This window comes from Cervus elaphus, chromosome 23 (genome assembly GCF_910594005.1).
Source record: "Cervus elaphus chromosome 23, mCerEla1.1, whole genome shotgun sequence".
Classification (NCBI taxonomy): Eukaryota; Metazoa; Chordata; class Mammalia; order Artiodactyla; family Cervidae; genus Cervus; species Cervus elaphus.
Window position 1 is genome coordinate 69,428,869 of NC_057837.1, and position 288,358 is coordinate 69,717,226.

A 288,358-nucleotide genomic window follows, 5' to 3' on the forward strand; every position below is an offset into this window, starting at 1 on the left:
GGCATGGGCACCTAGGAGACAGTGGACTGCTGTGTGCATGCGATGCCTTCATAACATGCCCGGGCAGCAGGAGACAGCCGAGTGCCACTGAAGTCCTCAAATACAAACTTGACTTTTAAACTTTTTTGTTTTTTTAAATCCAGGATCGAGACCACAGACAATTTATTATGTAAGACATGGGGTGAAGAATGATCAAGGAAAAGTTATGGCTGTGAGTGACATGGAATTAGATGAAAAGGCTCAAGTTTGCTGAAGAGAGTTTTAAATTTGGCTTTTGCTCTTGGAAACGTCAAAATAATCATAAGAAGCACTTATGCCTTACAGAGCAAATAATCCACAGAGTGTCATTTTCATTTTGCAAACAGGGACACAATAGCAGTCAAAGAGAAGCCTAAACACCCGGAGAGTTAACATACAGGTTCGATAAGATATAACAAGGGATTTTTAGCATGCTGGTGGGTTGTTAAATCAAATCCATACTGAACCCTGTGACCTACTGGAGGTTCTAAGTGGAACCTGGGGAAAGCAGCCTTTTCATACAAAACAACAACAACGACAGAAAAGAAAACCCAGGCTCTGCTGGGCGTCTATAATACTCATTTGCAGTAAGGCTTTCAAGATACATGAATTTTTATAGCATTTGTATTTTAAGGATTTAGGGCAAATACATTTTTTTTCCTACTTGATAAAAAGAAAATTAGTACTTAAAAGGTTCAAAAATATATCAATTGAGTGATTTTTTTTTTACATAAATAAATTATATTGATTTTTAGGATTTAACAGCTGAAAAAACCCTTTCTGCTTCCACTGGAGGCAAAACTGAACAAAATGTTAGTTAAATAGAGAGAGCAGCATTTCTAAGAAATCTGTTGTCAGCATTAGAGACCACCTATGCAACAAAGATGTCATTAAATAGAATCGGTTCAATTACTGGATCCTTTCTTCTTATGGAATCGGTTTACAGAATTTCTGATTTATAACTGATTCATTAAAACTGGGACTCCACTTTTTAAAAATAAAGCTTTTTTTTTTTTTTCCGGTCATGATTTAACAGACTTCTTCGAGATGCTCATTTTAACATTTACATAATTTATAATCCCAAATGTATAAAAGACAATTGACAAAAGCATCATAAATAAATAATGCAAACTGAAATAGTTATGTCGAACTTTTGGACCTTCTGATAAATTATAGCAAAACTGTTACAGAAAAAGTAAAAAAAAAAAAATACAGTAAATTGTTGACAACAAAATGTGAAACCGGTACTAGTAACGCTTCCAACATTTCCAACGGTCCTGCACAACCCTGTGGCCCGCTGGGGACTGAGCCACGAGCTTCTTTCAAGTCTCAGAGTGTGAACTGTGGATGGAGAGTGAGACCATCAGAAGGGAAGGACCGCGTGGTGGGGGGGTGAAGGAAGGCAGGGCGGGAGCGGGCAGGGTGGGGGCGGGCTGCCCGGAGAGCCGGGCAGCTGAGGAAGAAGGGGGAATGTTAAACTTGCCAACACAGTCTCCACTAACTTGATGATCTGAGATCTGGGTCCGACTGTAAAATATAAACTGAAAAATCCGGAGAGAAGGAAAAAAACGTCTCACAGTTGCACTCTTTATTAAGAGGTGGAACGCACGTAGGTTTGACAACCTCGAACCCCTGGCTAGTGTCAAAGAGTGTTGGGGGTTTTCTTGCAGGCTCCAGAAAGAGCCTGGGTCCTGGCGAAGGGAATCACAAAATGAGTCCAGGAGGCTCCAGCAGGGGCCAGAGGGGTTCCTAAGAGGCCTGAGTAGGGGCAGAGCTGGTCATGTGCTTTAGGCCGTGGGCAGTCGTGCTCCCCATCCCACCCCACTGGTGGCAACAGCCCGCGGTGTGTCCAGCTTGTTCGTACTGGGAATCCCCTTTTCACTTGGGAGGAGAGGGATGTGTGCGTGTGTAGAAATGATGCCTGGTCACTATGTCTTCTTGTTGCAGGTTGCCTGAAAACCCAGAGTGGGGGGGGGGGAAGTCGTGTTACTACCAGTAAGGTTTCTGTTTTAGAAAGAAATGGATATGTATGGTTTCAACCATTAGTTAGATACTTCTGCCTAACCTACTCGTTTAGTAATCGTGATAAAACTGGGAAATATTTTAACTAAAAAATATGCACCAGCATTTCCTTTCTCTGTGCTTTTTTTTTTGGTTCCCTGTTACCCTTCTTCCCATTCGGCACAGCTCACGGAAAAAAAAAAAAGAGAGCTGCTCTCTGCCTCGGCCCTGCACTGGTCAGTCCCTAGCTGGCTTTCTTTTGCCATTTTTTTTTTTTCCTCTTCGAATAAGTGGGAAACTTGGAAGAGAAGGGGGCAGGGTGTGTCCCCACGTCTGCACTAACTACGATCGCTGGAATGGACGACTGGATAACGGAGTGAGGGGTTCTGCACCTCCTATACTAGGTCAACGACACGGAGCTGATGACGTGGCAAGACCCTGTGACTATTAACATCTGTTACCATAGTTCTCAGACAGGAAATCAGGGAGGTAATAGTACTCATGGAAACACAGGTTCTTATGACGGTGAAGTGAGGGGAAATAACAAACCTTTATGGGATAAGAAACTTACAAGTCACAATCATTTTCTTCGATGAAAAAGTTCTAATTGGTGTCACCAAGAGAGTCCTGGGGGCCCCCTTCCCGGGCCTGTGCCGCATGTTCTCTATCGGGGGGTGCGGGAGCCCTGGGTTCTGGGCAGCTCTGTTCGCTGCCCGGTTCCCTCTCTGGCCCAGGCACAGGCTCTGGGTTGGGGTTCGGGGTGTCCCCCTTGGTTTTCTTCCGCTTCCTCCTCTGGCTCTCCAGACCTGCTGCTTCAGAGTGTCTGGCCTGCTGCATGGCCGGCAGCGCCATGCCCATGCCAGGGGAGAGGAACATGGAAGGGTAGATGAGTCCGGGGGAAACGCCTGGGATGAGGAACGGGTTAAACGCCACGGGGCTGCTTGTAGTTATTGCGGGCTCGGGCTGGTCGGAGGAAAAGGGGCTAGGGCCGGGCTTGTCTTCGGCTGACGGGTCCGTTTTGACGTCGTGGCTGCCGGGCTGATCTTCCGCAGTCTTTTCGGCCGCCGATGCGCCGCCCTTGGTTGTGCTTGACAGGGGCGCTGGCACGGCCGAGGCGCAGGTGGTGGCCATGGGGGCGTTGAGGAGCCCCCCGACCCCGAACATCTGGGGCACGGCGGCCATGCCCGGCAGCACCATGGGCAGCATGCTCAGCGTGCTCTTGACCTCCTCGCCTGGGGGCATCGCCGCGAAGCCGGCCGGGAACCCCACCAGCCCCGTGAGGGGGATGCCCGGTACGTTTCTCATGTTCTGCAACCCGACCAGGTCCATCCCGGCAATCAGGCCGTTCATGAACAGCGGCCCCATCCCGGAGGGGGTGTCCGCCACTAGGGCTGGGGTCTTCAGCAGCTCGCTCCGTGGCCGCCTGCCCCTGCGGCGGGGGCCCGTGTCTCGGAGAACGGGCTCGGGCAGGGTGTGATTGAACTTGTTTTCTGGGAGAAACCCCTGAAAAAGGACAGAGAGACAAGAGATGCTTCAGGCGATGGATGGCAGGGGGGAGCAGCTCGGGGCTCTGCAGTGGTCATTCCTGCCTGCCCGCCCACCAGGAGCTGCACAGCTCTGCGCCCCGAGGACATTCCGTTTGAGGCGGACAGCCTGCAAGCGCTGAGCAGCTTCCGACAAGCTCACGCCCAGGGCCCTGTGGAGAGGCTGTTGGAGACCTGGGAGCTGGGGCCAGCCAGGGACCTCAGGTCTTAGCCCAGAGTGTTTTTACTGAGGGATAACCAACATGATAGCAGTTTCACATGTAAAATATAAAACCAACAAGAAAGGACTTCATGAGTTTGCATGTTGTCCCTGCGCAGGGCCACGCTTGACTTCCCGGCTTCATCTGATCTTAGTGTGTGTGCAGCTGAAGCCAGTGGTCGAGACTTGTGGCTGTGACCCCCTTGGCTAGACCCCCACGTTCACCTCCCCCCTGACACAGGAAGGGTTTTAACTGAAGCCAGAGCTGAGCCGGAGGATGGGGTTTGGGAGCAGGAAGACCTGAAGCTCCGTTCTGACCTGCAGGTGCCCCCGGCTGTGGGTGAGAAAGGACAAGGGTACCCAAGTCGGATCCTTAGGAGATGCCACAGGTCTCTGCTCAACGGGTGGGCACGGGCACAGGCTGGTGGGTGACACCGGTCAAGCTCTCAGCGAGCACACGCCTGCGGCAGCTCCGAAATGGGGACTGGGGTGGGGAGGGGGTCTCAGCAGAGGGACACTGGCCGTCAGAGGGGCAGACGAAGCGGGCGGCGATGACAGGAGCCAAGCAGAGCTACTGCCCGTGTCGGCCGTGCGCACCCGGCTCCACGTGCCTGCTCTCAAATCGTCATCACACCCACCCTACCAGTCGGCACTATCGTCACAGCCGTTTCACAAGGAGTTCAGAGATTCACACACGTGTGAAAAAAGTGCACTCAAATGTTCCCAGGTCCCCGGAAATAATGTTATTCCTGAGATCATGTATTTGTCCTTCAATTTCCCTAAGAATATCATAGAAAAAGCAAGTAGTCATGGGCAAAGAGCTCTATGACGGTCACCTTTGTGTGAGGAGAAAACCTCTCAGCCAGCCTTGTCTTAGGAAAGCAGACGAGGAAGAGACCTCTGGAGCCGTCAGTTCAGTCCCCTTTCTTCCTCACCAACTGAGGAGGGGTGGGATGTGCCCTGGAGCGCAGCTAGGCCATGACAGAGGGCCCAGACCTCGCGGCCCACCTGTCTGCTCCTGTGCGGGGCCAGACCCCTGCACCCATGAGCCGGCCTGTCCTGAAGGATGGGGCAGCCGCGGCCCGGCCATGGGATGGCCCACCTGTCTGCCCCAGTGCGGGGCTGGCCCCCTGCATGCGTGAGCCGGCCGCGGGAACGAGGCCTGGGGGAGCAGTTCTGCCTGGTTCCCGCTTCTAAAGCAAGAGGGTCGGATGCCAGGGCTGGGGCCGGGCTGAAAGAAGCGTTTCTCACCACTCTCTCTGGAGCCCATTAGCACAGATCGCCTCCCTCTGGAACCCAGGGCCCAGTCACGGGGACCAGCACTCAGCCACGAGGCCTCCCGAGCCTTCCTCCCTGTTACCGAGAGGCAGGGGAAAGGCCCAGGTGAACCTTCTCCTTTTGTGCCCTCAAATGCCCCCACCCTCCCTCTCCCCATCACCCTCAGCAGGAGGGCCTGAGCCGTCTCACAAGTCTGTCGGAAGAAAAGAAACCCCGAGCTTGCTGAGTGAGGCCTCCAGCTTCTTTTGAACAATCTGCTACCTATCTACACAGCAGGCATCTGGTAACACGCTATGAGGCCATCGGGCACTGGAGAGATGACTTTGGGCGGCCTGCACCCTGCAGGACCTGTGGGCCCTGTGGCCCGGCCCCCCAAGTTCAAGCCACACTCCTCAGGCGTCAGGATGTCCCCACCCTCGCTGGAAACCTCTGGGGCACACCACGCTGGGCTCTCTCAGGACAGGGAAATTGCCCAGGAGGCCAGGCTGGCCGCCTGCGCCCTTTAGACGGGGGAGCAGCAGCAGGAAGGCCCTGGGGTGAGAACAGGGCTTCATCCCCCTGCAGAGCACGCAGCGGGAGGGCAGAGGAAAGGGGCTCCACCTCTTCCTATGGGTGGGCGCGTCATCCCGCCCCTGGCCGGCCCGTGGCTGCCCACCCGGGGCATGTGCCCCTCCCAGCAGCGTGGGGACCACACACGGCGGCCAAGCCAGGCTTTGGCAGCTCTCCCTCCTGGTAATTATACCCTGGGAACAGGCCTGCTTCCTCTTCCAGGGGAGGCTGGGGGGAGGGCAAGGCGAGGGGAGACTCCGAGGGGCAGACGCCAGGCGACGGGTCTGCTCCTCCTGATGATGGCATGCGTATGTGCCCTCAAGACCTCACTCTAAACCAACACAAGGCAGCGTTTACCCCACAGCCTGTGTGTCCTGGCTCTAACACTCAAGTCCCGGGTAAAGACAAAGGAGGAGGTGATGGCCAAAACTGCCTCGTTCTTCCCAGGAAGGTGAGTCAATTCAGCTAACATGCCCTGAGTGGTGAGAAACCTTACCCCCAAATGCAGCAGGTGGATCCTGGTTTAAAAATTCTAAAAACAAAATACAAAATCTAGCTTGGAAAGACACTTCTGGGAGAGCTGGGGAAATCTGAATATGGGCAAGCTACGACATGTAACTGACATGAGAGATAGTGGTGACAGATACATGGGAACACGTTCCCAGGAGACACATGCTAAGTGTTTATTTAGGGGTGATATGTCATCTCGCAGGGCTTCCCAGGTGGCTCAGTGGGTAAAGAATTCGCCTGCAATTTAGGAGATGCGAGTTTGATCCCAGGGTCGGGAAGATCCCCTGGAGGAGGAAATGGCAACCCACTCCAGTATTCCTGCCTGGGAAACCCCATGGACAGAGGAGCCTGGGGGGCTATGGTCCACGGGGGTCGCCAAGAGTCAGACTCAAATGAAGCGACTCAGCAAGCACGTAGTCTCCACAATTTACCGTCAAATGGCTCAGGAAGAAACTAGCAAAACCACCCCACCCACTGCACACGGGTCGGTGAAACAAACTTAACCCTGCGTGTGAAATATATGAGGCATATGTGTGCGTACACACATGTAATAACGAGCGACCGCTATGTGCCGGGCGGGCATTCTTAAAGCTGAGTCCACCTGTGTGGCGTGGTTGGTGGAGCTGGCAGCCGAGCCCCAGCACACACAAGGCAGGAGGGCCTGGAGGCAGGGAGAAGCTCCTTGCGGGATTTGGATATTTCTAGAAGAAACGGGAAGGTCTCTAAGGGACGGACAAGGAGTGTCACACACCCAGAGGCTCCGGCCCCAGTGGGGTCCTCCGAGCAGCCCCGAGGGCCAGGCGAACCCTGCCTCCAGTCCGGGCCTTACTGCAGGCAGGGGACCCCAAGGCGGGGCCTGTGTTTACTTAACAAAGGAGGGAAAGCGCATCTCTGGCAGGAGGCTGACTTGTGACGACAGCTTGGAAATGAGTGTTCTGGCAGGAGATGGGCGTCGGCTGGGCTGTGATGAATGTTAACTCCCAAAGAACGTCCGAGAAACTGAGGTATGAAGAAAGAAATGAGGAGGTCAAGGGGGGAGCCATGTCTCTCAACCAAGAGCTCAGAGACCCCACCAAGCGAGGGTTGGGGGTGGTCTCTCATGACAAAAGGAGAGCTCGGGGAGGCCGAGGGCGGGGCTGGAGAAACAGTGAGGAAGGACGTGGGATCGGCCTGGCCAGTAGGCAGTCGTTTGTCGAGCTGCTAGTGGAGTGACCCTCCGGGCCACCAAATCACAAACGCGCTTCCTAACAACATTAACAAGGAGGAAATGACTAGGGTGGGTGGTCTCTGGGAACTAAACACAGAAATGGTATCCTGGAAATCCCTCAGAGGAGGAGAGCTATAGATGACTGAGCACCAAAGGAAGGCGTTCAGGAGCACCCGTGAGTTCAGAGGACAACCTATGAGGGCAGAGCCCCAGAGGACCCTCAGAAGCACCCTATTTGGGCAGAACTCACTTTGAGAAGCATGTTTGAGTATCATCTGCCCAAGCTTAATACGCTTTCAGGTTGAAATGCTACCGCCCCCTAGAGGTTGCGAGTCTTCTAGTCCAAATTTGTACTCATCTGTAAACTATAATTAACTCGGATTCGTTCTAGTGCAAGTATCTGCAGATGCCTTTGAAGTCTCTTCCAGGCTCATGATTCTATAATAGGAAAAGGGCAGTGTGTGGAGTCAGCTGTTTCTCATTGCCAGCGAGGACGGACGAGGAGGGGGTGTCTTAAATGGTAGCCGGAAAAACTTAAGGCTGGAAAATGAAAATTTCCAAAAGAGAAGTTTTGTTAAAACATTGGATAACAGACTCCTGATAAGACTTAAAATGTACTTTCCCTGAACTCTCCAAAATGGGGGGAATCAAGCCTTGGGAGTTGTTTCAGTACAAAACTTAACCCCAAAGTTTTGAAGGGAAAGGTTGAAAACAAATGACCACGGGAAGACATGCTGCTGGTGAGAACACCCCAACACCAGCTGTCCCTGCTCATCAAGCCCCTGGGCGGACCCTGGTCCTTCTGCTAAGGCAGCCTGGCTGCCCCTTCCCAGTTGAAGTGTCCTCTCCGGGTCTGCGGGGCCGGGCTCCACTGGGACGTCCTGTTCCTTACCCTCAGGCCTGGCTCCTTGGGGACAGCAGGAACCCTCTCTTCCCCACTCAGGGAGGTGACGTCTAACGTTCCAGGCTCCTTACAGCGTGGCCTCCTCTGCTTTGGTTTGTCTGAAAAATTCTAGGAGGTAAATGGAAACCAACGTTACAGAATGCTCTGGCCACAGGGTCTCCTGATGTGGGTGGTGCTGCTCAGATGGTCGTGCGGTTTCCTCACTCATGGCCCTCTGCACAGAACCTGTCAGGTCAGCGCTGCGGAAACAGCCGCGGGGCCCCACCGAGGTGCTCTCCTTGAAGCCACCGCGTGCCTGCAGTGAAGCTGCAAGGTGGGCCTCCCGTGGGGGGCCCGCTGGCCCTCCAGGCTCCCAGGGCACTGCTTCACCCCTGCCTCTGCCTCTCTGAACTGTTTTCTCAGGCTCTCTCTTCGCTGCTCCCAGCCTGGCGGGCTGTGTGTCTCTGGAGGGTGTGTGTCTGTGAACGCATCCTCCTCCTTCCTGCGAGCTTTCGAGCGCCTCCCCTTGCTAACAAGAGGTAGCCAGCACAGTGCGGGTGGTGGTGGGGTGCTGGTGCTGGGGTGCCCTCTCCTCTGGACGCCTGCTCTGAAGGACCAAGAGCAGAGGAGTAAGAGGGCTTGATGAGCAGCCCCTGGGCTGGGACTGAAACTAACCCGTCACCTCAGAGTGGAGACGCGGTGACTTGAGAAGAATGCCGGGAGCATTTCTGTGAAGGGGAGCAGTGCTTACGCAACCTAAAGAATGCCCTGTGAGCTCACAAATGTGGTGACTCGCGGGGAAGGGAGGGCCGAGCGGAGGCTCGCTGTCCTGGTAAGAGGTCACACACGTCGACCTTCTGGCCTGGTGTTCTGAGGTGGGCTGGGATTTCTGTTACCAGAAGACGTAACCAGAATTTAAACTCCCCCGCTCCCACCTTCCAGTGACGTTCTCGGAGGACACAGACCTCCCTTGGGCTCCCCAGCCCTCCTGGGCCCCCTCTGCGTCTCCGTGTCAGAGGGGACACACGCTCACCGTGCCGAAGCCTGGGACCTCGAGGGAGCAGTCGGCCTGCTGCCGCAGCCAGTCCAACAGGCTCTTGCTGGGAATGGCTTTCTCGGCCGGGCTGCTGGCGGCCGGGGTCGGCTCCGGGATCGATGTGGCGGGCACCGGCCCTTCAGGAGGGTGTGGGGTGCTCAGGGGAGCCTGTCCTGGGTCTTCGTGGACTTCCTGGATGGAGGGAAGACGAGGATGTGCCCTTCACCGTGACAGAATGAAAACTGGTTTCTTAAAGGTGGTTCTTCCCACCAGAACAGGACCACCCGTGCCCAACCGCTGATCCCTGCCACAAGTTCCTGACGTGGCAGGAGACCCCTCCATCCGACTGCTCTCCTCCCCACTTGGCTTCGCGGTGACCTATGTGCCATCCTACCTGCTCAGGCTCCCTCCTGCCATCTTCATCACCAGCATGGACTGTCCCCGTGACACTGGTCACCGCACTTTGCTCCCCCATGGCACTTGTCACAGGTTTTCACGTAACAGAGAGTGCCACCCTGCAATCGACTCACCTGGTTCTCCCTCTGCATATGTACCCGCCTGTGTCCCCAGTGCCTGTATGGGGTCTACTAATAACATATATCTGTGCTAAATGTCTCCATGATAAGATCTTCAAAATACTCTGAAGCCAAGAAAAAAATACTTCACGTACTCCACTTGAATTCTATGATCACGACAGGGAAAACTACGGCTTTGAGCCGCTGAAAAACAAGACCACCTTCTTAAAGACACTGGGGAACTGGAAAGGGAAAGAATCTGCCATTTCAGCTTCCCAAATAATAGAGAAAATCAAAGAGAAAGACATCTACCGAACAATACAGCAGGGCTCCCTGGCTGTAGAGGACCAAGTCACTGGTTTGGTTCCCTGGTTTGCCACTTACTACCTGTATAGCTTGGGCAAATCATTCAATGCTTTTAAGTCTCAGTTAGCTCATTTCCAAAACGGGAACAGTAACCACACCTTCACAGTGTTGCTGTGGACATCGTACAGGGCAATCATGTAAAACCCCCAACGCAGTGCCTGCCAGAGGCACTCAACACTCGTCACTATTATTCCTTTTAAAGTAGTAAGAAAGCAAGAAATGCTGGTTCCTGCTTCAGAGCCTGAAGTCCAATAAATGGGACAAATCAAAACACAAAGAGAGAAGTCGGTGGGCTCTGACACAGTAAGCAAAGTCAGAGGGGATCTCTTGGGCACTTCTCTGTTTCTGACAAGGATTTCTACGTGACCTCGGCAAAACCTCGCAGTGACCCTCGGTGGTAGAAGCTGCGGCCCCCAGTTTAGAGAGGGGCAGAGCAGGGCTCGATGATGAGCCCAAGGTCACCCAGCAGGTCAAGCAGCAGCCGGGCCAGGACCGATGTTCAGGACGTCCTGACCCCCAAGTCCCTGCTCCTGGAAAGCCCGCTGCTGCAGACCCAGCCCTACTCCTGCTTCACTCGTTTGATCCCCAGGGGCTCCAAGGCCCTGGAGGCTGGGCTGCTTCTCTGTGAAATGGGGAGACCTCCCGACTCTGCCTTCAGGGTGCAGGCAGGTTAAGAGCCCTCGATGGACTAATATGTATTTCTAGAAATGACTGAGGACAACTGATGACAAGAGGGAACAAGCAGGACAGCTGAAACAGGGGAAAAGGTCCATAAGTCAAAAGCTGTTGTGTCTGAGGAAGAACGGTCTGCTGCTCAGTGTACAGAGGTCAAATGTGCACCTCATATACCCACCAAGATGCCAGCCTGCAGGGTCTGCTCCTTCAGGAAGATGAGGTCCACCCCTCCGTCAACATGTTTCCGCCTTCCTCTCCGCCTCCTGGAGGCAGCGTCATCTCTCCTGAGGCTTCCGTTGACGATCTGTCCGGTCACTGGGTGGATCAGGCCAGCTTGCAGGATGCCCGACAAGTCCATGCCAAGGGCTCCTTGCAGTGAACCGATAGCCCCCATCTTGGGGGTGCTGGCGCCCACTGGGAAAGGGGATGTGGCCCCTGGGGACCCCTCCGACGGGCAGGAGAGGTCTATGGCTGACTCTCCATGCCAGCCGTTGAGGACGATGGGGGGGTGCCCGTGGGGGGCCGGGAACTGCTCCAGGCTCCGCGTCTTCGAATCCCTCTCTACCTCGAACTCATAAGGACGCCTGTGCTTCTGTTCATCCTTTGTGAAAACCGGAGCCAAGAAGCTCTCCTGCAAACACACAGACGTGGCAAGAGAGGTCTGAATGCCACCTCTGTGGCTCAATGCTGGCTCTGTCTCCGCCCCAATTTCCTTGGGACTAGTAATCACCTTCTTGGAACTTCTTTCAACTCAAGCCTTCTCAAACTTCAGTATCTACTCGCCTGGATAGCTTGTTAAAATGCAGATTCCACTTCAGTGGGCCTGGGCTTCTGCATTTCTAACAAGTTCCCAGGTGCTGTGAAAGCTCCCAGTCCACGAACTACACTTGCAATTGCCAAGATCATAGTTTAGGGAATCTCTACCTCAGCTGTACATCAGAATCAACTGGGCAGTTAAAAAATTAAAAAAAAGCCAATACCAAGTCTGCACCCTGGACCAATCCAACCAGAACCTGGAGCGTCTCAAGGACCCCAGTGGAGTTCAATGTGCAGCTAAGAGCTAGTGTGCTAACTACCTACCTTAAACTTGAGTCCTTGAGTTTTCACTTGCGTTTACAAACCTCAAATAAAACTCATCCCACTACTGACGTCCCCCATTTCTTTTTAAAAAATATTTTAAAAATTTATGCATTTATTTGGTTGTGTCGGGTCTTAGCTGTGGCTCTCAGGATCTTTTTTTGTGGCACACGGGCTCGCCAGCCATGGAACGTGGGCTTAGTTGCTCTGCAGTATGTGGGATCTTAATGCCCTGGCCAGAGATCAAACCTGAATCCTCTGCTTTACAAGGCAGATTCTTAACCGCTGGACCACCAGGGAAGTGTCTGACTTCCTTCATTTCTATTGGCTGCTACCGTTCCCAGTCCTCATGTATTCACCCCTCCCTTTCCTCATATAGTCATCTGTCATCAAGCCATGTCCGTTAACTCCCTCCATTTCTTTGGATCCACTCCTGCCACTAAGCTGGTCGAGAACTTACCTTGTCCTCAAGTGCCCATCTGCCTCCCCACCCCAGAGGTATGCCCCTTCCTGCCCCCATCGCCCACAAACCAGCACACCACTCCCATTGAGCTGCAAACCCACTTTCATCACGTACTTCCCCGCTCCAAGATTCGAATGAATCAGTCGATCAAGAAGTGCAAAGTGTCGTCCTCCTTTGTTTCAAGGTCAGACACAGCATTCTCAGGGGCTCACCTTCTGCATCTGGGCCACCAATGCTGCACCATTGCTGAAGCCATGCTCCGATGCCTCTGGCTCCGAGAGGCCGCTTCGGGGACCAGCGCTGCCGGTTAACAACGGGGTGGGCAGTGTGCCCACCGGCTCGTACTGCTGGCTGGAGGGCCACTTCCCCTTTAACACCACGTGACAGATGTTATCTAGGCGGTTGATTATCACGCGATCCTATAAGAAAGCACACAAACTCTGAGGAGGAAGTACTAAGTTAACCAAGTTTACAAAGTCCCTTGAAATCAAGCGGCACGTTTTCTGACCAGAAGGAGTTGATTAGAAGGCGGTGCACACAAAGGGACTCACTTTTTGAATCTTAAAAGAAATGGCGCAGTCTGGACAGTGAAGATGAAAAGCTGCAGTACTGTAAATAATGAAGATGCGCTGAACACTTTGGTCTTACAGTCTAATTGTGGTCCTGATACCTTTAAAGTCATGTAATGAATATCTTTTAAAGATATTAAACATTTGTCTGAGTTGATGACTCAGAAAGATTCTAAAAGGTTTAATATAAAGGATTCAAAAGCTGAGGATGCTCTGAGTGGGGCATGCAAGCTCTGGGAGGTACCTTTGGCCACTCGGAGAATGAATAGAGCGTTTTCTCCTGGAGCAGCTGGGCAATGGTGGGAGCCCGCGCCTCTTGCAGGTCGTCCCCAAGGTCTCCCGCGATGCCCGAGGTCGAGCTCTTGCTCTCCTCCTCAGAGTACTTCCCTGGATAATCTGGGAAGAGAGGTTTTTTTTTTTTAAAGAAAAATGAGACAGGTAGTTGGAAGACTGGAGTGATCTGAAAGATCAGGACATCTGAGTGTTTTTTTTTTTTGGCCGCACTGGATGGGGGACCTAAGTTTCCCAACCAGGGATTGGACCCACGCCCCCCACCCCCTGAATTGGAAGGGTGGAGTCTTAACCACTGGACTGCCAGGGAAGTCCCTCTTATTCTTAAAACACTGGCCTACTGTATGCTTATTTATTTTAAACTGATTAATTACCATGTCTTCTATTTCCAGAAGCACTCTATCAGTTAAGCTATAAAGCCACATCCTGCTCCAAGGCTACCCAAGCAGGTCATCTGATAAGAGTCTGCATCGGTAACCAAACAACACTGGATGACGGCAAAGGCTTCCCCACTTGGTGCGGGTGAGAGGGAAGTGAACACTGTGCTTCGATACAGTGGCAGGGACGGTGTGGGAAATAGAACATGGCAAGAGGCTGAGATTAATGAGGAAGGAGGAAAAGTCCTGAAACTTACAACAAAGGTAAACAGACCTGATTTATGCTAAAAAATGATGCAAAGACACCTAGGACATTCAACATCACTGACAGGAAGAAATGGAAATGTGACTCATTCTTTCGGTCTTCAGTGATAAACATTTATTATCAGCTGTGAAATGGATCTTCAGCCATCATCCGCTTCACAGTGCTGACAGGAGACAAACTGAGTGTAGGAAAAGCTGTGGGCCTCTTCCGCAGCGAGATGACGGGGCGTCCACCCTCCGCAGTGTGGAGGTCTCACTGCTGACTGTGCACCAAGTCCCCCAGGGGGCCGCAGGGACCCCTCCCCGGGAGCAGCACCTCACCAGGCCAGGGGATTCGAGGATAAACAGCACAGTGTGGCGGCTCTGGCTTTCTAGGCTCTTAACAGCTCCACGAGGGGCAGGCAGCAGGGAAAAACACTAATAATAAACGAGCAGTTTCAGTTATAAACCATGGTGAGGACCATAAAGGGAAAGAAACAAGGTGCCTCGATAGGGAAGGAGGAGGAAAAAACCTGCTGGCAGAAGGGAAGGCTGGGAGAGGGGGCCTCTCAGACGAGAGACCACCCAGGAAGAGGCAGCGGCGGGGGAAGGGTGCGCACGACTTGCTGAGGAACAAGGGGGGGGGCCAAGTATATACAAAGATAGGGGGGTGGTGGTGGAGGTGGGGCAGCCATCACCATCATGCTGAGCTTTTTGGGCTGGGACAGAAAATCCAAATTATTCTAGGTCCAATGGGGGCACATCCCTGCCATGTTTTCAGCAGAGAAGGTGAATTTAAATTTTGAGAAAAGAACACAATGCTGCGTGAGGAGGAGTCAGGAAAGAAGAGGCTGGTCCCCCAGCTAGGCCAGAGACTGCTCCTTTGGGCACAGAGTCCCAGGCTGAAAGACAGGGAGGGCCCTCTTGGCCCCCACCGAGCCCACACCCCGGGTATGGAGGAACCCTTCTGGGGTCTGCCAAAGCTCCTTCAAAGCACTGGCGCAAGGGACTCCCCACCGCTGAGCATGCGGGATGCTCATCAGAGCTTATCAAGTTCACTGCTGCCTCCTAGCCCAGCACAGCCCGGCCCCACGGCCAGCAGAGGACCGAGCACCTCCTCTAACCCATCGTTGCTGGACTGCATGTGTTCCCAGGACTGAGTAGTTGGTGATTTCCCCCATGACAGAGTTCAAAGAGCAAGGTGTACATATAGCCCCGCGTGTGGCAGGGACCCTTTGTGGCCTGGGGAGAGGAGGGTGGGCAGGTCAGGGCTGGCTCCTCCTGGGGCGGCTGAGGCCACAGGGGTGATGCCGCTCCTTGCGGTCCAGCATCTCTGGCCTCAGCCCGGCTAGTGGGCTCACACTTTAACTTGGGTTCAGAACCCTTCCCAAGAGAGTCAGCAATCACAAGGCAGAAGCCACAAGTGGGAGCTCAGAAATAAAAAGGAAGTCGGACAGCCCGGGGAGCAGAGCAGGGTCTGCTCTCTCTTTCCCACTTTAGAGCAGCGGTACCCAATATTTTTGGTGCCAGGGACCAGTTTCGTGGAGGACAATTTCTCTAGTGACCTGGTGGTTGGGATGGGTGGAGGATGTTAATGCAAGCGATGGGGGTGGGGGTGGGGACGCTTGTAAAATACAGATGAAGCTTTGCTCGTCCACTGCTCGCCTCTGGCTGTGTGGCCTGCGGAACCTTAGCTTTGGAAGAAGTCACTGTTCCATGTGGGAGGGGCTGGCCCACCTGAATCCCTGTGTAATAAAACACATGGGCCCTGGCACCAGGCCAGCCACCAACAGGGTACTCTTTGTTTTTTTTCTGACAAGGATAAATAAGAACTATCTTTTGTTCACCCTAATACGCCCTCTTGGGTTTGAAGACATAAAAACGACAGTGAAAAAGTTAAAAACCATTTGTTGTTGATCAGGATCTCTAATCACTATATTCATATCCACGTAAAGCATATGCAGATCTCAGGTCACCTAGGTTCTTAACATTTTCAAATCCTTTCCTTACCTAAGATTTCCCTATTTCAAAAGATCAAACCTCTTTGCCTTTTTGTTGAGTTCCATGGAATTTGGTTATTCTTTTTTTTTTTTTTACTTAAAAAACTATTTATTTATTTGGCTGCATTGGGTCTTAGCTGTGATACTCGAGATCTTTAGTTGCAGCATGTGGGATCTAGTTCCCTCACCAGGGATCGAACCAGAGCCCCATGCATCTAGAGCATGGAGTGTTGGCCACTGAACCACCAAGGAAGTTCCCTAATTTGGTTTTTCTTATTTCTGTTGAGTTACTCAAAGGAATCTCAATACAATGCACTGACATTACAACACAGGGTTTTGACAATTAAGTAAATAAATGGGACGATCTTTGTCAACCTTACTAAGTGTTAGTTACTCAGTTGTGTCTGACTCTTGGGACCCAATGGGCTGTAGCCTGCCAGGCTCCTCTGTCCATGGAATTTCCAGGCAAGAATACTGGAGTAGGTTACCATTCCCTTCTCCAGAGGATCTTCCTGACCTAAGGATTGAACCCAGGTCTCCTGCACTGAGGGCTGATTCTTTACTGTCTGAGCCAACAGGGAAGCCCAACCTTACTAAAAAGTTAAGTGAAAGTTGCTCAGTAGTGTCAGACTCTGCAATCCCATGGACTATACGGTTCACGGAATTCTCCAGGCCAGAATACTGGAGTGGGTAGCCTTTCCCTTCTCCAGGGGATCTTCCCAACTCAGGGATTGAACCTAGGTCTCCTGCATTGCAGGTGGATTCTTTACCGAGCTGAGCCACCAGGGAAGCCCAAGAATACTGGAGTGGGTAGCCTATCCCTTCTCCAGGGGATCTTCCCGACCCAGGAATCGAACCGGGGTCTCCTGCATTGCAGGCAGATTCTTTACCAGCTGAGCTACCGGGGAAGCCCAACCTTACTAAAGATCACAGTTATTTTTGTGGAGTTCCTGAAAAATGACCCGCATCTCTGTTAAACTGTAGGTTCCTGGCGTTCCCGGGCTGTTCTACTTCACCCAGTTTCAGCACCCTACCTGGTAGAAGAACAAATTCTTTCCCCTCGACGTCCGATACGGCATCTCACATATACCGGCACACAGCCCCTGCCCAGACCACGCAGCTGATGCAGCCAAGGTGCTACAGTCATCCTTAGCTTTCTGGAATGATCAGATGTAAGCTACTCTGCCTCATTTTCAGAATAAGCCCTGTAGCCTTCGTGTCTAAACATACGGTGGGTGTAAGAGATCAGTTTCAGAAGCAGGAGAACTCTCACCAGCCCCCACGCACTCGTCCTCCCCAGCCTGGGAGAACTGGTTCATCCAAGACACAAGGTCCCACACACGATACCTTGACTCTGGCAGTTCCCGTCTTTATCGAACTCCTCTTTACTCTCATAATCCATGTCTTCCGGCTTGACCTCACTCCCTTCAGGATACGGAGGGAGACCTTGGTTCCCTTCTGTGCTCTCTTTCCAGGGTTCCTTCAGAAGTTCCTGCTTCACTTGGAACAGCTCAGGTGGGACAGCAGTGGGCTCACCCCTCATTGTGACATTATTGGCTTTGCTTATGAAGGGGTCTGGGGGGTAAGCCTGGGGTTTCTCCACTTCAAACTCGTCCTTCTCGAGGCCATGCGCCCACCTCTTCACGTGTTTGCAGTGACACTGACAGGCTGCAGGAAGGAAAGGGCCCTGAGGTCCAAGAGGCTGGCTTCTGGCCTCCGTGCTCCCTTTCTTGGCTTCCTCTGTGAGGAAGCCGGCCAGGCTCTGCTCCCCTGCCATGCGGGTGGTGGGCTCGCTGAGAGGCGACGCTGTCAGCCTTTCCCGCCTGCCTGCGGCCAGCTCAAGGCTTTCCTCCTCGTTTTCGTCCTCGTCGTCCTCCTCGTCGCTGTGGTTCGGACCCAAAACCAATTTGCTTTCTAAGCTTTTGCTTTCTAGTAAGTCGATTAGCTGCTGGTCAGATGACATGTTTCTTCTGGAGTCGCAGACACTCAGGTTGCACATGTCGACGAACCCGCTCTCATTCCCTGGGTCCAAAGAAGGGGAGGCGAAGCAGTTGGAGCCCAGCCGCCCAATGCTTTCAGGTCTTGGCCCGGCCTCGCTGCAGCTGAGTTCCCCTTCCTTTGAAAGAGACATCAACAGGTGTTTCTCGTTTTTAATGTTCATCTGAGCTACTCCTGCTTCTAAAGTTTCCATAAAAGAGGAATCTGAGGCTATTTTTGCCTCGTGGCCCCGGGGCTGGCAGTCCCCGTCTCTGCCTGCGGAGATGGCCGCGGTGACTTGCCTGGACTCAGTACTGGCACCTGGGCTGCCCTGAAAAGGGCCTGTCTCCTGGCTTAGCGCCTTCTTTCCGTACATCATGCTCTCCAAGGACCCAGGCAGCAGACTCTCGTCATGGGTGAGGGAAAGGACATCCTGAGTTTTAGAGATGAAGCTTTCACAGGTCATGTCAGATAAGCTGCCCCTGGGTGGACCAAGGTGATCGTCTCTACCTTCGATTTTCACGAGGTTCTCAGGTTCGTTTTCAAGGGACTCGGAAGTCCGGCTCATGTGCGTATAGGCCAGAGACTCATACAGTTTGGAGTTGGTCTGGTAGAGGCAACAGAGACTCTCTGGGGCCTGGGGGTCAGGTCTTTTGTGCTGGGCGTAGTTCCTGTAGGCGTCCAGGAAGGACAGCTGGGGGTCGGTCATGACGTAGTAGTCGGTGCGGTTCAGGCCGTGCTTGGCGGTGCCGATCAGCAGGTCGCGGTCGTGCTTCCCGCACTCCCACCAGACGGGCAGGTAGAGGCTGGGCCTGCAGAGTTGCAGGCGCTCATGCAGCTGAGGACATGTGAGCACCTGCTCCCGGACCTTCCGCAGCAGCTCGATGCGGTACAGCGTTCTCGCGGCCCGCTCTTCCGTGATGGGCTCCACGTAGATGCTGGGATCCAGGGGGCCTGCGAGGGAGAACACAGAGCCCGTCACTTAAGCCCACCTGAGCCCCTGCATCCTTGATCTCACAGTTTGACCACCTGGCCCTGAGCAAGGCAGGGCCTTAGTGGCCCCTCAAAGATGAAAAGCTAAAACAGGAGGGAAAGATTTTATGAAACTTGGACAGACCCGCTGAGGGTAAAAGGAGAGCATGAACACTCCAGTTCTGGAAATATTACTTCCTGATCAGTAAGCCTGTACTAAGGGCCTTCTCACTAGATACTTTACGGATGCTGTTTAGATCCCACAAAACCTCTAGCTACACCAGCATCCCTGTGTGAGGATGAGGAAAGAGGCTTAGACAAGCCGACTTGCTCAAGGTGTCCAAACCAGAATGCCAGTCTAGGTCTTGTCACGTGACTCTGAGATCCAGTCTATGTAGCTCCCTGGTTTCACTGAAAACTGCCCGACTGTGCCACCAGCGGGGCAAAAGGTGGGGTGTCGAAACATGCTGCCGTCTGTCAGCCCAGAACCCACGCTGAGTAGGCTCGACGTTTGTTTCCGCTTTTTCTAGAATGTAGTACTATGGTCCAGAGTGAGTGAATCCATTACAATGAGACTGAAGAGAGGCCAGGGGGAAAGTTGGCGCAAATTCCCACTAGGAAGAAATTTCTCAGACGGGGCCTCTACTGGAGCACAGGAAGTTTAAATGACAGGCCCATATTTTCCGTGGCTACAAGTCAACACACGAGAAAACATTTAAGATTTAGTCTAAGTGAAGTGCAGAGCTCACAGCAGGATAAATCTCTATAAGGCTGAAAAAAGAAAACAGTTCTGTGGCATTTTAATCTGAATTTCAATTTTTGGTGGAGTTACATCATTTTGGGAGACAGATTTTATTTTTTGAGGGTGGGCTCAATTAGAAGTGTGTGAGTTTGGGAAAACCCACTTGTTTTTATCTGAATTCTCCATGCAGTCTGTCTATAGCTAAAACTAAAGCAACTCTGTACCTTGAAAATAAGCTTTTACCCTCTCTGTCCCCCTGGGGAGAGAGCAACAGAGCATCCTCACCACCGTCCTTCCAGGCCGGCAGACGACAGACGCTGCGGCACATGGACACGAAGCTATAGAAATAGTGCTCCAGGCTCTCGTCCGACTTCTTGTCCAGACGGGAAATGACGCGAAACTGCGTCCAGTCAAAGGTTTTCTTCTCTTGATCGTAAACGACACCAAAGGAAGACACTGTTCTGTAGAAGTCGGCTTGCTCCCTCCTCGTCCACCTAGAGACAGAATCAGAAAGGAGAGGGAGCGGTTTTCCCTTGTGGCTTTTTTTTTTGTTGAAAAAAGCTTAAAACAACTACTTGCTGAGTGCCTAGTTGGAGAGTCTGTGAGGTTCACAGAACAGGCAGAGCGTATCTATTTTATTGTTTATTTTTATTTAAGTTGGGAGGAGTCACTTGTAACAATAACAGCCCATCAGCCTACCACCACCTGCAAATCATGTGTGCATGCTTGTTATCTTTTGACTTACCAGTTTCAGAAATTACCCAGTTCATTTCCTCTTGTGGGAGATAAAGATTTTAATATAAAAATACTCTGTAGCCTTAAATATTCTGCCCATGACAACAGAGAATCATAGAATCCTGGAGGATTATACAAGGATTCTATTAGAATCATAGAATCCTGGAGGGATCTTTTGGACCATTAAATTCACTTCCTTCATTTTACAGATGGAGAAGCTGGTGTGGAGAGAGGCGGGGGTCTCCCCTGGTCACACACCTCCCTGACTTTCATCTCACACGGGCTTTCTTCCTGGTCTTAATGTAAGTAGATGGGTGATCTTTCCTAGGACACAAAGGCTCTCTAGATTTTATACCCTGCAGGACTAAAATAATGACTTAAGGGAAATGGATTATTATTTCCCACAACAGTCTTTACCAGGAGCTCTTGTACATGGTACTTGCTACCTCCGGAGGGACTCAGCTAGGAGTGGGGTGAGGGGTCAGTGGAGGAGTGAGAATAAGGGGGGAGGGGGCTCTGGTTCCCTCTTTGGAGCCAAGTGAGAGAACTTTTCTCCTTGAATTACCAAATTTCATAAAGCCAGGAATATAGAGAAGTAATTAAACTCACTATGTGGTATTTCAATTCACTGGACATTACAATAAAAGGATGGCTATATAGAAACTCAATCCTAAAGGAAATCAGTCCTGAATATTCATTGGAAGGACTTATGCTGAAGCTGAAACTCCAACATGTTGTTCACATGATGCGAAGAGCCAATTCGTTAGAAAAGACTCTGATGTTGGGAAAGATTGAAGGCAGGAGAAGAAAGGGACAACAGAGGATGAGACGGTCGGATGGCATCACAGACTTGATGGACATGAGTTTGAGCAAGCTCCGGGAGTACGTGATGGACAGGGAAGCCTGCTGTGCTGCAGTCCATGGGGTTGCAAAGAGGCAGACACAACTGAGCAACTGGACTGAACTGACTCAAAGAACGTGAGCTTCACTGACCCGTTCTCGTGGCCTCATCCCCAGTCTGTGCTGACCTTCGGCTGCCATTTTTAGCTTAATTCTTAGATGGGCAAGTACCTCCTTCCGTCCTTCAGGGCTGGCATTTTATGGTAGTCATTGCTCTCAAAGGCTTGATAAGGACTGTTGGCTACAACAAGGCCACTTCAATGCGTGCTATTCATTTTGCTGCTAAAAGAATATGACCTGATGCATATGTTTAAATCACATCCCCAGAGACTGCAGTCCTGTTCACACAAGTCTGGGAATTGTGAGGAGAGGGTGTCCTAGATCTCACTGGACTCCTGGGCCAGCATGACACCACCACTGAGGTTGGATTTAACGGCCTCTAGAGACGGCTTGACTCCACACGAGAACATCAGACACACCTGCCCTCCAGCTATCAGTGTTTCCCTGGTCACCTTGACCCAGGGGGCAGCTCAGCATGCCCTCTTTTACCTCTTTTGGGCTTCCTTGTTGATGAGCTCCATCTCTGAGGACCTCCGGAACATCTCTTCCTGGACCCAGTAGCCCTGGTTTCCTAGTCCCAGGACTTCAGGCCGGCAGAGCTCCTTGCGGTTACAGCGCTGGTAAATGGTGACCAAGCGTCGGAGACGAGCAGTGAGTGCGGATGAAACCGGCCAGGGCGATTTGTCTGGGTCGGAGCCATCCTGGGCTTCAAACATCAGTGAGGATATTAGTATTTATAGACAGAATTAAGACTATGGAGAGTGGGTTTTTTGGTGGTGGCTGTTGTTTCCCTTCGTTTAAAGAAAACTAAAGTGGACTCTCTAACTTAATGGAAGTAGCTGATACCTAACAGCTTGGGAGCAAGGCACAGCTGGAAAGGCTGCAATGGTACTTCAGAAACAGCTCTGGGTGTGGTGGGCTCTGTTCTCTCTCAGATACAGTGTGCCTGTCTGTGGGGGCAGAATGGACTCGAGGGTCTTGCTCTAAGGTATGGGAGGCCTTCTCTATCTAGAACTATGGGTTTTTGCGTGGCTGGGCTTTCTAAGGACCAAAGCCTGCATTAAGTCTGGATTCAGAAAAATAATCAAAAAGACAAACCAAATACTTCTAACTTTTCTCGAAAGAGAAAAAAAAAAAAAAGAAAATCAATGAAATCATGATTTCTTTTCATCCTCAAAATCCATCCTGACTTTCATTTCACTGCCAGGCAGAGGAAGCTGGCCGGAGTCACATTAAAGCTCCATGTGCGACTCCAGCAGAGTTTGGTGAAGGTCAACTTTAGTGGCTTTTAAAAACAACCTCCTTAAAAAAAACAGCATTTTAAAAAAAATTACGCATGAACTCCAGGATAACTACAAATGGAGATATTATTTCTCTTTGCCTTCAGAAAGACACAGTCTCACCTGCCCGGGTGTCATCCTTCTTTTCAGCAAAAAGGCCATCACCTCCGTCACTGGAACTCTCCTAGGGACAAATGAAGTTGAGTCATCAGCAAAACTGCAGCTCAGACACCCAGTCCCCGTACAGAAGGAGTAAAGATGCACAGGCAACATCTCCTGACCAAGAACATCTCAAAGATCAAGACGGTCCCTGATGAATAAAGCTTAACTTATGCACAGTCTTCAAAGAGCCAGAAAGCAGTTTATTTAAAATAAGCATTGTTTTCCCCCTGGAATTCTGTGGAATGATTCTGCCTGTAGAGAGAATGAGATTGAAGAATGATGAACTGGCATGCTCCCCCTGGCAACTACATTTTACATGCACTATTTTAATTGTGAACTTAAATATTTGCTTTATCGTCGTCGCATGCAATCTAATACTGTCATTTCATAAAACATGTGCCTGCGTCGTTGGATTTTTGCTGTGGGAAAGTGTCACGCTCATGTTCATTATGCTGCATGTACTTTACAGCAATCGACACTATTTTCCTAAAACACGACTGCTCCAGACGGGAGACCTGATGGTGCAAAACTCCAGGAATTTAAAATTAAAATAGCAATCTGAAGCTCAGAAGCTGAAGTGATATCACAGGCACGGAGCTTATCCAAGTCAGAGTATATGTCAAGCTGGCTCTAATGGATTCCTCTCCAAAGGCTTGCTTGGTCTCAGGAAATGAACTTCAAAGGCTCCTCACACACAAGGCATGTGGGAGTTTGGGGAAGGGCAAAGAGCTAGTGCTAGTCTTCAACTAGATTCCGTTTTTAACACAAAAATTTATTTATTTATTTTTTTAATGAAGTAAAGTAGACTTAACATAATAGTATTATATTAGTTTCAGGTGTACAACATAGTGATTTGATATCTCCATATGTTATGAAATGATCCCCACCGTGGGTGTATCTGTCACCACACAAAGTTATTCCAATATTCCTAACTATGTTCCCCATGTGGTAGGTTCCCCCTATTCACACCTCCATGACTTATTATTTTATAAATGGAAGTTGATGCCGCTTAATCTCCTTCACGTAGTTCACCCATTTTTCCCCACCTAACATACAGTGCTTCTGACGAGTATCTTAAGACCTGACCGATAGGTGAGAATCAGCCCAGGATTCATGACTGCCGCCAAGAGTGAGCACAGGGCCAGATCAGAAGAAGGTTTAGCAATCCATAGCCTGTCGATGGTTTTTGTGTGGCCCTTGAGTTAAGAATGGGGTTTACATTGGAGGAGGAGGAAGGGAGAGGGGAGGAGGAGGAGAAGAAAGAGGCAAAGGAGGAGATGTGATGGAAGACTCTTCTGGCCCCCAGGCCTAAGATATTTACTGTCTGGTCCTTTACAGAAAACTGGGACCCATAGCCCCGGAGAGCCGTAACCTCGGGTCAGGAGGGAGGGACAGATACTGACGACTGACGATACTTAAAATCCAAACCTCTCTCCTGGGCCCTTAATACCGTGGAAGGACCTGAAAGATAAAACCTTGAGAAGGCAGAGGAGCAGGGGTTCATTTTCTTGCTGGCATAGTGATAACTGCTGACGTTACCGAGAACTACGTGTCACTGTGCAAAACCCTTTACATGGCTTCTCTCCTTTAGTCATCAGAACTGCCTCCCCAGGTAGAAAGAAAGTATTAGTATCCTCATTTTACAGATGCAGAAAACAAGTTCGAGGAAGTTCTGTAAGTTGCCAAGGTCACATGGATACCAAAGGGCAGAGCTGGATTTTGAGCACAGGAGTCTGCGAAGGGCCTACACTACAACCACTGAGCTGTCCCAAAAAAAGAGTCCCAGCTGAAAATGTGACTCAGAGAGTGAAACCTATTTAGGGCTGGAGAACATTAGTGTAATCTCTCTCCTTTGGCCATACGACATCAGTGAAGGGAGGAAGCCTCAGGCTCATCGACTGGACCATTCTGAAGTGTCACTTAAATGTACCACCACAGCCTTTACCACTGTTTAGGGAGTTATAAGCAAAACCCAACCAGCCATGCCTTACATCCTTTCCTGCCACTGAGAACATTTTTGAGTATTCTCACAGTATCTGTGAAGCCCCTTTGAATGCTGAAAGCTATAATTAATTATAGACACTTCTAGACTGAGAAATGTTCTAGCTGGGTTCCAGTAGGGGGTTCCTTATGCCATATAAGTGGTTGGTGTGAGCACCACCACACCCCGAATCCACAGAGGTAGCTCCACGCGGCAGGTGGCAGACACACATGACACGCAGGCCTCCTTTCCAGTCTCCCTAATGCTTTCTGTTGGCCTCAGGCAAACCCTCTCAAGTCAGGAAAGCTTCTGGGATCGGTAAGTGCCTCTCTGTCTCCTGCCCTCTCCTGATGGTAGGTCCCCTCTCTGGCAATGACAGAAAGGAGAAGATCTGGATGAGCAGCAGCCAAAGTAAAAAAGATGCCATAATCTTCAACATCACCAGTTTTTTTTATTACTGGGAAGCACACGGGAAGTCCGCCTCTGAAGTCTGTGGCTGAACATTTCCTGGTTTCTGCCTCTGTGAATCAACGTGAAAGAAATACTCATCTCGGAAGAAGTGTGAATCCATCACTCAAAGTACAGGGTCCCCGTAAGACCGTCCATGCGCAGGCAGTGGACTGGTTCCACCCTGCAGGCTCTCCATCCCGAGCCCGCTGGTGTCTGGAGTCTGACTGCCTACTGCTCTCTGATCTTGGGCAAGCTGTTTCCAGCTCGCTCAAGCTTATTTCTTTGTTTGCAAAATGAAGGCGACAGTACTTTATAGGGTGATTGTGGTCAAGCTCACTTCATTTGCAAAACAGAGATGATAGCACTTTACAGGGTGATTGTGGGGCACAGGTAAGTTGATGATGTGAACTGTTTAACTACATGCTGGCACAAGGCAGATGCCTGACACATGGCAGCTGGGACTGAGGAGCAACCCACACATGGACCCAACTGCTGGGGGACCATCCAGCATGTCTTTCGTTCAACTAAAATGTGTCCTCTAAGGACAGCTTCGTGACACAGTGGAAAACAACAGCAATAATAACTAAAGTCTATGGAGACCCAGGTAAATAAGTGGGTAAGATATCATACTGAGTACTTCATATGTGTTTTTCATTCATTCAAAATGACTAAATGACCCTTTTTAGACACAGAGAAGTTGCAGAATAGGAGGTTGATAATCTTATCAAATACTATAGTTATTATAAGTAGTGAAGATGGAATTCAAACCTGGAAGGCCTGAACCGGGATGAGGAGCTCTAACCACTGACAAGTATGGCCTCGGGTGGGTGGAGACACACCTGGCTGAATCAAATGCACTGTCACTCTCCACCAGTATCTTAGCTCCACATGGGTGCAGGGCTGTTTCCAGATTCGAGAACAGTGGATCCCCGTGCTTGCGGCTGCTCCTCCAGGCCTCGCTGCCTCCCCACTTTGGCCAGGGTAGGGGTGCGGGTGGGGGTGGTGGCAGCCCAGACCTGCAGGCCCAGGGAACTTCCTCTAGGCACTCACAAAACCCAAGGGCCAATGCAGAGGCCACAAGTGGCCTTCCCATATTTGTTTGTCAGGAACTGTGCTCGGTTCAGGCATTCCAACAGTGCAAAAAGATAGAGTCCTTATCCCTCTAGAGCTCAAGTTCTGGCAGTTATGAGAGATATTAATAAATACTAGCCATGCAGTGTGACAGGGCTTCTTCCCTGGTAGCACAGCAATAAAGAATCTGCCTGTCAATGCAGGAGACACAGTTCGATCGCTGGGTCAGGAAGATCCCCTGGAGACGCATATGGCAACCCACTCTAGTATTCTTGCCTGGGAAATCCTATGGACAGAGGACCCTGGTGGGCTATGGTCCACAGGATCGCAGAGTTGGACACGACTTAGCGACTAAGCAAAAACAACATGCAATGTGGTAAGTGTTCCTAAACACAGTGGGAAAATCAGAAAGAGTCACCAACCCTGCCAGACCCAAATCAGGCAGGAGGAAGACATCTGAGAGGTAACTTTTGAGCTTCAGATTGAAAGACACAAGAATTTACGAGGAGAACATAGGAGCTCTCTGTGTAGAGGTAACACGATGCAGAAAGGCAGTTAAAAAGATCCCACAGCAGTTTTCATTTGTGGAAAAATCAAGCATCCTACGACCTTCATAAATTTCATGTAGAAAGTAGACACACATCAAATGTCATTAACAGAAAATTCGAGGATTTTACAATGGAAAGACTGCAGGATTTAGAAAAAGACGTGAGCGGAGAGACATTGCTCTTGGCTAGTATGACTTTTCTTGCAGCTCATTAAAACTATTTGATCTTCCCCCCATCTAGAATGGGGATAAGAGTAACACCCAACTGAAAGGGAAACGTGCTTGGTAAGCCTGGAAGTACTCCAGCTACAGTCAAACATCACTATTTGAGTTCAGAGACCCCCTCAAACTCTCAGCTCCTAAGAATAGAGTCATTGTTCAGCCCCTCACTGAACTTTTCTTCCAGTAGGATCTGACCATGTTAGGCATTAAGTTTCCCTGCAGAAGTTTTTCCCTAGGTCACTTGGCACATACCATCACCCTCCTTTACAGAGCACCTGCTGTAGGAAGCACTGCAGAGTGAGGACAAGACCCAGGAGTGAGGCACATGAACTTTTCTATGAGCGGCCTTCAGAGCTGGGCCTGGCATGCAGCTGGTCTGCCTCTTCACACTGGCTGTTGCTGGGAGAAGGGGTGCATACCTGCAGCCAGAATAAAAATCCACCCTGAATATTCACTGCAAGGACTGTTGCTGAAGCTGATGCTCCGGTACTCTGGCTACCTGATGCGAAGAGCTGACTCACTGGAAAAGACCCTGATGCCGGGAAAGACTGAAGGCAGGAGGAGAAGGGGGTGACAGAAAATGAGATGGTTGGATGGCATCACTGAATCAATAGACATGAGTTTGAGCAAGCTCGGGGAGACTGAAAAACTGGGAAACCTGGAGTGCTGCAGTCCATGGAGTCACAATGAGTCGGACATGACTGAGCAACAACAACTCTTCTGACTATGAAGAGAATACTTAATCAGGAAAAAAAAAAGCCATAACATCTAGTCTGAATTCTACTGTCTAATCTGTCTAATGCAGTATCTAGTCTGAACTCTTCTATCTGTGAGAATCTGGTAAAGTCCTTTACGTTCCAGGGGGGTGAATCTCCTCAACTTTCAAATGAGGGCAGTTAACACCTGAAGCTCTTATTTCACATGGCTGAGGTGAAGATCAACAGATACAAGTGGGAATAGTTCTTTGGAGAGAGTACTATTCAGAGAAATTTAAGGTACTATTTCCATCTCTTTGATACTTGAGTTACCACCTAAAATGCAGGAGACTTTCAGGAGACATGAGTTCGATCCCTCGGTCAGAAGATCTCCTGGAGGAGGAAATGGCAACCCACTCCCTATTCTTGCCTGAACAATCCCATGGACAGAGAAGCCTGGTGGGCTACAGTCTATGGGGTCTCAGAAGAGGAGGACGTGACGCAGTGACTAATTACCACCATGGAAAAACACATCCCACGTTCCAGATAAAAGAAATAACAGTATAAGGTAGGGAACTGAATGGCAGAGCTCAGATTTTAAGTCAAGATCAAAGCCAGCTTCCTTCTGCCAGGTCCACAGTCTGAAGCTTGAGGGTGATATGCTTCAATCCACTGCTTCTTAAATCTTGAGGAGATATGGAAACATATCTTCAAAAAATAATTTTTTTTTTTACTTTGGGAAAGTGATGTCTCTTACTGTTATAGGAATCAGAACTGATGGAAACCAAAGTAGATACCATGCTTCCAACTAGAACCAAAAGAAGAGAACCGACAATTTTTGGTTGCTGATCAGGAGAAGAGGAAAGATTATGCGGATAAGAGTCAGTTAAGGACAACGCTATAGTAACTTCTGGTATCCAGAATCCACAAAATCCTAACAGATTTATTTTCTCCACTCAAAGCCAGAGAAAATGTGGCTGAATAGTGCTAGGGCTCTAATAAAGTTTCGATCTGCATATGCAAAGTCCTAGAAGCTCATTTGTAATGTGCAATATAGATTTCTACTTATGGGAAGATGCATTATTTCCCTATTGCTCACTATAAGTACAACTAAAGCTGCCAGACACTATATATAAAACACACCTAAGAAAACGCTGAAAGGTGAAGAGAAGGTAGACCAATTAGAGACTCTGGGACCCGTGGAATGACACAGTGGTGAGTTCCTTGGGTTTTCTTTTTTGCCTTATATGCCTTAGATTTGGAGGTAATGAAGGCGGCTACCTGGAAATGACAAAAGAGTGCAGACAAAAAAAGCCTGCTTTCTCCAGCCCAGGACAAGGAAAAAGGCAGGCTAGGAATGGACACAATGTTAAGACGCGACGTGCTACACTCCAGCCCAACAACACAAGAGCAGACAGTGGCTTACCACATTCACACCAGCAAAGGCTGGTGGGGACTCTAGACTTCTGCCTTTGCCAGGCTGCACTAGGGCACCCGGTTCCCCTGCTGGGTGGTGTCAAAAAGTCAAGTAGGGAGCTTGGATTTTCATCCCTGACAGCTGGCAATGAGGTCCCCAACCACCCATGGTATCAGCAAAGACCACATGGAGAGCTGAACTTCCACTCTGCCCCCAGGTATCTTTGGGGGCTGACTAGGAACATTAACCTCTATTACAGCCAGGCAGTCAAAAGGTGATACACGCTGTGCACTACCCCACCTCCCCCAGCCCCCGCCCCCATCCTCTGCGATAGAGGTGTCAGAGGCAGGCAGTCACGACAGAAGTTTCAAATAAGATCCCAAGTCTCATAATATAATACCCCAAATGTCCAGGTTTCAGTCAAAAATCACATTATCATTATACCAAGAACCAGGAAGATCTCAAACGGAATGAAGAAAGACAGCCAACAGATGCTAATGTTGAAATGACAGAGATCTTAAGTATTACTGACATAAAAATCTAAAGCAGTCATCAATGAGGAATTCTGAACACACTCCAGAAGATCTCAGCAAAGAAACAAAGCTCCAAAGAAGAACCAAAGGGAAATTTTAGATTTGAAATATACAATGATGAAACCAAACTGAACAAAAACACAATGGATATGCTCAACCGCAGAAGGGAGGAGAAAGAGGAAAGAATCAGCAAGCTCAAAGAGGGAAAAACATAAAGTACCCAGTGTGACCACCAGAGAGGAACAGATTAAAGACAATTAAAACAGGGCCCCCGGGACCAGTGGAACTGTAACAAAAGACTTGACATGCATGTCATCAGAGTTCCGGAAGGAAGGAGAAAGGGTTCCAAGAAATAATGACCGAAAACTCCCCAAATTTGGCAAAGGACAGGGATTTGGCAAATCCACAGATTTGAGAAGCTGAAAACACACCAACAGGATAAACTCAAAGAATCCACATATAAAAAATTCAGAGTTAAACTTCTGAGAACTAAAAATAAGGAGAAAAGCCTTGAAAGCAGCAAAAGAGAAAAGAGACCTTAACTAATTGAAAAACAACTCAAGTAACAGAAGATTTCTCATCAGAAACCATGGAAGCCAGAAGGAGGTGGCACAACATTTTCAAGAGCTGAAAGAAAAGTGTCTACCCAGAATCCTATATTCAGTGAAAATATCCTTCAGGAATGAAGAGGATATCAAGATATCCCCAGATGAAAGAAAACTAAGAGAATCATCACCAGGAGATCTATTCTAAAAGAATGGCTCAAGGAATTTCCCCCAACAGAAAAAAGAAATCTTGGAACATCAGGAAGAAGAAAGAACACAGTAAGTAAATGTATGGGTAAAAACAGTAGATGTTCCTTATCCTTTTGAATTTTCTCAATTATATTTCATAGTTGCAGCAAAAATTACATTATCATTATTCTCAGTGTATGTAGGAGAAATATTTAAGACCATTATAAAGGGAAAAAACTAGAAGTAAGGATAAACTCCAGTAAGGATTCTATATTTCACCTGAACTGGTAAAATGATACCAGTGAACTGTGATACATTATGTACATGTAGTAAAATATCTAAAATAACCACTAAGAAGCTTAAAAATAGATAAGTCAAAAAAGGATCAGAAAAAAATTTCCAGTAAACCAGAGGAAAGAAGGAAAAAGAAACTAGAGAATCAAAACACAGAGAAAACAATAAAATGTCAGACTTAAGCCTTAATGCATCAATAATAACACTGCATGTAAATAGCTGACTATATCAACTATAAAACAGGGTGCCTTAAAATATATAACCTGACTAAACACTGTCTACAGGAAACTCATTTCAAATAGGCAGGTTAAAAGTTAAACGATGGAAAAAGTGACAATCGTGCAAACATTAGTCAAAGGGAACCAGCAGTAGCTATCTTAATATTAGATAAAGTATACTTCAGAGCCAAAAAAAAAAAAAAACTATCAGACAAGGAGGGGCATTCTATATTGACAGCAGAGTCAACCCACCAAAAAGACATATCCTAAATGTGCATGCACCAGACAACAGAGCTGCAAAACACATGAGACAAAAACTGACAGAAGACTGAAAGGAGAAAGACATAAATCCATAATTACAGTTGCAGTCAAACTAGAAATAAACAGAAAGATTAGGAAAATCTCCAAATGCTTAGAAATTAAATAATACACATCTGATCAATCATCTATGGGCCCAAGGAAAAGTCTCAGGGGAAGAATTTTTTAAATACATTGTTCTGAATGAAAATGAAAGAAATTTCACCATTTATAGTAAATAGAGCATAGCTAAAGTAATGCAGAGAGGGAAATTCACTGGAAGGACTGACATTGAAGCTGAAGCTCTAGTACTTTGGCTACCTTATGCAAAGAGCTGACTCACTGGAAAAGACCCTGATGCTGGAAAAGATTATCCCCATGGTGGGAAACTGGATAGAAGGTACATGGGATCACCCTGCATTGCATCTTCTGATTCCATCTAAAATCTACAGTTATCTCAAAAGCAAAAGTTTCATTAGAGTAAGACTGCAAAGCAGTTTGTGAATTGACAATTTTTACAAAAACATGTTGGGGAAAATGCCATGCAACTGCAGCAATGCAATCAAAGACCAATATACCAATACCAATACATAGGGATTTCTCACATTTGACTCACCACTTGTTTCTGAGGGCCATCTACTTTGTCTTCTGTATTGTCTTCTTTATCCGTGTTGCCTCTAAAAAAAAAAAAAAAAAATTAAATAAAAAGAGTAAACAACAAAAAAAAAAGAGTAAACATCACATACCACCTAGGAGTTATTCTGCAACCAGGAAGCTGGCACAAAACCCCCTTAAATCACTGACCAAAGAGACTCCTTTCTCCACAGGCCTCAGAATCTTGATTTCTCCAGTGTTACAACTTCTATGAGCAATGACCTCCTCTCAAGTGAGAGTTGAGCAGGAGCCTCATGATCTACTCAGGAAAGTTCAGAGGCCTGCTCTTCAACAATGACGCTATCTTTAAAAAGCTAATTACTGCCTATCAAGAATTAGCTGAATACGTGGCTTTGATAAAAGAACAGATTCTAGACACTGACAGCTGTGTAAACCAAGAGTCCTCATGGGCCGACCCCAGCTCCCATGGTAGGGCAAGTCTCCGTGCAGAATCGCTCATGTTTGGCAGCGGTCACTTCCAAGGAAGGACACTACCTGATGGACCACTGGCAGCTCACCTCTAAATCCACTGCTTAACTGCTAATGCCTATTTGTTTTTCATGATCCCTGGAAAAATCAACTTTGAAGGATTCCTGTCTCAAATATTCTGCTCTTTGTCGCTCAGGTCCCGGAGGCAGGAGGGGCCTCCTACCTTCGTCGCCTGGACCAGAGGAAAAAACAGCTTCCCCACAGAGAAACCAGCTTTCAGCCACATTCAGGCACCTCCCCCACGTGGTGTTTCTCCCCAGCCCGTGAACCCAACATTAATACCACTGGTCCTCTGGGCATTTGTTAACATTTCTCTGGATGTATCCTTATTATCTTTGGGGGCACAGAATGTTATGATAGCTAGCTAGAGTGTTTGTCAGGGGCTAAGTGTGGATGGAAAAATGCATTTCATCCTCTTCTCAGCCTTAGCAGATAGTTAGGGGGGCTGGCATTGTGTACCCTTGAGTCCAGCCTTGCCCGTGACCCTAGAAAATACAACTTTGGGGGAGAAGATCAGGCCAAAAGCTCACCACGTGCAAAACAAGAGATTCTACGCTATGTCTTTCAAATAGCCACACACATATACACACATATGAAAACCACAGCTTTGGCTGTTTATTTAGTTCTCCTATGAATTCATACATTTGGGCTTATGCCGAAAGTAAATAAAACTCACACAAAGGGGACGTCTCCATACTTTTTTACACACAACCTATGGACAGGACCTGAATGCCATGGCCGTCAAGCAGTGGCTATTCATGGACCGTGCAATCCTTAGAAAACGCCAGTATTTCATCTCAGGCATTTCAAGGTCAGGAAGCCTGAACTTGCTGTGCCTCTTCTTAACTTTCTGCCAAGTATGAGAGGTTAAGAGAGGTCTGAACTCCCCAAGAATCCTCTGACCAGACGAGGCTGGTTAGGGAACAGGGCAGGATGGTGGGCAGCTTGGGGAACCCAGGAAGATTGGAAATGGGTATTTGGGTCAAAGTGTTCAGAATTCACGAGAAAGGCCCGAGGTGTTGTAGCACGTAACTGAAGCAATTCTGGAAGGCGGTTCAGGATAAAGGGAGACGCCAGGCTGTGAGGAAGACGAGGAGAGTGCTGGGCGCCTCTGGTCAGAGATTCATGGTGCGACAAGTCAGTGTGCTTGCTCTGTGCAGCTTCTCACCTTTCAGGGACGTCTGAGGCCCCGTCCGTGACACCCTGCTCTGCAGAAAGCGACTTCTCATCTGGCATGCCCACCTTCTCCAGGAAGCAAAGTGCTGGGTCGGCTCGCATGGCGTTGTACCTCTCGTAACCTGATTGGGGGTGGCGAGAAACGACAAGGTCATGATGGGGGTCATGTCAGAACTCATTAAATCTGCCTTGCACCCTAGACAGGCATTTTGTTTCCCTTGTTAAGTAAAAAAGCAAAACAAGCCAACCAAAAATACTTACTTAAGAATAACCGGATCCTGTAAGACTCCCTGTTGGGGGAAGATCCTTGAGCTTAAATGGACTCCTTTGTGTAATGCTTGACCGAAAGAATGAAAGCCGAGGTGTACCGTGTGTCCTTGAAGACACATAAAATACAGATTCCATTCCCCCTTGTTTCTTTTGGACAGCAAGAGGATTAGGCAAGCTGGTTTCACAATTTCTTCCCCTCACTGCACCTGCCCCCCCCCCCCCCCAACTCTGGACACCCTGTTATCTTGTCGTCATCTGCCTGCATGCGTGCTTGTTAAGTCGCTTCAGTCATCTCTGACCGTGCAACCCCGTGGACTGCAGTCGGCCAGGCTTTGCTGTCCACAGGATTCTGGGAAGAATACTGGAATGGGTTGCCATGCCCTCCTCCAGGAGATCTTCTCAACCCAGAGATCAAACCCGCGCCTCTTATGTCTCACCTGCATTGGCAGGCAGGTTCTTTACCACTAACACCATCTGGGAAGCCCTGAATGGGCTATAATTTTCTTTTGTCCAAATTTATCCCATGTGTTAGAAAAGGAAACTGAGCAAAGTGATGATGCAAAGGATGAAACATGAACAGGATCACTGGGATTGTTGACTGGATTAAAAAGGACTCGTTGCCTCTGTGTTCATAGACTCAGTATAAAATCCTAACCCACTGACCAGGGCTTTGGAACAACTTCTCACTGTATCCCCAGAGTAAAAAACAGATGGAGGAGTTTTGACCCAGAAAGAGAGACCCCAGAAGGCAGGCAAAACAATTCAACAATGTCACTTTTAACTGGATAACACCATGCTTGAGAATGCTACTTTACTGACTCTAATGTAATCCTATAATGAGACCGGATATTTGGTCATAGCTGTTGTCACATCAACTATTTGGGGGGAGCTCCTATACAATCATCAACATCCTTTTCTTGCTGCTCCTAACAAAGTCCATTTCTAGCTCTGTAGTAGGTACAGAGAGCCCATCTCAGGTGAGGGTAGACGCTGTGTTGAAAATGAGAACCGGCTTGATCAAACACACTGGATTTTACTTTGCTGGGTATTTCCCTTCTAGACTGGTTTCTGTTCCGCTATCACTGCTGATGCTGGTCTAGCCTTCACATGCAGGCAGCACCTGGTACTTTTTCTCTAAGGGGCTTCAGGTACTTCATCTTTTAATCCAAAGCGACTCTTCTGCCTTCTTCACGACAGGTGCTGCCTGCCCGAGGCATATGGTGGGAGAAATAGGTCCCTAATGTTCTTTATTCAGTCATTCCTCAGGGCAATAGTGTGATTATTTTAAGTCTCTCTCATGAGATTGAGGGCTTCTCAGGGACAGAATCTGTATCTGCTTTGGCATTATATATTCAGTTCTTCACACAGCGCCTGACATTGTATAAACTCAATATTAACAACTGTCTGGATGTGTCAGTTAGGCCTGGATCCTCTTCCAACAGTCACTGTAGGAAGAACCATTCTCACCCTCTCCCCCTGTTCTGCCTCAGCTCACGCCAAGACAGGAATGTCCGTGACTTTCCTACTATTTTGAGGATGCACCTGCCACCATCTCCACCTGCCGCTCCCCAGGAAAAGAGGTGCCTACTACCCAGGTGGGTTCCTCCTCTGCAGACTTCTCGGGCTTAGGTATGAAGTTTGGACAGGTTCTCCACTTCTCTTTCTCAATCAGCTTCGGAGCTGGATGTGGGCGAGGGTGACTGATTCAGTTCCCTAGAAAACCCTGACTGTTGAAGAGTAGTAGGAGGTGTGTGATAGCAACATAAAGACATAAACAGTCGAGCAACAGGCTGCCTGCCCCTGTCTACTTAGTTTAAAAGTTCCTCTGTAAGAATGTGAACAGGGATACTAAAACCCACAGCGTGATGACTATTTCGTAAGTCCAGGCTGCCCTAGAGGGGCGGTGGTCATTTCTTCCTGCGATCAAGAGCTGTAAAGAGCATCGTTCAGAACAGATTTGCTGCAGAGTCCTTCTTGCTGTCAGCGGAAGCCCCAACAAAGATGCAGCCAATTCTTCCACGGTGGTCAGCTCAGAGATGGAACCGGGGCTTTAGTCTTCTCATCTAGGCAGGGTCATAGCAGACTATGTCTGGGGTGGACTAAAAGAGCCATGAAACCTTGGACAATGAACAGCTGCATGTTTCTTAACAAAGAAAATGGCTGCAGCCTTACGGCTCATACTTGTATCTCCAGGGCAAGGAGGTGAGGCAGAGAGAGCTCCTGATGGAGCCTTGAAAAATAAAACACCAGATAGCGTGGCTCTCTGAAAATGTCACATGTCCACCAGCTGCTGGGTATCTGAGAGAGTCTGTCACCTGGTAAGACACACTGTGTGGGTTGGATTATTCTGCGGAGAGGGCTGTTACGTAGGGTGATGAGTTGTGTTACCCAGGTGAGGACAGGTCTAAGCCGAGGCCCATGGACTGTCTGCTGGATGGCACCTCACCAGGAGCGGAATCTGATTTGGACTCCGCAAGACATCAAAGAGGATGTCCATGGAGCCAACCACAGGCCTCTGTCCAGCCCAGCCTAGGTTTGATGCCAACATCCCTGTCCAACTACATGGGTCTGGTCCCATCCAAAAGTGAGTCGGTCAGCACCACGTGTGGCTTAACACCAGCCCCCCAGCACTGGGTACAGAGGCTAGGTCTTCCCCATCTTCACAGTGTGTCTGCTAAGCTCATCACATACGAAGTCTTTAAAGCCAAAAGCACAATGTAGGATACAGAGGGTCATTACACAATGATGGGAGGTATTAATTTACCAGGAAAGTATGGCTGATGATCCTGACACTAACAACACCAGGCCTCCCTGCAAACACCAGAATCTATGTTTTGAAGGAATTCCTCATTAAAATAGATATGTGCATCGTTGTTATGTAAATATTGCAGGTTGGCCTGCAAATGTTGAAGAATTCTACCGATAGGGCGCGTGTGAGAAACAAAGTGCACCTTCCAGAGGCAGAGGGGTCAGTGGCGGTGGACGGCACCCAGCACCTGTTACGTGCGAAGCGCTGCCCAGGCTGCCCACATGCCCTGTCTCAGTTAATCCTCCTACAACCCTCCAGGAGGGCTGTCTTGTCCTCTCTCTGGTGTCCAGGTGAGGAAACAGGTCAGAGAAGTTTCTGACTTGCCTGAGGTCACACATTTATAAGTGACAGAGCTGGCAGTGAAGGCCAGGGACATCCACCTCTTCCCACTTTTAACCCCTGCTCTCCGGCTCAAAATGCCAGCTAGTTCACCGGGCAGGGAAGGTGTGTATCAGGTACATTACAGTGAATATTTTCTGGGACCTGCTTTATTCATTTAAACAGTCGGCTGAAAGCAAGGGCAGGTACTTAGAACAGAGTCAGAGATGAAGAAAACACCATTTATGTCAGTTTTACCAAGCTATTTTAAAAAACCTCTCTCAGTTCCCTTTGGTCTCTAGGTCACTATTTAAAAAAAAAAAAAAAAGATATCTATGCTATCTTCTATTCTTAAATTTTTATACCAAATAGGGCAAAAGCTATGTACTAGGAATTAAGTAGGTAAGCTGAAATTCTGGATACATGTGAAATGGTAAAACCTAACATTTCGCGCATTTATTTATTGCTTCACTCCAGAAATCCTGGGGCTTGCCATGTGACAGACACCAGGCTGGATGCTAGGTCTGTGAGAGTGAACGAGAGAGGGACAGTCCCTGATGTGCAGACACACTCGTGAGGAAGACACGCCACCCTTTCAAGGGGCCTCACCGATAGTCACATTCGCTGTATTTGCAAGACTCACACACTCATCTGGGCAAATTCCTCAGAGGACAGAGGGGAGGCTCTAATTTCTAAGGGAGACACACGACAGGCCTGTGGGATTTCTCAGCAAAGAGAAAACATGCACTGACATACACACCGTGTTTGAACACGCCAATCAGGAGGGACTTGTCGGCCTCGGCGTCCCACCAGTCCACCGGGATCTCCACATAGTCGATGTCAGGCAGGGGCACATCCAGCTCCCTGTGGAAGGAAGGGCGTGAACTCAGAGTGCCTTCCACATGGACAGAACACAACACAGGAGCTCCTGGCTGGAGCCCCGAGGCTAAGCCACATCCCTAGACGCACGCTTAGAGGCTGAAGGAACAAAAATGGGAGGATTCAGACAGCTGGGGGCCCAGGTGTCCTAACCAGGGCCCTGTATCCAGTTAACACGGGGAGTGACTCAGCACGTGTATTTGATGTCCAGGCTCCACTCAGACCAAATGATGCAGAATCTGAAAGCATCTTGTGGAGAACCTGTTGCCAGTCCGTCTGGGGTGGGGCCAGGGGCTCTACACACATCAGGCGATTCTGATGTGCACTTTCAGTTGACAACCACAGCAAAAGCCATCAATATGTCCGCTAGGTAAAGGCAGAACACCCCCACAAGTGTTTGAATTCACACATGATCAAAGGCTGAAATGTGCCCAAGCATCCCAGTCTGACATGTAGAGTCCGTGAGCACTATTCAAGAATGAGCTAGTCTGCACTGCTGCACAGAGGGTAGGAAGAGAGCCTTTCAGGGGACAGATGCCACAACAGGAGGAACGTCCCGGCCAGGGTCTGCCAACAGTCTGCTGGGTCAAACTTCTGGCTCAAGGGACGAACGTGGCTCACCCCAGGGAGCAGACCTGCAGGGATGGGTCCATCTCTGAGTTTCTGTGCACGTTCTGAGAGCTCACACCGGACCCTTGGCTAACTGGCTTTATTTGTCTGAACAGCGTCCTCACTCTTGGAAGGCTTTGGGGTTTGAGGGAGAACGTCCACCTGGATGGCTCCTCCCTCCCACCTCCCAGGTGCCTGGAATGCCGCCTCTGCAACATCTCCAGCTGGTTCTTCCATCAGGTTCTTCTTGGGACACAGGGCTGCCTGCCCCTTGACAGGCCCAGCTCTCCTTGCAGGGGTGGGGCTCCCTGACCCCACCTCTCTCCACCTGGCCCACTGCTCTGCCTGTGTGGTGCCATGCGCTGAACAACTCTTTTGGGGTGAGCAGTGTTTCACTCCTCGTGGCAATTTCTCCACCATAAGGTATTTAACCTGAATAGGACCAGTGACAGCTAACACCGTGGAAAGCAAATGAAAGGGGGAAGAAGGTGGGCAGTGGACTTAGTCTTTTCATGTTCTACTCACTTCCCTCTATCTGCAGGTCTAAGCAAGCAGGCGACAGGGGAATAAGTAAACTCAGGTAGATTACTTCTGCCAGGTAACACTGGAGATAAATAATCAGGTTGAATTCTGCTGCCTTTACATGACTCACAAGTTGGACCTTTTTACTGGAACACCCAACCTCCCTATCCTCACTAGAAATGCCCATGGTAACTATGCAATGTGTAGCCAATGTTAACAGTTAACAAGCTGACTGCTCCTGATTACAGAACGCTCAAGGGTAGGACTGTCACTGCCCTTCACCTCTCTCCTCCTTTCATGCTCCTGTGACCACTAAGGCCATGAGCACTGCCCAATGGGAAGAAAGAGAGGGAAGGAACCACGGCCCTGGGGAATCTCAAACAAAGTTCAAATGCCAACACTCGCGGTCTTGGGGGAAAACTAGCCCTGTATGGGGCCAGAGGAAACTGCAGGTCTGGGGGAAGGGATGGCGAAGGAGGCGTCTGGGATCCCACACACACACTGTGGCTATCTGTTAGCCCGATAAAGTGGCAGCCGGGGGCTCAGCAGTCTCTTCCCCCAAACCTCAGCATTCTACAGCTTCAGAAACCCTAGCTTACAAAACTAAGGCACGACACATCTAACAGGTGACAAAGCATCAGTAACACGACTAAGTATTATTAACGAGCAAATAAAGGAGAACCACTCAAAGGTGGAAGAGGACTGAGGCCAAGAGTGGGTAAAGCTTTCAGTCTACACCTGCTACATCAAACATCAACGTCACTCATATCCATCTGACAATGATCAGTTAAGGCAGAGAAATGACTGCTTTAAAAGCAATTTTACAACACTACTGGGGCAGCTGGAGGGGGGTGGCGCAGGGGGGTGGGGGGGTGGTGGCGTGGGTGGCAAACGATTAAGAACCTTACCAAGAGCCGTATTATTTTTGTTTTTGTTTGTTTGTCTTTTTTAAAGAGAAAGAAGGTTTATTCAGGGAGACTCTCCACAGATAGAGCATGGGTCAGCTCAGAAGATGAGAGAGGCCCAGGAGCTATGTTTTAAACGACCATTTTTTCTTTTATTTCACTCACAGATGACCTGGCTGAATCCTCCTCACTCTACCAGCCTGCTTTACCAGGGACTGGGTCCTGGGAAGGAGCGAACACAGGCCTCAGGAAACACAGGCAGGTTTGTCCATTTCCATCAACAGGTACTTTACAGCAATTCCTTCACACTGGGCATTAAGGATGACCTATTTTACCTGGCTGGAGTTCCTTCAAATGCTTTATCTGCTGCTTCTCCCAGTATTTCAGCTTTTAGGTAGTAGAGCATCCGGACTCGCAGAAGGACCCTAGAAAAGGTGGACACGGTAAAGAAACACATCAGAACCCATCAGCTGCTTGTGCCATTCCCTCAGGGACCCAGGGCAATTCTGGGTGCTCCCAGGTTGTGAGTACTAGGAAAAGAGAACATTAATGGCAGACATTACTGTGGTCATCCCCATTTCACACACGAAAAGGTTATCTTGTCAGTTATCTGTTAAGGTTACCCTGTGAGCCATGGGGGTCAGGGGAGTAGAAAAACTGCAGCTCCCCTGGGCCTTAAGATGACTCACCCCAACCACGTGGCCATGAGACCTCTAGGGCAGAGCTGCCTTCCAAGGGGCTCGTTACCTATTTCCTCATTGAGTGATGAGTGGGGCACGTCGAACAGTGATGTTTTCAAATAGTTTCACTTGTACAGGTGCCTGTTGCATGCTCAGTCGCTTCAGTCATGTCCAACTCTTTGCGACTCCATGGACTGTAGCCTGCCAGGCTCCTGTGTCCATGGGATTCTCCAAGTAAGAATACTGGAATGGGTTGCCATTTCCTTCTCCAGGGGATCTTCCCACCCAGGGATCAAACTCATGTCTCCTGTGTCTCCTGTATTGGCAGGTGGATTCTTTACCACTGTGTCATCTGGGAAGCCTGTAACACCCTTAACTTTAGCCAAACAAAACCGCAGTATTGCCTTTTCTTTCTTCTCTTCTTCTAAAAATGACAGTTCTCTCAGTATGAAATCTACTTCCAGAAAGTGTGCTTTGCACACAAGCACAGCTTGATGAATCTTCACATACTGACCACACATGTGTATCCAGGATCCAGATCAGGAAACAGAACATCTCCCCACAAGGCCCCACTGGTGTTCCCTTCCGGTCACTTTACCCACCCCTGAACACATCATCACTGTCTTGGCTTCTTGAGCTTAGATCTGAAGCAGCTGTTTTTTAGCTTTTTGAAGTTCTTCTGATAACAACTTCATGCACTCTTCAATACTATCATGCTCCTAACAACAGCAGACAGTGGTTTGAGTACTCACTATGTGCCAGCATGTCTTAACTCACTTGATCCTCAAATCAATGCTAGGAGGTAGGAACTATTATGAAGGAAATCAACCCTGAATATTCACTAGAAGGATGTTGAAGCTGAAGCTCCAATACTCTGGCCACCTGATGTGAAGAGCTGACTCACTGGAAAAGACCCTGATGCTAGGAAAGACTGAAGGCAGGAGGAGAAGGGGGTGGCAGAGGTTGAGATGGTTGGATGGCATCATCTACTCAATGGACATGAGTCTGCACAAACTCCAGTAGTTAGTGAAGGACAGGGAGGCCTGGTGTGCTGCAGTTTATGGGATTGCAAAGAGTTAGACATGACTTAGCAACCAAACAACAACAACAAGGAACTACTGTCCTTATTTTTAAAATAATTCACCTGCAGGTAAGTAATGGGGCCAGGATTCAAATCCAGGCAGTCCTGACTGAAGAGCCTATCTTGACCCTCATCTGATATTGGTGGTGTGGTAATTTAGTCACTACAACCCCATGGACTTCTCTATGGGGAAGTCCATGGGACTTCCCTGGCAAGAGTACTGGAGTGAGTTGCCATTTCCTTCTCCAGGACATCTTCCCGATCCAGGAACTGAACCTGGGTTTTCTGCATTGACAGGAGGATTCTTTACTGCTGAGCCACACAGGGAGCTCATCTGATACAGGGGTGGCAGTAAACTTACTAGTGAAAGAGCTGGTAATTCTAGAAGCTCACAGGCCAGGTATGCTGAAGCAATCCTGCCTGCTCAGGAGAGAACCAGAATCCAAGAGCAAAGGGTGGACAATTCAAGGAGGCAGGTTGTAGATTCAATACACAGAAGGACAATGACTTAGAATCATTTGGTAATTCGGAGGTAAACTCCCATCACTAGGAAGACTGGAGTGGAGGCTGGAGGACTCCCTGTTGGGACACTGCCCACAAAACTCCCAGGCTGCGTGGGGGGCACTGTAAGGCCCCACTAGCTCTGAGTCTCCAGGTCTCACTGAGCCAGAACCAAGAGGACAGTGGTCTCCACCAGATTCAGAAGAATACACAGCAGTCAGTTTCTTCAAATCCAGAGAACTGCGTTACTGTCTTATTCTTTGATTCCTGGGGTAAGGCTTGCACTCAGGAGATAGCTGGGGCTGGTGGTAGAAATGTTGAGGATTTCTCAGAGGTTACAATTAATTCTGCTTAGCATCTGTGATGACCGTGCAGGTGTGGGGGAAGTTCTATGTCAACCTCTCCAGCTCAGCCTTTTCCCAACACTCCAGATCCCCATCTGCAGCTGGGGACGGGGCAGCCAAGTGCTGCTGCTGTAACTTAATAAGGCAAAACCGCAGTCCTTTGCTTTGCTCTTCATCATTTAACGAATGTAACGATTCTGTTATGGAGACAAGCACCACTGTTCTCCCAGCCCACAAGGCTCACAACCGTGGAGTTACCAGCTTTTCATGTCCCTCATCACACATGATGCTTCCTCCTTTAGTCACACCTCTCATAGTTGACACTTTCTCCCCGGTTCTACAGTCAGCATCCTAATCTAGGTCATCACGATCAACATTTATGATGACAAAACTCTGAGTTGGCCATTCAGCTCCAGGTAAGCACCTACTCCATCTTGTAAATTGTTACCAGATTATTTTTCTCCCCAAATACCATTTTTTCAATCATGTCTGACTTGTTCAAGAAACATGGCAGCTTAATATTAATACTGACAACAGACTCCTCAGGAGCCCTAACCCTAGCCCTAGGTTAGGCTCCATGGTCTCCCATCCATCAAGGAGTCCTTGTCCCCGCCAGCCTCCTTTCTGTGTATCCATGTGCAAACCTGTCACTGTTTGTGGCTGGTGCTGTCACTCTCAACTAAACTTCACAAGGACAGGTTCATTTTCTATCACTTGTTTTCTTTATCTCTGCCTGCCCCACCCCAGCTGTTAGCCCTGGGATATAAAGAATGCTATCTCAGATGCGTGTCCATCAAACACCAGGAGGCCACGGATGTCAAAGCAAATGGGAAGAGGAAGAACTCGGCATGGTGAGCTGAGCGTGGTGGCCATCAAGGCCAGTCTCCATTCTTGCTAACGTGCCCTTGGGGACGGAGGGAGGGGAAAGCAGTGAAATCACCAGTGTCCTCAGAGGATCTTGAGAGTCAGGTCAGAAGATTCTGTAGGAACTCCATTGGTAAGAGAGGCCAGGTTCCGGAGAAGAGAGATGGTTAAAGGAGGTAGAGAGGGGACTTTCCTGGTGGTTCAGTGGCTAAGACTCCTGTGGCCTGACTTTGATCCCTGGTTGGGAAACTAGATCCCACATGCCACAGCTAAGCAACTAAATATCCCACATGTCCACAATGAAGATCAAAGATCCTGGTGCAGCTAAATAGATAAATATTTGTTTCCAAAAAAAAAAAAAGTAAAAAGAGAGGCTTCAGCGTGAATGAACCCTGACCCAGCTTCCAGCATAGAGCCGCCTGCCTTTCTGACCCTGCATGGTGGGCCAGGGGCACCCGCTGGCCTCCCACCAGGGGTGAGGGGCACTCACTTGTTGCAGTGCTGTTTGAGGTGCTTCTTGTAGCCGTCGTCATGTAAGACCACCTCGGGGTTGCAGGTGGCCAGCCAGTCTGCATTCTTTAACTCCGGGAGCAGCAGCTGGTTCTTCGTCTTCTTCCCCTTCCTCCCTCTGGGGACCGGAGCGGACAAGCCTGAGTCAGAAAGGCAGGGAGGTGAGCCAGGGTGCCTTCAATGTGGTTGCCGAAACAAAGCTGGGCTAGGGCGGCAGGGGGGCAGCTGGGCTGCGAGTGGTGGCCCTGGACAAAGGACCCCGCTCCTCAGTCAGGGATGCCGAGGGAGCACCCAATCCCCTACTTGGTCCATTCAGTCAGTTAGGAAGAATCTACCAAGTGCCCTGTAGGATCAAGAAAGGTGCAGCTGAACCTGTGTCCTTGGGGACCCCACCACCCAGCTGGGGAAGAGGAACACTGAACCTGAAGATGAGAAGGTGAGCGAGCTGCGGCTCAGCACAGGGAAGGAGCAGTCCCAAGAAACAGACAGAGGTGGAACTGGGGCAGAGCATGCTTTGTGAGTCCTCAGGTCACAGGAGGAGATGCTATGACCCCTAGGGCAGTGGGCAGGAGCGGGCAACTTCAAGAGGATCCAGCCACACTTAAAACATCCCAGGTAACATGGATGAGTGGGAAGGAGAATGGAAATGGACAAAAACCAGCATCTTTTCCCACCGGTGGCATTCTGAAATACACCTGAGAAGAGAGAGAAGTCCTCGAAGCACAGCGACGTTGACCAGCGCGGAAGAGGGAGGGAAGGACACCCCGCTGCCCCTCACCTGAGTGGTTCTGGAGCGTCTGGGCCTGCCCGTCTTTGGTGGGCGTGATCAGCTCCCAGATAAAGCTCTTGATCTTCTCGTCCCCTTTGTAGTGCTTGACGCAGTATACCAGCAGGGCCCGGCAGATCATCTCCATGTCCTTCTCGTTCAGATGCCACTTGAACCGCCCGTGCGTCAGGATGTCCTTCCACCGGCCCCAGCTGAGAGTGGACCCCCAGAAGGACATTAGAGGGAGGAAGAGCCAGCCGTGCCCTCGACACGGCGGGACACACTGGAGCCAAGAGCGCGTCTCGACTCCTAGTGGGGTCTATTAACTTCCCTGAGGGCTTTGTCTCCTGAAAAGCCTCGGAGGCCTGCACACTGCAGCCCACCAAATGCCACTGAGGGGACCCGGACACTGGACACAGCTTCATACGGCCCCTAGAATGTTAAGGCGGGAGGGGTGACCGTATCTGGAGTGAGGAATACATTTGGAATTAAGACAGAGTCCAGCTGCAGTGCTGGAAAGCGATGAGGGGCTCCCAGCAGCTAAACCCTCGGCTTCTACCAGCGCCAGAGCCCGGCACGCATCATGCGGTAACGCTAACATCTGCTGCACTGATTCCTGTACGTCCTTGGGGGGAAAGGCCGGAAATCAGTACCAGGCAGCAAATGAGTCCCAGAGATCTGCTGTGACAAACACACGAGAGAATCACGGCACGTCCGTAAAATGGCGGCAGAGTGTACTGACTGAGGGGCCCTCGGGCAGAAAGCTTAGTTCTCTCTTCCTCTAACAGACCCTCCCTCCGCCCAGACCCCCCCCCTCCGCCCAGACCCCAGAGGGGAGGGGAGAGACCCGCTGGACACATCTCGACAGAACAGAAGAGGGGAAAACGACGAGGGCGAAGAGGCGAAGCCAACACTCACCCGAAGATGAGCAGGTTCTTTTCCACCCGGAAGCACTCGGCCCGGAGGTAGCGCCTGGTTTTGTCATTGAGGCGCCGGGACCTTGTGGGCCTCTCGTCAGAGTCGCTGTCCAGCTCTGAAAACTCCATGAGCTCGTCCTCCTCGAAAGAGTTGTAGTGTTTGGTCTGCTTCCGAACGCGCGGGCGGTCGAGCACCAGGCTCTCCTGGAGACAGAGGGGACTGCTGGGGAGAGAGGCCCTGGTCTCCCTCCGCCATCATGGCGGATCCAGCGGCCGCTCCTCAGGACACGCACGGGGAAGAACCACACCCCTGTCTCGTCCGCCAGCAGGAAAGACCCTTTCCAGCACACCTGCCGGGTCCACGGCAAGCAGAGGGGACGCTCGGGGTCTTGCTGAAGCTGGCCTGTCCCCCCGCCTCCCTCCAGGGCTGGCTGCCACCATCTGCTGGTTCTGCAGTCTTTCTAACAAGGGCGAGGCCCCCAGCGCTGGAGGTGCTGCCTGGGGCACCCGGCTGTTCTGCCCAGCGCGCGGAGGCGGCTCTGGAGACAGGAGTCGGAGAATTCCATCTGCTAGGCAACTTTCTGAAGACGAACACATATTAGTGCTGCCTCATTTTGTGCCTTCCACTGGCGCCACTAACATTCTGTCTTTCATGGGAGAGAGAAGCGCACCCATTTGGTGGCTCCCTCAGCCACAACCATGACCACTTCTCTGGTCTCCATCATTTCATGCCTCTCACCCCCTCCTCCTAGGCCTCTTCCCAAAGCTCGGCTAAGCCCCTGCACACTCATCTATGTGGCCTGAATGTCGTCCCTGCATCTTCCCTCCCGCCTGGATGCTCCAACTGCTTCTGACTGTCTCAGGGCAAGGCCTTTTCTTCCCCCTCTTGCCCGCTGTCCTGCACATTGAGTCACTTCCTGACTGTGACACTGGACAACACTAGAAAGAGGTTACTAAGGGGACGGCAGAATCCTGTTAGAAGAGGCCAGACTAGTAACCTCTGGCGATCCTACAGAAGAACTGGCAAGGCTGGATGCTGGTTACTCAATCAGCAGGGTGTAAAGCAGGGACTGTCTGCTGGGTCTGTGAGCCCCTGAGAGTTCAACACTCATCCGAGGAGACAGGCAGACAGTGACCTGCTAAATTCCAAGGGAGGTGATGGGGTCAGAAACGGAGGGTAGGGCAGCTAACACTTCTGGGAGCCTCACAATGGGCTGGAAGCAGCTGCCTTCACAGTGTTACCTCCAACTCTGCAAACTGGGTGCCACCACCTCCTTTGTTCACATGTCTCTTTTATTCACTTTCTCAGTGAGGTAAGTACCTTGCCCAAAGACACACAGCCAGTCGATGGCAGAGCCAGTATTCAAACCCTGGTTTTATTCCAAGGCCATTCTCTTCCTCGTGTTCAGAAATAGAAACACTCAAGATACTGAAGGAATGGAGGGGAATCTAACACACTTTTCCACCTCATGCTTCTTTCCACTAATGTTTGTCAGAGGTAAAATTCCTTGCATAGGAGGTGCTAAAATAGAGGAAAACAGTCAACATGCCAAGGACAGGATATTGGCTTGGGTCACAGGGCTGATCTTGATCTGTTTGGTTAGTTCCAATTCTAAGTGAATTTTTACTAAAACTGGAAATTCCAGTTTTAACAGAATTTCCCAGGTACCCATTAGGTCATTTTAAATACAGTTAACATTTCTCAAGCTCTATGTGGCAAGCATGTTTTAAGTAGATTACATGTAGCATCTCATTAAAGAACTAAGGCTCAGGAGTCAATCATGGTTTGAGCTGGTAGGAGTTTATGGCCCTATGAGATATCTGTGAAATGTTCAATGAAATAAAATATTCTCAATGCTGTACCTTCTCACTCTTTGCTTCAGTGTCCAGTTCAGCTATTTTAGCCCACTTCTGCCAAAAGTTTGGGTCATCTAAGGAAATATCCGTTCTGTTCCCTGAAGCCACAAAGCTAGCCTGTAAAGAAGAAAGAACCAATAAACCATATTTGAACACAATCAATAAACACCCTGTGATCTCCAATGCACCAGAGACACAAGTATATGCTCCATCTGCATTCAAAATCAAAACCTCTAACACAGCTGCCAAAATGTTGAGTGAAAATCTCAAAGCTATTCTTTTTTTTTTTCATTTATTTTTATTAGTTGGAGGCTAATTACTTTACAATATTCATGTCAATGTATGGCAAAAACCACTACAATATTGTAAAGCTATTCTTTTTAAATTTTATTTCAAACATTGGGCGAGGAAATCACAATTTCAACCTACAGGATTATTTTTTGTAACTTAAATTCAGAAGCAGGAGGACAAGCCCGTGGGAGACAATGGCAAGCATATGTCCAGCTGCCCATGAAAGGGTTGATTCTTACAACTTCCCTGGACATGGTTTCTCTTTCAGTTCACCAGGTCCCAAGTGTCCATGCTGGGACAGGCCCTGGCTGGGCAGTATGAGGTCTGCAGAAATGAGTTATGCCTCCTAAATGCAAAACATCCCTGGAAGAGCCCTCCCCCCGTTAAGTCACCAGACTGGTGATTTACAGACAGGTTAAGAAGCTCAGAGAGCCCGGGGCGAGGGACCCCCAGAGGGATCTGTAAGTGGTTTGGTTAAGTTGAATTCTAAACCCAGTGACCTGAAGGGCAGAGGAAAGAGGCACCTAGGCTAGAAGCTGGAAATCTTGGATAAATACTCTCAAGTCTCATGAAATGAACAGAATACTTGCTTGAGTTTGAGGAATAGAGTGTTCACTGAAATTTCAACTCTCTGACATTGACCTGGGAGTACCCTACAAGGGAACTGAGATGACCAACTGAAGATTTTGGAGCAATCTCTGTTCATAATGAGGAGTGCAAATTGCAAACCCAAGTGTCCTCCCTGCCCACTGAAGATCAGCCAAGGATTTGAAGGAGTGAGTTCTTTTATAGCTTCTGACCCATCATTCAAACCCCTTCTAAGAACCTGCATCTTCAGAGTGGCACACAGAAAAGGCATATAGCCAGAAAATCGCAACACTCTGCATTTAGAAAAGTAGGAGCCAGTCCGATAAGGGTCAAAGAATAAAGACTTTCCTTGTCACTGCCCCCCCAACCCCACGTGGACGCTGCAAAGAAGGCCCTATACCTTGGCGAAAGTGGATCCTTTCCCCTCAGACTGGATGGTGATGGTATGCGTCCTCCTCTGCAGGATCTGGTCTATGTCTTCTTCACAGAACTTGGAGCCTTCGTCCTCTTCATCCATCAAGGCGCCATAGGCACCTTTCCGGAGCAAGTCCTCTACCTCCATCTTTGAGAGCTGCTGTACCTGGATGGGTCACCAAAGGCTACTCACAAAGTGGGAAATGCTCAGGAGGAAAACAGTGTCAAGTCTGACCTTCAGGACTCAGCACCCAGTTCCTCCGCTCATTGTGCATGTCAGAAGAATAAAGACATGGACAACAAGTTTTAGAAAATGAAAACCCAGGAGAATGATGGGGAGGGCGGGCAGACAATCCTCTACAGGGAGCCCTGGAATAAAACCCAGCCCAGGACCCAACGGCCCTAACATTCCTCAGGATGTTGGTTATTATCAAATGTCACAAACTGTTAAAACTAGGCACCACCAAAGAGAATATGTTTAAGTTTTATTTTATGTTTTAGTTTGAGTCTGTATCTTTAAAAACCTCCAGATGGACCAAACTGAGCTAGAGAATAATGATTTATTCATTATTAAATAAAAACAATAGTATTGGAAATGATGTCATTTCTTAACTAGAGAGAGGATCCCATGCCAAGTGTGATCTGCTCAATTGCTTGCTGAAAACAGGAAATGGGAGTTCAAAACACCCTTTCCTGGTTCTAATTAAGAATCTGGTTCTCTTTATATCAGTCACAGGAGGGAATTCCATGACTCCCAGCGCTGTACCATGAAGTATTATACTTAGCAGCGTATGCATAGCTAAGAGGATACAGAACATCTGGACGAAAGGACAGCTTACTTAGGAGGGCCAGAGATTAAGGAGAGATATTCTGCTTTGTTTGCTGGGACTTTACTGCAATTCAAGAATCTTAGCAGCAACTTTTATCCCCTCCAGAGGCAGGAAAAAAGATTCTATTCACTGCCATGTTTCAAGCTGATTGATAATTTATTCATTCATTTCTTCACTGACCTCAATGCACTGAACGTCTTGAATATGCCAAGTACTCTTGGGGGTGCTGGGTATGGAACAGCTCACCTTCAGGGAGCTCCAAGTTTGCAGTATCAGATAAAGCATGGTGACAGTATATAATTTATAGAGCCGAGAGGGTTAAGATTGACTCATTTCCAAAGGGCAACGTTAAATGGGGATGTTAAATGTTAAATGCTCAATGGGGAGGGCATATATGTATACATATAGTTGATTCACATTGTTACACACACAGCAGAAACCAACACAGCATTGTAAAGCAATCATCTTCCAATTAAAAATACAAATATAAATTAAAAAAAATAAAAGTTTATTTACTGAAATGTTACCTAATGTTGGGCAATCCTTCCACCTAACTGCTCCGATGGATTCCCTTACCCATCTGTAAGATGCAGACTCACCCTCAGTAACCCTCTCTTCCAGGGGACTAACCATCAGAGATGTCTGTGCGTGTGTGCTTGTGCTCAGTCGTGTCCAGCTCTCTGTGACCCCGTCAGGTAACCCACCAGGCTCTTCTGTCCATGGAACTCTCCAGGCAAGAATACTGGAGTGGGCTGCCATTTCCTTCTCTAGGCAATCTTCCCAACCCAGGGATTGAACCCGTGTTTCTTGCATGTTCTGCATTGGCAGGTGGATTCTTTACTACCATGCCACCCGAAAAGCCCCCAAAGATGTGTGGCCTGACTCAATTTAGTGAAAGAGAACCTCAAAACAGCTGTAGGAGCGAAGGCTTCTGGCAGGTGGGGGTGCGGGGTCTGGGCTGCGTGACAACCCCCTCTCTAGGCCTGAGAGCAGTCCCGGCATACTCACGCCATTCGTGCTGCCCTTCCGGTTGATGTCCTGAAGGACGGCCTTGTCCAGGCCCAGCTTCAGGCTGGCCTTGTCGAACATTTCCCGCTCGTAGGAGTTCCGCGTGATGAGGCGATACACCTTCACGGCTTTACTCTGGCCTATCCGGTGACACCGGGCCTGAGCCTGGGGAGGAAGGAGGGACACACGCGTCAGTCACTAGACGGATGGTGAGGGCCCGAGGGATGGGGAAATGATGCTTACGTTCCACAGGGTGTGAGTGGCTGGCTCTCAGAGGTGGGTGGGGGTCATGGGACTGATTCTGAAGCAGAACTCCCCTGGTGCCAGCCATCCCTTCCAGAGCGCTCCTTTCACCTCCCATTATTTATGGGGTGACCCCCGAGTGCTGGGACACAGTGCCGAGAGGGACCTGGCTTCCTCCCTCCCCAGCCTGCAGTCTGCGTGCAGGCCTTCGGTCCCAGGAGGCTGCCCTGCTCTCTGGGGAAATGTCCCATTCAGAGCCAGCAGCCCCGCTTGTTAAGATTTTTTCATTTTACCACAGAAATTTTCACACATAGACAAAAGCAGAGAAAAGTATAAGGACCTCTTGTGGTCATTCTTATTTCACATCTCTGCTATGCCTTGATCGTCTAAGATTATTATGGATATCATTTCATCTTCACATATTCCAATACATATTTCTAAATATAAGGACTCTTGTAAGATATATTACCATGGCTATACTTCAGAAAATCAGTACTGAGTACTATCTAGCCAGTGTTCCTATTTCCCTGCTTATCTCATGTATATATTTTTAAGTTCACTTGTTTGGATCAAGATTCAAATGAAGCCCATGTATTGTAATTGGTTGATATATTTCATATTTCAAGTCTTTTTTAATCTACAGATACTCCCTGTCTGTATTCTCTCCTTTTTTATTTTTATTTATTTATTTATTTTTTTCTCTCTCCTTTTTTAAAATGCAACTTCTTTGCTGAAGAGACCAAACATCTCCCCTGTAGTTCCTCACAATCTGTATTCTGCCACCTGTACTTTGATTGCATTATTGAATAGATTCCTCTGTTCCCTTTACTTCCTCCAAACTGGAGTTATACCTTGAGACTTAATGAGGTTTAAGATGTTACTCTTGGCAAGTGTATTTCACAGGTGGTGTATAAATTTCCATCAAAAGGTATATGATGTCTGGTTGTCTTTCTTTCGAAGCTGATGATCACTGCCTAGACTCATGTTATCATTAGGGGTTACAATTCCCCTCTCTGATTTTTTGGTGACCCTAATGTACAGTTCAGAAAGGACAGACAAGCTAAATGTCTGGCTCTTTCTCTTTATATTTAATCAGTTTCCAAATGAACACCCTCCAGAAGTGACTAACGAAGATCTTTGTAATTAGTTTTTTAAGTAATACAATGAAAGTATGCCTTTAAATAATACATGTGCTATTTGGTTTTTTACTGCACTTACTGCTGTTACTATTCTTAATGCTGTTCAAATATGGCCTGTGGGAACCTCTTCGTTGGCTCCTGGCTTTCTGAGGAAGACTAGAAAAAATTCTGGTATTATATTTGGCGGTATCAGCATAAAGTCACAGTTGGGGTATGCTGTGTGTAAAGAAAGATATGGATATGTCTTCACTTATGTTCATATGTTACGTCAAAGACGAGCAGTCTCTGACAGCTCCCTTGCTCTCTGGTATGATAACATATTCCACACTCTCACTGCATATTTCTTGCCTAAACCCAGATTCAGCCATCTTTCCAAGGAGTCCAAGAGCCTCTTTCGCTGGTTAGTGGCAGTGAGAAGTAACGGTCTGGATGCTCACTGCCACTAACTTGGACATTGGTCCTGGGCCTACTCAGTGGGCAAAAGTACAAGTGTTTGTGTGTGTGCAGTGTGTATGATCGTGTGCACATATAAAACCAAACACATCATGAAATCATACTGATAACTTATAATTCCAATTTGGGACTATGGGATTTTAACTTCCTTAACCACACATCTGTACCTCTTTTTAACCACGTTGAAAAGTTCAGTTCTCAACCATGCCAATATTATTACCCATTTGATTCATCCCACAATATATAAAATACCAGAAAAACAGCATCATTATGATCCCATCCCCAAAAAACATAGCTATTGAAAACTACGTGACTTATTGCCCTGCCACCCTAAGCTATATCTCATTAAGTATGTATAGTCAAACTGCAGTGTTTAATACACACACTTGCAGATAGGGTTTTTTTTTTTTTTTTTAACAGTGTCAGGATCGGCAATTCTAGAATATTTTTTGTGTAATTTAGGGTTGAGTGACTTAGTGAATATACTGAGGGTAAGAGGAATCAGGCTTTTCACTGTTAAAAAAGGAAATTACAAATATGGAAAGAAGAAAAACTAGAAAAACTCTCTGTGGTATCAGACTGGATTTGGAGGTTATCAGTATTGTCATGGTTAGGTGTGCACGTGTGTGTACACAACCACACCTATAAAGATACAGAAACAGACATGAATGTGTATTTAGGTTTATATGTTTAGGTAGACATATGCATGTATATACACAAACATAGGTTATGAAGGCACAGTATGTATATATGCATATCTGGATTACCTTTGTGTGTGTGTATTCTGGCTCTGTCCGCTGAGAGGGCCTAGACACAGTGGCATCCTAGTAGCAAAGAACATAACTAACTCTCAGATCTTGGTTTCTAAATTCCATTCTCCATAATAAGAACAAGGCCTGTCAGAGAAGTGATTAATTCTAGGGCCAGGGAGTTAGTCTGAAACAGATCACTATGCCAGAATGTGAGGAAGAACTCAAAGGATGATGGAGACATATCAAAATAATACCTGAAACTTGAAGAGGCTTCCACTGGCTGGGTCTAGGACTAACTCAACATCAAAATAAGTACAATGATGGACTATAACCCACTGAACAAAAAAAGAACCCATGAGTACACACTGACATAAATAAGCTAATGGGAGAAAGGGGAAGACTCTTCCATGGAGTAGAATCACTAACAAATGTAGAATGACTGTTAGAAAATCACCACTTTGCAACCATCTCAGTGATGACTGATCCAGGCAAAAAGGATCAATGGAAACTAAAGCCATTGGGTGAAACTTTGATGAGGAACAGTATATTTATATACTCTCAAAGCATTTCTCCAAAATTCCTTATGAATTTTAGAGGGAAATGAGCAACTTCATAGTGGAGAAATCCAGCAGACGCCACTAACTGAGCTCAAAGTGCTTATTATCAACAAACGAATGTCGTGTATCTGTAGCCGTGATACCCTGAGAAAGACCTATCACTGAGAGGTGTCACTGAACCCGAGCCCAGTCCTGAGGAAATGCAAACACAGAACAAGGGACCATCTAAAAAAACATACAGCCTGCACTCGTCAAAGACATAAATGTGGTGGGAGAATGAGAAATATCAAGCAATTGATCCAGTAACGGAGACTGAAGAGATAAGAGAACTAACTGTAATGGGTGATCCTGGTTTGGATCCTGGGGGAGGAACGCTGAGTTGGCCAAAACCCTCACGCAGTTGTGCAGAAAAACAAAAACAAAAACAAAAAAAACCCAGAACAAACTTTTTGGCCAACCTAATAGCTAGAAAGGATATTGAAAGAAATGATAAAATCTGAATATGGAGTTGTCGCTGTTTAGTCATTAAGTCGTGTCTGACTCTTTGCGACCTCATGGATTAATGTGGGGAGAAATGAAACCCTAAATAGCAAAAGCAAAATCAAACAGTTGAATCTAGCTGTATATGGCATGGACAGCATAACCCCAAGAGAGAGACTACTTTGAATATTTGTATTTTTCAATACCTTCATTGTGATATTATTTCAGTTTACAACTCCAATATGCCCTTTATCCAGATTCACCATTTTGCCTCACTTACTGTATCATTTCTGCCCTCTCTACTGTCCCTCTGAGTACACACAAAGTCATAAACACACGTGTGCACACACACAGGCCACTCTTTGTCTGAAGCATTTGAGAGTAAGCTGTCCCGGGTGCTTTAGTGTGCATTTCTTAAGTGCAAGGACGGTCTCTTATATAACCACAGTTTAGTTCTCAGGATCAAGAAATAAGGATAGTGTCTCTACATTAATTTAACCAGGTGGGAAAGAAAAAAATTAAACCAAGTAACTTTGGAAAATGGTATTTTGATAACATATTTTAAGACTAATGACCTAAAAAACACTTTGGTCCAATGGGAAGGAAATCCCAAAAAGAGGGGATGTGTGTCTATGTACAGCTGATTTACTCTGCTGTAGAGTAGAATCTAACACAACATTGTGAAGCACCTAGACTCCAATAAGAAATAATTAAAAAAAAAAACAAAACACTTTAGTCTGACACTGCTATTGTTTAGTCGCTAAGTCGTGTCTCTTCTGTGACCTCATGCATGGACTGTAGTCCTCCCGGCTCCTCTGTCCATGGGATTTCCCCAGGGTAGGATACTGGAGTGGGCTGTCATTTCCTTCTCCAGGGGATCTTCCTGATACAGGCATTGAATCTGTATCTCCAGGGCATCTCCTGCATTGCAGGCAGACTCTTACTGCTGAGTCACTGGGGAAGCTTTCATAGAATACGGGTTAGTGATTCTGAAACTACTTGATCTATGCATATACTAAGACTGAACAAATGAGTAAACGTATTGTATTATGATAACGAGACCAGGCTTCTCACAGCCAGAGAAAGGAATTACAAATATCGAAGACTGCAGAAGGCTACAAGGAATCCTATGGTGTTGGGACTGGAATCAGAAATCTCACGACAGATGAACAGATACAGAAGGAATACAGGTGTGTGGTACACGTGCTTGTGTTGGTACGCACACCTGTTTCCTCTGTCTGCCTGGGGAGTCTAGAAGCAGTAACACGCCAGTAGCAGGGCGTACTCAGTCACTTCAGTTGTGTCTGACTCTCTGCGACCCCATGGACCATGGCCCACCAGGTTCCTCTGTCCACAGGATTCTCCAGGCAAGAACACTGGAGTGGGTTGCCATTTCCTTCTCCAGTGATTAAAGTACGAAGTGAGTGAAGTGAAGTCGCTCAGTCGTGTCTGACTCTGTGCGACCCCATGGACTGTAGCCTGCCAGGCTCCTCCGTCCAGTAGCAGCGGGCACACTTAGAAGCCAGACCTTGATTTCTATAAGCCGTTCTCAACTAAACAGGAACCAGGGAGCCTTTGAGAAAGTCAGTTCTGTGGATGTGGCGGGGAAAACATAACCTGAACCTGAACGTCTCATGGTGCCAGGAAGTAGGGAAGTACCCACAAACTGACCGTGCTAGTGGTGGTTTAGTCATTCAGTCGTGTCCGACTCTTGTGACACCATGGACTGTAGTTCACCAGGCTTCTCTGTCCATGGGATTCGCCAGGCAAGAATACTAGAGTGGGTTGCCATTTCCTTCTCCAGTGGATGTTTCAGGCCCAGGGATTGAACCCGAGTCTCCTGCATTGCAGGCAGATTCTTTACCAACTGAGCTACGAGGGAAGCGGGACCATGTCTAAAGGATAGGAGCCAACCTGAAGGGCCTCCCAAAAGACCAAATCCAAACAGCAAAATAATGAGAGTAATGGATTCTAACCTGTAAGACAAAATAAATATTCAGGAATCCATACCGATGTGGGGGACAAACAACAGCTGTTCTTTATAGTTCAGAGTCCAATTCTGACCGCAGAAGGAATGACTAAAATAGAAATTACCATTAGCCAAACACACCATGGTATTAATTACTGAAGGCAAGAACCACTGGTGGATGCTAAAATTAATAGGCAAAAGTATGATAAGAAAACTGAGTATTTATAGCATCTCAAAATATCTCCTCCCAAGAAACTGACTTTGTTTTAAGGTAAAAATAGTAACTTTACTGTGGAGAAACCTGGCAGACACCACCTCAACCAAGTAACCAAGCTTAACAATCATGAGTAGTAAGACGTATCGACATTACATACCCCCCGAGAAGGACATCACATCACTTCTATGATATTCACGCCAAAAATGCATAACCTCAAATCTGATCATGAGAGAAACACCAGGCAAACCCAAAGTGAGAAACAATTCTACAAAACAGCTGGTCAGTAGCCTTCAAAAGTGTCAAGGTCATGAAAGATGAAGAAAGACAGGAGCTGTCACAGATTACAGGCGGCTAAGGAGTTGTAACTTATAAAGGAAACCTGAGATCCTGAACTGGATCCCAGACCAGAAAAAGGAACATTTGCAGAAAAATGGAGTCTGAATAGGGTCTATAGATCAGAGTACTGTACCGATGCTAATTTCCTGGTTTTAATAATTACACTATGGTTATGCGTGCTGCGTGCTTAGTCACTCAGTCGAGTCTGATTCTTTGCAACTCCATGATTGTAGACTGTCAGGCTCCTCTGTCCATGGGATTTCCCAGGTAAGAATGCTGGAGTGAGCTGCCATTTCCTTCTCCAGGGGATCCTCCCAACCCCAGGATCAAACCTGCATCTCCTGCTTGGCACGCGGATTCTTTACCACTGAAGCCACCTGGGAGACGTGTATGGTTATACAAAATGATAACATTAAGGGAAGCCGGGCAAAGGATCTTAGAACGCTGCACTATCTTGTGCTTTTTATTTAAAATGATTTCAGAATAAAAAGTTTTTAAGAGATTTTGTTTTACAATGCTATCTATATTTAGCATGGTTCCAAAGTTGAATATACAAAAAGGCATTTTCAGAAAAACTAGTTTCTTCTATCATTTCTCTGTTCCCTCACCCTGACTCCCTCCCCCAATAGATAATCATTTAAAATGAAGGTTTTTGTTTACCTTTCCATGGCAGGGGAGGCATGACAGATAGACAGACATCCAGCCTTTTTAGATAAAGGCTGGCATACTATACATACTTTTTCCACCTTATTTTTTTTTCAGCCAACAATATCTTCAGGTGATGACTCCAAAGCAGTGTGTAGAGATACTTCTCATTCTTTTATCAGAGCTGAATAAATTATCTTAGTCAATAAGTCTCCTACGGATGGACAACTAAGTTGTTTAGTTTTTGGCTTTTACAATTAATTGCCACACCTTCTTTTACTGTCTTTAGTGCTAGTAAATCTTTATTATTAGGAGGGATCTGATGGCCAGCCCTGGTAAATAAAGGACATGATCAAGGTAAGTAATGTGCTTTTATGGATTATGGAGACTATAAAGCAGTAGTAATATGTGGTTCCTGCCAAAGCAGGAGATGCAGGTTCAATCCCTGGGTTGGGAAGATCTTTTGGAGGAGGAGATGGCAACCCTCTCCAGTGTCTTGCCTGGAGAATTCCATGGACCAAGGAGCCTGGCGGGCTACAGTCCATAGAGTCACAAAGAGTTGGACACGACTGAGACAGTAAACAACAATATGAGGTCATTAAATACTGAAATTGATTTTCTTATTTTCTGGCTCATCTGGTGTTGAGGGAAAATTACAAGGGGGAGTTTCAGAAATGTTCTGAGCAAAGGTCTAACAGAGCTGCAGACATCACCAATTTATGACCTTCTTAGAATCAACATTCCCATTGGTCCTTGCTACTAGCATCCTGACTCTTACATAAGGGCAGCCACGTCTTTGGCTGAAACCATTTCCAGCATCCCAGAGTTGGCCAGGTCACACAGTTCTGGACAAGGACATGTAACAGTAGTCAACCCGGACTAGCTGGAAAAGTTCTGCTCTTCTGAAAAAAGCATCACGCCTTCCTTCCTTATTTTCCCTACCCGGGGTTTGAAATGTCCATCCTGGAACCAAGAGTGTGTAAACCACACTCATGGAGGCTGGTGGAGCAGCGAGACAGAGGAATCCAGGACTCTCCAGTCAGCATGAAGTCACCTGACTAGTCCTGGGATATCTATCTTTGAACTCGTTGCCAATTGAGAAAAGCACACCTCTGCGGGGGGGTAGGGGGCTGGGGGTGGGCAGGGGGCGCAGTCACAAGTAGCTGAATGGTACGAGGAGACAGAGGCTCTACCAAGATGACTTACTGAAGATAACAGGGTGAGTTCTGTCCCATTTAAGAGATCGTTATTTCACAATCCAATCTCATATACTCCTTATTTTCCTTATCAGAACTCACACACACAAAAACGTGGTAGAGAGAAACATTCAGAACTAAGCCAGCAACTGAGATGAAGTCCAAACGAAACACATTAGCAAAGGTATAAACACAGAACCTCTGCTGGAGTCAGGGCCCCTGTCCCAGGTAGTGGTGCAACCCCTTCACTCCACAACCTCCATCCAGGGGAAATCAGGGCTCCAGTGCTCTCCGCATGATCTGAGAGCTCGTAGGTGGTTCTCTACTTTTTAATACAAGAGCCTCCGAGAAACATACGAGATAAAGTAGTCATGGTCAGAAAAATTTTAAATGGGTACAGATCCCAATGACTGTGATGGGAAGACAGAGGGAGTCTCAGATTTCCAACTGCTTCCAGCCCTCAATTCATGGTGGTTAGGTCCAAGTCTAGAACCTTATATCATGTCTCTACAATCACATGAAAATTCAAAGGTTGGTATGAAGAACCAGGCATGCTGTTCATTCCTCTCTTGACCCTTATACTACTTCAAATGACTAGCTCTATGACATTTTAAAGGCATGTTTTAAAAAATACTTTAAAATACTACTTGTACCTTAAAATCTACATCATCAGAGAGGTTAAAAGAATTTCCCAGAGTGCCCTCTAACTCAAGCACTGTGAGCATGCTGGGATACTCTGCCAGTTCATGTTCTACACACAAGTATTACATCTCAAACCCCGTGGTTTGACACTTCTCTTGGTACTTCTGTTGTCTGTGTCCACGGGCCACCTACTCATCAGAGGAGGACTCAGGGGCTCTCAGTGCAGTATGAACCAGGGCCCCAGGAAGCTGCCTCCCTTCAGCCATCTTCTCTGCAGGCATACTTTGGAATCTGCAATTTCCAGCTCCAGACTTACTCCTTGGGGAAAGGCATGTTCTCTCTGACAATGGAAACGTCTCTGCGGAAGAGCGCAGGTATCTCTGCTCACCACGCTGTGTTTCCACTGTGTGGTTCCAAAGCCCTGTGCGCTTCTGCTTCCCCAGGGCCTGACCTGGGGTGGAGTGCTCCTGAACGTGTCCCTAGGTCAGGCGAGAGCTGGCTGAGGACAGGAAGGAAGGAGAGGCGAGCAAAGGCCTGGGAAAAGGGAGCTTTGGGGCAGCAGAAAAGAGGAGCAGGGAGTGAGACGGAGACTGCACTGAGGAGTGGGGCAGGAGAGACCTTGCAGGAGCTGGACTCACTTTACCGGGGACTCGCGCCCTACCGTGAGCACCTCCACCTGTGTCAGGCGCCGCCAGTGCTCCCCCAACTCTCAGTGGCCACACATCTTGTCCCCTCTGTCTGGAACATTCTTCCTACTGATTTTGTATCCTAAGATTCCCACTCCCACCATTCAGATCTCCCCTAAGACATCACCCTCTTGAAGAAGGCTTCCAAGGCTATCCTCTAAATCAGGGCACCCAACCCCACCATTCTCGTCCTCTTATCCCGTGTTGTTTCTGTGTATCGCTGTCTGCGACTATATGACTTATTCTTCCCTGTTTACTGTCTGCTTCCCCCACTAAGATGAAGGCTCCAAGAGAGCACACACCACGGGTCTTGCTCACTGCTGTGTCTTTGGCACATTAAACATGCCGGCACATTCTGGCACATCCCAGCATTCAACAGACGGTCACTGAGCGCCTGGGCCACATAACGGAGCAGTCACAAAGTCTTCCTTTCTTCTAGCAAAGAAAAGTAAACTCGATGGAGTTTAGTCCTCCGAGTCACGGGCAGGCACACGATCAGTATCAAGAGGTGGTGCCGGCAGAGGCAACGGCACAGGGACCGGCCCCTCTCCCCTCTCAGAGCACAGTGTCAGCTCCCCGCTCCTCTGGCTGGGCTCCCTCCTCCCTTCCAAGCCCTCTGCAGAGGCCGCATCACCTGTGCTTGTGCTCTCGGCCAGGATGCCTGCACCCAGGCTTCCTGAGTTCCCCCTTTCGGGGCCTCATCCACAGGAAGGACGGGACCCGGGTCACCTTACCACTGTTACCGTGAGGCCTCTGCGAGGGTGGCACGTGCCCTCAGAGCTGGAGTGGCGCTGGCTTTTTGAAACATATATATTTCTCCAGCAAGCCCTAAAACATATATATTTCTCTAGTTCAATCCCCAAAGCACAGAAAGCCCCAGCAAAAAGATCCGAAGGCTGAATGAACGAACTTTCAATAATCGTTAACGAAAAAGCACCAGAAAAGGCAACACTGCTCTCTGACTTGGGCTGAGTTTTCAGACAATGCAGCTCTGTTTCCCGGCCGTGGATGCTGGCTTGTCTGCAGCCCTGCCTTGGGGACTCGGGCTGACTTCAGCTGAGCCCAACCCCTGCTCCCCCCACCCTGGTCGGCTTCCTTGTCGAGGCTCAGAGGGGGTCTGCCTAGGATCAGTTGAGAAGCAGTGTCCTAGCACAGTCCCTGCCTCCCGACGCTGCCCCGACTCCGGACAAACATGGATCACACCAGATCTGTCCGGGATGTTTGAGACCACAGTGAACACTCAAGTTCACCATCTGAACTTGACCTCTGGGGCTACGCTAAAATTTCACTAGCATAGAAGGTGGGACCATGGTCATAATTCAGACTCTCTTTTCGTGGCCCTGACGTTTTTATCGGGTAGAACGTGCTCCAATTGACTCGTAGAGGAATGTTCTATGCCACACCTATTTTCCAAGAAGAATACGATCATCTTCAATCAGGGTAGGAATTGTGGCTCTTCAGTAACCATGAAGAACTACAGATGACTGAAAGCTTTCACTCGTATACATAAAATATCAGAATACAGGCATATGTGTGAACGACTGTGTTAATGTGACCTAACTGGCTAGCAAGGTCAGTATCAGGGAACGGTCAGGTTGAGTCTTCTGCTCTGTTAGGGACAGGAATGCATTTCACTGATGTTCACAGCTGATTTATCTGCAGTCCTGTGAACCACACGCTGGTCTCGGCACCCCAGTCTCCAGACTTTGTCTTCTATATCACATTCCCAGCACGTGGGTGAAGTGTAAATGCTAGGGAGACTGTGCTGAATGCGCATTGTTTTTTGGGGGGATTGTCTCAGACCTCATACTCCCCTCCCCACACCAGGCAAGCCTAGAACACCCTGCTCCATCTCTGGGGGGCAACTCAGAATAGCCCACCAATAACCACAGCCCAGTCCCCTGCCCTAAAATTACTCTGTGCATCCCAATTCTTTCATTTCTACCTCGTCTGATCAGATGTCTCAAAAATAAAGGAGAGTTCCCCCTTGGTTACAAAACTGTAAATAAAAATAATCCCAGAGGCAGCCAGTCTGGGAGACCACAAGTTGAGGAATTCTAACTCTAACGTGGACCTGGGGCTGTTCATTGACACCGTCATTCATGATCAGATTCTGCATGATCTTGGACAAGTGCCTGCCTGAATCACCTGAGAGTTCATGGTCTTTGTTTCTCCACAGAGGCTGAATGTTAGAGGAAGTTCAGAAGATGACTCAGCATACGAAACCCTCACACAGTCCAACTTCAGTCTGGACATCCCCACTAATTCCTTGACTCGTCTCTTGCAACTCCCCCAGCAGTGGACACTAACAACAGCCATTCCGAAGCTGCTCCCTTCTCTCTAGACCTTTCTCCCTGAGAGCCCTGCCCACCCCATCTGACCAGACACATCCATCACCTCAGAGGTGACTGATCCACCTCCTTCAGGCCTAGACATTCTCACTCTCGCTCATTCCATTTCTTGGCACTGCACCATCAATGTCTCGATGCCTCTGGCCATGACCGATCTCTAAATGCCAGCCCTATGGTTCTAATTTTCCTTCTGAAAGTCCTTCAGGCATGCCCAGCTAACAGAGCCTCCAAATGGCCACCCATCACTGGCCCAGGTACCGAGCCTCATCGCCAGGTGAGCGCTGTGAAGGAGCGCAGAACTTCACAGCTGTCGAGAACTTACGACTTAAGGAACCATCTGCTTCAGGGTTGGCAAACATCTTCTACAAGAGTAAATATTTCAGATGCTTTGGGCTACGAGGGCCCTGTTGCAATATTCAACTCTGCCACTGTAACATGAAAGCAACCAGAGATAATACAGACACAAATGGGTGTGGTATATTCCAATAAAACTATTTTTAAAAACAGGCAGCTAGCCCACAGGCAGTAGTCTCCCGCCCCCTATTAGGTTCCTGCTGCTGACCTTGTCAAATGTTAGTTTCTACTGATTATTAGCACCGTGGTGTTGAGTATGTTAACTCCTTTAAAAATTGATTATATCTAGCAACTCTTTGTTTTCTTTGTTTTTTTGGTGGCCTCGCAGCTGTGGGATCTTTGTTTCCCCACCAGGGATGGAACTTGCGCCCCCTGCGTTCGTTGAAAGCACAAAGTTGTAATCACTGGACCTGCCAGGAAAGTTCAGCAACGCATCCTGGACCCAAACATCCAGTCACCAGCAGAAAGGCCTGATGGTGAGCTGGTCACAGCCACTGATTTTTCAAGTTGGATGCTGAACAATGTGCCACAAAATTTGTTTTACGATGATTTCTTTCCCCTGAGTTTTATCCAGTTGTCACCAACATGATAATTTAGAGCACTGCTGTTTCAACTAGGAGACTGCTTTCTTCCAATAAAATGTTATTTGGAAACTCGTTAAATGAAAAAGACAGAGCAGAGTGGCTCTGTGTGGCATGGTGGGTAGGCAAGAAGCCAGACACCCTTCACCTGAGCATCCCTTCCCTGGCAGCACCCCCTAGGGCACCACCTCAGTTTTGGGAAACAGCAGCCTTCAAACTTCTCTTATCAGTCACTCTTATCATATCATGAAAAAGGCTCCGAGGTCCCACCGCTCCCCCAACCACACACTCAGCGCCACTCAGTGGGGGGGCTGCATGTGCTGAGGTGACCAGGGAACCACACGCTGGTCTCACACTCTTGAGTATCAGCAGATATCCCAGGAGCCAATACACACGTGGGATGAAGCGTGTCGTTAATGGTAATGGACGTAACTCTAGGATCTAAAATGGTCTTCTTGACGAGTCAGAATCTTCTGGGCTGACTTACTGTGTCATCTGGTTAAAACGTCGTTTTTTTTTTCACTTTCAAACAGGGTTGATAAGGAATTCTGAACCAGAAGGATCAGCTCTGTCGTTTTCTTGTTTGTCTACATTTGCCTTTTAAAATGCATTAACTCCAATCCTTGCAATAGTCTTTTATAAAGCCAATCATTTTTTTAAAACCAAACATTATTCAGTCTGGTTAAAACTAACAAATTTAATCTGCAAATACAGTTAAGTCCCCTAGAGAGGAACCTTCAGGTGGTGAACTTTCAAAGATGCGAACATGCATCTGGCTCCAGCAAGGAACCAGAATCTGTGCCAACAACGTCAGGCGTGAGTGGAACTGCAGCTCGCCCTCCGTCTCCTACTGCTGACGACCCTTCAGCTCCACCATCTCCCACCTCCTCCCCCGCCTCCAGTCAGTAATTCTTCTTGCCTGTTCGCTCGATGCCAACCCCTGTAAGCCAGCTGTTGTACTGTACTACTGTACTCTTCAAGGCACTGCGCTATAAGATTAAAAATATTTCCTGTATTTTTTGTGCCTGTTTGTTTTTATTAGCTATTATTTGTGTGAAAAGTTATTACAAACCTATTGAACCACAGTACTATAAAGCTGAATGTGTTAGCTGGGTGCCTGTGGTTCCTTTGTTGGACTTACGAACAAATCGGACTTAAAAACGCACTCTTGGAAATGAACTCATTCGTATGTAGGGGACTCATACTTAACTGGCACACACTGAACTCTAATGTGCTACATTAAGTGGGGAGCAAAGGAACTAATGAGGATGCTTCAGTCACCCCAGCCACACTAGGGAACGTTCCCACACCTCTGGGTCATCTTCATGTACTGTAAACGACATACAGCTACCTCACAACCAAAGTGAGTGAAAATGCCAGAAGCAATCCATATGTCAAGAATTAGAAAATTACTCAAGCTTAGTATCTTTCTTTATATGTCTGATAATAACAATGAAGAGTAGTTCTAAGCTACATTTTGGAGGCTACCACTGTGAAATACCATTTGATTCATCGTAAAAGAAAAAAAACCACTCTGATTAGTGGGAAGGCTCGACATTTACTTCTTCCTTAGTTGTACCCCCTGACCGAGGCCCTGAGCCTGCCATCCGGCCAATGCTGTAGCAGTAGCATGGAGCATGGCAGACTCTCTCTGTAGCCAAGCCAGGCCCTGTCGTGAGGTTCTTAGATTCAGGGACAGCTAAGGCAAACAGCAATCATCCTATGGTTACCTGCAAGTCATTTTGTGGGTTCCAGTCTGAATCAAATATGATGCAGGTATCGGCAGCTGTGAGATTGATCCCCAGGCCTCCCGCTCGGGTGCACAGAAGAAAGACAAAGCGGTCTGAGTCTGGCTTACAGAACCGGTCGATGGCTGCCTGGCGCAGGTTTCCCCGTACTCGCCCATCAATTCGCTCATAGGTGTATCTGAGGGGACCCAAACGAACGAAAGCCCAGGCGTTAATTATGACTTCAGTGGAGAACAGGCAACAACGCAGGAAGCTGGTGACTAACGGCCTTACACCCCTCACTTCTACATATGGACCCAGTGTCAGCAGTCTAGAAGGAATCCCCCCCTCTCTGTATGCAGCAGGGCAGACACCTGAAACCACGCTGCAAAATGTCCCCCCTCTCAAAACAAACAGAAACCAAACCAAAACAAAAAACCAGCCACAGACTACGGAGGACTAGAGGAGCTGTAAACAAAATATCAATCCCCACTGCCTGGGCAAATTTACTCTCAGTGTTTCCCAAATTTCTTGCACTGAATCTAATCATAAGACCGGGAAAGAAAAATAAAAGCCTCAACCATCTTTTAGTTGAGCATGTAGCATGGAATCAGAGTTCCTATCAGGCTCTATCTGCTTTTGGATGGACTGACGATGGGAGGAAGACCATACGGACAGGCCGTCTTGTTACATCTTCTTTGGTCATTTCTATCCTAACAGTTCCTCGAGGCTCTAGAAACAGAAAGCAACGCCTCCAAGTTTATAGCTGAAACCAAGGTCTTCTGGGCAGTATGCTGCCAAGCACATAGGGAGAAATCGCAAGAAAGGTTTCTGAGCTGAGTCAGGTTGGAAAGAAGCCAGAATTTTTAGAGGAAAATAAAAGTGAGGAAGCAAAACTGAAAGTTATTAAGAAGACACATACCTGTGTGGAAAGTTAAGAAACAAAGGTGGACAGCATTGTGTAGGAGAAGGTAAGGGAGTATTGCTTTGGGAGCCTAGAACCACCTTCAAAAAACACAGAAGGTACCTTTAGGATGGAGATCATGCAATTAGCACAGAATTAAAACAGTGCCAATCTGAGTAGCTGCTGAGTCTTATCTTTTCTTATTTACCCCTTGACAATGGACAAATTAATATGAGGATGCTACCCTGGGCCCAATTTTGACCAAGAAATAAGAACCGGTTGGTAAAGTATAAGTAATAGGAACCAAGTGAGAAAAGAATCAAGATACCCTAGACTCCACCATAGCCAAGAACATGAATCCTGATGAAAATCTCAGTAGCCCAGAATCTGGGAAACTGGATTGCTAAAAATTGAGATAAGTGACTAGTAAGAGACTAAGAATAGATCCTCTAGGGGAAGACAGCTCTGGGTGGGGGTGGCTCTAGATAACTAAATTTGGCGATATAACCCTGCCTTCTTTGAAAGTGAAATGTCAGTCACCCAGTCATGTCTGACCCTGTGACCCCCATGGACTATAGCCTGCCAGGCTCCTCTGTCCACAGGATTCTCCAGACAAGAATACTGGAGTGGGTAGCCATTTCCTTCTCCAGGGGATCTTCCCAACCCTGGGATCGGACCTGGGTGTCCTGCACTGTTGGCAGAATCTTTACCATCTGAGCCACCAGGGAAGAGGAAAATCCACATGAGAAATCACCCAAGGAAATACAGGGAGAGAAACCAGACCAACTCAGGCTCAGAAGGGAAATATACAAGGCAAAGAGCCAAGTCCAAAAAAACTGCCTTCCTTTCACAAAGCTATAGTGCACCTCCATCTGGAATTACAGGTGCAGATTTTTCCTTTCTTCTTTTTTAATGCAATTAATTTGAGAATAATACATGAGGCAATAGAAGCAAATAAATAAATAAAACGCAGTACAGGACTGTCATGAAGGTAGACGAAGGAGATTCTGTCTTATGCTAAAAGCTAAGGGTCATCAGTTGAACTCTACGTAACTATGAAGCAATTAGACATGTGATCATCATTATTTACAACAGCCACAGCAACAGCGTTCACAGCAAGCTCTGAAGTGTCAAGCTCGGCGCCAGGCGCTGTGATACATGCACTCTATGCATCTTCATATTCACTTCTTGTAATAAGCCCATGAGGTAGTTTCCCATTTTACATTTGAGAAAACATCAAAAACAAACAAACAAAAAACCCCCGTAAGACACCCCAAAAGACAAAATGACCCTCACAAACGAAATAACTTGCTCAGCCACCTAGCCGGTAAGTGAGATCCAGCTGACTCAGAGTCCACCCTCTTAGTCAGTTTGCTATATGGCTTTCGTAATGTACCCTACGTGTCAATGCAGCAGAAAAATTTCCCTAAAAACTTAGAAGAGAAAATTGAAGATAAAGCAGCGACTCTGGAAACCAGTTAACTCTGGCAGAAGGTGAGAACGGAAGCTCAGACATGGCACTGACTCTGTGAACCGATGCCCTGAGGACCTGCCCCGAGTCGCTCCTACGTGTGGCTGCGTATGTGATGTACTGGGCAGTGGAAGCAGCACAGTACTCGGAGTCAGAAGGCAGGACTGAGATTCAATTAAACAATGGCTGCCGGCGCCCCACCGTCACACGTGTGAACAATTATTGCTGCAGGCACAGAGGACTCGATGTTCTTTGACAAGACACCCCTAAAGCATCAGACAGGAGCCAGATGCCCGAGGATCTGAGTGAGGCAGGGAACGAGCACTGTATCAAGGAGGTGGAGAAACCAATAAACAGTGATGATATGGCTCAGCAATCACCTAGGGAAAAAATTCCCACAAAATTAGATAGTGTTTTGGCCAGAGAGGATAGAACATAGTTTTAGTAATTGTCCAGGATGAGTGGAACATTACTTCTCATTTCTATCACTTACTCGGTTTTGAGGGAGTGTGTTCAAAGAACACAAAACTGCAGTAAAAATTCAGTGATTTGAGGGTTCAGTTAAATTGGTCCTCACTCCCCTGACTTCTGAGCCAGATCCTTTGGCTCTTGCCCACATCCCATACGAGTATGGCAGAGAATTAAACAGGAACAAAACCAAACTGACAGCTGGCATGGTGACGAGGCTCAGGAACAAAGAAAATCTTGAGGGCTAGTAAGTCTGAATGAGGAAATTATAGACATCATAAAATTTTCCACACCAAACACTGGCATAGCAGTTAACCCTCTGTGTCAACTGCATTCTGAATGAAATCCCTAGGAGTTGATATGGTTCATCAAATGGTAATTCTGAGTTGCTGTCAAACATCAACGAGAAGCAGGTGGCACTCTGGAAAACCTCTGTGTGCTTGGGAGGGAGGGAAGGGGGAAAAGACACGTTTTTGGCACAACAGGAAATGCTGACCTCAGAAGGCCTGAAGGGAAATGAACAATCGCGTCTCCCAGCAATAACCCAGCTGGAAAAAATAAAGACTGGGGAAAAAAAAAACAAAAACAAAACACAACCATTCATGACTGCCATAAATATATAAAATTCTTACAACTAATTTAAACAGAAATACGTGGGACTTGGTAACATGACACTAGGGGTTGTGTTGGTTTGGTCACCAAGTCCCTAACACCTACAGAGGTCCCAGCACAAGGCTGGTTCCTTATAAATATTTACCGAATCAACGGTGTATACAAAAGACCTGAGTGACTGCAGTGAATATCATGTTCTCCAATGATGCAAAGATGTCAGTCCTGCCCTACAACATGTGTAAGAGCTGATCGAAATCTCAACAAATGGATATAGCTATACATTGACAAATACAGATATGTAAATGTATAACCTTTTTTGGTAGTGAGGACTGGAGTAGTAAATACATTAAAAAAGAATAAGCCTGAAGTTAATCTGCAATAATATTGAAAATATTAATTTGTAAATATTAATATTGCAAATAATAATATTGCAAAGCAATAGAAATATTGATCAAAAGAATAGAAAGGTTACATATTACACCCAATATATATAATATCTCAGTATGTTTTATGGATAGTGTCTTATATAAATGGGGAAAAGATGAACTACTTAGTAAATAGAAAATCAGACATCTTTGGAAATAAATTAAATTAGACCCCACCCCATTAATGTCATTTACCAAAACTGTAGAAGGACTGAAGACTAAAATGTAAAAAAATAAAATAAACCAAAGATATTCAATTAAAGATTATGAATTAACATACACATTTAACTCTTTTATCTCCTCAAATGTTTAAAATGATAAGTACAGGGATTTTTTTAAATGCATAATAATACTCTCCCCCAAATAAACCTATAAACAGAACACAAGAAGCTACAATAAAATTCTGGAAGTTGGAAAATAAATCAAGTGATACCTGATTCAAAGAAAGCAGAATCCCAGGTGAGAAATAACCTAATTCAACCTGGTAGAATATCCAAAGGGATCAGGCACTGGTGGCACTAGGTACCCCTGAAAGTGGGGATACAAAGAGTCTAAACATAAGAGAACTAACTAGTTGAATATTTGCTGAAGTATCTACCAGCCTACAGATCACCCACCTCAGCCTTGAGAGTGAAAAAAGATCTGTAGCTTTCTCTACCTAGGAAATACCACACAGTAAAAGGCGGAGGTGTTATACTAAAAAAGGGAAGAAGGAAAGAAAGAGATATTGAGACTTCCCTACCTCTCTCCATCCCTTCCCCAAAAGTCAGTTCCAAGTCCAACTAAGTTCCCACCCTTTGGGCAGGAGAGAGGAAGAAAAGCATCCCAAAGCACTGACCCTGGAGGCTCCTGGATGAATGGTTCAGCTAGATGGAGAGTGTTCACAGATGGAGGGTAAGGTAGCCAACACGCTCGCCCACATGCCCAGAGCTTCTAATCTCTGGATGCTGCCTACCATCTGGCAGCCAAACCAGATATCCGAGGAAAGCCTCTGACCTGAAACACAGAAGCTTTGCTTCTGGTGTGCAGGGGCAAGTGTCTAACACACCAAACCTCCAGTAAACAACTGCGAGACCCTGGCAAAATAAAGAAACAGAACAAGTGAACAGAAAAACCTACCTGAGAGTTAAGGAAAGCAAGCAGATTTGGGGAAACAACAGGAATCTGTGGTTTTGCCCATGGGGGAAGCAGGAGTTATGGCAAAGGTGCAGGACAGCTACAAATCTTGATGAGAAGCTACTGTCTTTCTGGCCAGAGGCACCAAGGAAAGCAGTCTGGGGCAGCTAGGACTGCCAGAGGGTGAGAGGGACCTCCAGAAGGGACAGAGATGGCAAACCCCAAACTCTGGGTATAAACTCTGCCTAAGGGTCTGGCTGACCTCTGATGTACACATGCTTGGGGCAAGCTGAAAGCAGTCTGAGCTGAGACTAGACCTGCCAGATGCCAACAGCCTTTGCACTTTGAGACTCACCTACTTAACTGCCTCCAGATAAAAACTATCAACACCTCACAGCAATGTAACAGAATCCCCTATCTCCATAACAAAAATGTTCACAATGTCCAGGGAAAACGCTACCCATTCTCAAAGGAACAGACAACAGATGTCAAACCTGATATGTTCTGATGCTCAGACAAGAACTTTAAAGCAGCTCTTATAATCATGTTCAGTGAAGACCATGTACACAATGAGTATAAAGACAGGAAATGAGAGCAGAGAAACAAAACATCACACTAAGAAACAAATGGAAATCTCAGAACTAAAATACAATCTCTAATATAAAGAAAGCAATGGCATAATAAGCATGATGGAAAAGACAGACGAAAGGAGTCAGTGAACTTGAAGACAGACAATTCAAAACAAAAGGAAAGAGAGAAAAAGGACTAGAAAAAGAAAAAGAAAAAAAAAAAGTACAGAGCCTAGGGACTTAAGGGTCAAATACACAGGTAATTGGAATCTCACAGAGAAACATAAAAATACTGCAAAAGGAAAAAAAAAAAAAAAAAGAAATCAAAGAAATACTGACCAAAAGTTTCCTAAATTTGGTGAAAGATCTGTTTATGGATATAAGGAGGTCAGTGAACTCTGCACAGGATGAAATCCATACATTACAGTCAAGCTGCCACAAACTGAAAATTAAAAAGAAAATCTTAGTAGAGTAAAAAAACACAGTATATACGGAGGAACAGCTACTTAAATGAATGCAAAACTCATGAGAAACCATGGGGGTGAGAACACAATGGAATAGTTCTTCAAAGTGCTGAAAAGAGGGAGAAATAAAAAAGCCAACCCAGAATTCTATATGAAAGACAGAGACATCAACAAACAAAAAGAAAAAAATTTGACTTGAAGAAACAGACACTGTAGGAAGAATGAAAAATAAAAATCTATCATCATTAATCTCAGAAAGACAAGACACCGAGCCTATGCAATAACCAGCTGAGTGCTATAAAAACTGAAAAATTACAGACGAAAACTCAGAAGTTAAAGGTATTCTACCAGAGGGAGATGGTGAAGGACAGGGAAGCCTGGCATGCTGCAGTCCATGGGGTCACAAAGAGTCAGATACGCCTGAGTAACTGAACAACAAAACCAGAGGTACAGTGAAATAAAATAAGATGGAAAAGTAGAGAAAACAGAAAATCAGGTGATCAGTCCAGAAGGTCTGATATATGAATAACAAAAGTTCCACAAATTGAAAGCAGGCCAGAAAGAAATAATGAAAGATAAAATACAAAAAAACACCCCCTAGGATTGACAGAGTATAATTTGCCATGGCAAAGACATACAATACATCCAGTTCAACAGATGCCATACAAAACCCAGTTCACTGTCAAATGTCATAGTACTGGGACAGAGGACAGATCAAAGCTTCTGAACAGAAAAAAATCATGCCACATACACAGACCAGGAATTGGAAAGGCTTTGAACTTCTAGACAATCCTGGAAACTAGAAGACAGTGGACTAACACCTTCAAAACTCTGTGGGAAAATTATTTCTAATCTACTGTCTCAAACTCAGCCAAACAATTGCTCAACGGTGGGAGTAAACATTCTGGCAAAGTCTCAAAACCCACCTATCATCCACCCCTTCGCAGAAGCTCTCAGAAGAGGTACACAGGATCCACCAGTAAGATTAGATTCAAGAGGAAAGGAAAAGAAAGCTGTCAGCGTGCTGAAGGAAGGGAGATCACAGATGGTGACCGAGCACCAGGCAGGAGGAGTAACTGGGCGGAGAGGAAGAGACTCAAGGTCCCTGGAGAGATGGCTCAGACATGAAGCTGATGTGGCTGCATGTAACAGAGATTCAGGTGGCCACAGTAAATTTTGGAGCTGAATAATAATGCATATATTTAAAACTTCACACTGAATAAAAAAAGCAATTTACAGCTTCGGGAAAAATAAAAATCATGCAAGAAAGAAACGGTAAGCAGCATACTACGTGGCTGAGCTGTAACACATTATTTACATAAGTTGTGACAAACCCTAAATATTAATTCAACCCAAAGTATTGCAATGGCAGGTTGGGAAGATGGGAGGACAGTAGGCACAGAGGTGGTAATTGTGAGGGGCAGTGAAAGAAAGGAAATATTCATCTTCCATAATGAGAATAGACAATATTTAAAACTGAAAAAAAAAAAAAAAAAGAAATTACAACATTCTTTAGAGCTACAGCTATAAACACCAAAAGAAAGTGCATAAGGAGTTTAAAAGCTTCAGGTGGGGGGGAAGCTGGGGGTATGTGGTGGTATCAGGAAATGCTATTTTTCATATGTCTAAAAGAATAATTTGCCTTGTCAAATTATGTGCATGTATAACTTTGATGAAAACAAAAAACTAAATTAAGAAGAGAAAAGTAATGGTGGTATTAAGGCCAGAAGTCCCTGCTGGGTACAGAGTTGGGATAAAAAACCACAAAAGAGTGAAAAGAAAAAACCATAAAAAAATGAAAAGAAAAAAACGTCAGACTGTTTATATGACACAGTTGAGAGGTGCGGGAAGTGTTTTTAAGTATGTTAATTTAAGCATAAATAAGCACTTAAGTTTATTTAAAGCTGTTGTAAGACTGGGAGATTTATTATAAAATTTAAAATTTCTGAGAATAAAATAAATAAACAAAAACCCACAGCCATAAAGAAAAAAAGCAACACTGGGGAAGCATTTGCACCATATTCTTAACAAGCAATTCTTATAAATTAATTAATAAACAAAAAGGCAAAGAGTAACAGAAAATGGGAGAACATGAATAAGCAATGCACAGAAAAGAAATATAAACAGCTACTAAACATAAAATATATTCACTCTCATTCATAATAATAAGCACAGATTAGAACAGGAGACCATAATTTTGGCTTATTGAATTAGCAGAGACTAAAAGGCAAAAACAGGATCAATGAGAGTATGAGGAAGAAAAGAGCATTCTCAGACACCAAGAAAAGGGAGATAAAAGTGTCTTTCTAGAGGGTGTTTTGGAAATATGTATTCAATGTTTTTAAAAATGTACATCAGAATTTATCCCAAGGAAATAACTGGCAACATTCACAGTGACTGCAAAATGATATTCAGAGTTCCTAAAAATGTTGAAAAATTGGAAACAACCTAAATAAGAGAATATCATTCAAATCAACAAAACTATGTTGTAGAAAAGTAAAGCAAAAAACTCCATAATATATCAAATAAAAAGGTGAGTTACAAAGCAGAATGTAGCATATGATCCCAATTCAAGCAAATCAACAACAAAACTAAATATATGTAGGTACAAAGAAAAAAGACTAAGAAGATAAATGCCCAAGTATGAATAGAGTTTTGAGCTGGTGATGGTATTAAAAACTGTCGCTATTTTCAAGAGCAACTATAATACTTAGGTAATTTTAAAACAAAATGAGCAATAAGTGATAAAGGAGCTAAATAAAAACATCCGTACTTGGCAAAAGTCTGTTAATTATACTGTTATTCATTTGGGGGGAATCTCTTTAAAAAATCTTCAAACTAGTAGTTGTATATATTTTGATAAGATAATTATATAAGAAGCAACTATTCTGGCAATTCATCTAGAGTGAATTATTAAATACAAAACTGCTTTCTAGTTTTGATATATTCCTCAAAGAAAAAAAATAATGCAAGTCTCAAGAATTCTTTACATAAACATCTCCACTACAGGAGTCTGAGAAATTCTTTTAGTGTCTAATCTGATTTCAGAGAATTATTTATGTAATGTTAAATGTGAGCATAACCCATAGTTAAGTTGGTCATTTCCTTTAATACTTTCCCTATAAATTCTCCTATGTTATAAGGAGAAACAGATCTTCAAAGATCAGAACATATAATACAACTGGGATTTGCCATGATGACTCCATAAAAACAAAGACGGACTCTAAACCTACCAATGCCTTAGCTAATAGTTTCTAAGATCTTGAGAAGTCTTTTAACATTAAGAATAAATTTTAAAAATCCATTTGCCATCTTCAGATTGTTGGTGGATCCCAATACTGGAAATGGATTGGTATGGTGTAATGTAACAAATGTACCCTCACAGAGCCCAAGCAACCCACATGATATCCCAGGCTTTTCACCTGCATGAGTAATGGAACCTAGGTTCAAGGAATTACAGGAATACAAACAAGAAAATAAACTGGGATGCCACAGCTAGTGTATCATAAAACCTTAGAGGGTTTGCTGAGAAAAAACATAAAGCATCCCTAAGTTCAACTGTCAGCTTGTGCTCTTTTAGCAACTTGATATAGTGATGCTTTCCAGGGTTTATTTTTCTCATCACGGGACAGGAGTGGGGTTGGGGGGAGTAAATACATTATTTTCTTAGCCTTCTGTAATGCTATCTGAACTGTTTCTTAAGAGAATATAAATAAATATGCAAAATTTATTTTTTAAGCAAAGCAAGGGCTCCTATCATAGGAAATTCACTCTCAAGACACTTAAACCTGGTCCTAAGATTCAACTCTGAATGTCAGCCGATCTTTTAAGAGAAGATTCCTTTTCTCTATTTTCTAATGCTTTTTTGTTGTTAAAACATAATTTCTGAATGAATCAAAAAGGCATCAAAGAAAAGGAACTGCCTGCAGCACCTGATGCCCAGCTTTGACATAAGGCTCACCTTCTTTGGATGAGATAATCTTCCAGGATGTCGAGACAGCGCACCATCTGTGAGAAGATGAGCACTTTGTGGCCACCAGCGATCAGCTTAGGGAGCAGTTTATCAATCAGCACCAGCTTCCCTGCGGCCTGGATCATGGCCTGCAGCTGAAAGTCCGGGGCATCGGGGCTGTGGGTTTTCCGGAAGTCTTCCAGAATTTTCTCCTCTGCCCCTGAAAAAGGATGCAACAAAAGTATTCTTTGAACAAACTCTATGGGCAAAGGCGACTTTCTGTTTGACAGAGCCTAGAAGAAATGGAATGAACTCTTAAGTCCCAAACCAACAGCCTGGAGAGGCAGTGCGGTGTAGGCGTCCCTGGTCCGTGCCCCCAGCCGAGGGCTCTACAGTCGGGGCATGCCTGTCCTACAGAAAACACAGGTGACTTGCTCTCCTGGGAGGCTGACCAGCTAGAGAAAGGATGTGAAATACCAAGCTGACGCAGGCAAGTAAATAAACCTTCACAGAAAGTTGACAAAAATGAAGTTCCCTGGTGGTCCAGTGGCTGAGAATCCACTGTCCAGTGCAGGGGACGTGGGTTTGACCCCTGGCCCCACATGTTGGGCAACTAAGCTCGCACACTGCAACTAGGCAGGCCCATGCACTGCAACTACTGACCCCATGTCCACAATAAGAGAAGCCCCCGAGTACCCGAACTAGAGAAAGTCTGTGTGGGGCAACAAAGACTTAGCATAGCCTAAATAAACAAAGAAAAAATTTTAAAGCGGACGAAAAGACATACCTCTTGGATATAAACACTAGTGATTGGCAAGCCATGTTTGGATTTAAAATTTCATCGGAAAGTTTTATTTAAAAAAAAAAAAAGCCTCCAACATGTTCTCTATCCAGTACAGTTAATTGTTAATTAATCTGCAGAGAGTTTTAATCTCACTGCGCCATGATCGCTTTTTCAACAAAGTAAGAGATCTCCCAAGTGGGAAGTGTGGGCCACACTGCAGGCCCACAAAGGACAGCAGGCAGACTCGTGATCTGTTTTCTGATGGGCAGAGAACTGGTTCAAAACAGGGCTCTGTGTACTCACTGGCCAGATCACTGACACAGATCCACTGACCTATTTGAACCTCAGTTTAATACTCCGTAAAAGGTCAGAATTCACACCCGAGTATTTCATGGGAACTTCATACATAAGATGGAAAGGCCTTCCCGTGTCCCCTGCTCACCGTTGATCAGGTAGGGGTGGTTGCAGCACTTCCTCAGCTCCATCATGGTGTTGATGAGATTGGGCATGTTGTGCTGGTTGGCCCCCTTGGTTAGGAAGGAAAAGTTCTTCTCCAGGATGGCACGGTAGTACTTTTTCTGGATATTGGTCAGCTCTACTTCGATGATCGTCTCTTGCTTGGGAGCGAGGTTCTTTTCCACGTCATCTTTCAGCCGCCGAAGCATCATCGGTTTGAGGATAGACTGCAGTTTCTTCACCTGGCCAGGGAAATGAGACCTGTTTACCTGCCTGGATCCCCATTCAGTAATGGTTACTGGGGTTAATTCCAACCTTCGCTACAGTCTCTTGAGCATCTCATCATAGAACTGTGGCAGCTGACTAAATGTAAGGTCAAGCCTGATGCCTGAACAGGAGGAGCTTACAGGAGGACTGAAAGGAAAATAGGGATCTGGTTTTGATTCGCAAGCAATTACTGAGAACTCATGTGGGAACCTTATAAGATATAAAGGGAGAGAGATACAAAAGACAGGACCTCTTCTCCAGGATGGAGAAAACAAACCTCTCTCTCTGACATGCACTTGTATGGAGCAATTGCCTGAGGAATATTTTCAGCCATGTTAGGAGGCACAAGTGATATATTACAAGGGGAAGATATATATGCTGAAAGAACAGAGTAAGCAGCAGAGGGAATCTGGGGGTGGGTCAAATGGATGAAGGTGGTCAAAAGGTACACACTGCCAGTTATAAAAGGAGTAAGTTCCGGGGATATAACAGACAGCAAAGTGACTACAGTTAGTAATACCATATTGTATATTTGAAAGTTGCTAAGAGTAAATCTTGACTTCTCATCACTAGAATAAAATTTACATATGTATGGGGAGGCAACTAGATTTATTGCTGTGATCACTTTGCTACATACTACTATATCACTTTACTACACACATTGAATTGTTACAAAACACATCAGAAACTAATACAGTGTTGTATGTCATTTACGTCTCAATTAAAAAAAAAAAAAGCAGAGGCAATCTGGAAATGGATTCCTCCCATATCTAAATAAAAGCAGCCAACAAGTTTGGGGGTAGTGACATATACAGGGAATGCGGTAAGGTGACACCTCCCGCTCCATCAGGCAAGCTGTCATCTCAGGGGCACTTTGAGCCTGATAGTCTTCTTCGCTGTGATTTGTGTGTTCTTGCCCTAACAGACCAGGCCTGGGCAGCAGATCTCTATGCGCTTGACTGCACTGGCAGGATGACTTGCTCTCTCTCCCAAGAAGAGGGCAGAGACAGGATTCAAAGTCAAAGTACCTGAGTTAACCCTGAGCTAAAACCTGAGACCACTAAGATTAATGCTGGTGGGAAAGTAAGAGGAAAGTGCAAAAGATCAAGTTATAAAGAGCTGTTTAAAAATTTCAAAAGGGTAGATTCTGCACAAATAAGCTGTGGGTTGTACCAATGCTTCCTGCTGAAATAAAGTGATTTCTAGAGAGTTTGATTTAAAGGAGTTACTGGAGCAGGTTTTAAACAACAAGGAATAGGCTTTACTTTGTAACCAGATGCTTTCTAAAACTTCTATTTACTGGGATTTAAAATATATAGACATTTGGGGCCATTTTTGTGGCTTTTTCCTAACAAACCCCAATCTTCCATCTAATCCATTTAATGAACGCTTCATTTTAGCAACCACGGAATTTAGGTATGTAATCCCCCACAGGGACAAGGAATTACTATGTAAGAACCCAAAGAGGAAAGACACAGCTAGGGACTTGTTAAAAGACAGGGACAAATGCCAAGTCTGCCACATGCTGGGTTCAGTGTTTGCCCTTCACTTGGTTCGTACCTTGAATCATTTAGAGTATACTATATGCCAGACATTGTGCTGGTCAATACAACAAACACAACTTGGGAGGAGATGTGGGCCTTGTCCTCAAGGAGGTCATTGTCTAGGAAGAAGAGAAAATGCATACCACAAAATAAGTGCAATGGGAGAAGAGGAAGCATTTCTAATGGTCCAAAAATGGAGAGAGGGCTGGAGTTGGCTTTGCAAAGATCAATAGACACTGCAAACGTTGAGAAGGGGAATGAAGTTTGATTACTCACAGCTCTCAAAAGTCTGACTCGTCTCGGAAGTAGAAACAAACAGACTGGAACCACAGCGTGTACTCTTGACATCTGTTAGTGAAATTCCCAAACCTTCTCTGTTCCCAAATTCTCTGTCCCAACCCACTCTCGCGCGATTGCTAGACTAATTTAGCAGAACTAATTGTGTCGTTCCTGTGATCAAAGCCTTGCGTTGCTTATCTAATGCCCACCAAATCCTTCAACCTGTCTTTCAAGATGTTCCCACAATATAATACTAAACTCCTCCGGCTTCATATTCCACAGTTCATCCCCAGCTCAGCCAGATGACCCCTACCACTGAATAAATTCCATGGCTGCTGCTGGTTGCTTTTTTTCCCCATGCAAAGCAGTCATAATCACCTCTCTCTCTGCCTAATGAAAACCTGAAAAGTGAAAGTGAAGTTGCTCAGTCATGTCCGACTCTTTGCGACTCCATGGACTGTAGCCTACCAGGAGCCTCAGTCCATGGGATTTTTTAGGCAAGAACACTGGAGTGGGTTGCCATTTCCTTCTCCAGGGGATCTTCCCGACCCAGGGATCGAACCTGGGTTTCCCGCATTGCAGGCAGACGCATCACCATCTGAGCTACCAGGGAAGTTTGAGCCACCCTTTAAAGTTTATTCTCAAATTGTACTTGCTCCATGCAGTTGTTCCTAAGCCCTAAACAGATGCGACCTTTCTCGCCTTTAAAGTCCTCAGCTCTGTTCACTGCTCCTCTTGTGACCCTTAGGCTTGTCTGCCTGATTTCTATAATGTCCAGTCGAGATTCCTATCCACTGTAGATAGACATTAATTAAAGTTGGTTTGTTTTGGAACAGCTTTGAGTCCAGTGAGCTAGACTCAGGACCACATCTTTGAAAACAGGAAACTGAGTTGATTTGGACAAAACTGGACTTACCAACTACCCTCATGTGCGCCTGCCTTCTGTTCCTCACTATCTGTGTATTTGGCTGTACTCAATATAATGAGCCTGGAAACATGCTGCCGATGGAGGAGGAGGAAGGGCGAAGGATGGAGGAAGCAGAGGCGGCGGGAAGCATGGCCCTGAGGGCAGACGATGAACAGAATCACTGAGGTTATTTATACATGAGATTAGGGAAAGCAAGAGGCTGGAGATTAGGCATTTTGGATGCTGATTCATTTACTGTTTGGATAGAAACTGCTAATGATCAGTTGATCCTCCTCCACATAAATTAAATAAAGAAGGCAATGCTCATGTTACCAGGGATGTGAGAACTGGCTAACTCCTGTCCCCACGGTGACTTCGTTTTTCCCTTGATGGTGAAGGTAGCGATCACCTTGTCTCCTCCAATCCTTCGGGCCCCTATTTACCTGCTCCTCTGTCTTCAGATCTCCAAACTCCTCCAAGAAAGCAGTCTCCGAAGGGAACTGTGACGGCTCCAGGAAGTTGAGCAGACTGAAGAGCTCCTCCACCGAATTCTGCAAGGGCGTCCCCGTGAGCAGCACCTTATGCTCCTGCAGATTCACAGCACGGGGAACAGGTCTGAGCCGCCAAGACAGCAGGTTTGGGTGGGAAAGTGACGCCAGGGCCTCCTGGGCTCAACTTGGGGGCAATTCTGTTTTTGCTTTTATGACAACATCGAGTGACAACATAAACAGATCAACCTTCCTTTCACATCCCTGAGTCCAGCAGCAATTCCATGTTAATTAAAGTACCCATTCATTCATTCACATTCTGGAGGGCCTGCTAGCCACAGACTGGGCACTGTGCCAAGGCAGTAATGTTCAAGGCTATCATCTTTGGTACCAGATCATTCAGGGACCTGGAAACAAGCCAAAACAACTTACATTTCCAGGTCACAAATGCCATGGTATTTAAGATGCCCCTGGGTCCCTCTGGGAGTCAATCTGTGGCAAAGGTCAAACTGCTGATCCAGTTCATAATAAAAAAAAAAAATTTGACTCTGGTACCATCGGAGCTACAAAGGGCAAGAAGAAAATCTAGGGTAAACAGACCGTGCACAAACAAGCTGCATGCAGATGGCTAAAGAACACTTCCTTCACCGTGAACAGGAGGGGCCTGTGTTTACAGAAAGAGCTCGCCAACTCTCACCAGGGCCATGAGCTTCAGGCCCTCCAGAAGCTTGCAGTTCCTGTTCTTCAACCTGTGGGCTTCATCGATGATCACACAGCTCCAGTGAATCTTCTTCAGCTCTGGGCAGTCTGCCAGGATCATCTCAAATGTTGTAATGACAACATGGAACTTGAAGACGCCTGACAGGGGGTTTCCCTGAGGATGAGACAAGCAAAGGCAGAGCTTTATAGGTGGCTGGAGAATGCAGCTACCGGGTTACAAGCTGGATTGGAGAAGGTGGCAAGACAGATGGTCCAACCTAGGTGAGAGGCCAATAGGCACAATCTTCCTCTTTGAGAAGAGAAAGGAGAATCAAACCAGCTGTTTAGACAAGAGAGAGAGAGCCTGTTAATTCAAAGAAACAAGAGCAAGATAGCATGTACCCCCACAAAAGCGAGACAGAGCATGGAAGGCCAAGCAAGGAAGCTTTTTGTTCATTACTTGCCATGACTAAGGAAAGCTGATGGGTGTTGATCCACATGTTCCTAGCCAGCAGGTGGTCTAAACCACGCAGAGCTTGAATGCTCAAAGAAAACTCTCTTCAGTTTTCAGGCAGAATTAATTTCACCTTGTAACTCGGGTTCTAGAATAAATTCACCGTCACGATCCTAATTCACCTGGGACAAGTGCTACCAGGCAGGACACACGTTTGTCTTCCTGTTTGTCTTAATTGCTACCACCACATTTAAAAAGCAGAGCTGAGTCACATTAGAACACATCTTAAATTTCTCCTGGGTGTCTCCTGCTGCCTGTGAAAACTGTGCTATGAGCCCTGCCTCTCCTGTGACTGCATTCATTTAATTTTTACCTTCTTTATGAAAACCAATGCTCAGGACAAGCCTACAAGGATACTGAGCAAAGTGCTTATACTTAACAAAAAGTTCTTACAAAATCCTCTTGTGCTTTTAACTATTTGTTTTCTCTTTATCCTTTAACCTCAAATCTGTTAACCTCCTCTCTCTCCAAACTCCCTGGCTGAGGATGCTTCCTTTGTTCACAAATCCCTCTGCTCACTTTCTTCACTGAGCACATCATAATCCAGATAAAATTTTCTGCACGTAAAAGCAACGTGGTAAGCCAACCAAGAAGCCAAGCTTTCGGTGTCCTAAAAAAGAGCCTCTGGTGTATGTCAGAGTGGAAAGCGTGCCCTACAGTTCTGTGTTTTATCACAGATGAAGTTACCAGGGAGGAGTGAGACATCTGCCTCAATAAGTATGTGACTCTAGAGTAAGTCAACAGTAATTCCATGCAGGGTATTAAACCCTGAAAGACAAGGGGTAGAGAGGCTGTTGTGAACCACAATGGCGAGCTGTCGCCGGATCTCTGCGACGGGTGGAGGGCTCACCTGTGCATCTCTGTACACCATCTCATACTGCTGGATCATCTGCCTGCTGATCTGGCTGCCATGGTACACGATGGCATTCATTTCTGTCCACGTCCGGAACTCCCGCTCCCAGTTGGTGATGGTGGAGAGTGGGGCGATGATGAGGAAAGGGCCGTGGATGCCCCTGAGGAATATTTCTGAAAGGAACGTGATGGACTGGATGGTTTTCCCTAGGCCCATTTCATCAGCCAAAATGCAGTTTTTTCTGCAGAGTAAGAAACAGACCATTCATCGTCAACATCAGAAAGAAGCGGAGGTGGGTTACAACGAAAAAGATACTATGGAAGCGTACCTTGACCTGTAAGGTCATCAGTGGAGGTTTTATCAGCATTTTCCAGTGATGCAACTGAGGCAAGTTTCCATTGTTATTTATACCCTGCCTACTTCCAGAAAGGAACTATTGCAACTTGTGAGAAAATACACGAGACGTGTCCATTCAAATGGAAACTAAAAATACTAAAAATTAAAATAATAGTGCAGCAAGGAGAAAATTATAAAATGCCTCAAACCTACGCCAGTTTCTCTACCTGACAAACTTCGTGGAAGCTAAGGCAAAAATAGAAACAGAAGTTACATGATTCTCATTGTCTATCACCTGTGTTATCAAAGGACAGACTTTTAACCCCCATCCTAACTTCTATGTCAGAGTGAAAATGCTGGTCTCTTCGGTGACCCAGAATCACGGACTGCACACAGCGGTCATCTCTGCAGTTGTGGCCCCTGTCCAGTCTCGCTCATCACTGCACGGGTGGGCAACCCCAGACCTGCTGTGTTTCAGTGAGCTATGCCCTGAGTCCCACAGTGAGTGACAGAGACAAGGTTGGAACACAGGTCTCCAGAGTGCCAGCTTGGTATGTGTTCCACTCCATGCGGTCTTTAAAATCAATGCTGGGGGGGGGGGGCACCCTAGAATGTTAATAAAATCTTAACCCATCTTTCTCAGACGTCATCTGCTTCATCTAGATTCTGATAGGGACTAAAGCGCAGAGTTGAAAACGACAAGTCGAGGCCATCCACGGCTCACAGATAGTGGAGTTGGGACTAGAATCCAGATTCACTCTCCTTTAGAGCCAATTTGTGCTAAAGACTTGGGAGATAAAAACATAGTTTTAAAGGATCTTTGGGGTTTTGTTTCATCTAGGTTGAGCCCAACCTTCTGGTTAGACTGACAAAGGAAAAAAAGAACAGTGTTGATGACATCTAAAGATCATTCTTCTCTGGTTGGAGAAACCAAACCAAACCAAATCTGACACGAAAAACAGAAGTCCTGGTGCGCCTGATGTACAAAGATCACCCACTAAACTGATGGCTCCATTGCACTCCACCACTCTGCTATTGCCCCTCTGTTTAGGCTAAGCCCACCATCTCCCTCCTGGCACAAACGTTTGGTAGAAAGATCAGCCCTGAAGACAGGACTGGTTCTGGTTGCACACCTGTTATACCAGTTAAAAAGAAGCCAGTTCATCCCCTCCAGCTGGTACTCCCGGAGCTGGTTACTGTTCTTATACTCTCTCGACTTCTCCAGTTTCTGCCAGGAGTCTGAAGCGGGTCGCTCCTAGGGGAGGGAGGGCAGAGAACACAGGATACACAGAGCAATGTTTCAGGAGCACGGGATGGAGAGGGATGCAGCAGGGTGAGGGGGAAGGTGGTGAATCTCACAACGCCGTCCTAGAGCTACCCGCAAACTGTAGTTGCTATCTTCTGACTGACGAGCAGGCCCTGTGTTTTCTAGATTTCAGCAGATTACACTAAGAACACCTCTATAAAATTTGCAAGCAATTAATGAAGAAGAGAAACAGACTGACCTAAAATCTTGGTAAGTGTTATATTGCTTTACTGAGACTCTTAGAAATCACTCTCATTTACATTTTCATTTCCCTTCAAGCCAGTACCAAGGTTTTTAGTTTTCTATAGATAGAATTTTTTGTTATTTGTCCCAGTGGTATCATCTCAGGGAAGTACAGTGGGTCAAATATTTTGTTGATGAGCTTCTAAAGCTAAAAGCCTATATAATTGAAACTATAAGTTTCTTAAATTCGCCATAAACATAACAGCAATCTTATTGCTTTACTTTTCAATATGAAACACCAATTTCTAAATATAACTGATCTCTGTTGATGTGAAATGCCATTTTTATCATATATTAAGTTCTAATATATCCAGGGAGCTATATCCAGAGTCTTCATTCTGTTCCACTAAACTGTCTCTTACTGCAGTAAAATGACACTTTTGAATTACTACAGCTCTACAAATGATGGGGAATTGTTTTTCAAAAATGTCTTGGCTATTTTTTAACTTAGTATTCTGTGTAACTGTAGAATCAATGTCAATTCCCTTAAAATTCTATTGGAATTTCTAATTTGGGGAAATTTTTAATTTTTAGGTATTAAGTCTGCCCGTCTAAAAATTTTGTTTATTTAGGTTTTATATTATTTGGACATAGACTTGATTATTTTGCTTCTAGACAAATTGAGCCCCTAGGCTGACACTTTTGAGGTCTCAAAAATAAAAAAGTTCTTAGCTGTGCCTGTAGTTACATAGAGAACTTTGAGACTGCAGCTTTTCTCACAGCAATTTTAGTGTTTGGGAGTTTTACTTTGGGGTATTATAGAAAGTTTAGTCCTAAAATATGTTATTATCTAAAACTGAGCCATTTGCATGTGAGATTTAATAAAATATCCCCAATCATATTGTATCATTGATATTTGCAGGTAAATGTAATGGTTTAATCTGTTCAGACTACTGAAAGTGTGGTCTTTCAGAAACTTACATACCACAACTTAACCTACAAAATTACGATAGCTGTAGTTAGGCCAAGCTCCTTGAAATAGAACTCTGTTGAATATTACCATCAGCACATAGGTACAAGGAGCTTTTACAAATATAAGGGAAAATAAATTATTATGTCAAAAAATTAATTTTAAAGAGAAAGCTTTTAAACCAAGATATTCTCATATGAACTCTCTTGTTCTGTTCCCTGAAAGAAATTACATTAACCCCTAGGAATCACTCAGCCTGGCTCCCTTAAGTTCATGTAACTCATTGTAATGGCACTCTACCCTACACTATGGGGAGACTTTCTGGAATGTTCCTCATCTCTAGCGACCGAAGGGGCTCACTTTTAGCATCACAGATACTGTAGAATAGACTCTCACTGCAGGTTTCTACTTTGCTGCCTTGGTAGCACCCCAGACACAGAGGCCTCACACCCTCATCCAGCCCCTCCTCTGGGTCTGCCTGCTTTCTCCAGGTTTTAGTTTTATGTCCCCTACTGTCCAGAAATCTCAGCAATCTAAGGATGAGACTTGAAATCAGCTGGAAGTTTCTGACGCCTAGTCTGGCTGGCTCCTCGGTGGGATCACAGACGACAGGCAGGCACCTACCCCAGGGCTCCAAAACCTTCAGTATTGTTAAATTTAAAAAAGAATCGATATTTGGAGTCTCCAAGGTGGGTCTTGACTATTAAATGACTGCTACTCTCTTTGCACAGTGGTTACTGACACTCATGTCTTGCTCTCCCAAAACTCTGTTATTTTACCTACAAGCAACCAATTTTTAACCAAAAAGCTTTTAGGGATAGAATGCCCTAGTTATCAAGACAAGCAATATAAAAACAACAATAAGGAGCGAGATAACAGTTTTTCATATAAAAATGTGATTTTTTTTTGGGGGGGGGGTGGGATTTCCTGGAGGCCTAGTAGTTAGGACTCTGCACCCCCACTGCAGGGGGCACAGATTTGATCCCTGGTCAGGGAACAAAGACCTTGCACACCATACAGGGAGGCAAAAAAAAAAAAAAAAAAAAGTGACTTAGGAAAAAAAACCAGAAACTGATCATTTCAGTCTGTAGCCATATTCTTTAACATCTCTGATTCTCTTCCCAAGTTAGTTACACCTTAACTGAGCTCTATCCCAATTCTGCCTCCTTTTAATTACTAGGTACCTTGGGACATTTCTGCAGCTTGGTGGTAATAAACCAGAATCAGAAAAACTAACCAATTCAACACATATGGAAAACTTATTTGTTTTCTCTGCCAAGGACAGAGAAAGGACAATTTCTTGATATAGGACAATTTTTGATAAAGGACAATTTCTTCCCTTTAAGAACATTCTGAGTAAAAGTGAAGGATAAAACCAAAGAAAAGAGATCACTGATAGAGAAAGAGATAAGAAATAGGAAACAAAAAAGATACCAACAACTTATGGAGCTTCTTTCCCAAGCCAAGCATTTCTTGCACCTTCTATCCTCCTGACCCCACGTGACAGCTATACACCAAGAAAACAAAGCTTGTGACCAAGCTTCTTAAACGTCATATCCATCAAACTAGAGCCCAGACGTAAAGCTGACCCAGTGCCAGTAAAGTGTGATGTGGGGAGAGACATACTCTGAACTCCGGTTTCAATGCGCACGACCAACAGTAAGATGCCACCGAAACCACTCGGGAGAACCGCCTGGGGGACACCCGGGATCATCGCATTACAAGAGGCACCAGACAGTGACATGTGTACGTTACCACGTGCTTGATTTCGGGGAGCACTTGCAGAGATTCGAATTCTTTAACTTTGGCAGGATCCACGTCCTCCTCCAGTTCCCATGTGCTCTCTTCGTAAGGCAGTGAGCACCACTTCACCAGGTAATGCGTCACTTCCTGGTGGCAAACGGGAGAGGAGCTTACGTTCTTTCTACTACGTTAGAGGAATGGATCCTACACTGACGACCTAGGAAACCCTCCCTATGATACAGCACACAAAGGCCATTAAAACAGAGGCCATGTGTTGACGAGACAAGCAAGGAAGACATTTTAGAAGAGTTAAAACTGAGAAATACCCACCTCTCCGGTTTCTGCATCCTTGGTGTGGGCCACCTCTAAGATGCGATCAACCTCCACATAGTCTGGGTTGAACAAGTCTTCGTCAGGCTAAGGCAAACAGGAAAGAAGAGCTAAGGAGTGACTCCCTTCCTGCCAACCCAGCATCCAATGTTTTAAGTGACCCCCCCCCCCCCCCCCGGCCCCCCGCCGCCCACTGCCGTGGGCTCTATCAGGGAACACAGAATGAAAAGGTCTGCTTGAGTTTAATTAGGTCCCATTTGCTTATTTTTATTTCCATGACTCTAGGAGGTGGGTCAAAGAGGATCTAGGTGTAATTTATGTCAAAGACTGTTCTAAGTTGTCCTCTAAGAGTTTTGCACTTTCTGGCCTTATATTGAGGTCTTTAATCTATTCTGAATTTATTTTTGTGTATGGTATTAGAAAGAAATCTAATTTCATTCTTTTATATAAAGCTGCCCAGTTTCCCAAGCACTACTTACTGAAGAGGCTGTCTTACTAACAGAACACTGTAAAGCAATTATATTCCAATAAATTAAAAAAACAACAAAAAAAGGGAGGTTTGCTTAAATAAATCAACTCACCAACTTTTCTCACTGTCCCCAAATCCTGTTCGTCAGGACTACATTTAAAGGCACAACCACACCTTACAGGTTGCACCAGGGCCAGGGAAGGATTTCCTGTTGGTCATTTCAGTGCGTGCATGCTAAGTTACTCAGTCGTGTCCGACTCTTTGGACTATAGCCTGTCAGGTATCTCTATCCATGGAATTCTCCAGGCAAGAACACTGGAATGGGTTGTCGTGCCCTCCTCCAGGGTTATTAAGTACTGAGCAAAAATCAGCACAAAGAGGATTTCCAGAGATAACCCATGGAAATCCAGAATGTCAGTTTTTCTTCTTCACACCAGTAACAGTTAACCCTGGATGGATGCATGAGGGGAGCTTCCGGGGATACTGATAATGTTCTATTCCTTGATCTAGGTGGTGGTTAGATAGGAGTGTTTATTTTGTAAAAGTTCATTGAGCTGTACTCTTAGGACTTGTTTCCTGTTAAACAGACCATGCTTCCCCACCCAAAGTGTACTTATAAGAACAGTAATAAACAAGATTTAGAAATATTTAATGTGTGTCCAGTGCTTTCAAGTAAGCCTCTAAACTTCTTTATGGAGTAAGTGCTGTAAATACTTTAGAGATGAGAGAACTGACTCAGAGAGGTTAAATATGTCCTGTGGCCAGGGTCGCAAAGCCACGTGGACCAGAACGCTTACCCAGGTCTTTCTTGCCCAGAAGCCCTCCTCCTGAACTGTAGAGGTGTTCTCACTGCCCCTTAAGCTAGAAGGCACTTTAGGAGCTGTATAGTTTCTTCTTCCAATCTACACAGGAACACTTCTTACAGCAACCCTGGCAAATCCACCCTCGGATTAAATTACTCCTATGTTCAGGAATTTATTGCCCTCTGAGACTTGACCCACTGCCAAGACAGCTTTACCTCTGCCTGTTCAGTAGGAGCATCACAATCTTTATCATTATCACTATCAAATTACCGCCTAATTCTCCTCCTGGAACTGTGCCTCACTGGAGTGAACTGCTTCCTCTACAGCAGCAGTAACCCAGTGATTCTCTTCTCCCTATCTGAATACATCCCAGCCCCAGGTGTTCAATGTTCTTCGGATGCCATGCTTCCAGATCCCTCTGTGATGCAGAGAGCTAACCCTTGTGGAGCAGTGACCGTGGGCCAGGCACCATGCTAAGCACTTTCATCCACACTGTGTCATTTAATCCTCCCAGGTATCCTGAGGGTGATGCTACAAGGATTTCTGATTTACAAAAACAAAGGATGCTGAGTCCAGAGGAGCTATTCAGTTGGCCCAAGGACATTCAGCGGTGCGTGGACACCTGTGGGTGTGGGTGTTGGGAGGCACCAGCACTGGGCATCCCCTGTCCACGTTTGCTCTTGATCACTCAGACATGCTTCTGCCCACTGTTAACAGTCCTCGCCCAGCTGCCCTCAGGCTTTACAAAGTCTCTCACTGAATCCTGGTACCCAGGTCAGCGTAATACTCAGGAAAGAAAAGAGCTTGGCAAACAGGGCGCCGTCTAGGATACTGGCACTTTTTAAGCCCCACCCTACTCTTGCTGTTGTTGTTCAGCCGCTCAGCCACGTCCGACTCTTTTGTGACCCCATGGACTGTAGCCCACCAGGCTTCTCTGTCCACAGGATTTCCTAGGCAAGAATACTGGAGTGGGTTGCCATTTCCTTCTCCAAGAGATCCTCCCAACCCAGGGATTGAACTCGCGGTCTCCTGCATTTGGCGGGCAGACTGTTTACCACCGACCACCAGCTCTTGGTTCATAGTAAACTTTGTCCCTTGAGCTACGATCCGGTCATCTTCCCCACTCTAAAGCTGTAAAGATCTTTACAGTACCAACGTGATCCATTACTTATCAAGCCATTTACTTATCGCCATTTGCGTTTTAATTCATCCTTGCCTGTCCAGGTGAACATGAACTTGGATTCTGGCATTCATTCTCCCAGTGCTGGGTCTGGTGCTAAGGAGTCAGGGGCTAACAGGCCTCAGGCCCGTGGGGCATGGGAAATGCTCAGTCTTCTAGCCTGACTCTCCTTCACAAGCACCCCTGGCTACCTCAAATAAAGTGGCTGGAAGTAATGTGTATGAAGAAGCTCTATTCAGAACTAGGCTATTATTTACAAGAATATCATTTATGCAAGTTATGAGTAAAACTGTCGACCAGGTCAAGACCAAAGACAGCGTTACAGCAACTACTTCCCAATTTTCCTTCCTCTGAGTGGCCTCCAATCTCCTCCCATAACTGTCCCTTCTCACCAGGGACTCCCACTACGGTATTTCTACACATCCTAACACAGTTTTCTCTCTCAATACCCAACCAAGGGAGAAAAAAAAAATCATTCCCTTGGGCATAAATCAGAAACTAGACTCATGGGGCCTCGTAGACTGCATTGAGGAGTCTGGACTTCAGTCCGCCCGGGGAGACAGGAAGTGCTACAGGGCCTAAGCAGGAGTGGCGTCAGGCAACCCTCCTCACCGGCCCGGGCACAGCCGAGTGGTGACTGAGCACGCAGCCTGCGCCTGGTGTCCCGGAGAGAGGGGAAGGCGAGGCCCCGTCTGCCTGGCAGGGCTCAGAATGGCAGACCCAGACATGTAAACAGGTCGCTACGCCTGCAAATCCTTGCTAAAATAGAGGTGTGAATGCGATGTTCTGGGAACCCAGGGAGCGCGTCCAACAGGGCTCCAGGTTGGCTTCTCCAATTCCAGCCCTTCCTTCCCCTGATGCTCTATCAGAGGAATGAAGCCATAAAAAACAGTTCTCACAGGCTTTACAACGAGCCTGGAGAGGCTTGGGGCCAAATGTTGAGGCTAAAGAGAAAAGACTCCATATTGGGACAAAAAGAACACTTACTGACACCGTCCTAAAATAGGTTTTTGGCATTTGTGGGGAAAAGGAGCACCATGTGAACAATGGACTGGTAAGTTATGTGTGGCAGTTTGCTATGATTTGATGGCATTTGAGGGCACTCTAAAGGTCGCGTATTTGTGACTACATTTAAAAAATAATTTATATTGTTTTTCCTTTGTAAGTTATCCATATAAAATTGAAAAATTACATGTTACAGAAAATAGAAATCACCACGATCCTACTGAATAGAGAAAATTAGGTCAGTGTTTTCACAGAAACTCAGACATTTTCTATGCATTATTACGGTGATTCTTTTCCCCTGCACCGCCCCCCCCCACTCTCACCCCCAATGCTGGGAAAGATTGAAGGCAGGAGGAGAAGGGGACAATAGAGGATGAGATGGTTGGATGGCATCACTGATTCAATGGACATGAGTTTGAGCAAGCTCCAAGAGATGGTGAGGGACAGAGAGGCCTGGGGTGCTGCAGTCCATGGGTTCCCAAAGAGTTGGACACAACTGAGCAACTGAACAACCACCACCCCTAAAACGGAACTCTCTTATGCTACAGGAGCCTAACGTTTTCAATTAACAATAGTTTACAACATTAAGCCCCTTCCTATTGACATTAATAACTGTCCTCCAGTATCGCTTTTTACTAGTTGCGCAGTACTACACTCTGTGGAATGTATTACAATTTAACAGCATTTATTACCTAACATTATGCTTGTTTTCAATTTTTCACCAACATAAACTGTTTATCATTGCTAAGTCTTTGCTCCAAGATCTGATAGATTCCTTAAAATAAATGATGGAATTAGAACTGCTGGGACAAGGGCTATGCAAATATTGAGGCATTTGACATCTGTCGTCAACCTACTTACTCTCCTGAGAGGGCACCCTAAGTTACGCTCCCAAGCCGTGACGACAAGAGGGTCTCTTCCATATACCTTCACCAGCAGTGGACAACACTTACTTCTAAAACCTTCCAGTATTTAGTAAGTGAAAACTAGAAGATTCCCATCTTAATTTGCATTTCTTTGGCTGCTAGTGAAATTACTTTTTTTGTATGATTAGTAAATAATTTCCCCCTTTCTTGAGTTCCCCAATAATCTGTCCATTTTTTTCTATTTGGGATTTTATACTTTTCTTTTTTTCTTAATTTTTATTGGAATATGGTTGCTTTACAACTTTTAGTTTCTACTGCACAGCAAAGTGAACCAGCTACACATATACATAAATCCCCTCTTCTTTGGATTTCCTTCTCAGTTAGGTCACCACAGAGACCTGAGTAGAGCTCCCTGTGCCCACAGGGTCTCATTAGTTACCTAGTTAATATACTGCAGGGTGTGTACGTCAATCTCAGCCTCCCAATCCATCCCACTTCCCTGGATCCATGCATCTCTTCTTTATGTCTATGTCTTTATGTATCTTCCTTTTTGAATTATAAGAGCATTTTTTTTTTTATCATTACAGCTATTTGTCATATGTATAGGAGTGTGTATCATGTCTGTGTCTATGCAAATATAAATAAGGTTTCCATATTGGATAAGAATGCGTGCCTTGTATGTAGATGTGCGTGCCTTGTATGTAGATGCGTGTAAAGCTGCTTCAGTCATGTCCGACTCTTTGTGACCCTATGGACCGTAGCCCGCCAGGCTCCTCTGTCCATGGAATTCTCCAGGCAAGAGTACTGGAGTGGGTTGCCATGCCCTCCTCCAGGGGATCTTCCCTACTCAGGGATTGAACCCGCATCTCTAATGCCTCCTGCACTGGCAGGGGAGTTCTTAACTACTAGTGCCACCTGGGAAGTCCAAAGTGAAAGTGTTAGTCACATCTGACTCTCTGTGACCCCATGGACTACTGTAGCCCATTGGGCTTCTTTGTCCATGGGATTTCCCAGGCAAGAATACTGGAGTGTGTTGCCATTCCCTTCTCCAGGGGATCTTCCTGACCTAGGGATCAAAGCCAGGTCTCCTGCATTGCAGGCAGATTCTTTACCATCTGAGCTACCAGGGAAGCCCAGTTGTATGTATGTATGCATGTACACAATTAGGAAATACATATATGTACATATGTACTTAACTTTAAGATTTATTTGTGGTATTTTCCAATTTATAGACACTAAAGATGCTCTGATATCCAAATCCATCAATCCTTCCTCTTACTGTAGGTACTACACTTAGAAATTCCCAAATTGATATATTTATTTACTTATTTTCTAACATTTTGGCTTTGTTTCTATTTTACACTCAAACATTAAGTTTTTTCGGAATTGCCCTATTACGGAGGGGGAGGAAGGAAATGAAAAAACTGTGCAGACATTCCTTTTGCCATAGAACGTAACCAAGATGCAGATTCTTAGGAGTTATCAGTTGTAAGGTTTGAACCTTATTCCATTTTCTTTGAATTAAATCTGGACAACTCGCGTCTCAAATCAGGGCATGCCTAAGCAATAGATCTGCACAGGACTTTGACTTAAAGAAACTTAAACCTGGGATCTAATACTGCAGGAAAAGCAGTGATCAAATTAATAAGTATAACGCTTCACCTCAGTAAAAATGTGCTTCATCTGGGCTTGTTTATTCCTAAATCGCTTGATCTTCTGTGCGATGCGAGGGTCCTTTTCGAGTTCTTCCATTGTGGCCCATTTACAGTGTAAGTAGGAACTATCCAAAGACACACAGATTGTGAGACGAGTGTAGAACTGGCAAATAATCAGACTTTCAAGTTTCAGTAACCAGGGTGACCATCTAACATAGCAGCAGTGGAGTGGCTTGCTGTGGAAGTGCTGGAGATTGGACTTAGAAGGGCCTTGCCCTTCAGGACAAAAACTGAACACAGAATAAGGCAGCAATTCCAAGCAACTGGTCACTCTGTGGCTTCTAGAGAAACTGGCTCACAGTGGAGGCAGGGCAGGTATAGGGAGGCTAGCATTCATGCACATTAGTGGAAGTGGGCACATAGCAGAGGAAGAAAGGAAAATGCAAGACAGCAGAAAAGTATAGGCTATAGACTGTGATTCTCCACATTGTGTGAAAAAAGGAACTACACAGGGATTTTTTAAAACACGTCAACCCTTGGGAACTATGCCCAGAGTAGCAGTCAACTGGCCTCGAGGGCAGCAAGGGCTTCAGTAGTTTTAAAAAGTTCTCCAGGTGACTCTATACGTCAAGTTGAACACTGCCCCCTAAGGTGAACTTGAGCCAATTGAGGTGTGTGAGTCACACCTTAGGGGCCATTCTTGGAAAATATAGAAGATAATGATGGGATGAAGGAAAGACGTTTTATTCATATAAAATCCAAATACAAAGAATACAGACGTACAAATTTCTATACTTGACGTAGAACAGCTCCAGGTCGAATGGGGGTTCTCCCGGGTGGACCTGTAACCCAAAGCAAGCCGTTATCAGCCTAGATCCCTGAGGACCACTCTTAAGTACCAAACGAAAAAGGTAAATCAAGCATTCCTTCTTGGTTTAGAACATATTTCTCGAGGACATTTGCATTTTACCAGGTCGTTTTTCTTGGCCGTTCTGGAGCAGACTTTCTAAAGGCTGAACACACAGATAAGCTACAACATTAAAAAAAAAAAAAAAAAAATTCCTCCTGGTGTCATTCCGAGATCTCGGCTGGGAGAACACTCAGATGAAAAAGTCAAACTGGCCCAGGGCTCTAAGAACTGCTGCGAAAGTGAGAACATGCATTTCTGGTGTCTCCCCACCCCACCCCGCCCCGCCCCCTCCTCCTCGTTGCCCACACACCCCAGAGGCGTTCACTCTCAAAGCGAGGAAGTCTTCCTTCATAAATACTCGAGGTAAAAATGAAACCATGCTCTCCCTGACACTATGTTCTCATGCTCCTTCACACCAGGCATTTTCTCTAGAAGTTCCCTATGACAACTCTGAAGACATCGAAAGGAAAAGGTGTTTGCACTGGGAGTCTTTTCCCATCTCTTCTTGGCTCCTTGATGACTTTCAGTGAGCTATGGCAACTAAGAGGTCAATACCTACTGCTAGGATCACAGGGAAGAAAAACATCAATTTGGGTCATACTCAAATATTGAAGAATTTCATGTCCTAAAATCTTCTACGGAGGTGTCAACTAGCCTAACAAACCTAAGTGTCAACTAGCCCAACGGCGCTCTTGCCTAGCTCTCGGTCCAGCTGAGAAGGACCACTCCAGAGACATCTTTTAACAGAGGGTGTCATGTGCGCTAGAGACATACAAGCCAGAAACATCAGCCACCAACCTCCTGGACAGTCTTAGAGGCCAGGATCTTCTCAATGATGTTTGCGTCATCTTCTGGAGGCTCCTGAAGACAGAGGTGAGAGAGACAGAAAGTGTATTACTGGCACCACAGAAGCCATGAAATAATTCTACAAGAAATGCTACAATAGATACCACTTGGTCCAAAGGTTCACCTTTGAGTACAGAGGCTCCATCCTGTTAGCTCAGAGTGATCCAAAGATGGTACACAGTCTAACCTCTGTGCACAACCCTCCCTCCTTCCCCTCCCATGTGAGCAGGGAAGTTACTCTGCTTTGCAGATTCTTGACTTCAGATCTGCCTTTAGCATCACTAAAATTGGTCCTGGGACCTCCCTTCTCGGCCCAAACTGCTTACATGTTACTGCATAAAATTTTCAGAAAGGTGTAATATAAAAGAGTCTGGGGGCTTCAGAAGCAGAGGGCTCCAATTCTGACACCTTCCAGCTGTTGGCTTTGGGCAAGTCAATTAACACCCCTTAGTTTCAAATCTATTAAAACAAGAATTAAAAATACATATCTCACTAGGTGACTGGAAGGATAAGACGGCATGTGAAAACATTTTTTGGACAGTAAGCGTTAGGCAAATGTAAGGCATAACTATTCTCTACTAAATGGTACCGCTGTTCTCCTCTGTACCTGGAAATGGCTTTCTGTTTTACTGATCATCCTTTGACTACAAATCCCAACTGGAAACAATTTAATTCCTTCCTTTCTACCCTTGATACACATCAACATTTTCTAATCTCCATGAAATCTTTTTCTACAGAGGAGTACTTGATTTTAAAAATTTTGCAAAAAAAAAAAAATTTGCATTAAAAAAAAACCCAACAAACTTGGGACTTCTATGGTAGTCCAATGGCTAAGAGTGTAATCCCAAAGCAGGGGACCCAGGTTTGGTCCCTGGTCTGGGAACTAGGGCTTCCCTGGTGGTTCAGATGGTAAAGAATATGCCTGCAATGTGGGAGACCCAGGTTCAATCCCTGAGTCAAGAAGATCCCCTGGAGATGGGAATGGGACCAACTCCAGTATTCTGGCCTGAAGAATTCCATGGACAGAGAAGCCTCGTGGACTACAGTCCAGGGGATCGCAAAGAGTTGGATATGACTGAGTGACTTTCACTTTTTTTCTCTCACTGGGAACTAGATCTCACATGCAGCAGATAAGAATTCACATGCTTAAAAAAAAAAAAAAAGAATTCACATGCTACAACTAAAGATAAATAAATAAAATTAAACAACATAAATTAAAAAATAAAAATAAAATAAACAATAAACTTACAAAAGGATACACTGGGTCAGAACACTCCTGTTAAATGTTCTTCCTAAGATTTTAGTTGAGCAATTTCAGTGGTTTCAACTGCATTATGTGACTTTTCCAGATCTGGCATTTATCACAATATGAGACTTAGAACAGTGTATGAAAAGAACACACACCACAACCCTAACTCTCAGAATAACGAGCTGGGTTCCTTCTCAGAACTTTCCAAGAGGATGATTTATGCTGCATATCATTGCCTTCAGTCTACCCATTCTAGGGCTCAGCTATCCCAAAGTCATACCATTATAGAAAACATATTTTCTAAGAACTTAAATCAAGCTTTTCCCAGAAAATTGATAGTAAAAAATGATGAGTAGGGCAGATGGTGGAAGAGAAGTATGGAAATCAGCAGGCGCTGACAGATGCTCCCAAAGGCTACGCATATTCATTATGTCCCCCTGGACACATGGCATTGTGAAGTTAATCCAAAACGACAAGTCTTTTCCACTGCTCAACTGGAAGATCAGTGAACTGGGGCTGGATACAGTACTCAGCTTTTGGTTTCCTCTAAGTATATTTGCTCTGCTTGATTCTTATGCATAAGAAAAGGAGGAGGCGACAGTTCACAGTGGGTTGCTGTCTTCTCCCATCACACTAGCCTGTAATGGCAGGGATCCTTATTTGTTTTACTCACTGGTGTAGCTAGATACCTTGAGAAAGCCAGACAACAGTGGGTGATCAATGAATATTGGTTGAATGCTAAATAACAGGGAAGACAGATGGAATACAAAGGAAAGATAAAGGGTTATTCTTGATCTATATCATATAATTAAAGCCTCCCTCTTTTTCCATATACCTGGACTTAACTTCTCTTGTCCAGATGGCTACCAGTGAAGCGCCCAAACTAGATGTCCTTTCCTGAGCAGTAAAATCACAACCCCAATCTTGCAGGCAACAAACAGAGCTCGGGCTATGACAAGTGGACAGCAAGCAAAGGAACAGAGGCCGGGTTAAAGGAAACTAGATTAATGACCCAACTTCCTTCCTTACAATTTCATTTCCTTCCTAAATTCACCCCCCCCCCTCCCCGGTTATGTACTGTGTGTCTTTTGAGTTTACATACTGGTCTTACAGACATAAACGTGCTATAGTCTTCATCAAGGAATGGCCAGGCATGCCCATATAATGTTGTAAGTGACTGAGGTATACAGCACGCAGAGGTCTTAAGCCTACAATTATCGACGTTTGACATGTACACATACACAGTGAAGTCCCCCTGAGATAAAGTTCTATTAAATTTTCAACATTCTTGGAAGATCCTCACGCCTCCTAGACATAACCACTCTTCAGACTTCTACCACCATTGATTAGTTTTGCCTATTATTAAGTTTCATGCAAATGGAATCATCTAGCATGTGGTTCATTCTCCTGTATCACTGTGCAGTATTTTATTGTATAAATTATTTATTTGCCCACCACTTATTTATCCCTGCTATTGCTAAGGAATATTTGGGTTGCTTTCAATGTTCATATAAATGCACTTGCTTACCTTGGAATGCAATTGCTAGGTTATGAGGTTGGTTATATGTTTAGTTTTGAGGGATACTGTCAGAACTTTGTCCAAAGTAGTAGCAACCATTTTTACATCCAGCAGCAGTTCATGGGAGTTCTCACTGACTTGACATCATGAGTATTGAAAACTCCAGCCATTCCAGTGGATGTGTACTCAGTTCAGTTACATCCAACTCTTTGCGACCCCATGGACTTCAACATGCCAGGCCTCCCTGTCCATCACCAACTCCCAGAGTTTACCCAAATTCATGTCCATTGAGTCAGTGATGCCATCCAACCATCTCATCCTCTGTTGTCCCCTTCTCCTCATGCCCTCAATCTTTCCCAGCATCAGGGTCTTTTCGAATGATTCAGCTCTTCGCATCAGGTGGCCAAAGTATTGGGAGTTTCAGCTTCAACATCAGTCCTTCCAATGAACACCCAGGACTGATCTCCTTTAGGATGGACTGGTTGGATCTCCTTGCTGTCCAAGGGACTCTCAAGAGTCTTCTCCAACACCACAGTTCAAAAGCATCAATTCTTTAGCACTCAGCCTTCTTTACAGTTCAACTCTCACATCCCCTCCTTCATTCACAATTCCCTGATAATTAAAAAGTGCTGAGTACCTTTTCATATGCTTATTGGCCCTATGAGGTTTCTATTCAAGTTATTTGCCTATTTTAAAAATTGTCTTTTTTTTTATTGTCAAGAGTTCTTTATATTTGCAAGAGTTTATATCTTTATATATTTCTGAATAAGAGTACTCTGTTATGATCTATACTTTTTCTATCAATCTATGGTTTGCCCTCTCAAACTGTAGATGTGTCTTTTGATGAAGAGAAGTTCTGTATGATTCACCTTTTTTTCCTCTCTTGTATTTTTATGTCCATTGAAGGAATCTTTGCTGCCACCAAAGCCACAAACAAGCCACATACATAGTTTTAAAATTTCTTATAGCCACATTTATGCTGGGAAAGGTTGAAGACAAGAGGAGAAAGGGCGACGGAGGATAAGATGGTTGGAAGGCATCACTGACTCAATGGACATGAGTTTGAGCAAACTCCAGGAGACAGAGAAAAACAGGGAAGCCTGGTGTGGTGCAGTTCATGGGGTCTCAAAGAGTCGGACATGACTTAGTGACTGACAACAACAGTAGCTACATTTAAAAACAGATGAATTTGACTGTAACAACATTTTAACTATCACAGAAAATATATCATTTCAACATGCAATCAATATAAAATTACTAATGAAATAGTTTACATTCTTCTCATACCGAGTCTTTAAAACTCTACTCTGTACTTTACTGAGCATATCTCAGTTCAAACTAGGCTATTTCAAGTGCTCAACAGCCACATACAGCTCTGTTTTTGGCCCGCTGGTCTACGTGTTCTTGTGGCAACACTACCCTGTCCTCATTTTTGCAAACTGATTACAAAGTATGGATTGTAGGTCTTCCAACTGGGTTCTTCCTATTCAAGATTGCCTTGGTTAGGGTAGGTCTTCTGTAGTTCCATTGTCAATTTCCACCAAAAAAAGCACTTTGCCTAGATCTGGACTGGGACTGAATTACAGATAGCTTAATTTTGAATACATGTATGTCATATATCACTCCATTTATTTAGGGTTTCTTCAATTTGTTTCAGCCATGTTTTTCATACAGAGGGCTTATATATCTTTTGAGAGTTACTTCAGGGTATCTAATACCTTGATACTATCATAAGTGGCATTTTACAATTTTCCATTCCTGATCTGATGTTGCTAGTTTATAAAATAAGTATACTGTAAAAGGTATATTGTAATATTAGTATATTGTAAATGGTGCCAATACATTTGTTTGATCCAAGATTACCACAAACCTTCAAACTGTTAAAAAAAAAAAAAAAGCAGTATCTGTAAAGTGCAATATAGCAAAGAACAATAAAACAAAGCATGCCTGTATTTCTTCCTTTTCCTTAGTGCAGTAGCCAGGACCGCCAATGTATTCCTGAATATAAATGAGAACAGTGGAATCTTTTTCTTACTTGCTAATTCAGAGGGAAAGCATTCAATACTGTACCATTTAATATAATATTAGTTGTCAGTTTTTATCTAGTGATTTATAAGATATTCTTTTAGTATCCGGTTTCTACAGTTTAAGATATGCATAGGTATGGTTTTCTTTTGCACGTTTTTCCTGCTTGGGGGTTACCTAACATTGAATCAACTGATTGATATCTTCCATCAGTTTTGGGAACTTTTTGGCTCTCCACTGACCCAGGTTTGATCCCAGGGTTGAGAAGATCTCCTGGAGGAGGAAATGGCAACCTACTCCAGTATTCTGGAGAATCCCATGGACAGGGGAGACTGGCAGGCTACAGTCCATGAGTTGGACATGACTAAGTGACTGACCTTTCCTTTTCCACGTCTAGGACGCTAATCAGAGCATCAGACCTTTTCACTGCATCCCAGTGGTCGCTCTATGCATTTATGTTTTGCTCTGTTCTTTCCATTCATTTTTCTGTATGTCAGTTTAGAAATTTTCTACTGATCTGTCTTCAAAGTCACTAATCTTATCTTCTATTATATCTAATCTGCTTTTAAACTTACCTATTGTGCTTTGAATTTTACATATTTTCAGTTTTACAGTGTTGATCTGATTCTCTTTATAGCTTCAATTCTCTGTTGGAATTCTTTACTTTAAAACTTATTTTGTCCATCTTTTCCTCTATTTTCTTTAACTCATTAATCATAGTAATTTAAACTTTTTTTCCTGCTGACTTCATTATCTGGATCATTTGGGGTTTGCTTCCATTAAAATTCTTGATTTTTAGTCAATTTCCCAGCCTTTTCAATGTCTAATAATTTTTTATTGTATGGTGAATATTGTGAACAAAAGAATCACAGCAGCTCCAAATGCTTTCTATTTTCTCCTCGATGAACAGGGAGAAGGAATGGGTCCCACTGGTCTAGTCCAATCAGGCTCTGCTGGGTCAGGACTGGGTCACCGTTTTGTTAAGACTCAGTCCATCTCTTGTTTAATCTATTCCTTGAGAACAAATGCCCAAGGTCACCTGACTGTAAGCTCGGCAGGTCTTTTTACTCCTCAGCCCTGAGTTTTCCAATCCCAAGCAGGGTAACAATCTCTCTTAAGGGACAGTCAGTTTTGTTTTGCAGTAGACCCATCCTTTCAGTGAGATTTTATCTCCTAAGTAACGCAAGACTGTGAGATTTCAATCTGCCTTCTGGTTCAGCCACCAACTTCTTGCATTACCCCAGAATTCAGCAAACGTCTCCTGGGGAAGGCTCCTTGCTTTGGGGATTCCTCTAGTTTCCAATCATTTCATCAGCCCTGCATAATCAATCACCAGCAGGGTCAGACAGTTTCTCATCAACCCAGAGTAGGTCTCTGTTTGGGCCCAGCCTGGTGCTCAGCCCCTGCCTGGAATTACAGAATGCTTCCAGAGAAGGAAATAGTCAGCAATGATCAGCTCATCTAGGAATAGCTCTTCTCCGTCTGGAATTTTACTGCACCTCATTTTTACTGCTTCCACAACTAGCTGATGCCTTTAAAAATATGTTCTTTGCAAGTTACCTTTTTCTTCCCCCTTGCAGCGAGTGTTGGTCTGCCATGCCTGACTATTTCTTACCTGAAAATAGAATCCTCCAACACTAACTCTTATTTCTGCAGTTCCCTAGAGCCTAGATTTGGGGCTTTCTTTTCTATCTATATTCATTCTCTAGGTGATCCCATCCAGTCTCATGGTTTTAAATACCGGCTATATGTGTCTTGCCTGCCATATTTATTTATCCTGGGCTTCCCAGGTGGTGCTAGTGATAAAGAATTCGCCTGTCAGTGTGGAAGATGCAAGAGATGCAGGTTTGATCCCTCGGTCAGGAAGATCTCCTGGAGGAAGGCACGGCAATCCCCTCCAGTGTTCTTGCCTAGAGAATCCCATGGACAGAGGAGCCTGATGGACTACAGTCCATATGGTCGCAACGAGTCAGACACGACAAAAACAACTTAACACGCAGGCGTGCATGTTGTCCGGACTGCCATATTTATTTAATCCAGCTTAGAACCCCATAATTACAAACTCCTTTATCTAACTGTTATTTGTCATCACTACCTATCTCAGAAATATTTCACACTTCAGATGTTCCCAAACCAAACTCCTAGTCTCTTAGCCAAGCCCCCAACCATATCCCTTCAAACTACAGCTTTCTTACAATTGAATTAAAAAGAACTCTATCCCTCTGGATGTTCAACCCAAAAATCCTGTAATTCTCAACTCCTCTCTTTTCGCTCCACATTTTATCAGCTCCTATTTCATCAGCCAAGAGATCCTGTTGAGTTTACCTTCGAAGTACGTTCAGAACCCAGCCATTTCTCCCCACCTCCACTGCTTCTACCCTGGTCTAAACCACCTTCATCTCTCACCCAGATTATTCCCAATCATCTCTTAAGTAGTCGCTTTGTTACCACTCCTGTCCTACTGGTCTATTCTCAACACAACGTTCAGAATGGCCCCTTCATTTAAGTCATTCTTCTACTTAAACTGCTTAAAATGTTTTTCTTTCAACTTGGGAGTAAAACCGAAAGTCTCCCAAAGGTCTTCAGAAGCCCACAGAATGCGTACCCAGCCTCTCATCTCCTCTGTCACCTTTCAGGTCTCCTTGTCTGTCCCTCATACACACCAGGCACGTTTCCACCTTCAGGACTCTGCTATTTCTTCTGCCTGAAATGCTCTTCTCCCCACACGACTCCTTCACTCCTTTACTTCCTTCAGTTCTTGGATCATATATTACCTTTGTGAGGCCAACACTGATCACCCTATCTAAAACTGCAACCTTCATTCTTGAATTTCCTAACACTCCTATTCTGATGTTTTTTTTTTCCATAGCACTTACCACCATGGACACACTACACACTTTTACTATTTCCAGGTTGATAACCAGCCTCTCCTGAGTTATTTCTACCCTTTGGAAGTTCTGAGCTTAGCCCTTTGGCTTGACACCCCACGTAGGCTGAACACCTGGCAAACATCTGGAGAAGGAGATGGGCTGTGTGCATTCCACAGGCTCCTCTCACTTTGCTATAGGCTCCCTCCACAAGGGCGGGGACTTCCGGCTCTTTTGTTCCCTGATGTTATCTCCAGCACTCAGAACAGTCCTTGGTACTCAATAGTAGTAGGCACTCAATAAATATTTCTGAATAAATAATGTTAAAAGATTTTACAACGCAACATGGGAACAGTAGTATAGAGCAAGTGCTACGGGCACACACAGCCAGAGCAGCTGGCCAAATCAGAAGAGGCTTTGGAAATAAGCTAGATGTCTATAAGCCTTAGACTTTCATCACTGCTTTCCTACCTACTTCCAAGTCTGTACGAACCAGATTAGCAAACAAGCCTTCACACGCGTGCACCCGTGCTGAAAGAACCATGGTCTCTCCTCACCAGTAGGTGACTTCAAATGGGCTCTCTCTCTTTAAAAGAATTTTACTTATTTGATTATATATTTGAGGGGAGGGGGCTGCACTGGCTCTGAGTTGCAGTGCATGGGCTTTTTCTAGTTGTGACCAGGGGCTACTCTCTGGTTGTGGTGTGACAGCTTCTCGTTGCAGTGGCTTCTCTTGTTGCAGAGCATGCACTCTAGAGCGAGTGGGCTCAGAAATTATGGCCCATGGGCTTAGTTGCCTGATGGCATGTGGGATTCTAATTCCCGGACCAGGGATCAAATCCATGCCCTCTGCATTGCAGGTGGATTCTTAACCACTGGACCACCAGGGAAGTCCCTTCAAATAGTCTCTTATTCTTACCAACCATGAAGAGCAGAAAAAGATGGCTTCTGATGGCAAGATGTTTCTAAGCAGGACCCAATCCACAGAAACATTAATATGTGGATGAAGGAAGCTCAGAACTTTACTCTGAGGGTTAAAAGGATGGAGGGCTTAAAGCATTCTTTGTTATAGAGAATTTTTAACTAAAAATTAAGGAATATGAAAACTTCAGTTTGCTTTTTGGCACTAAAGAATAGAGGATAACACTAAAATTAAAAAAAAAAACAATAGTTATCATCAAAATTTTACAACAGATTTTTTTTACTCTATCCTAATAAAAGGGAAAAAAGAGGCTAGTGTTACCAAAAATACACATCAAAGTAGGAAGAAGACTGGAAAATCAGGATTTCTTTTTCCTAAACAGAGACCGTGCATAAGCATGATCATGTGTGTATAAACACTCAGTGTATACAGATACACACAGATATAAACTAAATCTGCTTGCCGAACACACTTCCATAACAGCCATCTGTTCTCAACTTCTTGGAATTTTCTCAAATTATCCTTCAAAGAAGACCATTTTAATTCATTCAATTTCATGTCAGAAACTCATAAAATTAATTTTTTCCCTTAGGGAAAAAAGTTTCAACTTACACCACTCCCAACCTCAACCAACCACCTGATTCACTCTATTTAGCTAGAATAAGGAGAGCCTCTAGTGAGACACAACCCACTTTTCAAAACATTAAGTATTTACCAAATGCCATGGAAGGTCCAAAGTTGCATTCAAAAAGGTGCCCAGTCTCAGGGGCTTAGCTCTCAGTGGAAGCAAAATAAAACATATTTTTCTTAGAAGTGTGCCAGGGGTAAATCCTAATCAGTACAACAGTAACCCTAAGTCCAGCAAGAGAGCAGAAAGCATGAACAGCTTGAATTTCAAACAGTGTGTTTTCCGTTGGACCCTAAAGGATGCCGGGTCATAAGAGGACTGCAAACAGGAAGGAAAGCTGAAACATACCCATGGGATGAAAGGACCAGTATAGGGGAAGCAGGATGCCTATCTGGGATACAAGGAACACAGTCTTAATAGAAAAAAAATTACACAGAATGGGGAGTGGGGATAAATGAGAATAGAATGCGGCTACATTCCTTAGAAGAAAATCAGGCAGGAATTTTGATCTAAAACAGGAGTTAAGAGGCAAAATCACCTTAGATTCTTGAGTGGGACACTGAGAAAAGCCAAAAACTGCCCTGGTATTATGGGAAAATGAGCCTAGTAATGGAGCAAGAAGGACAGAGGACTAGGGCACGGAATAACAAAGGTGCAAACCGCAGCTGTTTGAACACTAAAAGCCTCAGCAGGACTGGTGGCCAGCGGCACCCAAGAGGAAACAAAGATAGCAGACACTTGGAGGAAAGACTCGGGGTGGGAACCGGTGGTGTGGCCAACGAAGAAACGGAAAGAATGAAAACCATCCTCCCGGGCAGAGTGGGACGGCAGCCTAAGTCCTGAATCACCGGGGCTGCTGCAGAGCTGCAGCCACTCTGCCCCGGGGCCTGCCCACGGTGGTCAGGGCTGGAGTGAGAGGAAGGCGACTGCCAGCAGGAAAACAGGCCAGTGTGAAGACGTGGAAGAAACAAGAGCCTGACAGAGAAAGAAAGACCTCATTGTCATCTTTCTAATCCAGGAGTTGAGAATAATACCTGTTTCTATAATGTTTTAAGCATATTTATTCATTACTTACATATATAAATACATGAAATGTACGTCTCTCTATGTTACTTACTACCCAATGTCAAGTACTACCTATGTTAAGTGAAAATTATGATCAACTAAAAAGGGACACTTGTTTTTGCAAAAGTTTACAGTGTGGTGGCGTGAACAATCAGGAGTGATATTCAGAGCAGGGCGCTGACCCATCAGAGCAGTCACAGGCTCTGGGTTCCGGGTATATCGGGCATGATGAACACACACAGAACAGAGGAGGGACGTGCCATACTTCTCTCTAAATAGTTCCTGGGGTTTAATGTACCTTTTACTTTATTGAAGCTCTTTCATGCTGGAAAGATAAGTTGAAAAAAAAAGAAAAAGAAAAGGATTACAAGCCCTACCCGAACATGGTTCAAGGCTTCAACAAAGGAAAACACAAACCGGCAGGTGTTTAACGGACAGTGAGAGTTTAACACACTCGAGTGCCAAGGCAGACAGAGGAGGGGCACTTACCTCCAGCTTGAGGGGAAGCAGGGAGCTTCCCGGGTGAGGGGACCACTGCGCTCACCTGCCAGGCGCAGGCAAAGACCAGACAAAGCGGAGGGCACTGTCTGCAAAGATGCAAGAGTGGGCACAGGAGAGCACGGGGAGGTGATTCCTCGTTCAAATTCAAGTCCTTCTGTCTCAGGCAAAAATCACACAAACCACACCAGTTGCAGGAGGCAAAAACCGAGACCGCCTTGTAGGAGTCTATACGTTGTAAACACGCCATAACCAGGCAAGCTTGTCTCTGTTCCAAGCACTGCCATCAGTTTGACAAAGAATAAGAAAGCAGGGAGTCACAGTGAGGATGGGAACATATTTCACCCCCAATTCCATACCCCAGCCAGGGGACTGTCCTCTAGACTCCGAAGCAGGCCTCTCTGCTACCTGCCAGGCCCGAGCTAGAATGAATCATGCGTAAAGATGTTTGCAGCAATTCACCACTAGGTAAGCACTGCTGAGGTTGCAATGTGGGGCTGGGACAGGGGCCAGGAGCCACACAAGTGGGCTGAGCATGCCGATAAGACACTGCAAAGAAAGCAGGGTGGGAGCAGTGGGGCCTTTTTGGTGCTGACTCTACACCCTTCTCTGCCCCAAGTTAAAGCCAGCAAGCAGGCAGACACCCTTCCAAAGGGCCTTGGGGAAGGATGGAAGAAAAAGTCTCATCTTCCTCTACTGGTTTTCTGGGCCCCTGGACACTCTGAGGATTGCCTGGAATCCTAGATGAGATCCCTGACTTTGGGGCTTTGTGTTAGTGTGGGAAATCTTTGTTCAGACCTCCCCAGAGAGCCCACTATGTAAAATAGACCCGAATAGAGGGCTCCACGGAGCACTGACTCAGGTCAGTCGCTCAGTCCCTGGAAGGTGGTTGGGTCTGTCCTGTGGCGTGGAGGCCAGAGCCACATGGCTACCTTTTCTGAACATCAACACCAAAACCACATTTTGGGCCTCTTTCTTTTTTAAATTTAGTCACAATCTTTGAGGTGTAATTAATGCAGATTCAGATTCTAGCTTATGTTTCACCACATAAAACTCTTGAATGCACCTTTCATGAGGATAAAAAGAGCTTTGTTAAGATAAAAACTTCTCAAGATATTTCTGTCTGATCAGCTAACACTGCCCTTTAGGTACTGGGGTAGAAGTCAGAACAACAATTGAAATATGGTTAATAACTTTGGCTAAATGGCTACTAGGAGAAAATAAAATCCCTTATAGTGTTTTAACTACCAAATCAACCATAAAATCGCCAAGGAAGGGAAACCCACTGTAAACATTTATTTGGCCACACTGGGTCTTAGTTGCAACAACATTTTTCATTGTAAAATGTGGGCCTTCAGCTGCGGCATATGGGATTTAGTTCCCTGACCAGGGATTGAACCTGCGCCCCCTGCCTTGGGAGCATGAAGTCTTAGCTACTGGACCACAGGGAAGTCCCAGGAAACCAACTATAAAGCAATATAATCCTATCATGTCAAAGAAGTCTTGCAAGGACTACTTTTAAAATTTGCTTGAAAAGTACTGCAATACACTACGTCAAATTATTATTCCTATCAGGTGTTCTACTCATTAGCTGGATAACCCTGATCCAGAGAGAGACACAAAATCAGTTCTTACATGCTCATCACTGATCCACTGCTGCTATGTAATGCTATGATCTGGATTGTTCTGTGCTTATTTCCTGATTGTTAACATAGGCATAAGGGTCCCTGCTCCCAGCTACTTTCTATGCAGATACAGAGCAAAAGGCTGTGAGAAATTACGTGAAAATGCTTGATGCGGGAGTCAAGGTGGGTGGCACGGATAAAAGCATCCTCAGCTCCAGGAGCCACACTGGCCTCCAGGAGGAAGGACAGGTATTTGTGCTGTTGCTGCACAGGCAGAACGTGAATCCTGCCAAGTCAGCAACAGGGACTCCATAACGACAGACAGCCTGTGTCCCAGAATGTGCATCAGGCGCATCCCACGTGCACAGCCTGCTGCTTCTTTTGCTTCTGCCTTCTCCCCTGCAAGCTCCTTGGCTCAGACCTCCTCCTTGTCAACATGTATCCCCACCCCCTCTTCCTTGGTAGCATCTGGGGGTACCAGGACGACATGCTGTCCTCGTCTTCCCCGACACTGCTGCTAGTGGAAATTCCTAAACTGCACAGATGGGCATCCTGCTTCTCCGCCTGAAACCATCACTGCCCCAGGCCCCTTGTACAACCTACGGGAGGAAGGCCAAGGCCTTGCATAATGTGGCTCTCCCTACCACCCCGGAATCATCTCCCATCACTCCTCAAATCAAACCCCAACGTCTGACCATGCTCATTAAACTGTCATATCACAACCTCTGGTACCAGCGGCTATGGGGCTGTGGTTCACGTTGGAAACACCTCTCCTAAAGCCCTGACCTCCCTCTCCTGTTTACTCCTCCTCCAGTCGCCATATCCAGCACATACTTCCAAGACCACACTTAACTCACAGTACCAGTATAGCCATACTCTCCTCCCAGATAAAACTCCCTGGAGGCAGGGACCAAGCCAAGATACTCATCCTGGTGTCCTAGGACCTGTCCCTGCTGTGGACTTGCCACACACCTTTGTAACCCCAGTCCCACCTGTAATGACTGCTTTATGTGATTCCGTTCATTGAGTAGCTATTTACTACATATCACACTTCTACATTCTAATGGGAGAGACAAATAAAATGAAATCAGAACACAATTATAAATTGTAATAAGTGCTATGAAAGAAACAAACAGGAGTGAAATAAAAAGAATCATTAGAGGATTTCTCTGGTGGTCCAGTGGTTAAGACTCTGTGATTCCAACATAGAAGGCCCAGGTTCAATTCCCGGTCAGAGAACTAGCTCCCACAGGCTTCAAGTAAAGATCCTGTGTGCCACAACTAAAGACCCAGTGCAGTCAGAAAAATAATAATTAATCGGAAAAAAAAAAAAAGAATCATTAGGACAGGGGCAAGGGTCTACTTCAAATAAGAGTCACGTGAGGCATGTGGCAAAGAACATTCCAACCAAAAGGGACCACACAGGTAAAGGGCAGTAGGTGGGAAAGAATGGCTTGATACATGGCTTTAAAAGAGGCGAGTCTTTTGGCTGGAGAGTAATGAGAGAGATGGCGCAAAGTCGTGTATCTGAAAAACGAACTTAGGTGGATTCGGGAGAGTATGATGACAGAGGGACCTGCTAGGCACAGACAAGAGTCTGAACTTTCAGTTCAGCAGGAAGCCACCTGAAGGACAGAAACTGCAGTTAAAGTGATCAAACTTATGCTTTGAAAAAGAGCCGCAGCACAATTCCACCAGGCAGTCGAAGTGACTGCTGGCCTCAGTCTAAAGGCCGTACCTCCGCCTGCCAGGCCAGGGTAGAAGCTGAGAGGGCGGACGTCCGGCCGGCCCCGAGCACGGCAATGGTTTCCCCGTCATCGTCCACCACCTTGAAGTCCAAGTCCTCGTTGTATTTTCTGCGCTTCACTTGCCGCCCTGAGCGTCGTTTCTGCAGGACAAACACACCCGCCAGAGACGCTCAGTGAGTCGGAGGGAAAAGTGTGCACGAGGACACCCTTGCCTATACTACACTCACTCACACTCACAGGAGCTCTCTCCAACTTCCTAAGAAGGATCTGCCCTAAACACAACTCTTTTCAGAACTAAATTCACTCAAAACAGGACCCATTTCAGGAGAGGGAGCCACACCCCCTGGATCCAGGGTAGAAGGTGTAGTCTCAGGATCCAGGGAGATGTGTTTTATTACCTCTGCTTGTACTTTCCCCCTCCTTTCTAGGATCGGTTTCCATTCCAGTGAAACAGGGATGGGAAGTAACTTCATCATCTCTGAGGTCCCTTCCAAGCATAGCCTGAAGCTCCAGGTTTATGACAATGCTTACCAGGTTTTTTTTGTTTATTTTCAATTTTCCAAGTTCACCAGATTTGCCGTGTACTTCCAAACAACTAAATAATACCAATTTTATTCGGAATTACTTTGAGAATCTCCTAACACCACCCTTTGTAATGCAAGCTGACGTCTTGAGTGTGACAAAATGAGATTCGTGACTCACCATGTAAGGACCTGACTATAATTAAACAGCTTATGACCTTTAAGAGAGATAACAGTCTACAGCAAAGCAACCCAGTGGCTTTCCTCAAGCAGAAAAACACATGGTTCATCTCTACCCATCACATCCAAGCAGCAGAAACACTTCCGGGAACTATCCACTCAGCCAGCTAAGTCTTCAACACTTAAACCTTACAAAACAAAATGGAAAGCCAAACCTCACCCCCACTCCACCCCCAGCCCTTATCATCTAAAAGATACCTCCTGGGCCTCTCTTTGTGTTCATGTCTTTACTGTGTCACCTCAATGACATTCAATTTTACAGGAGGAATTCCACATAAAAGGCTCTCCCTCAGTCCCACCTGCAGGTCACCATACTAGAAACACTGAACTACCTGCCGACCCTCACGGACTGGATGCACTCGCTCCTCTGCCAATCAGGAGACTTGGGAGCCACTAACCCAAGTATACAGGCAGTGAAAGGGGGTCTCGGATCTGACACCCCAGACACCACGACTCATTCATCACTGTGACATTAGGAGCTGACACCTTCCTACAATGGAGATCACAGGATTTAAAGTACAGTAAGTTGGTCTTATCCTAAATGGCCCCTTGTGGGAGCAGGGCCCAGATAAACTGCTACGGTTGTCAGAGGAAACAGCACTTTGAAATATCAGAATTCAAGTCCAAGAGAGGCTGCCTCAACTCAAGGGAGAAAACTCCTACCAATGTCTTGTAGCCACCTTGGTGTGTCTTCAGAAATCTCATTTGGGTGGGCCACTCCTTGTTTCTGTGTTTGCCAAATTTTCCTTCCCATCTTGGCAAAAGGAATCCATCCCTGACTTTCCCAGCATCTGGGATTATGAACGTGTCCTCATACAGACTGGCTTATTAGCACTCCGAGCCATCAATGCATCACCTACACGGCAAGGGAGGCCCTCGGAGCCTCACCTAATTTGGATCACACTTCCCCTCTCCACGTTCCCTCTCACTGCAGCCTGATACATGTGACTCTCCTGGAAGGAAGCCAACACCACTGAACAGCTGGGAGACTGTTAGTCTAAGGACCAGCATGCTAGAGAAAGAGCCTTGTGGTCACCCACTAGCACAGAGAAAGCCCAGCCCAGGTCTGGGTGTGAGGGAAGTGGGCTGGAGACAGGGGGAGAGGAGCACCAGGATCAGCGTCAGCGAGACCCCGCCCCGCAGCCGCCGTGCCCGCCCGGGCTCCCGGCACAGCGGTACCTGGCTGTCTGCAGACTCAGTGGACTCCTCGGGGCTCCGCAGGGATGGGTTCGGCAGGCCCTGATCCAGCTCTAAACTCTCCACTGCGGTTTCACTTTTCCTTTTTCCTTTCTTCTTTTTCTCCACTGGGGTTGGTCCTTGCTCCTTGCTACAAGGAGAAATTCAGAATTAAAACTGTTGGGCAGTTCTTAAAGCTAAGATTTCTCATGTGATTCAAGTTACGAGGGTACATCGTGGAATTCTGGGGCCAGGAGAGGCTTTAATGGGAAAGCAACAAGAGTTTCCTGCCAGAAATTTGCAGAAAAAAAGGAAGAAACATCTACATGGGTTGATGTAAAATTCACTTTTTTTTACACCCCATCACAACTATTGTAGATATGATTAATCTGACATGAAGTAAAATGATACAAACACCTCCCTGCCCCCCCAAAATCCCACTTTCAAATAAACATCTTCTCTAGGAAGTTGAATTGCTTCACAGATACTGAGAATCATCCACTTTCAAGCTCCCTTTAAATTACGTGGGAACATTTCCCTAAGCCATCACCATCTATTGAGAATCATCTATGTAAGACTCAGAATGAGTGCTAGGAGTTCAAAACTGAAGACAATACTGCCATAGCCCTTGAGGAGGTCACAGGGACAAAATTCCGATCACCCAGAGCCATCACCCATGGCAGGAGATGGATGCTCCTTGAGAGAAGTGGAGATGGGCAAAATTCACTCTGCAAGGCTCTGCTAAGATGGCAACATCTCTAATAAGTCTTTTTGGTCCCTCCTGGCTGATAAAACCCCTTTTCTACACTCCCAAGCACCACAACGGCTTCCTTTGTGGCTCAGCTGGTAAAGAATCCGCCTGCAATGCAGGAGATCTGGGTCCCAAGTCTATGGGGTCCCAAGGAGTCAGACATGACTGAGCAACTTTTACTTTCTTTCAAGCGCCTCAACTGTGCTTTGCCTAAGGCATTCAAACTTTGATCTTTCACCAGTGTTAGCCATTACACGTGACACCAGGCTCAGAACTAAACAGAACCTCGGATCCTCTGCAGTGACTTGATCAACATGTGCTGAATGGATGAACAGTTTATACTTCTCTGCACTCTCCCATCAGACACTAAGTTCCCAGAGGGCAGTATGCGCTTAAGTTCTGTATTCCTCACAGCGAGTAGTAGTCTTATGCCTAAAGCATACCAAGGATTCGATGAAATATTCATTGGATAGATGGATGTGCTAATGGATGGATACAACTGGGGAGATTTGGGAAAAACACATTTGAGCAAAGATACACACAGAATTTTGATAGAAGACAATAATAATAATAATTACAGCTAATTTGTATGTAACACCTACTACATGCAGGCGCAGTTCTCTAAACTTCTACATGTATTATCTCCTTTACTCCTCAAAGCAACCATTTAAGGCAGATAGGATTATTATCCTAATTTTATCAAGAAAAACAGTGAGGTTAAGATTTCCAGGGTAACACACTAGTAAATGGAAGAGAAAGTATTTAAACCAGGCACGTGCGTAACCACCCTGACATTCTTGGGGAATGGAAGAGTGTTAGACTCTTTTAGTAAAAGACAGTCTGTGTGGCTGGATGACAGGGCAAGTGAAAAGAAGCTCTACGCTGATGAAGCTGGAAAGAACCCAGGGGTACGTGAGGCTGGAGAGCTCAGACTCATTCTGCATGAAAAGGGCACGATGGCAAGACTGGGCAAGGGAGAAAGAAGACTCAAGCGAGATGTGATCAGTGAAAACGCAAGGGTATAAGTGATGTGAAAGATCCGACAAAAGCAGAACCAGAAGGTCTTGGCAGAAGCAGTGTCAATAAGTCTCGGCAGAAGGTGGAAGACGAGGAAAGAGCCACGATTACTGGTACCTCCCATCAGGTGAGTCACTGCAAGGTGTGGGGGAAGACAGGGACAGAGACGGAAGATCCAGTGGGACAGCACCCGGCGTGGACCGTGGGGTCAGCCTGCTTCTCCCAACACCCTTCACCCTTTCACGTGTGGATCACTCATCAGGTGGGCAAAACCCAACTCTTACCCTTGATTCCGTAGGCTGAAGACTGGTGTGCCTATCTATCGGCAAAGTTCTTTATGAGATTATTTTGATCCAAACTGAGGAAATGAAACTCAGGGGGTGGGGGTGTGGGTCAAGGGAGAAAGACTACTTCTTACCAGTCTTAGGACAGAAGACTCCGGTGAAAAGAGTTTTAAAAGATGCTAAACTTAAAAAAAAAAAAAAAATACTAAATTTTCACTGGAATATTTATCTCATGTTACGTGGCTTCTCACTAAGAAAATTACATTGCAATTTATATTCTACAAAGCACTTAAGTGTTTCCTGTCTTGGATAACTGTAGCAACCGCGATTCTGCGAGGGGACCCAGACAGGTGAGCCTCATGTTCCAGATATATAAACAGGTTAAAAAGCGCAAAGGCCCCAAAGCCAGCAGCAGCAGAGGCTGGTGCTCAGCTCAGCTGACTCACAATCCCCTTGCTGTTTACATTGTATCATGTTTCCTGCCTCCCTTTTTCTTTTTAAATCCCCAGTCTCCCTTTCAACAAATGCAAAAACTTTAAATTTCTCTTAATTTTCTTGGAATTTCAAAATAATCACCAAAAGAATTGGTTACAAAACACTCCAATAACTCAGATATACCAAAAAAAAAAAAAAAAATCACAACTCCATAGTTGATTCTCTCAACAGAAGAAGGTGTGTGCTTCATTTTTTGGACACACATTTAGAGATAGTAATATAGATATAATATAGTCACCATAATAATCACATGCTTGGAATCCCATTTAATCTTCTATAAAATCTTAAATCCTTCCAACATTTGAAATCAATTTTATCTTTCTACGAAATATAGCTTCATATTGGAAAATTTTATCTATGTATGTTTAATCTCCATTTTAAATATTCATTATATAGATGGGCTAGAAACATGTGCTTCATTGTGAAAATATCCTGCTTAAAACTAAATTAAGCTTAAGACAGAATTAAGGAATAGAACCTCCTTAAAATACTAAACCTTACTATAAGACGTGTATATGTTTGCCTCCCATGTTTTCAGAAACACATTAAACGATGACAAGGAGAAGCTATAGTTAGGCCCCTCCAAAGTCAAGCCTGGGGCATCGCAGGTTTCCTAGCCAGAGGCTGGGTGTGGGGTTGGGTGGAGGGAACACCTTCTTAAATATACATGAGTAAAACAGGAACAAGTCTAGGGATACCTGCTTACCTATTTGGGGAAATATAAGAAGATACTCTACCTGAGACACCTTCATAGTGATTTTCTGAATGTTACCTTTGACAAAAGAATCAATTTTGATTTTCAAAACTTTTTGCTGGAGCTCTTCCGATAAAGACAAGTATCAGGAAGAAAAGATTCCCTGTGAGATTATAAATGGGACTTTCAAATAGGGTATCAAGAAAATACCACCTGAATTCATCCTCCAGGAGGAAGATGAAATGTGTTTTCCCCATCTTCGGAATGAGTTTTGAAAAACTTACACTTGAAAGTTTTAACCCCTACTTTGTTACAGATGGATTTGGACCATGAATGTACTGTTTTCTCCTTGGAGTTCTAGGTTTTTCAAACATAGCAGTCAAATAATATGTAACAAAATTATGTATGTATGTACCCTTTGATCTAACAATTCCATTTATAGGAATATATTCTAAAGATACACCTCCATCAACATGGAAACACATATGCATGTGGTTATTCAACATTGTTTGATAATTTCAAAATAATGAAAAACAACCTAAATGTCCAAATCTAAGTGGTGAATAAATGAAGATACATAGAAAGGAGTACTATGCAGCTGTAAAAACAATTAAGAAAGAATTCTACAAACTACCATGGAATGATTTCTAAGATATATTGTTAAGTGAAAAAAGCAAAGTGCAAGAGTACACTAACATGCTACTTTTTATGAAAGAATAAAGAGAAAATAAGAAACCTTGCATATATCTACTTATTTTACAAAAAGAGACACAAAGAGGATAAACCAAATAAAGCAAGGGGTAAGTATCTTTTTATATAGATTTGACTTTTAGAAGCATGTTACATATACAAAAATTTTTTTAAATGAAAGCTGAAAACAAGTTGAAATAAATAAACCTAGGTGTTTTTTGAATGAAAAAACATAACCACACTCAACAGATGGAAAAAAAAACTCATTAATTTATAAACATAGTATCTGACTATATACTTTCAGTTTAGGGGAGAAGTGAGGAGAACAGCAAACAAAAGGTGACCTCTCTTTGGTAGGCATATAAGGGAAGCAGTTCTGAAGCCATTTTAGCTGTGGTAATAGGATTAAACAAATTAGTAAATGTGTTGACGTTAGTAGCTGTGGTTCTCACCCAGGAAGACGTAAATATGAAATGTTGTAAGGCAAGGAAGAGACTGTGGGATGAACTGGAGGCCTCAGTGTGACACATGCTTTCTAAGATAAGTATCTGTATGAACACACGCATATAAACGTGTACACATGCATTATGAGTATATTGCGTGTGCATGTAGATATGTACCCATGTGCATGTACATATATGTACACGTGTTTGTCTTGTGTATTTCCCCCTAGCTTTGACAACTGAGAAAGCCAACAAGCAAAGATGCTCCAAGTGCAATCTGCACGTACAGCAGTCAAGATTTTGGTTTCGAATTCCAAAGTTCCGCACAAAAATGACTGGTTCCAAGAGAAGCAAGTTATAAGATCAGCCTGAAACATCTTGTGTCTAAAGTAAAGGGAGTGGCCAAAAAAGCGAAGGCAGCATGTCAAAAGGGCACAGGAGTTGGCTAGGAGAACTCTCGTTGGTCAAGACAGGGGCCATGTGAGCACGAAAGTAATTAAGGTCAGTAATGAATTATAAGCTGTTGAAAATGATAAGAATCCGCACCCATGGTAGACAGACAGACAAATAATGAATAAATGAGGGGGAAAGGAAAGCTCCTGCTTATTATACAATCCAAACAGCAAATGTAGATGCGGTGGTGGAGTTGGAAAATCATTTTGTAACCACTATAGTCAAGATAAGTATAGTCCAGAACCATCAAGAAATGCTAAATCTGGGGGAGAACAACTTGAAGAGACACAGGATATTTGCATGATTTGAAGCATGTCTCTCAAAAGAAAAAAGAAAAAAAAGCGTGTCTCTCCACAGACTGTACGGAAACAAAAGCAGCAACTCAACAAATGGTTATGAAAATGGCATTACTCTTAGAAAAGATACACTGGAGCATTTAGGGATAAAAAGGCATGATATTTGCAACTCATCCTCACAACGGTTGAAGAAAAACCATATAAATTATACACACACACATAAACTATTCTCACATATACCTGTACCATGGCTAAAGTGGACACTGATTGCCTTTTTGCTGATAACCAACACTGACCCCAAACCACGAGAGTAAGCAGGAAGTCAGGCTGGGCTACGGTGTCCTACCCCTACCGCAGGGACGGGTCCAGGGACAGACACACGACCTCGCAAGGCCAAAGGTGGGACTCCTTCCTTTAAAAAAAGGACTAATTTCTGGCAGGAGTGGGCAGGAAAATGAACAATCTCTTTCCTCCTAGGTCCTAGGTCTGTTAAGCTGTGAGCCCAGAGTTACGGGCAGGCACAGTTCAATCTGGAGAAGGAAGGCAGTCGTCAAAGATGGAGCCAACACCCAAAGAGGCTCAGGAAGGGTGGGGGACAAAGACTTCTGTGGAGTTCTTGACTGGAGCCCCGGGTTCTGACTCCCTAAACCAGTGAACCCACTTGTTACTCTTTTTCTTAAGTTAATTCGAGTTGGGTTTATGTCACTTGCAACCAGTGCGGTTCTCATAATACAAAGGCCTAATACTCTCACCGTTTAATGACACTTGAGGCCACATCAAAGCAATCTAATTTTTATAATCCTTGTTTTTCCAGCTTTCAGAGTTAGAACAAATTACATTACAGGGAAAAAAAAAAATGGCAGACAAGATTTTAGAGGCTCAAAATACCTATTTTTAGTAATAAAACTCAACTTGATTTTATAACATATATCCATATATCCACTTTAAAGAAAGCATCAATCATGTATTTATGACATGCAAGAAACTTCCAACATATATAAACTGTACCATCCATGCAGGACAAGGATCAGGTATGACCAACAGCAGTTCAGTAGCAGCCCTCAGCCCCAAAACACTCTCACTCCTGTCTACTGCTAAACCTCATCAGCCAAGATTTTATACATCTTGACTCTCCACAGTTTGCATTAGAAAAGTAAGTACGCTTTTTTGAGGGGAAGGGATAGTTTAGGGAGTCTGGAAAGGACATGTGCACACTGCTATGTTTAAAATGGATAAACAAAGTGTAACCCTGCTCGGTGTTATGTGGCAGCCTGGGTGGGACGTGGGTCTGGGGAGAATGCATACATCTATTTGATATTCATCTGAAACTATCACAGCATTGTTAATCAGCTATACTGCAATACAAAATAAAAAGTAAAAAAAAAAAGAGAGAGAAGAAAAATAAGTACCCTTTTTGCCTTCCACGTAGAAAATTATAGTATTAATCACAAGACAGATTTCCTCAAACTCTCCTCCCAGCTCCATCTCCAGTTCCCTACCTCCAGCTTTCTTTGCTTGAATTTAGAGTTAAAAATCAAGTGCTGGATCTGAGTACTAGGAGAAAAGTCTGGGCGCGTGTCAGAACACTGTCTGAGATTCATGGCTATGAGTCTTTTATTAACTTTCCCCATGGATTCCAGGTATTGAAAAATTTTTATCTACCCGACAAACTGCATTATTTCAAAATGACTCATCTCCTCATTTTAACATTAAACTTGGCAAAATGCTCATCGAAGTTTTAGCAGGAAACAATCAGTTACTTCCACAGTGAGTTGCCATAACCCCCAAATTCAGGAGGACTGAAAACAGCACATGAGGCCAATCACTGCTTCCACAAATGTGCAAGCACCTGGGGGCCCAGCCTGGGAGCCACTGCCCCGCTCAGGGAACCACGCTCCAGAAAAGCTTCTAATCCGGGCCTCGCCACAGGCTCGGAGCCTCTTCTAGGAAGGACAGTACTGAAATCCTGGACGTTACTCCAGAGAGCTCATTTGCACACTTAATCCAACTTTTACTTGCCACCCATATTCGTTCCATCTATACACGCAGAGCTGACTTAAGCACGGATTTTTCAAGATATTGGTTAAAAGAAAAACACACCCCCGAAACTAATGGTTTTGGTGTAGATGGAGTCATCTGCAGACATGATGTGAACCGTATCTCCCTGTTCTCAGAACCTCTAAGCACATCATTAGCATCATCAAAAAGAAGATCATGCAAGTTTGTGATATCCTAGCTAAAAAAAAAAGAAACAAAAACATTACAGGGACTTCCCTGGTAGTTCAGCGGTTAAGAACGTGCCTTTCAATGCAGGGGATGTGAGTTCAAGCCCTGGTCCAGGAACTAGGATCCCACATGCCGTGGAGCAGCTAAGCCTGCATGCCGCAAACTAACAGAGGCCAAGCGCTCTGGAGCCTGAACACAACAAGTAGAAAATGGGTGCCACCTTGAAGAGCCCTATGTGCCACAACTAAGACCTGATGCAGCCAAATAAATAATATTTTTTAAAAAATCACATACTTATAAGATGACAAAGCAGAGTTTTAACAAACTTATTAAAAGTGATCACAGCAAATGAAAAAAAAATTTTTTTTAACATAGAAGGGCTTCAAATGAAACATACAAGCCATCCCTACTTGCACCAAATCCAACTTGCCAGAGATCTGCTTTTGACGGATACCTCTCTCACTCCAAATACATTCCTGCCTCTAGTTCTTTATTCATCAACATTAAGCAACCGCTACACACATCCTGCTGCTGCTAAGTCACTTCAGTCATGTCCGACTCTTCGCAACCCCATAGACGGCAGCCCACCAGGCTCCCCCGTCCCTGGGATTCTCCAGGCAAGAACACTGGAGCCGGCTGCCATTTCCTTCTCCAGTGCATTAAAGTGAAAAGTGAAAGTGAAGTCGCTCAGTCATGTCCGACTCTTCGAGACCCCATGGACTGCAGCCTACCGGGCTCCTCCGTCCATGGGATTTTCTGGGCAAGAGTACTGGAGTGGGGTGCCATTGCCTTCTCCGACACACATCCTAAAGTTGATCAACTCAGATCTTATATATCTCCCCTATTCCTTTCTCTGCTCAAAATTTTTGATGAATGAGTGTGGGCAACCATGTTTTAAATTTTCATTCATTCGTTCTTGTTTTCTGACTATTCCTTTTTCCTGATTACACATTTCTTGTTTTGCAGACATGATATCGATCATCTTGGATCTGAGGACACCAATTTAAAATCTTTATGACTTCTCTGCCTTGAACTGTTTTTTCTGAGGACAGCTATCCTGGTCATTCCTCTTTTTCCTGCTGCTCTGCTGCTTCTCCTTATGGTCCGGGGATCTCTGGGGGCCGACTAATATTTAACGTGAAGGAGGGTGATAACACAGGGGCCGGTGAGGCTCCCTGCAGCTGAGTTAAGTCACTTTCTCCAGCAAGCCTCACCCCTGAATGGGAGGCCTGACCTGGGACTCTGCATACACAAGGGGCTGCCCCTCTCTCCCCCTTTCAGGGGTTTGGGCAGGGAAAGGCAGAGAAACCTGGGCTCCTGTGCCCTCTTCCTGTGGACGTCAGTCTTCCCAACTGGAGCCTAGACCCGCTTCCAGAGCAAGCTGCTCAGCATCTTTAGAATAACTGTCTGACTTCAGCCTGGAGCTGCCAGATCACGAAGTCACTCTTGCAGATGGTCCCCGACCCGCCACTTCCAGTCCCGGCCCCTCTCCAGGGCTGCCGGGGCCACCATGAGGGGGAAGTACTTCCACCTCTGCTGCAGACACGGCTCCTGCATGTGCTCTGAGCGGGGACATCCTCCACGGCATTCACCCATCAACACGCGACCAGGGGCCCCCCACATTCGGAACTTCCTAACACCTCCCATCTTTGAAGAATTTATTCCCTTCTGTTCTTCCTGTCATTTCATTAAGTGAAAATCTGGTGAAGAAGGGAAAATAACAGCATGCTTGATCTACCATTTTAAAACTGGAAATCCCCCAAAGAATGGTTATTTAAACATCACATTGCTCTAAGTCTTTTCTCGTCTATTAATTCCTTTAATAACTGGCTCAATTGCTTTAATAACACAGTACTCTTTCAAGGGACTCCCTAGACCAGAACTGAAACACTTTTTTTTTGGCTTGTGGGATGCCAGTTCCCTCAGTGGGGACTGAACTGAGGCCATGGACGTGAAAGCACAGAATTCTAACCACCATGCCACCAAGGAACTCCCTGAAATACTCTTAATTCTCTAAATCCTTTCGGCTATTCTATATATTAGTTTCTTTCATTTGTTTATACTTTTGCCTGTTTTGGGAACACCTGCAAGGCTGTTTCTCTAACTTGTGAAAGTCCCTCGATGGCAAGGCTCAGAGATACCTCTGAGGCATCTTCCTTCCTCCACTGTCCCATTCCCAACAGAAGCGCTCACTAGCGAAGCAAGGTATGCAGGAGGTAATACATACATACTGGATAAATAAAGGAGCAGGTATTCATCTAGCATTACTGTTTAGTAACTGTTTCCTTGTGGACCGAGTAAAGGTTTCCTATACCCCAGACCCTAATTCAGAAAGCTCTGAGGGGACTTCTCTGGTGGTCCAGTGGTTAAGAATCCACCTGTCAACGCAGGGGACACGGGTTCGATCCCTGGTCTAGGAACTAAGACGTCACGTGCTGTGGAGCCACTAATCCCATGCCCCACAACATCTGAGCTCACATGCTGCAACCAGTGAGCCCATGCACCCTGAAGCCCATGCTCTGCAACAAGAGAAACCACCGCAGTGAGAAGCCCATGCACCGCAGCTGGAGAGCAGTCCCTGCTCGTCCCAACTAGAGAAAGCCCGAGCGCAGAAATGAAGACCCAGTGCAGCCCAATTAATTAATTCTAAAAATTATATATGAAAAGAAAATCCTAAGAATTACAGAATAAGCACTCCAGGAGCTCTTACAAAGATAGGAACAGAGACTTAGTCCAGAGCTTCAGAGGTGGGTCTCTGACATTACCATTTAGTTTTCTTCCCTACTTAACAGAAAGCCTAGTGGGTTCTAAGCAGAGGGTGTCTACTCAGAACTCATTTATGTCCTTATATTTATCTTCTTTCTCCTAATAAAATGATCAGAATGTAAAAACAAGTCTCCCAACAAAAAGAATCCTGTCAATGAACTCTCTTGAACCTAAGTTCAGCGTCAGTAACATCTGCACTCTAAACAAAGACAGGTGATCGACCTTCAAGCAGTGAGGCAGAGCTGACCCGGTTGAATTTTATTACCCCTCCTCATCACAGTTCTCAGCTGACTCACAGCTCAAACAGTTATATAATCAGAAGGTTTGGGGCTTACCTTTTTCAAAGCAAGCATCAAAGAAAAAAAATCAGAAAACGTAAAACCTTTCTCCCAGGATGTTATCAAAGTTATTGGATTTGGGATAAAAATCTGCTGTGGGTTGACAGATCCAAACAAATGGGGGTAAAAAGCTGAGCACACTAATTAGGACTAGTCAGAGTATTCATTTCATCATTTCGGCTTTTTCATTCCTAGCAGATACCACATAGCCCTTCACTTACACCAGCACACAGATTCATTTCTTGACTTTTGAGAGAGAATATAAACCAGTTCCAGCTCTGATATGTGTGGAAATTCCAAAACGTATATGCTCTGCCCTCAACCAGCAACATGGACACCAACACTCAAGACCCTGGCTTACAAATGCGACCTCCCTGTCTGTCAAAGCACTTGGCTCCCGGTTTGCAAGGGCAACTCAAATGGCCATGAGCCTTCCCCTCAGATGTTCCCTGGATACTAAGTAGGGCCCAACGGCTTCATACACACTGGAACTGCTCGTCTTTCCTGCTCACCAAGCTGCCCTTTAATGCCATGAAGCTGACTTCTACTAAAGGCCGTTTTCAAGAAAGAAAATATGAAATTCATAGGCACGCAGAAGTGTTTGATGCAAAAAAAAAAAAAAAACATTGAGGACAGTATCCATAACATCATGTGATGTTGCTCAGTGAGAAATTTCTTTCTCAACTGGTAAAAATCTGACCTGCCTGATGAGCTGGCTTTTCTAATCTCAAAGCATTTTCCCAAAGCCCTTATCAATATTACCTGACCCAGAAAACCTGCCTACCTCTGAGTCCCACGCTGCAGCTGTGCAGGCCATGGGTGTCCACGTATGCACAGGTTTGTGTGTGTGTTTCTAAGAGTATTTGTATCTCTGTGTGTCTTCTCATGCCAGCGGCCCCGTTCTCATTAGGAAAGGTACTATAATTTTAAAAAAGCAAACTGTACTGGTGAAATTTAAATTTCAGAGTCAGGGAAATGACAGAGAATCTAAATCAGCTTCCTGGAGGAGCTTTCCTGCTTAAGTTTTATATAATAAAGGAGTGAACTAGGCTCACACTCCAAGGTAGCTTGCAGATAAAGGAAGAGACAGTAGGTTTTGTTTTTTTAAAGGCTCCTGCTACCTGAATTGTTTTTATCCCCTAAGCAATAAGTGAATATTAGTCACTATTAATTATCATCCTTGAAAAGGAAAATTTGCTAGACTCTATCATCTGTTGAGGAGAAAAACTGTGTTCAATTATCTGCTGCCTCAAATGCAAAGATAAATAGAACAGGAGAAGGTTGGGGTCATCTTTGTCCCTGAGAGGATCCTATCAAGGTACAAACTGAAATTCTGAAGAAGAGGGGCCGTCTCCTACAAGTAAAAACCAGTTTCTCTGACACTGGGATCTCCCCACTAGTATCCACTGCAATCTTTCCTAGCAAGGCAAAAGAGGCGCAAAGCTGCAAAGAACAAAGTGGGTTTTGTGGTCAGGGGAGCCTGGTGCCAAATCCTGACAGTGCTGCTCATTAGTTTGGTGTCTTGGACAAATTACTTTGAAGTTTTCATTCCTAAAATAATAAAATTTATGGGATTAAAATATTTAATTATAACTACCTACTGTTATTTAACAATGGGAGTGACTGTACCGTAACTTATATGGCTCCTGTTTTTGGGAGAAGAGCTCTAACCATTTGTTCTAAGAAAACAATTACACTATATATATATGTAATACTTTAAAATAATATATAAACTACACAAACACACACACCCCTTTCTAGGTGTCCGACAACCTGACAGACCTCTCTGTTGACAACCTCGGCTGTGTACTGCAGCTAGAGAGTAGTCCCTGCTTGTCACAACTAGAGAAAGCCCGTGCGCAGAAACGAAGACTCAGTGCAGCCCAATAATTAATTTAAAAAATTATATATAAAAAGAAAATCAAGGCTGTATATTGTCACTCTGCTTTATTTAACTTATATGCAGAGTACATCATGAGAAACGCTGGGGTGGATGAAGCACAAGCTGGAATCAAGATTGCCAGGAGAAATATCAATAACCTCAGATATGCAGGTGACACCACCCTTATGGCACAAAGTGAAGAGGAACTAAAGAGCCTCTTGATGAAAGTGAAAGAGGAGAGTGAAAAAGTTGGCTTAAAACTCAACATTCAGAAAACTAAGATCATGACATCTGGTCCCATCACTTCATGGCAAATAGATGGGGAAACAGCGGAAACAGTGACAAACTTTATTTTTTGGGGCTCCAAAATCACTGCAGATGGTGACTGCAGCCATGAAATTAAAAGATGTTTACTCCTTGGAAGAAAAGTTATGACCAACCTAGACAGCATATTAAAAAGCAGAGACACTACCTTGCCAACAAAGGTCTGTCCAGCTAAAGCTACACTTTGTCCAGTAGTCATGTATGGATGTGAGAGTTGGACTATAAAGAAAGCTGAGCACCGAAGAATTGATGCTTTTGAACTGTGGTGTTGGAGAAGACTCTTGAGAGTCCCTTGGACTGCAAGGAGATTCAACCAGTCCATCCTAAAGGAAATCAGTCCTGAATATTCACTGGAAGGACTGATGCTAAAGGTGAAATTCCAATTCTGTGGCCACCTGATGCGAAGAACTGACTCACTGGAAAAGACCCTGATGCTGGGAAAGATTGAGGGCAGGAGGAGAAGGGGACGACAGAGGATGAGATGGTTGGATGGCATCATCGACTCAACGGAAATGAGTCTGAGTAAACTCCGGGAGTTGGTGATGGACAGGGAGGCCTAGCATACTGCGGCCTATGGGGTCGAGAACAGTTGGACAGGACTGAGTGACTGCACTGAACTGACAACCTCGGGGACGCAGAAGACAGAAAGCGTGGTGGTCCTGACCTTGGGCACTTCACTTCTGTTGAGGAGACACATACATACATGAAAATTCCAGGTTATGACTAAGAGACAGCCTACGGCAGAGGTTAGTGTACGGGACTGGGAGTCAGGACGTCTGAGTTTATGACACACCCTTGCAAACAAGTCACTTCTCTGCGGGTCTCTGTTTCCCTGGCCAGCAATGAGGCAGGGCTGCACTAGATGTATTTTATTCAAGGTCCAAAACTCTTGATTTGTGATGCCAGTGAGTCCCCGAGAGCTGTGGGATGGGATGCTCTAGCACCAGGTGTGGGAACTCTGTGCAGGAACTGGGCGGGATGTGAGCTCAGAGCTGAAGAACGGGAAGGACTTGGGGATACTGAGAGGGATGAGATTGAGAGGAGGACCAAGGGCATAATGTTGAAGAGTGGTCCAGAGGGGGAAGGAACCATGTACCTCATTTAAGGGCCTATGAGGACTTCCCTGGTGGTCCAGTGGTTAAGAATCTGCCTGCCAATGCAGGGGACACAGGCTCCATCCCTGGCCCGAGAAAACGCCACGTGCATCCCTGGCCCGAGAAAACGCCACGTGCCTCAGAGTAACGAAGCCCGTGCAGCACAACTACGAGCCGGTGTGCGGCAGCTACTGAAGCCACTGCAATGAGACACCCCAAACCCCAACAAGGAGTAGCCCCCACTCGCCAAAACCAGAGAAAGCCCACGCTCAGGGCAGTAAAGATCCAGTGCAGTCAAAAATAAAAAAATACAATTTTAAAAAATTTCATAAAGGCCTAATGAGGTCAATCTAGCTGGAAAGGTCTGCTGTCAGAGACCAGGTGGCAAGGAGAGGTCAGACCCCAAAGGGTTTGGGGAACAAAGGAGCCTGGATTCTATGCTGGAGGCAGAGGGAACAATCAGAAGTGTCTGAGTAGGTGCACCTGTTAGAGGGAATCCCACTTCCCTGTCCCCATGTCTTCAGGCTTCCCTGTTCCCGAGGAGGGAATGATACAGGAAACATACTTTATCCCTTCTTATAACTCCTCTCACTTGCCTGACCTTCTCTGATGGGGACCTATGGGACTGGAGAGACTGAGGGGACGAATAAAGCATCCACTGCCCAGAGTCCTCCCTCTGCAGGGCCGTGCCTGCAGTGCTGGTGGGTGAACTCGACTGAGGGCATAACAAGAAGCCCGATTCTGGCCGCAAGCCGCTGCAAGTGTTTCAAGTCGGCCCATCAGTCATAGAGCTGCTAACTCCATCTCCATCTCTGTGGACGGGTTCCCCGCTGATCTGGAATGGAGAGAGGGAAGAGGGGGTTTGATTGACCACCACCGCCAACTATAAACACAAAAAATGAGGTAACAGTGGGGCTTCAGAAAAGACAAGCCAGGCGGCAGCTGGCAAGACGGACTAAAGGAAGAAAAGATCGGAAGCCCTTAAATCAGCTGTGAAGCTCCTCCAACAATCCAAATGTCCCTTGAATCATCTGTAAGCTCGAAGTGCGATCCAGGGGCTAATCAATAAAGGCTCAAATCAAAACATGTACTTAAGCCAATCTGCCAGAGAGTAAATCAAAGAACACAAAACGTATGACTTAATTATCAAGACATTTTTTTTTTTATCAATTAATGTCCTTTTAGAACTAGAACTGCCTCTGCTGACTAGTGGTGTTGTAAGTTAAAGGAGCCGAAGCAGCTTTACAAATATAAAAAGGACAGAAAGGCTCAACAGTCCAGAACTGGACCTGGGCTACATGGAGGAATTCTGTGATATCTACTGGTCAATCTTCCACTGCTCCCACACCAAGGGAGGTGGAAAGCCTCATGGATCTTGTGCACATTTCTAAAGGTATAACCAGCCCAACTTGTCAGCATCTTCTCAGAGGGTGTCTTCTGGATTTCTAAACCTCAAGAGCATCTGCTGTCTTCTCAGCAGACTCAGAAGCACTTATCCAACTCACCTATATTTTATACAGCCTCATTAGGTAAAAATCAATTCCCTTAACACTGCTATGAATACATCTGACACCCAACCTTGCTTTGTCTTCCCTGATGGTTCAGTGGTAAAGAATCTTCCTGCAATGTAGGTGATGCAGGTTTGATCCCTGGACCGGGAAGATTCCCTGGAGGAGGGAATGGCAACTCTCCAGTATTCTTGCCTGGGAAATCCCATGGACAGAAGGGCCTGGCAGACTATAGTTCAAAGAGTCGAACAGAGTCAGCTATGACTTAGCACACAACTTGCTTTGTGAAATGTCTCCTCCTCCTATTGCCCCAAATAGAATCTATGACAATGTCTATATACTTGTTGCCTGTCTCACACAAAGTAAACATGAATTCCTTTAAGAAGTTGATAAAATTACAAGCACCAGAGACTAGTAACTAAAGTGAGCCCAGATACCTCTGACTTTCTCTTGCCTTCTAGACACAAACCAAACTCCTTATTAGAGCTCTCAGACCTTCCCCTGATGGCCTTTATTCTAAAACATCACCCTGGAGAATTCTTCGTTGTTTCCTGTAATAACCAAATCAGTCACACGACTAGCTCATGTCTGAGTCTCCCTTTTCACGCAGCTACCCTGCAGAACCACTTCAGCTACTCCAAAACAATTTGGAAGTTACTGGCAGAAGATAGAAACTCGACTCGGACACCCTCCACACAAGCTACCCCACCCACATCAGAGATGAGCCTGTGTGTACTAGGTTCACTGAGAAAGTGGTTCAATGGGCTTCTGAGGTGGCTCAGTGGTAAAAAAAAATCCGCCTGCAATGCAGGAGATGCAGGAGACTCAGGTTTGATCCCGGGATTGGGTAGATTCTTTGGCGGAGGAAATGGCAACCCACTCTAGTATTCTTGCCTGGGAAATCCCATGGACAGAGGAGCCTGGTGGGCCACAGTCCACGAGCTCGCAAAGAGTCAGACATAACTGCACACACACACAAGTTGCTCATTAGTCAGACTCCTGATTTTACTGACTTCTCTTGACCTTCTGGGGAGGTTAGTTTATGTCCATTTGCTGTGAACTACATTCCCGGGATCCCACCCAAGCCTCTGTGATAAACAAAAGGTAAAATCCCCTGCCAGGCAGAAGGGAGTGAATATTATAAGGCAGCTTTAACTTGGATTAGACAATTACCCATCTGGTCCCAACAGACTGTCCTTCTGAAAATGAACCGAACCATAAAATAAATTCAGAGTTGTGGTACAAGGCATTCTAAAATGCTTTCTCTCTTTAAAACTATTTCCTCTATGCCTGACCCTGTACAGGACTGATGCCCCCATTAGTTTAAATCCTGTTAGCAACTGAATCAATTTCTGCACCTTTTATGGGTGCTCCCGGTCTATACTCTGCCTCGGCACTTAGAACTTAAATTCCCCTTAAATACAGAGGAGTTCTGTATGACCTCAGAGAGTTTAAATATTTTCCACCAAGAATTTAGAAAGAGACAGAACAAAAGACATCACATTTGTATGCATGCGTGCTCAGTCGCTCATTCGTGTCCGACTCTTTGCGGCCCCAGGGACTGCAGCCCGCCAGGCTCCTCTGTCCACGGGGTTCTCCAGGCAAGAATGCTGGAGTGGGCTGCCGTGCCTCCTCCTGGGGATCTTCCCGACCCAGGAATCGAAGTCATGACTCCTGCACGGCAGGAGGATTCTTTACCCACTGAGCCACCTGGGAAGCCCACTTTTGTACAGCGATGACAAATATTTAGCTCCCTGAATAAAGAGTATGTTTGGATCCTGACAGGATCTCTAGCCAGGGCCCCCGTGGTCACCTCCTGCAGCCAATGCGTCCCCACGCCCTCTTTTCTCTAGACAGCTCTCTACACGGGTCACTGTGGTCTATCGCCTCTGGTCTCCCTGACTCACCATTTCCTGAGCACCTGCTGACATGTCAGGCACCGCGCTATACGCCGAATGAGACACGGACCAGGAACGCGCCGGCACTGACAGCTCGCAGCCTAGGGAGCCCTTCTGTCTGGAGCTCTGCACACAGCCCTGGCTCTCCCGGACCCCCAGCACACACCCCGGGACTGTGCACCCCTCACCCCTGACAGCTGCCCCTCTGCTGTCTACACGGCTGCGGCTCCCTGAATCACTGTCCATCCCATACACACCTGTGACGCCCCTTCCCCGACACCCTGCGTGTGCTCACACACTTTAATTCTTCTTAATCCACAGGAGATGGCAAGAAATGGCAGGCACAGTATTAATTAAGGCTATCTTCCTCTCCTCAGGAGCTGAGGAGGTGGCTTACTTTGGCTCAAAGTGGGGAAGCTCTGTCCAGGGGCTGGAGCCTGGCCAAGGCCAGCCAAGCCATGGACGCAGAGCCCAGGGCCGGGGGTGGGAAGAAGGGGACGCACCTGGCCTTCCTGGACTTCGTCCTGGCCGCAGAGTCAGGGCCGCCCCTCTTCTCTTTGGCCTCCCTGGGGCCCGAGGCCTCGCGGGGCTTCCGCGCCTTCTTGGCGCCGTCCTTCTGCTTGGGCTCCCTGGGCTCCTTGGCCTTCCTGGGCTCCTTGGCCTTCCTGGGCTCCTTCAGCTCTCTGGGCTCGCGCTTCCTCTTTGGCTTGGGCTCCCTGTCCTTGCTTCCCTTTGCTGCCCCTTCCTGCTCCCCTGGATCCTTTTTCTTGCGTTTCTTCTTCACGCCTGTACCTCCTCCACCACTGTCCTCCATACCGTTATGGGACGCCGTTTTCCTGGGAAAAAGGGGCCCAGCCTCCTCTTCAACAGCGTACAGGTCCTTCTGGGCTGGACAGTGACTGGCGACATCTTCAATTTTCTCCTCCTGGTCAGTGCTGTGGTCAAACGGGGAGGGGGATGTGTAGTCAAAATTGACAGAGGCATCAGACATTGGGGAGTGATTCGGAACTTTTAGACTTGACAACTGCAAGAGAGAGAGAGAGACAAGCATGGTTATTCTTCCACTGCAAGCTTCACACAAACAGTGATGTCAACGGTGAATGCATGGATCTGTTCGGCATCTCCTGAGCGCCTAAAACATGGCAGTTCCTCCTCTGCTCAGCCACAGGGATAGAGCAGCAAACAGGACGATTTATTGAAAATATTTGCCTCTGCTTGTGTGGAGCAGGGTCCTGGTGGACCAAGTTGTTGTTAGCATATTATGTAGGAAATGTGTATGCAAAGATCTGAAGGCTTTCCATGTTTTGTGCAGAAATCTGGAACACCTGTTTCAGCTACATGTCTAGAACCGGCAACAGCAATGGCCTCCCACAAAACACCTGCAGATGCCACCATGCTTAATTGCTCAGCCGTGGCCGACTCTTTGTGACCCTGTGGACTGTAACCTGCCGGGCTCCTCCATCTATGGGCATTCTCCAGGCAAGACTACTGGAGTGGGTTGCCATGCCCTCCTACAGGGGATCTTCCCAACCCAGGGATCAAACCCAGGCCTCCGGCAATGCAGGCAGATTCTTTACCATCTGAGCCACCAGGGAAGCCGTAGAGGCCACTAGCAGACATGAATCCTGGGCATGCCGCTCTGACCCAGAGTGGTGTTTATCATGCCGATATACAAAGGTACTGTTCAAGTGTGCTCCTGGGTACAGCTGATGTCAGCAGGGTGGTAAGGATGTAGGGTCAAGCTCAATGTGTGAGATTTATTTATTTCCCCCAATCTTCGCTCTCACGTATCATCAAGCAGCATCAACATTCAGATGGTTTGGTTTTCAAACAAGAACATCTGGTCACTCAAGACTGCACCTTTTCTTTTTAACTTAAAATAGTGTTCTGTATGATCATCTTAACTTTGTCACCAGACTCAGCACCAGATACACCTTTGAAAGTGAAAGTTGCACAGTCATGTCCGACTCTTTGTGACCCCATGGACTATACAGTCCATGGAATTCTCCAGGCCAGAATACTGGAGTGGGTAGCCTTTCCCTTCTCCAGACAATCTTCCCAACCCAGGATCAAACCCAGGTCTCCAGCATTGCAGGTGGATTCTTTACCAGCTGAGCCACAAGGGAAGCCCAAGAATAGTGGAGTGGGTAGCCCATCCCTTCTCCAGGGGATCTTCCAGACCCAAGAATCGAACCCAGGTCTCCTGTATTGCAGGCAGATTCTTCACTAGCTGAGCCACCAGGGAAGCCTGCCAATGATAACCTTTGGCCACTTATAAACAAGTCAGTAACTGTATGGGAGCATGCTCTACTGTAACAGATGCCTTTAGAAAGTAAGTGTCACAGGTGCTGAAGGCAGCCCTAAAAAGGACAATTTCAAAGCTGATTTGGAGCACTGCCAAATAAACGTGCAGCCTCCTAACACCACTTTTAAGGAAACATCCCTTTCGAAGCAGAAGTTATGTCTCATATTTTCAGGTGTGGTGTCACAGAGAACATCTGTCATTTCATAACCACGCTAAGGTTGCCAGTAATGTGACAATAACATGGGTGCTAGTTTCAGGAAATGAAATAACTTACGGAGGAGCTGGAAGAGACAAGCAGGCTTTCTAGGAGGACGGTCACAGTCACCACTGGATGACAGCGTAGCATCGGCCCCATTTGGGAGTCGCCTGCTCTCTTAACGGGAGGCCTGGCCTGTGCCGCAGGGCACAGACGCTTGCCAGGTGGTGTGGTTTCCCTCTGGCCTCCTGGTCACCCCGTCTCTGCTCAGACTTCCTGGCCCACCCTGGGAGTGACGGGGTGCAAAGCCCAGCTGCTTCTTTCCCTTTCGTTCTGCCCAGCTCCCTTTCAAAGCCTGCTATTCCCAAACACAACACTGAGAATCCCAGGAGAAGATGATGAAAGCAAAGGAGGATTCTTCTGGATTTTTATCATAAACACAGTTCAGCGTCATAAACAAGCCTAAATCCAGAGGGAACTGGTCATTCTGGCAGGACTCACTACTTAGGGGGGTGAGGTAGGGGGACAATCCAGTGTGACTACCCCACTGCTGATTCAGTACTTAAGATGGTTTAGGAAAAAGCTAACTAAACTTAAAAGAAATTTAAATCAATCAAATGTAAGGAAGTGATTTAGATGGTAAATCTTATGTGTTTTCTACCACAATAAAAAGACAAAAAAAAAAAGTAGGGAGGGAGGAAGAAAGAGAAGAAAAGGAAGAGAAAGAAAGAAAGAAAAGAGAGCAAGAAACTCAAGAGTACGGTAACGGACCCAGTTAAGGCTGGGATCCTATGAGCACTCTACCATCCCTGAGATGTTACTGAATTCTGTGTCTGGGACACTCAGCCCTCAGGGAACAAGTTTTTGCTTAGCATGCAAGGGTGGACATGCTGAAAAAGACAGAGACACACAGGTGTTTATTCAAAGAGGCTTTAAAAGACAACACACTGAAGGCCTAATGCTACCAAGGCAGTCCTCCGAAGCTCAAAGTGAGACCCTCTCCTCAGTTCATACCTCGTTAAGGTCTCTCTTTGGGGGGCTCTTCAGAAAGCTGAGCAGGTAGCTCGGGCAGGTGTGGTGGTACCCAGGTATTCAATCATTAGGCAGTAACAGAAACAGCAGCCAGAGCTACTGAACACACATCAAATGGAGATACTCAGAACTACGCAAAGCATGTTTCATGACATCTCCAATCTTTTTCAACAACCCTGAAGGCTTATTAGCACAATGACGTCTATTTTGTATAAAGGGAAACGGAAGATTACTAATTGATGCTAAGTAATGTGCCCAAGGCCATACAACTAAAGGCCAAAGGAGCCTGGATTGGAACCCTCTGGCCAAAAGCTAATGTTGGTTTCTACGACACCCCAGGGAAGCAGACCACCAGACAAGCATTAACTACACTTGGTCAGAAACCCTAAATGTGATGGTGTACTCAATCGCTTTGGGAGAAGATCAGGTTCTTTATAAAACTAAACACGTACTTACTTAATGTCTTAGCAATCTCATTCCTGGGAATCCTAGAGAGTTGTCTAGTCCACCTCTCCATTTACAGAGAAAATAATCTGTCTTGAGATTTAGAGTTGTTCTTTAGTTGCCAACTCTGTGTCCGACTCTTGTGACCCCATGGACTGTAGCCCTCCAGGCTCCTCTGTCCATGGGATTTCGCAGGCAAGAATACTGGAGTGGGTTGCCATTTCCTCCTCCAGGGGATCTTCCCAACCCAGGAATTGAACCCTCGTCTCCTGCACTGGCAGGCGAATTCTTACTAATTCTTTACCGCCGAGCCACCAGGGAAGTCAAGAGGTTTAGAGAGAAAAGGCAGTTTGTCAAGATATATTCCTAGGCAGTGGCACAGCTGGGACATCCTGGAGGGAGAAGGGAAACCCAAGACATGAGCACAATCAACCAGTGTTTAAAAGGGGGAAGTATGCCAAAAGGCAGGTATTAGTAAGCAAAAATATAAAATTATAATCTTGCAAGTCAATAATCCCTCAGAAATGCTTGTTTTTTATTTTCAAAAGACCTTGTTGGGAGCCTGGAAAAGATATCTTCTGAGGATTAAAAATATAAGACAAAAAATATTTCTTCCATGTATCTCAAGGTCAGCGGGGGCACGGAGGGGGGTAGGGAGGCAAAAAAGTATAAATGACGTCTCTGTTTCAGCTTCCACCAAGAAAGGCACTAAATTACCCCTTTTGAAAATGGCCTTAAGAGGGACAGACGGCAGATGACCGACCACAGGAACAGTAACATTTTATATTACACTGACAGCTTAACCAGAATCACGCATCTAGGGATGCCAGGATGAAGCTGAGAGAGATGGATAAAACACGCATCAATGTTAACTCCTAAACCACACTGATAGTAATAAAACATATTTCTTGGACTCAAAATTGTCAATCTACAATATTCCTGGAAAAGGCACTTAAAAGATATGAATCTAGATAAACAGGTTCCCAGACAGAGGTCCAAGGACAAACCTGGGTTGTTCCCCTTAAGAATCACTCAAGTCCTTGAAAATCAAAACAGACTCCAAGAAAATCATCCATGCTACAAAATGGAGAGACCGTGAAAAAACTGTGCTAAGTGAAAGAAGCCAGGCACAGAAGACCACATATTGTCTCATTCCACTTACATCAAATCCCCAACATAGGCAAATCCATGGAGACATAAAGGAAGGTGTATGGGGTTGCCAGGGGTTGAGGAAAGAAAAAAGTAGTGTCTGCAATAGGCATAAGGTTCTTTTCGGGGTGATGAAAATGTTCTGGAATCAGATAGTGGTGATCTTTACACAATCCTGTGGACAGACTAAAACCACGGAATTGCATGTTTTAAATATGGAATTTATAGAATGTGAATTATATCCCATTTTAAAAAAATTCAATATAAGGATATACTGACAAGGGTCCTCTCCTATGTTGCTAACAGGAGTATGAACTTTTTTTTTTTGGCTGCAACACACAGCAGATGGGATCTTAGTTTCCTGACCAGGGATTGAACCCATGCTCCCTATAGTGGAAGCATGGAGTCTTAGCCACTGGACCACCAAGGAAGTCCCCAGTGTTAACTATTGAAAGCCTTTTTGCAGGGGAGAGTAGCAAAAATACTAAAATTTTAATCATGGATATACTTTTAAGTGAGTTAATTTCTCTTTGAGAACATCAACTAAGGGAAACATTTAGAAACTCCAAAGTTTATATGTAAGAACATCTGATACAGAATTGATTTTTAATACAGTAAAAACAAATATCCTATTTAAAAGTAAACACAGGGAATTCTCTGGTAGTCCAGTGGTTAGGAGCTCAGCGCTTTCACTGCCAGACTGCTTGGGTTCAGTCCCTGGTAGGGGAACCAAGACCTCACAAACCACGCAGCATAATCAAATAAATAAATAGAATATAAATACCTTATTTGTCAATCTTTAGGAAAATGCTTAAATTAACAGCACATTCACATAGAATAACACTACATAGCCATTACTAAACAAAGTTCTAGCTGACATTTAAAAAGTGTCCACAACATGTGGGGGGGGGGTGGAATATATATATATATATAATCTCATTTTTTAAAAATGCAATATCAACAATAGCTTTTTAAAATAAATTTTAGGACACATACCATCATTATGTCTGGGAGATAAGACTGTGGCCAAGTTTCACTTCTTTTCCCTAAAACTTTCTCAAAGTTATTTACCTATTTGTCTTTAACTGTTTCCCATGATTAGAAGGTAAACTTTGTAAGACAGTGACTTTGTGGTGTTCCCCAACATTTTTGTGGCTTATAGTAAAACTCAGACATGTGGTTACTGGGTGAAATGAATATTTTCAATTTGAGAAAAAGGAAAAAAAGTCTACAAAATTGTACATGAAAGCAAAAATGACAATATCTGTGTACAGAAGAACAGAAGAAAATAAAATGTTAACAGTCATTTGAGCCTGTGCAAATTTGCTTTTTTTTTAAAATAGACATCTAGATTTTCAATAATGAGAATTATACTTTCATGGTATTTGTCACAAACTTTTCATATGGATGTTTAGCAGAAAAATGTTAAAGACTTGAATGATAAACAGGAAAAACTGTTTGCCAGACAATTCATGCTCCTCCAAGTCATCAGGCTTCAGGAATCGAAGGCAGCCTACGAGAGGTGCCAGCTCACGATGACATCTGACTGGGTGCAGGGCACAGTGCTCTCTGCCCTGGGGCTGGGCGGGCCTCTGCACACCCAGGAAGGCCCAGAAGCTCTTCCTCCAGCTTCAACCCGGCAGTGAGCGGCCCCGTGGGGCCTTGCTGTCAGTCTGCTTCAGGGCCTCCCACATTCGCCCGGGAGAAGAAAGTGTTCTATGTGGTGCTGTTTAGTCAACTCTTTTGCAACCCCACGGACTGCGGCGTACCAGGCTCCTCCATCCACGGGATTTCCCAGGCAAGAATACTGGAGTGGGCTGCCATTTCCTTCTCCAGGATATCTTCCCCACCCAGGGATCGAACCCACATCTCCTGCATTGGCAGGCAGGATTCTTTACCACTGAGCCACCAAGGAAGCCCATGCTCTATGTGCAGACTTACTTAATCTAAAGAAATCAGTTAAATATAAAATTAAGCAGAAAAGCTTAACTAAGTTTGAGACCTGTCTTTTTTTTTTAAGTCCAAATAAAAAAATTAAAATACAAAATAAGAAGTAATTGCTCCTATTAACAAGTTGGGTCTGTGGACATTTCAGGTGGCAAACCTACTTCCCGATTAAAATTAGAATTGTCTGATATTTTTGCCTTCTGTTTCATCTGAAAGAGTATTTGTCATAGTTACCTGACTGTGGAGTACAGTAAAGACAGAAAACCCCACATGGCCTTGCCTTTTGATACTGCAGTTGCACTGGGACGCTCATCATTCAGCACAAAGATTTGTGCTGAGATAGCAAGACTCATCTGAGGAGGGAGAGTGTCAGTGTGTGCGTGTCCCCTCTGTGCTGAGTTTTCCCCTGCATTCAGCATATTCATCTGAGGGGTGAGAGTATCAGAGAGGCAGGGTGAGTGCGTGAGTGAGTGTGTATGTATCAGAGAGAGAGGAAGTGTGTGTGTGTGTGCCCCTCTGTGCCCCTTGAGTCTTCCCCCTGCATTCAGCATATTCATCTGAGGAGCGAGTATCAGAGAGGCAGGGTGAGTGAGTGAGTGTGTGTGTATGTATCAGAGAGAGAGAGAGAGAGAGAGAGAGAGAGAGAGGAAGTGTGTGTGTGTGTGTGTGTCCCCTCTGTGCTCCTTGAGTCTTCCCCCTGCATTCAGCATATCCAGTCCTTCTGCACCTAAGAGTCCCGTGCTCTGGGCGGTAAAGCAGCCACTTCCATCCTGTCCCTTCTCCCACAGTCACAGCCGGTTAGCGCCAGGGGAAGAGTTCAGTTTCATGGATCTAAGGTGGAAACCTTAGGTATGTAAGGTAGATGCAGGTGTCCAGGAGGCTCTTGGATATACTTTCCAAGGGAAATGTCCAGAAGAGTACACTGGACTGTCCAGTAAGAATGGGTGGAGAGAGAAGAGGGAGCAGGACCTAACCCAAGGAACATTAATGCTTATGGTTCCCAGAGGGGAAGAACCTACACACCGCGTGAGAGGGAGCATCAGGTCAGTGATGTAGGGGGAAAAGGGCAAGAAAGTGCAGCTTCACAGAAACCTGAGGATGAGCGCATTTTAGGACAGAATGATCACAGGTGTCAAATGCTGCCGAGGAGCAAGTAAGCTAAGAACTGAAGAGTGATCAACACAACTGGTGATGTCATTTCTACAAAACCTGTCCACCCCAAAGCCCCAAAGCTGGTCATTCCTGGTCCCCACCTCTATTTCCACATTAAAACAGGGTACAGGGTGGTGTTGGGTTTTTATCTTACAATGTTCCAGGAATCTTAGAAAGTCGACATCTCTAAATATATCTTTAGGTGAAGTTAACCTAAACCTTGTCATTCCAGGCAATAACGAAAATGGGGCAGGGGAGCAGGCAGATTATCAAATTTAGATGCTAACAGGAAAAGAGTAAGAGAGGGGGAAATTATTTGATAAGTGCCTGTTTGTTAACAAGTGTTGTTTCTAGAAACTATGAGTTTTATTTCTAAACAACTATGGCCTTTATGGACAAACCAAAAGCTCAAAGTGATTCAATTCTCTAAATCTGTCAAAGTGGAATGATGTTTGCTTCATCCGAGGCTAGGGCAGGCCTCTTCTAAAATGTTTTTGTGGCATCTTCTAAACCAAGTAGGTCAACAAATACAGAAAAATAAGACTAATTTCCTTCCTCTTCCTTTCTGACCCACCTGGAATTTCACTGTAGGCTTGGGCTACCAGGGCCTCTGAGCCCAGAACTTCAGCGAACTCTGGTCAACAGCACTGCCATGTACCAAAGCCCAGAAAGACCAGGGCCTAGAGTCAGGAATACTGCATGTGTGGACAGGGAATGGTGCTTTTCCTATATCTTAGTCATAGCTACTCTTGAGTATTCAGCACTGTTTTTATATCTGAAGGATAAAATAGATGCTAGCAAAGATCGTAATAATACCTGATTTTACTAAGGACTGAGTATTCTCAAACAGATTATGTCTCAAAACAGGTCTAAGAGGAAGTATATTATGGTTCCAACTACAACTTCATTTTCTAGAGAAGCTCAGAGAAGTTAAATAACTCGCCCAAGTCACACAGCCAGTGAGCAGCAGAGCTGCGATCTGAGACCAGGTTTGATGCTTGGCTTTAAGAGCCACTGCTCTTGACTCCTTCACGATGCTGTCTCATGCTCTGGATACACCAAACTTAGAAGCAGAATCAGCAAGAATCTCTAAGCACCTCCACTTTATCTCCATCATCCACTCCCCAGCACCACCACTATCTCCCCAACCTTTCCCCAGAAAACCGTTAACTCTTTCCTCTTCTATCCATCTCTTTACAAATCCATTTGTTTCCCAGAAAAGAATGGGAGAATACATGAAGAATCAATCTAGCAGAAGGTTGCAGATTAAATTTTAAAAATTTAAAGATTAAAAAAAAAATTTTTTTTTAATTAAAAAACAAACAAAAAAAAAAACCTCGGACTTTTCAACACTACCCAGAAGGACCCCAAGATAAGGGTTAAAAAAAATCTAATATGCACTTGGCAGCTACCAGAAGACCTACAACCACCATCCTAAGGACGAATCTTGCTAGCACTGGGTACTGTATTTCCTTTTCCCTCTGCAAATGAGAACTTTTGATCCTTGGTCACTAAGTGTTATACAGTTTCTCCAAACTTGCAAAATTTCTCCAAAACCATATCAGTGGTAAAAGGATGAACTAACTAAGACATCAGACAGTGAGTTGATGAGAAGACTATAAACTGTGTCAGTGGTAAAAGGATGAACTAAGACATCAGACAGTGAGTTGACGAGAAGACTATAAACCGTATCAACAGCAGAAGAAGTTCACTGCTGTTACTCCTGCCTCTTCTCATAACACTAAGAACACCAGCTTTGGGCTAGTTTTCCCGAGTGAAGCCCAGTTAAATAGAGGAAGGCAATTCTCTGCAGCCATATCGACAGTTGCCAAAAGTCACAGATCCGAGATCTTTCGTCGCCACTTTGATGTTGGCCCAAGGCCTCATTACCAGAGCTTCCCAGACTCCTGTGGTCAGGAAAGGAGACGAGGCAATGCTATTCACTGTTGAAACGTGGTCGTCTTTATTCCAGTGTTTCCTACACGTAAACAGATTCAGCATCACTTTATTCATAGAATTTAAAACTCAGCAGCTTATTTCTGTTTTTAAAAAGTTGCTTTGTGTCTGTCTCAGCTAGTGACAGACTGAGTGACATCAGCAACATGAGCTGAAAGAACCACCATGTAATATATAATTATATATTTTAATTAAAAATTTTATCTGCTTAAAATACTTTTATTCTGGTACCAAGAGATAAACACCATACACAGCAAACCCTAGGATTCTAGTGAGGCTGGACCTCGGAGGCCATCTAGCCCAGGCTCCCATCTCCCGGTCTCTGACACCCAAGCAAGCGGCTCTCCAGCCTCTGCAGGGGCGGGGAGCTTACTGCCCTCAAGGCGCAGGCCGCAGCTGAGCGGCTCAACCTCTCAGGACTGTCTTCTTCAGCTGGAGCTATAGCCTGCCCACCTGGGACTCTGCACACGTGTCCACACACACCCACAGACGAGACAGACAGACGCAGTTGCCTCTTCTCTCCAACATCCTTCCAAGTCTCCCCTTCTTCAGGCTCCATCCTCACAGTCTCACCTGTCACACCTCATGCAGCCAGTGTTCCTGCACAGTCCCTCTGCTCTGAGCTCTCAGGCACGTTTCAGAGCACAAGATGAATCAGGGCAGTGACAAAAGTGAGGATATGCTAAGGTATGTCCAAAGAGCAGTTTGTGAGCCTGTGGATTGCTTTGGCGGGAAGGTTTTTTTTCTATTTTCATGCTTGGCAGCATCTTGCAGTTCAGGCATCTGTATAGCCTATCACCAGTACCTGGAAGAGAAGCGGCAGCAACTGCTCCACTTAATTAACTTGCTTCTCCACCCCCCCTAACTTTTACGTAAGAACCCTGCACTAGCCATCAACACTGACTATGAGGTCTAAATGAAAACCCATCTCACTGAGGCTACATAATAGCCAGCTGACATATCAAAGGTCTTAATATGACTCTGAAAATTCATGTTGGAATAATTTTCATAAAGAACGTTTTTTTTTGGTTTGTTCTGGCCACCTGATGTGAAGAACTGACTCACTGGAAAAGACCCTGATGCTGGGAAAGATTGAAGGCAGGAGGAGAAAGGGATGACAGAGGATGAGATGGTTGGATGGCATCACCGACTGGACAGACATGAGGCTGAGCAAGCTCCAGGAGCTGGTGATGGACAGGGAAACCTGGTGTGCTGCAGTCCATGGGGTCACAAAGACTGAGCGACTGAACTGAACTGTTTTTTACTGAAATGAAAGCTTACCTTAAATAGTGTTTAAAAAATTAAATATGCAGATTGTTTTAAGAATTATAAATCTGCCCATGTATCATAAATGAAAATAGTTTGAGGGTCTGGGGTTCTCTTCAAGTAATATGTTCTTTGGAACAGCAGCATAATATTCCACTGGTACTGGCTATGATGTAAACCCAGGCCTATCTCATAGACACTGCAGGATCAGTTCCAGACCACCACATAAAGCAAGTATCATAGTGAAGTGAATCGCACAGGGTTTTTGGTTTCCTAGTGCAAATAAAAGTTATGTTTACACTATGCTGAAGTCTACTAAAATAATGTGCAATAGCATTATTTCTAAAAAAGAGCAATCTACATACCTTAATTTGAAAACACTTAATTGCTAAAAAAAAAAAAAAGCTAACCGTCATCTGAACCTTCAGCACGTCACATTCTTTTTGCTGATAAAGGGTCTTGCCTTGATGTTGATGGCTACTGACTGATCAGGATGCTGCTGCTGAAGGCTGGAGTGGTTGTGGCAATTTATTAATGACAACAATGAAGCTTACCACATTGATGAAGTCTTCCTTTCACAAACAGTTTTCTGTAGCATGCAGTGGTGTCTGACAGTGTTTTACCCACCGTACAACTTTTAAAATGGAATCAATCCTCCAAGCCCTGCTCCTGTTTTATCAACTAAGTTTGTGCAATATTCTAAATCCTTTGTTGCCATTTCAACAATCATCAAATCTTCACCAGGAGCAGTTTCCATCTCAAGAAACCACTTTCTTTGCTCATCATAAGAAGCAACTCCTCATTTGTTTAAGTTTTATCAGGAGATTGCAGCAATTCAGTCCCATCTTTAGGCTCCACTTCTAGTTCTCCACCACAGTTACAGTTATTTCCTCCACTGAAGTCTTGAACCCCTCAAAGTCCCCCATGAGGGCTGGAGTCAACTTCTCCTAAACTCCTGTTAATGTTGACATTTTGACCTCTTCCTGTGAATCACAAGTGTTCTTCACAGCATTTAGAATGGTGAATCCTTTCCAGAAAGCTTTCAATTTGCTTTGTCCAGATCCATCAGAGGAATCACTATCAATGGCAGCTACAACCTTACAAAATACATGTCCTAAATAGTAAGATTTGAAAGTCAAATTACTTCTTGATCCGAAGGCTGCAGAATGGATGCTGTGTTAGCAGACATGAAAACACCATTAATCTCACCATACAACTCCATCAGAGCTCTTGAGTGACCATGGACATTGTCAATGAGCAGTCATTTTTTTCCTGAGCAGTAGGACTCAACAGTAAACTATGCTGTAAACACATGTGCTATCATCCAGGCTATGGAATTTATGTTTAGAGACTATAGGCAGAGTAGATCTAGCTCAATTTTTAAGGACCCTAGTAGTTTCAGGATGGCACATGAGCACTGGCTTCAGCTTCAAGTCACCAGCTGCATTAGCCCCTAACAAGAGAGTCAGCCTGTCTTTTGAAGCTTTGAAGACAGGCACTGACTTCTCCTCTCTAGCCATGAAAGTCCTAAATGGCATCTTCTTCCAATGAAGGCTGTTTTGTCTAAACTGAAAATCTGTTGTGTAGCGTAGTCACCTTCACGGATCACATGAGCTAGATCTTCCGCATAATGTGCTGTAGCTTTTCATCAGCACTTGCTGCTTCACCTTGCATTCTTATGTTATGGAGATGGCTTCTCTCCTTAAACCTCATGAGCCAACCTCTGCTGGCTTTAAACTTTTCTTGGGCACTTACCTCACCTCTGTCAGCCTTCACAGAATTGAAGAGGGTTAGGGCCTTGCTGTGGATGAGGCTCTGACTCAGGGGAATGTTGTGGTTTGCTTCACCTTCCACCCAGACCACTAAAACTTCTTCCACATCAGCTATAAGCCTGCTGTGCACTCTCGTCATTCATGTGTTCACTGGAGTGGCACCTTTAATCTCCTTCAAGAACTTTTCCTTTACATTCACAACTTGGCTAACTGTGAGGCACAAGAGGCCTCGATTTTAGCCTGTCTTTACTCCCCATGTGCCTTCTTCACTAAACTTAATCACCTTTAGCTTTTGATTGAAAATGAAAGCCAAGCAACTCTTCCTTTCACCCGAACACCTAGAGGCCGTTGTAGGGTTATTAAGTGGCCTAATTTCCATATTGCTGTGTCTCAAGGAACGGCTGTTTCTTGGGCTCAGAAACCAGAGAAGGTGAATGGTGGAGGAACGGCCAGTGGAGCAGTGAGAACACACACATTTATCCAGGAAGTTCACTGTCTCACATGGGTGCAGTTCCTGGCACCCCAAAACAATTACAACAGCAACACCAAAGATCACGGATCTCAGATCACCATAACAAATAAAATAACAATGAAAAGGTCTGAAATATTCAGAGAATTACCAAAACATGACACCGAGACATGAAGTGAGCAAATGCTATTGGAAAAATGGCCCTGTTAGACTTGCTAAACACAGGGGTGCTACAAACCTTCCATTAAAAAAAAAGTAGTATCTGTAAAGCACAGTAAAATGAAGCCTTCCGGTAGTCCCCTTTTTGACGGACACATAAGTTCTTTTCCATTTTTGCTCTTATAAACAAAGCAGCCACGAAGCCTATACACCCAGTTTTGCACACTTGTCTGAGTATATCCATAGCAGAAAATTCTGGCAGATGGAACTGCATGCTCTGCAGTGTTTGTCTGCTAACTTGTGACTCTAAAGAGCTAGGACAGGAAGAAATCGGGAGTGTAGACAGCCTTTAGGCAGCAGATGAGTCAATTATTTCCTAGAACAGGCTGTTTTAGTTTGGTTTCACAAGGACCTGTCTGCTGGAGAAAGAACAGAGGGTCTTCCTTGGAACCATATCCCTAGACCACCCTGTGTTTTACTACTGAGTGATCCACAGAAGCAGATAGGAAAGTGGCTGGTCCCACCCATCCTCCGTGCATGGGTTCCAGCTGAAGAGCAGAGACTCAGACCTCCCCGGTTACCAGGTTGTTATCAATTCTGCACAAGGAAAACCAGCCCAATTCCAGGAGATCGAGGTTGGTCCCCTCATCTCACCTCCCTGGGCCTCACTGGCTTAAGTCTCTGGGTTGCTCTGAATAGGAAACCACCTGGAACACAGAACTATAATACCAACTGAGGAAAAAGATCTTAGCAAGATGGGTCACACGGGTCAAACATTTTATCAACTCCCCTCCCCTTCAGGAAACCAAATGGTGCCAAACAGTTGAGAGGTTCACTATTTTCTGCAGGAGAAAACTTCTGCAGATTGTGATAAATAGGAGGCCTGTGATAGACTGCTTTTAGTTTAACTGAACATCGAAAATAATAAATATGTAAACTATAAAGAAATGAGCACTTCTCTCTTTATAAAAACTTGGTAAGCTGTTCCTGGGGGTGCAAGGGGGAACATCTCTTTTTCACATAGCTAATTTTGAGTCATATTCTGATTTACAGTCTTCATTACATTTATTCCTATATGGAGCTGACCTGAGCACAGTACAAATCTATATATTAAGTCCTTCAGGACAGAGCTCTCAGTTACCATGTGGAGAATGGAAAACACAGGAATCAGGGTAACCACCAGAGGCTGAGAGAGAGGCCAGAAAAGCCAGCATCTCCTCTTGTTAAAAAAAAACAACAAACACTAGTGTGAGCTGGATTCACTCACTTAAAAGATAGGTGATCTCTTACCTGCTTCTCTTTCTTCTGTATTTTCATTATCATCTATTAAAGGCAATTATTTTATTTCTGTAAAACATAAAAAAAGGCAAAAATTATGTTAAAATCCACAATAAAACATTGCAGATTATCTCAAGATTAGCTGTGGCGCATAAGGAAAACAGAGAATGGAAGATTACGTCCCCAGAACATTTACAATTAGCAATCTTCCAGCCTGACACTCCTGAGAGCCCTGTGCACCAGCCTAAGCCTACCTACTCCTGTCCCCAGCCCTCATTTTTGGCTCTAGATGCAGCAGAGTCAAAAAGATACTGTCTTCGTAGATAAAACAAGTTATAAAAAATGCGGGCACATTAAATCACAAAGGGAACTCAAAGAGGAACCGAAAATGATGCCATGAGTATATCTGGGGGGTGTGGAAGGGTGGAGAGGGACTAGAACTTGAAGAAGCAAAGCCCTCATTTTGGGGGGGAAGAAAATTAGTAAATAGTATCTATAAATGATATATCTGGAAATAGAAATATGCACAATAAAAAAGAGAGTTAAAGGACTTCTCTGACGGTCCAAAGGCTAAGACTCCATGCTTCGAGTGCAGGGGGCCCGGGTTCAATTCCTGGTCAGGGAACTAGACTCCATGTGCCACAATTAAAACCCAGTGCAGCCAAACAAATAAATAAATATTTTTAAAAGAGAAAGAGCTGAAAGAGTTAAAAGTGGTTCTTCTGAAGGAGAGAGGAGCTGGTATGAGACAGGACAGGGCACTCTTGCATTTCATCATATGCTGTCCTACATTACTTGATGTTTCAAACCATGTGCATTTTAAACTAACAAAATAAATTCTATTTCAATATTCCATGATTTTTTCCTAATGATTTTATTATACCCAGGCCTTAAGTCCCATTCCCAGGCTCCAACCACAAAGCCCATGACGACACTGAGCTTCTCATAAATGACTTTTGAGCAGCACAGTGACAAGAGCCCAGCAAGTGGCTTGAGAGGTTAGAAGTGCTCTGGGGCATCCAGGGGACAGAAGGACCTCTGTTCTAGGAAACCCAGAATGTAGGGCTGCCTGAATCACCCACTCTCACCTCCCACATAGACAAACAAAGGAAAGATCATAGTATATATACTCGGCTTCCGGTTCTAGTCTGGATGTAGACACCACTTCATATTCATTGTTTACCTTGATTTCCTGGACATCCCACAGAGCTAGGAACCCATCCCAGAGGCGCATGATTATCCTTATGTTATACTTATTTCTCACATGCAAGTGACAGCGGTATGTGCAGGCGTCAAAGAGAACTTTTAGATTAAACCAAGGCAGTCTCCCCTAAGTGGGCTCATGATGTGTTTGATGCAACTGAGAAAAATGAAGGACTTGGGGTTTCAATCATCTGTGGGAACCACAATTACAGTTTAAAGTCTGTTGATTTAGGGTTTTCTTTTCCTCCAAGAGTCAGAAGCATTTTCTATTCAAAGGAGTGTAACATGTTACCAGGATACTGCTGCTTGCAAAGAACACAGCATCCCTGGAAGCAACAAGTGGCAAAGTGGGCACAGGCAGGCCCGAGACCAAGGGGGAAAGAGAGGGTGGCAGAGAAGAGCTGGCCAAGTCAGGAATAGGGAAAACCAAGTCAGTAAATAGTGCTTTTAAGGATCGGTGTGAGGACTAACATTTGACGAAACAATGAACTTACCTCAAGAAAACCATAAATTTCTGAGAGATGGCAAGGTAAGGGCTCTGAAATCAGGGCAGTTCAGAGAATCTTACCCTCTGGACTTCAATACAGTGGAGTCGACTTTAGGTCAACTATGTTAGCACAAAAGTCTATCTCCTTTATCTTTCAATTTTGAGTTAGCAAGACCTCAGAAAACCAACATTCTCAACCATCACAAACTGTCAAAAATTCTGAAATGAAGAAGGAAGTTTGGGTAATAAACTCTGGCTAATAAAAAGGGATATTATCAATAACCAGACATGTAACTCAAATAAAATTCTACCCAACAAAATGAAATCAATTGCTTACAAAATGCAGAAAAAGTCTAGTGCCAAGAAAAATCACCTTTTAATATATCAAAAAAAAAAAAAATCAAGTATAATGCAGTAGAGACATCAAAAAACACAATTTCTGACTAAAGTCCACAAACCAGCATGCAAATGAACAGAGCCCCAATGCTGCCTGCAATATGTGGAAAACAGGTCCAGCTGATCGTCACTGTTGGCATGTTCATCGTCTACAGCTTTCTGAAAGCACTCAGGCAACGTGTCACCTAGATCTATGGGCTGCAGCGGTTCCGCTTTCAGGAATCCACCCAGAGGCAGCCAGCCAGTAGGAAATCAAGCTGAGAGGAAGCTCAGGGATGGGGCTGGAGACAGTGTGGAAACGCTGTCACAGCAGAGCTCAGGTACTGCAGAGGGTCACTGTTCCCTGGGTCCTGGTCATCACAGGGCCTGGGAAGATCAGAGGCGGCCGATGAGCAGAAGCTAGAAAGACTGGGAAGGTGTGGGGCTGACCCAAGTAAGGCCTGAATGTGGTTCCTCAGCAGAGAGAAGGCTTGGAGGAAAAGCTTGGTGAAAAGATCCTAAACCAAATCTCACCACCAGGTGTTCACATGTGAGATACTGCCACCCGCACCCTCAGGGATTTTCACGCCGTGCAGATAAACCCACTCCATTCTCTGAGAGAGACAATGTGTGTGAAATCCAAGTGCATCCCAGTGATGCTGCTATGAGAGTAACTGCTTCTGGGACCTCCCTGGTGGTCCAGGGGTTAAGACTTCACCTTCCAATGCAGGGGGTGCAGGCTGGATCCCTGGTTGGGGAACTAAGACCCCACACACCAAGGATTGCTCTCATTCACTGAAAGCAGGTCTTTGGCCAACCTTGCGTTGTGATTGTGAAGTCATTTCTAGTACCTGGATAGATTGCCACCCACCAGCATGTGGGTACTTCACAAGATAGCATCTGTCATCAACAGCATCAATTTGGTGTTCAATAAGCATGTATTGACTTTTATTTCTCCAAATTCCATCTAGTAGTTTACTAGGCATTCTCTCTGAGGTTTTCTCTACCTTTTTACCTCTTTGATGGCATGTGTTTTAAAAACACAAAACTACCTAATCTTTTTGTGTGGCTAAATTTTATGCAGCAGGAATAGCGAACGAGATATACACTAAAGCAGGTACTTCTGCACAACACTGGAAATGGTTTCACAGCCTCTGCTGCTGTGCTGACATCACCCAAAAGTTGTGATTAGACAGATCTTTTAGGTTCAATAAAGTGCAAATTAAAACAGTAATTTCAGAGTCCCACAATTTAATTAGAAGCATAATACAAACATATTCTGAAACTCCTGTGTGGACAAACCAGGAAACTTGTCAAGAGAGCGTATTAAAAAAGTATATTAAAAAAAAGTGTGTAACTGGGGCTTCCTTGGTGGCCCAGTCGTTGAGACTTCACGCTTCCATTGTTGGAGGGCAAGGGTTCATTCTCTGGCTGGGGGCCTAGAATTCCACATACCTTGCAGGGCAGCCAAAAAACAATAAAAATTTAAAAGTGTGTAACTTCTGAATGACATGAAAACTGGGAGAACTCCTCAATGCATTTCATTGCTCATGTATGAAAGCAGTATTTACAAGAAGGTTAGCTGTTAATAATATAAAAAGTAAACAATATAAATATTCCCATTCCTCTTAACACTCACAGCGAAGCTTATACTAAGAAAAATGGGTGCAGGTTCATTAAGAACATTCTGAAATATATTACTTTTTCCCTCTCCAGTTCAACAATTGTTCCCCAGCGCCATCTCCAAGTTCCTCCGTGTGGTCAGCCTTTGTCTCCTCACCTACAAAAAGGCTGACAATGGCAATCAGAGAGTATCAGGACACAGGACGCACATAAGCCTTCTGGCAGACTTTGGTGTCACTTGTCCTGGGAGTCCCTCAAGGGCAGGGGAAGGAAGGTGGCCCCCCTCTCCAGAGGACAACTATCCTTCCATCAGTACTTGGGGTCCATCCTCTCCTGCTTCTCAGCCACCTCAGCGTCTACATCACTTTGGAGCTAGTCTTTCCTCGTTTCGTTCCGGTTTCCCCTCAGATGTCACCTGCCGCCCAAGTCTTCCTTAACCCCCTACTCCCCCCAGCCCCTGTCCCCACTCTCTCTTCTCTCACCCTGATTTAGCTTTTTTTCCTGGCACTTGTTACTACCTGACGTTGTATTACGTCTAGTTGATTACGAACTTATTACCTCTGAGATGCACACACATGAGTGAAGCTCTGTTTTGTTCACGCTGAACTTCCTGAGTCTGAAAAAGCAATGGGCTCACAATGGGGACTCAATAAACATGTGTTCCATGAAGAATCACTTCCTTCTCTCCGCAGACAAACAGGCTCAACTCTGTCTCAGAACAGTAACCATACTAACAAGTCCCACACCTGAATCATCACTTCCTTCCGTATTACTTCCCTAAAGCTCCTCTTTGCAATGACTCCCTAGTTAACAAGTCTAAGCCTTATCCTGAGTTTCCTGCAGCACTGTAGCTACAGACCATTTTCTCCTCTTAAAACTCCCATCTCACTGGTTTCCTGGAGGCCGTTCTCTCCAGCTTTCCCTCTGACACTGCAGGCTTCCAAAGCTTAGCTTCCTCCATAGGCTCCTCACATTATAAGGCCCAACTCTTAAATGTCAGTGTCCCCATGGCTAAACAGTCTAACAACTTCACGTGGCAGTGTTAATCACATCACTCTAAAACAGGACAGAGTCAATGACGTGTTAATAAATTCCACGTGGGCTCTGACTTCTCCACTCGACTCCAAAACCTCACCTCACCTCCACACCAGGTATGTGCTCAGTCACTCAGCCGTGTTGGACTCTGCGATCCCATGGCCTGTAGACCGTGAGGCCTCTCTGTTTATGGGATTCTCCAGGCAAGAATACTGGAGTGGGGTGCCATTTCCCAAATCCAAGTCCTCCTGACTTCTAAGTGGACTTAACCATCCATATCCTGGTCAGTTCCAATCAGGGGTTCCACAGATACCCCACAAATCCCACAACTCTTCCAAAACCAAACTCAATGCTGCCTTTCACACCGCCCCCCTGCCTCCTATGTCTCCCACTGAAGGTCAGAGTCCCACAACCTGCCACCCAGCCGAGAGTCCAGTTGTCCTTAACCCCTTCCCCTTCCCTTAACTCCTTCCTCACACCTGAATCCTGAGGATCCTCCCCAGTCCACTTTGGGTGGGGGGTGTTTTTCACCTGATCCAGCCTCCTAAGTGTCTATTCTTAAGTGCCTTTCACCCTCATACCATTACCCTCATTGCACCAAGCGTGTGTTTTCCTAAAGTATCTGCCAAATCAGATCATTATCTCTGCAGTGTCTTCAGAAAAGAAAACTTCTTCACTGCACAGAGCCCTGCATAAGAGATCCAGCCTCTAGTCCATGTCTGCTGCTCTGACATTACCTTCCACCATTCAGCCAACTGTTCTGAACACCTGAAGTTCAGGCTATGCCTCCTTCCACTTCATTCTCTTATCCTTCAAAATTCAACACTTGTGCGTCATGTTCTCTGGGATGTTTTACCTGACTTCCCTAAGCCCCTAAAAGCAGCTCTGAGGAGCGCTAAGCCATAGCAGCTATACCACCATGGCGTCATCTTTTCCCTGCATCTCCATGCCATCAGCTCCGTGCCTCCGTGCCCCCCAGGAAGGGACTGTGTCCTGCAGCATCAGGCTCAGCGCCCGACATCTGGACTCATAAAGGATTACCTGTGGGGTAAGGGAGTGAATAAATGGGAAAGCGATATTTACAGAAAAGGCTTTGAGCTCCTACCTTCTTTATCATAACTGGTGGCCTTTCTTTTTCCTTTCCTGTTTACTGTTCTTTTACGTCCAATCAAATTTCTTAGCATTCATCATTCATGCTTTTTCAAAGTAATACATGTACTTAGCTTAAGAATTCAATAATATGCAGCTTAAAACAAAAAATATTCCCGACTCTACTCCTCCCCATTCCTGATTCACTCTTCCCAGAGGTAATCTTTTGATCTACAGCTCTTCCTTCTGCTATGTTTCAAAATATTTCTTAAAAACAGTGATTACAAAATTAAGGATAAAAATCATTAGGGTAATCTCAATAGATGCAGAGAAAGCTTTCGACAAAATTCAACATCCGTTCATGATAAAAAAAACTCTCAACAAAGTGGGCCCAGAGGGAACATACCTCAACATAATAAAGGTCATAAATGACAACCCACGGGGCTTCCTCAATTGCTCAGCGATAAAGAATCCGCCTGCAACGCAGGAGACATAGGAGATGTGCATCCAATCCCTGAGTCGAGAAGATCCCTTGGGGGAGGAGTAAATGGCAATCCACTCCAGTATTCTTGCCTGAAAAATCCCACGGACAGAGGAATCTGGCAGGATGCAGTCCAAAGGGTCACAAAGAGCCAGACAAGACTGATCAACTGAGTGCAATGACAAGCCCACAGCTAATACCAACCTCAACAGTGAAAAGCTTTTCTTCTTAGATCATGAACAAAACAAGAATGCCCACTCTCGCCACTCTTTTTCAACACAATATTGGAAGTCCTAGCCCGGGCAATCAGACTAGAAAAAGAAATAAAAGGCATCCAAACTGGAAAGTAAAACCATCACTATCTGAAGATGACATGATGCTTTATAAAGAAAACACTATCGACTCCAAAAAAACCCATCAGAACTAGTAAATGAATTCAGTGAAGTTGCAGGATATAAAATTAATAATAGAAATCTGTAGCATTTCTATACACTAATAATGATCTCTCAGAAAAAGAAATTAAGAAAACATTTGCAACTCGCATAAAAAAGAGTAAAATACCTAAGAATAAGCTGAACAAAGAAGCTGAAAGACCTGTAGTTTGAGGCTATCAGACACTGATAAAAGAAACTGAAAACAACACAAAGAGATGGAAAGATACACTGTGCTCACAGGTTGGAAGAATTAATACAGTTAAAATGATCATACTACCCAAAGCAACCGACAGAGTCAATGCAATCCCTATCAAAATACCAATGGCATTTTTCACAGAGCTAGATAGAACAAATAATCCTAAAATTTGTGTGGAACCAAAAAAGACCCCAAATATCCAAAGCTATCCTGAGAAAGAAGAAGAAAGATGAAAGTATCACGCTCCCTGATTTTGAAGCACACACCTGAAACTCACACAATAATGTCGGTCAACTATACGTCAGTATCAATAAATAAGATTGCTAAAAAACATGCTAATACTGCTATCAGACCTTTTTGTGATTTTACACAGTATTCTATCAGCTTCTTCCTATAAAACAGGAGTTGGCAAACATTTTTATAAAATACCAGATAATAAATATTTTAGGCTTTGCAGACCACACAGTCTCTGTGTCAACTATTCAATTTTGCCACTGCAGCATGAAAACAGCCACAGACAACATGCAAACGTATGGGTTTGTCTGTATTTAAAAAAAAAAAAATGGCAAAAGCACGTAGCCCCCCTGCTACAGAAGATGAACTGTATCTTCCTGGTATAGTTATTATTAAATCAATATTCGTTTCACAGCTAAGATATGAACTATACTGTGCTGAAGTTTTCTTTTTGTGTGTCATCTTTCCCCCTAAAGACAGCAAGTACCTTTAAATTTAAAAATGTGCTTTGTTTTCTGTGAGTCACTAACTTACCAGAAAATGCTCCCCCAAAACTTTAAAAGTAGGATTCCTCTCAACCTAGGTGCATTTCCGCCCCCTTGTACCATTCTATCTGAAGTCTCAGGGCTCTCTTCAGCCTGCTTCAGAGCCACCTCCCTTTACCGGGGCCTCTCACCGCCATCCTCCTGGGGACGCATTCTCTGTGTCGCCCTTGCGTGGTTGCCCAAGTTTCTTTCTTCTCTCTGAGGGTTTACGCTCTCATTCTGGAGAGTCACAACGTCCACTCACTCACTAGGAAATGCAAGTTCCGAGACCTTCGTGTCTGACTATGCTCACAGTCCACCTTGATGGCTTGGAGGGCAGCAAATCACAAGCTGGAGATGGACTCCTTCTCAGAATTTCAAGAACATTTCACCACAGCCCTGTTCCTTCCAACGCCTGTTAAGGAATCTGAACCACTGAGATGGCTAATCCCTTATCTGAAACCTCTCTTCCTTCACAGAAAGCTTTTAGCCCAAGGGAGCATCTTTTCATAATGATGTACCTTGGGGCTATTTTTATCCATGAGGTTGGGCACCTGGTGAATTCTTTCACATGCTAGAAACTCCTGTCTCAGTTCTGAGAAATACTCTTGTATTATTTCCTCATAATTTCCTCCTTATTGTTTTCTTGTAATAGAACTCCTATTATTGTGTTTAAATGATAGACCTTCTGGGCTATACCTCTAATTTTCTCATTAAAAAATTTTTTTTTGTCTCTCTGTATCTGCTTTCTGGGAGCTTTCCCCACCTTTCTTCTTCCCTTTTTTTTTTTTTTTAATAATTAACAAGTTTACCATTCAATAATTCTTTTTTTTTTCTAGTAACCCACAATGGAAGGCCATTCAAATGACAAACAGTGGCGCTTTCCTTTCAAAGATCCTGTGATCTAGTAGAAGACTTCCATACAACCAGTAAACTCAACCTGGAGTGAGAAAATGCTTCTGCACCAACTTTTAAGTATTTTCTATATATTCAAGGCTCTGAATGAGTTTTTTTCTCCACCAAAGATGGCACAGCACAAAAAAAAAAAAAAAAAAGGATTTTGATTCATATATATTAATTTTTTGATACCTGAAAGGGTTTTTTTTTTTTTTTTTTGACATAGAGGATTTGTAAATTAGATCTTTTGGGGGGGGGGGACATATAAAATTTACAAATTAGATTTATTTCTGTTATCTTTTGTATAGTTTAGGGCTTTCCAGGTGGCTCAATGGTAAAGAAATTAATCTGTCAATTCAGGAGACCTAGGAGATGTGAGTTTGATCCCTGGGTTGGGAAGATCTCCTGGAGGAGGAAATGGCAATCCGTTCCAGTATCCTCGCTGGGAAAACCCATGGACAGAGGAGCCTGGCGGGCTACAGTCCATGGGGTTGCAAAGAGCTGGATACGACTGAGCTTGCACACGCACAAACAGTTTAGGCTAGAGCTAATCTCTAAGGGGTGATCTGTGATGCTCTCCACAACAGGCTGGAAAGAACACAGCACCTCATGCCTACAAGTCAAAAGCATTCACATCCCTCCAGGTTAAAAGAGGACCACAAGGACGGGGACCCTATCTATTTTGACTACTACTATATATCTAACTCCTAGGACAGTATTTTGTGAATGAGTGAATATGTGAATATTACACAGGATTTATCAATGGTGGGTCAAAAAAGAAGGATCATACCTACGTAAGGGAAATAAACCAGGCACAGACTAAAAGAACCTTCTCTCCAAAAATGCAGATGCCTAACTTGAAGTATCTGTCCACAATACTAGGGAGAAGGCCTTAGCACTGCCACAACTTCCAAACTGAGGTAGCTCTTTGTTTTGCTGGCTTGAAAGTACAACTACCGCCTCCAATATTAACTTAAGATGTTTTGCCCCTCAAAAATTGTTTTAAACACTCAATGCATTATACTAAAAGCTCTGTTACCCTCTATGTGGGTGATGCAAGCCAAAAAGCAAATGAAGAGTACTGACTTTAATCTTTGTCTGTGAGAGAAGGCATAATCAGCAGTAAGAGCAATAATCTTCTAGAAAACTCTTGCTATTGGATCAAGAGTATTAGAAATGTCCATTTTGAGAGGCATCATGTTGGTCAACTACAAAATAACAAGGCTTTAAACTCATTACTATTGACTTCAACAAATGTCTACCACTGCCATAACTCCTTATTATAATGTGTTGTATTTAACAGATGGTTACTGTTGTTTAGTCACTAAGTCATGTCCGACTCTTTTGCGACCCCATGGACTGTAGCCCACCAGGCTCCTCTGTCTGTGGGGCTTCCCAGGTAAGAACACTAGCATGGGTTGCCATTTCCTTCTCCAGGGGATCTTCCCCAACCCAGGGATCGAACCCGAGTCTCCTACGCTGCAGGCAGATTCTTTACCACCGATCCACCAGGGAAGCCCATCTAGATGGTATGTGCTAAGTGTGCTAACTCATTTCAGTCGTGTCCAACTCTGTGGACCCTCCGGACTGTAGCACACCAGGCTTCTCTGGGATTCTCCAGGCAGGAATACTGGAGTGGTTTGCCATGCCCTCCTCCAGGGATCAAACCCACGCCTCTTACATCTCCTGCATTGGCAGGCAGGTTCTTTACCACTAGAGCCACCTAGGAAGCCCCAGTGGCATGAAGGTGTAAGCACTGGGAAGCCCTAATGGTGTAAAGGGGTATAAAGGTATAAATAAGCCCTCTAGATGGTATAAAGGTATAAACTAAGGAAGCTCTCTAGAAGTGACTAGCAACATTTCAACAATGCTGCATTCACCAAATCAGAACTGAATGGGACCTCTGAGATTACAAAGCCAAACACTCTGATCTTCATAATGAATGAGACATATTTTCATAATACAAAAGGAGAAAAATCAACTCAAATCCCAGTTCAATCAACTCCTAATCTAGTGATGAAAATCAATTTGCTTGATAAGAATCACCATTAAGGATAGCAGTAGAAGCAAGTGGCCAGGCATTACCAGGGTTATCAAATAACACATTGTAAAGTAAAACCTGACTGCCCTTCCTTTCTCTCATCAGACCCTACACTATAATGTCAACTGACCCAGATGAGGAATGATCTCATCTGTGAACACAGGACCGAAGAAACCAATCTCTTAACAGCCAAGCCCATTCAAAGTTTAGAGCTCTAAAGATTCAAGCTATAACCTTATGTGAGAAGACAGGGTGTTTACAAAGATGACTTTCCATATTCAGTCTCAAGAGACTTCACCAGTAACGCAAGACCTTTTTGATCTGTGGCACTTCTAATGCCATTTGTGGAGGAAGAATAATACCTGCAGGGGTTTCCCTTGAAGCTCAAATGGTAGAGAATCTGCCTGCAGTGAGGGAGACCCAGGTTCGATCCCTGGGTCAGGAAGATCCCCTGGAGAAGGGCATGGCAATCCACTCCAGTATTATTGCCTAGAGAATTCCATGGACAGAAGAGCCTGGCAGGGGTTGTAAAGAGTTGTACATGACTGAGAGACTACACTTTCACTTTTTGAACGAAGATATCTAGGTTCTGGACACAACTGCAATATGAGTTGTACAATTTATTCAATCTTCCTAGGTCTTAGTCTCTCATTTATAGAATAGGGACAAAAACTATCTTTTGTGAGAGGAGATGGATGAGTTCTCTTTTGGACACGCTGAATTCGAAGCAACAGTAAAGATATGCAAAGTGAAGGGAGAGAACTTTAAGGTCATGCAATGCAATCCTTCTATCTTAAGATAATGAAACTTAAGGGTCAGAGTAGCCTAACTACCCAAAGGCCACAATTATGCAAAAGTATGAGGATTAGATTACCCAGGTTCCAATTCAGACCTCTGAGCACTACACCAAACTGCCTTCGATGAAAATAGCGGGAGAGGTGAGGATTGTTGTCAGTTGTTAGAAGGGCTGAAGGAGTGACTAAGGGAAACTGAGGCATGCAAACCTGAGATTAGAAATGCAGTAAGGCCATGCCCTCCCCGCAAGGAAAGGAAAGTGAGGAAAGTGAAATCACTGTGTCCGACTCTTTGCGGTCCCATGGACTGTAGCCCGCCAGGCTCCTCTGTCTATGGGACTTTCCAGGCAAGAAGACGAGTGGGTTGCCATTTCCTTCTTCAGGGGATGTTCCCGACCCAGGGATCGAATCTGCGTCTCCCACATTGCAGGCAGACTCTTCACCTTCTGAGTCACCAGGAGGTGAGGACTGGAGATGTTCCACTGGAGAGCGGACAGAGATTAGAAAGATATCCTATAGATCACTACATTCAAGAGGAAAAATAGAAAGAAAGAAAGCAGGCTTTAGTAGATGGTTGTGATCCGTCCTTGGGGTGAAGAGGAAGCAATTAAAACAGCTTGATAAAACTATCATTCAAGAAGACCTTTTAAGCACATTTTAAGTAAGATGGACCCTTCAGATAATATTATATTATATATAAGGAAAAAAATAACTTATACAAATATTTCATAAGATAAACAGAGATTAAAAAATCTTTAGGGATATAACTGCCAAGTAATTGTTTAAATTCTTTATCTACTTTCCTAAAACCTCCCATTTGAATGCTGAATTGTTCAACAAAACGATTTTGGAGCAATTTACAGTAAGGAACAAACTCTATCTGATGGCTATCCAAGACAGCAGGAAACACAGTAAACATACATTAACAAAATCATAACACAGACAACACTCAGCAGAGCTTTTACTTTGGGGTAAATAATACAAGAAAAATCACGTACTTATGGCCATCCAGGCTCAGCACTCTTCATTCTACAGGAAACAGAAGAGCCAGTCCAAGTGCAAACCAGTCTACAATCTGAAGACATCAAATAAATTCGTGGGATTCCTTGTACTAAAAAGACAAGCTCTTTCCCTGACTTCTACAACTCTGCTGTATTCAAATAAAATAAAAACCCAAGATTTTTCCAGGTGGACTTTTTTTCTATTGTTTAGAAACAAGACAAAAAATGGATTCTGAATCTCACACAGATTTCCTTCTGTTCCAGCTTTAAGGTGAAACCCTGAAACTGAACTTCCACATCATACATTAAATCACCTGCCGCAAACCCAGGAGGATGCCGCGCCCTGATGGATTCCAGAGTCGTTTCACCTCCTAAAAGCTGCTCAACTCTGGCACCTCCTGCACTTTCTTTCAGTTCAGTTCAGGTCAGTCGCTCAGTTGCGTCCGACTCTTTGTGACCCCATGAACCGCAGCACGCCAGGCCTCCCTATCCATCACCAACTCCCGGAGTTTACCCAAACCCATGTCCATGGAGTCGGTGATGCCATCCAGCCATCTCATCCTCTGTCATCCCCTTCTCCTCCTGCCCTTAATCTTTCCCAGCAGCAGGGTCTTTTCAAATGAGTCAGCTCTTCGCATCAGGTAGCCAAAGTACTGGAGTTTCAGCTTCAACATCAGTCTTTCCAATATAACACCCAGGACTGATCTCCTTTAGGATGGACTTGTTGGATCCCCTTGCAGTCCAAGGGACTCTCAGTTCAAAAGCATCAATTTCTTTAGGGGCTAAAATTTTTCTTTAACAGAATCTGAGGAAGATTTTTTTTTTTTAAGCTCTGGAGTTTTAAAAGATTAAATTGTTTTTAATCCTCTCCCATCCTCAATTCCCCCTTCCCTGAAATCTAAAAAGAAGAAAAGTATTGTGATAAATGCAGAACCAGGCTGTGGGGGAACACATGTAACAAGGCACTGCCTGATGTGACGGATGAGGGAGAAAGCTCTCCTTGCAAAAGCAAGCTCTGACAAGCACTGGCTGAAGGGTGAGGCGGGTGGCTGGCAACCAGAATCTCCTGCCAATAAAACGCCCTGGTGATCCAAATCTGGTTGTGCGACGATGCTAAGAGCAGAAACTGCAAGCAATAAGCAGAATACTCAAGAGGCCACCCGCGGCAAATGTAAGCCAACTGACGGAAAAGCTGTTAACACCGTCTATGTTATGTGTGGTCCATCTAATCTGCCTAATCACTGGTATAGATGTAGTCACCCACTTTAAATTAATATATGAGCAAACAACATACAGTTACAAGTACTGACTTCTAATACCTAGATAATCGCTCAACCAGAAGTAAAACTCAGCAAGTTTTCAGATTGGCACGTGGTACTATTTAAGGAGGACTGGTCTGGTAGATGACAGAATTCATGCCCAGGATGAGTTGAGAGAACCACAGACAGGGTCTGTTAGTTTACCTGATAAATAGCATCCATTCACAGATCAAAAGACAACCATTTTGAAATATAAATTTATCTCCTTAATACCCATAATCTCCCGCTCATATTCCTACCATGTGTTTATACCACCCATCCCAATGCTCCCATGCCTCATGAGCATGAGCACTGAGAACCAGACACAGGGATGTGATTCAAGACGTTCTAGATGCAGATGAGCAGTTCTGGAGGACTGCAAATGTCCAAACTGCCACTCTGGAGTACATGCGCAGAATAAGAATCATACCTTCCATCACCCGCACCCTTTCCTTAAGATGCTATATTTGCAAATGAAGCCCCTTTGTTGGTGGCATAGTATAAGCAATGGTAGAGAATCCGCCTGCCCATGCAGGAGATTCGAGTTCGATCCCTGATCGGGAAGATCCCCTGGAGAAGGAAATGGCAATCCATTCCAATATTCCTGCCTGGGAGATCCCATGGACAGAGGAGCCTGGCGGGCTACAGTCCATGAGGGTCACAACAGAGTCGGACATGACCTAGGGACTAAACAACAACAAAGTATAAGCTCAGGCTAGTAATCAAATGAAATAAATACAAGTGGGGAAGCTCTCTCATTAGCCTGGAGGTGAGATCCAAGTAACAGTTTTTAAAGGCTCCCCAGATCCTAAAGGAGTTGGTGATAAAGCTGCATGTCACAGCCAAGTACACTAAAGGCCACCCTCAAACAGAAGAATATAAAACAGTAACTGTCCAGTGGGCCGAGGGACTGCATCAGTCCCCGATGCCTAGGACAGAGCCTGTGACACAGTCGGTACCCATACAGTCCGTGTAGCATAAGCAACGGTAGAGAACCTGCCTGCCAATGCAGGGGATGCGAGTTCAATCCCTGATCAGGACGATCCCCTGGAGAAGGAAACGGCAGCCCACTCCAGTATTCCTGCCTGGGAGATCCCATGGACAGAGCAGTCTGGCGGGCTACAGTCCATGGGGCAGCAAGAGAGTCAGACACGACCTGGGGACAAAACAGCAACAAAGTATAAGCTCAGGCTAGTAATCAAACGAAATAAATACAAGTCGGGACACTCTTGATCTTCCAGATTGAATTTATAAACGAAAGGCTCACTGGCTAGTTTCACCACTCACACTATTTTCTTCCCTCAAATGACTTAAGGGTTAAAAAATACAAGGAAACTATTTTTGCAAGGCAATCATTCTTGGTTTTCAGCCTGCTGTGTTGTATGTTTGTGGTAACTCTCTGCCTGGCCAAAGTGTTGCCACCAGCAATTCAAAGAATGAACACAACCATAACCTAATGTGGAGATACCAAGCTCTGTACACAAAACCCATTATTGTTATTCACTTTGATTTAGTAACAACGGGGCTTTACACAGCCAACTCTTCTTTAAAATTCACCCTAAATCCTATCCACAGTATAAGGTCAGCCTTTCCTAGCAACCTATGCTTTCTGGGAAATATGACCCCCCCCTAAAGATTCCATATCCATCTCTCAGATCCAAGGCCAACCTCCAACTTGGTGAATTCCTTAGGATTTTGCACCCAGAGTTATCTACTCCTAAACAAACCGCAGCACTGACCTGCTTCTGTTTGTAGCAAAGCCACACACTGAGCCTCTCCCGAACCACGGATTCCTGAATCAAGGATCTATAGTTCCCACGTCCACTAACCCTTACATGAGAGTTGCACTGGGAACCCCCAGATTTCTTAGCCAGGCCAAAAGGGATCTGGTGATTTACCTGCTTTGAAAGAAAGGAATGTGATGACAAAGATAAAAGCAAAGATAACGCTCACAGAGGAGAGCAGTGATATTTAGACTAAGAACAAAGAGGTATCTGAAAAGCCATTAAAAAAAAAAAAGTAAGAAGCTGTTGTTCTAAGACTTGGTAAGAAGAAGGTCAACAACATGAGAAGTATACTGCTCTACAGAAGACTTCAGTATTAACACCCTGGTCCTAAATTTAAAAAGAAAAACAAAAAAAAGGTGGCCTGGCAGTTAATATTTTTTGCTGAATGAATTAGATACTGTTGTTTGACATTAAGTTAAACAGCCCTCAAACAGGCTTTCAAAAATAAAAAAAAGGTTGAGATACCCTGGATTATTTTGTATTTCTCCCATTCGAGACTGGATCTTAATTTTAAGTTTATCCTTTTGAAATCAGACTGTACCACCCCTTAACTTTTATTGAAGTATAATATACATTAAAAAAAAAGTATAGTGCTTCACATACGGAACACACTTCACATACGGAACACACATGTAGCCAGCATTGATTAACAGAAACAATACACTCTTAGCACTTACAAAAGCCTCAGCCAGGGACTTTCCTGGTGATCCAGTGGCTAAGACTCCACGCTCCCAATGCAGAGGGCCGGGGTTCAATTTCTGGTCAGGGAACTAGATTCTGCATACTGCAACTAACACATGGAGCAGCCAAACAAACATTTTTTTTAAAAAGCCCCCTCCACACTCCTTTTTGGTCACTACGACTTTTCTCCGAGGGTAACCCACTGGCTTGACTTCCAACAGTACAGATTAGTTTTGCTGGTTTCCGCATCTTATAAAAGTGGAATTACAGAGTATGTACTCTTGCCTGGCTTCAGTGTCAGTTATCAGTTTATTGCCTCTCAACTCCAAACTCACCCTTTAGTACCTGCTCTGTGATAATGCACTGGACTCTTGAAGAATTTTCCCTTTACAGAAAGTGTGATGTTAAGCTTGGTCAGCAGAGGGCGCTCGAGGGGGCACTGCAGCAGGAAGGAAGCTTGTCTTTTGGGTTCAAGGGTGTAGTGCCTTTGCCTAGGGAAAGGTATGTAGGGACATCTGGTGGTGCTCTGATCCGACAGCATCCCCAGAGCGTTAGGCTATTCTCTCATATTCAACATCATCTGGAAGATTTAATCTACAGCACAGGTCCTACCTACACTTGAGGATAATGAAATTATCCCACAGTTTTTTTCTTCTCTAGGATAAATATTCCCATGCATTTAACATTATATGGACTTTCCTGGTGGCTCAGCTGGTGAAGAGTCAGCCTACAATGCAGGAGACCTGGGTTCAACCCCTGGATTGGAAAGATACCCTGGAGAAAGGAATGGCTACCCCCTCCAGCATTCTGGCCTGGAGAATTCCATGGACTGTAGAGTCCACGGGGTCGCAAAGAGTCAGACACGACTGAATGACTTTCACTTTCACGTTATAATTTAATACTCTACATATTTTCAGCTTGCTCCTGAACTTTCTATGTTGCTTCTTCCTTAATTTGCAAAATCAAAAGCTGAATTAAGATACTTTATCTAGTTAGAGCAGTATTGACCCTCATAAACATCCATCCGAAACCAAATCAAATCTCATGATGAAATGCTAAAGGCACTCCTATTAAGAAGTCTGGAAAAAGATGATGACACTATCCATCAAGTATTGCACTGGACATTCTAGAGACTATATGGAAAAATTATGAGATGTATAAACTGGGAAGAAAGATTGTTGTTGAGTAGCTAAATCGTGCCTGACTGACCCCATGGATTATACCCAGCCAGACTCCTCTGTGCATGAGATTTCCCAGACAAGAATACTGGAGTGGGTTGCCATTTCCTTCCCCAGGGGATCTTCCCGACCCAGGAATTGAACCCGCATCTCCTGCATTGGCAGGTAGATCCTTTACTACCCCGGAGTCACCAAGGAAGCCCCTAAGAAGAAAGACACAAAATTATTATTTATATATGTGACTGTTCTTGTAAGCCCTGAAGAAAACAACTTCAACTTTACTACCACGGAGTCACCAAGGAAGCCCCTAAGAAGAAAGACACAAAATTATTATTTATATATGTGACTGTTCTTGTAAGCCCTGAAGAAAACAACTTCAAAAGTATAAGAACCAAGAGTTTAAAAGATGGTCAGTAGAAAAAACCCAAAAAACATCTGTACAAACATCACTAACTTTGTTGAAGGAAACCTCACGTTTTCCTCCAGAGCACAGCTGGTGCTGCTCACATCATGCACAGCAAGTGAGACCAACCCCACTGCTCTGCCTGGCATCACCCACTCAGGGGACCAGTGCCAAGGCAAAGGCGCCCCTTCAAAGGCCAGGTGAGGGGCCAGCCTCCCACTGGAGAGTCTGGTACCATCCTGGAACTGAGTCAGTCACACGAGGGCAACTCACGTGTGGCCTGTCTTTATTAACTCAATTCTAGCCAAGAACTGTGTTAGCATGCACTCCATACAATATTCACCTTGAATTTATATTTCACCAGATTCAACCATTTCTCATACTTCTCCCTCTCATTTTATGGTTTATCTTATCTCTGAGGAACTAGCCACCTCACTCAGCAACAAACAAGAGCAGATACACAGGAAAGTCACCAATGAAACAAAGGAATTGACTCTGCTTCTTCAACTTTAAAATGAGGGTATTTGATCTCAGATTTTGAAAAACCCTTTCCCAAGGATCCTATGTCTTAAAATTCCCTATGACCCAGTATATATAAAAACCACACACCAAGAGAGAAAGGGAGGAAGAGAGAGAGAAAAAAAAAAAAAAACTATGGGAAAAGAATCCTGCAAAAACAGTAACATATCTGCTATTTTACTGAGTTTTCTGCTCTCCAGGTGAATAAGTAAGTTGGATTTTTTAAAATACAGAAAGGTAATAATAAATTCATTTTTTCCTTCAAGAGAAACTTACTAAAAAGGAAAGAATGACCTGAGGATGCTTCCTCATAGTTCTGTATTAACTCATCCCTATCAGTGATACCCAACTGTTTAAAACATCACACTGTTACAACAGTGTTCAGATTCTTGAGAATCTAGTCATTTTCTGATCCACACAGATTAACTTAACAGACTAAGACAAAACAAGCAACCATTCAGTGGAAGCAATGAGTCCTAACCATTGGACGGCCAGGGACTTCCTATATATACAACTTTTAAACATTCCTTTCTACACAACACTTCTTTCACTAAACATAATCAGACCAAAAAAAGTACTTTGCATAAACAAATTTTTCAGACACCTCAATTTACTATTTTTTTTTAAGTTCCTAAATCAAAATGTTTCATTTCATTTTCTACAAGTCTCTCAGTCTTCTTAAAGTGTTAACAATATTGAAATAAATGATTCAGGCAACAATCATCAGTTAGGGTTAAATTAGGACCATAGGTGAAAGGTGGACAGAACTGGAAATCTGCAGGCTGTCCGAAGTCATCCGATGGATTTCCACTGGCCAAATGGGGGAACACAACTTGACAACAAAGGGCTACGCCAACATGACCCCATCAACTACTCTGAATATACACAGGAGGACAATCAAACATTGTAGGAATACACAGTAGGAAAATCAAACAGCTTTCCAAATGTAAACAGGAAGCACGATATACTACCTATGAATAATAATAATAAAAAAAATCTGAATGATTACCAAAATTGTTAAGTCTCCAAATCTAAATTACCAACTTACAGGTAATATGGAAAAAGAGTAACATGTTATATGATACAAAGATACAGTCAGCAAACTCCATAATGTGGGGAAAGGGATCAACCTAGTTTCTTCCACAAAAAAATGGCATAACAGTTACAACAACAACAAAAGAGATTTATTTTAGATTAAAAGAAATTAAAAATATGCATCAATCAAATGCACTAGGTGGACCTTATCTGGACCTGATTCAAAGAGTTAATTGTAAAAGAGCCATTTTTGAGAAAAATCGAGGGAAGAGATACAGCATCAGGTAAATTAAGGAATTAGGTTGTAGGGAATGTGTTAATGTGTATGATAATGCACTTTTCTATCCAACAGATACACACACTACAATATTTATAGGTGAAAGGACAGGCTGTCAGGACTTTCCTCAAAATACTCTATGTCAAAAAGAAAGTGAGAAGGGACACATAAAACAAGAATGGCATGAGGATTCACTGTACTATTCTCTCTAGTTATGTGTACGTTCGAAATTTCCCATAATAAAAACTTTTTTAAGGTTAAGGGAAAGAAGAGACAGGAATTCATAACCAAACCTAAGTTTGGCCACCATCCACAAGGCATGAAAAACTGCAGAAAGCCTTTATGTAAAACAAACACGAAAAAAGCTGACAGTAGTGGCCTCTGAAGACTGTATGTGAGAGACTCCGGGCAGCTTTCACTTGTCAGCAGGAATCCTCTCTACAACATTCCTCTGGAGGTGTGCTTTCCATCAGGCCATGTACCATTACCAAGGTGCGGACAGGGTGTCCTGATACCAAGCTGAACTCTTTACGCCTCTTTACCCTGAGAAAAGTTATTTGAGGAAACTGACTACCAAGATATGTGTTTTTTAATGGCATATCTCTATTTCTAAGTCTTCAGCAGTTTATCTGCACTTTCCAGTTTTTTCCAACATTCATATAAAGTAAATATTTTTGTACAAGCTGAAGAAATACTCTTTAGTATAATAAAAAATCCCGCTGTTGTTAAAAAAAGAGAAGTTAAATAAACTTCCCTCATTTCAATCCCTCATCCATTCCCATTGCTCCTAAGGTAGTTCATGCTATGCTATTATCATCTTATACTCGGTATCACAGCAGTTAAAACTTGATTATGCCACAGATTTGCAGGTCAAATATATCACCTATTTCCTTCCAAAACTTAAAAAAGTATATGAATAATTATCATTATTCTGCATATATTGGTAGTGTACTGCATTGAGAGGAGAGTGTCCTGTTCAAATATCAAAACCACTAATTTAATAAAGGGGTTCAGTAATATAAGCAGCAAAGCTATGCAAAGGAGAATTCTCTTTTATCTGTAACCGTGTGTTCCATCCCCCTTCTTGTTAGCTAAATGAAACAGTGAATCTAGAAAATTGCACCTGACCAGTTTTCACAATATTTTCCTAACAGCTGTCTGCCAAAAATTTTTAATAACTCTCATCAGGCTATCGCCCCTTTCCATAATTCTCTCTGGGCTTTATTTCTCTATTGAACATGATTTGGTCAATAACAGTGGTAAAAAGGAAGAGACTGTAAAAATAAACAACAATAAATGATGCCTAGCAGTAGGATGAATATAGGTTTAAAACATGCAGTTTACCTCTGAACAATGTGGGGGGTGAGGGGTGTTGCTGCTCCATGTGCAGTCGAAAATTATGTATAACTTTACAGTCGACCTTCCATATCCAAGGTTCTGCACCCATGGATCGTAGTACTGTAGTACATATTCAGTAAAAAAAAAAAAAAAAAATTCGCATGTAAGTGGACCTGTGAGGTTGAAACCCATGTTGTTCAAGGGTCAACTGTAACTAACAATGATCTGTAAGATGAAGTACCTTTGGTCCTAGGGAAGGCTGATCTGGGAAATCTATTTCTGTATTGATCACTATGCCCCTGGGAATAGAGCAAACATCCAACACTGCATTACTGCCAACCAGGTAGAAATTAATTAGCTCTGTTCCCGTTCTGTTGTTAATATTCTGAGTAAAGGTTACTTCCTTATTTAATACAGAAGTAGTTATATTTATCCATCCTCAGATAGATGGTTTTCAGATAGTAAACGCCTTCCTACTGAAAGACCTTAGCATCTAAAACCTTACTGTTAAAAACTTGCCCTTCTCACATGCACTGGTAATAATAACTGAGGAACTAGAATGCAGCAAGCAACATTTACTACATTATTTTTCTGAGTCATCATCATAATCTTATGAGTTAGGTACTGTTATTATTCCCATTGTATAGATAAAGAAACCAAAACACAGGATGTTAAGCAACTTGCCAAAGAAAACAGAGCCGGTAAGGAATGGAATAATACCATCCTCACCATTACTCAAAGTCTTTTGGGATAAACAGAAAAAGAAAAGCTACTGGCAACTCACTCCAAAATTCATTAGTATCATTAAGTCTCAGAAATTTTCAGTGATTTGCGGAGCATCTACTATGTGCTCATCATTGTGCCGCCTACTAACAAGACACCAGAGAAGCAGAAGACAGTTATTTCCTCTCAAAATCACACTGACAAGGTACGGAGGCAAAACACACATACAAAACCAGAAAAGGAGATATAAGGAAAGAGCTACCTTTTCACAAATTCAACCATTCTAGACCTCACTTTTCACCTCAGTGCATTTTTTAGATACATCACAGTTGACTGTGGAAACTCAGAGATAATATTCCCACTAACTGGTGGCGGGCACGAGTGGGAGCAGCAGTGTGGATTTGTGGCTAAGGAATAAAAATTATTTCATAATCTCAATTCATTGTAACACAGTGCGTGCACGCGCGCGTGTGTGTGTGTGTGTGTGTGTGTGTGTGTGTACACATACATGCATGTGCCCTGCTGAGTCGCTCAGTCGTATCCAACTCTTTGCAATCCCGTGGACTACAGCCCACCAGACTCCTCTGTGCATGGGGATTCCCCAGGCAAGAATACTGGGGATGTGTGCATGTGTTTCCCTGGTGGCTCAGATGGTAAACCATCTGCCTGCAATGCGGGAGACCTGGGTTCGATGCCTGGGTCGGGAAGATTCCCTGGAGAAGGAAATGGCAACCCATTCCAGTACTCTTGCCTGGAAAATCCCACGGACGGAGAAGCCTGGTAAGCTATAGTCCATGGGGCCACAGAGAGCTGGACACGACTGAGTGACTTCACTTTCAAAATGCAGCTAAAAGATTATATATATAAGAAAAAAGATCACAGAGATCCAAATATATGAATAAGACACTACCTACTTTAGTCCAGCGAGAGAAGCCAAATCTGCTAATGTATCTGATGTGCATGCCAACAGAATGAAGGAAGAGTTTTGGGTCCAGTGGGAGCAGAAAGAAAGGAAAAAGCAACCATAAGGGTTAAGTTCTGATAAGGTGACTCTTAGGAATGCTATAAAAAAGAAAAGCAAGTTAGAAAAATGTAAAATTTTACAACTGAACAAAGAAAATTATGTTTCCAGTCCTATAACAGGTACTGAATATTCTGTATACACAAATGTGAACTTTTCCTCCCCACCAAAACCTACCCCTAATGTAACAGTAACCTCAATATCAATATTTAATGTCCAACTCAGTCTCTACTATAACGAAGTCCAGCAGTTGATCAAAAATTACAAGGTATACAAAAAAGCAAAGTGGGAGTGAAATGGAGACAAAGCTATAAAGAGAATCAATCAGACTGAGAGATGACCCAGATAGGGAATTTAAAACAACAGTGCCTAAGACAGTTATAATGTGGTACAGTGATTAAGAATTCACCTGCCAATGCAGGGAACATGGGTTCGATCCCCAGTGTGGGGAGATTCCACATGCCAAGGGGCAACCAAGCCCATGCACCAAACTACTGAAGTCCACTCACTCTAGAGCCCACACTCCACACAAGAGAAGCCACTGTGATGAGAAGACCTCTCACGGCAACTCAAGAGCAGCCCCTGCTCGCCACAACTAGAGAAAGCCCGTGTGCAGCAATGAAGACCTGGAGCAGCCAATAAATAAATAAATAAACTTTAAAAACTATAAAAAAAAAAAAAACCCCAATGCTTAACATGCTCATCAATTTAGTAGACCATATGCATGAATAGATGGCAAATTTCAACAGAAAGCTAGAACATGTAAGAAAGAGCCAAAGAGAAATGTTTTGTAATGATATCAGAGATGAAAAGTTCCTTTGACGAGCCCACCAAACACTCAATAAAATCAAGGAAGGAGACCCCCGCCGCGGGTCCCAGCAGCTCGGGCGGCGGGAGGAGCGGCAGCGGTCAGGCTACTCAGCTTCGCGAAGGCTCTCGGCGCGCCGCGGCCCTCGGGCGCCCGGCTCTCGCCCGCCCCGCCGCCACGATGCCCAAGAGGAAGGTCAGCTCCGCCGAGGGGGCGGCGAAGGAGGAGCCCAAGAGGAGATCGGCGAGGTTGTCAGCAAAACCGGCTCCTGCAAAAGTGGAAACGAAGCCAAAAGAGGCGACGGGAAAGGACAAATCTTCAGACAAAAAAGTGCAAACAAAAGGTAAAAGAGGAGCAAAGGGAAAACAGGCGGAAGTGGCCAACCAAGAGACTTAAGAAGACTTGCCTGCAGAAAATGGAGAGACTAAAAACGAGGAGAGCCCAGCCTCTGATGAAGCAGAAGAGAAAGAAGCCAAGTCTGATTAATAACCACACACTCAGTCCTGTCAGTGGTCCCTGTTTCCCTTCTTGTACAATCCAGAGGAATATTTTTATCAACTATTTTGTAAATGCAAGTTTTTTAGTAGCTCTAGAAACATTTTTAAAAAGGAGGGAATCCCACCTCATCCCATTTTTTAAGTGTAAATGCTTTTTTTTAAGAGGTGAAATCATTTGCTGGTTGTTTATTTTTTGGTACAACCAGAAAATAGTGGGATATTGGATATGGGAGGCTTTGATTGTCTTGGGTGTCAGCTTAACATTCCATAGATGGGGGGTAGCTTTTATATCCTATAATACAAAAGCATACTAAATGGCAGTTTGGAGTCAGTTGTGCATTTAATGTCTTGAACACTTTAAATTACTTCTCTTCCCATTTTGTTTTGGTAGAATTATTTCCTACAGCAAACCACTTTTTGATCTTGGCTCTCCTGGTCAGAATTTTGTGCACTATACTATAACATCTTTGGTCGTGGTAGTCCAGTTTTCCTAGTAACTTGGTTAATGTGCTGTGAACGACTGACAGTTTGGGTATGTAGTGCATATGATATTAAATTGTGAATCAGTGGGACTTATGATGTAACAACATATCAATATTTGAAGATATTGGTACTTGATATCCTGTTAAGGAAAGTTGCTCCAAATTTTAAGCTGGAAAGTCACTGGAATAACTGTTAAGAATCACAACTACATGATATTTTAGATTTCTGGTACGTATGTGAAGAATTGTGTACAAATTGAAATGTCTGTGTAGTGATCCTCAAAACAACCAATAAAATCTCAGTTATAAAAGAAAAAAAAAAAAAATCAAGGAAGGAATCAACGAACTTGAAGACAGATCACTACAGACCACCTAAACTGAAACACAAAAGGGGTGGGGGGCAGGGAGGACACAACAGACAGAACATCCAAGAGCTGTGAGATATGATCAAATGATACCACAGGCATGTAACTGGAGCGGGGGGAACGGGCAGAAATAACGATTGAAAAAAAAAATGGCTTGAGATTTTCCAAAAATGAAGTCATCAAACCATAGATCTAAGAAGCTGAGAAAACCCTACAGAATGAATATAAACAAGTAAACAAACAAATAAATACAACACAGAACACATACCTGGACACTTCACAGTTTAATTGCTAAAAATCAAAGTTAAAGAGAAAATCTGAAACACAGCTGGAAGAAAAAAGACATTACCTTCTGAGGGGGGGAAGAAAATTCAGCACACTACTTGCAATCCAGAAGATAATGGTGTGGCACCTCTTAACCACTGAAAAGGGGATGAAAGAAAGAAAGAAAGAAAGACTTCATGACCCAGAATTCTAGTCAGCAAAAATATCTTTCAAAAATGGAGGCAAAATAATGGCTTTTCAGACAAACAAAAGATGAGGTAATTCAATGTCAGCACACCTGCCCTACAAGAAAAGGTAAAGAAGTCCTTCAAGTAAAAGGCATATGATAACCAGACAAAAAATGAGGATCCACACAAAATAGTTCCAGAAATTATCAAAATGTAAGTATAAAAACTCTTTTCCACAAATTATTAATTATTCCAAAAGAACAATCTAAAGCAAAAATAATAACAGTATATTGTGGAATTTATAAAATATCTAAAAGGAAAATGTATGACACCAATAATCACATAGGATAGAAGGGGAAAACTAGAAGCATACTGTATTGTTAGCATCTTATACTGCATGTGAAATGTGAAATAGTATAATATTATGTGAAGGTAGAATGTGCCTCTAAATTTGGACAGCTTAGATGAATGTATGAGTTCCTTAAAAGACACAAACTAGACAAGCTCACTTAAACAAAAGAACCTGAACAGCCCTTCATCTATTAAAGATGGCGAATTTGTAGATAATAACCTTTCAACAAAGAAAACTCCAGGCCCAGGTAGCTTCAGTGGAGAATCTCACCAAATAGTTATTGTACTTCATTTTATGTGCTTTACAGACACTACATTTTTGACAAATTGAAGGTTTGGGGCAACCCTGTTTTAACAGATGATAGCACATTTTAGCAATAAAACTAATGAAAACAGAAGAGGGAACACTTCAATCTGATGTCGGCCAGCATAAAGCTGACAAGTCCTGCAACAGCAATATAAGCCACACATTTAAGACAAAGATCAAAACAAAGACACTAAAATCTTTAACAGAACACTATCATATTGAATATGGCAATACATGAAAAGGGTAATACATCAAGACCAAGTGGGATTTACCCTAGGTATGCAAGAGGCATTCAACATCAAAAATCAATTAATGTAATTCACAGTATCAACAGACTAAAGAAAAAACCCACATGATCATCTCAGCAGATACAACTATCTAACAAAATCCAACATTCACTTGTGATGAAAACTCTCCAGAAACTAGAAATAAAAGCAAACTTTCTCAATCTGATAAAAAGCACTGACAAAAAACTTACCATTCATGAGACTGCATAATTTTTCCCTAAACTCAAGAACAAGGCAAGAGTGTCTAATCTTATCATCATATCACGTCAACATCATACTGGGGTGCTAGCCAGTGCAATAAGACAAGAAAAAGAAATAGAAAGCATACAGATTAAACAGGAAGAAATACAACTGTCTTTACTTGCACTCAACATAACTATTAATACAGTAAATCCTAAAGAATCTAGAATAATATTTCTAAAATCAGTGAATTGGTTTGCTAAGATCATAGGACATAAGATCAATATACAAAAGCCAACTATATTTCTATATACTAGCAAGGAACAACTGTAAATTAACATTTTTAAAGTATCATTTTAAGAGTATCCCAAAACATAAATACTTAAGAGATAAATCGAAATTAAAAGCACACCTTTTAAATGCTATAAAAACCAGCTTTAATTTGATCAATCTCTTCCCCTATACAGAAAAGCTATGGAACTGCCTAAATAGCCTAGAACTTTAGAACATGCCAACTTATTTTCTTCTCAACTCTTTGGAAGGTTTTGCCAAGTAGCATTCCTTCCAGTAGATGGTCTCTTCTCTCACATTTTTCCTTGAAAGAGGTTCATCCTGAGAGCTCATGCTGTAAGGCTGGTTATCTTAGAACTAGGAAACTTAAAACCAGAATGCAGCCCCAGAACATTTTAAACTTGCAAAAGACAAGTTAAAAGCTTCCACTCTGGGGAAGTGATGAGTCCAGAAACGGAAAAGCTTGAATAGTCACTAAAACCCCCAGACAACGTACAGCCCTGTGTAGGAGACCTGTCTTATCACTGCGATTTCCACACATTCACAGCCTCTATTAAGCAAGGCAATATTAGGCACTCATGTATTTCAAGACATGTCCCTCTTCCCAACACATCCCTGACACACTGAACTGGATCAGAGGTGGGCCCCTAACCTAACACTAGTCAATGACCAAACAGGCCAACAAGTGAGGACATGACATTTCTGGGGTGGGAAAAAACCTGCCAGGCAAAGTTGACTGTCTCTCAGAAATCTGAAATGGAAGGTGTCGAATAAGGCATAGGCAACACAAGTGGGAGCTGAGAAGTCACGAGTTTCAGAGAAACTAGAGGAGTCATAAAGGGCTCTGGACGTGGAAAAGTTAGGAGACAACATAACATACAAGTAAGTAGAAGCTATAACGTAGAGGAGAACAATAAGGAAAAATGAGGAAAACACCGGGTGGAAAGAAAAGGGTGAGCGGCCAACTGAGAATCCTGTAAATGGCCAGGTAGGAAGAGAGACCACCCAAGAAAGCCTGCCTGTCCTGGATGCAGCAGGACGACCGTATTAGTCATCTATTGCCACAATAATGTGTACAACAGCAAGCCACAAGATCTCACTGGCATGAGCATTTAATTTTCCCTCAGGTGTCTGAGCTGCGCTGGCTCTGCTGTAAGCTGCAGATAAGCTGCGGGGGCTCTGCTCTATGGTCACACTCCGAGGCCCAAACTGAAGAGGCTGCAGCGACTCAGGGGTCTTCTCACAGTGACGACAAAGGCATGAAAGGACACAAGCCCACCAGTACAAGCACAGTGCAGACTCCTCCCATCATGTGTACTAACGTCCCCCTGACCTAAAGCAAGTCAGAGAGCCAAGCCCAAAGTCAAGGGACAGGGACACAATTCCATCCACCGTGAGGTTACGGCAAGAGAATGAATGTAAAATACTACTGCAAAGACCTGAAGAATTGGGGTCAAAGACTCAGAGATACAAAACACAGGGAGCATCCATCCCCCAATGCAATGTTACCTATGGACCCTATCTCCTCCCCCTCCTCTTAAGAGGTAGGATATCATCTGAATTGTTTTGTTGAAATACTTCTAATTTTAAAAGGGTGAGGGGGCTTTAAAAGTCAGGAGACATATCTAGAAAATACAGCAGCAAATGCTCAAGGATTTCTAAAGATGGAAGGTTCTGATAAAACACACCACTCTACCACGTTACTCTGAATCTCAAATCAGTCTGCTGTGGGTCCAACAGTCGCAGGCTCCCAACAGCCAAAGTAAATGAGTACTGTTAGCACCTTTGTGGCTAAAAAACACTTTTCAAGAATAGCATTACCTACCTAATTTGTAAAAGAGAAAAAAAATCACGGACCAAAAAAAAAAAAAGTCAGTAGAGTCAAATCTAAGAGTACAGAAGAACAAAATGGTAGGAAACAAAATAGACAAATCTGGAAAATGAAGACATTTGATTTGTTGAAGGTACAGGAAATATTGTTGACTAAACAGAGAAAGGTTTTTTTATTTAAAGAAAGACACAACCAAACCAAAATGGAGTCACTTGTGCTAAGCCCAGGTCACCAAATAGCAACTTAACACCTAATTTACAGTTTCAACTTCTCCCAGGAGAGGAATCTTAAACCAGTCAATCTGTAGTTACCTGGTCAGCACTAGTGAGGTAATCTGCTTGACAGACTTCTGCAGTCCCCTAAAGGAAGGTGACCTTGCTACAAATAATCCATGCTTTGCAAGTAACTTCTTCATCCCATTCCCTTCTGCGTATAAATCTTTCATCTGACATGGGTCTTTAGAGCTCCCTTCTGTTTGCTGGATGGGACGCTGCCCAATTCATGAATCATCTAATAAAGTTAATAAGATCTTTAAAATTCCTTCAGTTGAATTTTGTTTTCAACAGGTTTGAAAGAGTTGTGTTTCTTCAAAAAGTGAGTAAAATTCTGGGTATACTTTGGAACTCTGACCCATTTTAAACAATGAATTTATTCCCTGTAAAAGAATTAACAGTAACTCAGTAATGTCTGTTAAAAAAAAAAAAACAACAAAAAACCTCATTCATCAGTAAACAGCCAAGCAAGTCAAAGAGAACATGAGTATTATATTCTTATAAGCAGAAATTAGAGTCACAATGCACAATACCTTTGAATGCTGTTCAAAGATTTTTAAATGCTCACTGTGACCCACACCACACTGGCAAAAATTAAACTCATGGTCAATCAGCCCACAGCTAAGCAGAAGAATAGAAAACGGAACGGAACTATGTTGGCAGTAACAGGGATGCAACATGAACACGCCTGGGCATGCGATGACATTCTCAAATCCCCTGCTTCACATTAGGCTGGGTTTAATATGATGTGATAGCTTCCCAGGTGGCTCAGTGGTAAAGAATCTGCCTGGAGATACAGGAGAAGTGGGTTCGATCCCTGGGTCAGAAAGATCCGCTGGAGGAGGAAATGGCAACTCACTCCAGTATTCTTGCCTGGGAAATCCCTTGGACAGAGGAGCCCAACAGGCTACAGTCCGTGGGGTTGCAAAGAGTCAGACAAGACTGAGCACATACACACAATATGATGTGAGCTAACACATCTCATTCAACTCTGCATGAGTTCTCTTCACGGCCTAGAAGCTTCAAAGTTCTAATTCTGAAAATGGGTCTTAGCATAGCAACTCTGGGACACACACCATAATAATGCACACTATTTCACTGAAAACCAGATTTCCAGCTCCCAGGTACCTATAATAAACCTCATATGCACCAAAGAATCCCAGTGTGGACTGAAACAAAAGCAGCCCCTGCAAAATTCATCCCAACAAGATTTCTCTGTCTCCACTGAAACAACCTTAGGAGATGACTATCTAAAAGCACCTCCTTAAAAGAAAAATCCCCTCTCAGTGGCCATCACAACAGAAAATTCAAAATAAAAATCCTTCTACAGAAAACAACTTTCCGCCCACATGCAGAAGGAAGGTTAAGGTGATCTGACTTAGGAACAGCTCTTAGGTGGTCAAATGTTCTGATAAGGAGAATACCAAGGCTGTTTAACTTCAGCTAATCAAAACGGTGAAATGGCAGGAGAGGCATATGGTTTGCTCAACACTGGAACAGATTATTAAGAGTTATGAAAGCTATGACATCACTTTTCTCATGACGTTCACCTGGCTTTTACAGTTTGGATTCTTTTATTCCTAGTCCCTATTTTCAATCTCTATTAATTGACAGAATACTAGTCTTAAGTCTAGACACATCACCGGAGACTCACAGGTTTGTGTATGCACAGACAAGTCATGAGGAAGTCAGAGGTGGTGCTTTAAGACCAAGCCCAGCCCCCAGAGTGGTCAGAGCAGACTCTGGCCTACCTCACAGCTCCCTGCTTGTCTTGGAGCTGTCTGACCCCTGCGTTTCTCAGGTGACAGCCCTCACACAGCCCAACAATGTCAGGGCAGGTTCTGAAACACAGGTGTAAATGAGCTGAACTGTGTCCTCCCACACCCCAAAACTTGCAGGTTGAAGCCCTGATCCCCAGTACTTAAGAATGTGACCGTATGTGGAGAGCAAGTCTTTACAGAGGCAAAGAAGTTAAAATAGGGGTCTCTGGAGTGGGCCCTAACCCAGTATAGCAGGTGTGCTTTTAGGGGGAGATCAGGAAGCAGAACACAGAGAGAAGACTAGGTGAGGGCAGGGTGAGAAGGAGCACTGCAAGTCAAAGAGAAACCAAAGCTGCCACCCTGCCCTGGGACTTCCAGCCTCCAGAATTAGGAGAAAATACATCTCTGGGTAAGCCACCCAGTCCATGGTATGTTATGGTAGCGCCAGCAAACTGAGAGAACAGGGAACACTTTTTGCTACAAAATCGCATGACTAAGGGAGAGATGCTACATCAAAATCCATTCTCCCTTAGGAAATTTTTGATGGCTTACAGGACATCTCAAGTCATCTAAATTATTAAAAAAAAAAAAATACCACATTCATAATAAGCATCTCCATAGTTTTATCTAACCTCAAAAAAATCTTCCACAACATCAACAGGAAAGCACTGCAGGGAGTTTTTCTTTGGCTACAGCAGTTACCAAATTTGACTTCCATTCTCTGCCTTCTCCATGATGCATTTACAACTGGTCACTAGAGTGGTCATCTCCCACCCACAGCTCCAACTAAGAAGGCAAACTTGCACACTAAGGTTTTCCTCAAAATTCCTTCCCAAAGTAGTATTTTTGGCCTTCTTACTAACACAAGTTTCCAAAGATACCATGATACTTCACATCTCCACACTTGAACTTGACCACCTGGAAAAATTCTAATCCTTTGACGAGAAGACATCTCACCTCCAACAGAAAGTCTTTCAAAAACCATAAAGCAAGTCTTTCAAAAGTCATTGCAAAAACCATAAAGGTTTCCCAAATCTTCATTTTAATTATGTGTAATTATGTGTGTGTGTGTATCTCCTTCACTAGACAGAAAGCTCCTTGACAGAAGAACTTACTCATTTGTGCTCGCCAGGCCCATGCAAAGCACCTGGTGTGTGGCACTTGCAAATGCGACCTGCATAAACAAAGGCCACCAATGAATCCATACCAACTCTCAATGGCGTAAGCCACATGTGATTATTCTGGATCTCTTCCTGACAGTATGATGGGTTATCAGTGCTCTCCAGCATATGAATCCCACAATCACAAAGCTGAGTAAGAGGAACCAGATACAAAACGAGACATTCTGTATGCGAGTGTGTGTGCTCAGTCGCTTTAGTCATGTCTGCCTCCTTGCAACCCCATGGGGTGCAGCCCACCAGGCTTCTCTGTCCATGGGATTTCCCAGGCAAGAATACGGGAATGGGGTGTCATGCCCTTCTCCAGGGGATCTTCCTGACCCGGGGATCGAACCGGTGTCTCCTGTGGCTCCTGCATTGCTGGCGGATTCTCTACCCAGTGAGCCACAGGGGAAGCCCTACAAACGAATGTACACACGTAAACTCCAGTGAGCAGTACCCTGATATCTGCACACGTCACCGAATGCACGTTATACTTCAAAAACCCAACCTCTGGACTTTCTGGTGGTCCAGTGGTTAAGACTCCACACTTCCAATGCAGGGAGTGTGGGTTGATCTCTGGTCAGGAAACTAAGATCCCACCTGCCACATAGTGTGGTCAAAAAAAAGTCTTAGCTTGGAGCTAGGCTACAAGGAATACCCCCATCTCCTCACACAAGTAGGAAACTGCCAGAGTTGCAGTGTACCTGTGGGTGTTACATGGGTAGCGTTTTTTTCCCTCCTGAACTGGCCCACAGCATAATCCCTAGGCGTCCAGTTGCCCTACTGCTGAGGCATAGGATCCAAATGGCATTTCAGGACACTAGGGCAAAGGGGGAGATTTTACAACTGGAAGCTCTTTCTACTATATCATTAAGAACCTATAAACACACTGGCAATAATATCAGAAGGAAACCTCTGTCCATCTCTCTAGAAATTTTCACTTAATTATTTTGCAAATATCTACCTACCAGGCTAACTTCTATTCATCCATCAAAACCCAACTCAAATGTTAACTCTTCTGAGTTCTTCCCAATCTCCCATGTGCCTTAATGTTCCTTTGACTGTTCTACTTATTTTGTCTCACTGCAATTTAAATATTGCTCGTGTCTATTTCTCCTACCAGACCTGTGGTAACATTTGTTACCCTGGCACCAGGTACATCACATGGAACTTAGGAAGCATGCAAATGTCTGCAGAACTAATTTGAAATATGACTACCACTTAACAAGCCCTACCATTTAAATGCCCAACTCGAGAGCCCTAAAATAAGTGGTATTTCCCAGATAAGGCACAGTCTGTACTCAAGAAGAGGGAGTGAAAAAACTATAAATATTCTCTAGGACAATGTTATTTTTAGTGTTGTGGTCACCAGCTTCTAACAGTGAACTTCAGGGTAGCAACCTGGAGACTAAGTGACTTAAATGATGATCCCAGGATCTGCCAGGTAAGCTGTACTCCTCAGAAGGCTGGCGCAGCAGACGTGGTCCCAGAGGCCGCAGGTTCACCTAGTCAAGGCCAGTTCTCCAGTGTCCTACATTACACGTAACAACAAATAACTGAGCGACTCTGAACAAGATTCTTTATCTTCCTGTACCTCAGTTTTCCTCATCATAACATGGGGAGTTGGGGAGGCGGGCACTAACTTACAGTTTTAAAAGATTAAATATAAAATGATTAATATAAAATATAAAGGGAGAATATACAATGTTTAGTTCCCAGCATACAGTTAAGCACTCCACGAATATTTGCTCTAATTATTCTGCTGCTCTCAGTTTTCTTTGAAAGTGAAAGTTGCTGAGTCATGTCCAATTCTTTGCGCCCCCATGGACTATTCAGTCCATGGAACTCTCCAGGTCAGAATACTGGAGTGGGTAGCCTTTCCCTTCTCCAGGGGATCTTCCCAACCCAGGAATCGAACTGGGGTCTCCTGCATTGCAGGCGGATTCTTTACCAACTGAATTATCAGGAAGCTCCTGAATATCTATGCCCATGGAATTCTCCAGGCCAGAATACTGGAGTGGGCAGCCGTTCCCTTCGCCAGGGGATCTTTCCAACCCAGGTCTCCCGCATTGCAGGTGGATTCTTTACCAGCTGAGCCACAAGGGAAGCCCAAGAATATTGGTGTGGGTAGCCAATCCCTTTTCCAGGGGATCTTTCCAACCCAGGAATCGTACCGAGGTCTCCTGCATTACATTGCAGGCAGATTCTTTACCAGCTGAGCTATCAGGGAAGTCCTTTTTCTTTTTCTTTGCGAGTTTTCTTTGCTCCTACCATATTCCTGCCCTGCCTGGCTCTGGGGTCAAAAGCAAGCAGGGGCAGGGACTTCCTTGCTGGTCCAGAGGTTAAGACTCCAGCCTTCCAATGCAGGATGCACGGGTTCGATCCTTGGTGGAAGAACTAAGATCCCCACATGCTGCACAGTATGACCAAAAAACAAAAAGGTAAGCAGGGGCAAAATCTACTCTCCAGACCTTTCGATCACTCATTTCCCTGTCTGCACAGATGATTCCTTCTGGCTACAGGCATGGCCTCCCTCTGACCACGCATGCACCCCAACAGACCTCATTTTTTAGACTTCTTCTGTTTTCCTAATGAAAACGCAGTAGTTTCCTATTTCATTTCCTCAGTGCTTTATCCCCTTTTAAGAGATTAATGACAGCAAATTAATCAAATACATAGATTGCTACAGTCGCTCTCTCCAATATTCTTATGGATAAACCCAATCTTCCCCTCTCCACGTCCCCATCCCACCTTCTTTTGGCGGGGGGAGGGGTATGTGTGCGGGCACCACGAATCACAGAATGAAGATGCCCGTTTCACCTTCCTGGCGAGGCAAACCCTCTGGCTGCCACCACAGCAGTTTTCACCTGTGGGTTTGAAAAGCTCACGGCTCCTGCCATGAGCTCTCCAGCATTCATCCCCTGTGAAAGTGTTAGTCATTCAGTCGTGTCCGACTCTTTGTGATCCCATGGACCGTAGCCCACCAGGCTCCTCCGTCCATGGAATTCTCCAGGCAAGAATACTGGAGTGGGCAGCCACTCCCTTCTCCAGGGGATCTTCCCAGCCCAGGGACTGAATGCTGGTCTCCTGCGCTGCGGGAAATTCTTTGCTGTCTGAGCCACCCATGAGCTCCCCAGCACTCACCTCCTACCAAGGAGTAAAATGCCCAGTTTGTTCAAGTCCAAGGGTGTTTATTAAAACAAAGTCCCATGACTACAGTGAGAACCAGGGGTTCAGGGTTAGGACCCTGTCACTACTTCCTTCTCACTTCTTTCGTGGACTACGGGTAGTCTCTAGACCAGCGAGGCCTTGGCACTGCTCTTCTGGCTGGGTGTCAGGCTGTTGCCAACCAGTGGGTCTCAACCAGTATTTCTTTTAAAATAAAAAAATATATAGAAAACAGGTGAATTTTACAGTATGCAAATTACCTCAATAAAACTATTTTTAAAAGAATACAGAGTAAAAATAGAGTACATGAGAAGCAGTAAGTACTGAGTATTAAAACATCTGAATAACAGATTTGTGTGTACACTGGGCACAGTCTAGCGTTATTACAGTGAGCCACGGTCCCAACAAGATGACCAAACTCTGGTTTCAGCCATTAGCTGTGAGCCTAAGGTAAATTCTCTGTGGTAGGAGAGATGGCAAGCAGACACTTTGGTTTGTGCTGTTTGTAGACTTTACAGACTGCCTCTAGCTTAGCTTAAAGCATGAATTCTCAAGGAGGCTGTACCACCCCAAGGGGACAAAAATTGGTTCCTGGGGGTTAAAATACCTTACTTGTTATTAAGCAGACACAGTACATAAACAGATACACTACCTATTTGTGGTATTAAATCTTCATGGATGGGAAGATAATACTAAAAAAAAATAACCTGTCTAAAAAAGGCTCCTTAGGGGGAGTGATAATGGAAAAAAAAAAAAAAAGATTGAGAACCATTTCATAAAGTCTAACGACAGACGACTGAACTGAACTGAACTTCTGAGACCCCACACTCAGCCGGAAACGATGTTATGAGCAAAGCTCTGCCTTTGGCTGCCTCTTTCCCAGTAAGTGTGCATGTTGGGGAGAGGGCGGTGCGATTTGGGGACCGGGCTTAGGGAAGGGAGAGGTGCTGGGGGGGCAGGAGCTGGCTAGGAACCTGAGCCTAGTGTTTTTAGTCCGCTGGTCAAATACCATGTCCCTCTCGCCCCCACCCACCCATATTCAAATCAATGCTCAGGTTTACACAGAAAGACAGCAAGTTCTGTTTTGCATGTGGAACATGCAGGTGAGGCTGCAAAGAGTTATGTGGTTGGAAACGAGGGTCTGGAGCTCAGAAGAGAATGGGGATGGAAACAAAAAGATTCTAGGGTCATCAAGAGCTAAAACAAGAAAGAAGTCTGCCCAGGAAGGAGTGTAAAGCAAGAAGGGAGAGGGGGCAAAAGGCCACGGCCACTAGAATATTTAAAGTGGGGGTTGGGGGGGTAGGGAGGTCCTTAACAGTTTTCTCAAAAAATTAAAACTATTACTTAATATGAACTATATAAAGACAAGGTCATCATAATCAGCGGTCCTCAAGAAATGTCCTCAGAAGACAACTCCTAACTCTTAATGTTTCAGGTGATTTAGAGACAACTATGCAAAGCTCTTCCCAAAGTCTCATTAACACTACCACATTCTCAATTTCTTTTACCATTTTTTAAAGCATAGGAAATTCACAATCTTGTGTGAGCTTCAGGTGTACAAAGTAACTCAGTTATATATATATGTGTGTGTGTGTATGTGTAAATATATATATATTCTTTTTCAGATTCCTTTCATTATAGGTTATTACAAGATACTGAATATAGTTCCCTGTGCTACCACATTCTCTTAGGTACCTGGGCGACCTGAACAGCTTTAACCCTAAAATGGACAGCAACTCTTTGCACAGGACAAAGCCCCTCCAAGCATCAGGACGATGTGCACAAGCAGGTCGGCACTGCGTGCTAGGTTCTACTTCAGGATGTTGCCATCAGTCTAAGAAGGTCCATTCCCAGCCAGAGACGGGGGCCATGGAAGGGGATGAACAGGTAAGAAGGATGGGAAGCAGGGCCATGATGTCCTTTAAAGGGGGTATTCATTCCCATTCCAGAAACCCTGTGACTACCAGATCACACTAATCCACACTGAAAGGTACAATGCATGATCCTTGACAGAATACTAGATCAGGAAAAATTAAAAAGCTAGAGAACAAGGAAACGGTAAAATTTAAATATGGACGACATACTGGTTTTATGTCAAGTATCCCAAGTGATATGACGGTAGTATAGTTATACACCCTTTCTCTAGGAGTGAAGTGTCACCACATCTGCAAGAAACTCTCAAAGGGTATGGCTTTAGAAAGAGTGAGACATACAGCTTCCCTGGTGGCTCAGACGGTAAAGAATCTGCCAGCAATGCAGGAGACCCAGGTTTGATTCCTAAGTTGGGAAGATCCCCTGGAGAATGGAACGGCAGCCCAAGCCCGTATTCTTGCCTGGAGAATCCCATGGACAGAGGAGTCTGGAGGGCTACAGGCCAGGGGTTGCAAAGAATCGGACACAACTGAGCGACTTTCACACTTCACACATACAGACAGGGAGAAAGATATAAAGCAAATTTGGCAAAACATTAATCACTGGTGAATCCAGGTAGAGGGGACATGGGTGTTAAGGTACAATTCTCTTAACTTCCTTTCTGCAGGTTTGCTATTTTTCAAAATACAAAGTGGCAAGGGGTATCAATGCTGTCAAATATTTTATTTTATTTATTTATTTTTTTTTTAGGACCTCTGACTTTTTTTTTTCCAATGCTGTCAAATATTTTAAAAGTTCTTAATTTCCTTATGTTCCAACTCCCCTCCATTAGAACAGAGTATGAAAGCTTGACATGAAAATGCTTCACAACACTTAAAATACTATCCCTACACACAGATAAAGTTATTTGGCAAAGAGGAATTATTTCACACGCACAAACCATGTCTGTTTCTATATCACAGCAATAAAGTCCTGAGTCACTGCACAGAGTAACAGAATCTGGGTATTATTTCGGGGGTTTACCTTTCATGTGCTGTTGGGGAAGGTAAACCTTAGGAATACTTTAAGAATCTAGGTACTCTATGTAGAGTCTTTGTTTTAAAGGGTATATTAATACTAGTTGGTTTTATACAAATACCAAGAGTTAAAGGCAAATTTAATTATCTGGGCTAATGAGAAACAGTACAGATAAATCAAGTCCATATGCAGACACTGTTTCAATCGCTGGGTTTTAACTTCTGAAATCTTTCATCAGAATTATGAGGAAGTAAAACTGACCAAAAAGTTTCATCTCCATCCATTCTCATTCCTAAAGGAATTTCTATTTAATGACAAAAAGGAGAGAAGCAATTGAAATAAAAATGCCCTAAGAACTCAACTATGGGTACCCGAACAAAAGAAAACTGACTTTAACCATGGCAAATATTTATTGAGAAACTGCTACCCACAGCTCTCTATGAGGAATTCAAAGTACAGCAACTGGACTTTGCACTCATGGGGCCACAACTTTATTGGAGAAGACAAACATACAGCAAACCGAAGAACAATAACAATGGTTGACTCTGTCTTCCCTTATCCCTGCTCCCAATGCCTCAATTCAGAGACTTATCTCCTAGCCAGGCCATTAATGGCCTCCCTCATTCATTAACCGGTTGGTCAAGCCTCTCCCAACCACTGGTGCTTAACTTGGATGCACACTGGAGTCACCTGAGAAGTGATCAAAATTCCAGTGCCTGGGTATCTCTTCCAGGGAAATCCGCTTTTCTGGTGTGCAGACTGGGCACTGGCGATTCTAATACACAGTCCTGTTTGAGCGCCACTGTTTTAAACCAACCGCTTCTACCAAGGATGGAATACAATTCACTCTCCTGCATTCAGGTCTCTGATGGCTCCTCACTACCAATACAAATCTAAACTCCTTCCCGCAATCTCCAGAGCCTTTCAATGTCTCCAACCTACTCCTCCAGCCGGACCTCCCGCCCAGCTCCACAGCTCTCCACCAGATTCCGGCTGTTCCCTCAGAGGACACTTCCTATGCATAAAAGGCTTCTTCAAATCAGACACCAGTGCCAGTCTGATTATTTACTCCAAATCAATTTTCAGGAACCAATTTAAAATTTCCTTCCTTTCAAAAGCCTTCACCAGCTTCCCTGGGTACATGGGGAGTTCTAACAAAACTGGACACGGCTCTAATCTGACATGTTATCACAATGTTGGTAGTAGCAGTTTTTATTTCTATCTCTAGTAAGACTGTGCGTTCCTCAAGGACAGAGGCCAAGTGCATTTATCTTTAAGTTCCTAAAGCCCAGTAATGACTGAAACAAAATGAAAGTTCAATATCTGTTTACTAAGTATTGAGGCACCACATGCTTGTGGAATAAAGGAGTAGCATGAGAAAAGACAGTCAGTTACGTAGGCAAGTAGGCAAACTCTGACTCCGGAAGTGAAGCGGGGAAAGAGAGTGCTTCTAGCAGATACAGAGGGGGAAGGCACCATGAAGACACCGGGCCTATTCTCAATCTCACAGAAAGGAGAACGTCCAGCTCTTTGTCAGAGCAAGGCACAGAAAACCAGGAGGCAAGAAAACAGCAGATACAGTCGATGGCACAGGAAAGCCATTGAGCTCCGTCCGGGGCTTCCCTGCTGGCTCAGACAGTGACCAAGAATCCTCCTGCAAGGCATGAGACCCAGGTTCTACCCCTGGGTTGGGAAGAACCCCTGGAGAAGGGAAGTGCAACCCACTCCAGCATTCTTTGTGATTCCCTGCTGGCTCAGACAGTAAAGAATCCACCTGCAATGCAGTAAACCTGGGTTTGACCCCTGGATTGGGAAGATCCCCTGGAGAAGGGAATGGCTACCCACTCCAGTATTCTTGCCTGGAGAATTCCAGGGACAGAGGAGCCTGGTGGGCTACAGCTCATGGTGTCGCAAAGAGTGGGACACAACTGAGCAACTAACACACTGGGTTTCCTCAAGAGATTCCCCTCCGCCCAAAAACCTGACCTTTAGAAATTAATCATGCTTTTCTTAGTTATGTAAATCTATTCTCTGTCTCCTTATCCTGCTTTATTTTTCTCCTGAGTCAGCCACCTGATATATCATGGTTCTGCATATTCAAACAAGACTAGAACATAAGCTCCATGAGAGCAGGAACTTGATTCTGTTTACCACTGCAGCCCCAGGGCTTATATCCGTGCTGAGCACAAAGTAAAGGTTCAACACACATTTGCTGAATGGATGAATGAATATATTTATTATGCCCCTGGATCTGATCTTTCCTTTCATGCAGAGATTGGCTCCCTTTCTCACCCAGTCTCCACATATCCAAATCCTGCATCTTTCCTACCCGAATAGATGCCCAGTCTGACTCAAAGCCTTCTCTGACTCCCCATCCCTCCCTTTTCTGAATTTCCAAAGCCCTTTATCTTTCTGTCTTGGACATTTTTTATGGGCTACTTCATAATAGCAGATATCTGTGTACAGGTATCTGCTGTACATGTAGACATGTATCTCACCTCCCCTCTATACTGTAAATTCTTTAGGGGCAAGCTCTAGGTCATTTCCTCCCCAGAGCTTATAAGTTGCTCAGTAATTCCTACTGAAGAAAAGGGAAAATTAAAGGTGGTATTAAATCTTTGATATCTTAATATTAACCTCAGAAAGATTAAAATCAGTAGTGACTTATCTCCATCTTAGCCCTCAGATACCTGATTCTTCATAAAATGATAATATCTAATGCTTAAATCATGCTTACAGTGCGCCAGGTATTGTTCCAAGGCATTACATAAATTAACTCATTTAATCGTCGAAAGAACCATGAGACACGGGTATCTCTCCTTACAGAGGAGGAAACTGAGGCATGGAGGGTGAGTAGCACAGCCCGGATTCAAACCCGGAGGCTGGCTGCAGAGGCCAGGCACTTTAATCATCACTGGCAGGCAGTCTCCTGTTCATAAGCTAAGTGTGGCCTTCTGAGAAAGTTGCTTCAAAAATATTAGAAATGCAAAGATATTTACGGCAAGGAACTATCCTCATCACGTGAAAGACGGAATTTCAGAAGGCAGTAAGAGCAGAGAACAGACGACAGAGGAGGAATGGGGGTGAGCAGCACCACACTGGGCAGGGTAAACGCTGGGAACGGCAGGAGCATCTCTCCGGAAGAAGGGCCGAGACAGAGGCAAGCAGGAGTTCTGACATGAAGTTAGCGCGGGCAGAGCCCATGTTCTAGACACCTTCGGTACCGGGATGGCACAGCACACGGAGGGCAGCAAACCGTAACTGCTTAAGAACGTCGGGCTCAGGACCTCCCCGGTGGTCCAGCGGTAAAGAATCTGCCTGCCCGTGCAGGGGACACACGTTTGCTCCTGCTCCAGGAAGGGCCGGTGCTCAGCAACAAGAGAAAGCATCACAACGAGAAGCCTGAGCACCACAACCAGAGGGTAGTCCCCACACGCCGCCACAACTAGAGAAAGCCCACACGCAGCAACGAAGACCCAGCGCAGCCAAAAATAAATAAGCAAATATTAAAAAAACTAAAGGGGGCTTCCTGCTGGCTCAGTGGTAAAGAGTCCACCAGCCAATGCAGGAGACAGGGGTTCAATCCCTGATCGGTGAAGATCCCCCAGGCCACAGAGCAACTAAGCCCATTATTGAGCCTGTGCTCCAGAGCCTCAGGGCCCCAAGTACCGAGCCCTCGAGAAGCAACTACTGAAGCTCGCACGCTCCAGGGCCTGTGCTCCGCGAGAAGAGAAGCCACCGCGACGAGAAGCCAGCGCACTGCAACAAGAGAGTAGCCCCACTCACCGCGATGAGAGAAAAACCTGTGCAGTAACCAGACCCAGCACAGCCAACAAAAAAATTAATAAAATAAATAAAAAGAATGTCAGGTTCAAACTGCTTAGGTGACTAGCTCTGCAACTACACGCAAGTAACTTAACTCCTTTACCTCCGCTGCCTCAACTGTAACATGGGCTAGTATCAGCCCTTAGCCAGGAAGATGAAGAAGAAGTCCATGTATATTCTTCAGGATGCGCTTGGTTATGCTGCAGTTAAAATTCCTGTTAAAAAATGCAGTGGTCTAAAGTATGGGCTAACTGGCTTATACTGTGTAACCACTGCAGGTTTCTTTCGGGGAGGGGGGAGGGGGGGTGGAGAAGTATCTGCCTAGAAGCGTCTCACATGACTTCCAGTCAAATTTCAGTATCCAAAGCAAGTCATGTGGCCACGCTGAACTTCAAGGTGATGGAGTGTAATTCTACCATGTACCCAGAAGAAATAGAAGGAGGACAGCCCTAACAACCAGCAAACCACGAAGGAACCTCGCACCATGCCAGGTGTTCACTAAGCCACCAATGACCGAGTAGCTGCTATTACTACTATCATGATTATTGAGGGCTCAGGGAAAGACTTATTCTATGAACCCTAAGGCCTAAAGCCGAAGGAATATGCAGATGTGAGAACCACCTCTCAAACACGTTATTTGCAATAAAGCAAAGGTGAATTTACAAGCATCTCACCAGGATGTAATGGAAGGACATGCCAAAAAGTTTCTAGTAAGCAAAGAATAGTAAACACGAGTTACCAAAATAGAACCACAAGCCTTTTAGCACGGTATCAGGGAAGGCCACGCCAGAATGTTTCTAGCAAACAAGACATAGTAAACAAGAGTTACCAAAATAGTACCAGTCATTCGGACTCCTTTAGGACATGGAAAATTTCATTGATAATATCTCTATTTTAGAGAACATAAGAAAAATAATGCAGCCTTTCAAAAATTCACTTCTAAACTCCGAGCACTCCTTCCCCACCTTTCTCCACAAGTTCTTAAGGGAACTCCTCCTATGTGCGTTTTTAGGACCCTAACCATCAGAGTTCAGGCAGGAGTTCTATTTAGTGAAATGAGAACTGAATCCTAACTTGACCGTAACCTAGTTCTATGACCTAACAAATTTTCTGACTGGGACTCTCTTCCATCATCCATGTGCGTTCAGTCGCTGGAGGTGTGTCCAACTCTTTGCGGCCCCATGGACTGTAGTCTGCCAGGCTCCTCTGTCCATGGGATTTTCCAAGCAAGAATGCTGCAGCGAGATGCCATTTCCTCCTCCAGAGGATCTTCCCAACCTAGGGATCGAACATGCATCTCTTGGGTCTTCTGCATTGGGCAGGTGGATTCCTTACCACTAGTGCCACCTGGGAAGCCCCTTCATCATCCATAAGAAAAATATTGACTAGATGGCCTCGAAGTCCCTTTCAACTCTACTCTTCTGCAATCCTGAGAAACCAGAAAGAAGTTTTGCTTTAGAAGAATCCAGTGAAGACGCTGAATTATGTAAGACTTGATAACACTTAAACTTTAAACTAGAAATAACTACCATAATCACAGCTACGATGGTAGGAACAAAGCTTAGTTTAACAGTGAACAATGGAAGAAAAGTCAAGAGCACCCTGGGAGAGCCCTGCGAGCGCAAAATGTCGAAGGAAGAGCAGATAACGATGGACAGAGTATGACTATCATGTGTAAATGAGGAGTCTGGTGTTTCAGCATGGCTTATGAAGTCAGTTTTTTTAGTAACATCTCATACAACATTCCAGTCATAGCTCTGCAAATCAGCAATGGTGATGGAGACAAATCTGAAGCAATGAACCTCTGAAACTGCAAGGCTTGGGATCTGTCAGCTACCAGATCTCAATTCCAACAGACTGGGTTTTCCAATTCCTTAAGACCCCAAAGCAGTAATCCAAATATGTGCCTAGGGATCAAGAACTTGAAATCCTTTGGAGAAAGTCCAACAAAAGAGCTCAAAGATGCACGTTACAAAATGTTAAGCTCTCCCAATCAGTGGTAACTTGTGTCTCAGCTGAACAGAAGCCCCTGCCCAGACAACCTACCAGAAATCTCAAGTCACTCTGAGAGAGTAAGACTGTCTCCTACAACAGAATTAAAGGGAAAACAGTGCTGCTTTTCAATGAAAACTCACGTTCACGCCGTAAACAAAGCAAGGGCCACTGCTGCATCAGCAACGCTGCTCTGCCTACAGCCCTACCTACAATCTCTAAGAAGCCTTCTGAGTCTAATATCTCTGAGTGTAAAAAGTGTATGGAACACTCCTACTGTCTCTCATGCTTCAAGAGTCACTGCTGAATGAATAACAATCTCCTGCTTGAAAACCTAAAACCTGGCAAATTAATTTAAGAAAATTACAATATCCCTAGAAAGATCCATTTTATTATGTCTAGACAACATTTTAAAAAGCTATAAATCTACCTGAGAATCTTCATTTACTTTTTTTAAAAAATACTTACTTATTTGGCTGCCTAGTCTAGTCTAGTCTAGACTAGTCTAAAGTCTTAGCTATGGAACTGGGGATTTTGGATTTTCACTGCAGCATGCAGGATCTTTAGCTGCAGCACATGGGATCTAGTCCCCTGACCAGGGATCGAACCCAGGCCCCCTGCAACGGGCGCACAGAGTCTTAGCCACTGGACCACCAGGGAAGTCCCTTCACTTACTTCTATAGCCATGTTTCCTTCCACCTTGTCAATCACAAAATACTTTCCAATTCTGCAATGGATGTTAACCAATAAACATATTTTGCCTCAATGTTATCCTTGATTTTAAGGGATTCAAAACTTGAAGTATAAATAGATGGGGCTGGAGGCAGGGAAGCATACACAAACCCTGAATGAGTAAAAGAAATCCTTTCCTTTAAGCAATCAACTTTTAAATATATTGGAAGAGGACAGAAGATAAGGCTCAATCCTTCAAGGGAAGTTTGGTGAATATTATTAAAGAAAAAGATTATACCTTTATAAACTGAAAAACCATCCTCTAAGAAAGCTGGTAAACCAGAAATACTTTACATAGAAAAAATCTCCATTAACTAGTCTAAAGTAATGAGAACCCTCAACACCAGCGTTTTATATTGAGAATTAAGCGTTGCACTTAAAAGCTGCCTGTAATAAATCTTTGTAAGAAAGAAAAAAGCTTCAGCAGTCATTCTGAAAGACATGAAAGGTCATAAGGCCTCGCATGAAAACCTACCTTGCTGTTTACAAAACCTTAGAAGACACAGATCTAAATTTATTTTCTGATCCTACTATTTTCTTAACAGCAAATCAACTTTTAGATAAAAATAAATAGGTAAATATAAATGGAAAAAATAGTGTCAAACTTTATTATATGACTTGTTTAGTCTCATTTCAGGCTAAAGAACAGTCTTGCCCCATATTGTATTTTCCTTTCTAAACGAATAGAGGGGGAAAAAATCCACTATTTACCCCCAAATGTTAGGGAGTGGGAGGAGGTTGTTAAAGGGTCTAGAGCTGTGCTGTCAAATGCCAGGGCCACCAGCCATATGTGGCTATTTAAGCTCAAACTAACTAATATTTTAAATAAAACTTTTAATTCTGTTCCTCAGTCAAACCAGGCACCTTTCAGGAGCTTCAAAAGCCACATGTGACTAGTAGGGCCTGCACAGATACAGGATGTTTTCCATCATTGCACAAAGTTCCACTGACAGTGCTGACCTAGGACAACATTTCTCACATTTAAAGGTACACAAAATCATCAGGATAGCACGTTATACCACATTATAACACACATTACTGGGTCCCTAACCCAGGAGTTTATCTCAGGGGTCTGAATGTGAAGGTGTTAGTTGCTCAGTTGAGTCTGACTCTCTGTGACCCCATGGACTGTAGCCCTCCAGGCTCCTCTGTTCATGGGATTCTCCAGACAAGAATACTGAAGTGGGATGCCATTTCCTTCTCCAGGGGATCTTCAAAACCCAGGATCAAACCCGGGTCTCCTGCATTCCAGACCGATTCTTTACCATCTGAGCCACCAGGGAAGCCCCAAGAACACTGGAGTGGGGAGCCATTTGCTTCCCCAGGGGTTTTTTCCAACTCAGGGATCAAACCTGCATTGCAGGGGAGAAGCTTTATGGTCTGCGCCACCAGGGATGGGGTCAAAAAACCTTCACTTCTAATAGTGCTCCAGCAGGACGCTGATGTGCCCATCATCTCAAGCAGTACAGTACTCTATAATAAAGGATCAGTTTGTGTTTCTTCTTAATCCATCTTTAACCAACACTTTGATAAAATGCTAGAAAAGCTAGTTACCAGGAAAAATTATTTTAAACAAGGACCACGCCATAAACTTACATTTTTTATTATCAGATTCAACAGACAAACCATTTTTCTTAAAAATATTGCTGCTCTTTAGTCGCTAAGTCATGTCTGACTCTTATGCAACACCATGATCTGTAGCCTGCCAGGCTCCTCTGTGCATGGGATTTCCCAAGCAAGGATACTGGCGTGGGTTGCCACTTCCCAACCCAGGAATCAAACCTGCACTGCAGGCAGATTCCTTACCGCTGAGCCACCAGGGAAGCCCCCAAAATGTTATTCCTACAAGTTTTGAACTTACCTCATCACAGACAGGTAACAAACAGTCCACAGACTTGCAAGGATCCAGACTAAGTTTGAGTAGCCCTGATCTAGAAGAGCTGATTTTACGTTTTTATGATTATCTTTCTGGAGCTGGTCATTAATGATCTCTTTCATATCCCCTACCATTTCTTCAATGTATTTTTACAACTTGAGGCATAAATGTTATTTCCATGAAGCAGAAACCACCCTCCACCATTAAATCACCCTCCACCTCCATTAAAACAGTAATATATGGGGTTTGCTCAAAGAAACAATCTGACAGGTCTTCATTTATAACGTGATCCAAAACTGTCACATGGTCAACAAAGATGATGGCTTGACTTTTTCATGCTAACCCAAGGTTGAGTTTAGATTGCTAACAATGCAAAAGTTGGTCAGCCAAGATACACAATGAACATTACTAGTCTCTGCATTAAACTCCATAAAATTTCTTTACTAAATAAAATCGATGATTTGGGACCTTCCTTACCAGACACAATCCTTCAAAGGACTTCTTAAGAATACTGATGGTTTCCCCAAACCCAAAGTGACCAGTCCAGGTATATCTCTTCACTTCTGTACTCTTAGGAAAGGAACACATCAAACAGAATCCCTGTATGGGACTCAATGCCCCTCACCAACTACCTAAAGTTTAGGTGTTTTTCTCATTCGTATATCAAACCAAACAGATTTTCCTCCTAGTCAACTTCAAGTCTGGCCCAACAAACAGACTCCTAAGAGAAAATCTCCAGGATAACTTCAAGTTCAGCCACTTCCTAGAGATTACTCTGAGAATTTTCTGACTGCTCAATCATTCTGTTTTACCAATCTGTTTGACTATTACTTAAATAAGTTGTAAAATAAGGCTCCGAGATCTTTTAATACGTGACCCTTTTTCCTATAATAACATCTGGTCCAACAGAACTTGACATATATGATGTTCTGTATAAAATAAGGTTACATCTCAACGAGTCCTTATTTTAAGAAAAATTCCACTTAAAGTTAACAACATTAACAGAAAAGTTACAAGGTATATCTCATTAAAAAGTCTGGGGAATATAAAAATGAGAGGAGATTCTTTCTAACTGTTCTGCCTATAGGGTCAGAAAGAAAACCCTTTTCCTCCTAACATATTGAATGAAGCACTAACAGAATGAATAAGAAGTAAAATTCAAAGCAAGAAAATACCAGGAGCTTTTGCCACGGCCACCCCCTCCAGTCCCATCTGCAGAGGCAGATGGCTAAGACCAAGAGGCCCTAGACTCTCAAGACTGTCTTGTCACCTGCTGCAACCTTCACTCTATCAGGCTGCACAGACAACGGGCAAAGGCGTGGAACAGCTTCCCAACTATAAGACAGGGAAGAATTCTGGGGGTAACCCTTGCCTAGAAACCATCCTCAGGGATGCATAAGGGCGTCCCCAAGCCCAGGTCAACTGATCCAGACTGAGATTGTGCAAAAAAATACCCAAAGAAGTCAGCCTCTAGGCAAAAGATTTTGCTCAAACCAAACAACTCCTTTGTAATAACCTAAACCAATGATCCTTAATATTATTTTTGTACCTGGGTGGGAAGAGATAAGGGAGAGAAGCAAAGGGGGAGTCACAGACCTCTTTGAGAATCATAAAAACCAACGGATTTGCTTCCCATAAAAATGCACACACAAGCGATATTTTACACACTATTTTGGGGAGTTTACAGATGAGCTAAACACTCCCTTGATGTCCATGAATCCAAGGATAGAAAGCATCAACCTAAATAGGTAGGACCCAAAGGTCAATGTTACAGTAGCTGCTCAGTCACTCAGTCATGTCCAACTCTTGGCACCTGCCAAGCTCCTCTGTCCATGGAATTCTCCAGGAAAGAATATAGGAGTGGGTTGCCATTTCCTACTCCAGGGCATCTTCCTGACCCAGGGATTGAAACTTTTCTCTTGCATATCCCTCACTGGCAGGCAGATTCTTTACCACTGCACAACCTGGGAAGCTAGACCTTCATTTAACCTGAAGCTTGACCTTTTATGGAAAGGCAATCTTAGAATTTAAAAATGTAGATATTCCACAAATAAAATGCTTTGGTCACATAGTGTACAAGAAAATCCAAAACATATATTAAAATTTTACCAATACTATATTTGATCCATAAAATTAGATCAACAAAAAAACCCCTAGAAGAATCTTTAATAAAGGAGTAGAAAAGTAGAAAAATAGAAATCTTCCTTTACTCTTTTACAAAATTCAAACATGCATCTGTCACTTTGTAAACGTCTGGATTCATGTCCTGAAGTTAACTTAAAATTCTACTTCCCTGTTTTCCTGAAATTTTCAAACACTAATCGGTATGTTAAGTTCTTCTGAAATTGTCAGTGGATAAAAGCACCATGGAAGTCTATTGAAAAGTCACTATTACCAACTGGAAAAACCAAGTAATGCAGGTACTACAAGCAAAACCAAACGTTTTTCTCCAGATTTCATGCAAATAATTTGGTTCAGAAATTGGAAAAGGGGTAGATACTTTAAAATAACTCCAGTTTACTACCTTCAGGACTTTTATGGAAATAACAGAATTTCTCACAAGGGTATCAAAGGCCTCCATGAAATAAACCAAAGGGAAGAACATTTTGGCAAGGAAAAATCAGCTGCATTCCCCTTCTGCACTTCATGGTTATTATTGTACTGGGCTAACCCTGAACTTCTAAGTGCCCTAGAAAGACCTCTTCTGCACTATGCGGGGTGGGGTGGGGGAACAGCCCTCACTGTATTCCAACTTGCCTTTTCAGTGACAAATTCTCGAAATGGAGAAGTGAAAAGGGATGGGTGTACCAAACTCAAGCAAAGTGTGCTCGTTAATCTAGCACCATACCACGAAAGCATGACACACTGCAGCCTTTTAAGAAACCTTTTTAGAGAGTACCGGTGGTAAAAAAGGCTAAGTGTGCTTTGGATGGAGGTGATGTGGGTTCAAATTCTGGCTCTGACCTGAACCAGCTTCATGGCCTTGAACAAGTTACTTCATTTCTCTGAGCTGCAGTCCATGGAGCTCCTGGACTGGCTAAGAAAACAGGGCTTTGTTTTGTTTTTTTCCCTCATCTCTTGTAGTCCCAGCACCTGGCTAAGTGCCCGACCCAGACCAGGTATTCATTCATTCAATGCTAGTTCTTTTTGCTTCCGTCACAAGGGTGTCGTAGTCTATGGCAAACAAAACTTTTCTCTAGGAAACAAGATCTCTAAGCTCGAGATGTTTTTTAGGTATTTCAGAGTTTTCAGTATAGTAATAACCTGGGAGGGGGAAATGCAGGCAGTTGCATGGGATCCACTGTTGCTTTTCACCTAAATTTGACTAAAGCTTCTGTGAGGGATGAAGTATAAAGAGAACTACTAAATATTTACTAAAAATAAAACAATTGTAGGGGGAGGGATAAATTAGGAGTTTGGGATTAACAAATACACATCACTATATATAAATAAAACAACAAGGACCTACTGTATAGCACATGGAACTATGCTGAATATCTCATATATAACAGAAAAGAATCTGGAAAAAGTATATATATGTATGCATTACTGAATCTGTAAAAGTATATATGTATAAAACTGAGTCACTTTGCTTGTACACCTGAAACTAACACATCACTGTAAATCAACTATCCTTCAATTTAAAAAACAAATTTCAAATCTTGCTATACTGGGGAGGAGAGAAGAGGGTGAGAACACAGTCTTCTCAATTGATTCAGATACTGTCATTGTGTCATAGTACCAAAGATATTTATGCAGGTAGAATCCTCAAATCCTAAAACCTGTTCAAAAGGGTTCAGAACATGAATCCATGTGTGACTCCATGGATTTTATTACAAAGTCTTCCAGTGAAAGTTGAAAAACATAAGGCACCTACAGTCACAAGCCTGTTCCCTCACGGCTTAACACAGGAAGACGTAACCACAAACTCTGCTTGGGGCAAAGTTATACATCCAAGAAAACTTGAAAACTTCTTGGCAACTTCTCTAAATCAGACAGCTCCAAGACACGGTAGCCCCAAGGCCTGCTGTTCCTGATGGGTTTTCTATAATATAATGGCAAAACAACTTACAAATGAGACAGTGGTTTCTAAAGATATAAGATTTTGCTTAATAGCTATAAGTAAATCAATAAATACAAAAAAGGAACTGCCAAAGGATCTTCCAGAAATGCAGTAATGTTACTTGTTACTTGTGGCTCTCACTTCACTTTCAACTGGCCATTCAATGTTTCACTTGATTTGTCTGAAAGTAATACACAGATAAGTTCAAAGAACTTCTGACTATACTGATAATAAATTATAAAAATGATGGGAAAGCCATAGCATCTTAAAAAGTTGCGGGAAAGCTGATCCTATTCCAAGACTTTACAGTGCGATAACAACTAAATGTAAAAAGCAAAAAAATAATTGCAGTATGAAAGATGTGACTCAGACTTCCCTAGTGGTCCAGAGGTTGAGATATCCACCTGCCAGTGCAGAGGACATGGGTTCAACCCCTGGTCTGGGAAGATCCCACATGCCGAGGGGCCCCCACGCCACAACTGCAGTAGGAGAAGCCTGGGAAGTCCACCAAACGCAACTAGAGAGCAGCCCCCACTGGCTGCAACTGGAGAGAGCCCACACACAGCAACGAAGACCCAGTGGGCAGCCAAAGATAAATAAATTAAAAAAAAAAAAAAAAAATGTGACTCCAGGCAGACTGTGGTAGCACAAGGAGACACAACTAATTTCACAACAGATCTAGGTTTACTTTGCCCAAGGCCAGACTATAGCCAAGAACAGTATCCTAATCTGGTAAGGGAGATTTCAAAGTTAGCCAAAAAAAAGGGGGGGGGGGGGAGTTGTAAAGGTTTTTAATAATCTATTAATAAAAAAAAAAAAAAAGCTTAAATAATTCATCTTAATTCATCTAGGAATTCTGCCCTGGGACAGAAAGAAGTCCAAAATTAATCATTTCACCACTCCACATTTTCCCAGGCCTCTGGTTACAGTCATGCATGGCTTATATGAAACCACCTGTTCTGGTTGGCATACATCCTTTCACTTGCTGATTCACGCCTAATCATTTTTATCACACATGGATCTCAAACCTTCTCTCTCTTCCCTGAGAACCACAAAGTTTAGAAAAACTATCTCCCTGAGGTTGCCAGCTTGATCTTCCCATTTGGAATACCGGCAAATTCTCCTGTGCTATGCAGCTGATGGGGACAAATCCCCAGTAAGAAAGACAGCTCGTAGATTAGTCTTGGGAACACAGCAGTAGTCCCTGTCTGGACTTTTCTAAGGGCCCCAAGCGTATTCCCTCAAAGTACATCTAAATGTAGAGCCTACTGGGATGGTATTCCTATAAGCCTGCTGAGAAACAAAAATCGAATTTCAGGCAACACTGCAGACACTCTAAAAACTGTGAAAATGTTTAAATGGGTATCTTCTCTGTTCATGGATCTGCCACGCCAGAAAGGAGCAGTGCAGAGGGGGTTGGAAATAAGGCGCATACACAGCTCCAAAGATGCCTGGAGATGTTAAGGATTCACTAGAAACCTTGGCCAGACTACTAATGGTCCATAAACCCTCATTTGGAGAATACGGGCCTACAGGTTCAAAATCGAATTACAGTGCCTTATTAGATCACACACTACTGAAACCACAGTCACAGCAGTCATAACTGGAACTAGGAACACTTTCCGTACACAAATATAAGTGTCTGCTTATGCATTTTTAATCGGATCAAATAAAACTGAAGCTGCAAACAAACTCAAATTTCAATTATCTCACTAGTGAGGGGATTTCCTAATAGCGTCTTTTTAAAAACCAAGTAGCTGCCAACCCTCTGCACATCTGACAGGCACGTCCCTGGAAATTTGGGAGCAACAGACTCCGTTACTTCTCAACAGCCAAGGAAAGAAATACCCTGAAAGAGAGAGATTCCTTTTTTTTTTTCCCTTTACGCTCCAACATGCAATCTAATAATGCACAAAACTTGGCTGCGGGGCTGCTGGACACCTCCAGGGTTCCAATTCTCGGGGCGAGTGCGCGCTAGTGCGTAAGAAGGGGGCGGAGGGGGTGCGCGCTCCGGGGACGCGCCGGGGGCCCCCGCCCCCTCCCGGAGCAGCAGCCTGGCACCAGCCCACCCTCCTCCACCCCTGCAAACAGACGCAGGACGCCAATAGAGCAACTTCTCCGCGGGGGCGGCGGGGGGAATAGCGGTCACCCCTGCCCCGCCGCGGCACGACCGGGGTCCCTCCTCGGCCGGGTTCCGAGGAGGCGGGGGGCGGGGGGAATGGGGGAGCCCTTCGCACGCCCCGCCTCCGCCCGCCTGGCCCGCGGCCGGGGGGCTGCCCGGACCCCCGCCCCTCCGCGCGGCCCGCAGCGGCGCACTCCCAAGGACGGCCACCCGGCCGGAGCGCGGCCTGAACGCGAGCCCGGAGCGGAGCGCAGGCGGAGGCCGGCCCCTAGCCTCAGGCCTCAGGCCGCCGCCTGCCCTCCGCCAGGCCGCCCGCCGCCGGCCCCAGCTCGGACCCCGGCCGGGCCTCGGCGGCGCCGCCGCAGCCCCTCGTCCTGGCTTCATTCATAGGGGCACCCCAGCCTGGCCGGCGGGGCGGGGCTGGGGGCCCGCGGAAAAGGCCGGCCCGCCGAGGCCGGGGAGGAAAATAAAAAGTTTAAGAGAAGAACTTACCTAAAATGGCTCCTGCAGCAGCCAAAATACAAACAGCTATTATTTGGTGAAGTTTAGCTCAGACACCCTGCAAGGACACCCTAACCCGGCTCGGGCCCGCCTTCCCTGCCATGCCATTGGGCTTCGCCGGCCCAAAATACAGAGTCATTGGCTAGCTCGGCTGCCGCTCAGGCAGAAGCCCATTTCAAGCTTGCTTGCAGGGGCGAGTGATGGGCTCGCTCCATTGTGCTCGTATTTGCATGGATGTGATAGCGGCGCTGATTGGCCGGCGCTGGGGGCCGCCCCGCCCCCTGCCTCGCGCCCCCCGCCTCGGAGACGCCGCGGCGCGCGGCCCCGCCCCCCCGGGACGGAGCGGCGGGGCTACGGGGGCGGGGCGGGGCCGGGGTCCTGCGGGCCGAGAGGGCGGGGCGGGGTCCTGCCCCGCCGCAGACGGCAGGCAGGGGGCGGGGTCCTGGAGCGCGCTCCGGCGGGGCCGGGGAGGGGTTTCCTCCCGCAGGTGGAGGTCTCTGAGGTATTGGGCAGGACAACTGGAACACCCGGGGCTGGCGTCTCCGGTGCCGGGAGAAGATGTGACTGGGGTCCCGCGCGACAGAGAGATTCCTCTGGAGCCGAGGTTCCGTAGGTCAGGAAAAAATGCCGAGGAGCCAGGCGAAGAGTAAAGGAGCCTGGAGCTCTGTCTCCAGCCGCATCCCTGCCAGTACCCCTGGCTCCCTGGCACTCCTGGCACACGGGCTTCTTCCCAAGGACCACCCCCCCCCCCTCGCCTCCGCCCCGCACACCCCGGGAGGTTTCCGCTTCGGGGGAGTCTTGCAACGCCTTGGATATGCACCTTTCTAAAATCAGGGGTCGAGCTATGGTAGGTTTATGTTTAGCCCTGTCTCCCTCACTATCCTTATAGCATGCTCAAGGACAGGGCCCAGCATATGGCAGGGATTCAACTAATTGTTTTCATATTCTTCCATTCATTCGTTAGTAGTTAATTTTTGAATGCCCACTAAATGCCAGGCATTGATCTGAGACAGGAGATACAGGGGTTAGTAAGACAATGGCCTTGCTCTGGTGGGATGGACATGTTAAGGAGAAAGAAGGACAGTAAGTAAATACAAGGGGAGAGGTAGGGATAAGTGCTATGAAGAAAATAGACGGAGGCAGAGAGGAATGGGAAGTTGGCCCTGTCAGGCTGATTACTCTGTATGCCATCCCATTACTGCCGCTTCCCAGATGCAAGTCACCTCACCACTTTACCCCCTGTTTGCTTCTGTCACAGGTGTTTCCTTAGCAGCCATAAAAAAAACACAACAAGGTTGGATTCTGACTGTAGAGGCTTATTTCACCTTATTTAAAGTAGGAATGATCTGAGTCCCAATGATTCCAAGAGCCGTTTGTCTGATACATTCAGGATGAACACGGTTGACTTTGTCCGAGGTAGCTGTAATGATTTAGAAGAGCCTTACTGCACCCCCAGAGAGAGGATATTTTTAGTGTCTTTGAAACCCCAGCATTCCTATGGTTTTCAGCCTGTGGTCCCAACTCTCTTTTGAGGACCAATTCTTCAACTTCTTGGCAGACCCAGAGATTTCATCAGTTTGAAAATACAGATAGCAGCCCCCCTGCCACCTGTTGACCTCACCTGTGCACATTTCTGTCATTTGACTCAAGACTGGCGATGATGTATCATGGTCCTTCCCTCCTCCCCTCTCTTTCTTCCTTCCTTAACTATTTATTGAGCACCAGCTATGTTCCAGGTATTGTTCTAGACACAAAAGACAGCATTAAATGAGGCAGATGATATCTGTGTCTTCAGGGAGCTTATAGTCTAGCTGAGGACAAGGGGAAGGTTGACGCATAGATCCTGAAGAGCTCCAGTCCTGCCCAGCTGGACAGTGGACTTGCCCCCCTGAACCAGCTGCTGCAGGGGCTGAAGCAGGACCAGGCAGCTGGTAGCCACAGCCTCTCCAGTCTGACTCCAGGATCAAGGGTTTAAAACTGCTCATGGGACTTGGGTCTCTGAACTTTAACTTCTAGAAAGGGGCTGGGAGCAGAACTGTATTAGGGGCAGAGTTTGTGAGTCCAACATGGGAGTCAAGCAGTCCTCCTTTCACTCACTCAAATCTCTTGCCCACAAATGATGACAGCATAAATGAGGCGGGGGAGGAATGGGACTCCAGGGAGAGGGAAGAGAGTGAGTATTGGGAGGTGTGGGAGGGAGAAGGAGGGGGAGGTAGATGTGTCAGTAATTCCTCTTCTTAAACTCGAGAAGAGTCAGTAGCACGTAAGAACTTAAACACACGCAAAGACACAAATGTTGTATCACTAAACAAGAAATCAATAGGAGTGCATGATTGATTCACAAATGAATGGTACAGGTACAAGCAAAGGAAAGATCTGGTCGGTGTACTCAGGAGAGGCAGCAGTCCTGACCTTCGAAGAATCTGGTCTGTAAAACTGAGAAAGGTGAGTGGAATCAGACCCTTAAAACACTTCCGCAGTATCCAGAGGCTGGCAAGGAAACCTAGACAGCTAAGTGTCTTCTGGCTGTATCCATCCATGGGGACATCTTAGCCTGGGTTTTCCAGAATGCAGAGCCTGGGCAGGAATGAGAGGCAAAAAGAGGAAGGCGGGGAAAATGGAAGAGCCCGTGCCAGGATAGTTGTCCATCTCCTCCTCTAAGTGCTGCTGATGGCTCCCACTCAAGGGATCGTCCTCTCAGAAGCCATATAAAATGAGACTCAGTACAGCCTGTGGGAGGTGGAATGGAAGGAAACTTATCTACCAGTTCATCTTGAATGATTTCTTATGCACTCCAGTTGTTCGTGCTTAGATGCCAAGAGGGGTTCTGGGGTGGCCCCGAAACCCGGTGTCAAGGAGTGTGCAGCAGAGCCATGGGGCAAAGAATGATTGGGGTACAGTTACGTGGAGTCAGGTGTAGCCCTTGCAGAGCTGGATGCTACAGAAGCTGGCAGGGACAGACTGACCTAAGAGGCCCTGGAGTTCTGATGCCGGGGTGACGCTAGTGATGCATGACTTTCGGTCCCATATAGTACATCCTTGTTTACAGAGAAAGCAAGCCTTAGGAGCTCTGAAGGGGAGCCGCATAAGGGCTTCCGACAGTTTTGGAACTTTGTGGCAGCAGCTCCACAAACACGAGCTGCATCCTGCCTGACCACATTCTCTCTTGTCTTTCCGCCTCCGTTCACTTGTCTGTTTTTAGACTGTGAGCTTCTTTTTAAAAAATTTTGTTTATTTATTTTTGGCTGCGCTGGGTCTTCGTTGCTGCACGCAGACTACTCTCTAGTTGCCGCATGAGGGCTTCTCAATGTGGTGGCTTCTCTCGTTGAGGGGCACAGGCTCAAGGCGCAAGAGCTTCAGTGGTCGCAGCTCATTGGCTCAGTCGTTGTGGCCTGCGGGCTTGGTTGCTCTGCAGCATGTGAAATCTTCCCAAACCAGGGATCGAACCCATGTCCCCTGCATTGGCAGGCGGATTCTTAACCACTGGACCATCAGGGAAGTCCTCTAGATGGTGAGCTTCTCTATTGTTCTTGCTTATGTATTTGTGAAATGGCTGCTTTCCCCAGCCCAGTGCATTTCCTCCTAGGCTCACAGCAAAACTACATTGTTTAGTAATCAGATAGGTCCTTGTGACTGAGCTCTAATGGAATCAGGATAGAAGTAATAAAAGTATATTTCATTTCTAAGCATCCTCTAAAACTTCCTATGTGATCCTCCAAACTCTTCTATCCTCATCTGCTGGCCAGATGCAAAACTATCCAGTGGAGCGGACTTCCCTGCCAGTCCAGGGGCTAAGACTCCGTATTCCCAATGCAGGGGGCATGGGTTTGATCCCTGATCAGGGAACTAGATCCCACATGCCTCAGCCAAGAGTTCACATGCTGCAACTAAGACCCAGGGCACCCAAATAAATAAATGTTTTTTTTTTTTTTTAAAGATTGAAGCTTATTTTTGTCTTTCTTTTTTTTTTTTTAATATTTATTCATTTATTTGGCTGCACCAGGTCTTAGTTGCAGCATGTGGGATCTAGTTCCCTGACCAGGGATTGAACCTGGGCCCCCTGCATTGGGAGCTCAGAGTCTTAACCACTGGGCCAGCAGGGAAGTCCCTATTTTTGTCTTTCTTATAAGAAATCTAGGAAGCAGCCATTTCAAGAGAGGCTTGGAGCTCTATGGTGTCATCAGCAACCCAGGATTCAGCATTTTTGCTCCACCATCTTTAGCTTTCATTCCTCAGGTAACTTCATGTTCCATAGCTGCTGGAACACCAGTCCGTGGTTTTTTTTTTTTTTTTGGATGGGAAAAGGAAAGACAGATTGGAAAAAATTAAAGCTGAGTCATGGCCCTTAAACAGCCTTCCTGGAAACACTACACACCACTTATGCTTACATCTCATTGGCCAGAACTCAGTCACATGACCACACCAAGCTGCAGAAGAGGCTGGGAAATATGGTATTTTTTTTTAAATTCACTTGGCCACATGTCAAGTTAAAAATCGAGGTCCTTAAATGTCCATCAACAGATGAATGGATAAAAAAGATGTGCACTATATATATGACAGAATATTACTCAGCCATAAAAAAAAAAAGAACAAAATATTGTCATTTGTAACAACATTGATAGACCTGGGGATGATCATACTAAGTGAAGTAAGTCAGACAGAGAAAGACAAACATCATGTCATATCACTTATGTGGAATCTAAAACATGTCACAAAAGAACTTGTTTACAAAACAGGAATAGACTCACAGACATAGAAAACAAATCAAAGAAGAAAAGGGGAGTGAGAGTGGGATACATTAGCAGTATGGAACGAACAGATACACACTACTATATATAAAACAGATAAACAACAAGGGCCTGCCGTACAGTACATGGGACTATATTCAATGTATTATAATAATCTATAATGGAAAAGAATCTGAAAAGTGTATATATATATGACTGAGTCACTTTTCTGTGCATCTGAAACAAACACAATGTTGTAAATCAACTATAGTTTAATAAAAAATTGAGGTTCTGTCATTAAACAGTCGACTCAATTAGCAGTCTCTGGCAGTGTCCCTCAGAAATAATATTCCCAGAACGTAAGTTAAGATAAAATGACTAAACAAGGAGACTGTTTTTAAACATTTTTAACAGCTTTATTCAGGATAATTCTCATACCATGTAACTCACCTACTGTAGGGGTACCGTTGAATGATTTTTAGTAAATGTATACAGTTGTGCAACCTTTACCACAGTCCAGTTTTAGAACATTTCCGTCACCCCCAGGAGTTCCCTTCTTCCTGTTTGCAGTCACTCCCCACTCCCACTCCCAGGCCCAGGCCACCATTGATCTGCTTTCATCTCTATAGTCATACCTTTTCTAGAATTTCATATTTATGGAATAGTGCACTAGGCTGTCATTTGTGTCTGGCTTATTTCCCTTAACACAATGTCTTTGTGCTTCATCCATGTTGTAGAATATATTGTCAGTTTCTTCCTTTTTATCACTGCAGAGTCTTCCTTTGCATGGATATGCCATCTTTTACTTACCCATTCACGAACTAATGGATATCTGGATGGTTTCCATTTTGGAGCTATTATGAATAACACTGCTAGGAACATTACCTACAAGTGTTTGTGTGGACATATGTTTTCATTTATCTTGGGTAGATATCTAAGGAGATCGATGCTTACGACTGAACGCATACATTGAAAAGACGTTCACTGATCGCCTGCAACTGACAAGCACTGTACCTGGATGCCGGGGATACAGGGGTGAATAAAATGCAGCACAGGGCCTTCCCTGATGGTCCAGTGTTTCAGAATCATCCTGCCAGTGCAGGGGACACAGGTTTGATTCCTGGTCCGGGAGGATCTCACATGCCTCAGAGCAGCTAAGCCCCTGTACCACAATGAGTGAGTCCATGCTCTAGAACTCACAGGTTGCAACAGGAGAAGCCACTGCAGTGAGAAGCCTGAGCACCCCAACGAAGAGTAGCTAGCCCCTGCTCGCTGCAACTAAAGAAAGCCCACGAAAGGTGACAAGGACCCAGGACTTCAACTACTGAGCCCGTGTGTGCTAGGGCCGATGCTCCACAATAGGAGAAGCCAATGAGAAGCCCGTGCACCCCAATGAAGAGTAGGCCCCTCTTGCCACAGCTAGAGAAAACCCACAGACTGCAACAAAGACCTAGCATAGCCAAACATAAATAAATAATAAAATTAATTTTTTAAAATGCAGCAAAAACTCAACCTTTGTGGAGTCTGCAGACAGTTGTTAGTCAACTCATCGTGCAAACAAATGTAAAACATAGCGGCAGTAGTAAGTGCCATAAAGGAAGGGCATGTGGTGCCATGAGAGCCCATGCTGGAAGGATGTGCCTTGACTAAGGAGGTCAGTAAAGCTTCCCATCAGCTGAGATCTAAGGTATACCATCAGGCTTCCCTGGTAGCTTAGACGGTAAAGAATATGCCTGCAATGCAGGAGACCAAGGTTTGACCCCTGGGTCTGGAAGATCCCCTGGAGGAGGGCATGGCAACCCACTCCAGTATTCTTGCCTGGAGAATCCCATGGACAGAGGAGCCTAGCCTAACTACAGTTCATGAGGTCACGAAGAGTTGGACACAACTGAGCGACTAACACACAAAGTGTACCAGGATGATGACTCCCAGTGAATTTTGTCCTTCAAAGTAATATCTTACGAGGCCATACACTTATTTCCAATAGTGCTGCCCTTGCAAAAATTCTAAGCCAATGTATAAGCAATGCTGGTCCCAGACCTCTTTGTCCTCTGATGTAAGTCCTCATAACCTCTCAGAATGTTTGGTTTTCTGATTAGACCATGACAAATACAACAAACCACATAAGAAAATCAACAGCATCTCTTTAGAGTCACTCTCACCAATTGCCAAAAATGGAATTCCCCTGCTAAATCATGGCTCTTATTCCCCAGAGCTGGTGGAGAGGGGTTCGTGGCAGTTTGCAAAAATAAACTCACAGATATCATCTATTAAGGGAGGAGAGTGGGCAGCATCAGCTCTGTTCTTCCTTATAGCTCAAAATCATGTGCCTATGATCTGCCACTGAGAAAATGCCAGTGACCCATGGTGTGTGGATGTAATGACCAGAGAAGAATTAAAAGACTATAAAGAGTCAACACCTGAGCGACTAAGCATACACCACATACACATATAGGAACTTCCCTGGGGGCCCAGTGGCTAAGACTCCACACTCCCCATGCAGGGGACCCAGGTTCCATCTCTGGTTGGAGACCTAGATCCCACATGCTGCAACTAACAGTTTCACATGCCGCAACTAAGACCTGGTACAGCCAACTAAATAAATAAAAGTAAATTAAAAAAAAAAAAAGTATAGCCAGTGGCAGTGTCCTGGCCTGGCAAAAGCACTTTCCCCAGGACGAAGCTGGATAAGAATAGTTAAGTCCACAGGATTTGGAGACCAGAAGATCTGATTCCAACTCCAGCTCTACCACTGGTGACCTTAGGAAAGTTACTTAGAGTTTTTTTATTTCGATTATAGGGTTGTTGTATAAATAATAGGTTGTATAAATTAAACGGCTTCCCCCAGTGGCTCAGTGGTGAAGAATCCACCTGCCAACACAGGAGACATGGGTTTGATCCCTGGGTTGGGAAGATTCCCTGGAGGACGGCATGGCAACCCACTCCAGTATACTTGCCTGGAAAAATCCCATGGACAGAGGAGCCTAGTGGGGTACAGTCCATGGGGTCACAAAGAGTCCCACACACTGAAGCAACTGAGAACACATGCATATGCATGAATTAAATTATTCATACAAACTACTCAGCACTTGGTAACTGTTCAACTAATTGTTAATTACATCCCTTCCTCTGACCCCCGTTTTCCTAAGTTCTGTATAGACCTTCCCCGTTCTGTTGACTTGTTTTTTGAAACATATTAATTCTGTTGATTCGACCCAAGTCAGTCTCTGTCCTTCTTGCTTTTGGCCTGAGGGACTCTCTGTTTTTTCGAGTGACTTCTGCTGATATATAGCCTCCATCCCTCATGTATTAATAGGGCTGATTTAACTCTTAAAGTGCTGTAGAGCTCTTTCACCCAGGTATGACACTGCTACTATTTTTATTTTTTTTAATCTGAGTTTATACATATAAATGACTGTGCTCACTTTCAATAACCATGATTTATAGAAAGTCACACCTCAAATGTTCTTGGGTAGGATTTTTGAAAACACTGGTCACCCTACCCTGAAATAGTTCCATAAATCCTTCATTCTCGCTCAGCAGTGTACTTTCCTGCAGCGACAGTTAGACCATTTTAGCCATAAAAACATGCTCAAGTTGAAGCTTTTTACCAAGCCTCAGGTTGCTTCGGAATCCTTTCCCATATGTACAAAATTCTACCATAAGCATTACTGACTAATTTAGAGAGAGGACTATTTGCAAACTGACAATAAACAAATTGCTGTTTTCACCCTGGGAATAAAGCACTACAGTTTTTTAAAATTAATTAGTTTCCATGTTGCATGGTAGACATCCTCCAAGATGTCCTTCAATGATCCCACATGCAAGAATTCAAACCCTTATACTGTCCCCACTACTTGGTAGGGCAAAGTAGGAAGAAGGATGGGCTTCCCAAGTGGTTCTAGTGGTAAAGAACTCACTTGCCAATGCAGGAGACATAAGAGTCAAGGGTTTGATCCCTGGATCAGGAAGATTCCCCTGGAGAAGGACATGGCAACCCACTCCAGTATTCTTGCCTGGAGAATCCCATGGACAGAGGAGCCTGGCGGGCTACAGTCTGCAGGGTTGCAAAGAGTCAAACACGACTGAAGTGACTTGACAAGCACCAAAGTAGGAAGGATTCGCAGTGTGAAACCTGTTTGCCAACTCCAGACTTTGACTTTGACAGTGACCACAATGAGGTAGTCATTTCATCTGTGAAATGGGGATAATACCCTGTCTAGGCAGTCTCTCAAGGTGTCATCAGGGTCAAATGAGATGCAGCATCTGAAAGAGCTTTGGCATAAAACCAAGAATCATTGTTGAAGATTCCAGGTGTAGTATTTTCTACACAAGACATCAAGTATAAACCCATTATGTATTATTTGCATGTGTCTTAGCGATGACCAGAGCTCATGTTTATAAACCAGTGTCCTCATGTTGTTGAAATGTTAGTGCCTCCAAAGTCTTTAGGGACATAGACTCTTCCAGCTGCTGGGGTGTGACATCTTCCCAGACCAGACTGCCCATCAGTCATAGAGAATTGCCAGGACACTGCCTCTCTTCATGCATTTCTGAAATACTCTTTTGGATAGCAGCACATTTTTCATTAAATTTTCTTGAACAGTTTTGAAGAAGTGTAAACAATTGTCCTCTAAAGAGCTACTGTTGAGTTCCATGAAGAAGTACCTGGTCTTCTGCCTTCTGCTTACCCAGCAAGTAAATACCATTTGCACAAGAAGAGCAATTTCATTCCAGTTTAAACATGTACCCATGATGGACTGTTGACCTTAAAACTATACAGGAATCTAGCATTCATTTAGCCCTGGTTCTCAGTGTCGTGTCTTAACATGGCCAGTTATGCAGTATATGGCAAGTAATCTGTCACTGCTCATATGTAAAGGAACACAGTCTAAATGATTTACCTTTTAAAAAATAAATAAATGGGAGCATATATTCTTATAATAATGTCATTCATACTCATTTGTATTCTGATATGCTGTCCTGAGCAGCAGAGCAGGGGTGGCATTTTAGCTGAGCACTGGGGTACCTTATCTATGGTTCCACTTGAGGTGCAAGACCATTACCAGTTCTGACAACTATAAATCATGATGGTGTTGGTGAAGGAGTGATGATTTATAGTTATCACCGCTATTAATGCTTTTGCTTCAGTAGCATAAGCTTTCTCAATGTATTACTAGTATTTATGGGGCAAAAGTCTGGGTAGAAAGCAAAACATTAAAAAGAAAGTTAGCCAGGACTTTCCTGATGGTGCAGTGAACAAGAATGGCCTGCCAATGCAGGGGACACGAGTTTGATCCCTGGTCCGAGAAGATCCCACCTGCCTTGGAACAACTAAACCCATGCACCACAACTATTGAACCCATGTTCTAGAGCCCATGAACTATAACTGCTGAGCCCCTGTGCCACAACCAGTGAAGCCCGTGTGCCCTAGACCGAGCAAGTCACAACTGCTGAGCCTTGCTGCAACTACTGAAGCCCGTGTGCCCATAGTCTGTGCTGCAACAGGAAGACACTTTAATGAGAAGCCCACACACAGAAGCTAGAGAGTAGCCCCAGCTCTCTGCAACTAGAGAAAATATGCATGCAGCAATGAAGACCCAGGAGAGCCATAAATTAATTAAGTAAATTAAATATAAATAAATAAATAGAGCAGTGTATACATGTCAAAAATTATTTTAAAAATAAATATTAAAATGTAAAGCTAGCCAAATTTATTTAGTTTTTCCTTATATAATGACAATTCTTGAAATTTTTAAATGGCCTTTTTTTTTTTCCAAAACACTTTTATAACCATTACACCATAAATATTTTCAATACTATTTGTCTTGCTCCCCTAGGGGGAAAAAATCAACCTAGATGGTGAGGAGTGTAGCTTTCATCCAGACCTCCTCATTGGAATCACAGGTGAGTGCCGCAGAGAAGACACTGAGACACAGCTTTGATCCAATGCCTTCCCTGCACAAAGGCTCACATATTGCAAGATCATTTACTTTCTTTACTCCTTCTGGGCATAACAAGGACAAGGGCAGATCAGAGTCAACACAGGCAAGGCTCTGCAAACGAAGTAAAATTCCTGGAAGACCCATTGACATCGAGCAAGTACAAAGGACAGGCAAAACTGAGTCAGGATTAGGAGCCGGGGCTCCAAGTCATTGGGAGTTAGGATCAGAAAAAAAAATGAGTGGTTGAAAGCAAATGGCAAAGATTCAGGTAGGATGGTCTGTTTTGGTAAGTAGGTTCAAACAGTGGTATGTGTGTGTGTGTGTGTGAGTGTATGTGGTCTTGGAAGGGTAGTGTTTAATTAATTTGAAAAGACAAGGTAGAGAGGGGTAGTTCATGAATGATTAGATGGGTGGTTGGAAAGTTAAAATGATGCATGAAAAAATGAAATATCTGTGAAGCATAATAAAGCAGAGCATGATAAAATTTTTAAAAATGATGCATGAATGATTGGTGGAGGAATGGATGGTTGAATGGATAAATGGATATAATGAAATTAGGATGGATGACTGATATGACAGATGAATGGGTGGTGGGCAAGTGAGTGATTTAGTTGGATAAATGGATAAATAAGTGTATGATGGATAGATAGGTAGGCATGTGGGTGCATAGATACTAGATGATTGAATGGGTAACCAAACTGATGGATTGGTGGATGAACACAAAGATGGGCTAGCAAACAGATGGATAAGTGAATGCATAAGTGAACAGATTATGTGGTAGGCAAAATGATGGCTCCCAAAGATATTTTAACATTCCTGAAATTTGTGAATATGTTAATTACATGGCAAAGCGGAATTAAGCTTACTAATCAACTGACCTTGAAATGGAGAGATTATCCTGGATTTTCTGGGTGGGCGCAATGTAATCACAAGTACCCTTAGAAGAAGGCAGAAGGGACAGAGTTAGAGATTTGAAGATGGTAGGCTTCTGGTTTTAAAGTTTAAGGAAGGAGACACAAGACCAGAAATGCAGGTGGTCTTTAGGAGCTGGAAAAGGCAAGGAAACACATTCTTCCCTAGGGCCTCCAGAAGTATTGCTATTTTACCCACATTTTCCTTTGGCTGGACCATGAAACATGTGGGATCTTAGTGCCCTGACCAGGGTGGAACCTGTGCCCACTGCATCACAAGCACAGAATCTTAACCACTGGACTTCCAGGGAAGTTCCAACCCACATTTTTATTTTAACTCTTTAAGACCCATTTTGGACTGCTGAACTCTAAAACTGTAAAATAATCAATCTGTGTTGCTATTATTGTTTTAAATATCTATTTATTTGGCTGCACCAGGTCTTAGTTGTGGCATGTGGAATCTTCATTGCGGCATATAAGATTTAGTTCCCTGACCAGGGATTGAACCTACGGCCCCCTGCATTGGGAGCACTGAGTCTTAGCCACTGGACTACCAGAGAAATCCTGTGTTGTTTTAAGTCACTAACTCTGTGGCGGTTTGTCAAAGCACCATTAGAAATGGATGAGTATACAGATAGATGGGTGGATGAATGGATGGATGGAAGGATGGGTGAATGCATAGTGTTAGGTGCTCAGTCATGTCTGACTGTTTGCAACTCCATGGACTGTAGCCCACCAGGCTCCTCTGTCCATGGAATTCTCCAAGCAAGAATACCAGAGTGGATAGCCATTCCCTTCTCCAAGGGATCTTCCCAACCCAGGGATCGAATCCAAGTCTTTTGCATTGCAAGCAGATTCTCTATAGTCTGAGCCGTCAGTGAATACATACACGAATAAATGGTTGGTTGGTTTGTTGGAGAAGAGGATAAAAGGAGACTTGTCTCTCCGTTCATAACACTTCTGACATCAAGCATGTGGGTTTTCCCCTCACATTAAACAGTTCTGACACTAACTGCTTGGATCCCCCACAGGTTAAAGATTCATCCCCACAAGACTGCTCCCCTCACCTTCAATGCTAATCACAAATAGAGGGGAACCAGTTTACTCACACTTTTACCCAACTTGGCTACAAATCATGGTTTCCCAAGACTCTCTCCTCAGGTTTGATAATTGGCTGTAAAGGATCACAGAACTCAGGGAAATGCTTTCATTCTGTTTACCTGTTTATTATGAGGATATTGTAAAGGATAAAATGAACAACCAAAGGAAGAGGTATGTAGGGGAAGGTTTAGAAGGCTCCTAAGCACAGGATTTTCTGTCCAGGTCAAGTTTTGGGCGTGCCACCCTCCCAGAACACAGGTACATTCACCAACTTGGAACCTCTTTGAAATCCATACCTTAGGGATGTTTGTGAAACTTTTATCACTGTAGGTATGATTGATTGGGCTTCCCATGTGGCTCAGTGGTAAATAATCTGCCTGTCAATGCAGAAGATGCAGGAGACACGGATTCTATCCTTGAGTCGGGAAGATACCCTGGAGGAGGGCACGGCAACCCACTCTAGTATTCTTGCCTGTACAATCCCATGGACAGAGGAGCCTGGCAGGCTACAGTCCACAGGATTGCAAAGAGTTGGACATGAATGAAGCAACTTAGCACACAGGCATGATTGATTAACTCAATCTCCAGTCCTTCTCTACTCCCCAGAGGATGGAGGGTCGGGCTGAAAGGTCCAAGCTTCTAATCATGGCTTGATCTTCCTGGTAAGAAGCCCCATTCTGAAGCTATTCAGGATTGCCTTATGAGAACAAAATATTTTTCAATCATCCAGGAAATTCCAAGGGATTTAGGAGCTCTGTGTCAGGAATAAGGGGTAGAGATCAAACATATTTATTATGTTACAGAGAGATAAATAAATATATGGCTACATGAATGGATAAATGAATTGATGGACACATGGGAAAATGAATGGAGAATAGATGGATGGGTGGGTGAACAGATAGTGGATATACAAATAAATGGCAAGATAAAATGTGGGTGGGTGTGTAGATACTTGGATAGATGGATGGTTGTCTGGTGAATGGGTAGATGATGCATGGACTCATGATCGGTATGATGGGTGATTAAATGGATATACGAATGGGTGATAAATGAATAGATACTTGGTTGGAGATCTGATTGGATGGGTGAGTACTTGTGTGTGCATTGCATGCATAAATTGAAAGCATCTTATGCTTAAAGACAGAAGCACTATCATCGACCTGAAATGTGGACTTCGTGGCCATTAGCAAAGTTTCCAGCTGGAAGAGGAGCAATCTAGATAGCCTGTAAAAAGTGTACAAAGTCCTGATCTTGCCCTAACCCTCCATCTTCAGAATGAACCATTTAAAACAAGAGACTTTTGCACTTGATGGTTTGGAATTGATTTTCCATTTGGAATGTAATATTCTTAATAGTTTTCCTTTGAGGCTTCCCAGATAGGGCAGTGGTAAAGAACCTGCCTACCAACACAGGAGTTGTAAGAGACGCAGTTTTGAGCCCTGGAGGAGGGCATGGCAACCCACTTCAATATTCTTGCCTGGAGAATCCCCATGGACAGAGAAGCCTGGTGGGCTATGGTCCATAAATTTGTAGAGTTGGACATGACTGAAGTGACTTTGCACAAGCACACACATTTTTCCTTCAGGTAATTAACTCCTACTCATTCCCTTCATCACAGCACAAGCATTGCTTTCTCGAGGATGCCTTACTGATTATAAGCTCTTATAGTATTGCGTATCTTTCCTTTGGAGTACTTATAAAATTTTAATTTTATATTTATTTGTATGATCATGTGATTAGTATCTATCTCCTCCACTAAACTGCAGTTCCAAAGGGCAAGGATCAAATGGTATTTGGACTTAACCATTTTATCTCCATCTCTTAAGTCATGTCTGGCACATAGAAAATGTGGGGCTTTTTTTAGTAAGTACCTTTTTGAATGGTCTGAAACCTTCTTGCATCATTCTTAATCATATGACCAGAGAAGAGCTTGTTGGTTTGCTGAAGCATTACTGATACCATGGTGGCAAAGTCTTTTTGGCTGTGTTGGGTCTTCATTGCAATTCATGGACTTTCTCTGGTTGTGGCATCCGGGGGCTTCTCTAGTTGTGGCCTGCAGACTTCTCTTAATTGCAGAGCACAGTCTCTAGAGCGTGTGTGAGCTCAGTAGTTGTGGCATGGACTTAGTTGCCTCGTGGCATGTAGGATTTTAGTTCCCTGACCAGGGATGAACTCAAGCCCCCTACATTGGAAAGCAGATTCTTAACCACTAGACCATCAGGGAAATCCCATGTCTGGCTTTCCTGATGGAAGATTTTGACAAAGAATGTTCCTCCAAAAGAGAGGAGCCACATGCTGAGTTCAAGTCTTCTCGAGGACTTCTCAAATCCTAGAGAGGAATAGGGCCCCTTTCTCTGTGGCAGGTCCAACACAGAGGCCTTAACTCAGGTCCTCCTCACTCAGTTTTCCTGGCAACAGCAGCCTCTCTGACTTGCTGAAGCCCTCTAGCCATCTTCCATCTCGACCTCCGTCAGCAGCAGTTCCAGCCATTGACCCCTGCCCTGCTTTAGGCTGGCAGAGGCCGAAGCCATACCTCTTCTAGTGACTAGGAGAACCTCTGTTCATCCTTTACTTCACCTCTCGTTAGTTGCACTTTGATCTTTTCAGGTATCTGCTAGGCTTCAGTTTGAATTTTGTCGTCTTTTCTTCCTTGCTGTGTCCAGGGCCCTCAAACCCCCATGATGCATGAACTGGACAAGTGACTTAACCTTTCTGAGCCTATTTCCTAATCCACAAAATGGATGCAATGAACTTGTGTCCTGGGGTGGTTGTGGAGGTTAAATAAGACGATATAAATGGAGCATCTAGCACAATGACTGGCAACTGTAAGTGATGATCAATTATTAATTTCCCTTCTTTTTTCCCCAGCTTTTTCTCTCTTGTTTCTTCCCACAGCACAATGTGCTCTCCTTTTCTATTTTCCACGTTTCTGTCTACAAAATGTTGTCTAGCCTTCATAAAAATAGCACTACATAAAACAAAATTGCCAAGTATTTTTATATCTTCCAAATAACTCAATTCAATTATAGACTGGTCAATTTTAGTTGTTTGAGCATTACTAAAAACCATCTGAAGCTGGTAAATAAAGGTCTATATACACATTCAGAAAATAAAGAGCTAAAGCAGTACTTTGGAAAACAGTAAGGGACAGACACTTTCCTTGAGGCCTAAGATCTCATATGGAATGTGTCAGCCTTTTGATGCGTCTTCTGGCTCAGAGGCAATGCACAAGAAACTCTGTATTTTAAATTTGACACAGCAGCCACAAAGCTAGTGGAAGAATGGAAGCCCACATTTTCTGGGAAGAAGGATTTGGCAGGGACTTTCCTGGTGGTTCTTCTCAGGTGGCTCAGTGGTAAAAGAGTATGCCTGCCAATGCAGGAGATGTAGGAGATGAGGGTTCAATTCCCAGCTGGGGAAGATCCCCTGGAGTAGGAAATGGCAACCCGCTCCAGTATTTTTGCCTGGGAAAAAAGCTACGGACTAAGGAACTTGGCAGGCTACAGTCCACGGGGTCACAAAGGGTTGGGCACTACTGAGTACACACTCTGTCCCCTCTTCCTAGTGGTCCAGTGGCTAAGATTCCATACTCCCAATGCAGGGTGGTCTGGGTTTGATCCCTGGTTGGGGAACTAGATCCTACATGCCACAACTAAAGATCCCGCATGCCGCAACTAAGACCCGGTGCAGCCAAATCAATAAATATTTTTTTAAAAAAGAATAATTTTGCTGATAGTCCCTGTGTGTTACTCCCAAGGTGCCCACATATGTGATTTAGTGCTGGAGACTTGAAAATTCAGAAGGAAAGTAAGAAATTAGTGGGGAAGGGGTTATCAATTTGTTTTTGGAATATAGTAAAGATTATAGTAAATATAGACTACAGATTATAGTAAAGATCCCTAAGCTGCTTCCCTGATAGCTCAGTTGGTAAAGAATCTGCCTGCAGTGCATGAGACCCTGGTTCGGCTCCTGGGTCGGGAAGGTACCCTGGAGAAGGGATAGGCTACACACCCTAGTATTCTTGGGCTTCTCGTGTGGCTCAGCAGGTAAAGAGTCCACCTGCCATGCAGGAGACCTGGGTTCTATCCCTGGGTCGGGAAGATCCCCTGGAGAAGGGAAAGGCTACCCACTCCAGTATACTGGCCAGGAGAATTCCATGAACTGTATAGTCCATGAGGTCTCAAAGAGTCGGACACGACTAAGCGAATTTTGCTTTTCACTTTCAAGCTAAAGGGAGAATTCAAGACAGGGTCGTAATCAACTACAACCAACATAAGCACAGAGGAAAGCAGATGGTCCAGGGTTCAAATCCTGACAGCACCACTTTTCGACTTAGTAAACCTTGGTCTTTTCCAATGAGTCAACTCTTCTCATGAGGTGGCCAAAGTATTGGAGTTCCAGTTTCAGCATCAGTCCTTCCAGTGAACACCCAGGACTGATCTCCTTCAGGATGGACTGGTTGGATCTCCTTGCAGTCCAAGGGACTCTCAAGAGTCTTCTCCAACACCACAGTTCAAAAGCATCAATTTTTTGGCGCTCAGCTTTCTTCACAGTCCCACTCTCACATCCATACATGACCACTGAAACACCATAGCCTTGACCAGACAGACCTTTGTTGGCAAAGTACTGTCTCTGCTTTTTAATATGCTATCTAGGTTGGTCATAACTTTCCTTCCAAGGAGCAAGTGTCTTTTCATTTCATGGCTGCAGTCATCATCTGCAGTGATTTTAGAGCCCCCAAAAATAAAGTCAACCACTGTTTCCACTGTCTCCCCATCTATTTCCCATGAGGTGATGGGACCAGATGCCATGATCTTAGTTTTCTGAATGTTGAGCTTTAAGCCAACTTTTTCACTCTCCTCTTTCACTTTCATCAAGAGGCTTTTTAGTTCCTCTTCACTTTCTGCCATAAGGGTGGTGTCATCTGCATATCTGAGGTTATTGATATTTCTCCCTGCAATCTTGATTCCAGCTTGGGCTTCTTCCAGCCCAGCGTTTCTCATGATGTACTCTGCATATAAGTTAAATAAGCAGGGTGACAATATACAGCCTTGACGTACTCCTTTTCCTATTTGGAACCAGTCTGTTGTTCCATGTCCAGTTCTAACTGTTGCTTCCTGACCTGCATACAGGTTTCTCAAAAGGCAGGTTAGGTGGTCTGGTATTCCCATCCCCTTCAGAATTTTCCACAGTTTATTGTGATCCACACAGTCAAAGGCTTTGGCATAGTCAATAAAGCAGAAATAGATGTTTTTCTGGAACTCTTGCTTTTTCGATGATCCAGCAGCTGTTGGCAATTTGATTTCTGGTTCCTCTGCCTTTTCTAAAACCAGCTTGAACATCTGGAAGTTCTCGGTTCATGTATTGCTGAAGTCTGGCTTGGAGAATTTTGAGCATTACTTTACTAGCGTGTGAGATGAGTGCAATTGTGCGGTAGTTTGAGCATTCTTTGGGATTGCCTTTTTTAGGGATTGGAATGAAAACGGACCTTTTCCAGTCCTGTGGCCACTGCTGAGTTTTCCAAATTTGTTGGTATATTGAGTGCAGCACTTTCACAGCATCATCTTTCAGGATTTGAAATAGCTCAACTGGAATTCCATCACATCCACTAGCTTTGTTCATAGTGATGCTTTCTAAGGCCCACTTGACTTCACATTCCAGGATGTCTGGCTCTAAGTGAGTGATCACACCATTGTGATTATCTGGGTCATGAAGATCTTTTTTTGTACAGTTCTTCTGTGTATTCTTGCCCCCTCTTCTTAATATCTTCTGCTTCTGTTAGGTCCATACCATTTCTGTGCTTTATTGAGCCCATTTTTGCATGAAATGTTCCCTTGGTATCTCTAATTTTCTTGAAGAGATTTCTAGTCTTGGAAAAGACCCTGATGCTTGGAGGGATTGGGGGCAGGAGGAGAAGGGGACAACAGAGGATGAGATGGCTGGGTGGCATCACCAACTCGATGGGCATGAGTTTGAGTAAACTCCGGAAGTTTGTGATGGACAGGGAGGCCTGGCATGCTGCGATTCATGGGGTCGCAAAGAGTCGGACACGACTGAGCGACTGAACTGAACTGAACTGAAACTTTGGTCAAGTTACTCCATTTCTCTAGGTCCTATTTTCTTCATCTGTAAATTAGAAACTAATATTGTTGATAGGATAGAAATGTTCTGGCTATTAACTAGTCCATTAAATGTGCCAAGAACAGTGCCAGGCAGCTCAAAAGTGCTTAATAAGGGGGTAAGTGTGATTATTATTTATTATTAGTTATGGGGTTTCTGGCAGATTTGCCTTCTACGATTAAGAAAGGTACCTATTATTAAGAAAGGTATTTGCATAGCACTGGAAATGTTGGGGATTATCTCCAAGAAAACATGGTAAGACTGACCTTTCTCAAAAAGGTCTGGATGAATTAACTTAAATCAGACTCTGATTCTCATATGTACAGCTCAAGAACCTGATTTGTCAGTATGGAGAACAGCTTCACCTCTAGTACAGACTCACAGTAACCAAACTCTTTAGACCAATGTATAAACCAGATCATAGACAATTTTCAATGAAAGAAACAGCTTTTTGAGGGGACTAGGTCCCAGGCTCACACTTACATGGGAAGCCAAGTCTTCATAAGAAGATTACATCATAAGAAACATTTATAGTCAGTGACTAGGAGAGAAGCTAGGAAGAGCTATACAAGTAATCTCAATCCATGCTAGCGCAAGCCAGCAATCTCATGTTAGGGAGAGCCTTTCCTTTGCTGTGTATTGTGAAACTTTATCCTCTTGTCAAGCCAAAAAGGTAAACATTCACTGGTGATTTGGAGCACATGAAAAATTTTTAAACTTCTGTACAATGAAAATACCAGAAATGAAGTCAAAAGACAAATGATAAACTGGAAAAATATATGTTAACACATATGGCTAACACACTGGTTACCTGGGTTGGGAAGATCCCCTGGAGAAGGGAAAGGCTAAAATCTAACCAATATAAAGTGTTCTTGTGAATCAATAAGGAAAAGAGCAACACCGCATCACTAAAACAGGCAAATATATGAATAGGTAGTTCACAGAAAAAGAATACAAATCATTTATAAATTGTGAAGGAAAACACACTGTGCTTATGAGTAAATGTTTTGTAATTTCATCAAGTTGATATTTTATTACTGTTTTAACTTGCCTCGTTGTTGTTGTTCAGTTACTAAGTTTTGTCCGACTCTGTGCAACCCCATGAACTGCAGTATGCCAGGCTTTCCTGTCCTTCACTATCTCCTGGAGTTTACTCGAATTCACATCCACTGAGTTGGTGAGCTATCTAAACATCTCATCCCCTGCCGCCTTTTTGTTAATGAAGTACATATGTATGTGTAGATGTATATTTGTATATCTCTGATATTATATTTATATGTGATCAATAGCCATTAAAATGTATTCTACTAATTGCTTCTATCTTTTGCCTGTTTTTCTATTGAGGTGTTTTTTCTCTTATTGATTAAAAAAACTATATATTATATATATATGTATATATATTTAATATTATATATTATATATTATATTTAAAATATATATTAAATATATATAAATATATAATATTTAAAATATATAAATATATATAATTTATATTATATATATATATATATATTCAGGAATTAACCCTTTATACACATTGAATAAAATCATGAGGAAAAAGCAGAAGAGAATCCCCTTTAACCAAATATCCATTTGTGCCAGATTCTTTCACATAAAATTATCTCATTTATCCTCAAAACGATCCTAGGAAACAGGTGCTGTAATCCTCATCTCACAGCTGGTGGCTCAGAGAGGCTGGGTCACTTGCTCAAGGACACACAGCTAGCAATGACTACCTGAATCCTGACCCGAAAGCTGTACTCCTCCTCCTCAGTCATGCGTGTGCCCTCCTGGGAGGCTCCCGGCATTTCTGACCATCACCTAATCTCTACCCTGCTACAACACCCAGGGCCCCAGCGCATTCCTGAACCAGCACCAACCAGGCAGAAGTGGTGGGTAGGCCAACGATCATAGCATCCTTGTTTCAGCACATTGTGAGTTTGGGTTTGAGTCTGGCACACCTGAGTGCATACTGAGTTGCAATTCCTCCCCCTCTTGCCTTGGTTTCCCTTCTGCCTTGAGGCCAGGCCAAGTGAGCCTCCTACATTTAAAGGAAAAAAGGAACTCATACTAAAGAGGAGAAAGCTAACATTCATCTTCCCTCCTTAAGAGGAAGAGTTGTAATTTGATCGTGTCAGATGCTAGGGTTGTGGCATATTTATTAGTAGGTCTTCTTTTTGTTGTTGTTCAGTTGCTAAGTTGTATCCAACTCTTTTGTGACCCCATGAACTGTAGCCCACCAGGCTCCTCTGTCCATGGGATCTCCCAAGCAAGAATACTGGAGTGGGTAGCCATTTCATTCTCTTGGGGATCTTCCCAATCCAGGGATCGAACCTGTGTGTCCTGCATTGGCAGGCAGATTCATTATTGCTGGATCACCTGGGAAGCCCTTATTAGTAGGTAAGATCACCAAAATCATAACCAGGAGTACATCCCTTTCCTCTTCCTCCATCCACATCTGCAGCATTTGCTGCTAATTTTCATAGGCACCCAGCGCATCAGCCTCATCTCAGTATTGGCAGGGCCCCAAGCAGGCTTTGCTGTAACGTACCTCTGTGCCTCACTTTTCCACCTAGTAATCGCTCTTACATCCTTTAATTACCAACTCGCCTCTACTGTAAAGGACCTCAGACCCTCCCCTCCACTATAAGGGACCCCCAAATCCCCACAAGAGGAAGGACTTAGTCCCTCTTTCCAAAAAGGCAGAGTCAAAGCCTCATCTTCTGTGCTCTACAGGCCTGGTGCTACCTCTGCCCTAGCCCTGACCGAGTTTTACTGTGTCTGTGTTCAACACTAAACTCAAACAGGGATCCCCCCCGCTCCCCCTAGGGCATCACTCATTTCTGTGCCCCCAGCGCCCAGCACAGAATGATAAATGGAGGATGGTTCTTCTGAGGTCTATCCTCCCCACCCAGCCTGTGCCTAGACTCATGGGGCTGGCTTCTGTTTCCAGGGGAGAGGCTTTTTTTTTTTTTTGGCCATGCTTCCCGGCATGTGAAATCTTAGTTCCCGGACCAGGGATGAAACCTGGGCCCCCTGCGTTTGACGCGCAGAGTCTTGACGACTGAATGGCCAGGGACGTCCCACTGTTTCTTTACCTGATAATAGATCTCACTCTGATTTGTTTCTTTAAATAATTTACTTCCTTCTCCAACTTTCAGGAAGACTGCTTTCTTTCTCAACCTTGATATACCTCTTGTTTGGTATTACCTATCATCTGGACTCCCACCACTAAGTCTGGTGGCTCGTTGGGACAGTCCTAGAATCTGGGCTCTCCCGTGAACCCTGCAGCCCTTTAAATCCTTCCTGAGCCGGCAGAGTTCCCCCAGGCCCAGCTGTCCTCTCTGGGGTTAAATTCAGGACCAGACCCTAACCCTTTAGGCCTTCTCCACAGTCTTATGGGTGTGAGACCAGGCCTCTTCATGATCATAAGACTCAAACTTTGGTTGCAACTTGATCCCCTACCATTCTTCCCCCCTCCTACTCCACTTGAAGCATGTCAGAAGGCAAATCAGCTGAGTCACTCCTGAGCCAGAAGTCCTGCAACATCACAAGTGAAATCATCAGAGCGAGAGAAAATTCGCTCATTCCACAGAGAGGTGCTTAGAGCAGCCAGACAGCCCCACAGCCCCAGGCAGGTCAGGCAAAGGACCACCTAGATTGTAACTGCATCCTCTTGGCTGTTGCCTCTCTACAGAGAGAGGTGCTTTCGGGACTGAGCCTGCAAACACGTTCACACCTGAGTCTTCTCCGGCACAAGGAAAGGACCGTGCGATCCTACTCGGCCATCTCCAGGACCCTCATTTTTCCACACCTCTTCAAGACGAGCTGTTTAACCAGGGGATGGGGGTGGTGGTCAGGTACACTGAACTCTAAGAGAAGAATCTTTGAGGGTCACTGCCATGTTGGCCTTTAGCTGCTGGCATCCTCTCCGGATCAGCTCCAAAGGTCACTAAATCATCATTCTTGCCCTGAAGGGTTTGTGGTTCAGCAGATGGAGATGTTTGAACACTCCAGACTGGGCCCTTGTGTGGAGAAAGGGAAATACCAGTTAAAATGGAGAAACCCAAACAAAGCCCTTGTGTGGAGTGTGGTTAAAAGGAAAGCGTTGGTTAGAGGGTGGCAAGAGCTGATTTCATATTAAAAATTACGTATGAGAAGTTCGGGCTTCCCAGGTAGTTCAGCTGGTAAAGAACCCACCTGCAATGCAGGAGACACCGGTTCGATTCCTGGGTTGGGAAGATCTCCTGGAGAAGGGCATAGCTAACCCCCTCCAGTATTCTTGCCCGGAGAATCCCATGGACAGAGGAGCCTGGCGAGCTATAGTCCATGGGGTCTCAAAGAGTTGGACACAACTGAGCGACTAAGGACAGCACAGCACATGAGAAGGTCAGATGGCTGTGGGACAGACCGAGCAAAGAGACATGATGCTGGAGAGGTAAGGTGTGGGCGAGGACTTCATTTTGAAGGCCACATCTCTACAGAAGAACATTCACTGTGTTCAGGAGCACAGGAGGAAGGGCAGATCTGGGAGTGAAGATGACAGGCTTAGGTTTGTACATGTTGAGTCTGAAATACTGGATTAGAACGAAATCCATGAACTCTGTGTGTTGGACATTTCTTTAGTCTTTATGAGCAAAGTGGCCACAAGCCATAGGACTTGTGCAGGACTCTCTGGGTGAATAGGGATCACAGATCTAATCACACTCTCCTTGGGGAAGTTTGGATCTGAGAGATCAACTTAAGTAGCAGCATGGCCGGCAGAAGCCATGAGGCAGCAACGTCTCCAGGCAGAAGAGGCTGTGGGGTAGGCAGAAGGAGCCTGGAGAGAAGCAATGACACAGTGAGAGCAAATAGTAGGGGTAAGAAAAATCAATACGCACCAGAGGGAGAAGCCAGGAGATGGAGATGGAGACAGAAAGGCAATAGATCACGAGCATGGTGAAGTAACAAAGGCAGGGAGCAATGGTGCCCATTTATCACGGAACCGTGGAATGTCTGGAAAGACAACAAACATTTTCTGTTCATCCACAACTACTGGAGTCCAGGGAGAGGTCCAGCTCCTCTCTCTCTCTCCCTGGCTTTGCCTCCAAATAGGAGGCAAGCCAAATATGCATGGGCTATAGGCCAGGATACTAACTGGGCCACAGGGCCAAGGGTGAATCTCCCTCCTTTATAATTAGCTCTTTTTTTGAAATACTACCTCTGATCCTCCAAGGTGGCTGAGAAGATAAATGGCCTGGATTTGTTTCCATTTAAAATCTGTGTTTCCAACCCATCAATGAAAGCCTGGGGTGGGTGGGTTAGTCAAGACCTGCTGGGCAATTATCCTGCTCAGTATATTCATCCTTGGGGTTGCCATTTTCTTTTTTTGGGGGGAGGGGGTTGCCATTTTGTACCATTGGGGTGGGGAGTGGGGATTGGCTTCATGGTGGGGATAAGATAGAAAGGATATGAAACCATTCAGGGTTTCTGGTTTGCAACAATAGAAACCACTTTCAGTTGATGGAAGACATTTTCCCATATGAGGTATGGGGAAGTCATTCTGGCTTACATGATTTGGCTTGAACTTCACGCTGACTTGAACAGCCTGTCTTATGGCTTGTCAAATATGCATTGTACATCTGCTTTAACTATTAAAGAAGGCATTTAAAAATAAAAATGGCCACAGTTCAGGCATCCAAAATGGAGCTGGGTGGCCATTGTGGATGTGATCTCAGGCACATTCCTGCATCACCAAGCACCAGAGTTTTCTGACCTGTATCAAGCTCAAGGACACCACCAGCCATTCTCAAAACAATGTCTCCTAGCAGCTACCAGCTCCAACTTCAGGTCTCCAAGTCTTCCCCCTTCGTAACTATATAATCATTTTGGTTCCCAACCAATCCTTGCTTAACAAGCATCCTTACTTGCCAGTTCTAATCCTAATTCTTTAAAAAAAATTTTATTTGTTTGTTTTTGGCTATGCTGGATCTTCACTGCTGTGTGCAAGCTTTCTCTAGTTGCAGCGGTCGGGGGCCACTCTGTGTTGTGGTGTGCAGGCTTCTCATTTTAGTGGTTTCTCTTGTTGTGGGGCATGGGCTCAGCAGTTGTGGACGCACCAGCTTAGCTACCCCATGGCACGTGGAATCTTCCTGGACCAAGGATCAAACCTGTGTCCCTTGCATTGGTGGGTAGATTCTTAACCACTGGACCATCAGGGAAGACCCTTCCATTCTAATTCTTGACCGACAACTGTATGTGACTTTGCAGGTTTTGCTGGTATAAGCCACTTTCATTGTGGAGTCTGGAGAAGCAGAATTGAAGCCCTTCTTGAGTCTGAGTCTCCTGGGCTCTAGTCTCCAGTTTGACTCAACTAAAACTTTTCCAGCCCAATTTATTTATAGATTATTTCTGTTGACATGGTGATCCTAAAGAGAGAAAGTGATTTATTGGAAGTAGATCATAAAACTGACAAAAAGGGCTTGAAAACTGGCCTCAGAAAAGCAAGCTAGCCTCCTACTCCAGAGACAGTTCAGTTAGGTCATTTCTGCCACAGCTGATGCCACTAAACAAATACCTCCAATGTGCTAGGCTCTGACTTCTTACAATGGGTGTTCAGATGCTCCAAAGGTGAATGTACTCTTCTGAGATCAGTTTGGTTTCCCTCTGGCTCAGATCAAAGAAATTCTCCACATTGGTCAATCCAGCACAAGAGGCCAGGGCCTCAGAAAAATGAACACAATATTGTACATTTACCTGGCCTTGTTCTCTGGGTGCATATTTCTTTTAAAGACTTGGAGAGAAAGAATGAGCAGAAGTGGTTGGGACAGGATGGGCATCAGGTCTCGAAGAATCCTTCACCTTCTCCAAATTCCATCATCACCAACCTAACAACACTGACCAAGAGAGCTCTAAGCTGAGGCCTGAGCAGTGAGTAACTATTAGCAAGGCAAAGAGAAGCGGGGAGAGATCTTCCAAGATATGTAAAGGCTTGGTGTGATCTTTTTAAAGATTCTTTTTGATGCAGACCATTTTAAAAATCTTCATTGAATTTGTTACAATATTGTCTCTGTTCTATGTTTTGTTTTTTTGGCCAAGCTCCCTGATCAGGGATCGAATCTGTACCTCCTGCATTTGAAGCGACCCAGGTCTCCTGCATTGCAGGTGGATTCTTTACCAGCTGAGTTACAAGGGAAGCCCAAGAATACTGGAGTGGGTAGCCTATCCCTTCTCCAGAGGACCTTCCCAACCCAGAAATCGAATCGGGGTTCCTGCATTGCAGGCAGATTCTTTACCAACTGAGCTATCAGGGAAGCCCTGCATTTGGAAGGTGAAATCTTAACCAATGGACCACCAGCAAGGTCCCTAGGCTTGGTGCATTTAAGTCACTGAAATTCATTCCACATGACTGGGAAGATAAGCAAAGGGGTTGGGGGGAATGAGATGAGTTATAGAAGAAGAGCATAGTAGAGAATTTGGATTTTATGCTGATGGCAATGGGACGCCATTGATATATTTGAAGTTGAGGGGGCATGATGTGATGATATTCGTGCTTTAGGAAAGGCAGCTGACTCTTATAAGGATGTTAGTTCCATAAGGATAAGGACTCTGTTTTGCTTACCACTGTATCACCAACGGCTTCACCAGTGGTTCAGTGTTAAATAATCCACCTGACAATGAAGGAGACGCAGGAGACATGGGTTTGATCCCTGGGTCAGGAAAATCCCCTGGAGAAGGAAATGGCAACCCACTCCAGTATTCTTGCCTGGAAAATCTCAAGGACAGAGGAGTCTGGCAGGCTACAGCCCATGGGGTTGCAAAGAGTCAGACACAACTGAGCGGACTGAGCATGCACGCATATATCACCAACACCTAACACACAGTAGGTGCTCATTAAACAACTGTGCAATGAGTGAATGAATAACCACTGTATGGAAAATGTAGCCAGGTCATCAATTAAAAGGTGACATTGAGTCGAAATATGAAATAACAGGTATTCTGATCTATAGTGATGGAGAGAAGTAGTCAGATTCAGGCAATGTTTGGGAGATAGAATACATTAGATGCTGGTAGGGGTATAATAATGCTGGTAGGGGGAACAATTTATCTAGGATGATATCCTTGCTTCTAACTTAGATACAGGAATGGCAGGGGTACCATTCCCTAAGATAAGAAAGACTGGGGTAGAGATGAACAGCTTCATGAGTCGGCATGTTGTTTTAGGTGTCTATGGGACTTCTAGGTGGTGACCTCCCTTGGGAAGTTCATTACAACAGAGGTCCCTGGGAAAGCACTCCTACAGCCAGATAGACTACCGGTGAGCCAGATAGACTACCGGTGGAGATGTAGCAATTCGTTTGGAGAGCAGGGCTAGGGTTTGTTCCAGCTGCAACACGTGAGCCCAGGACAGAGACCCTAGGAAGTTCTACATCTCAGACCCCAGCATTGTCTCTGCCCTTGACTCTGCCATTAAACATTTATGTATGCTTAAATAAATATTGAGGGCTTACTCTGTGCTTGGTCTTGATGTCTTCTCTTCCCTCTCTCATTCCGTGGCTCACCATTCTCTTACAGATGCAGAGAGGATGGGCAGCTGGCTTTTATTGGGAGACTGAGCCCAAACACTGCAGCACAACTTCTTTCTCCGAGTTATGTAAGCTTGGACAGAATGCTGGAGCCTCGTTGTAATACAACACAGACTGATAAAACTGAGGGCTCAGATCACACGCTTGTGCTGCTCTTAGAGTTAAAAATTGTTAAACAAAATAAATCGCTTAACCAAATGTTTACTCATACACATTTTAACAACTCCTGATGTAAGAAAAGAGAGCCCTGTTTTGTCATTGGGCTGTGGTCACTCCCATTTCTCTGTCCTCTGATGTGAGGCCAGCCCTGCCTTGTAGTTGGCAGCCGGGGAAATCAGCCAGGAGAAGGCAGGAAGGTGGGGGAGGAACTGAATCATTTGTGTTACTAAGCTGCCAAATAGTAACTGCCCTGTTCGTTGGCTTCTTTGGGGTCTGGACGTGTGAGGATGCCGCACCAGAAACTGCTCTTGATGGTGGTGGTGGGTTCAAAGAGAACAGGAAAGAAAGGAATGGGTTTGTTAATTACGTTGAGCCCGTGATCAAGAGACAGAGCTGCTGCCAGTAGAGAACACTTTTCTACTTTTGTTGGTGTGATAAGATCTGTACTTAAGAAGGAAAGAAAATAAGGCTTGCGTTTTGAACCTTGACAAACACTTATTAAGTTCTATTTAAATGCTAAATTCATTTCATTTGGAAATTAAATCATACTCTCAAAAAAGGCACTGAAATAATGAAGCATGTGCTGTCCAAGGTCGGCTTGCTCTCAGACCCCGTCACTGTCTCCCTCTTGCTTTGCTCTGTCACAGCGGGGCTGAGCCTGGAGTTTCCTTTCCCAGGCTGCTCTGTCACCTGGGTGACAGTCGGGAGGCGCTGGCAGAAGACTGGCGAGCAGGAGGAAAGGAATACCCAGGGTGTTTCGCCCCCCACCCTGTCGTGGGAGGCGTTCTCAGGAGTGGCTGTCTTCTTCGTCCCTCCAACCTAGGTGTAGCAGTGACTCCCTGGTCATGTTAAGCTCTGAGTCACTTCACCATTCTCAGGTTAGCTTATCAGTGCCTCCATCACTTACATAACCAAATCTCTGCCTTGAATTTCCTCCTCTTCATTTTATAAAATTATTTATTTATTTTTGACTATGCTAGGTCATCGTTGCTATGCTCAGGCTGTCTCTGGCTGTGGTGCACAGGCTTCTCATTGCAGCGGCTCCTCTCGTGGCAGAGCAGGGGCTTTAGGGCACACGGGCTCAGTTCACCTCAAGGCATGTGGGACCAGAGATCAAACCTGTGTCCCCTGCATTGGCAGGCAGGATTCTTAACTACTGAATCACCAGGAAAGCCCCAAATTCCCTCTCATTTAAATACTTGGAGTGGGTCTCTTTTCCTTGTTAAGCCCTGTCCGATACAAGTAATATCAGTGCAGAGGGATCACAGGTGAAAACTTTGTTTTTTAAACTGAAGATGGTCACTTTCTGAAAGATGGTAACAATCAATCCAAACCTTCAGTTTGCCTGGGAACTGTGAGCATGTGGTGAGTGGTGAGCCGGAACGTTCCTGGCTCTGAAATGAACCCAGGCGACAGAGGGTGTTGGAGAATGGACCATCCCTGTGAAATCAGGGAAGGCTCGGAGTGGCAAGCAACAGATACGGACTTGGGCTAATTTAGGGATAAAAGAGACACACTCGCGGACTATAGGAAAAGTCACAGGATTGTAAGGAAAGCTGAATAGTCAGCTTTTAGAAAGATCAGGAATAAGGTTAGCTCCAGAATCTAGGGAGCCAGAATTAACAGTCTCTTTAGGAAGTTTGGTTGGAGTAGCTCTACTACATAGAAATCACTTGTGTCCTTGACTCATTCTGCTCCAAGAAGAGACATCACTTTGCTGACAAAGGTCTGTATAGGGAAAGCTATGGTTTTTCCAGTAGTCATGTACAGATATGGGAACTGGACCATAAAGAAGACTGAGTGCCAAGGAACTGATGCTTTCAAATTGTGGGACTGGAGAAGACTCCTGAATGTCCCTTGGACTTCAAGGAGATCAAACCAGTCAGTCCTAAAGGAAATCGACCCTGAATATTAACTGGAAGGACTGATACTAAAACTGAAGCTCCAATACTTTGTCCACCTGATGCGAAGAGCCGACTCATTGGAAAAGACCCTGATACTGGAAAAGATTGAGGGCAGGAAGAGAAGGGAAAAATAGAGGATGAGATGATTGGATGGCATCACTGACTCAGTGGACGAGTTTGAGCAAACTCAGGGAGACAGTGAAGGATAGGGAAGCCTGGCGTTCTGCAGTCCATGGAGTTGCAAAGAGTCGGACACGACTTAGCAACTGAGCAACAACATTCTGCTCCAGATTCAAAATCCAGGTAGGAGGGGCAAGGGTCCACTTAGCATTGGGCAAGCATTTTGATTGGGCTTCTCTGGCGGCTCAGTGGTAAAGAATCTGCCTGCCGAAAGGAGACGTGGGTTTGATCCCTGGGTTGGGAAGATCCCTGGAGAAGGAAAGGGAAACCCACTCCAGTCTTCTTTCCTGGAAAATTCAATGGACTGAGGAGCCTGGCAGGCTACAGTCCATGGGGTCTCCCAAAGAGTGGGACACAACTGAGTGACTAAATAACAACGGCTTATGATGGTCCAGGGAGAGCAGGACCTCAAGGTCAAGTGCAATGTAGGCAGGGAATTTCCCTTCCCCACCAAAGAGAGCAAGTGAAGGGACTTCCCTGGTGGCCCAGTGGTTAAGACTCCAATCTTTCACTGCAGAGGGAACAGGTTTGATCCCTGGTTGGGTAACTAAGATCCTAGATGCCTTACGATGAGGCAACCCCCCCCCCAAAAAAAAAAAGAGACAGAGAGAGTGGAAAGCAGTGTTGTTTGCATCATGGCTCCACAGTAAAAATAAACAGTAAGTGGAAATGTCCCCAAAAGTAAACTGGAGTGTTCCCTTCTCTAGTCTCTTAGCGAGTCTGCTAAGTCACTTCGGTCATGTCCAACTCTTTGTGACCCTGTGGGCTCTAGCCTGCCAGGTCCCTCTGTCCATGGGATTCTCCAGGCAAGAATACTGGAGTGGGTTGCCATGCCCTCCTCCAGGGGATCTTCCTGAGCCAGGGATCGAACCTGCGGGTTCTTTACCACTAGCGCCATGTGGGAAGCCCTCAAGAAGCTGACCAAGAACCAAAGTGAAGGCCAATCTGAGGAAGACCTGACTGCGGCTGGAGACATGGGCTCAGGGATCAGATGATCCATATGGACTTGCTTCCACCTGTGAGGTCAAAGACAGCTGCCTGCTTCCATGTAACTTGGGGCCTGGCTGGGGAATCATCAAACCAATCAATTTGGTGGAGGGAGGGGGGTGAGATTGAGGGGTTGGGGAATAGATTCCCAGATCAGAGGTCAAAGCATAGGGCAGCAATAGGCTTACTTACTTTGCTCCTGGGGTATGTGAGAACAGTTTTTGTCTGTGCATAAGAGCTCATTAGGACAGAATTATTCAGCATGTCAAATCCTTGTTACTGGAAGCCAAGCTCTGAAAAGGTTTAATGGAAGAATCATATCTTCACTCTTTAAGATAGAACCATTGAGGGAAGGCAGAGGCTCATGCCAGAGACTGGGAAAGATTTACAAGGGTCAAGAGGGCAGCAGGGTCGCCAGCCTAGTCTAAGCTGTGTCCACATATGGGGTGTAACCTGTCTGGTTTTGTCTCTGTAGAACTGATGAGCTTGCCAACCAGATGTCTATTGGCATTGGGCTATCAGGGGCTTTGTGGGAGAAAATTCACCCTAAACAAAGAGGGAGCCAGAGAACAAGACCTAGTGAGTGAGGCCTTCATCCCAGGCAATTCGGAGCTCAGAGATGGGGGTTCCACTTAGATTTGTGCCCAGTAAGTATCATATCTGAATTTTAAGTTGGACTTGGGAGGGAGAGAGAGACTGAACTGAAAACAGAATGTAAATGGGAAAACTAAAAGAGGTACTAACCTAGAGACTTTGTACAGCTCTGTCCCCAGTCACAGCCGAGCTACTGGTCTTCTGTTGGTCCCAAGGACAGAACCCCTTGGCCTCCCCATGTATCTCGGCATGTGACAATGTCTGGAGGAAGAGAGCATTGCCCAGAGATGTAGGTGCCCCAGCTGGAGGGTGGCTGGAACCAAAGAATACATCTGCAGATGTCTCAGGGTGACCGCCCAGACTTGAGAACATGAATGACCTGGTCTGAGATTCTTGCCTGGAAGTGGAGGTTTTGTGTTTGAAGCTAGGAGGAAGAGCCTTCCAAATACAGGTTACTGGTTGAAGAACACTCCAAACAGGGCATGATGATGCTGATAGCATGAATAGCTGCATCTTCCAAGACTAGCCCAGTTGCTATCTTTTAAAAAATATGTCTAGTCATCTTCAGCTTGGTAGTGAATCTTCAGTGGAAAAAACTTGCCTGGCATTCATGATAAAAGAAGCCTTGTTTCTAAAAGCAGGGTTCAGATTGGGAGCTGGGGGTGGGGGATACCCTCCCCGTCTCTCTCCCCTCTTCTTGCTTTCCCGCCTACCTCTCTCCTTTCTCTCCCTCTCTCCCTGCCTCTTTCCCTCTGTCTCTTTCTTTCTTTCCCTCTTCCATCTTTTCCTCATCAATTTCAAGGCCTTGCAGCAGAGGCTTTCACAAAACCTGATGGCTTATGCCTTCCGGGAGGGGAAGTTCACAAATTACAACAGAGTGGCTTTTTTTTTTTTTTTTTTGGTGTTTTGTTTTGTTTTTCTTTTTTCTTTTCTTTTTTTTTTTTTTAAAGCTGAGCAGCAGGATCACAGAACCTGCAGGTTTGCTGCCTGCTCAGCAGGATAAAGAGAGCAGAGCTTGAAAGATGAAAGCCAAGCCGACCAGAAAAAAGGAAAACATGAAGAAAGCTCTTGAAAGGGGGAGGAGACTTTGCTTAAGCCATTGGGGTAAGAAGGGGACACTGCCCCCAAGCATATGCTGTTTCCCTTGTCCAGATGGTGTCATTTGCCCTGTGAAACAAGTACCAGACTACAAGACTTGGATGCTGTCTCAGAAATAAATGTGTGAGTAAGTCATTTGGGAAATGACGCCTGTGGCCATTGTACTTAAACAGAAGAGATTCAACCCTATTTGAAAACAACTGCCCTGCAATGCTAGCCTCCAGTTCATTTGCATACTCTGTTTACACTGTTACCAGTCACCAGTCATATTTGCACAAGGAGAACTTCCACCTGCTTGCAGTTTACCTAGGGCACATACTGTATTTACATGGTATAGATTAGAGTGGGAAAACTAGTCACACCAGTTTGGGACTGGAAAAAGTGAAATGAAATGTTCATCTTGGTTTCCCCAGACTCACTGCCTTTGCCACAGGGGCTGCCACGTGGTAAACTGCGACATACCACCACCATCCTCTCATCGTCTCTGATAGAATGGTTGCCTATGTGCTAGGCACTGGTCTAAGAGCTCACAACATTCAAAGGAAGTATATACTGTTAGCAGCCAGGGCTCTTGGCCTTCTCCAATCCATAGATGTTGACCAGATGCCAGACAAAAAATTCAGGCAAGGCTTTTGCAAAAACAAGTAGCAGGTTTCCTTGCTCACTCCCTCAGTTCCTTATCTGAGGTGAGGGTAGGGGTGTGTCCAGGGATCCAGCCAGAGCGGTGGCTTAGGTGTTTTGCCCACCTTTATGGTGGTGGTGTGTGGAGGGGGCATGCAGAGCACCCTGCTTCTGCTCCTGACACTCTCTTTTGGCTCTTAAGTCTTCAGAAGTGGTAGTTGGGTTTTTTGATCATTTTGTATCTTTTTTGCTCATAATTTGCCCCAACTGCAGCCATACACATGACCCCTTAGTCCCTTACAGTTTGTATTTTGTAACTCAGGGAGACTTTTGTCCAGGTGCAAGTTTTGCAATGCTGCAGCAAAGGGTCCCAGGTCCCAGGCCTGTCTCAGTACCATTATCATCCCCATTTTACAGAAAAGACAACCGAGACAGTTTCTGAAACTTGCCTATGGTTAAGTAGCCAGTATACACTACGGCGAGGATGCTAAAGCCAACATTCGAATCCAGGCGATGCTCGTTTTAGTTCTGGTTATTATTCAAGACTTTGGGTGCAAGATGGCAGACTGAACTAGCACAACTGATAACAAACCTTCTTCCCCACTCACATAATACTGCGGGGGTTTTAAAGAGGATTACATCTTCAAAGACGAATCTCCCCATGCAGGAATAAAATTTTAGAAGCTGGAAAGCACATGAATGAATGGGGGCTTATTTAGGAAACCCAGAAACCTGATCCTAAACTGGCCGTGGGAAAAGCCAAGAAATGCAACCTGCTTTTACAGTAGAACCTCCCCCGCCCCTCCCCCTGCACCAAAAAAGAAAAGGCTCAGGGATTGGAAGCACCGCCCGATGGGGCTGAAACTTGAAGACTGATTAAAGGACTTCCCCACAGTCCAGTGGTTAAGACTCTGAGCTCCCAATGCAGGGGGAGCAGGTTTGATTCTTGGTCAGGCAACTAGATCTCTAAATGTCTCAACTATTAATAAAAAAAGATCCTACATGCCACAATGAAGATCGAGATCCCACATGCCTCAACGGAGACCCAGCACAGCCAAGTAAATTAATATTTTTTTTTTTAAAAAAGAACCAAAACCAGGAAGATTAAAGTCTAAAATTCCCGGTTCTCTTCCTCAGCAGATTATTTTCTGAAGAAGGTAAAATTGGGCTTCTAGATTTGGGGGTGCCAGGTACAATTGAGGCCAGGGGTGTCCTCTGTTGAAAACACTATTTTCTGAATGTGGAAACTGAAGACTGAATGTGAAAACCCCCACCCATTTCTTCTCTCAAAGTTGCTAGAATGCCAGATCACATCCTCTAGGCAGGAGTGTGGCCAACTGGTCTCTCTGGGGAATCTGCCCAGCCTGAGAAGGATCTAACAAATGGATCCTGGGGGATCACCTCACCATGCAGTTCTCAAACCACATGTCCACGCCAAGTGCAAAGAGCTGCTGATTAGTTTTTCAGTGCTTTCCTCTTATGTATGATCAGGCAACCTAAACTTCTAAGCTTAATCCAGTCATCCAAACAACCCACTAAACATCCCCAAACATTTGAGGAAAACTCCAATGTGAAAGGTAGAGACCCAAATAGGTTCAATTTGAAGGAATTCGAGACAATAGACAGGAGATAAGGTTAGATAGTGCATCCATGAAAAAACGAACAGGGTGTTATAAAAGGGGGATCAAGTCTCCCCTAGTGGCTCAGAGGCAAAGAACCCGCCCGCCAACGCAGGAGATGTGGGTTTGATCCCTGATGCGGGAAGATCCCAACGTGCCTTGGAGCAACTAAAGCCAGTGCTCCACAACTACTGAGCCTGTACTCTAGACCATGGTCTGCACGAGAGGCCAGTGCGTGAAGCCCACACACTGCAACTAGAGAGTAGCCCCCACTCCCCGCAACTAGAGAAAAGCCGGCACAGCAATGAAGGACCCAGCACAGCCATAAATAAATAAAGCTGTTTTTACAAAGTTGGAGAAGAGAAGATCTCCCTTTCTCTTAAAAAAAAAAGAGGGGGTATCAATCACATAAACAAAGAAGTCTTGGAAATTCCCTGGTGATCCAGTGGCTAAGATTCTGTGTTCCAAAGCAGGGGGCTGAATTCGATCCTTGATTGGAGAATTTGATCACATATGCGGCAACTGAAAGATCCCACATGCCTCAACCGAGATCTGGCAAAGCCAAATAAATAAATATTTTTAAAAAAAGAAGTCTTGGAAATGAAAGCAGCTCTCATGGAAAGGGTGAACTCATTTTCCTTGGACATTTAGAAGATATGACTGTGTGGTATTCCACCTTCTACTTGTGAAGTCCGATGCCGTTATGATTTTGGTATTTTCTAGGAAAATTGTTTTAATTTTTTAGAAGCTTTTAGGATCTTCTGTCACCAGTGATCTGATATTCCTCAAAGATGTGACTTGGAGATAGAAATATTTGCAGTGTTTGGTTTGGATCTATTCCTTAGAATCTTTGTATCTGGAAACTCATATTTTTTTGGTATATTTCAATTATTTTCAACATTTTTCTACTATTGATTGAATAATCTCCTCCCATTTGTTCTCTCTGTTCTTTTTTCTAATTTCTATGTTATTCAATTGTTGCAACTCCTCATTGATACCCCAATTCTCTCATATTTCATTTCTTTCTTTTTACTTTTTTTAGAAAAAAAATTTAAATGGATGAATTGTATTTATTTATTTTTAATGTTTATTTATTTATTTTTTTGGCCATGCCTTGCAGCATGTGGGAATCTTAGTTCCCCGGCCAAGGCTCAAACTCGTGCCCCCTGCATTAGAAGTGTAAAACCTTCACTGGACTGCCGGGGAAGTCCCTCATATTTCCTTTCTTATTGTCCACCTCTATATCATTTTGTCTTTTAGAGAGATTTCCTCATTTCTACCTCATTTCTGGGCCAGTCCTGCCTAGGGAACCCCAGGAAGTCTGGACTGGAGAATCCAGGGAGCAAGCCCTCAGGGAGACTGTGACATCCTCAATGTGGCATCCATCTTCCTGCTGTTTGAGCTTTAGGTGTGGGGGGTGGTACTGGGAGCAGACCCCTGTCTGGCTCTCTTGCCATTGTATTACTGAGACCCTGCCATAGCCTTCTTGTCCATCGCCTCTCCTCAGTTTTCCCACTCTCCAATCCAAATCATTTTCATTCTGCCCCTACAGCAGAATCTATAGATAGAAGTGGGGGAACTGGGACTGCAAGATCGTCTTCTGAACCCTGGCATATTAGTACATCTCCTGGAAGCCATTCTTGCTACTGACCATCCCAAAGAACTGGATGCTATGAGTGCCCAGTGAGTGCCCAAGACTCCAGTTTAGGTACTCCCTTTGAAAAGTCAATGCCTGAGGAAAAGACAGGATCAATCTGATAGTCCCCTAGAGCAGTTTAGGGACTCACAACTCATCAGGAGCCAGGGACAGGAAGGTTTTTGTTAGACCTCAGGTAACACACCGCTGCCTAAGCCTTGCTGTGTCCCGGGATGCCAGAGGACTTGTTTCCTTAGCAACAATAGTCATGTGACAGGAAAACACAGAGCTCCAAAGATGTTGCTTAGCAACTAGACTGCACCTGCTGGGGCTCTGGGCCGACAGCTTGGGCCGGGGAGCTTGGCTTTGAACTTGGAAACTCCCATCAGGGCTGGCAAAAGGTAGAAGACCTAATTTGGGCAGATCCAGTTTTGGCCCTGGGCTTTTGCAGGGATGGCAGAGGTAAAAATGGAGAATCTGAGACAGAGGGGCTTGGCTTTCCCATAGTAATGGGATGTGGGAAGTAATGGCAGATGTGGAAAGGGCAGGGCTGGACAGGGGAAATGACTGTTGGGCTGAGGTGGGGAGCAATTCTCTGTCTGCTCACCCTGGAAAAACCTCTGACATCTCAGAGGATGGGTTTCCAGAACCCCGAGGATGAACGTGTCTGGCTCAGGACTCCACTCTGCAGGGCTTTTCAGGAAGTTGAATTAAGTCAGAGCATCTGGGCCCTCTGCCTTTGCCCAAGGAGAATTTCCCTCTGCAAGAAATCAGAGCTCTCCACAAAGGGAAGACATTGGTGGTGGTCAGGAGTCACAAAGAACCAGCCTCAGGAACCTGGCTAATCAAGCACAGGGCCTCAGGGAGCTCTCCATGGTTTGGGTGGTCTTCCCACCTACTCTCCTTCTGACCCTCTAGTGTTAGTTGCTCAGTCGTGTCCAACTCTCTGCAACCCCACGGTCTGTAGCCTGCCAGCCTTCTCTGTTCATGGAATTTTCCAGGCAAGAATACTGGAGTGGATTGTCATTTCCTTCTTCAGGGGATCTTACTCACCCAGGGATCAAACCCAGGTCTCCTGCATTGCAGAAGGATTTTTTTTTCACCATCTGAGCCACCAGGGAAGCCCTCTGACCCTCTGCCACGGCCCAGTTGGCCGGAGGGAGGCTGTGTAGTAAAACTCCTCAGATTTTGAATTCAGCTTCCTCTCCCAAGGGCGAGGAACTGTATTTGGTGTTTCAGTTTCTCTATCTACAACGGCAATGATATGAATGACCGCCTCAAGGAGCATTGTGAGGATTAAATAAGTTAAACCTTGAAAAAAGTGATTATTATACTTGTTGGCATAGAGTAAGTGCTCAGCAAAACTATCATCAGTATACTCCCACCCCAACCCTGGCCCCCAGCAACTGGCCCAGGAGACAGACTCACCAGGTTTTTTCTGATCTCTCTTGATGATCCCAAAGCACATGGGAATAGATAGTGGCAAAAATTCTAGACCCTTTGCTTTTTGCAGACAGAAGGAATGTTCCTCTTTCCCCTGAGGAGCTTGCTAAGGGTTTGAATATCCTTGATCAGTTGACTTTATTTACTGAACCGAGTGCCCCTCCAAACCTTGCTGCCCGAACACCCCCATTCTTTTTTTTTTCTTAAAAAAAACTATGTATTTATTTATTTGGCTGCATTGGGTCTTAGTTGCGGCATGCGGGCTCCTTTGTTACAACACTAAGACTCTCTATTTGCAGCACATGGGCTCCAGGGTATGTGGGCTCCACCAGTTGTGGCACAGAGATTCTAGTTGTGGCATGTGGGCTCCGGAGTGCATGGGCTCGGTAAAAGCAGCACATGAGCTTAGTTGCTCTGAGGCATGTGGGATCTTATTTCCCTGACCAGGGATTGAATTCGAGTGCCCTGCCCTTCAAGGCGGATTCTTAACCACTGGATCACCAGGGAAGTCCCAGCACCCCCTTTCTTTATCCTGCTGCTTCTAGAAATTGCATGCATAGCGTGTGGCTTTAAGTGCTAATTATTACAGAATTTCTTATCAAAACTACAATGAGGTATCACCTCACACTGGTCAGAATGGCCATCATCAAACCGTCTACAAATAACAAATGCTGGAGAGGAGAGGGAGTGGAGAGAAGGTTATTCTTCCACACTATACATGGGTATGTAAATTGCTTCAGCCAGAATAGAAAATAGTACGGAGGTTCCTCAAAAAGAAACTACAATAGAACTACCATCAGTCAGTTCAGTTCAATCACTCAGTCCTATCCTACTCTTTGTGACCCCATGGACTGCAGCACGCCAGGCTTCCCTGTCCATTGCCAACTCCTGAAGCTTGCTCAAACTCATGTCCATCGAGTTGGTGATGCCATCCAACCATCTCATCCTCTGTCGTCCCCTTCTCCTCCTACCTTCAATCTTTCCCAGCATCAGGGTCTTTTCAAATGAGTCAGTTCTTCACATCAGGTGGCCAAAGTATTGGAGTTTCAGCTTCAGCATCAGTCCTTCCAATGAACACCCAGGACTGATCTCCTTTAGGATGGACTGGTTGGATCTCCTTGCAGTTCAGGGGACTCTCAAGAGTCTTTTCCAACACCGTAGTTCAAAAGCATCAATTCTTTGGCTCAGCTTTCTTTATAGTCCAACTCTCACGTCCATACATGACTACTGGAAAAGCCATAGCTTTGACTAGATGGACCTTTGTTGGCAAAGTAGTGTCTCTGCTTTTTAATATGTTGTCCAGGCTGGTCATAATTTTTCTTTCAAGGAGCAAGTGTCTTTTAATTTCCTGGCTGCAGTCACCATCTGCAGTGATTTTGGAGCCCAAGAAAATACAGTCTGTCACTGTTTCCATTGTTTCCCCATTTATTTGCCAAGAAGTGATGGGACCAAATGCCATGATCTTTGTATTTTGAATGTTGAGTTTTAAGCCAGCTTTTCTACTTTCCTCTTTCACTTTCATCAAGAGGCTCTTCAGTTCCTCTTTACTTTCTGCCATAAGGGTGGTGTCATCTGCATATCTGAGGTTATTGATATTTCTCCCAGCAATCTTGATTCCAGCTTGTGCTTCATCCAGCCCAGCATTTTGCATGATGTACTCTGCATGTAAGTAAAATAAGCAGGGTGACTATATACAGCCTTGACGTACTCCTTTCCCAGTTTGGAACCAGTCTGTTGTTCCATGTCTGGTTCTTATTGTTGCTTTTTGACCCGCATATATGTTTCTCAGGAGAAAGGTAAGGTGGCCTGGTGCTCCCATCTCTTGAAGAATTTTCCACAGTTTGTTGTGATCCACACAGTCAAAGGCTTTGGCATAGTCAATAGAGCAGATGTTTTTCTGGAAGTCTCTTGCTTTTTCTATGATCCAACAGATGTTGGCAATTTGATCTCTGGTTCCTCTGCCTTTTCTAAATCCAGCTTGAACATCTGGAAGTTCTTGGTTCATGTACTGTTGAAGCCTGCCTTGGAGAATTTTGAGCATTACTTTGCTAGCGTGTGAGATGAATGCAATTGTACAGTAGTTTGAACATTCTTTCAAATGTTTGAACATTGCTTCCCTTGTGGTTCAGCTGGTAAAGAATCTGCCTACAATGAGGGAGACCTCAGTTCAAACCGCGGGTTGGGAAAATCCCCTGGAGAAGGGAAAGGCTGCCCACTCCAGTAATCTGGTCTAGAGAATTCCATGGACTGTATAGTCAATCGGGCCACAAAGAGTCAGATGTGAGTGAGCGACTTTCACTTCACTTCACTTCACTTTGAACATTCTTTGGCATTGCCTTTCTTTGGGATTGGAATGAAAACTGACTTTTTCCAGTCCTGTGGCCACTGATGAGTTTTCCAAATTTTATATGATGCAGCAATCACACTCCTGGGCATTTATCTGGACAAAACCATAATTCAAAAATATACATGCACCCTTATGTTCACAGCAGTACTGTTTACAACAGCCAAGACCGGAAGCCACCTGAATGTCCACCAACAGATAAATGGATAAAGAAGATGTGGTACATGTACAAAATGGAATACTTCTCGGCCACAAAAAAGAATGGAATAACGCCATTGCAGCAACATGGGGGGACATAGAGAGATTATCATACTAAGTGAAGTAAGCCAGACAGACAATGACAAATATCATGATACCGCTTATATGTGAAATCTTAAGAAAAAAAAAAAAGATACAAATGAACTTATGTATCAATAAAAAACAGAAATATACCCACAGACATGGAAAATAAACTTATGGTTGCTCTTCTGTGCTCAGGCACTCAGGCGTGTCCGATTCTTTGCGACCCCATGGACCGTGGCCCTCCAGGCTCCTCTGTCCACGGGATGTTACAGGCAAGAATAATGGAGTGGGTTTCCATTTCCTCCTCCAGGGGATCTTCCTGACTCAGGGATCAAACCCTTGTCTGCTGCGTCTCGTTCATTAGCAGCCAAACCTTTAACAGTGAGTCACCTGAGAAACCCAAATTTATGGTTACCAAAGGGGAAAGGCAGGGAGAGAAATTAGGAATTTGAGGTTAACATGTACACACTATTACATATAAAATAGATAACCAACAAGGACCTACTATATAGCACAGGGAACCATACTCAATACTTTGTAATAACCTATAAGCAGAAAGAATCTTGGGAAAAAAATGATAAAGAGTATGTAAAAAAAAAAAAAAAGGACAATGAGAGCATGAAGTTGGGCGTTAAGCTTAAATCCCAACTTCTGCCATAATTCTGAGATTTTGAGCAAGTGACATTACCTGTCCGAGCCTCAGCGTTCCCATCTATAGCTCAGGAAATGACAGCATGTAACCTCCTCGGTATGAGACAGGACTGACTTTTGATAAATGTTAGCAATGTTGACCCTTGTTGAGGACCTAAGGTTTCTCTCTTCCTGTGGCCTGACATCTTCATAAGCTGACTCCCAGTGAAACTGTAAGGATGAAGGGATGACTGATTCCGGCGGATCCCTAAAAGTGAGGGAGGAGACAGTTAAAGCAGCTAGTGGTTGAAGTGCCCCATCTCTACTTGAGTAGGTGCTGGCAGCCTTGATTGCAGCTTTGCGGTCCTGGGGCTCCAGACCCCCCCTGACTTCCCTGCTTTCTGGTGCTGGGGGAATCCCAGCCCACTCGCCTCAGCCTTTGCTCTATTCCAGCCGGCCGTGGGGCCCCTCAAGCCTCCCTCTCTCCCTTCAAAGCGGAGCCTGGTGCCTGTTTTTCCTTCTTTCTCAGCTGGGCTTGTTCCCCAGCTGACCCTACAGCTGCATCTTTCTAAAATTAGCTGGATCCTGCATTTGACTCTGATAATGAATTATCCAAATGGAGAAAATTGAATAGTTAACTGGTTCACAGGAAGATAATTAGCTTTGCTGAGCCCCTGTTACAGGCAAATAAAGAGGAGGCTTGTTTCTCAATTGCCTTCATTAAAGGGAGTCCCTTTCACACAGGAGCCCTGCCCCCCTGAGGCCCTGTAGGGTTCCTGGTTTTTCATCCCCCAAATAGAGAGGCAGATGGTACCATGTAGCAAGTGTAGGCTTCTGACTCTAACAGGCAGGGATTGAAGCCCCAGCTCTGCCACTCTCTACCTGTGTGAGTTTGGACAAGGGATACAACCTCTCTGAGCCTCACTTTCCTCATCTGAAAATGGGAAGAGTGGTGTGTACTTCACAGTGGTACTATAAGCACCGAATGATAAAATAAAAAAGAAAAAATACTTGGTTCTTCATTTGTTGTTGTCGTTTCATCACTAAGTTGTTTCCAACTCTTTGTGACCCCATGGACTGTAGCCCGCCAGGCTCCTCTGTCTGTGGGGTTTTACAGGCCAGAATACTGGAGTAGGTTGCCATTCCCTCCTCCAGGGGATCTTCCCAATCCAGGGATCGAACCCAGGTCTCCTGCATTGGCAGGTGGATTCTTTACCACTGAGTATTCGGGAAGCCTCTTCACTCATGGATGAATTTATTTATTTGTATTGAAGTATAGTTGCTTTGCAAAGTTATGTTTCTGCTGTACAGTAAAGTGAGTCAGCTGTATGCATACACATATCCCCTTTTCCCCGGATTGATGAATCTTTCATTGATTAAGTTCTTCACAAAGTTCATTGCTGTTGATGAAGTGTTCATTGACTGGGAGCTGTTTTTCCCACAGTATTGTCATTACCGTTACCACCACAGCACCATGCCTCCCTACCATGGAGACAGAACAGATTCTCAGCCAGTGATAGACACATGGAAACCATGGGAATGTTGTTGTTCAGTCGCTAAGTTGTGTCCGACTCTTGGCAACCCCATGGGCTACAGCATGCCAGGCCTCCCTGTCAAGCATTATATGCTGATAGATGCAGCGCTGACACAAGATGAGGGAGGTGGGAGGGTCTCTTTGAATCTATTCAGCTCGTCCCTGCCCTTCTGATATTGGCTCTGCCTTTTGCTCCTAGGCTTTCTGAGTCATCACCTGGTCAATCGTTTCTCACAGCAAGTCCCCAGAAACTCCCTCCTAGGTAGAGCATCTCATCCCCACCTACAATCCCCAGCCCCTTGACCTTTTAAAGTTTCATTTACTCCTCTTGGGACTTCCCTGGTGGTCCAAGGGTTACAGTTCCAAGCAAGGGTCCTGGGTTCCATCCCTGGTTGGGGAACTAGATCATATATGTTGCAACTAAGAGTCAGTGCAGCCAAATTTATTTTTTTTTAATTGTAAAATTTCATTTACTCCTCTCAAGGCCAGCCACCTCTAGTGTTTATCAGTCTCTGACACTGTCAGTATGTATAGATCTACATGTAGAGCAACGGACCTGAAGGCAGACAGCCTGAGATTGAATTCAGTTTGGGCATCTGTTGGTCGGAAAGATCCCCTGGAGAACGGAATGGCTACCCACTCCAGTATTCTTGCCTGGGAAATCCCACGAACAGAGGTGTCTGGCAGGCTACAGTCCATGGGGTTGCAAAGAGTCGGACACGACTGAGCGTTAAACACTTTCACTTTACTTCACTTTTTGTATTCCTTACTTTGTGCCCTTATAAGATGGGATTGATAACAGTAGTACCCATGTTATGTACTTATGATTGCTAAACAGATGTGCAGTGATTAGAGCAGAGCTTGGAACTTGTAAGTGCTCAAAATGTGCTATTCGTATCATCTAGTTCTTACACTGCATTAGGGCAAGCAGAGCTCTACAGATAGAGTGGGCCAGACGCCTTCACCTGGGCATGGGCTCAGAGTAGAATATCTTAGAGACAGTTGGACCATGTCCACTGGGACGATTAACTTCTGAAATAATGTCTCACATCCTCTTAGGTGACTGTGTCGTCCTGTCTTGTTTCTGCTCAAGCCCCTGACAGTTCATCCTCCAGGCTCACTCTCATCGGACTGTAATAATTTTACTTCTTTAAAAAAATTTTTATTTATTTATTTACTTGGCAGACCCGGGTCTTAGTTGTGGCAGGTGGGATCTAGTTCCCTAACCAGGGATGGAACCTTGGCGCCCTGCACTGGAAGTGAAGTCTTAGCCACTGGACCACCAGGGATGTGCCCTAATCTTGCCTTTTATTTCGTTGAGACCATACAAGTGATTGGAAAAGGAACTTCAACAAGCACACTTTTACTCCCCACCTGGACTTTGTCCATATATCACTGTCACTAGAGATGAACTGCTTGTGTTCCTTCCAAGGCCAACCTTTGCCTTATCACTGGCCCCCATCCTTGCTTGCTTACTCAAGGACATCACTACAGCCATTTAGCCTCTGCTTCCTGCAACACATTTTTTTTTTCTCTACTGGAAAACTCCTATCAGCATAAAAGTATGCTTTTAGTTCTTCACTATAAAAAACAAAGCAAGGGAGTTCCCTGGCAGTCTAGTGGTTAGGGGGCTTCCCCAGGGGCTCAGCAGTAAAGAAATGAAGTCGCTCAGTCGTGTCCAACTCTTTGTGACCCCATGGACTGTAGCCTACTAGGCTCCTCCGTCCATGGGATTTTCCAGGCAAGAGAACTGGAGTGGGTTGCCATTTCCTTCTCCACAGCAGTAAAGAACTCACCTGCAATGCAGGAGATGTGGGTTCGATCCCTGGGTCAGGAAGATCCCTTGAAGAAGGAAACGGAAACCCACTCCAGTTTTCTTGCCTGGAAAATCCCATGCACAGAGGAGCCTAGTGGGCTACAGTCTGTGGGATTGCAAAAGAGTCAGAAAGGACTTAGCGACTAAACAACAACAAACAACAAACAACTAGTGGTTAGGATTTGGCACTGTCACTGCCGAGGCCCAGATTCAATCCCTGGTCAGGGAACTGAGATTCTGCAAGATGCTTGGCATGGAAAAAAAAAAAATAAAGCAAAACTCTCTTGATCCCACAATGCTTCTAGCTATCATCTTATTGCTTTGCTTCCCTGAACAGCAGAACTTATTGAAAGAAGTTGTTGCTGTTGCTAATAACTGCTGTGCTTTCTCCTCCAACTCTCTCTTAACTCCACTCCACTTAGGCTTTCACACCCACCACTCCAAGACTGGACTATAGTAATCACCAATGGCCTCCAAGTTGTTAAATCCAATGGTCAATGGATGGTTATCATCTTACTTGACCATGAGTTGGAGACAGGTTATCAGGTCACCAAATCTCTCTTTCTTCCTCCTAGGCACCAGTTGGACCATATTTCCTAAATTTCTTGGTGGTTACGTGGGACCATATGACTCGGTTCCAGCCAATGGAAGATGAGTGGGAGGAAGTTATGTGACTTCCAAGCCTTCATAGACTTCATAGACTCCAAGACTTCATAGAAATATCTTGTGCGGGATATTTACTCCTCCAGATCCATGCCTCACCATTCTCCACGCTGTTATGTGCCTTGGGAGCCTAACCACTAGGGACTTTATCAATGAGCCTTCTGGTTTCTGGTTGGGTTGAGTCAATGGAAGATACCTGGAGGAGACTGGAGGGTAGGAGGAGAGTGAGGTCAGAGTATTTGTTCCCCTGGCTCCCTCCTGTGGGGTTGGGTTGGCTGTTTTCCTCTACCAAACCTTCAGTCCAGCATCTTTCCTCACATAGTTCTTTCTCTCTATTTCCTCTGACCATCACATTCTCCTGTCTCGTCAGACCCGGGTGGTAATAGCTCCCACGATCAACCGTATCAGAGTTACAGGAATCCCGTAACAGTATTCCGGCCCCTGCTCACATCTTTATACATAATCTCTTTGTTACATTTTTCCCCAGTTACCCAACTTGAATGTGCCCTCTGTTCCCACCAGACTCTTACCAATTCACTTCCCGTGTGCCACCCTCATCTCCCACCCCGATTCACTGGCTGACATCACACCCTAACTGACCATGAAAACCACACGTTGAAGATGACTCAGAATCCATCAGCATGGGACCCTGATTATCATCGTGGAACGGAGAACCGCTTCTCTTTTCCTTTTATCCTTCCCCTCTGCTGCTGAAAATACTATCCATGAGCGAGAAATAAACATATTGCCTATACCACTGAGATCTGGGAAATATCTCTGTCACAGCAGCTGGTTCTTCTGGGACTAATACAACCGACCTGCAGTGTTTGGCACAGCTGATGATTCTCTGCTCCTGGAAACACTTCCTGTGCTTACCTTCCATGACGTTGCATTCTTCTATTAATAGTTTTCCTTCTACTTCAATAACTGTTCTTAGTCTTCTCTGTTGCTTCTTCCTCCTCTACCCAGTCTAAATATTGGACTTTTCCAGACTCAGTCCTGGATCCTTTTCTTTATCTCCATTTACTTTCTGGCGACCTCATCCACTCTCATGGCCCTGTGGTTGTTTAGTCACTAAGTTGTGTCCAATTCTTTTGTGACCCCATGGACTGTAGCCCACCAGGCTCCTCTGTCCATGGAATTAACCGGGTAAGGCAAGAGTACTGGAGTGAGTTGCCGTTTCCTACTCCTGGAGATCTTCCTGACCCAGGGATTGAACTCGAATCTCCTGCAATGGCAGGTGGGTTCTTGACAACTGAGACACCTGGGCATCCCTCTCATGACTCTAAACACCCCCAGATTTATATTTCCAACCCTGGATTCTTCCAAGAACTCTTGGCTTATATAAATAACTACCTGCTTGATATCCTCTTTTAGTTATCCAGTAGCATCTCAGATATACCATGTCCAAAATCAAATTTCAGACCTCTTCGAGTCTTGCTCATCCTATAGCTTCTGCCATGTTAGGAAACAGCAACTCCGTGCTTCCAATGGCTCAGGCCAAAAATCTTGGAGTCATCTTGGATCCACCTCTTTTTCTCTCACCCTATGTTCAATTTGTCAGCAAATCCTATCAACTATATCTTCAAAATATATTCAGAATCTGTTTCACCACCTGCGCTATCTTGGCCTCAGGAGGTGCCAAGCTTTGATGAGAAGGGAAATAGTCTTGCCACATCACTGTCAGCATCATCTATTACTGAATCATAGCCTTGAACTGCTTTGATTGTGGATTCTTCCAAGAACTCTTTCCCAAACCCTGTCCAAATCTTCTTAGTTCTCTCCTTAGACACAGATCTATAGACCAGAGTGTTTCCAGAAAACTCATTCTCCCATCCCGGCAGACATAAAGGCATCAAGACCTCTTATAAGAAACAGTCAGTAGAGGAAAGGGGTAAGCACAATTAACAGCTTTTAGCACAATTTGAACTGGCTCTGGGACGGAAGAATAAATAGTTTTTGAGAAGATCTTCACACTCAAAACCTCAAAAAATGGTCACTGGATCCTCATAAAGTAATTCAGTGGAAGCTAGTATCTTTTTTATAATGAAGTGTGGTATCTCAAACCTTTTTAGTTTTTTTCCTTTAGAAATATTTTATCATTTTTCTCATGTAAACCATATACTTTTGGTCATAGTCTTAGGTACAGGTATTCTACAGTTATTATTGCAATTATGAATAGATTTTTTTCATTCCATTTACTCACTGGTTATTGGTAGTATAGAAGAAAGTCATAAATTTCTCCATGTATTTCTTTTCTGTGTGTGTTTCTTTACTGAAGCACTTTATTGACTTCTCTTATTAGTTTCAATAATATTTTCAGTTGGTTTTCATGAATTTCCTAAAAAGAAAAGAGTATAGTCTGGATATAAAGGTGATTTACTATTATTTAAATACTGATCTCTTTATTTCTTTTTCTTTTTTAAAGTTTAAATTTCTTTAAATTAATTTCTTAAAAAAATGTTTTAAAACTGATTAAAAAAAAATTTTTTTTTCATGAAATTAAAAGACGCTTGCTCCTTGGGAGAAAAGCTATGACCAACCTAGACAGCATATTAAAAAGCAGAGACACTACTTTGCCAACAAAGGTCCTCCTAGTCAAAGCTATGGTTTTTCCAGTAGTCATGTATGGATGTGAGAATTGGACTATAAAGAAAGCTGAGCACTGAAGAATTGATGCTTTTGAACTGTGGTGTTGGAGAAGACTCTTGAGAATCTCTTGGACTGCAAGGAGATCCAACCTGTCAATCCTAAAGGAGATCAGTCCTGGGTGTTCATTGGAAGGACTGATGCTGAAGCTGAAACTGCAATACTTTGGCCACCTGATGTGAAGAACTGACTCATTGGCAAAGACCCTGGTGCTGGGAAAGATTGAAGGCAGGAAGAGAAGGGGATGACAGAGGATGAGATGGTTGGATGGCATCACCGACTCGGCGGACATGAGTTTGAGCAAGCTCCAGGAGTTGGTGATGGATAGGGAAGCCTGGCGTGCTGCAGTGCATGGGGTCACAAAGAGATGGGCGCCACTGAGTGACTGAACTGAACTGATCTCTTTTTCTTAAGTAATGGCATTGTTCTGAGACTTCAAAAACATTTTGACTGGTAGCAATAATAGTGAGCATCTCACTTAATGGAAATATATTTAATATTTTGCTATTAAGATTGCTGCTATGGCTTCTGATTTTAAAACAGTATCCTTGGCTCTCCTTTTCTTTCTTACTAAGGTATTTACCATCATTTTTGTCATTGTTGTCATTACTGTCATTTTCATCATTATCTGAAATAGATGTCACATTTTAATTAATGTATTTTTGGCATATATTGTGATGATCATATGCTCTTTTTCTTTCACCATCTGATGTATTACAGAATGCTTGATTCAACACACATTATTTAATGCTGAACAAATCATTCTTCCTGGAATAAACGCTACATGATCCTGGTGCACATATACTGCTGGGTATAACTTACAAATATTTTATTTAAGATTTTCAAGTCTATAAATGCCTCATTAGACTTTTGTATTATAAAACACACTGCATTTTTTGTATTATAAATCACATCTTTTCCTATGCTAGTTTAAGAATGTAGTTAAAATAACATAGAAATGATATTTCAAAATAAGATTTCCTAGAACTCATTCATAAAACCATCTGGGATGCTGTTGCTGGTGGGTGTAGATTATTTACAACTTTTTCCGTTTTATCAATGCGTTTTGCTTCTTTAGAATCAATTTCAAGAACTTAACATTTTCAAGGAAAATCACTTCAGATGAATTTTTAGGTATATTAATATAGAATTTTCCAATAATTTTTAGTTATTTATATGTGGAGATAAAGACCCTATTCCTTATACTTGGCATTGTGTTTTACCTCTTATTTTTTTCCCCTTGCTTGATACTTTAAAATTTTCCTCTTCTGTTTAACCTCCTCCTTTTTTAAAGAACCAGCTCTTCATTTTATTTATTGTCTACATTTTTTGCTTTCTAATTTATTAATTTCTGTTTCTATCTTTAATAATTCATCCTCCTAAAATATCTGTGTCTACTTTAACATTTGCTGATGGCCCTGCTAGGAGAATTTCAGTTCACAACGTGTTATTTTTCAGGGACTTTCAGGGTGGATCAGTGGCTAAGACTCCATGCTCCCAGTACAGGGGCCTGAGTCTAATCCCTGGGAACTAGATCCCACATGCTGCAACTAAGACCTGGAGCAGTCAAATTAAATAAATTAATTAATTTTAAAAAATTCACAAAGTCACAAAAAAAGCTACTGTTTCATTACAATAACAATTAGATAAAACTGTTCACACTAGCAATGTGTATATTACCCAATGACATCAAGTGTGTGGGGAAAAGCCACTTTCAGACATCACTATAGAAATGCATATTGATACAACCATTCTGGCATGCAATTTGGCAATATGTATGAAAAGTTTAAGTCAGTATGTATTTGAACAAACTATTCCACTTCTGGCAATTTATGCTTAGACAAATAACTAGACCAGTAAGTAGAAAAATATTTAAAAGGATATTCTTCAGAGTATTATTTCTAGCAGTAAAAATTAAAAAGATTGGATAAATGATGATATAGTCATACAATAAAATACACTGCAGCCATTAAAAAGGTTGTGATAGGTTATGTTTTGAGTTGATGTAAGAAAACTCAGTAGGGACTTCCTTGGTGGTCCAGTGCCTAAGACTCTGCACTCCCCAGACTCCCTAAGACTCTGCAGGGAGTCTGGGTTCGATTCTTGGTCTGGGAACTAGATCCCATATGCTGCAGCTAAGAGTTGAAATGCCACAACTAAAGATTCCACATGCTGTAACTAAAGATTTCGCATTTAGCAACAAAGATCGAAGATCCCATGTACTGCAACTAAGGCCTGGCACAGCCATTTAAATAAATAAATACTAAAAAAATTTTTAATAAAGAATCTGGTTAAAGATAGCAGAACATATGGTGGTATCTATGTAATTCCTTTGCATATAATCTGGAAACAGAGAGTTTAGGAGGCAGGACAGGAGCCCCTGAAAATCCAAAATGGAGGGTTGGCCTCAATATTTTGCCCCAGTCTATCCAGATCTTTTAGGTTTCCTCCAACCCTGAAATATTGGCTCCTGTCTGCTCCTCCTGACTCAGCTTCCTACACATACTCAACATCTCACACAAGTGTCTTGGGCTTCTGTCTGTCAAAACACCCACAATTTCCCAACTGTCTCACACATCCTCGTGTCTTCCTGCCTTTCCTGATGTTGCTCTCTTTGGAACACTTTTTCCTGCTACTTTTCCCTAGAAAAACATCCTTTGGTTCTATAAGATCCCACTTGTGGTGGATGATTATTCAGCAAATATTCATTGCTTCTCACCACATCACCATAGGAGGAGTGTATTTCCTTGCACTTCGATTGTCAGCTTTGCCATATGACCTACTTTGGCCAATGGGATAATAGTGGTGTGAGCAGAAGCTTAAAATGTGCTTTCATGTTCAGCTTAGTATCTTGAATGCTTCTATTTTGCCATGATAATCAGGTAACCACTAGTGAAGGAGGGCCAAAATGCATGGAAAAGACAAATCAAATCCATAGCTTGGAGCGAAGCCCATGTAAGCCCAGACAAAATCAAGATCAATGCCCAGCAAACTTCCAGTCATCTGCATGAGAAATTTACAAATGCTCTATGTATTGTTGTTTGACCCTGAGATTATTGCAGTGTTTGTTATGCAGCAGTAGTTGACTGCTACACAGTTAATAAGGTCTTTTGCCCTTGCTTGTTGTATTTTGGACTTACCCTCTAAGTATGCTCTCAAATCCTATGTCCCCTATAGTACAACTTTGGAAAAGCCTTTATTATGCTGTATTGTGATTATTGGAGCTTTCCAGGTGGTGCAGTGGTAAAGAATCTGCCTGCCAAGGCAGGAGACGTGAGAGACTTGGGTTCAACCCCTGGGTTGGGAAGATCCACTTGGATCCATCCCTTTGGTTGGAAATGGCAACCCACTCTGGTATTCTTGCCTGGAAAATTCCATGGACAGAGGAACCTGATGAGCTACAGTCTAGGGGGTCACAAAAGAGTCAGACACAACTGAGCAATTGAACATACACACACACATTGTGATTATCTGCTTAACACGCACTGCTATTCTTCTAAATGCATGGTAACTGTATTGGTAAGCTTCTAGATGCATCTAAATGTTCTGGGAGACCTTCAGTCAAACTTGCATTTGAGGACCTGAAAACACCCCTTGACACTCACCTAATAGCTAAAAATTGTGTTTAGTGAGCAAGTTGTACCAAGATCTGTGAATCTGGGAGCATATACTGCAACAAGTTGAATATGCAATGTTTGGTATTTTCATGTACCCATTGGATAGCAGAGAGAGGCCAACCATTAAACCTGCTTTGAATAAAAGATAAGAATAAGCCTATGAAATCATGGCCCATGCATTCTGCCCTAAGAGAGGAAATAAAAGGAGTTGAAACACCTTCCTTCTTCTTTTTAAAAAAAAAAAAGCATTTATTTATCATTTTTGGCTGTGCTGGGTCTTCGTTGCTGCGAGGGCTCTTCTCTACTTGCAGCTATCGGGGGCTACCGTCTAGGTGCGGTGCTTGGGCTTCCCATTGCAGTGGCTTCTTTTGCTGGGGAGCCCTGTAGGGCATGAGGGCTGCCGTAGCTGCAGCACTAGGGCTCAGTAGGTAATAGCTCCCGGGCTCTAGAGCAACGGCTCAATAGCTGTGGTGCACAGGCTTAGTTGCTCCGAGGCATGTGGTATCTTCCTGGATTAGGGATTGAATTTATGTCTCCTGCATCGGTAGGTGGATTCTTTACCACCAAGTCACCAGGCAAGCCCCACCTCCATTCTTTGAAGCAGAGCCTTACTCTGTGCAGGCTGCGAAAAGAAATTGCCATAGAGGACGTGGCTTACAAACAACATAAATTTATTTCTCACAGTTCAGAAGGCTGGGAAGTCCAAGATCAAGGCACTTCGCAGATTTGGTGTTCAGTGAGGGCCTGTTTCCAGGTTCATAGATGACTTTCTTTTCATTATGTCCTCACAGGGAGGAAGGGTTGAGGGAACTCTCTGGGGTCTCTTTTACATTTATTTAGTTATTCACTTATTATTTATTTACTTTGGCCATGCTGCACAGCTTGTGGGACCTAAGTTCCCCAACCAGGGATTGAACCCAGGCCCTTTGCAGAGGGAGTGCGGAGTCCTCACCACCCCCAAAACCCGCAACTCCTCATACCATCGTATTGGGGATTGGGTTTCAACAAATGCATCTGGGGAGGGACACATTCAGTCTATAGCAAGCAGTGATTAAAATATAGGACATCCAAAGCTATTTGAAAAAATAAGTCTCGGCCAACAGAGTCTGAAGGCAATGTCGGTGAGAGTCTGGGTAGGGAAATAATGGGTGGTCAAATGATCTTGGATCACTCTGTCTCATATTGTGAGAAAATTCCCATTGCTGATTTTTACAATACCAAATGCCAGAATTAAGTCTAGTCTGAAGGAAGGAGTCATCTATAATTTTGGCAAAGCTTTAAACCACCAAAGTCTAGTTCAAGGTCATTACTAGCACTTGGCACATGCTTAATATAAATGAGTGTTGAACAAATCAACAAAAAAAATCTATGTGTGTGGAAAGAGGATTAAGCATGTCCTTTACAAACCAACCAATCTACAGAGATATTCCAGAATATGAGAGTCTTCAGAGACCCTGGAGAAACATGTGTGATCTTATCTTAAATCTGAAGTTGGTATGAGGTTAAGGAAGTCCGGTTACATGTGCAATATTGCTGAAAAAGCAATTTTCCAATTATATCACAAATCTTAAAAATGACTATACCCTTTGACTTGAAAATACTCTAGAGAGCACTTTTGAAGGAATTACTCAGAGACATAGATAAAAATCTAAAATCACACTCAGTACATGGTTGTTTCTAACAGAAAATAAAAGATTTGCTAGCACAAACTGCACAAACTGTGAAAGTGAAATTGTTAGTCACTCAGTTGTGTCTGACTCTTTGTGACCCCATGGACTGCAATCCACCAGGCTCCTCTGTCCAAGGAGTTCTCCAGGCAAGAATACTGGAGTGGGTTGACATTTCCATCTCCAGGGGATCTTCCTGACTCAGGGATTGACCCTGGGTCTCCCACATTGCAGGCAGATTCTTTACTGTGGGCACTAATTTGCTATATTATCTGCCTTCAGAGAAACAGGCTAGTTTAATTAAAACAGACCAGAACAGGGAGGAGGGGGAGAGAAAGGAAAAGGGAGAAAAGTGGAGAGAGAAAGAGGGGAAAGAAATTGAAAAAGAGGCAGAGATGGAATCCGAGAGAGAGAGAGAGAGAGGAAAAAAAAAAGAAACAGAAACAGGGGTGGAGACAGAATAAAGATAGCGATTCCTGGTGAGTGGCATGTGGTGAATAAATGTTTGTGGAGTAAAGACTTTAAAGGGGTTTAAGAGTCAGAGATGGGAGTGGATTGAAAGGCGGGTCCCCAGCTCCCTGACCACATTAGATCTTGTTCACTCTAGAACACCCACAACTGAGACCCTGGCGCAAAGGGAGGGAAGCTGGCAGCAGGGCGGAGGAGAGGGAGGCAGGGGAGAGGCAGTGCTGCCAGCCGGCAGCTGAGCCCCTGGGCGAGAGGGGCAGAGGAAGGAGGAGGGCTGCCTGGCTCTGTCTTGGGTTGGGGTTCTAGGGAAGGAGCTCAGATCATAAGGGGTGGGGGTGCTGTGTTGTAAGACCCTCATTGTGGGTTTGGACGGCATTGCCTCCTCCACCTTCCATGAACTCCTGTTTGTTGTGGGGGTCAACTTATTGATTTTAATTGGCAGATGCTGCTGTAATGCTCTCGCTGCCTTTGTATATTTGGGATGATTTTAGAACTTACCCTTCATTTATTTCAAGTTTGTCCTTTCATGTATAACTCAGATCTCAGAGGAGGAATCTTATTTCTCTCCGCCTTTTGGTGGACTAATGTGTGTGTGTGTGTGTGTGTGTGTGTCTGTGTCTGTGTGTGGTGCACGTGTGGCGGATTATGTTTTCTTTAGTCTTCTCTGGCTCAGAATTCCTGCTTCCACTGAACAAACTCATTTTCAGGACTGTCTTGCCTTCTCATCCTGACCTTCTGGTCTGCACTGAAGCATCGCATTCCAAGCAGCCTTACCCCAAACACCCCGTGCCTACACAGTGTCTGTGTGAGTAGCAGTCCTTATTGAAGGTTTTGTGCAATAAGAGGCTTTTTTTTTACTGCTCAACACCTTCTCTGCCTCAAACTTCCAGCTTCTGCCTCTTCTTAGCCCCCTCCAGGTTCCCTTCAGAAGCCCAATTCTTCTCCCTTTGATCTGAAGAAACAATTTAAGTCTCCACCCTTTCCTCATCTCAGGGTCTAGCTTTCACGCCTGCAGCCATCTTATTGTGCTTTATAAACAAAAGGCTGACCGCTCTTTCCAGTTAGTAGTAGCAAAGAACAAGCAAGGACTCTGAAAGATGAGGCTGTCTTAGATTGAGTTTCCAGAAACAGAGACTAGAAGAGGATTCATGTAAAAATTATTTATTTAAGAAGTGTTCCCAGAAAAAAAAAAACACAACAAAACAAAACTGGTTGTTGGGTGGTGAGTAGGGAAGTGAGAATTGGAAAGAAAGGAGGTTAAGGAAACACATGGGAGCCAGCAGGGTCCTAAGATGGGCAGCTCTGGTGCAGTCTCTCATGGGAATACTGGAGACACCTTAAAGTTGCCCCCACAAAGGAGCAAGAGAGCTGGAGGGCTATACCCCCTGTTTTCAGTCATTTGTTGTTTGTTTGCTAGTCCTGAAACTCAGCAGGACCCTGTGGGCCCTGTGGGGCTCCTGGGCACAAAAGCCTTTCTGTGTCTCCTTTGCTGAGTTCCAAAGTGCAGGTTCAAACCATTGCTAATCAGGGAAAGGAGGGGATGCAGAGACAAGGGAGGAGCAGTCAAGAAACAAGGATGTAGGACTTCCCTGGTGGTCCGGTGGTTAAGAATCCTCCTGACAATGCAGGGGACATGGGTTCGATCCCTGGTCCCGGAAGAGCCCACATTTTGTGGGGCAACCTATGCATCTCAAGTACTGACCCAGAATGCTCTAGAGCTGCACTGCAATGAAAAGTAGCCCCAGCTCAACTAGAGAAAGCCTGCATGCAACAATGAAGATCCAGCGCAGCCAAAAATAAATAAATAAAAATTTAAAAATGAAACAGTGCAGTCTTGGGGCAGAGTCCTGGTCCCCTCTTAAGGGACAGACATAGTATCTTTGAACTCTCTTCTGCCAAACTAAAACCCCTACCAAATGAAAGATGTTCCAGAGAGAGGGTCACAGATCAATAACCTTGAGAACCACAGATCTCGAGACTTCCTGATGCTGGAAGGTCTCTAGATCGAAGGAATGTAGGCCCTGCACACGCCCTAATCCTCATCAGCAACCCTACCCCTTGACTTTAAAACTCCTCATGCCCCACACCGTGGGTTGGGACACACAGGTATGAGGGCATTAGCCCCCTTTGCCTGGCAAAGCAATAAAGTTGTTCTTTTCTACTTCACCTAAAACTGTGTCTCTGAGATTTAAGTTGGTGTCAGGGTACAGAGGCCAGATTTGGCATCATCAGTCCTAGGGGGACATGGGTTTCCCTGGTGGTTCAGACAGTAAAGAATCTACCTACTGCAGGAGACCCCGGTTCAATCCCTGAGTTGCGAAGATCCCCTGGAGAAAGAAATGGCTACTCACTCCAGTATTCTTGCGTCTTGCCTGGAGAACTCCGTGGATAGAGGAGGCTGACGGGCTACAGTCCATGGGATTGTAAAATGTCGGACACGACTGAGCAACTAACACACACACCCTAGAGGGACATGCGTTCCTGGGCTGTCTACCAACAGATGCAGGGGCAGGCTGCTGGGAGTGACGTCTCAAGGAGACCTAATTTGCATGCAAGCAGTCCAGGGGTCCTGGAGGCTTTGGGCATGGCAGCAACAGTATCTGCTCCTAAACTTTCTTTTCCCCTCCTTTCCCCATTGCTGCGAGGGAAAGGCTGCCTCGTGCAGGATAATGTCCTCACTGGTGGGAGCCACGCCACCCCTTAGAAAGCAGAAGCATCTGTCACTGAGGGTGTGATGTTGGCATGTGTGGGATGATGAAAAATGTATTTGGTTTCCATCTCTGGTTCCTGGCACTGAGCTCCTAAAACCCCTATACTTTGCTGGGTGATGGGAGTATCTTTTGTTATTCACAAGCCGTTTCTATTTACATCTGAGTTTACTTTAATGAGGTGACTTAGAGAGAGGCATCCCTGCACAGCCTCAGGAGGGGGCTGGTCACTAGAAAGACCAAGTGGGTACTGCCCTGGTGGTCCAGTGGTTGAGAGTCCACCCTCCAATGCAGGCTTGACCCCTCGTCGGGGGACTAGAATCCCACTTGTTGCTGAGCAACTAAACTGGCGCACTGCAACCAGAGAGAAGTGCCCACCACAAAGATGATCCTGCATGACACAACCAAGACCCGACGTAGCCAAATGAATAAATACTGAAAAAAAGAAAGACCAGGTGATTTATAGGATTGGAACTTTTATCTCCATTTCCCCAATTTAAGGGAAGGGGTTGGGGGCTGCAGAATAAGTTTCATAAAAACTCTCAGACAAGATTTGATGAACTGGTGAACATTCCACTTGCCAGGAGGGCAGTGTACCCTAAACCCATGGGAATAGAAGCTCTTGAGCTCAGAACTCTTCCTGACATCATACCGTGGAACTCTTCATCTGGCTGCTCATCTGTATCCTTTGTCATATCCTTTTTATTTATTTATTTTTGATCATCCCTCGAGGCACATGGGATATTAGTTCCCTGACCAGGGATGGAACCAGCGCCCTCTGTATTGGAAGTAAGGAGTCCTAACCACTGGGCCACCAGGGAGGTCCCTATGATATTCTTTTTAATAAACGGGTAAATGTAAGTAATGTTTCCCTGAGCTTTGAGAGCTGTTCTACAACTGGTCAGTCAGAAGCAGACGTCACAACCTGAACTTACCTCTGAATTGGGGGCAGTCTTGAGGGACTGAGTCCTTAGTCTGTGAGATCTGTTGCTATGTCTAGGTAGACAGTGTGAGAATTCAGCTGTGGGACAGCCAGTCAGTGTCTGCTGAGAGTTGCAGACTTGCTTGGTGGTGTTGAAAATAACCCAGAGCATACTTCCTTTTCCCATTTTCTGGCCACTCTCAGGTACACGGTAGCTTCTCAGGAGGACTTCAGGGTGCTCATGGTCAGGAAGGAAGGATGAGCATTCACACCAAGTCCTGGGATCAGCCCCTCAGAACCGTCACATGAAACTACTCGGCTCCCCTTCTAGATGAAGGAATAAAGTTCCCGCCCAGGTCACAGAGGCCTGGCTGCAGAGGTGGCTAGGGCTCCATGCTCTTTCAGACATGCCCCACCTGACTTTGGTTTGCTAGATGTCAAGGGCAAGCTAGCCTTGTGTTTGAGACACAGCTCTTCTCTCTGTGGCAATCTTCCCAAGGATGGCAGCAAGATACTTGGTATTGTTGTTATCCAAGTCCTGGCATGTGGTGATGGCCCTCTGACAGAGGATGAGAAATCTGCTGTTTTCCCCACTTCATGAAGTCACCCTCAGGGGTTGGAATCAGCCACTTTAACCTCCCCTCACCCAGTCCCCTGAATCTGAGAGGCAACTGGTGACCTCTGCAACTCTGAATGTTTTCTCAAGAACATCCAATGTTCCGATGTTGCCTCCCCTGGGATTAACTCTCCTAACAGGGGGAGGACAGTGTGGGGTGAGTGAGATGCAGCTGGATCTTGGCCATCGAGGATTTTCCAGTAGACTTTTGCTTGTTCCAGCAGAGCCTGACTCTCTCTCTCTTTATTAACAGCACCTTCCTCTGTTGCTCTTCCCAGAAGCGTCACTGGCCTGAACACACAAGCAGAGAACTCCTCTCTGCTCATCACAGAACTGGATACCATGTCAGGCATCCGGCCAGCCTCAGGGAGGCTCTGAAACCCAAGCCTGCTGCAGACATCCAAGCAAGGCCCTGCAGACTTCCTGCAGTTTCCTCTGCTCCTCCCCTCCGGTACCTTCCACACTCCAACACCTCTGTGTCATGGGGGTGGTGATACTGAAAGACGTGCATTTATTTCCACCTTGTCCCCAAAGTCTCAAAATGATAGTAGAGACATTACAACAGAAGACGCAAACATCCACAAGGACAAAGAGAACAGGAGAGGAGGCAGGAACAGAGGACAGATGCCAAGAAAATGTTGGAATCTGTAAAAAAGTTAGTGGTAATTGATTTAGAAGAGTTGAAAGGCTGAAATTTAAACTGAGAAGGGAGGTCAGCAGAATAAGAAGCAGCTGGTGGATTTTTTGTTGCAGGACCCCAACTGGAGTATCCCTGAAGATGGAGATGAGTGGGACAGAAAATAGGAGGTGTTCTTGGCTGTGCCTCTGTTTGAGGGGTGGTGAGACCTCCCCGGAGACCTCCACTCCCAGACAACTGCCTCCCCTGCAGTGGAAGATGGTGGGGAGGTCAAACCAAGAGGCTCTGGATTCAGAGACACCAAACACAGCTGAGAACAGGGGACTGTACTGAAAATGGGCATTAAGTGAATGTCCACCTGGAAGAGGCAAATGCCTCACTCACGTTACTGGCCCGGCAGCCAGAACGATGGTAGACCAGCTTATATCATCTGGGAGGAAGATCAGACGATTTCTCTCTAGGGAAATTGACTAGGTCAAGAGAAATGACCTGCTGGTATTTGGTGTTTCCCTCCGTGAAACAACTGCATCCCCACCTGATCACCCTGCAGACATTGTGAAGCCCCCCTGCAGACAAGCCCCATCCATGCACCCAGGACTCAAAATGAGCATTTTGGTGCCTTGACTGTTATGTCAAACCCTACAGCTAAGCATTCCTTGACATGAGAGGAAATTATATATATAATTTATGTTTGTACGTATATTTGGCTGCCCTTGGTCTTAGTTACAGCATGCAGGATCTAATTCCCTGACCAGGGATTGAACCCAGGCCCCCTGCATTGACAGTGCAGAGTCTTAGCCACTGGACTGTCAGGAAAGTCCTGAAAGGGGAGTTTCTAATACAAAATATAGAGATATAAATCCATCTAAGTATCCTAGGGGGAGTCCTAGGAGGAAAGAGGGAATGCAGCAAGCAAAAGAAAATTGCAAGAACATCCTAAACCTTGTTTCTGTTGGGGCCCAGGGAAGGCTGCCCCAAAATATGCCTTCATGGCATATTTATTATTTTGAATTAAGGTTCCTTGAGAAACAGCTGGTAAAAAAATTATATATATATAAAATCCAGTCTTACTTTCTTTTTCCTTGTGAATGCAGGAAATAAATTTTCCATGTGAAAGTACCCTTTCTATACAAGAAGGAAAGAAAGCATCCTTATCACCAGAATTAGGGTATTCAAGGCTAAGAAAGCTATAAATACACTTTGTTACTTATTCTTTAGCCTGTTACCTTAAAAAGCACAAACCCCTCTAATTTGTGAGGTCTTCACAGTTTGCTTTGGTTCCTTGTTGGGACCAAAGGTCTACGAGAGGGACTAAAGGTCAACCAGAGGTCTATGAGACCTCTGTTTTCAATTATTAATTTTTTTTTCTCCTGTTAATCTGTCTCATGTCAATTTAACTATTAGAGGAGCCAAAAGAACTCAAGAGGAGAAAGGGGGAAATTTCCCCTTCCCTGTTTGTCTCTATGAAAATTATGAAAATAGAACAGTGAACGATGAAAAAGCACATCCAGATAATAAGAGCTTTGAGAAACTCAAAACATGATAGCAGAAATAAAACAAGTCAACAGATGATTTAGAGTATAATTTGAGACATTCTCAGAGTGGAAGAAAACTACAAAGAAATAGCAACAGGAGACAAAAGGTAAGAAAATTCAAGGCTCAGCCAAGAAGATTTGACAATTGACTGACTGAAGTTTCAGAGAAGAGAGGAAATAAGAGAAAGAAATGAGGAAAGAAATGACCACATTAGGACTTAACGCCTGTCCTTGGCAGAATAGATAAATAAATTTTAGTATCTCCATACAACAGAATGCTGCACTATAATGCAACGTTAATAAACTCTAGCTACATGCATAGATGACTCCTAGGAACAATGTGGAATGAGATTCAAGCCACAGAAGAATGCCATTTCTGTGTGTGATGACATTTATTTCTTACTTTTGGCTGCGCTGCATCCTTGTTGTGGCACGTGGGCTTTCCCTAGTTGCTTCAAGGGGCTTAGTTTCCTGATCAGGGATCGAACCCACATCCCCTGCACTGGAAGGCAGATTCTTTACCACTGGACCATCAGAGAAGTCCCTGTGATGCCATTTCTATGATGTTCAGAAGTAAACAAAGTATAGTTTAGCTACACGTAATGAATAGTAATAATGGTGAAGGACAGGGAAGCCTGGTGTGCTGCGGTCCATGGGGTTGCAAAGAGTCGGACATGAATGAGCAACTGAACAACAACAATGAATAGTAAAACCATAAAGAGAAGCAAGGAAATTAGGAGAAAAGTTATGAGGGTGGTTATGTGGTTGGTGGACGGTGAGTGCATGTGGCCTGGCCCCAGAAGGCAGAGTATGGGGTCAGAAAAGAGTGCATAGGGAAGTTCTAGGTATCGACAATATCCTATTTCTTAAATTGAGTGGTGGGTTCATGGGTGTTTATTTTACTATGATACTTCAAAACTTGTATTACTCATATTCATATATATATACATATGTATTATATATAAAATCTTTCTCTTTCTCTGTCTGTCTGTCTCTCTGTCACACACACAAACACTATAAGAAAATTTCCCTGAACTAGGGATATGAGATTAGAGTTCAGGGCAACGAGGGGAAAAAAAAACCCCTATGCCAAAGTACATCTTTATGAAATTTCAGAACATCAGTGATAAAGAGAATAGCATAAAAGCAATAAGAGAGGAGAAACAATTCATATTCAAAAACTGAGAATCAGAAAGGTGTTGGTCCTTTCACTGGCAAGACTGAAATTAGAGGACAAGAAACCTAGATTCTAAAGGAACAAGATTCCTGTCTAGAATTTGAGGCCCAATAAAGTAGCAAATGGGAGAGCAGAATTAAGACAAACTCAAACAAGCCAGGCCTCAAAAAATGTATCTTCTCTGCATCCCTTCTCAAAATGAGAGAATCGTGCTCCACCAAAAATGAGCCGGTAAATCAAGAAAGAGGGAACCATGGAAACCAGGAGGCAGGGATTCCAAAACATAAAAGAGACAAAAGGAATAAAAATGATGCTAGTTGAAGGAAATTCCCCCAAACAGCAGGAAGCAGGTACTGCACAATCCAGTTTGGAGCAGGAGAACAAGAAAGCTCCAGGAGAGATTTCTCCATGAAAAACATAAAACTAACCATTGCCCAATATTTAAGAGAATGGAGATGAGATTTAGAGTTCTGTGCAACAGTTTCAAGAAGAATTACTGATTGGCACACAGAAAACTAAGCTCAAACCAGCCAGTCAACCAACCAACCAGCCAAGATTCCATTTATTTACCCCAGGGAAAACCAAGGGCTGTACAGGAAAGGAAACGTAAATATAACATACAATGTAGCTCATGAGTATACAAAATTTATATAATCCTGAACATGCTGAATATTGATGGAACCAAAAACTACAGCACAGCTGTATAAGAAGAATGAAGACAGTGAAAGTATGGTTGTGGGTAAGAGTGTGTGGAATTTAAGAGGATCAAATCTGTACCTTCAGTAGTTGTAAGTAAATGCTTATTTTCGAAAAGAATCAACGAAAATAGCAAGGGAGAGAACACCTCCCAACTCATTTTGTGAGGCTGTCAAACCCTGAACCTGAACCAGACTAGGATAGCAGAACACAGGAATTTACAGCCAGTTGATCGTGAACATAGATGGAAGTTTCATTAGTATTTAGCAACGTGAAAGGTGGAGAAGCAAGCTGGTTTTTACCTCATTAATGCAAAGCTTGTTCAACTTGTAAAAAATATCACTATAAATCATCACAATAATAGCTTAAAGGAGAAAAATCTACATGATTATTTTAATAGGCACAGAAAGATTTTTTATAAAATTAAGCACCCATTTATGCTAAAAGTAATCTTAACCAACTAGTGAAATCATTCAGTAGCCATTCCCTTCCCCAGGGGATCTTCCCAACCCAGGAATCAAACCAGGGTCTCCTGTATTGCAGCCAAGTTCTTTACCAGCTGAGCTACCAGGGAAGATCCCTGCTAGGAGAAGGAAAAAATGTCTTAACTTGATGAAAACTTTCTACCGATAATTTATAGCCTATAGAATACTTAAGTGGTGAAGTATTAGACACATTCCCTTGAAAATCAGGAAAGTGACAGATAATCAAATCAACATGAAAGTGAAGTCACTCAGTCGTGTCTGCCTATGAGCTTCCTCCATCCATGGAATTTTCCAGGCAAGAGTACTGGAGTGGGTTGCCATTTCCTTCTCCAGGGGATCTTCCCCACCCAGGGACTGAACCCAGGTCTCCCGCATTGCAAGCAGACGTTTCTACTGTCTGGGCCACCAGGGAAGCTCAACATGGTATACATCTGAAACTTACACAATGCTATATGTCAAATACATTTCAATTTGAAAAAATCAGCATATAATCTTAAAAAAAAAACATCAGGAAGATAACAAGCATATCCTCTAAAATCTTTCTATTCAACATCATATTTGGACAGTCTGGTCAGGACAGTAAGATAGTTGAAAGAAATGATATAAAGATTTATATCATTTATATCCTAGGGAAAAAAACCTTGTTCTGAGGGAACAGGATTCCAGTCTAGAATTCTGGAGCCAAACTCTCAAATTTGAGAGAAGAATTAAGGCAAGTTCAGACAAGACAGGTCTCAAAAAAATATACCTTCCATGCATCCTGGGTTAGTTTCTTATTGCTGCTAGAACGAATTATCACAAATTTAGTGGTTTAAAACAACACGAATTTGGGAATTCCCTGACAGTCCAGTGGATAGGACTCCATGCCCTCACTGCTGAGAGCAAGGGTTCAATTGCTGCCTGGGAAACTAAAATCCCACAAGCGGTGCAGTATGGCCCCCAAAACAATACAATACACATTTATTCTCTTACATTTCTGGAAGTATGAAATTAGTCTGATGGGATTAAGGTGTTCTAGAGGCTCTAATTATAATCAAATCCTAAAAGATGATGCTATTAAAGTGTTTCACTCAACATGCTAGCAAATTTGGAAAACTCAGCAGTGGCCACAAGACTGGAAAAGGTCAGTTTTCATTCCAGTCCCAAAGAAAGGCAATGCCAAAGAATGTTCAAACTACTGCACAATTGCACTCATCTCACCCGCTAGCAAAGCAATGCTCAAAATTCTCCAAGCAAGGCTTCAACAGTACTTGAACTGTGAACTTCCAGGTATTCAATCTGGATTTAGAAAAGATAGAGGAACCAGAGATCAAATTGCCAACATCTGTCGGATCATCAAAAAAGCAAGAGAGTTCCAGAAAAACATCTATTTCTGCTTTATTGACTATGCCAAAGCCTTTGACAGTGTGGATCACAACAAACTGTGGAAAATTCTTCAAGAGATGGGAATAACAGACCACCTGACCTGCCTCCTGAGAAATCTGTGTGCAGATCAAGAAGCAACAGTTAGAACTGGATATGAAGCAAAGGACTGGTTCCAAACTGGGAAAGGATTACATCAAGTCTGTGTATTTTCACCCTGGTTATTTAACTTACATGCAGGGTACATCAAGTGAAATGCCAGGCTGGATGAAGCACAAGCTGGAATTAAGATTTCTGGGAGAAATATCAATAACCTCAGATATGCAGATGACACCACCCTTATGGCAGAAAGTGAAGAAGAACTGAAGAGCCTCTTGATGAAAGTGAAAGAGGAGAGTGAAAAAGTTCACTTAAAGCTCAACATTCAGAAAACTAAATGGCATCTGGTCCCATCACTTCATGGCAAATAGATGGGGAAACAATGAAAACAGTGAGAGACTTTATTTTTTTTTTGGGCTCCAAAATCACTGCAGATGGTGACTGCAGCCATGAAATTTAAAGACACTTGCTCCTTGGAAGAAAAGATATGACCATCCTAGACAGCATATTAAAAAGCAGAGGCATTACTTTGCCAACAAAGGTCCATCTAGTCAAGGCTATGGTTTTTCCAGTAGTCATGTACGGATGTGAGAGTTAGCCTATAAAGAAAGCTGAGCACTGGAGAATTGATGCTTTTGAACTGTGGTGTTGGAGAAGACTCTTGAGAGTCCCTTGGACTGCAAGGAGAACAATCAGTCTATCCTAAAGGAAATCAGTCCCAAATATTCATTGGAAGGACTGATTCTGAAGCTGAAACTCCAATACTTTGGCTACCTGATGCGAACAACTGACTCACTGGAAAAGACCCTGATGCTGGGTTTTATTTATTTTTTCCATGGGACACGACTAAGTGACTGAGCTGAACTGAATTGAAAAGGCTCTAGGGGAAGGATCTGCGTTCTTGCCTTTTCCAGCTTCTAAAGAGGTCCACATTCCTTGGCTTGTGGCCCCTTCTGCCATCAACAAAGCATATCACTTTGCTTCCATCATCACACCATCTCCCTCTGCCTCTGTCATCACATAGCCTTCACTGTGTATGACACTTCCATCTGCCTCTTAAAAGGACCCTTGTGACTCCATTGGGCCCATCCAGGATAACCCAGAGAAACCTCTCCATCTCAAGACCCTTAATTTTATGACATCTACAAAGCCTATTTTGTCATGTCAGGTAACACATTCATAGGTTTAGGGGACTGGGATGTGGATATTCAGTCTGCTGCACTTCATTCCCACTCAATCATTCACAGATTATATGACTGTTTACATAGAAAAAGACAAGACAATTTACAAACAGAATATTAGAAATAACATGAGCTTGGCAAAATGATTCAATTGTTTTCCTATAGTTCAGATACAAAGAGGTGGAAAATATAATTTTAAAAAAGGTGTTATTTATGGCATCAAGAAATGGTAAGGTACCTTTCAATAAATCTAACCAAAGTTGTTTAAAGCCTTTATGAAGATTTTTTAAAAAGAAAGATGACCTAAATAAAGAGAAAGGTTATGTGATTGTCTACACTGTGTGTGTGTGTTAGTCACTCAGTTGTGTCCGACTCTTTGCAACCCCATAGAGTGTAGCCAGCCAGGCTCCTCTGTTCCTGGAATTCTCTAAGCAAGAATACTGATTGTCTACATAGAAAAAGACAAGATAATTTACAAACAGATTATTAGAAATAATATGAGAGTTTGGCAAAGTGACTCAATTGTTTCCTATAGTTCAGACACAATGAGTTAGAAAATATGATTTTTTAAAAGATGTTATTTATGGCATTAAGAAGTGGTAAGGTACTTTTCAATAAATCTAACAAAAGATGCTTAGTCTTTATGAAGAATTATTCTAAAAAAGAAAAATCTTAAAGATGACCTAAATAAAGAGAAAAGCATTATGAACACGTACAGAAAAACATAAGGGTCATGAAGATGTCAGTTCCCCAATTTTATCGCAATTACGATAAAAATCCTGACATGGTTCTTTGGCAACTCAACAAGCCGATTCTAAAATGAAAATGTTAATGTACAAAAACATGTAAGACACGCGTGAGAAAGACGAAGAGGATGGAGGACTCATCCTAGCTCACAACAAAACTTATTATAAAGTATGGTAATTAAGACATTGTTAACATTGGAACAGGGTTAGATAGCTACGCCACTGAACAGAATACAGAGCGTAGAAACACAGCCATAGATGAACGTCTGATATCTTTGACAAAGTGGCATTGCAGATCCGTGGAGAAAAGACAGATTTTTCCAAAACTGATGATGAGTAATTTGTTACTCATACAGGCAGAATATTATAAAATAAAACTGAAACTCTTTCTTGGACCAAATACAAAAATCCAAGAGGAATTCAAGAATGCAGGAAGAAAACTTTTAGACGAAAATATGAGAGCATGTCTTACTCTGTTTAGAGCAAAGATTTAATAAATGACAAAAAGCACAATCCATACAGAAAAAAGCTGATAAAGTCAACATCATTAAAATTAAAAATGCCCAAATATCAAAAGACATCACTAAAAAATGAAAGAACAAACTGCAAACGGGGAAAAAATATTTGTAACATACATCATTGACCAAATCCAGACTATATTGATATAAATAACTTATAAATCAAAAATTAAAAGCACTCAATAGAAAAATGAGCAAAAGATAAAGAGACAAATCACAGAATAAGAAGCCAAAATGGCTAATAAATGTATGAGAAGATGTTCAGTCTCATTATTAACTAGGGAAACACAAACTAGACCATAACGAAGTACCATTTCATATCCAGCAGTTTGGGAAAATTAAAAAGTCTGACAATTTTGAATGTTTGTGATAAAATGGAGAATTGAGAACTCTTCCACGCTGCTGAAGTTAAGTGTAAATTGGTACAGGTACTTTGGAGACCAAGCAGGCAATATCTAAAAGGGAAAACCCATACATTCTTCAACCCAGCAGTTTCACTCATGGGTAAATGAATCACATAGAATGGCATGAGTACATACCCTAGGTTCTTGGACTTGTGCATGAGGAAACATTTACAGGAATGTTCATTGCAGCATTGTTTTGTACTAATAAAAAGTAGGAGGCAATCCAAATGTCTGTCAACAGGACAGTGGGTAAATAAAATGTGGTATATTCATATATTGACAATAAAAGTCAGTACTATGAAAACAATGAGATTTTGAGCCAGGGAGTGATTTACTTTCGAAAGATCTCCATTTTAGATGCTTTATCTCAGTGCTATATAAAAAATATAGTCCTTGGACAAGGTGGGTTGATTATCTGGTGTTCCATGAATGAAATACAGAATTGAGTCTGAGTGTTTGGAGACTTTTATAGCAATTTGAAGGTGATTTTATGTATGCTGACTCTAACCATTTAAAAAGTGTTTTGTATTTTATAATTCATTATAATTTTTTTTTCTAGAAATAAATTCTTACTTAGAAAAGTATTGGTGTATAATGAATTGAAAACAACCAACCAACCAACCAACCAAACTGCTCCTGAACAGACAGTCTGAGATGCGTTCCTTTACCTTTAAGAAAATTGATACCTGTGTGATTTCTTACTCCACACTGTGTAGGTTTCCTTGTTCATTGGAGAACTTGTGCTTTACCCCTAAAATATTAATGTCTGCCTGGGATTCTACAATTGTTTTGTTTGGTTCCAGATATTTGCCTTGCATATAAATATGTGGTTATTTTCTGCAGGCATTTTCCCCAGAGACACATGTAAATGTACTTGTAATATCCTGTTGGTAAACAGCAAGTCTTTAAATTTAGAATCAAGTGGCAAGGTTGATATATAGATGTGTAATACATTGTGTTGCTTTCACAGCAATATCCTTTCCAGTTAACTGACAAGTTTGCTGCTCTTAATCAAATTATCATGTAGTATGTGAAAACACTAGATAGGGTTTAAAGTAGTTCACGGATTTTTTATATAACAAATGGACCATATGCCATAGAGGAATGGAAAGATACAAATTAATAAAATGTAATCATTTTAAGAGAACAAAACCAAACCACATCTCCTCTCCAGGGCTTTGGTAGCACACGTCCTGAGAAGTTTCAGGCTGTGTGTGGTCTTCACCTGGGGCTTCAAAGCCTGCTTAATGGCCTTTGTGCCAGCAGGGACCCAGGCTACTTGGGATTCTGCCTCTAAGAAACAACATGGTAGGGGCCTCTAATAAGTCCAAACATACCTGCTTTGGATCTCCCTTCCCCTCAGGAAAAAAACTCCTTTTTAAAATTTGTATTTTTGAAGCCCAATTACTGATTTTGAGGATCCTCTTACACCTGCCACTTCTCAAGGGAATATTTTTGGGTATTATCTTTTAATCTATCTGGAAGGCTGGCAAAAACAGGGCCAATGCCTGCTTTTCCATCAGAAACATGCAATCTCTTTCCATCATAATGGTTTCTAAAGAACTTTGTCTTGCTCTCTGGGTTCATTTAGAATTTCTGATTTATACCAACTTAGCGTCTTGGCCACGCTTTCCTGCCATTTCTCATTTCATTTCTTATGTTACTTAATATTTGCTGGAGACTTTTAGTGTCTTCTTTTTCACCAACGCACTATTCTAGAATATTCTCATCACTAATATGTTGCTTTGCTCTACACTTCATTCTCAGATTGTAATAGGACAAACACGAGGTGGATGCAACAAAGCTAGACGTTCTAAAACCTTGTACTCCCACCAGAGGTTTCAGCAGCAAATTATCGGCCTCTGTTTTTTCTGGCCTCCCAGTGCGGTCCCAATGCACTAGGTTTAGGCCTTAGATGACGTCTGAGATCTTGATTCCAGTGGCACCTACCTGTGAAGTTAGTGATGTATCTTTTCCCCACTCCAGGAGCACCTAGCAAACCCAAAGCGGGCGATTGTATTAACTGACGGTCTGGGGTTGTCAGAAGCACGCAACAGCGGGGCAGGATCTAAGCTGGGTAGGGAAAGAAATGAAATGGGAGGGGGCCCGATAATGAGAAAAGAGACGGGTCCCGCGACTTAAGTTTCCGAGGAGACAAGGTCACGGGTGAAGACAAAAGTGGCCGAATGAGAACAGCGCGTAGAAAAGATGAGGCGATAACTGATTCATCATCCAATCACTGATGAATGATTTATTCAGAAAAGCTTTGAAGCAGCAACTCCAGTGTCTCAGTTCGGCAGCTGCAGTGGCCAAGGTAGGAGATGAACACTGAAAGATCCTCTAGAGCCAAGTTCAAATATATGCAAATGAGCGCTCTCATTGGCCAGCAGGGACGGCTCGGGGAGTGCTGAGGACGCCAGTCCCGAAGTCCAGACGCCCGTAGCAGCTCTGCCCACAGCTCGAGACGCCCCCTCCCGCAGCCCAGCCCAGACTCCAGAGCAGCTGACCACGCGGGCCACGTGACAAGCCCCAAGCCCGGCGCTAATTGGCTGCCAAATCCTCGCGGCCTCCCTCCGACTGTTTCCCAGAAATATTTTGGAAACTACGTTTCCCAGAGGGCCTTGCGACGCTGATTTCTTTCTGCTTTATTCCTACGGGGGGTGGGGGGAAGGTGAGGTACCGAGCTCGCTCTCTGTCCTTGGAGGGGGCCTCGGCAGGCTCTGCCCCGGGAGGGCGAGACCTCCGGGTGTGAAAGAAAATATCCCGCGCTGTGGAGGCGGGGGCAGCGAGCCGCCGCCGGGCCGCCCTCTTTACACAGAGGCCCCTGGGAAGTGCAGTAAATTGAAGTCGAGCCCCTCCAAGTTCAACTTGCGGGAGCTCGAGCCTCCCCGGCCCTCGGGGGTCGCGGGTGCGGTGGAAATTCTAGAGGGAAGCGGAGGGACCAGGTGGGCCTTCCACACCTGCCCTGCCCCACCTCCCGGCGGCGCCGCGCCCGAGCGTCTGTGCCTCTACCTCCGGGTTATCACCAGCGGGAATGTCCCTTCTACAGTGTAGTCCTGAGAGTTTTCCAAGCTTAGGTTTCGATCAAGCGAATCTTTGAGAGATCTGAGAAGCCGGGGGCGCTATTTCAAAAGAAACATGATGACGGCCCTACATTATTTCCCCAGCTCTTGCTTCTCATCGGACACTTTTAAGTGGTGCAAAGAGTTATGGCGTCCGGAGTGTGGGGGATCTATTTTATGTTGGGACTTGCCGCGAGCACGACTTTTCGCCCTCAGGGGGCGCCCGCGGGGCTTCCCACTTTCCTCAGCGGATAGCTGCCCCTGTTCTGGGCGACCACGACTCTCCTCTAGCCTTCTTGCTTCTGCCTTGGGGGATGTTCCTGCTGCCCAGCTTGCTGGGGTACTGTTCTCATCTTATTGGAAGGGAAAACTGAAGGTGTGGTGGATAAAGGTTGTTGACTTGACCAGACTACACAGCTGAGTTCTGTAGTGTGGTAAGAACTCAGTACGGTTGGAACTAATTCTGATTCTTGTCTCAAACCTGAGAGGAATGGAACCTACATCTTTCTGACCTTAATAGTTGAGGCCAGGGGACTTCCCTGGTGGTCCAGTGGTTAAAACGTCACCTTCTAATGTAGGGGGTGTGGGTTCAATCCCTGGTCTGGGGAGCTGAGATGCCTCACGGCCAAAACAAAACAAGGAATTCCGCCCCCCCCCCCCGACCCCCCCAAAGAAAAAAACACAAACAAACAAACAAAAAAAAACACCCAAAAATATAAAGCAGAAGCACTATTGTAACAAATTCAATAAAGATTTGAAAAGTGGTTCACATTTAAAAAAAAAAAAACAGTTGAGGGCCCCTAATACTTCCTTCATGTCCCTATTCTGGTACCTTTTACTGGTGTAGACTTCTGAAACGTTTGAGGAGTTGACTTCTTTTTTTTTTTTTTTTTGAGGAGTTGACTTCTTAAGTGCCGTCTATCTCTGGTGGGTCATTTGTACCTCTGCAATATCAGATATGGCACAGCCAGTGGGGTTCTGCCCCTTCCAGAAACAAGTGACTCATATCACTCTCTGCTTATGTCTGTATCTGAAGGGCCTGGAAGAACTGGCAAGATGCAGAAAATCCAGGAAAGGGCTGGTACTGTCTAGTAGAACTCTCTGTGATGATTAAATTCTTCTATATAGGCCCTGTCTGATAAAATAATGTCTCAAATTCTGCTCAGACAGTAGTTCCAGTTTTCCCGGGTGGGCCTTGACTCTAGGCTGTTTCAAAAACAGTTCAGCCTCAGACCTCAGACCCTTGGGCTAAGTCTTCATGGGGCTCTCCAGATCCTTAGCTGTAACTATGCTATTCCTCCGTCAGCAGCTCGAGCCATATGCAAGAACACACATAGGGTACAGACAGATGGAATGTATATGGCATCCGGATATGGCCGGTGCCTTGTGATCTTGCCAGTTCAGCATCCTGCCCAGAGCAGATGCTGGTCAACACTGTGGATGGATGAACCTATCTTCTCTTCCCCAGGCTGGAGCTCTCTCAGCTACTGCGATTGGCTTCTAGGATCCCTCGCCATCATCGTGGACTAATGGCCGTTGCCATCCAGTGGAGGTTAGTGACACCAGTGTTTCATAAACCATCTCTTCCATCCTGACCCTTTGTGGGTGTGTCAAGGGGCAACTACAAAACCAGTGAGTAATAATTCCTTGGAAACATGCTGGATCCAGCAATTTGGGGTGAGAATCTGATTTTTTTATTTTGAGACCCTGTGTGCAAAATAAAAGCCCAAATGAGCACCTGCTACATATGATTAAGGGCAGTGTCATTCTGGAGAAAGAGGACTAGATTTGGAGTCATCCTGGAGATGTCAGTGAAAAGCTGTATGACTGGACAAGGTGTTCAGGGTCTCTGGGCCCCAGTTTTCTCCTGAGTAAAATGAAAACATTGTAGACTCTAAGCTTCTTCCTGTGGTTAATGTGAATGCTTAAAAAACGGCTGGTCACGTTTGCAGTCAACTCACATTAAGTACCTTTCAAGTGATCTTCTGCCTGAATCAGGTATTTTTTTCATGGTTTAGTTTTTCTAACACCTTTCACTTAACCCTTCCAACTTCCAGTGCCTTCCTCATTTGCTAGATATTCGCAATTTTTTGGCTTCTTCATATTCAAGTAAACTGTGTCGGATACCAGCCAGTGAATCACCTGCTGCTTTTACCCTGCCTGGAGTCTCTTTACTCCCCAGCAGTCTCACTTCCCTGACAAAGCACAGAGAATGGCTCTAGTCTCCATCTTCTCCCATCCCGCCTGCCAGCCCTTGGCACTTCCCTGAAAAAACAGGGAGGTTTCTAATCTGACAGTTATCATTCTTGCCACTAGGTGGCACATGTGTGCAAGTAATCAGCCTTTGACACACAAACTTAATTTTATGTATTTATACTCCAATTCACAAAAGCTTTGAGAGGAATTATAAAAGCACAAAATACACAAAAGAGTAAAACGAAGATTGGACGGGATATAGAATAAGTAGAAGCGATAACTTCAGGGTGACATTAGCTCAAGGAGGTGCATGCCAGCTGAGGTTTATGAGGTTGACTCTGAGCTTCCCCACAGCCAAAGTAAAGAGGGAAACATGTGTGGTAATAAAGTCCCGAATTTTACATGAGAAAAATATAGTAGTTGTAGAAGAGAAGACACTGACTAAAGTATAGAAGACACCGATTAACTGTGGAACAAACACTTATGACTTAATTGGAGCTGTTTCTGTTGCAGGAAAGGGAACCCCCTTCCAGGTCCCAAGAGTGGGCTCTTGTCTAACACTCGGAAATGAATTGTCCAAGGAGACACATGTAATGACAAAGCAAGAGACTTTATTGGGAAGGGACGCCGGGGGGAGAGCACCAGGTTAAGGGAGCCCAGAACTGCTCTGCCACATGACTCGAAGTTTCAGGTTTTATGGTGACAGGGTTAGTTTTGGGTTGTCTCTGGCCAATCATCTGACTCATGGTCCTTTCTGATGGTGCCTGCACCACTTAGCCAAGATGGATTCCAGTGAGAAGGATTCTGGGAGGTTGGTAGGACATTAGGACTGACAGCTCCTCTCTCCTTTTGCCCTTTCCTGAATTCTTCTGGTTGATGGTAGCTAGTTCCATATTCCTTACGAGGACCTCCTGTGGTATTATAACTCATGCAAGTTGCTACAGTGGTGCCTGGCCAGGGCAGGTGGTTTCGGTCAGTGGTTCCCCTAATGCTTCTGTGATGTCCTTCTTTGCAGGCCTATGGTGTGATGCTGAAGTAGGGTTGAGGACAGGCAGTTAGTTCTCTGGGGTTCAAACACTGGGTTTCCAGGGCAGAGTGAATTTATTTCTGTGTGCATTTGTATTTTTAAACTGTGGAATTTGCACGCACTCCCTCTCCCCCACTGGGATTTGGGTGGAGTTTGGGGAGAGTCAGACCAGCAAGCTAAGTCAGTCCTTAGCTCTGTGAGAAAATTAATGTTATTTTAAGCTGCTAATTTGGGGAGTTAACTGGTTACACAGCAGTAGATAACTAATGCAGAGTTATTTAATGGAATGGAAACCCAGGGTGGCATCATGGATCATTTTACATGGGTGGTTCAACTTGGTTTCAGAGACAATGAAAATATTTTAGGAGAAATGAATAGGCTTCAAATCTGATAGACATGGGCACCAATTCAAGCTGTGTTTGTGGAAAGACAGAGGTAGAAGGACTCACATAAAATGTCTACAAAGGAGATTTCCCTGCAAGAGGATGGTAAAGACAAGGGCCTCAACTGTCCTGTTCACTGTGGCACTCTCAGGGCCTAGCACAGGGCCTGGCACATAGTAGGATTTCTACACATCTTTCTTCCATGTATGAATGAATGATGAACTGTAACCTTGGGTGAGCCATTCAGTTATCTGGGCAACCATCATTAACTGAGGTTCTACCATGTGCTGAGTATACAATGTTGATTAAGGTCTCTGGGACTTTTGTGTCCTATACAGGTTACATCCACCTTTCCCCCTCATTGTGCTTTCCCTGTCTCCCCCCACCCCAACTTGTTTTTAATTAATTAATTTTATTTTTGGCTGCGCAGGGTCTTCATTGCTGTTCCAGGACTTTTCTCAAGTTGTCGGGGGCGGGGGCAGCTCTCTAGTTGTGGTGCACAGGCTTCTCATTGCTGCTTCTCTTGTTGCAGCTCCAGGGCTCTAGAACTCAGATTTAGTAGTAGCGATGCACAGCCATAGTTTGCTCTGCGGCATGTGGAATCTTGCCGGCCCAGGAATCGAAGCTGTGTCCCCTGTGTTGGCAGGCAGATTCTTAACCGCTGGACCTCTGGGGAAGTCCCTCCTCACTATCTTATCGCCTTGAAATTCTTTATTATTTTTGTAGAGACTTGCATGTGCTTTAACTTTTATGCTGAAAACTTTCTCCCTGGAATAGTGTTCCTAGGTCCTTCTGCTGTGCTTTGCCAAGCTGCTTCAGTTGTATCTGACTCTTTGCGGCCTTATGGACTGTAGCCCGCCAGGCTCCTCTGTCCATAAGATTCTCCAGGTAAAAGTACTGGAGTGGGTTGCCATGCCCTCTTCCAGGGGGGTCTCTTCAACCCAGGGATTGAACCCTTGTCTCTTGTCTACTGCATTGGCAAGCAGGTTCTTTACCACTAGCACCACCTGGGACGCCCTCTTAGGTCATTACAAGAAGAATGACCTCTTAGCTTATTCTGGTCACAATTTTTCTGTGAGAACCAGAGTTGCCCGGGGCATTGGGTTTATTTTGTATAATTTTGTCTTAGGGCCTGCCCTATTTCTTCCCCCCTTTTCTTTTTTGTAGAAAAATGACTTGAATTGGCTGATGCTGACTGAACTGATGTAGTAACAGTTCAGTCTCCCTAAGATGACCACTATCTAGGGTCTGTTTTGTCCCTTTCACACTGACTTTGGTGCTGACCTTTTTTTTTTTTTTGGCTGTGCTGGGTCTTTGTTGCTGCTCAAGGTCTTTCTCTAGTTTCGGTGAGCCAGGGCTCCTCTCCAGTTGTGGTGCACAGGCTTTTCATTGTGGTAGCTTCTCCTTTGGTGGAGCACGGGCTCTAGAGCTTGTGGGACCAGTAGTTGTGATGCACGGGCTTAGTTGCCCCATGGCATGTGGGGTCTTCCTGGACCAGGGATTGAACCTGTGTCCCCCAGTTGTAAGGCGGATCCTTAACCACTGAGCCACCAGGGAAGTCTGTTTGGTGCTGATTTTAACCAGATTGTACTATAATAGAAATTTTCTGGGGGTGGAGAAGATTGAAGCAGAGTAATTTGCTTCAGATTCTTGTCCCACCAATTTGTAAACCCTCCTTTCTCCGTAATTAGCTCCTGGCTGCCGCCTATGGGGTCTCACAGGGTCGGACACGACTGAAGACTGAAGCGCCTTAGCAGCAGCAGCAGTTCTCCTCTTCCTCCTCCCCCACTTCTTCACCCTTCTCCGCCTAGACCAGCATTATCACCACACAGCCATTATTTATTGAGGGTCTACTACATGCTCATCCCCGAGTTATGCAGCTGCTACATGCATTATTTAAATCTGTGCGACAGCCTGAGAATTGCCTTGCTAATTTTGCTAGTCCAGGTCCATCAAGAAGCAGACATCAAGCTGGAGTTAACTGTGCAAGGGTTTTACTGGGAGGAGCACCTGGGTGGGAGCTAGAGAAGGCCAGAAGGGCCATCAGACCCCAAGTGAAGAAGAGAAGGTGGGGCAAGTGTCCCAGACTGCCCTGCGGTTTCAGGAAGATTCAGTCTAACAAAGGTTTGGCAAAGCTGTAGGGCCTCCTTGAGTCAAAGTTAGCCAATAAAGGAGTCCCTTGTCCCAGGATTGGGTCTGACTTTGTACGCCATTGAACTCAGCCATGGGTTGGGGCAGCCCCTGGGAAGCATGGCCAATGGATTTCAAAGCACAGGAGCTGGTGTCTTCAGCTCCCTGAAGCTGAAAGAACATTTTTTGTGACAGCCAGTTTTTGTTAATCTTTCTTTTCATATAGCAGAAGCCTGATTTATTTGGGGGTGGCAAAGACCTGATTCTGAATGAAAGGATTTTAGTTCCTAGCCTTCCTTGCAACTAGGTGTGGCTCTGTGACAATATTGCAAGACTCCTGGTCATGCAGCATAAACAGGAATGTTATGAAGACCTGCCAGAAATGCTTCTTAAGGGTATCTGACTTGACTAGCAGGTGCATCCCTTTTCCCCTTCCTTCTTTCAGGGACTATAGACAAAATGGCTGTAGCCTCAGCAGCCATTTTGTGCCAAGAGGCAATATGTTAATAATGACACAGCATACCAGAAGACAGACAGCAAGAGTCTGTGTCCCTGATGATTAGAGACCTCACACCAGTTCTGGATTTCTTAGCTCCAACTTCAACCTGAGAGGAAAATAAACTCATTTTGTATAAGCCATTATTACTTTCTTTGTGTTATAAATAGGTAAATCTAATCTTAATTGGTACAGTTTCTCATCGTTACCACAACTCTACCAGGTGGGCCTACTTCTGCCCATTTTACAGCCAAGGAAGAGGAATCATAGCATGATTAGGTGTTAGAACCTAATTTAGAGTCCAGGGTGGTGCTTATAATACTTTCAGCTGCAAATAACAGAACAAATGAATTGCCTGGGAAACTTGCTAAATACACAGATGGCCACAGTCCTCTCCCCTGGAAATCCTCATTCAATAGGCTCATGTTAAGGCCTGAGAATTTGTTTTATCTCAAACAAGCAGTCCAGGGTTTCTTTATCCTTGAGGAAGATTGTAAATCCCAATGTGGATGACAACCAATGATAGGCACCTCGCCTAGGAAGGAGATGTAATTCTTCACATAAGATTTCTGGGCTTCCTTGGTGGTCCAGTGGTTAAAGAATCAGCCAGTCAATGCAGAAGACACGGGTTGGATCCCTGGTCCGGGAAGACTCCACATGCCTCGAGGCAGCTAAGCCTGGGTGCCACAACTACTGAAGCCCACGCACCCTAGAGTCTGTGTTCCAAACCAAGAGAGTAGCCCCCACTCGCTGCAACTAGAGAAAACCTAAGTGCAGCAATGAAAACCCAGCGCAACCAAAAATAAATAAATAAATTTTTTTTTTTAAAGAAGACTTATGTGAGCATGAGAGTCGTGTGGGGGAGCTGGATAGAAGCGCAGATTCTAGGCTCCACTTTCATAGATTTGGAGTCAATAGAGCATCTGTGCAACCTGGGGATTTGCATGTTTCAAATGCTCCCAGGTGACACTGATGCCTGTGATTCCCGGAGTCCAGCATGAGGGACCCCGGCTTCGTGGTTCGGAGCACTGCCGGGAGAGGGCAGACCTGGGTTTGAATCCTGACGCTGCCTTTTACTGGCTGGATGCCCTGTAGCAGGTTGATGAAGCTCTGTGCGTCTCAGGTTTCATCATTTTCAAACTGGAGAACATAATAAGGCCTACCTCACCGAGTTGTTGTGAGGATTAAACGAGGTAATTTATGTAAAGCTCTTAGCTCTGCATAAATAAGCTCTCGGGAAATGGTGACTGTTGTTATTATCATACTTTATGCATAGGTCTTGCAAACAGGATGAGCACAGAGTTCTGTCACTATGGATAATTTATACAAATCCCTAGGGAACCATGATTCTGCTGAGGCTGGTATAGGAAGCTGGACTCCCGCTTTCTCTCTCTTCTGGCCTTGAGCATGAGTAAACTGCCTGTGCAGAGGCAGAAGTGGAGCGAAGGTCCTCTGAGCCCTGCTCCTAGGTTCCCCCAGAGGCCACGTCCCCACCTTCTCCTTTCCGACCAGTCTGCCAGCCACCGACATGTCTGCACTCAACGGCCCTGTTTTCTTGCTTCCCATTCCCTCTGGAATCACTGCAATCTGGATTATGCTGTCACTGCTTTACTGAAGTGACTCTCAGGCAGGTCACCAGTGACTTCTAGACTGTCACATCCAACAGTTATTTTAATTTGTTTATTTGAATGCCCCAGGTCTTTGTTGCAGCACACATGATCTTCAATTTTTGTTGCAGCATGTAGGATCTAGGGCTTCCCTGTGGCTCAGACAATAGAGAGTCTGCCTGCAATGCAGGAGATATGGGTTTGATCCCTGGGTCAGGAAGATCCCCTGGAGGAGGGAATGGCAACCCACTCCAGTATTCTTGCCTGGAGAATTCCATGGACAGAGGAGCCTGGTGGTTACAGGCCATGGGGTCACAAAAAGTTGGACACGACTGAGTGACTGAGTGCGCGTGCACGCACGTGTGCATGCACGTGCACACACACACACACACACGTAGGATCTAGTTCTCTGACCAGGGATTGAACCCAGCTCCCCTGCATTGGGAATGTAGAGTCTTAGCCACTGAACCACCAGGGATGTCCCCTCTGTAAGGTGAGTGCAGAGAAAAAGAGAGTGATCTGGGCATTCAGGCAGAGAAAAGATTTATTATAGGAAGAAAGAAAGAGACTGGCTTTAGAGAAAAACCAGTGCCCTGCCTTTACAGCCATCCCTTCTTGCACGCTATCCATGGGATATTGTGCCCTGAAGGGAGGGGGCCTTAGTTCATCTTTAACCCACAACTGGGGTCTTGTGGTCACATAGTTGAAGGGGTCTCATGGTCGGGTGGTCACGTAGTCTTGAGAAATTGGCACCAGGAGGGGAAAAACAGGATCTCGCCTTAAGGAAAAAACAACAGGATGCCCACTAGGGCAATGTGGCCACTGTGACTTCATCCCTTGTTTGTCATGTCACCACAATGGGCCATATTTTAACTATACACTATGAGCCCCCGGTTATTTTAAAGTCTTCTCCTGCCTTGAACCCTTGCAGCAACTGTCCTAGCTGTCTCCTTATTCCTTCCAGGAACTTGGCTCTCTTGGCTTCCAGGACTCCATGGCTCTTTTCCTTTTTCTAAATCTGTGATCACTTCCTCTAGCCTTTGCTGAAACTCTCCTTGCATCCTTGTCTTACACAGCTTTGTTCTCTGCCGTTTGAATCCTTCATTTGCCTTGAATTCCTTTTCACTGTTCCTTTCCTTCCCCTGACCAGAACCCACCATCACAGGTGAATGATCTGCCTTCTTAGGGAATCCTGAATGTCTTCCTTCAGCCTTCCATGAGACGACTTCAATCAGGCCCAAGAAGCGTGCTCCAAAGTCTTCTTCCCTGGTGTTCCTAAGGGGCCTAGCGATGCCCATGAAAACAAGACCTGGGTTTCCTGTCAATCAGGCCCCAGCGGTACCCTGAGACACCCATCACTGTCCCACATTATACAGGTATCAGAGACAGTCACTCCTCAGGGTGTGTTTCCCATCCATTCTTTTAGCTCAGATGCTAAGGCGTCATGTCCAGTTTATTGCTCCACTGATAGCCAGGGCCTTTCAGAGGAGTTGGGGCCATTCTTCCTTCTGCCACTGACCTATCTGACTTTGGAGCTCACTTTCTCCTTTCCAGTTTTGATTTTCTCCCCAATGAAATGCATGAGTTGGACTAGTCAGATCTGGATTCACCTCTAACCATGGTCACCATCCCAGTCAGCTTTCTCATCCGTTGAATGACACTTGACTCAGTGGACATGAATTTGAGCAAACTCTGGACATAGTGAAGAACAGGGAAGCCTGGCGTGCTGCAGTCCATTGGGTTGCAATGAGTCAGACACAACTTAGCGACTTGAACATCAACAACAAGGCACACAGATATGCTCATGGAGGCACAAAACATTTCTGGAACAAGTCCTAAGAAATGGACAGGGGTTTCCTGTGGGGTATGCATGTGGGATTCTGGGGTGCTGGATATCCAGACTCTTCTTTTGTACATCCAGCCTACTCTTCAGTGGATCCTACTCTGTACAGTGGCTGGAATCTGTTCTGATGGGTCTGTACCCTCCTTGCAGTTGTAAAATGTTTTGAACGCAATTCCTGTTATATCCTTTTGATGACTGAACTTTAAAAAATAACAACTGTGGGGATGTATCACTTTCATATTTAGGCACTGGAATCAAAGAGATGTTTCCAACTTTGTTTTTCTATATTTATTTTTTTAACTGTGTGACTTTCAGAGTTCTTAGTTCCACAACCAAGGATCGAACTCAGGCCCTCGGCGGTGAGAGCATGGAGTCCTAACTTCTAGACTGCCAGGGAATTTCCTCATTTTCCTATTTTAAAACAAACTAGTTAGAGAATACTAATGCTTCTAGAACTCTACTGCTGGGTAACAAGTCTCCTTCTTTTCCACGAACATTGCTTCCCTCTATTCTCTGTGAATGAGTCCTTTCCCTTTGTCTTATGGCTGGCAGCTTGCCTCCTGCAGATCCATTCACCCTGAAGCCTTTTGGTTCACAGCCTAGTGATGAAGACGGCCCAGGGGCCACAGGGTTGATTATAGTTGTAATTTACAATTATACAATGATTTTTCACATTGCTCATGAAATTCTGACTTCCTGATTGAGTTGGAGAGTTACAGTGTTCTGATTTGGCTGAAGTAGTATAGGCTGTGCTTACCATAAGAACTTGGCATATGAAACTGAATTCGGAAGTATTGGACAACAAATGTAAATGATTTTCTTCCGTTCCTTTACTCCTACACAGCTACGCATATATCGTTTGCAGCTCACCCTGTGCGGAAAAGTGAAATGACTTATCCTGATGCCTTTGAATTAAGAATTGTTGTGACATCTAAGTGGCCTCTTTAAACAAGATGCAGACAGACTGTGCTGTTGGAAGCTGCATGAACCTAAGACAGTGTTGCTGGAATCTGGTAGTTTTTGGTTCAAGTGCTCTAGGTCCACTCTGTGTGTATGTGTGTTCAACATAAGTAAGTATAGTTCGTTTACAGTGTTGTCTTATGTTCAGGTGTACCACACACTGATTCATATGTGTGTGTGTATATATATTATATATATAGTCACAAATATGTGTATATATGTATGTATATGGGGAAATCTGAGGTAGTTCAGTGGTAGTAAAATGGTAAAAAATCTGCCCATGATGCAGAAGACATGGGTTCAATCCCTGGGTTGGAAAGATCCCCAGGAGAGAGAAATGGCAACCCACTCCAATATTCTTGCCTGGGAAATCCCATGGACAGAGGAGCCTGAGAGGCTACATAAAATCCATGGGGCCTCACATAGTCAGACACAGCTTAGTGACTAAATAACAACAACAACATGTATATATATGTGTATACACACACACACATTCTTTTTCAGATTCTTTTTCCTTATAGGTTATTACAAAATACTAAGTATAGCTCCTTGTGCTATATAGTAGGTCCTTATTGGTTATCTATTTTATATATAACAATAGTGTGTATATGTTAACCCCAACCTCCTAATTTATCCCTTCCCCCACTCCCCATTCCCCTCTGGTAATCATAAGTTTGTTTTCTATGTTTGCAGGTCTATTTCTGTTTTGTAAATAAATTCATTTTTTTCCCAAGATTCCATATAAGAATCTTGTGGGGCATTCTCCTACATGACCCCATTATATGAATTGGTCTCTGACTTATTTCACTTAGTATGATAATCTCTAGGTTCATCCATGTTGCTGCAAATGGTATTATTTCATCCCTTTTCATGGCTGAGTATTATTCAACTGTATATATGTACCACATCTTCTTTATCCATTCATCTGTTGGTAGACATTTAGGTTGCTTCCACATCTTGGTTATTGTAAATAGTGTTGCAAGGAACATTGGGGTGCATGTATGTTTTCAAATTATAGTTTAGTTTTCTCTGGCTATATGCCCAGGAGTAGAGTTGCAGGATCATATGGTGACTCTGTTTTTAGTTTTTTAAGGGACGTCTCTGCTATTTTCCATAGTGGCTATACCAATTTACATTTCCACCAATAGTGTAGGAGGGCTCCCTTTTCTCCATGCCCTCTCCAGCATTTATTATTTGGAGACTCTTGATGATGGCCATTCTGACTAGAGTGAGGTGATACCTCATTGTGGTTTTGATTTTCATTTCTCTAATAATCAGAGATATTGAGCATTTTTTCATGTGCTTTTTGGTCATCTGTAGGTCTTCTATGGAGAAATGTCTATTTAGGTTGTCTGTCTACTACTTGTGCTTTGATGCTGTTTTTTTTTCCTTTAATTTTTGTTGTGAAGTTTTTGTTTTATTTCTGTGTAATAAAGAAGTTGGCTGGCCCTCGTCCTTCATTCCTAGGGATAACTTCTAAATCCTTGGAATTTCCTGAGTGACAAGAATGTCTTTGTTATCATGGTAGGGCAAGAAGAGTTTATGTAATGAGATGACTCAGGATGGAGAAACGCCATATCAGAAAGACCAATGGTGTGTTTAGAGGGTTGGAGCTTTGAGCTGTGTGCTATCAGCTTGAGCTCTTGGGAAGGGAGAAGGGCATTGCCAAGGATTCAGTTGATCATGGTCATGTAATGAAACCCCAAATAAAACTCTTGACACCAAGAATTTTGAATTGTGAATTTTCCTGGTTGGCCATACTCTGTGTGTTTTTTTTACAATTATGAGAGGGTAACACGTCCTGACTCCAGAGGCAGAGAACAATGAAAATTCTGTATTTAGAACACTCCTAGATCTTGCACTGTTTGGCTAGTTCTGCTTATTGTTTTGCTATATAAAACTAATCAGAGACTTCCCTGGTGGTCCAGTGGCTAAGACCCTGTGCTCTCAAAGCAGGGGGCCCGGTTTCCGTCCTTGGGTGGACTAGATCCCACATGCCGCAGCTAAATATCCTGCATGCCATAGCGAAGATCAAAGATCCTGCGTGCTGCAACTAACACCCAGTCTTTACATAAAGACTGATCACATAAGTATAGCACTTTCCTGATTCTGTCAGTTGTTCTGGTGAATGACCGAATCTGTGGGCGTTGTGATTGGCAGCCAGCTGATCAGATGTGAGAGTGGCCTGAGGATACCCAAACTTGCAGCTGGTATCTGAAGTGAAGGCAGTCTTCTGGAGAGCTGGACCTTTAACCTGTGAAGTTTGATCCTAACTCTAGATAGTTGGTCTCAGAAATCATTGCAGTTTCCCTATTGAAGAAATTTAAAACTGAAAAAATTCCCAAGAGGAATACAATATTCACATACCCTTCACATCTAGTCTTCAATTTGTTAACATATTTCAGTATTTGGTTTATTTCTCTGTCTTTCTATATATTAAATTTTCTTTCTTGAACTAGTTGAAAGTTGCCAACATAGTATCCTTAAACACTTCAGCGTATACTTCCTGAGAACCAGGGCGTTCTCCTACATGACCCCAATATCATGATCACACCCAAGGCGTGTAGCATTTTCTCTAACATACCATATTTAAGTTTCCCCTTTTGTTCCTATAGGGGAGCAAGTTTTGCCACCCCAAAGTGTGTCTCTTTGGTATAAGAATTAATTCAGGCTAGTTGTTTATTTATTTTTTGGCCATACAGCATGTGGGATCTTAGTTGCCCAACCAGGGTTCAAATTTGTGTCCCCTGCATTGACAGCTTGGAGTCTTAACCACTGGACAGCCAAGGAAGTCCCTAGGATAGTCATTTTTAAGAAATATAAGACTCAGGAGATGTTTCTTTTTATCTCCCTCTTAGCTGCTCAGAGAATTTAGGTAGAAGTTCTCTTCCCCACTAGAGCTATCACCAGAGATACTTGCAAAGAATCTGGTCTATGATGTGGTAGTGGGAAACTGGGCAGGACTTAGAGATCAGAGTCTGTTCTGTGTCCCTTCATCTCTGCAGAGCCCTGAGACACTAACTTTTATATCTCCAAGTGAGTTGTCTTCCACTCCTTAGAAATTCCAAACCACACCCCCAATATCCTCTTTTGTCTTTAGCTGAAGATGGTATTTATGGTGAACGCTTTGGCCATTTTGGTGAATTACTCTGTTTCCCTGGGTCTCTCCCATGTCTACATGTTATTAAACTTGGTTTGATTTTTCTCCTGTTAATCTGTCTCATGTCAATTTAATTCTTAGGCCAACCAGAAGAACCTAGAAAAGTAGAGAAAAATTTCTTCCTCCTTAACTTCCCCAAAATATCCGTGATAATTTTTTATCTTTTGACTTGTGATCTAATCAAGGAGCATGCATTGCATTTGATTGTCATTTCTCATCATCTTTAAATTCTAGAACTGTGCCCCCTGATTTATTTTATCTGATTGTTTTTTTGGTCTTTCACGACACTGACAGTTTTGAAGGGGCCAGGCTACTTGTCGTGTCTTGTACCTGGATTTGTCTGATTGTTTCTTCATGATTAAATTCAGGTCAGACATCCTTGGCAAGAATGCAAACTTTGGAGATGGTGTTTTGATGATAGGTTTGGATTGGAAAAGGGAAAAAGTACACTAGCAGTGAGATATGAATATGCTACGCACGGCACACAGAAGAACTTCCTGGGCCAATGGCCAAAGGGCATGATGGAGACAGTTTTACAGAGCAGGATCGTTGGAGTTGCCCACAGATTCTCTTGTCTTCTCACTCTCCTGACGTCATCTCATCCGAGCCCAAGTCAAGGCGTAGAGGGCTCTCGCTTGTCCACCTCCAGTGCAGACTCCTACCCCAGACAGTCTTTATTTCATCTCAAAGGTGTCTCTAGAGTCCTGCATATTCAACATGTTCAACAATGACCTTGTGAGTCTCCACAGCAGCCCCCTCCCCAAGTGTGGTCCTCCTCTGGTGTCCCTTGTCGCCGTGAATGGTGCCACCACCCATTCACTTATATGAGCCAGGAACTTGGACATCGTCCTTCATACAGGCTTTCTTTCCCCTCCTCCTGTAGCCAGCCCATCATCACCTCCTCTTGCTCCGACCTCCTAAGTGGCTGTCAAACCCATCTGTTTTCTCCGCGTTCTCCACCACCAGCTCAGTCCACTCTTGCCTCACAGCTGGTCTTTGGACTTCCACACAAGCTCCCTTTGGATTCTGCTCTCCACGAAGTGTTAAGGCAAGTTTGTGTGACTGGCACACAGTGAGGCCAAACAAACGGAAACGTTTTGGCAAAGCATTTTTAAAGTGCAGGTGGCAGGGGAGGCTGGAAGGGTACCATGATCAGCTTGTGCACAGTTCCCTTTGGCTCATGGTGAGGCAGCAGCATAGTGCCACGTGGGTTAACATGGTCAGTCCTTAGACTCCAGGAGGCCCAGTGTTATGTGCTCATGGTCATCAAGTAGTTCTTTCACTTGGTGGGGGGCTTTCACATTTGCAAAACAACTCAGGAGATGTGCATCAAATACTATATCTAGGTACTTGAGAGAGGAGCTAAAGAAGAAGATATGGGGGGAGGCCTGTCCAGGGAAGACCCCATAGGGTCCTGGTCTGTTACAGGAGCAGTCAATATGTTTTTCAGATATGTAAATTTGATCATACCATTCTCCCACTCAGAATCTTTTAATGGGTATTCATTACTCTTTCAAAAAAGGCCAAAATCTTTACAAGGGCCCCTGGCCTCAATCCACCTCATTTTTTTGCACCATTCTTCCCCTTGCTCTCAGCTCTGCAGCTGCACTGTTCCCCTTTAAATGTCTTAAACTTCAAACAACTCCTATCTTCTGCTCCCTAAGATGCATGTACATTTGTTTTCCTTATGTATGTTTTTCCTTTACATCTTTGCTCCTTAGTCCCTTCCCTTAGGGAAGCCTCCACCCCGCCCCATTCCATAGTCTTGTGTGTGTCATATGTGTTAGTCACTCAGTTGTGTCCGACTCTTTGCGACCCCATGGACTGTAGCTTGCTAGTCTCCTCTGTCTGTGGAATTCTCTAGGCAAGAATACTGCTGTAGGTCACCATTCCCTTCTCCAGGGGGTCTTCCCAACCCAGGAATCGAACCCGGGTCTCCAGCATTGCAGGCAGGTTCTTTACTGTCTGAGCCACCAGTGAAGCCCTGACAATCTTAGAGCACTCTATTTTATCCTCTTATCTCTCATTACATATTATGTTTCTGTAGTTGTTCAACGTTTCCTTAAGATGTATTTCTTAGATTGCCAAGCTCTGAAGGACAATTACAGTATCTGTTTTCTTGTTGGTAAAGCATGTAGCACAGTGCCTGGTGTAGGGGAGGAAGAAATATTCCTATCATTCTAGCTTCTTCTGGCTGGTCTAAAAATTAAATTGGCATGAGACAGGAGAGAATCCAATGAATTTTAATAACATGTATACATGGGAGTGGATCCTGGTGAGCTACAGTCCATGGGGTAGCAGAGTTGGACATGACTGAGCACCTGAGCATACACGGGAGAGACCCAGGAAAACAGAGTAACTCACCAAAGTGACCAAAGCCGTTGCCTTAAATACCATCTCATATTTCTTAGTAAACTTATGTAAGTAACTATATTGTCATAAAAATAAGAGTTTTCTTTTCCTTCACTAAGAGTTTCTGAATTCTGGAGGGATTAGGTAGGGAGAAAAAAGGTAAATGTTTCAATTCTGCTTACAAAGGCATAATTTACCAAATTTCTGTAAGTAATAGTTAGCATAAGAGAAAAGGTTTCCTTATAACTGAAAAACAAAGATAAAAAAGCCAGTAATATTTCATACAAAGTCATAAAAATTATAATCATATTCATCGGTTCATTCAGTCCCATGTAATTAATTCTCGTTGATCTTGATCTTTTGTTAGCAGTGTTATGAAGCCATCAGATTTTACATTAAAGTTCTATAATTTCTTACCCAGTTCAGTGGTATGAGGTGAAAGGTATCAGAAACATGTATTTGTCAAAAAGTTCTTTCGATGAATCTTCTTGAATATGAAGCATTTTTGTAAAAGCATCAGAGTAAAACAATAATTGTCTAAAAATGACAAGACAAATTGGCATGGTTAAAGATTGGATTCATTATAATGCAGTTGACAGGGGAACTTGGTTATTTCTGTGATGCATAACATTTTAGGATAATAACTAGAATTATGACTGATAACATTATACCAAGACATCAAGTTTTAGTAATTTCATATAATTTTTAGAACAAGTTTTAATAACATTCTTCTATGCAATAACCTAAGAAGATTTATCAGCACTTATTTAACAATGCTTCCAATGTAACTTATCATGTTAAATAAACCTAATTAGTTTAATTTCTCTCTTTGAGATATTTCAGGGACCTTCTGAATAAGCTCCAAGTTAGCTAGAAGTCAAAAGGACTTCATTTATAATTTGACTTGGGAAGTTTGTCAAAGATATTAAAAGGTTTTTAAACACTTGGTCAAGTAGGATCATAGGTCACTCTGAAGTAATACTTAACTATCCATTTAACCAAAGTCACAATAAAATATTTCAAAGGCAAATATAGAAGATTACAACACATTACTTAAAGAAACTTTAACAGTATGTTATCAAAAGCAGATCCATAGTCTGTGAATACTTTGTCTTGTTAGCAAAGTTTTTATTTTTTAAAATTTATTTTTTAATTGGAGTATAATTACTTTACAGTGTCCAGTAGACCATTCAGGTATGACCTAAATCAAATCTCTTATGATTATACAGTGGAGATTTAAGGGACTAGATCTGATAGACAGAATGCTTGATTAACTATGGATGGAGGTTTGTGACATTGTACAGGAGACAGGGATCAAGAGCATCCCCAAGAAAAAGAAATGCAAAAAAGCAAAATGGCTGTTTGAGGAGGCCTTACAAATAGCTGTGAAAGAAGAGAAGTGAAAAGCAAAGGAGGAAAGGAAAGATATACCCACTTGAATGCAGAGTTCCAAAGAATAGCAAGGACAGATAAGAAAGCCTTCCTCAGTGATCAATGCAAAGAAATAGAGGAAAACAGTAGAATGGGAAAGACTAGGGATCTCTTCAAGATGATTAGAGATACCAAGGGAACATTTCATGCAAAAATGGGCTCAATAAAGGACAGAAATGGTATGGACCTAACAGAAGCAGAAGATATTAAGAAGAGGTGGCAAGAATACACAGAAGAACTGTACAAAAAAGATCTTCATGACCCAGATAATCATGATGGTATGATCACTAACCCAGAGCCAGACATCCTGGAATGCAAAGTCAAGTGGGCCTTAGGAAGCATCACTACAAACAAAGCTAGTGGAGGTGATGGAATTCCAGCTGAGCTATTTCAAATCCTGAAAGATGATGCTGTGAAAGTGCTGCACTCAATATGCCAGACAATTTGGAAAACTCAGCAGTGGCCACAGGACTGGAAAAGGTCAGTTTTCATTCCAATCCCAAAGAAAGGCAATGCCAAAGAATGCTCAAATTATGGCACAGTTGCACTCATCTCACATGCTAGCAAAGTAATGCTCAAAATTCTCCAAGCCAGGCTTCAACAATACGTGAACCGTGAACTTCCAGATGTTCAAGCTGGTTTTAGAAAAGGCAGAGGAACCAGAGATCAAATTGCCAACAGCTGCTGGATCATCAAAAAAGCAAGAGAGTTCCAGAAAAACATCTATTTCTGCGTTATTGACTATACCAAAGCCTTCGACTGTGTGGATCACAATAAACTGTGGAAAATTCTGAAAGAGATGGGAATACCAGACTACCTGACCTGCCTCTTGAGAAACCTGTAGGCAGGTCAGGAAGCAACAGTTAGAACTGGATATGGAACAACAGACTGGTTCCAAATAGGAAAAGGAGTATGTCAAGGCTGTATATTGTCACCCTGCTTATTTAACTTATATACAGAGTACATCATGAGAAACCCTGGGCTGGATGAAGCACAAGCTGGAATCAAGATTGCAGGGAGAAATATCAATAACCTCAGATATGCAGATGACACCACCCTTATGGCAGAAAGTGAAGAAGAACTAAAGAGCCTCTTGATGAAAGTGAAAGAGGAGAGTGAAACAGTTGGCTTAAAACTCAACATTCAGAAAACTAAGATCATGGCATCTGGTCCCATCACTTCATGGCAAATAGACAGGGAGACAGTGGAAACCGTGGCTGACTTTATTTTTTTGGGCTCCAAAATCACTGCAGATGGTGACTGCAGCCAGGAAATTAAAAGACGCTTAATCCTTGGAAGGAAAGTTATGACCAAACTAGACAGCATATTAAAAAGCAGAGACATTATTTTGCCAACAAAGGTCCATCTAGTCAAGGCTATGGTTTTTCCAGTAGTCATGTATGGATGTGAGAGTTGGACTATAAAGAAAGCTGAGCGCCAAAGAATTGATGCTTTTGAACTGTGATGCTTTTGAACTTTTGTTGGAGAAGACTCTTGAGGGTCCCTTGGACTGCAAGGAGGTCTGACCAGTCCATCCTAAAGGAGATCAGTCCTGACTATTCATTGGAAGGACTGATGTTGAAGCTGAAACTCCAGTACTTTGGCCACCTGATGCAAAGAGCTGACTCATTTGAAAAAACCCTGATACTGGGAAAGATTGAAAGCAGGAAGAAAAGGGGATGACAGAGGATGAGATGGTTGGATGTCATCACGACTCAATGGACATGAGTTGGGTAAACTCCAGGAGTTGGTGGTGGACAGGGAGGCCTGGCATGCTGTGGTCCATGGGGTCGCAAAAAGTCCGACAGACTGAGCGACTGAACTGAATTGAACTGTTGTACTAGTTTCATGAGCTTACTTTTGGTATTAAAATTCATCTATTCAATTAAATTCATTCTAATCTTACCCTGTCTTGATCAGGCGCAACACTCTTTTCTCAGGATTCCATTCCATAAACTTTTATAACTCCCTCTTTTATGTTCAGATTTTGTCCTATGCTTTTCATTTTGTAGAGCCCCTTTTTAAGGCAAAATTACTTTCTTTTTCCTTAACAAAATGCTTTTCCATTTTTAATATATATTTAAAAATTTTCCTTGTCTATGAAGATGTTTTCTTTATTAATTTTAGTTGTTTTAATTACACATATTAATTAGAATTTGATTAATTATGAATTTGAGTTTGAGCATGCTCCAGGAGTTGGTGATGGACATGGAAGCCTGGCGTGCTGCAGTCCATGGGGTCGCAAAGAGTTGTACACGACTGAGCTACTAAACTGAGCTGATTAATTAGAATTCTTAACCCTCAGAAACCTTAATTTCTAGTGAAAACTAAGAAGTTGTGAGCTATTTGTTCTGCCAGTGCTTTTTAAATTAAAAAAAAAAACTATTTATTTTTGGCTGTGCTGCGTCGTTGCTGCTGCACAGACTTTTCTCTAGTTGCAGTGAGCAGGGGCTACTGTCTAGTTGGCGAGTGGGCTTCTCACTGCAGTGGCTTCTTTTGTTGCAGAGCATGGGCTCTGGGGTGTGCAGGCTTCCGGATTTGAGGCACTTGCTCAGTAGTTGCAGCTCATGGGCTCTAGAGCACAGGCTGGATAGTTGTGGCTCAGGGGCTTAGTTGCTCTGCTCTTCCTGGACCAGGGATTGAACCAGTGTCTCCTGCATTGGCAGGCAGGTTCTTTACCACTGAGCCACTGGGGAAGCCCTCTATCAGTACGTGTTGATTGGAAAACTTAGGGATACATTTTATAATTTCTAGAAACATACATTTCCTCATAGCATATTTTTTCCCCAATATGGTACAAGTAATGTTTACTGATAAATCCAGCATCCTTCTGTAATAAGACTAGAGTAGGTAAACTTAGACTTTTTTAGTAATTAATGTCTTTGTGTTTTATCTTATTTAGAAATGATCTAGACATCCAATGGATGCCTATCACTGACCTTAACTTAGCAAAACTCTACAGTTTCAAGTTACCAAAAAGATTTGCAGAAGCTCAAGTCCATGTACCGTAATTATTGCTATAGACTTCACCTGTAAACTTTTATCTCATTTACATCATTTAAATCATTTGTCCTCAACAATTATGTTTAATTACCCATGAAACCTTCATGAGACTAAAGTTAGCCATCCAGGCTATTTTTCTTGCTGATAAGTTTTATAACAGTGGTAATATAAACCCATTTGAAGTGGTACAGCCAAGTAGAGTTAAAGTTTTATTTTTAATGCTGATAACTCTATAGACATGTCTATTTTAAGTAAACAAATAAGTTAAATTTTGTTTCTATTTACTGAAGATTAATCCTAAATCATGTGAACTTTAAAAATATTTGAATTAGTTTCTGCTATATATTTGAGAGTTTTTCATAAGCACTTGTTTGTTTTAAAACCAATTAAATAGAGCTCATTTTTATAAATTAATTTGACAATAACATCCAGAGGTAGAAAAATACTTTATCTATAATGTACATACATTGACATCAATACATGTAGATACAGAGATCTCATAGTTTTCATTTAAAAACTAGTCATGAATTAGGTACAATATAAAACTCTAGCTTATAGCTAGCTTTTAATTTAATTGGAATAAATTAAGTTTATCTGCTCAGAGGGCCAAAGCTTTTTGTTATTTTTGAAAAGACGTTTAAGCTTTGTGAGATTGACCCTTGAGCAACATAGGTTTGAACTTTGTTTGTCAGTTGTATGTGCATTTTTCCCAACAAGTTTATTGGAAAATATTTTGTAGATTTATGGCAGTTTGAGCAAACTCACAGATGAACTGCATTGTCTAGAAATATTAAAAAGACCTAGGAAAAAGTTAGGTATGTTATCAATGCTTAAAATATATGTACATGCTATTTTATTACTATCGTAAATATACTCAGGTCTAGAATTTATTAAAACTTACGCACACAGGCACTTACAGGTTGTGCATGGTGTCATTCACAGTCATGAGAAATGTAAAGAAAGATAAAGATGCAGTATTAGAACTTCCCTGGTGGTCCATTGGTTAAGAATCTGCCTGCCAGTGTAGGGGACATGGGTTCAGTGCCTGGTCCAGGAAGATTCCAATGCTGTGGATTCCAGCTAAGCCTGTGGGCCACAACTACTGAAGCCCTTGCCCTAACTACTGAAGTCCACATAGCCTAGAGCTTGTGCTCTGAAACAAGAGAAGCCGCTTCAGTGAGAAGCCCGTGCACTGCAACTAGAGAAAGCCCCTGCGCAGCAATGAAGACCCAGCACAACCAAAAATAAATAGATAAATAATTTTTAAAAGATGCAGTGTTAAACCATAAGTGCATAAAAGTAACTCTAGTATGTACTGTGTACTGTCGTAATAATTTTGTAGTCACCTCCTGTTGCTGTTGCAATGAGACTAAGTTTTGTGTATATCTGCTTAAAACACTATGTGATGCTAATCATCTCCATGTGAGCAGTTTGTTTCTCCAGTAAGTAGCAGATCCCAGTAAAAAGTGATTTCTCATGGTTCTCACATATTTTTCATTGTGTTTAGTGTAATACCATAAACCTTGAATGACACCATGGGACCCATAGGAAGTGCCACTAGTGGTGCTAAAAGTGCTTTCAAGATGCAGAGAAAAATCATGACATTACAAGAAAAAGTTGAATTTTTGTTATGTATGATAGATTGAGGTCTGCAGCTATAGTTGCCTGCCATCTCAAGATAAATGAATCCAGTGTAAGGACCATTGTAAAAACAAGGGAAATTGGTGAACCTATCACTACAGCTACTCCATCAGAGACAAAAACCTTGCACTTGTGCAAAATGCCTTTCCATCTGGCGTCAAAAATGCAGCTTTTATGTGGATGTAGGATTGCTATATGAAAGGAATGCCTATATATTTTAATGATTCAAGAGAAAGGAAAGTCATTGTATGACAAAGCAAAAGGAAGGTGAGGGATCTAAACCTGGAGAATTTAACGCCAGCAAAGAATGGTTTGATAATTTTAGAAAGAGATTTGACTTTAAAAAAATGTCAAGATAACTAGAGACAGCAGATGAGTTCCCAAGCCACTAAGAAAATCTTTGAGGAGAATGACTGTCTGCCTAAACATTTTTTTTTTTTAAGTTGAAGGATAATTGCTTTACAATATTGTGTTGGTTTCAGCTGTACAACAATGTGAATCAGTCTTTGTTGTTGTTTAGTTGCTAAGTTGTGTCTCTTTGCGACCCAAGAACTGCAGCACGCCAGCCTTCCCCGTCCTTCACTATCTCCCTGAGTTTGCTCAAACTCATGTCCATTGAGTCAGTGACACCATCCCACCATCTCATCCTCTGTCACTCCCTTCTCTTCTTGCCCTCAAACTTTCCCAGCATCAGGGTCTTTTCCAATGAGTCAGCTCTTTGCATCAGGTGGCCAAAGTATTGGAGCTTCAGCTTCAGCAGCAGTCCTTCCAGTGAATATTCAGGGTTGATTTCCTCTAGGATTGACTGGTTTGAATCAGTCATAACTATATATATATATTTATATCCCTTCCCTCTTGAGCCTTCCTCCCCTTGCCCCCAATCCCACCCCTCTAGGTCATCACAGAGCACCAGGCTGGGCTCCCCACATTATACAGCAGCTTCACACAGCTATCTATTTTACACTCGGTAGTGTATATATGGGCTTCCTTTGTGGGTCAGTGGTAAAGAATCTGCCTGCAAGGCAGGAGACCTGGGTTCGATCCCTGGGTTAGGAGGATCCCCTGGAGGAAGGCATGGCAACCCACTCCAGTATTCTTGCCTGGAGAATTCCATGGACAGAGGGGCCTGGCGGGCTACAGTCCACGGGGCTGCACAGAGATGGACACGTCTGAAGTGACTAAGCAGCAGCAGGGTATATATGTCAATGCTACTCTCTCAATTTGTCCCACTCTCTTCTTACTCCACTGTGTCCACAGGTCCACTGAGCAGGTTTTTATCACAGATAAAAGTGCCTAATTCTGGGGAAAATGCCTGGGGACAAAAAGGACATTTGTTAATAAGGGAGAAGTGAGTACAGGATTTAAGGCAGGAAGG

The 288,358-nt window shown here is 44.4% G+C and overlaps 2 protein-coding genes and 1 pseudogene across 6 annotated transcripts; 2 read left to right on the plus strand and 1 right to left on the minus strand.

Moving 5' to 3' along the window:
• Positions 1–558: 558 nt before the first annotated feature.
• Positions 559–195,461, minus strand: CHD6 (chromodomain helicase DNA binding protein 6). 4 transcript variants are annotated; one of them, XM_043884655.1, is made up of 38 exons: positions 195,316–195,442; positions 163,376–163,489; positions 142,452–142,508; positions 127,818–128,338; positions 110,159–110,306; positions 108,209–108,358; positions 94,025–94,087; positions 93,100–93,158; positions 92,324–92,441; positions 86,339–86,425; positions 86,021–86,155; positions 82,940–83,061; positions 81,468–81,711; positions 80,102–80,278; positions 79,360–79,503; positions 75,906–76,161; positions 74,689–74,899; positions 64,702–64,897; positions 50,371–50,535; positions 48,519–48,698; positions 47,246–47,356; positions 45,384–45,586; positions 44,478–44,677; positions 43,680–43,839; positions 40,055–40,144; positions 37,565–37,668; positions 33,400–33,529; positions 31,705–31,765; positions 22,591–22,651; positions 21,677–21,893; positions 19,778–19,986; positions 17,149–18,732; positions 13,135–13,286; positions 12,534–12,740; positions 10,960–11,412; positions 9,223–9,417; positions 8,199–8,318; positions 559–3,522 (listed from the first exon to the last, which is right to left on the minus strand). In XM_043884655.1, the coding sequence occupies exons 3-38, from the start codon at positions 142,482–142,484 to the stop codon at positions 2,623–2,625; spliced, it is 8,166 nt and encodes a 2,721-aa protein (XP_043740590.1). In that variant the 5' UTR covers positions 142,485–142,508; positions 163,376–163,489; positions 195,316–195,442; the 3' UTR covers positions 559–2,622. The 4 variants fall into 4 exon arrangements, with proteins under 4 accessions (XP_043740590.1, XP_043740592.1, XP_043740591.1 ...); XM_043884657.1 differs by lacking the exon at positions 163,376–163,489 and having other exon boundaries at positions 195,316–195,461; XM_043884656.1 differs by lacking the exon at positions 195,316–195,442 and having other exon boundaries at positions 163,376–164,056.
• On the plus strand, positions 165,975–167,226 carry LOC122682003 (annotated as a pseudogene). Its single transcript, XR_006337184.1, has one exon. The product of XR_006337184.1 is annotated as a non-histone chromosomal protein HMG-14-like (transcript).
• A 68,146-nt stretch (positions 195,462–263,607) lies between the features above and the next one.
• LOC122681117 lies at positions 263,608–275,906 on the plus strand. The gene is made up of 5 exons (XM_043882831.1): positions 263,608–263,612; positions 264,083–264,211; positions 264,281–264,637; positions 266,223–266,306; positions 275,281–275,906. Exons 1-5 carry the CDS (start codon positions 263,608–263,610, stop codon positions 275,321–275,323), a joined length of 618 nt encoding a protein of 205 aa, XP_043738766.1. The 3' UTR covers positions 275,324–275,906.
• Positions 275,907–288,358: the final 12,452 nt, after the last annotated feature.

Bases quoted from the DNA above. Each gene is read 5' to 3' on its own strand.
- CHD6 (XM_043884657.1), bottom strand. From the start codon at position 142,484: ATGATAATGAAAATACAGAAGAAAGAGAAGCAG. The intron at 86,156-86,338 runs GTGGGTATTTCT...GTTTGCCACCAG, and splicing joins AGGATGCAGAAACCGGAGAG to GAAGTGACGCATTACCTGGT. The intron at 37,669-40,054 runs GTAAAATAGGTC...TTCCTTCCACAG, and splicing joins TTTGAAGGAACTCCAGCCAG to GGAGCTGGATGTGCCCCTGC.
- LOC122681117 (XM_043882831.1), top strand. The intron at 264,212-264,280 runs GTGACAAGCCCC...ACTGTTTCCCAG, and splicing joins CAGCTGACCACGCGGGCCAC to AAATATTTTGGAAACTACGT. The intron at 264,638-266,222 runs GTGGGCCTTCCA...TCTCTTCCCCAG, and splicing joins GAGGGAAGCGGAGGGACCAG to GCTGGAGCTCTCTCAGCTAC.